The sequence below is a fragment of the Papio anubis genome, chromosome 5, assembly GCF_008728515.1.
Source record: "Papio anubis isolate 15944 chromosome 5, Panubis1.0, whole genome shotgun sequence".
NCBI classification, from domain to species: domain Eukaryota; kingdom Metazoa; phylum Chordata; class Mammalia; order Primates; family Cercopithecidae; genus Papio; species Papio anubis.
In genome coordinates, this window is record NC_044980.1 from 26121797 (window position 1) to 26410154 (window position 288358).

Here is a 288358-nt window from a genome sequence, read left to right on the forward strand (position 1 = left end):
AAAAGTAAAGTTAAAAAGAGATCGCACTACACAATGGAGTGTCTGTTTTTCATTGATGTTAGTAATACAAGAAGTGAGGTGGAAGTAGAAGAAAAGAGAGACCAACATGGCAGAAATAGAATCTTCAAAGAGCAAAATAAAAAAAAAAATTAAAAAAAAATGTGGGGGAAAAGAGAGCAAAGGATATAGAGAACTTATATACATTTTCTCAGTGAGTACAGCAAAGTTTTAATAGAATTAATAGTTTTTACACATTGGTTTGTTTCAGAGGGAGGCATTGCAGAGAGAGCCCTTTCAAAGCACACAGGAAGTGGCTGAAGTCAATAAAGAAACAGAAGAACAATTTGAATGAAGATGGATCAAAAAGAAGACAGACATTTCTTAAAAGCCATCTTTAAATAAAATTTTACAAGCTCCCTAGTAAATATCTCAAGACAAAATTGGATGACTACACATTTAGCATGTTATCATGATGATTTGAAAATATGTATGTGTACACATATATGTAATATGTATACACAAAATGTATAACATATTTCATATGATAATAAATATAAATGTAAATATAAATTTGACTTAAGAAGGGAATATATGTTGATAAAACTGAAGTAAGCTTAGCTCATCAGCTTAAATGTTGTTACTGTCTTTGTTGCCATAGAATAAACACTTAAAGATAAATAACAACTTAGCTTTAAGTTTGGAGCATTTTTTTTTTTTTGACCCTGGGATTATTGACTGGAGAGATTAATATGTATTTACCTTATTTCTTTTGTAAAATTTAAGTTATTTTTAAACAGTTATTTTATTTACACATAATGTCAAGCTGACACCTGGAACAATAAATGTGGAGTTTTATTGTAAACTTGATCCAAGTATTTGAAACTCAATTTTTACAGTGCTAATTGATATATTACATCATTCTGAGAATTTAGAAGAAGGAAATAATAATTTAAGATGATATCAAAATAAATATTACAAATTCCCACTATTCCCTTTTTGGGGTAATTGAATAGTTGCTGAATTTATACCAAAAAAGTTAAATTTAGATGAGATTGGAAATTATGCTATTAAGCTGACCTTATGTAGAAGTAATGCACACTTTGGGGGAAAATTTTCTTTCAGCTGGACTTGAAGAAATCCTTTAACTTCTTAAATTATACATTTGGAACATTTACTTAAATAAATAGTCATAAAATTCTGTGAACCTTAAATGCTCCTACCTTTGGTCCCCATTATCTTCCACTCTGAAATGTAATTGGCAATCATTTCACCATGAGCCTCTGATAAACTCACCACATGGGAAAAGAGTAAATGTTTTCCAATCATATCTACAAAAAATATGACTATGACTTTTGGTGATCAGAAGTAAGCATACATCTCTTAGTTGTTGGAAAATAAGCTTGTCCTTGCCATAACCTCTCTCCATATATTTTTTCCTGCTAACATGGTTTCACAGCAGAACCGAAAGTGAGTCAGTTCACAATCATACACATGCCGTTCAGCCTGATAGTTTTAAGACTTGAGATAATTGTGTTTGATGGTTATATGTCTAGAGAGAGAACAAACTGAATGGACATAATCAATCTTTTTATTTTGAGAATGTCATAACAATCGCTAACACTTGAGAAATATATAATAAAGCCTGTGCTGTCTTATGTGGCTTCTATGAAATGCTAAATCCAATGGCATTTAAACATGGACAAAGAAAGTTAAGTTTTAAATGTTTTAGATGAATCACTGGGTTAAACAATTGGTTATGTGACAATTTACAACACCAAAATCAGATGGTATAAGATGCTATTCTGAGAATCCTCATTGAATATGCAGGTAATGCTTTCTAAATTTAACCACAGAATATTTTATTCATAATGCATCTTGCAAGATGGATATTCCTTGAAATATAATTTGAGAAATTCTAGTCAGCTGTTTCAAACTTAATTATTTTCTTCAGATTTTCCATTTCTAGCCCTCCTCAGTTAACAGTAAACAACCCAAATCATTAAATAGAAACTCACTAAAATTTTTGTCAGAATTTCAGCAAAATTGTTTGTACTTGCATCAATTTGTTTCGCTCATCTCCTACTTGAAAAAATGCCTCCAACTATGCAGTGAGTTCCATTGACTCTTGTTTCTCAGAATTCTCTTTCATCTCAGTTCTTTCCTATGTCTTCAGTTTCTCCAATCTTACTTATTGTCCCCATTATCACTTAAACATAATTTTCTCTTTTGAAGTTCTACAGAAAGGCATTATGATATGACTCACGCTGCATCTCAAAGCAGGATCATCCCCAAAGACAAATTGTCAGAATTGTTGCCCTAGAAACTCTGATGTGACTGAGTCAGAGATCTCTGACCCAAACTAAAATATTAACATTTCAAAAGTGACTTAATAGCGTGGATTTTTAGCAGAAATATTTGGAGTGCTGTATTTTGAAATTATCAGACATTTTTCTTACAAAAAGAAATAAATGGAGAGAGACTGAAGTCACTGAAGTTTGGGAGAAACACTTGCCTGGGTTTGTCAGAGAATAGCTATTATTCTGTCTACTAATTCACAAAAATCATTTCTCTTTCTTCCTGAAACTATATCTAGATTATAGTTTCCAACTTTCCTTGCATGTGGTTATGTATTTGCATTTTGGCCACCTTAATGTGGAAGGAAATTAGGTATAACATATAACACTTCCAACCTATTCAAAAAAGCCCCATACAAAACTCTCTATTTTTCTCTCTCTCCCTCTCACTCTTTAATTATCTCTCTCTCTCTTGTTCTCTCGTTATCTCTATTTCAGTCTCCATCTCTATCTCTCTCTCTTTTGCCTACAAGCCAAATGCAAAGGATGTTGTAATTACAAGATTGAAGGGATCAGTTGAGTTCTTGAGTTGCTGTGTGGAAAATCGCTTTCAGTAAAAATACACAGAACTGTTAAATGAGCACAAAATAAACCTCACTTATCTTGAATTACCTCAATGAGACTTGAAGGTTGTTTCTCTCTTATTTATTCATGAAGAATAACTTTTGCTTATGGTATTTGGATGGCATATGAGTTATACTGATGAGATTCTTTGAAAGCGCTGTGATGTAGGAAGAATCTGCTACATTTGGGAAGGAAATTCTTAGTCAAAAAGTTTCAAGATAATGTATGTGTTTGTTTACATGTACAACATGCAGACTACAGAGAACAAAGAGCTGAGTTATTTTACAGCACTACATTTAAGGTGCCAACTTTCTTATCTCCTCTTTCTTTATTTTATTTTATTTTATTTTATTATTATTTTTGTGTGTGTGTGATCCACACCTGGGAAGGTCAAGAATATCAGTTAGCAGGTGAGGAAGAAAATGATCAAAATATTTGATGGACTAACCTCCATAACAAATTATTAATCCACAGGAGACTCTGGCTGGAGTAGCTGAGGGTATTAGACCATAAAACAAGTTCTGAGTTTTTGTGTGTACTATCTATTGTTTCTGCTCTTACTGTGTTTTTGGCCTCAAAATTTAAGAGCAAAGTCAAGTGAGTACCAATAGTGTTTACTCTTCAGATCCTTGAGTCTCTTTTTATGTAATGCTGAAAATTTACATAAATAGTTCACTTAATACTTATGATTAAAAATACCCCTGGTTTTTAAAAAACACACAACCAAGATCTGACTGTGGAAAGCAATAATTAAACTCTGCCCTTTTTCTAGCTTGTCGGGTTTGCTAAATGATCTCAGTCTGGATCAAAATCAGAATTGAATGAATATTATGTTGTTTTCACAGATGCAGCACATATTACAAGAGAAAATAAGAATTTCCTATGAAGAATTCAATAGAGAAACTGGTCTATATTCTGATATTGGAATAAATAAACAGCCTGGGAGATGGCAGATAAAGTAGGAGAGTAGGTGTCTTGACTAGATTTCTGTATAGAATTTGTTAAGTATGAGGCATTTCGCTTAATGGCATGAGTATCCTAAGGTCTGAATTTGGTAGATGTTCCCAAATCTAAAATCACTTCTATTCCATGTTTGGAGGATGGCTAATGGATAAGCTAGATTCAATATTTTTCTTCCAAAAGAGTATCTTGAGAATTTGGAGGATTGTTAATGGATAAACTAGATTTCATTTTTTTTCTTCCAAAACAGTATTTTTGATACTGTTAGTTATAACTTTTTCTAATTAGAAGACTTGATCTGAATTATTTCATAATAATTTTGGGAGGATTTATGATAAAATTAGCCTCTAACAGAAAGATCCAAAAATAACTTAGTTACTTAAAAATGATATACATTTCTTTTTCTTCTGCATATTAACTCAATGTCCATCTCAGTTTTTCCAGTGACTGACAGTTGAAAGCTCTGTTCTGTATGGCCTTCAGCTTCACGATTCTCCTTGATATTTGAGGCCTGTTTGTTTTCCCATTATATACTAATATATTTAACTTCCTCAGTCACTATTTTCTTCTTCAGACTCCACGATTTCATCAACCCTTAAGCAAGCAAATTTTGGGATTGAATAAAGTCTGCTTTTGGGGAGCTAGATTGGTCTTCCGATAAAATATCCCTGAATTATAATATAGTGATTATATCTGCAGAACTTGGAGGCAGATTGTCTAGGGAAAATAACCAGCTTTGTTATTTATTAACTGTGAGAAGTTATTTAACCTCTCTGTGCCTGTTTACTAATCTCAAAAATTGTCTCTAATAATAACACCAACCTCATTGGAGAATTAAATCAATTAATAAATGTAAGGAACATATAATAGTGGCAAAGCCATAGTAAATGCTCAGTAAGTAGTATTGAATATTATCCACTATAATAACAAGTATCTTTAGGGAAGGTAAAGAATGAGGTAGGTTGTTATTCTCTTTCTGTCTCTTTTCATTGCTTTGTTTGCACTCCCCAAAGTGCCTGGCATATATTAGACACTGAAATATTTGTTGAGTTAATCAATTTCAAGTATTCCAAACTATTATTTCATTATATAACTATTCATTAATACAAAGAATCCAGAGCTCAAAGCTCATTTAATATAATTGATATAGCTTAACATTTGTGAGCTAAAATATCCGTATCATGATGAGATTTTCTGAATTTGAATCCTTGACCTGCCACTCTCGAAGTTTTATTTAACCTCCCTGAGCCTCATTTATCTGATCAATAATGTAGGATTAAAAATAGTACACCCTTCAAATGTATGATCAAGTAAGATTATATACCTAAAGTATTTAACTTCATGCTTGGGAAAACAATAAATGCAGTATAGGTACTTTTATTAGTATATTACTGTTATTTACCACTTAAATACTCATTAAAAGTGTATGTACTCTATGCTGTAATTACATTAACATTCACTAGGCCTACTTTATTCCCTTGTTGCTTTGTCTTTCATTAGCTTTTAAAATGCTTGTTTCCTCAGTAGATATGTTTCATACCATTTTATATTCCATCTGCTCTCACTGGTATATGACTGCAATGAATGCCAACTGGTGATTCATTCTAGTGATTTAGAGAAACAGTATTCTTTAGATATAAAATCAAGTAAACCATTTTCTCCATGATCAATTACTCATGTCTTTTTTCCTAAAAAGAGATATTATTTAACAGGGCTGCCATTCAGGAACCTCTCAGAGACATGATCTTCTCCCAATATCTTCTTCATTTAAATGAAGTATTTTTGCCATTGTGTCCCAGAATAGCAATCCTCTCAGGCATTGGTTCACTGATGCTGTAACCACAGTTGCTAAGAGAGGTCTTCACAGATTTTTTTTCCATGTATTGCCTTTTGTTAATTCCCTCACTGATAAAGGACAAACAGGTGAGCTTTTACTTTATCATTATTATTATTATTCATGATTCTTGGTAGTAGAGACAATTCCTTTGGAAATATTGCTATCCCTCCTTTAGTTTTCTCTCTTCAGCATCACTTGGAACACGCTCTAACTTTTATGAGGTAAGCTATTTCTAATATCCTCCAGTCTCTTAAAACAAGGGTTATTCACCCCAAATGTCTATTATTCATATTTTGTGTGTGTGTGTGTGTATATATATATATATATCTCAGTTTACATATATATCTCAGTTTGCATATACATCTCAGTTTATGTATATGCATCATACACACACACACACACACACACACACATGATATTAACTGATTCTGGAGCATAGGCATATGCTATGACCTAAATATAAATGAACAAGTAGGATTTGATTTCTACTCTCCTGGACCTAACACACCAATGAGAGAGATGCTGAATTTAAATAAAATGAAGTTATGCAGCTGGTGCATTTAAAGCAAATATCAGAGGGATCTAATGCATTAAATTTTGAAAAATGAAGGGAAATGTATACATCTTACTATATTAATTGAGCTGACTTTTGAAATTCTTGAATTTTCCTTACGTTATTGCTGGTCATTATATTTTAAAAGACCATCTATTACCAAGAAGTAGGAATCATTTATTTTAGACACACAAGCTTTTGCTTTCTCATATTTTCTACAGAAAGAGTGCCAAGATGAATAAAGGACAAAACTCAATTAAATAATTTAAAAATCACATTTCATGAGGATTTATTAACTCTCAAATTTTAGGAAGCCAATTATTTTTACATTTTTGTACACTTATTAATAGGAAAATGTTATTGCCATCTGTGCTAAAATCTAATACTTCCAAAATAACCCTTTTTGTCTTAAGTACGGTACTTTTTGAAGTATGGAATACTTGCATAATTATAAAAGTTTGACCTACAAAAGGTTTAATAACAATAGATGTCTGTACACATAGAAAAATTGTTTTTCTACATATTGTGATTAATTAGAATGGTGTTACTATTAACAGAGAAGTTTGTGATTCTATCTTAGAGATTTAGAATTGAGAACAAATTAAATTTCCAAATTCCTTATGAAAATTGAAATCATACAGATTTATACAAATTGAGTATTTTGGTAATATTATCCTGAAAAAATAATTTGAAGTTGTTTTCACTTTAGATTATCCTTTGATTTATAACTTACATGGCAACTTTATTTAAAATTTTTAGAGCAAATCACGGTCCTATAATATCATATTCAGGTTGTTTTATTGTCTGCCTTTCATTAGAAGAATGTTTTCCTGAATTAGGTCCTTTGGAAAGAGTTGACACAAAATTTTTCAGCTTGCTCAGAATCCACTTAGGAGACAGAACTCACATATTTAGGTCAATTGAATGATCAGCTGGCTGAACAGCTATTAGGTATGCATTAAACCAGTTTTAGTACAAAGCACTATGTTAGAGTTGGCTTCTGGGTTTTAGGGAAGAGATGTTACAGAATCTCCAGGGTACAAAGAGCATGGGGTTCTTCTCCTCTCTGAACAAGCATGTGGCCCATGGGGCTCTGCTGGTTGAGCCAGCTCAGTGTTTGTGGAGAATAATATGGAAGTAGTGCACGTATCTATCTGGGTTCTTTTTGACAATCTACTTTAATATAAGCCCATGAACTTCAGTGGTGCTTCTTAGTGCTATGTATGTTAGGTTGGTTAGGCTTATTTCAACAGCAATGATTCCACACAATTCTTTGAACACAATGCAAAGGATCAATCAAATCATACATTCTGGAACCACAATGTCTTTCTTTTAAATCCTCAGTCTTCTGGCTTTTACTTTGTGGCCAAATACATCTCTGTGCTTCTGTTTCCTCACCTGTGTAATAGAGATAAAAATGACAGCAACCTCAAAGTATTTTCAAGCGAATAAATGTATATGTAAACAAAAGTACCCAACACAATGTCCAGTACCTAAGATCACACAGTAAACATTTTTATATGTATAGAGTGTGGGGAAGTTGGATAGGACTTTCACCATGGTCTCCTAAGAGACAGTCCTACTGGCTCTTTTTTTTTCTTTTTTGTCCTTTCTAGATCCATTTTCCATGTTTCTGTAATCTGCTCTGTGTTGATGAGTTCCATTCTGCTGGCTCCTAAAATCTATAGACTGCATCACTGGACTCTCTTGTCTTCAAGTTTCTCATAGGGTTTCACCAATGGGAAGCACCAGTAGATAAGAGAGCAAATGGGGAGAAAGGGCAATATATTGTTGTCTCTCCTTCCACTGGTAAGGGATTAGACTGATTCCCCTGCCACAGATACTGACTAAGGGCCATACTCCAGTGTTGTTCTTGAAACACTGCTTTTCTCCTTATTTTTCGGGACTCTGGGGGAAAGTCTTTTGTCACTGGTCCCTGGGTGTTTCACTGCTCTTTGTTGGTTCTCTTAATTCTATAAACTCTTTCATATAAAATCTCTTTCTTCAATTAAATACACTGAACATGTTGAATATGACATCTTTCTGTTTTGATGAATTAAATACAAGGGCAAAAATGTGTTATTAAAAACTTTTTTGAGAGTCACTAAAATATCCCTAAAATGTCTCTGCTTTCCAATTGTGAAGCATCTTCCTTCATCTATTTGTATGTGCTTAATATTATAAAGAAGCAAGGGGTTAACCATGAAATGTCAGAGGTTACAAAAATATCTTCTTCATGGAAAATTGGTATTTTGATCCTCTTCCTCAATGTGCAGGAGAGGAAATTATTCTTCTTCTATCTGTTGCTATATAAAAAGTCCCTCTAATACATAGTGGCACAAAACCAACCATTTCATTTGGATCACCATTCCATGTATTGGCAATTTGTCCTAGGTTTTCATGGGTGGCCCTTCTCATATTGACTTAGATATCATTTTCTAGGCTTAATAATAGTTCTAGAGCATTAACTAGAATAGCTAAGAGTCTCCCTTTACATAAGTTTGAACTCTTATCCTCCAGGAGGCTAGTCAGTCTTGTTCCCATGGTGGAGGAATGTTTCTTGGGGCAAGGGCAGAAGCTAAAGGTCCTCTTGAGGTTCAGAAGTGGCACAGAATACTTCTTTCCTAGTCTATAGGATTAATGCAAATTAGCTCAGATTCCCTTAAGGGATGAGGGAATAGATAACAATTTTGGGTAAGAGAGGTTGTAGAGAATCTGTGTCCATTTTTTCAATCTACCCCATTCCTAAATCCCAAAATCAGGTGAAGGATTGCTCTGAAAAAAGCAATCATTATTCACAAAACCGATGAGGGATATCTTTTAGAAAATGCAATTCAGCTTCTTTTCTCCCCTTAACTAGACGTTATTAAGGTCTTGAATAAGTGATTTTCACTACTGTTATAATCATGGCATAACAGAGCATAGTGAGAATATTTTGGGGGGAAATCTGACATGTTTCCTATGGACGTGATTCTGGAGGCAGTTTTCACTAATGTTTAGGTATTGAAAGTTTTGATACTTATTGAAACAGACCATGAGGGTACGGACAATGTGGAATAACACTGCATTTTCAAAGAGGGAGGCCCTCTCCCGACTCCTCAGTGTTACCCCTCTCCACATTCTTCATGACTCTTAGGGGCCAAAGAAGAGTATCTTAGAACTCTGTAGTTTCAGTAGTCCCCTGGGAAGGTGCTCAGAAGCCTAAAGAGTTTCCCAGAGTAAAGGGACAAATGATCTCTAGAAAATGGGAGAACATTGATTTGTGTTCTCAATGTTCACAACTGAATATGAAGACAGTTGGTCAATTTCGTAAGTCGTACTATACAAAATTGATTCAGTGCTTACTGAAGGAGATGTTGTTTTCATAGACATTATTAGAATTTGATAGTTTTTTTTTTAAATGTTATCTTTGTAAGTGTTACCTTGAGTCTTTAAGTTTCTTCAGCAGTCCTATCAAAAATTTAATATTTAAAATAATGCTATTAGCCCAAACATTTGACCATCCTATGGTAATGGGTACATACATTTTGTCAGACATTGAACTCTAAAGGAGTTTGATTGCCACTTTTCTTTACCTAATCTCCAACATACTGCCTTGCTCACACTGGAGTCTCAAACACCTTTAGAAGACAAACGCATTAAAACATTGTGTTCACATGAAAGGCCCCAGTTTATTATAGAACAGATTTTAGCACAATGGTTTTCACAATAATTTTTGTAATGCTTACAATGGTAAATAAGTGTTTATTTTTCCCTGAAACTACCTGTTAGAAGCTAATCAGAATACAATTAAGTTACATGATCTTGACATATTAATCTTAATTTAAAAACATAATTATATAGACACGCCTTGAATTATAAAGAGGTTAACCTATGTGAGCTGAAGATATTACAAGAAACTTAACACATTGAACATCAAAGCTTAGCTTAGCCTACCTTACATATGCTCAGAACACTTTGCCTAGAGTTGGGCAGTTACCTGGCAACAGTAGTACACTGTAGTATATCCGTTGTTTACCCTCATGATCATGTGGCTGACTGACAGCTAAGGCTCACTGCTGCTGCCCAGAACAGTGAGAGAGGATCCCACTGCTCACTACTAAATGTGTATGGCTTCTGCAACCATGGGAAAATCACAAAATTGTAAGTTGAACCACTGTAAGAGGACTCTTTGTATACATACATGGAAATTATAGATATATAATATATATACATATATTATATATAATATATACATATAATATATACACATATTATATATAACATATACACATATGTATATATACATATATATTATATATACACATATGTATATATACATATATATTTCATTCTCAATGGAAATGCTATACCTGTTCCAGGGAAGTAAGTGTCGATGAAGCTTCATCAGGATTTTGATTACAGAATTATTTTGGTCCTATGCAGTTGACAATTACATTACACATATTTATATGTGCTTATTCATCTTATTATAAAAAACAGTTTCAGAAGGAAAGATTTCTCTATTGGATAAGTATAGTACTAAGGAAACTAATCACTTAGAAGATTAGCACTTCAACAGCTCCAAAAGTGGAAATAGAAAAAATAGCAGTTTAAGTAAGATAAGCAAGACAAACAAGGGAAGATCAAGCATTTTTTTCTTACTGCTCAATGTCTCCCACTTACCATTATTTTCCTCCTGTCAATACGAATTGTTAGCTTTTGTACTTGTAAAGTTCATTTGGCTAGAAAGATGATAAATGCTGAAAGAGCACATGAGAACTTTGGTAAGCGCATATTCTTTTTTAAATCATTGTCATCTTGGTTCTCAGCGGGTTAGAATTCCACTCATTTCTATGGTTGGTTTTTCTATATCTGGGATTTAATTTTAAATTAAATTTTAATGAAGTAGTTTCCTTCTCCTCATAAATTGAAGAAAAATGAGAATCAACTTTCTTCTGGCTTCCTCAGAATAGACTTCTGCTTCTACAGTACTTGAAAATACAACTACCCTAGAGATTTGTCACACAATTTTTAGCTTGGGGCTTTCCTTTCTGATCACTTGCGTTTACCACTTTTCCTCTTGGACTCTTCAGAGAAATCTGTAAAATGAGCTTTTCCATCAAAGATGAGCAGAATTTCCACTTAATCTTAAATTAATATTTTAATCCCAATTCACAAATGTTGTTTTTGCTGCATATGCAGAAATTTATCAAAAATAGGTGCCTGAAATTGTTAAGTACACATTTGTTTTTCTTCTGAAATATTATTTTATTTGTAGGCTTCTGTTGCCTGGTGGCATGCATATTTATCCTTAAATGGAAGAAGAATATAGTATTTTGAGAATAATAGAACACGTTTTTAAACTACTGAAAAAATAGCAAATCATGCTAATTAATTAATTTGTCATACGTAAGCCAATAGCAAGCAGTTTAGTTCTATTAGTTTCAATTGAATTAGAGCAGATTTTAGCATAAAAATTTTTAGAAATTCCAATCACTCTTACAATTACCATAGATCTATATTTAAATATCTTTTAGCATTTGTCCTAAATTACTTGTTATTCAGTGAGCAAAGCTAATGGTTATTGCATTGGAGATTTAATAAATAAAAGTTGAGAACATTTAATAAAATTTCATGATAATAAGTATGAGAGTACATTAATAATGAAAAAATGCAGAATGAGATTTTTCATCATAGCTGGAAGGTTAAGGAATTAATTTTACAGAGCATGAAATGGAAATAACTTCCCCACCATATTATTAACCAATGCTTAGATCAGTGTAATCAACTTCTTTATTCAGAGCATATCTATTCTCATATTTAGTGGCACTAAATAGGCATTTCCATCAGTTCAATAGGTTAATATAATTCAATAAATAATATCCAAGTAAGAAGTAGATCACATCATGTGATGATTCCTTGATAAGATGCCTTATTTTATTAAGCAAATACATCAACAATTCTGAAGCTAATGTAAGTGTAATTTTGTTAGCTACATTTTTACAAGTTACAAAGTATATTAGCATGCTGCCACTAGTACAGAATGTGACCATTGTCGTGAATGGAAAATAAATGAGATATTTAGAAAATGATGATTCCCAGATAGATTTTTCCTGGTGAATGATGAATTGTGATTCAAAGTGTGGATTATGTTTTTATAAAAATTAAAATCTCAGTTTTTAAACATATTCAGATAACATATAAGAACAACCCTCCACACTGTCAAAATATATTGTTATATAGATATCAGCATATGACAGGGAACCAATACATTAACTTCTGTTTAACAAAATGTTATACTAGCTTTTGCCCCTGGCAGTGTATGGAGCTTTCTGTCATTACACAAAGTTGCCTCAGCACTGTAGAAAGTATTTGCACATTGACACATTTAAAGTCATGCTGGAGAAATGGGTGGATATGTGTGGAGCAGAGCAAAGGACTGCTAAAATACCTCCTTGGTTCACCTCTGAGATTTTATTTAATTGAATATCATTGACAAAAAACAAAACAAATAAACAAAACAAAACCAAAACACAGCATCTTATTCAGAGGCCAGAGAAAAATATATATTGAAATCAGCGTCACCACTGTTCATTTATCTAGTTTCTCATTTCCCCGGAAAGATGTTCTTAAATTCCAGGCTGTTCTCTTTGTGATGGATGTAGCTAATAATAAGTGTGATGTTCAATATTATTTCTTAGAATTAGACTTAACTGCTGCTAGTCCCCATCTTCATTTAATTGCTCTGCAGATTAATTCAAAAACGCTCTTTCACATTTTTAAAGCATCATACGGAAATGTCAGATATATGATCTTACTCCTGATCTCAAATCTCTGTTTGTCATAGTGCTTCCTATCTGTCTTCAAAGTGTGAACACAAATTTATCTATTAATGTTTGTTTTAGCAGAAGTCTCAGACACTTCAGCTTTGAATGAAAAGTGGACTTATATCTAACCCTACAAACACACTACATGATTTATCCAAGGTGAAATAATATTGTACAAAATTCTGTGGGAATTTCTCCAATCAGAGTTTAAATTTTGCCTTTGAGAGGGACAGTTGACAGAAATTTTCCAACGTGCTGCATTTTAGCTTTACTGTTATAACTTTTTGGACATTGATTTTATAGTTACTAAAATTATTTGTTAACAATTTGGATGTTTTCTGTAAGGCAGGTATTATCATATTGTTCTTTAATACTATGCATTCCAATGACATTTCTCATTTTTCCGCCTAGCCTATCCTTACTTTCAGCCATTCAAGAATGGTAATGAAGTACTCAATTCCTAGCCTAATATAAGTACACAGTAAATCTTCTTTGCAGGTGCTATACTAAACTGCTTGCTTTATACTACAACAGTGGACATTGCTTTAATATACTGCAGTTTTAAGTTAGCTTTGGCTATTTATTATTAGACTTTTAATGGCATCAGATTCAGATATTATTCTGATCAATAACTTGTTTGTGTAATTTCAGATCCTTTCTTTACAAGAAAAATGTCGTATTTTTTGTTTTTTCAAAACTCTGAACTCTTATTAGACCATTGATTATTTTTTCTTTTCTCTCAGCAAATTGAATATAAAATTATATTATCTGAGAAAAACAATCTGATCAGACAGTTCCCAGCTCAATGCCACCATCCTCTGAGTTTTATACAATGATGATAATCTGGAATAGTATACTGATTAAAAGGAAAGTCTACTGAGTCAGATTGTCTGAATTTAAAACTTTCCTCCACATTTTACCAACTTGTGATATTATATAGGTTTCAGTTTCCTATTATGTAGGATGGAGATAAGAATTATAACTAAAGGAAAGAGTTTTAAGAATTCAGAGCATAATCCCTGTAAAATGTAAAATGATTAGTACAGTGCCTGGCACTTATTAAGTATTCAATGTATTTCCATTGGGCTTCACATATGTTAATGCATGTGGATATTTTATGCCTCTATTTATGAAACTCTTTAGTCTTTTAATAATCAAACGTAAATCACCCTATAGTTAAAATCACAAATACATTCTATACGAATATATTGTAGTTAACAAATAAATACAATAAAATTTTGAGCCGTTTCTTTATAAGAAAATCATTAGAAGATATTATCATTAAAGTATTGTGAAGATGGGGATAAAAGACAATGCAAAATATTTATCTTTAAATGTTTATCAAAGTTCTGTGTGTATTAAGTGGCAGTTAGCCTAATCAAATGACCATTTTAAGACATCAGTAACTTCGCAAAGGCTGATGGACCTTCACTTACAGTTTGGTATGGACATTGACGCTGATGATGCTCCCCACACACCAAGAGGTTATGGAAAGGTTGATCATTTATGTAATTGAGGTCTCTGGGGAGAGCACGAAGGCCTCTCAGGAGGATCCTAAATGACTAAAGAGAGGAAGGAAAGAGACCTGCCTAGGTTTTTATTGCACAGACTGGTGAGAGTTTGCTCATGTAGGGAGGACTTATGAGATTTGAATTTCTTGCCTGCATCAAAGGAGGGAACACCAGGGCTTTCTTACCAGCTTGTCCAGAAGCGGGGATCAAGGAGAAAAGGGAAGGATGAGGCTTAAAAGTTATCAGCAGTGAAACATCAACAAATGGAGTCAGACTCCTTGTTAACAAACTGTGACATTAAATTTTAGTGGAAAAAGTGGCTGAGTTTAATCAGCCAGAGAGTGTGTTACATATGTTATTCAAAAGTACCTTTGACTAATTTTTACTGGATATAGTAATCTTCATTCAACAGTTTTTAAACAATATAATGTGACATGAAAACTCCTAAAAATGTGAAGCCAAAAACACCTTTTGTTAATTTCCTTGTTTTTAAGCCCTTATCACATACCACTTTGTATTTTAAATTGTGTTTATTGAATTGAATTACAAAATCTTAAGAAAATAAAAGGTGCGCATTGTACTGTTTTAAATTTCTTACATGGCTTTGTTTAATGCCAGTATTTAAAAAGAATTTATAAAATTAATAAATCAATTAATTATTCACTTACATAAGACTCTATCCATGGACTTTTTTTGACATAGCATCCTGAAGAAAATGGATTAACATTTGAAGCATCAAGAATACTTTTGATTAAAATCATTACTTTTATGAGTATAATAATCCTACATTTAATAAAAAAGGCTCTAATGTATTTTCTATGAAAAAAAAGTTTGAAACTACCATGTCATACAACTGAAGCATTCTTAAGTAGTTAAATTATAAAGTGGTTATAAATGTGACATGCTCTGATAATTAGAACTCCTAATTCAAGTAAATATATAGGAAGTGTATACTTGACCTGGTTTCATTTGCTGCCATATAAATGCTGTTCTGGATCATGTTATAATCGACTATTAAATGAATGTGTGCATAATAAATTTCTAATATATGAAAAGCATTAAATGAATCTAGAATACAATGCACTGAAAAGTAGTATTGAATGAATGTGAAGACAAATAAAAAAATCTGAATACTTATATTCATCTCAAGAACATAATCACCTAAAATATATTTTTCTTATAATTTTCTAGATATGAATCTCTTATTTGCTAATATTAAAAAAGATTATGTATTAGACTTAAAATCATCAAAAATAAAAAATGAGGTATTTATTAACAGCATTTATAACATTTAAAAAAGTTGTTGCTAATGTTACGTAATAGGAGTTACCAACTTAAATGCTCAATACCTACAAGGAGCAGGCAGATAATATAAATTTAATGAAACAGTGTGTAAATATCCATAAGAGAGATTTCTGATGACCAAGGAACTAAGATACATCCTTCCTTCTAGCAAAATTCCAAAGTGCCCAATACAGCCAGAGCAAAAAGCACAATTGATTGCCAAGGAATATTTTTAGTTTAAAGTACAACAAAGCTATAATATTAGAAAAAATAAACAATAGCATCATTTGGGAGATGTGTAGTCCGAATTATCTTATACTCGGGAGGAGGTGGAGCAAGGAAAAGGAACAGAATGTGCTTGATATGGGATACGGGGCTCGGGACTCTAGCTCTTCAGGGGAGATCAAGGCCATCCCCAGTTGCTGGTAAAACAAAACACCAGAATGAGGGTTCAGCGCAGGTAGAGTGAGGAACTGGTCTGTCCAGACTAGAGCAGTTCAGCAAACTGTAGGAGAGATTTCCTCAAGAATCTAAAATCCATTCCCTACTTGTTTGTGTCTGAAACTGAAATTTAGACAATTGCCATAGAGTTTGGGGCAGAATTAGTAATAAGGAAACATAGAAGACCAAGTCAAAAATGTCATAGAATAGCATACATCATAACATATATATTTTTGGTTACACTAAAATTAAATATAATAAAAATATAAGCCTCTTATTTGTGAAATATAGTTATAATATATGTCATTGAAAAATTATTACTCTCAAGAGTTTTGTACTTATCTGTTCAGAAATAATAAAAATATTAAAACATCTAAAAGAAAACTGTCACAGACATGAAGTGGCAAGTTACAAAATCACCTTAGTGGAACATAAATATAATGAATAAATGCTTAAATTAACTTCACTGGTATATTATTTTAAAAAAACTAGAGAGATTAATTTATAGGTAAAATATCTTGATTTTTAAGTGTGGTCAGTAGTATGGTAACTTGTTACAGTTTTTAACACAATGTGAGCTAACAATATACTTTCCAAAACAAACAAATCAAAAAGCTGACTACAGTCAGATGGGGTTCAATTTTTTTTTTTTTTTTTTTTTTTTTGAGATGGAGTTTTGCTCTTACTACCCAAGCTGGAGTGTAATGGTGTGATCTTGGCTCACTGCAACCTCTGCCTCCGGGGTTCAAGTGATTCTCCTGCCTCATCCTCCCGAGTAGCTGGGATTACAGGTGTGTGACACCAAGCCCGGCTATTTTTTTTTTTTTTTTTAATTTTTAGTGGAAATAAGGTTTTACCATCTTAGCCAGGCTGGTCTGAAACTCCTGGCCTCAGGTGATCTGCCTGCTTCTGCCTCCCAAAGTTCTGGAATTACAGACATGAGCCAATGCGTCTGGCTGCTATTTTCACCATACAGATTGAAGTAGCTGATATTTCTCCTGCATTATAAACAATTATTTAAATGTATTTATTCTTAAAAAAAAAAGTCCCAATATTTTTATTGAAATTTGGGAAGAAATTAAGCGTATTTAAGTAAGACAACATTTTCTTAGAACTTAACTGTTCAGCTTGCCAGAAACCGTATTACACGACCCAAGTACAAGACAATAGTGAGCTAAGAGCTGCCCAGTGACTAGGCTGTCGTAAAGTTAATTACAACTGCAGAAGAGAAGGATATACATATTTTATTCCTTCTCTGTGTGCGCTTGTGTTTTGATTCTATCATTTAGAATTGATGGTCTGAAATGCAGTAAAATTCCATTACCATTATCTTTTAGAAACCAAGATTATTAAATACAACTTTAGTTGTGTCAGATTTTTATTTTTTAACTTGAAAAATTATTCGAGTTTTTCAGAACTTTTTAAAAGATTCTTTCAAATAATGATTTAATTGTGATCAACCAGAATTTAGCAAACTATATTTCAATTTAACAATCTAGAGTATATTCAATATTGTGTTGAAGGCAGGTACATTGCTGTAAATTTGAGTATAATTTTCCCTTTTTTCACATATGTTTATGTGTGTATGTATGTATGTTTGAGACAGGGTCTTGCTCTGTTGCTTAGGCTGGAGTGCAGTGGTGTGATTATAGCTCGCTGCAGCCTTGAACTCCTGGGCTCAAGCGGTCCTCCTGACTCAGCCTTCAAATTAACTAGGACTACAGGCACGCACAACTCCACCTAGCTATTTTTTTTTAAATATGTAAAATAGGCTTTCCCCTGTGTTGCCCAAGCTGGTCTCAAACTCCTGACCTCAGCAATCCTGCCACCTCAGTCTCCCAAAGTTCTGTGATTACAGGCATGAGCCACGATGACCAGACACATTTGATTTTTTCATCTCCCATGTATTTATAATATTCCACAAAATTTTTAAAATGCTCATATATAAATACTGAGCATTTTGTTCAACATTGAGCAAGTATTTGCTGCATGCCAACAAGGTATGAAACAACAATCTGGGCACATAAGATACTTTAATGAATAAAATCTATAAAAATTATTGTCCAGAGAGATCAAGCATTTTAGTAGCAGTAGACACACAAAAAATTAAAGGATAAACAAATTCTGTATCAAGTTGATTGGTAATATGTGCTGTGGCAAACATTATTTTTAAAAATAGAGAAAGGAGAAATGGGTGTGGAGGATTGTGATTTTAATTAGACTGACCAATGTAGTTCTCACTAAGGAAGTCACATTAAAAAGTGGTCATGAACGTAGTTATGAAGTTAACTTTGTGGATATCCAAGGAAAGATTATTCCAGAGAAAGTCAATCGAATGGAAAAAAAAAAATGCTAGCCAGTTTTGAGGAAAAACAAGGAGACCAGGATAATCGAATTAAAATGAATGAAAGAAATGAGAATAATTTATCAGAGAAATAATGGGAATCTGATCAGACCGGTCCTTAGAGGCCACTGTGAGGACTGTCTCTCACTGCACGTGAACAATTGGTAAGTTCTGAAAAGAGAAGTGAGATGTCCAAACTTACCTAGTTAAAAAAAAACATATCTGCTCTGTATTGGGTTGAAAATAGATGGCAGGAGCAGAAGCTAGTGAGAAGAAACACTTAGAAGAACACTGCAATAATCCAAGTATGGTTATTAGACCCGCATTGTAGCAGGAGATATGATGAAAGATCATTGTATAGCAGTTAAATTTTGAAGGTATCATTCATAGGATTTTCTACAGTATTAGATATGGAAGATAACAGATTGAAATGAATGAAGATTGACTGCTTGGTTTATGGCATGGACAATTAGAAGGATAGAGCTGACATTAACTGAGATGGGGCAAGCTGAGAAAAGATAGGAGTGAAAATTAGTAATTAAAATTTGGACATGTTACTCTTGATATGTTTATTCAAGTAGAAATTTAGAATAGTTTGGATTATTACATAGAGGTGAAAGTGGGAGGTATAAAATCAGAAAATTTCAATCTATATCTTAGATACAGATATAGATATAGACAGGTATAGTAACATGGAAAATTGGTAAGAATACCAGAGACTTGAATTTAACCAGAAAAGAAAAAAGCCTGGACAACTCTAAAATAGAGAGCTAGAAAATAAGAGAAAGAACCAGTAAAGAAGATTGGGTAAAGTTAAAGTACAACCAACAGAATAAAGAATTCCGGAGGCTAATTATGATACTTGTGCCAAAGTGACAGGAATGATCAATATCCACCACTACTAAGGTAAGATATTATTACTTTTTTGTTCCTGTTTGTTTGCTTGCTTTTATTGTTAATACTATTTTATTTTCTTTGCTAAGTTTGATATTTAAGTCATTGAAATCGATTCAATGTGCTTGAGAGCAAAATTGAATGGAATAATATCCAGACTGTGTATTAACATGCAAATAGTGTAGATAGGTTATTCATACTGAAAGAAATTCAGATATAAATATAGACATATTCTGAAAATTATTGAACTTTCTAAATAAAACAATGAAATTAAGTTTATATTTGGGATAATGGTTACTCAATTGATTTTAATTTAATACTATTTTAGTTTGAAATAATCAGAGCTAATTAATTTAGTTTGGCAAGTACACATTAAGAATAAATTATCTTCAACATTTAACAACCCCATAGTTCATGAGAATAAAGTAATAGAATCAAATCTTACTGAGGATATTATGTGCATCTAGTAAAATAAATTCCAAATCCAATAGGGTGAATGTTGTGATGTGTGTTTTCCTGAAGAATTTCAATGATTCATTTAGTTTGCTAGTAAGGAAATAATAAAATCTGGTCCATCTGGCTTCTGAATGCATTTTACCTACTATGGACATTTCATAGATTATTGGAAAAGGATAGGAAGTATTAGTGTTACACAGATCTGTTAATTTCCTTGATTCAATCAGATCCTCTGATTCATAGCATTTAAGTCAGGTATATAAAAACAATCACATACCAGTTAATATTAATTCTTCTAGCTCTGTGCTTCTTACAAAGACTACCATAGGTCAGTCATTTCACAGATCAAGGAAAGGGAGAACTTTGAAACTAACTTCATTAGTTCTCAAAAAGAGACAGCCAAATAATATTTTGCAAGTTAAAATATTTAATGTTTTATTCTATCTAATGACAATATTACTCTCTCATATCAATCACAGATCTATACCTTGTAGGTAAGTTCATTTGTTGCAGTGCTCTTAGTATTTCAAGCATGGTAAGCCCAGGCAAGCTATGTAACTACCAATTTATTCAACTCTCCCGCCACATAATGTCTTCGTTTTTTAAACAACCACTACATGTACAGTCAGTATAGGTCTTCTTAGAATTGATTTACTTATTGTTATTTAACCTTGTAGTGATTATAGAACAAAGTGACTATAAGACGCCTTGCTCAATGTCTAACTTATTTTTTAATTACCTCAAGTCACTGTATATATCCTATTAGGTATTTGTCTATCTATGATGGATGAGCTTTGGCAATGAGGAAACTAATTCCTTTCTAAGGTAAAACTAAAATTATCTAATCAAAACTAAAACTAAAAATCTTTCTGTTTTCTGGGTGATTGTGTCCTGAGAAATATGTCAAGTAATTCTCAATGGTCCAGTATGTCTTTTTCTTAGCGTTAAATTAAATCTTAATAAATATTTAATGTGTGCTACATATCGAAGATAAAGTTCTTGAGTTAGTCTTGGTCTACAAAAACTTTACAACATAGTGATATAGCAACAAATAAGTACATGTTTATAATTTGGTATTTGCACCTTAAAACCTCTTGGTAACAGACTAGACAAAGTTAAATTTCTCCTATATGAATTCCACCTAGGAATCACCATAAGCATGACATTTGCTGCCTAAACTATGAATAATTGAAGAGGAATAAAAGGTTAATTCTTGGCACAGAAAATAGATAACATGCAATCTCTCTGTGAAGTTCCCATATCTTGGTTGAAATTTTATACTGTGAGCTATATCAGGGCCAGATTATACACGGCAGTCTTTCAAATATTTGCAGATGATGATTGCTTATGATTCCCATCTCTTCTTCTTTCCCATGGTTTGAGGTGCCTATATTCTATTTTCCGAACAATCGCAATAATTAGGAAACCATCACATTCTTTTAAGTCTCTTTTCTCTACTTTTCCTTAGCTTTTTCAAAACTTTCTCAACTATAATGACTTGGAATTTCCTCAATAAAATAATAAATTTAAAAACAAACTCTCTACTCTTCAATACACATTTTAAACATGTTACGCACACCTGAGCACATATCCCATGAATTGCCTCATCATGTAGAAAAAAAAAAAAATCAGAGCTATGATTTCTCATTTTGAAAACTATACTACTGAGAGAAGATTGATGTAGATTTTTTCTATGTCTACATAACATTACTGACACATACTTCATTTACTCTCAAATATAATCCACTGGTTGATCCCATAGTAAAGTAAAGACTTGCAAAAAAAAAAAAAAACACTTAAAGTTTATTATCCACAACTATATATATATATAATATTTTATATTCCAAATGTGTCTCATACTCCATTGATGGTTAGACATCAGTGGTTCTATAAACATTAGTCGATATTTAAGTGATGAAACGGAAAAATAACAATTGGTACCAAAGGTATTTTATAGTTTCACTACATTGTAGGTCCAAATCCAGGCAGTAGTTTCCGCACTGCTTATTCCCTGAGTGAACCATGTTTTACGTTGAAAGGTGTAAAACGTTTTTGTTATAAATGAGATCAGATCTGCCTCTAGGAATTAAATAAAATGAAATGTATTTTATAAATACTAGTTTATTTCATAAAAATACAAAAATATAAATATACATTTATAAAAATATGAATGAATTAACACAAAGACATTCTTCAACTAAATAAATATGGCAGTAATAGTCATTCCTAGGTCATTAGGGATATATCTTTTCCATATTAATTTACAAAGCGGTTGCACAATGTTTAGTTTAATTAGTTTAATAGTAAAGGTGACTGAAAGTCAGTTAAGAAAACATTTATAAATTATTATACTTAAGAAAAGGCACAAAAAGCCTTTTAAGTATTTTTATTGATTATTGATGTGATATATTTTCCTTCCGAGATTGTTAGGCAAAGAGGGTGAACTGGTTATTACTTTTTAAAAAATCTATATCATTCGTATTCATTCACGAAAACTTACTGATTAAGCAAATCCCTACTAAGACAACACCTACGTATTGTTTGTAATTTCAATTTTTGACAAATTTCCTCCCAGGAAGAGAATGCAGGCCACTCAATCTAATAACATAGACAGTACTTCCACTAATATTGATCAAGTCAAACAATCCTCTCAGTCTCGGTCACTATCATCACCCCCGTACATATCGGCAAGTTTTTTAAAACGAGGCCCCCAGTCACTGAGGTAATCATAATCTTGGTTACAATCAGCTGTGAGGGATTCTAAAGAGCTGAGCGAATCTGCTATGGAATCATTCCCTTCATAGGCATACGTTGCCAGTGAATCATATGGAGGTGCACTTGGGTCTGCGTCGTTTTCTTTTAATCTTCGATGGATAAAATCTTGTACATCAATATTTTCCCACAGAGGCACAGTCCTCCTTATCTGAAAAATAGTTTCGGGCATTACATCTCGTCTAAGTTTAGTGTCTTCTCTTGCCTCTGGATTCCTTAATGTGCCAATGTCAAAAGCTTGGGTATCTTCTTCCCCACCTCCTTCATCGTTATAGGTGACAATGTTGTCCCGGACATCGTCTTTTGAAATTATCAGAGGTTCCTTTTTCCTTTGCCTCTTCAATGCAGCAAACAGCACGACTAAAACTATTAATAAGAAATGGGAAAATAGTGAGATTTCATGAGTCAGGATAAAACAGAGTGCACTTCCGAGTGTGAAATTTGTTTGGTACAGGAGATATTAAAATTAATCGAATAAAAATAATTAATTACCCTGTAGAAATACAGAGTTTCTCAAGGCAATGACTGGATGTACTGTATTGATAAAGGAGCAGATATTACGATGCCATTAATTTACTCTCAAGACATACTCTCCTATGAACTTCTGGCATTGAAAAAGCTTTATTCAAGTACAATTATTATATTTATCGAACTGCAATTGCCTGACACATCAGCAGTCTTTCCAAATGTGCACTTGTTTCAAACACAAAAACGCTAAAACTCTACTCATGATATTGATCATTCCTTTCACTTAGGCACAAGTATCATTTCACAATGATTCAAGGGAATATATGCAAAACATTACTCATATATAGATATATATATATTTGTATATGCATTATATTCCTATATTATGCGTGTACATATGCACACACATGACTATGTCATGAATATGTATGTGTCACTGATTTTATCACTTCCCATATCTCATAGGTTTAACTAAATTCCTTTACTGGTCTAATTTTGTAGTGGGCTTAGAAAGCTGAACTATAACTCTAAAAGTTACAACATAAAACTCAAACTCATCTTTAACTTATCTTACAAAACACCTCAGACTGTATCTTGTTAATGAGAACTTCCTTGACATACAAGGCCTGATTTAAACTTTTGGAATGAAATGTTAATTGTATTCCCTCTACTTGTTTTATTATTTTTATTGTTTACATTCCTATGTTACAAAGTTAACTGTAAATTTCTCCTCATATAATATATTTTCTTATTTCTCATTATAATACTGGAATTCAAATTATGTGTACTGGAAGATGAACCTTTTTCTAATAAATGCATGTTGCAATTAATCACATTCATTTAAAAAGAAGCAAACATGATTTTCAAAATACAAATTTTCCATTAAAAATTGGACAAGCCCATAACGTTACATATAAGAAATGTGAGAATAAAATCAAGAAAATATCATCAAAACACACTTCAGCATTACCAGGGAAAAATACAAACTAGGTTTCCTTTACTTTAAGGAACTTAACTGTGTGTCAGTATTATTTATGCTTCACAGAAAGTAAGAAAATGTTGGCTATTATTCCTTTTCTCAATTTTTACATTGAGATTAAATAAAGCATACTGACTGTCGTTGAGACTACACTTCAACATGGCCCATGAGGCCCCTATAACTATACTAAAGCCCTGTCCAATGTTATTTTCATATTGACCAGCAAACTTGTCTCAGCTCTTCCTAACTGAAAGTAAGATTTTATAAAAGATAATTAAAGATTATCGTTAATGTCATAAAAGTAAGATTTTACGAAAGCTAATTAAATATAATTACGAAAGATAAAGAAGTATCAGTAGTTAGACTTCACAGAATGGGCTTTGGGAGCTGAGCTGTATTCAGGATCATCTTAGAGATATTAAAAAAAGAAAACTGTAGTAAAGATAAGACCTCTGTACTCTACTTTTAAAAGATGGACATACGCTTAATTAAGTCCAACATGGATCTGACATCTATCAAATTTCAGCCACACACTAGAAAAAGAGATTTCTTTCTAAATTTAAGGTTAAATAAATTTATAAGTTATCTACTTTTTAATCAATAAAATAACAATTGTGTAGTCATTTATTAAGTATTAAGGGTTTCTTAGCTAATAAAAACTTACTAATTCCCACAAATGGTCCGTAGAATCTGTTCTGAGCTTTCCTTTTCTACCATATTAATATTATCAGATCATTTCTTAGATTGAGGTTATTAATCTGGAACATGTGAACAGAATTCAGAAAGAATAGGGTAAGAAATGAAAAAAAAAGTGCCTCATTATTTCCATCCATCTGTAACTCAAATTTAGCATTTCTTTTCAACAGGATTATTGGCATAAACTATGGTGATAGTGGCAATATGTGTGACAGATATTTTATATTGCATCACAGTTTGACAGATAAATCAAACCATAGTTAGACTTGCTCCAGAACATGGCATGCATGATTTGATAAGCAAGCACAGTTTTCTTCGTGTTTTTTATTTCATTTGTGTAAGTGTATTTCCTTTTTGTCTTACATGTTTTACTCTAATAAATTTAAATCGTCATTCTGGCTAGGTCCATTCGCTTCATCAGGCTGCCAAAAGTGTCCCTACAACCAAAAAGTTTAAAATCCCAGCCCTAGATTTTAATCTTCCATCTTGCCTTATAAAACAGATATAAGCTAAGAGTTAGATTTCTTCAAAATGTATGAAAGTACATTTAAAATATTATTGTCAGTGCTATGTCACTATCTTATAAAAAGCAAACTCTCTTAACTATAGAAATGCAGTAACTATGTCCAGCCATTACCATAAAGACTCACAATAACAATAAAGTGCTTTAGTAACTTTGAAAATATAAATTTCTGAATTAGAAGCAATTTTAACTACAATAATAGAAAATTACTCCACATTTAGGCAATGAACTGGGAAAGTGAAAAATAAGAAATTAGTGCTTTCCATATTGCTCAAGGAACAAAGGTGGCTGACTTTGCAGAATATAAGAAGAAACTTTCTAGGATTTCTGCATAGAAAAAAATAGTATCAAATTTAGTTTGAGAATGTTCAAATATCTAAACTTACCTGGGGGGATGCTTTCGGTTCCCTATGTGTGCATGACTATCTTTGTGTGTGTATGTACATTACATTAATACAGAAATTTTTCAAATGATCTAACAATAACGTATTTTCTTGTGGTTCTAAATTAGGAAAGTGGAACTTCCTGAGTGAATAAAACAACGTGAAATCAGTAGCACTTAGCTAAAAGGCTAAGCCAAATTTTTATCTCCATAGGGATACCAAAATATTTTACAAAGGAGTTGAACCCTCTAGCAGTAGGTGGGGATTGAAATTGCTGATGGCGGTGGTAGCAGTGTATTTGTTCTAAACTACACTGAGAAAATGTTTTTCTAAATAGTTGGATCATCTTAACTGAGACAAATGTTTTTTCCCCACTTTCATCAATCCCCTACTGAAGTCCTGCAAGGATATCTGGCCAAAGGGATTTCATCCAGATAGCTTGAAAGGATTTGCAGAGAAAAGGAGCCAGCACATATGAGCATTAGAACATAAATTTGGCTAGCTCCCCTGCCCTAAGCATAAGCATTTGGGCTGAATATTTGATAGAAACAATTTTTTTTTGGAATGTTTTCCAGTGGAACAACTGTTTAATTGAATTAAATCGTTGTCCTGTTAGTGCATGTTCAAATAAAACATTCGCTGTTGGAACATGACTTTATTTAGAAAATATTGCAGGGCTAGGTATGACCACAGTGATATAGTGATATTTTTAAAACAGAACTTTAACTTCTTAATTTAATATGTCACACCAATGTATAACAAGCTATATAGGGGAAAATGTCTAACTGTGACAACTTTAATGCATTTGCATGTCAGACATCTGAGATAGATAACTCAGAATATGTTAGTAACTGTTATTTGTAAGGGCAACGTAGTCTTTGATTTGGGAATAATAGAAAGGAGAAGTCTATAGTAATCTGTGTTTGAATGCTAGCTAAAGCCTTTTCTAAATGAGTGACTTTGAGTAAATTATGTAGCCTTTCTCTAGAAGAAAAGTATTTACCTTATACAGTTGATGGAAAGATGAAATCAATGAAATCAAATGCCCTTAGAACAGTGAACATAGTCAAAGATAAAATACCAAATGATATAAAATATATTTTTTAAATACACATGTGTATAGCATTTGTTAGATCTTTATTTTTGGTCTCTGGAAAGCTGGGACTATCCCCACACACAAAAACTCTTACTTTTTCCTAATTGAAAGAACCATTTTAATAAAAAGTGAAAATGTTCTATCTTTATCTGTAGAGAAACGTGTTATTCAGTGCACCATCCTCGGACCATGAGGGAGAGATTTTTGTGAATTAAAGGATCATTCAGAGGGACAGAGCTTACTAAGCAGTATGAGGACACAGAGGAGAATCGCAACGAGAGCTCCCGTGCTCAGGCCGGCTGAAAGGATCAAGGCTTCTGCCGTGCAGGATTGCATGTTTCCTTGATTATCGCAGGCACACACCCGAATAGTGAGTGTGCCAGTGCTGCTTTGAATCGGATAATCGTTGTCAAAGATTAAAATTGGCAATAAGTAGGTGCTCATTTTGTTGCGACTGTAGCCATCTTTTCGAGTCATGATTCCTGCTGTGTTATCTGGTGGAGAAAAACATGTAAAAAACCAAAAACTTTCATATGTGTTTTTAACTATGTATCTTAAAGTTTCATGATTTTTAGTTTTAGAAATTTTCTTATACCTTTATTATCTACAATGGTGAAATTCGGATTGAGAGTAAATTCTGGCACTGGTTCAAAATAGAATTTGTGACCTCGGGGAGGGTCATCCTTATCCATGACACTGACAGTCTGAATCAACTGAAAGCAACATAAATAAATAAATTAAGCCTAAGGCAATTTTCTTGTTATTAGACGATATCTTAAATCCATGTATTTGTGCTTTAAATACATCACAAAAACAAAGCAACAAAACAAAATAAATGCCATTTAAAGAAAATTAGGCCAATGCCTTATTTTTTATCGTTTTGTCTTAGGTAACTTATTTAGTTAAGAGTGAAAGACACCCAGTAAGCCCAATGGTTTTCAAGGCATCTTAATGCATTATTGTCTTATACCTGGCCAGCTTAAAGAAAAATTCAATCCCTGCAATCCCTCTTTTGATATTGTTGAAAGGCACAGCCCATTTTATTATTAATTGATGAGCAATCCGTTACATCCACTAGAAAATAATTCTTCAAAGGATGAGTACATAGAAGATGCATTTTTTAAAACACCAATGCTTAGCGCAATCACTGCTATATATTAACATTATTAATATATTTTTAAAATAATAAATCAATTTGTCATGTACTATCAGAAAGAAAATGATTTTGAAGCTATGGATACCATTACTACAACTTAACTATTTTATTTAAATTGCTTGCTTTTCCTTTAATAGTATTTGCAAAGACAGATATACAAAGAAATACTTTTAAGATTTTGTACAATCAATGTTGAAGTTTCAAAATTAGAACACCTCTTGGCTGAGCTAGTGTAAATAAATAAGAAGTGTGCCCTAATGGAATATGGAACAGCCAACTATGGGTTGGGCCAAAAAAATTTCACTGAGCATTTTATAGTGGAAAAAACACTGAGCTACACATTTGGGTGCCTCCCATCTGTGTGATTTGAAATCACAGTCATTTAATTACTCTGATTTTAACGTTCTGTTGTACAAAAACAAACAGGTTTCATAGTCTAACATTATGTGGTGAACAGTCATTGAAATTCACAATAGTTTAAGCTTTCCATTATTTCACTGTATACCTTTTATAACCATACTAACCTACATACTCACTAGTCAGTGCTACTTTCACTTTAATTTTATATTAATGATAATTATATCATTTTGACAGGGTGATATGTAACTGTATTTTTAATAAAGTCCTTTTGAAAGTGTACAATTATTAACAAAAAATTAATAAACTTTTCTCTTTAGAAAATTGGAACATAAGAAAATAATTATATAAGATCTAATATTTTGCTCAACCTTCTGTTCCTAAATAGCAATAACAAATCTGACTTTTATTTTATTTTATTTTATTTTTTTTTTTGTGAGACGGAGTCTCGCTCTGCCGCCCAGGCTGGAGTGCAGTGGCCGGATCTCAGCTCACTACAAGCTCCGCCTCCCGGGTTCACGCCATTCTCCTGCCTCAGCCTCCCGAGTAGCTGGGACTACAGGCGCCCGCCACCGCGCCCGGCTATTTTTTTGTATTTTTTAGTAGAGACGGGGTTTCACCGTGTTAGCCAGGATGGTCTCGATCTCCTGACCTCGTGATCCGCCCGTCTCGGCCTCCCAAAGTGCTGGGATTACAGGCTTGAGCCACCGCGCCCGGCCACAAATCTGACTTTTAGTAATAATTTAAATCATAAAAAGTTGGTCTTTTAATTATATGACATTTGAGGTCTTGAAATTATTGGATGGGCTTTGTACAAGTATATTTTATGAGGATATACATATACTTAATATCCATTTTATTTTTAACTTGGTTAAATTCAATAAGTAATATGTATTAAATAATTATAATTGGTTAATATCAATTATACTTAATTTTTATAAAATATTAGCATATAATATATCAATAACACACATGAATCAGTAAAAGATAAGCATACTAATAGCTATGTGAGTAAAGAATATTTATAGGTGATTGTAGTTTGACTTGTGCTCCCCCAAAAGATCTGTTCAAGTCCTAAATCCCAGTACCTGTGAATGTGACTTATTTGGAAATAGGCTCTTTGCAGATAAAATCAAGTTAAAATAAGATCATTCTAAATTAGAGAGGACTCTAATTCAATGACTGGAGTCTTCATAAGAAGAAGCAAATTTGGACACAGAAACACATACAGGAAGAATGCCATGAAATGATGGAGAGAGATATTGGAGTAATTGGCGTCCACAAGCCAAAAGATGTCAAGGATGGCTGGCAAGCTCATGAAGCTAGAAAGTGCCAAGGGAGGATAGTCTCCTAGAGCTTTTAGAGAGAGTACAGCCCTGTTGCATGTTGATTTTATACTTCCAGCCTCCAAAACTATGAGAAATAAAATTCTGTGTTTTAAGTCATTCTGTTTGTGGTAATTTGTCATGGCAACCTTTGGAACTAATACAGCTGTAAATTATTTTTAAGTCCATGTTTGTATGAAAAAATATGTTTGGCCTTAATGAGTTTACAAGAATTCACACTAAAAGTGTTATGAGAAATTTACATATTGGCAGATATTTAAAATCTAGGGTTGCCAAATACGTAGGCAATCATAGGTATTTGGTGGGAATATCACCTAGTTTATGACAGATTTGGAGAAGTATTCGGGAACATTTATTAATATTTATAGATATAATTTAATTATTCCTACTTTGAGAATTATATCAAAGGAAAGTAGTACCAGGTGGTAAACAAGTAAAATATTCTACAGTGCTCATTATAGTATGACTGGGGTACTGCTAGGGTAACATTTTGTGAAACCAAATTTCCATTAAGAAGGAAGTAATTGAATAAGTAATATGTAACTATGCTATGAAAATTAAGCATCAAATTCAAAAAATCATTTACTAAACTGACATGCCCATTGTATGTTGCAAAATAAAGAGGAAAAGTAAAGTTTTATCCAAATAGCTATGTAACAATTTCATGTTATTACAAACAAAAATCTCATTTGTATTTTTGTATATGTAGGTGGAATGTGTTATGTATCTCTGTCTTAGTCAGCTGGGATGCCATAACAATTCCACACACACTTAATGGCTTAAACAACAGAAATGCATTTTCTCACAGTTCTGGAGAATGTAAGGTTGAGATCTAGAGGCTAGTGTGGTTGACTTCTGGTGAGGGCTTGCTAATATTAATAGCTGCCTTCTCCCTGAGTGCTCTCATGTGGTTTTTCCTTGGTCCATGAATTCAGGGACAGGGAGAGAGGGAGAGCATGAGCTCTCTGTTATCTCTTCTTTGTATGCTAATCCTATCAGATCAGGATCTATCCCCTTGTAACCTCACTTCATCTTAATGACTTCATTGAAACACCATCTCCAAATACAATGACACTAGGGTTGCATTTTCAAGATTTGAATTTGGAGGAGGGCCACAAACATTCAGTTCATAATATTCCCTATTAGAATAGAAGAAAAACTGTATTTTAGATTATTTTCTACCTTAAGGAGACATGATGGAATTATAGATGATTCTTAACATCTATCTATTTTATCTTCAAAGTAGTTAACTAAATGGTTAAGTTAATTTTGGTAAAATGTATGCAGTTACTGTTATAGAAAAATACTATATTTTTGTCAAAAATGAGCATATTCTGCATTTACTTAGAATTACTTTATATGCATTTGAGAGAATTACTTTGTAAGAAGACTTCATAATTCTTTTACATACAAATCTACTTCATTTCAATGATATGAAACTTTAAAGTTTAAAACTTACAAAATATCACTCATATCAAAATCTCCTAAAACTATTAAAAGTGTCAAAATATAATCAAGAAAACAATGATTATGATTACCTTTATAGTAACATGAAACAATTTCATTTTCATACTTCATGTGTTATTTAATGATATATTTTCATTCTATTAGTGAAGATAACTCAGCATAAGCATAATTATGAATGTACATAACAGCTTCTACATATGTGATACTCACTATAAACCTAGTATATAAATTAAAACATATGTTATAATATTTCCTACTATATTATTGATTACATTATAAAAACATTTTTAAATGGCTTTTTTAAAAATCACTGTGAGTTCTTTGTTAAGGATAAATAAATGGTGGACAAGAAGTATTGACAATAGTTTGCACAGAAGAAATCCTGCAAATAAAGTGATGTAATGTCATTTGACTTTGTAAAGAGAAAATATATTCTTTTAAGTTTTTAATGATTTTATTTACCTGCCCAGGTTTTGCATTTTCACAAACAAATGTTTCATAATACATGGCAAATTCCGGAGCATGGTCATTTATATCTAGAATTCTGATGAAGACAGGGATGTGGCTACTTTGTTTTGGGTTATCTGCAACGAGAACATGTGTAAGATTTCAGTCTCATTTACACAGAAGCAGTGAAACCACTCACCCATTTGTAGCTTAGCAACAGATCCTTTTTGTGGTGTTCACTTTCTCAATTGGGCTGCTGATGAATATCTCAGCTCTCTTACATGGTCCAAATGAAAAGCACAATGAAATTGAGGAAAACATAATTGAGAATGAGGTATTATTTGTAACAGATAATTTTCTTAGATTATTTTTATGAGGTTAAATTATATTTCTCTCTTATATAAGGTATAAAAGAAAAGCAAATTTGAAATGAATGAATTATTTGATAATCCTTAAAAATAATTTAAAAATGTGTTGACATTCTAAGCCATTTCTCTAAGATCTTGCTAAGGATACAATCATACCACTCAAGAAAATGAGTCTAGCTAGTGCTATTATTTTACCACTTTGATGAAAGACGGTGTGTTCAGGTAGATGTAGCTCTGACTTACTTATTTCTGTGGCTGTAACAGTGATGTTATGCCAAGGAGATGATTCTCGGTCAAGGGCTTTCAAAGTGAAAATAGAGCCATTTTCTGAGTGGATGCCGAAAATACGGTCCATATCAGTATGCCGATCAACAGAGTACCTGGCAGAAAAGACTCATAAATCCAGCATTCTTCTAAGGTTACTAGTTCTACTCTTTCTTAAAGTTACAGGTAATTTCCACCATGATCTGACAAATACATGAAATGTAAAATGCTAACAACTTTCTTGAATTTTTATTTTATGGAATTGTTATTTGAACAATTTCCTATATTTGACTCTTTCCACTTACTATTCCACAGCCATGTGTACTTTAGAACTGTTATTTATGCACATGTATCCCGGTGGCAGCTGTTAAAGTGAGTTCTTAAGTATCACTTGGTTCACTTATCCTATCATAGGCCTACTGCAGTGCTTGAGACACATTAAACAGTAATGTTAAACTTGACTGAGCCAATAGTAATGAATACATCGAAAGTATGTTAAAAAATACATAACTGTGTCCCGAGTCCTCTATAAGCAAATATCGAGAAGGCTATTATAAAATACATTGCTCTTGAATGGCTTTTTATTCAAGGAACATCCAGCTGAATCAAGGGCTTCCTCTAATCTATCCTTCCAACTTATTTCAAATCAAAATGAAATGTTATATCACCACAGAGTTCTGTGACTTTCTCATCAGGGCTGTATGCAGAAGACGTCATTGTAAGCTTTGTAGCACTCTGCAGTTGGCAAAATAATATCTCTTCTCCCTAAGATGTCTATACCTTAATCCCCAGAACCTGTGAAAATGTTGTTTTACACAGCAAAAGTAATTTTGCAGATGTCATTCAGGTTCAAAACACTGAAACAGAGAATTACCCTGATTATCAAGGCGTGCCTAGTTTAATCCTATGAGCCCTTAAAAGTGGAATAGGAAGACCAGGCGCAGTGGCTCACGCCTGTAATCCCAAAACTTTGGGAGGTAGAGGTGAGTGGATCATCTGAAGTCAGGAGTTCGAGACCAGTTTGACCAACATGGTGAAACCCCGTCTCTACTAAAAATACAAAAATTACCCGGGCATGGTGGCTGACGCCTGTAGTCCCAGCTACTCGGGGGGCTGAGGCAAGAGAATCTCTTGAACCCCAGAGGCAGAGGTTGCAGTGACCTGAGATGGCTCCACTGCACTTCATCCTGCGTGACAGAGTGAGACTCCCTCTCAAAAATAAACAAACAAACAAACAAAGTGAAATGGGAAGGCAGAAAATTGGTTTAGAGAGATGAAACAGAAGAAAAAAAGAGAACAGATTTGAAGAATGAGAAATACTTGACCCATTGTCGCTAGCTTTAAAGCTGAAGGAATGGAGCCGCAAACCAATAAACACTGAACATAGGCAGCCTCTAGAAACTGTGAGTAGTCCTTAAGCTGACATCCAGCAAGGAAACAGGGGCCTCGCCCATACAACTGCAAGGACTTGAAATCTGCTCACAACCTAAATGATCCAGAAAGCAATTCCCTGCCTAGAATATACAGAAAGAAATATGGCCCTGTTCACACCACCACCTTGACTTCGCCCAGTGAGACACATACTGAACTTCTGATGTACAGAAATTCAGACCTATCTGTAAGATAATAATACATTGGTAGTATTTTTTTGTGGCAGCAATAGAAATCTAATATATCCTTAAAAGATAAATTTTTGAAAAGATTAATTTATATGAAAGTCCTTCAGTTACATCAGACCATGTTATGCCATACTAGCTATTTTTTTTTTTTTTTTTTTTTTTTTACATCTTTTTGAGATTTCTGTTGCAGTCTTTGATTGAGCCATGTCAGAAAGTGAGTGCTTCTCAAACATTAACATTTAAATGAATCACATACGAATCCTGTTAAAAACAGAGTTTGATTCAGTAGGTCTGGGGTGGGAGCTGGGCTTGTGCATTTTAAACAAACTCTTAGATGAATCCTATGCTGTAGCTCCACAGGCTAGGTTTTATATAGCAGTTTTAGACTACGGGATAAAGTGATTAGAATAAGAACAGAAACAGGAAAAGCAATGAAGGACGATTAACAGGCTAATCAGCCTCTGGTGTAGTCCTCTTTTTTCTAGGTATCTTATTAAATGCATCTTATCTTATTACGAGTTCCTTTTTGATCAAGTGTATTGGAAAATTACAGTTCCCACTATAAATCTTAAATATATTCACACTTTGGCACTGGCTTTGGCAAACATAAGTAATAGATATTTAGGTTTTATTTTATTTTTATTTTTATTTTTATTTTTTGTTTGAGACGGAGTGTCGCTCTGTCGCCCAGGCTGGAGTGCAGTGTGGAACGATCTCGGCTCACTGCAAGCTCCGCCTCCTGGGTTCTCGCCATTCTCCTGCCTCAGCCTCCCGAGTAGCTGGGACTACAGGCGCCCGCCACCACACCCGGCTAGTTTTTTGTATTTTTAGTGGAGACGGGGTTTCATCGTGTTAGCCAGGATGGTCTCAGTCTCCTGACCTTGTGATCCTCCTGCCTCGGCCTCCGAAAGTGCTGGGATTACATGGCGTGAGCCACTGCGCCCAGCCGATATTTAGGTTTTAAAACGTTATGAAGTATTGGCAATTTTTAAATTATTGGGTGAACATACATTAACATAAATTGTATGACTTTTTTGTTTGAACTGTTTATTAAAAGACATACTGTTTAATCTATTGTTTAAGCATTATGCTGAACTTCAGGGATCTATTAAGTGAACGGGTCTGATCATAATTTTAACAATTTAATATAGTACATGAAGATACTTGCTTAATTTATTTTCTGCCAAATTTTATAAAACGATTATTGCAGAGTCATAAACACTGCTTCAAAAAGAGTATTTGGTCCTTTGGAAAAAAAGTTATCGGGTGTCATCTCAATCATGGAATGGCTATAAAACTTATATAGCTGGCCTCAGGTTTTACCTCACTCCCTGTACATGGAACCACTTCAGTCATCTCTGTTTTGTCATTTAGCAGGATTCTACAACGCACAACAGAAGTACATGCAAATAACTGTATTCCCTCAGTTTTTCAATAATCATTATTGTAATCTTTTCACATGGTGTTATGAAAAGAATTTAGGCACTTAAAATACACTCATTTGACATAGGATCACTGCCCAAGATTAGCCTATATTTCTTGGGTGGGAAGTCCTAAGGGGATAAAGGAGAAATAGAAACCTAGATATAAAAATGTATAATAATGCACAACAGCATACATACGTATATACATATATACATATATATAGATATATTTTTTTTTTCTAGAAGCAAATGTCATTCTGGCTTTTAGCCAACAATTCTTTGTCAGATTATTTTCAGAGATAGATCTGATTTGCAAAATCACAATGTAGTAAAATTGAGCATGCAAGTCACATTGAAATTTTTCTTTTAAACCTCTATTTCCAGTTGTGCTAACATGAAACAAAATATTATGTTTCTTACCTATAGGTTTCAACCCTCTTACAATTCCTGATGTGGGCTTTACTGACATTGGGACCAAATTACTATTAAAAGGTTTTTTAGAGAAAAGCAAATAAAATCACTGGAACAACAAAAATATTTTATTTTCCTTAGCTACACAAATTCTGCTTATGAATAAAAATAAACCTAAAATGTACACAAAGAAAGTGGAAGCAAAAGAACATAACTACAGCTGTGCATTGAATGAAGCTCGATTCATAATATTCACCTGTTAATATTTCTCTCTATTGTTGGAAAGGTCAATAGTTAACCATTACCTGCTTATATCTGAATAGATCTGGGATTTCTTCCTACTGTTTGCATTGAAGATCAAAGAGGAAAATAAAATTTCCTTTTGTGCTCATTGCTAGTTGCCCTAGTGTTTAGCCTAGAGATTTCGATGATATTTCTATGACTGAGAAATAGCTAACGATTGCAACATGATAAAAATCAAGCTTTGATACACTTGTACATTTTTTTCAGGATCAAAATAGATTTAGGCTTCTGGCCACCTTACTCTTAGGTACAACCTTGAAAGACACTGTTTTTCACGTTAAGAATTCATGAAGGAAACTCACAGACGATACAGAAATAGCTCACTTTTAACTTTGACAGTGCCAACTTCCAGGTCTACGTTCAAATTTTTGTTTCCAGTGCAAATGATGTCTCACAACTTGTCAAAGTTCAGGGATAAATTTCTTTTATTTAGCAGCCAAACTTCTATTTTTACCCAAAATGGGACATTCTGATTTACTTATTAATAATAAATATACTGGATTACCACAAATGACCAGAAAGAGCCTGATAAACCCTTAATACAGAACAAAGCTATCTCTATGTTCCAGCAGATGGCCTACTCTAACAACAATATTTTATTGATTCCCCCTGCATTGAATTTTGAACAATCAGTTTTAAAAGGCCATTGTCATAATTTTTTGTATGAATACTTTCTGCAGAGACAGGATCCAATCATATAGGGATCAAATAACATGTGAAAGAGAGCTCAGGGGCTCTCTTCCTGTGGAAGCTGAACTCTGCTTTTCATTTTTCTTATTTGCTTTACATTTTTGTATTCTATCATTAAAAGTCAAGCATGTATCAGATATCTATATTTTTACCTAGCATAAATAATCTAAACTCAATTACAGACACCAGAACGAATGAGTAATATGCAGAAATATGTCAAGAATTCATTCTTTTTTCTCTGCTAGATTCCATGTATTTCTTCCACTGACTGAGTCAATTGAGCTAGAATATCATTTGGTTTTTACTTTTCAGCTACTGCTTTCCAGAAACATGTTCCTCATAGCTGTGGTCTAGCCAACCTTCATTACACCTCAAAAATGAATGTTGAGTATTAGCTGTACAATGATATTATTTATAATTTCATTTGAAAAATTAGTTCAAATCTTTTTTGTAGAGATTCATGATATTCTTGTTAGATTATTATTATTTTACTTTTTGCAATAAAATCAAACAAATACGAGAGAAGCACTACTATATGAATGCACTTACACATTTATTCCAGTTTATTTTGAAGTCATGGACATTTTATTGAGGCATAATTAAATCCCTCACCAGAAAGTTTGTTTTGTTGCTTTTCAATTCCACAGCAGTAGAAAGGAACTTTTAAAAATCATTGAACTTTAAATACGTTAAGCATAAAATAGGTGTAAAATGAGGCAACATGTTCTTTCAGATCTTATAAAGCTATAATCAACCCTATAACTTTGGAGATCCATGATTACTAATGAGGTGAAGCAGAGCTGACAACAGCTGCTAATTGTAACCATAATCTCATGTTGCAAGTGGCAGATGTATTTCAGAAAATATATTTGATGAACAGATTTAATCGTGGATGAGAATTAGTTCCCAATCTTTCCCTGGAAAAATGTTTCTCTGTGATGCTTATCATAGCCTATTTCTGCTCTGAGATCAGTCATCCTTCTAAATTTGATCTTCGCAAACAAAACAGTCCCATGTTACAATGTTGCATTCTTGTTGAATTATTGCTGATTTTTCTTCACACTATAATTGGCTATCTAAAGCTTTTTCTCACACATTTTAAATGCTAACAGGAACCATCCTCTATGCTATGCTTTCCGGTATGGCCTTATAAATTGGCAGAATTGGTAGTACTATCTGAAGAATACAATTTGAGATTAATTTCTCTCAATATTTTCCCTCTCCCTACAATAATTCTTGAGATGTTACAGGTTAAATTATAATTGATTATCTCTAGGACTTGAGTACCCTATACAAAACAAAGATTTCTGGAGGACCTTTAAACTGAACTTTTTTAAAGCCAATTTTTAAACACTGGGAAGCAAGGTTGCAAATTTTACTATCGGTCTTTGAATGAGAAATTTTACTTTTGAAATTATGTCTGTGGGAAATTGTCAGATATAGGAGAGGTTTTATATACACACATGAAAATTATCATATATAGGGGAGATTTTATATACATACACACCAAGTATATGTGTGTATGTAAAGATCGAATATATCTCTAATCTAAACATTTATTTATGATGTATAATATATATGATAGTATATTATTTATACAATAGAAGTTTAAGAGTTTTAATGTCATTAGAAAATAAAATTTTAAAAATCTATGGACATATATGTATAACCAATTCAATCATATATAAGTGAGATAGCAGATTGACAAAGTGTATGAAAAAAATGGAATATTTGGTGGAAAGCAGTTAAATAACACTAGAATATCTATGGAGGAGAGAATCATGGTTGTCTTATGGGCTACAGAATTTCGTGTGTCATTCATGTCCTTTAAAATGAATTACTACAATTATGTAAGCAGGGATATGTTTAAAAATATTTTTCCCTAAATTCCTCTTTTGGCAAACATGTATACAGGTGCTGGATTTACCATACTACTAAAACACAAAAAATCAGAGAAAATACATTAAAAAATAATTCTTAAAGTACCGGACATAAGAAAATAAGACAATCACCCCTGAGAGAAGGGAAATAAATGAGATAATCCCTAAAACTTTCCCATTGTGCTGTCTGAATAGGGTTTTCATAATACAGGACATGGGGACAGAGATGGAGTTTGCCAATCTCCCTGAGTTGAGCAGGGAAATCAATGTGGCTGAAGTTTGCAGGAAGAAGTAACAGAGGGAGCTACAGAAATCTAAAGAGAATCTCATTCAGCTCTTCAGCTGACTACCTATGAGAATACGAGTGGACACAGGAAACAAGAAATGCCAGAGGTAACTAATCACAAGGATTAGAGGGAGAAAAATTATGAACTGTGAATGGAGCTAGTCTTCACCAGGCAAAGTAGAAAACCTCATAATTTGCAAGACTTTTCGTAGACTACTCAGAAAGATACTACTTGATTAATGGGGCAAAATTAGTCCTAGATTAAGGTTTGCTACAAAACCAAGATTCAAAAGAATTAAGCTGTTTTAAGAAATCTAATCTTCTATCAGAGCAAAACTCAGTAATATTTATTAAAATATGAAGCTGTTTAGCTTCACATGGTAAAACTCACAATGTCTGTAATCCAATCAGAAATTACAGCCAGGGAAAGAAGAAGAAAGATGTGAATGCAAAGAAAAATATATTAATTAAAAACAGCCCCCAAAGACACCATTGATATAATTAAATATGATATTTTAAATGTTAATCGGCATGCTAGAGAGACACATTTTTAAAAGCATATATGTGGCCGGGTGCGGTGGCTCACGCCTGTAATCCCAGCACTTTGGGAGCCCGAGGCGGCGGATCATGATGTCAGGAGATCAAGACCATTCAGGCTAACACGGTGAAACCCCGTCTCTACTAAAAGTGCAAAAAATTAGCCGGGCATGGTGGCAGGTGCCTGTAGTCCCAGCTACTTGGGAGGCTGAGGCAGAAGAATGGCATGAACCCGGGAGGCGGAGCTGGCAGTGAGCTGAAATCATGCCACTGCACTCCAGCCTGGGAGACAGCCAGACTCCGTCTCAAAACAAAACAAAACAAAACACAAAACAAAACAAACAAACAAAATATATGTATGTCTTAATACATATAATATGTATATAATATGTGTACTATATTAAAGAACACTTGAAGAAAAGACTACAGATCTAAGATTCAAAAAAACTCTGGATGAAATTAAAGCAGATAAGATGTTGAAGAAAAAAAATTAGTGAACTTGAAGGCATATATATATGTATATATGCCTTAATATATAAAATATGTATACCACATTAAGGAACTCTTTTTTTCTCCTTCTATAGTTATTATTTTTCTGCTTCCTTTTATTGCCTAACCTCATTTTTAAAAACTTCATTTTTTTTTTAATTACAAAAGTAATATACACCTCAGAAAACTTGGAAAACCAAGAGCTCAAAGGAAGAACATCCACAGTTGAAAGATTATTAACATTGTAGGGTATATTCTTACATTATTTTTCTAATACTGTACTTTTTTCTGTGACAAATACGGTATTATTCAGTTTACATATATAAATATACCAAAATTTACGTAGCAACTTCATACATTTTCTTACTGCTACTAGAAATTTTATATTTATTGTTTAGTGTTTTTTTTTTTTTTTTTTTTTTTAAGAAAAGACTACATATCTAAGATTCAAAAATACTCTGGATAAAATTAAAGCAGATAAGATGTTGCAGAAAAAAAATAGTGAACTTCTTCTCATAATGGAGATGAATAAATTATTTTCTTATTTTCCTTTTTGCCATTTTGAATAGATTCAAAATGTCATTGAATAGACTCAAAATGACAAAAAGGAAAATAATGAAAAAAAAAAAAAAACAATAAAAACAGAGACCCAGTGAACAGTGATTAAAGGAGAAGAGAGTTGGGCAAAACATATTGAAGAAAAAATGACCACAAATTTTCTACATTTAAGAAAAGGTGTACACTCATATACACTCAGAAATTGAAGAAGCTCAATTAACTCCAAGAGAAAAAAAAGTAAAGCCTACTAGAGTAAGACATGTAATAATTAAACTGCTCAAAACTAGTGACAAATTAAAAGCATAGTGAGAAACAAGTAATGTAACAAACATAGAAACAAATATAAGGACACAGCAAAATCTTACTGTACTGATAAGAAATGTCCAATCAAAAAGTCTACGTTCAGCAAAAATATTTAAAAAGAGTGATAACAAGCCAAAAAAGAAATGAGATAGAATAAAACATACTGTATTAACCCAAATAAGGCAAACAGTAAGAAAGAAGAAACAAATAAGAGATGGAAAAATCAGAAAACAAACAGCAAAATGATAATTAAATGTAACAGTATCAATAATCATATTAAATATAAGTGGTTTAAACACTTCAATGTAAAGTCACAGAATGTTAAATGAGATGACAATACATGGCCCACCTATGTGCCTGTTAGAGAGATAATGTTTTACCAAAAAATACTGAGTAATTTAAAAAATGGAGTATATTTACTAATATCAGAATATTGTGAAAAGTGCCCATGGCTATACTTAGAAGGAAATTTACATTACTATAATGTACATATTGGAAAAATACCAAGTCTTTAATAAATGACCTCAGCTTGCAAGTCGAAAAACAGAAGAGAACAAACGAAATCCCTAAAAAATAAAGAACAAAAAATAATAAAAGAGAAAAGTATTGTTTAAGAATGTATAAAACCCTCTCTAGACTCCTCCTGTCTAGGCAAGACATCTCTGGAAAAAAGCAGCAGCCCCAGTCAGGGGCTTATAGGTAAAATTCCCATATCCCCGGGACAGAGCACCTGGGGGAAGGGGTGGCTATGGGCACAGCTTCATTAGACATAAAAGCTCCTGCCTTTCAGCTCAGGAGAGAGCAGCAGATTTCCCAGAATGGCGTTCTTATAAGGGACAGACTGCCTCTTCAAGTGGGTCCCTGACCCCCATGCCTCCTGACTGGGAGACAACTCCCAGCAGGGGTCGACAGACACTCATACAGGAGAGCTCCAGCTGGCATCTGGTAGTTCCTTTCTGGTACAAAGCTTCCAGATGAAGGAACAGGAAGCAATCTTTGCTGTTCTGCAGCCTCCACTGGTGATAATCAGGCAAGATAAACAGCATCTGTGGTGGACCTCCAGCAAACTCCAGCAGACCCATAGCAGAGGCTCCTGACCGTAGAAGAAAGACTAACAGAAAGGAATAGAATCAACATCAACAAAAAGTACATCCACACAACAACACCATCTGTTGATGACCATCATCAAAGACCAAGGGTAGATACGTCCACGAAGATGAGGAATAAACAGTGCAAAAAGGCTGAAATTTCCAGAAACCAGAATGCCTCTTCTCTTCCAAAGGACCACACCTCCTCTCCAGCAAGGGAACAAAACTGGACAGAGAATGAGTTTGACTAATTGACAGAAGTATCGTTCAGGAGGTGGGTAAAACTCCACTGAGTTAAAGAAGCATGTTCTAACCCAATGCACGTTAGCTAAGAACCTTGAAAAAAGGCTAGAGGAATTGTTAAGTAGAATGACCAGTTTAGAGAAGAACATAAATGACCTGATGGAACTGACAAACACAGCATGAGAACTGCATGAAGCATACACAGGCATCAATAGCCGAATCGATCAGATGGAAGAAAGGATATTAGAGGTTGAAGATCAACTTAGTGAAATAAAGCATGAAGACAAGATTAGAGAAAAAAGAATGAAAATGAATGAGCAAAGCCTCTAAAAAACATGGGATTATGTGAAAAGACCAAACCTATATTTGATTGGTGTACCTGAAAGTGACGGGGAGAATAGAACCAAGTTGGAAAACACTCTTCAGGATATTATCCAGGAGAACTTCACCAAATTAGCAAGACAGGCCAACATTCAAATTCAGGAAATACACAGAACACCACAAAGATACCCCTCGAGAAGAGCAACCCCAAGACACATAATCACCAGCTTCACCAAGGTTGAAATGAAGGAAAAAATGTTAAGGACATCCAGAGAAAAGGTAGGGTTACCCACAAAGGGAAGCCTATCAGACTAACAGCAGAGCTCTCTGTAGAAATTCTACAAGCCAGAAAAGAGTAGGGGCCAATATTCAGCATTCTTAAAGAAAAGAATTTTCAACCCAGAATTTCATATCCAGCCAAACTAAACTTCATAAACAAAGGAGAAATAAAATCCTTTACAAACAAGCAAATGTGAACAGATTTTGTCACCACCAGGCCTGCCTTACAAGAGCTCCGGGAGGAAGAACTAAATATCAAAAGGAAAAATCAGTACCAGCCACTGCAAAAACATACCAAATTATAAAGGCCATCGACATTATGAAGAAATTGTACCAACTAATGGGCAAAATAACCAGCTAGCTTCATAATGACAGGATCAAATTCACACATAAGAATGCTAACCTTAAATGTAAATGGGCTAAATGCCCCAATTAAAAGACACAGACTGGCAAATTGGATAAAGAGTCAAGACCCATAGGAGTGATGTACTCTGGCGACCCATCTCACATGCGAAGACACACATAAGCTCAAAATAAAGGATGGAGGAATATTTACCAAAAAAAAAAGAAAAAAAAAAAAAAAAAAAAAATAGCAGGGGTGGCAATCCTAGTCTCTGAAAAAACAGACTTTAAACCAACAAAGATCAAAAAAGACAAAGAAGGGCATTACATAATGGTAAAGGGATAAATGCAAAAAGAAGAGCTAACTATTCTAAATATATATGCACCCAAAACAGGAGCACCCGGATTTATAAAGCAAGTACTTAGAGACCTACAAAGGGACTTAGATTCCCATACAATAATAGCGGGAGACATTAACACACCACTGTTAATATTAGACAGATCAATGAGACAGAAATTTAACAAGGATATTCAGGAATTGAACTCAGCTCTGCACCAAGCAGATCTAAGAGGCATCTACAGAATTCTCCACTCCAAATCTACAGAGTATAGATTCTTCTCAGTACCACATTGCACTTATTCAAAAATTGACCGCATAATTGGAAGCAAAACACTCCTCAGCAAATGCAAGAGAATGTAAATCATAACAGTCTCTCACCACACAATGAAATCAAATTAGAACTCAGGATTAAGAAACACACTCAAAACCACACAACTACATAGAAACTGAACATCCTGCTCCTGAAAGACTACTGGGTAAATAATGAAATGAAGGCAGAAATAAATAAGTTATTTGAAACCAATAAGAAAAAAGACACATGTAACAGAATCTCTGGGACACAGCTAAAGCAGTATTTAGAGGGAAAATTATAGCACTAAATGCCCACAGGAGAAAGTGGGAAAGAGCTAAACTTGACACACTACCATCACAATTAAAAGAACTAGAGAAGCAAGAGAAAGCAAATTCAAAAGCTAGCAGAAAACAAGAAATACCTAAGATCAGAGCAGAGCTGAAGGAGATAGAGACATAAAAATTCCCTCAAAAAATCAATTAATTGAAGAGCTGTGTTTTTGAAAAGATTAAAAAATAGATGGACCACTTGCCAGACTAATAAAGAAGAGAGAAGAATCAAATAGACACAATAAAAAATGATGAAGGGGATATATCCAGTGATCCCACAAAAATACAAACTACCATTAGAGAATACTATAAAAACCTCTATGCAAATAAACTAAGAAATCTAGAAGAGATTGATAAATTCCTGGACATATACACCCTCCAAAGACTAAACCAGGAGGAAGGCGAATCCCTGAATAGACCAATAACAAATTCTGAAATGCATGCAGTAATTAATAACCTACCAACCATAAAAAGCCCAGGACCAGGCAGATTCACAGCCAAATTCTACCAGAGGTACATAGAGGAGCTGGTATCATTCCTTCTGAAATTATTGCAAACAATAGAAAAAGAGGGAATCCTCCCAACTCATTTTATGAGGCCAGCATCTTTCTGATAACAAAACATGGCAGAGACACAACAAGAAAAAGAAAAATTCAGGCCAATAACTCTGATAAACATTGATGTGAAAATCCTCAATAATATACTGGCAAACTCAATGCAGCAGCACATCAAAAAGCTTATCGATCACGATCAAGTTGGCTTCATCCCTGGGATGCAAGGTTGGCTCAATAAGTACCAATCAATAAAGTAAGCCATCACATAAACAGAACCAAAGACAAAAGCCACACAATTATCTCAACAGATGCAGAAAAGGTCTTCAATAAAATTCAACACCCCTTCATGCTATAAGCTTTCAATAAACTAGGTATGGATGGAACGTATCTCAAAATAAAAAGAGCTATTTATGACAGATCCACAGCCAATATCATACTGAATGGGCAAAAGCTAGAAATATTCCCTTTGAAAACCAGCGCAAGACAAGGATGTCCTCTCTCACTACTCCTATCCATTCAACATAGTATTGGAAGTTCTAGCCAGGGCAATTAGCCAAGAGAAAGGAATAAAGCGTATTCAAATAGGAAGAGAGGAAGTCAAATTGTGTCTGTTTGCAGATGATATGATTGTATATTTAGAAAACCCCATCATCTCAGCCTCAAAACTCCTTAACCTGATAAGCAATTTCAGCAAAGTCTGAGGATACAAAATCAATGTGCAAAAATCACAAGCATTCCTATACACCAATAACAGACAAACAGAGAGCCAAATCATGAGTGAACTCCCATTCACAATTACTACAAAGAGAATAAAATACCTAGGAATACAGCTTACAAGGGATGTGAAGGACCTCTTCAAGGAAAACTACAAATCACTGCTCAAGGAAATAAGGGAGGACACAAACAAATGGAAAAACGTTCCATGCTCATGGATAGGAAGAATCAGTATCGTGAATATGGCCATACTGCTCAAAGTAATTGATAGATTCAATGCTATCCCCATCAAGCTACCATTGACCTTCCTCACAGAATTAGAAAAAACAAGTTTAAATTTCATATGGAACCAAAAAAGAGCCCTTATAGCAAAAACAATCCTAAACAAAAATAACAAAGCGGGAGGCATCACGCTACCTGACTTCAAACTATACTACAAGGCTTCAGTAACCAAAACAGCATGGTACTGACACCAAAACAGATATATAGACCAACGGAACAGAACAGAGCCATCAGCAATAACGCCACACATCTACAGACATCAGATCTTTGACAAACCTGATAAAAACAAGAAAGGGGGAAAGGAGTCCCTATTTAATAAATGGTGTTGGGAAAACTGGCTAGCCGTATGCGGAAAACTGAATCCAGATCCTTTCCTTACACATTATACAAAAATTCACTCAAGATGGATTAAAGACCTAAACGTAAGAACTAAAACCATAAAAACCCTAGAAGAAAACCTAGGCAATACCATTCAGGACATAGGCATATGCAAAGACTTCATGACTAAAACACCAAAAGCAATAACAACAAAAGACAAAATTGATAAATGGGATCTAATTAAACTAAAGAGATTCTGCACAGGAAAAGAAACTACCATCAGAGTGATCAGGCAAACCACAGAATGGGAGAAAATTTTTGCAATCTATCTATCTGACAAAGGGCTAATATCCAGAATCTATCAAAACTTAAACACATGTACAAGAAAAAAATGAACAATCTTATGAAAAGGTGAGTGAAGGATATGAACAGACACTTCTCAAAAGAAGACATTTATGTGGTCAACAAACGTTTGAAAAAAAGCTCATTATCACTGGTGATTAAAGAAATGCAAATCAAAACCACAATGAGACACCATCTCACACCAGTTAGAATGGCAATCATTAAAAAGTGAGGAAGCAACAGATGCTGGATAGTATGTGGAGAAATAGGAATACTTTTACACTTTTGGTGGGAACGTAAATTAGTTCAACCATTGTGGAAGACAGTGTGGCAATTCCTCAAGGATCTAGAACCAGAAATACCATTTGACCCAGCAATCCCACTACTGGGTATACACCCAAAAGATTATAAATCATTCTACTATAAAGACACATACATATGTATGTTTATTGTACCACTATTCACAATAGCAAAGACTTGGAACCAACCCAAATGTCCATCAATGATAGACTGGATATACACCATGAAATACTATACAGCCATAAAAATAATGAGTTAATGTCCTTTGTAGGGACATGGATGAAGCTGGAAACCATCATTCTCAACAAATTAACACAGGAACAGAAAACCAAACACCACATGTTCTCACTCATAAATGGTAATTGAACAATGAGAACACATGGACACAAGGAGGGGAACATCACATACCAGGGCCTGTCGGGGGTTGGGGGACCTAGGGGAGGGATTGATGGGTGCAGCAACCCACCCTAGCACATGTATATCTATGTAACAAACCTGCCGGTTAAACACATGTATCACATAACTTAATGTATAATTTTTTAAAAAAAGAAAAAAATAAGTAAAACAATATAAAACCAGAAGTTACATGTTTTTGAGAAAATAAATACGTTTCAAAAAAGTTTTGTCACACTGATCAGGATAAAGCAGAGAAAAGTTAACGATATTAAAGATAGCTTTCATCACTACAGATATCAAAAGGATAATGTGAAAATATTTTGAACAACTTTATGTTAATACATTTCACAACTTAGATGAGATTTACAAATTCCCTGAGAGATAAAAAATTAAAAACAAAACTCATTGAATAATTAGATAACCAGAATAATTCTGAAACTACTAGAGAAATAAAATACATAGATACAACTCATATAAAAAACAAAATTACAGCCCCAAATATTGTCACTTTTAAATCCTACCAAACATTAAGAAAACATTCTAATTCCATGCAAACTCTTTCAGAAAATTAAAGAGCATATTATATATCCTACTGTATTCTATGAAGCAGTACTTTCATTATCCCAAATTTAGACCAAAACATTATAGAAAAACAAAACTATAGAAGAGTATCTTTTATAAGCATAACGCAAAAGTGACTAAGTGGCTAATCTATTTTATAAAATAAACAGCCTTGGTGACCTAGAAGGGGCATCATGCCTCTTGCAAGGTGCCCAGCATTTACTGAACTCCTAATAAGCAAATATGCTAGATGAATGAAGAAAAGATAATGTGGATTATTATGAAGATTTGGTCTCATTCAGACTCAAAAATGTTCAATTGTCCAGCAATAACATGGCTCATCATCTAAGTTGATATAATGTCATTGTTTACAGTTTTCTGACAATGTGTGATTGCACTGAAAAAAGTTACAATCGATTACTTCTAAAATGAATGTAGGATTTCTAGCATAGACATATGGTGCAACAGACACTAGGGAGAAATAAAGACACAACCAACGTTGATGATTTTTTTGAAACATGACAAAAACTATAAAACACAGACACTTATTGAGCATTTGTAGCTACTGATATGACTAACCCCTTGTCCTTTAAAAAAATAGATACTTATTTCCATTTCATTACTGCAGAAAATGTAAAAATAATTTACACTCTTTTCTAATAAACCCTCAAACAAAAGACACCAACAAGCACTCATATACCATTTCAATAAAACACAAATATACATTGCTTTGGATATGAACATGCTAGTGCATATACATTGATCATTGGACAGCTAGATTAATTTTTCATTTTATTTCAAGAGTTTTACTTTAAGCAATATGAACATTTTAAACTAAGCATTTTATGTATTATGGTAAAAATCCTGCCAGACTAAAATGATCCCCAATAATAACAAGAAGGTGTGTTTCAAAATGATGTTAAACAATATAACAAATACATAATTTGATACTGATAATTTATTTTTTAAAAACAGATGCTCAGTGAATTATACGGTAATAAACCTAAAACTAACCCTAATTTTCAAGCTAATGTAAGCTCTAGGCATTAACTACACATTGAATTTTATGGAGTGTTTCTTAATTACAAAGGTTAACATGTTCTTAATCTCACCAACAAATTAAATCATCATTAAAATATATTTAGTGCAGCAATTTGCTTTGTAAATTAACATATTTGGATAGTCCTAAAATGAAAATTAAATGGTTATATATTTAGTATTGTGACTATTAATTTGCTATGTGTAAAGGACAACATGAAATGAATTTAACCATTTATTTTCCCTAAGTAAATTTTAAGCAAAGTAGAATTTTAGATAATTTATTAGCTGCATATTTAACAGATTAATGTATTGTCTATCTCTTCAGCTATCTATATGTTCCTCCACACATCCACCTATCATTATCCATCCCATGCATTAATCTATATATGCCCCAACTACATTTAAATTCCCCTTTGAACAATATATGAGATTCATTTATGTTTCTGACATATTTAAAGCCCTTAAAATGGTGAAAACTACTCAAAATTTGGAAAGATATACTATACAAATTAATACCTTTACCTTTCTTATTGACTTAAATGTCATTATCTCTTCAGCAATACTCTGTTATGAGAATATAATTGACATGATATTCTTCAAAAGATTTGATATGTGTTAGGCCTTAGTAACAGTTTTCAAAAGAAAATCATAATTTATAGGAAAACTTTTTTTCTAATTTATTTATTTAGTTCATTATTGACGTCAACTTTTATTTAACCAAGAGGGATAATGAGACAAGGACTACAGCAAGGATAAAGGTATTAAAATCATTGACTCTGGTATTAAACTGCTTGGTTCTTACACTCAGCTTTGCTAATAAACAATGGGCAAGTTACTTAAGTATTCGGAGCCTCAGTTTTATCATCTCCAAAAAACGTTTACAATACTATCTACCTTGTACCCAGAGCATTTAAAAGAGAACCAAGCTAAGAATCTGTGGTCTGGAAGTGTTCAGTGTTATTACTGTGCTTGATTATACATTGTGCAACCATTTTTTCGCACAGTTTGTAAATAGTGAGATTATTATATTTCTAAAAACATAATAAATGTTTTCAAAGTACTTACTTTATTAAATTGTTCCTGGCATCTGGGTCGTACGCTGTAACCTGTCCAATGATACTGCCCTCCTTTACATCTTCATCTACTTCTATCAAGTAAGAGACTTTACTGAACACGGGAGGTTCATCTATATCTTCCACAGATATTTTGACCACAGCTGTGTCTTTGAAAGGTCCCAGGTGCAAGAATCGTGGATCAGGGTGAGTGTTACTTGCATCCACTCTTAAAGTGTAGAGCATTTGATTTTCAAAATCTAAATTCTGAAGTTAAATAAAATAAGAGAAATTAGCGTAATTCAGAAGATATGACAACGGAAGACGATTTCAAAGTTTAATAGCCAGCGATTATACGAACAATTCTGTTTAAATGACTTTCTCAATGGTTGCTTCATAGGTATACGCAATAAATTTATAAATATGTGTTGTGCCATACACTTCACAGAGGGTTAACTTGATATAATGGCATATACATTGATTTTGATTCTCAGTAATATGCTTCATTTTTTTTGGTGACATGTAAATGAAGTATTATCTAATGGATTTATACAATATGTGTAATCATTATTAAAATTATATAGTAACAATCAGAAGAAAAATATAAAATAGAAGTATAGAATAAAACTTATTTCTATTTCAATTATTTGAGAGCTTGTTGAAAGTAAGATATGCATAAAAAGTGAAATAAGGACAATATGAAATGATACTATTGAGCTGTATTATTAGATGTAAAGATTCAGAATGTTCTCCCACACTGCATTGAAAATCATGGCAACCAATGGAAAACATAGCATCTTCAGGTTGTATTTATTCAAATAAACCATCACACTTAACAATGAAAATATTTTGAAAAGTACATGAGATAATGATGGCTGCATGTTTAATTTTTCCTCTATGGAGAAATACAAACAAGTACCTTGAAGTTTATCTAATTTTAATTTGACTGTTTTCTAGTGTAAGCATAAGCAACTGAGGTTTTAAGTGTCAATTATGAAGACATTTAACTTGTTTGAAGTGATATCACAACTATTCCCATTTATCTGAAGGATAGACAGCATGTAAAAGATGGGAGAAAATAAATCCCAGGCTTTTCCCCCCCTTTACTGAAAAGCAAAAATGAATTATAAAGCACTCAATGAAAAAATGAAGACAGTGAAAGGAAACCTGTTTGACAGTTATAATCCCTTCCTGTGTATCCTTGTCAGTGATGACATCGAACATGTCTGCACCATCTCCTTCAGCAATTCTATACTCCATCTCTGCATTTTCCCCCACGTCAGGGTCATTGGCTTTTATCCTTCCAAGATGAGTTCCAAGAGGTACAGACTCAGGGGAATTAAATTGATACGTACCTATAAATTAAGTAAGAGCTGTTTTGACATTTCATCTTTAGATAACAACCTTCTTTCATTTCCTCTGCATTTTTAACTTAAATACATTAATTTTAAATAGGGAGAGTTTTTATCATATTGAATTGTAAGCTGTCAAAATTATATATCTATTAATTTGGAAAAATAATTTATAAAACAGAACACTCTCATTTGGTAAATGAGAAGTGTAAGTCCCAGAAAAAAAAATTAGAGAATGTCCCAAGGTTATTTAAACTATAGATGGTAGGCCTGATATAAGAATCCAGTAGTTTTGACCTAAAAGAACATGGAAAACAATTATTTACTGCTCATCTGGGGCTTTCAAAACAGTCATCACACTTTTTTACATGTATTCAGTTACACTTTTAAAATCCATTTATTATTTTATTCAGGAATAAAAAATGATGCCATACAGACCAATGTTTCCTTTTTTTTTTTTTTTTTTTTTTTTGCCTGTTTGTTTTAGTTTTAATATATTTTAGTGGGGCATGGATTTTTCTATTTTTTGTAGGTTCACGCAAATATTATATTATATTCTGGTGTCCCTAAAAGCATTTTAGTTTCTGGCTACCTATTCAAGACACAATAGGAAAAACAAAAACAAAAACAAAAAAAAAAACAACAAAAAACACTTTAATGTTAATGAAGGTCAGAAATATTTTTAAACATTTACAATGTGCTGCAGTCTATACAAGGTCAAAGGGCTTATATGCTAATTTATTTAATCCTCACACTAGTTCTCAAAGGACCAATTTAGCTGTATCATCTTCAGGGGCAGGCCTTAAGGAAATTATCCTGCAGACTTGGGAAAGGGAGAATGCAAAAACTAATTCTTTCTGACTTCAAAGTCTGTATTCTTTAAAATTGATTTGGTGATTAAGAATATGAGTATATAAATCCATTTGCCTGGGTCTGAATTCTGACCACCTGGCCAGTTAGTTAAATTCTCTAAACTTTGAGGTCTGCATCTAAGAAACAAGGATGATAATGATAGTAATTCACTCATAGGTTTGTTTTAGGGATGACATAAATTTAGCTCTGGGTGTAGTCCTTAACTATTGTAGTTCCAGAGTTTTGTTAATATTATTATAGATAGCAGAATTACAGAATGTCAAATTAAAAATGCATCGAGTATCACTCTTTATAAAGGAATATGAATGCAAAGTTTAGGTTTATGTTATTTAGGCTTATTATTTATGTTCTCAGCAAACTTTATCGTTTTACATATATCATATAAATATGTCCACCAATCAAAGCTCGATAAAACATTTTAAATATAATTGGCCTGGAAAACTGTTTTACTGTTTTGAGATTAGTGATATGAATTTAAGTTTCAGCTTTTAATTGAATATTTCAAAATAGGACTCCTTATATATTTATTCTCTGCAAAATAACAAATTTCACCGGAGAATGGAAATCTTTTTCTACAGGACGTCATGAAATGAAAAGCATCCATGGTTTAATGTCCATCCTAAAATGGTGACAACTGAAAGAGTGTTAACTGATGTAATCTTCATAACTTGGTAGCAGAGATACTACCAAACTTGAATATGTCTAAAATGCCCTCACAAATGTGGTAAACCATAACTCTATGGGCCACTAGGAAAATATAAAAATAATGCTAAATAAGCCAATCTGCGTTGATATTTTTAAAATATCAAGAAGTCTGTGTTTCACAATCAATTAGATAAGAGATTTTAAGTTTTACATGCAAACAGGGTAGCTGAGGTAACACAAGTGAGAGACACAGGATTTGAATACAGATAGCCAGACATGAGAGTCCATACTCCTAATCAGGAAGAGGATCCAAAGGAAAATGTTAAAACAATCTTAGTGAATGTTGAGAAAGGAAGTCTGGAAAACTTTATAATGCTTCAAAATTAGAAAAGTTAATTAAAAAGTTGCCAGAGAGGCAGGGCACGGTGGCTCAAGCCTGTAATCACAGCACTTTGGGAGGCCGAGGCGGGCGGATCACAAGGTCAGGCATTCGAGTCCAGCCTGGCCAACATGGTGAAACCCCGTCTCTACTAAAAATACACAAATTAGCCAGGTGTGGTGGCGCTCACTGGTAATCCCAGCTACTCAAGAGGCTGAGGCAGGAGAATTGCTTGAACCCAGGAGTCAGAGGTTGCAGTGAGCCGAGATCATACCACTGCACTCCAGCCTGGGCGACAGAGTGAGATTCTGTCTCAAAAAAAAAAAACAAAAAACAAAACAACAACAACAACAACAAAAACTTGCCAGAGAAGCTTAATCTTTTGTTCTCTCACACTACATACCCCCAAAAATGATGAAAATAATCACCATCACTCTCTATTTGTGGGAAATTGTGATTTTTTTTTCTTTTTGTAGAGGAATGGATTGTGGTTTTTCCTTTATGCATCAACCAATAGCAAAACTACTAGCATGAAGCATGAATATTAAACTCGGCTACTAGTGTGTTTGAGAAGTTTTCGGACATGAGATCACTGAAGCATTCCTTACTCTGGGGAAATCGAGGAGGGTTGTTGTTGACATCTGTCAGCGTGATGTTCACTGTGGTGGTTCCAGAAAGGCCTCCCATCTGGCCACCCATGTCTTTGGCCTGTATAACAACTTGGTACTGCTCTCTATTTTCTCTGCTCATGTCTGGTAATGCAGTTTTTATTATGCCTTTTGGAAAAAGCAGACAAAAGTTTTGCAATTAAATCGTTGAGTTTTAAAATTAAGCTAGACAAGACTCATTTTACAGAAGTTGATCATATCAAACATAAAATGTCAATGTATTTAAATATGTCTTTCAATCCATAACTACTTTAACATAATTCACAGAACAGGAAGGATTTTGCCATGGGCTATTGTTCATGAAATGGGTTTTGCTAAATCAATGTATTTATTTTTTTGATTACAAAAATTAACTTCAGTCAAAAATCTTTAGACAAATACAATTGTTTAATTTTGATAATTGTCACATCCAAGGTGTAAGTATTCTCTATGCCACATAATGTGCTGAATCTCTGTGAAATTTTGTATTTAGTGTTTCAGATTTAAACCCAATGAATAATAGTTTAAAGAGCTAAGGGTTCAAATAAGTTATTAAAATAATAGAAAGTTTGCATTTTTTCACATTCAATAATGAGAGAAAACAAATAGAAACATGAAACTGAATGAATAATGATTTAAAAATATTTTTAAAATCTCTAAATTAATTATGCATCTTAAAGTATTGTACAATAAGAAGTCGACCAAGTTTAAATGTTGTACCTGATTCTGGGTCCACTGAAAAATATGGCTGTCCTTGCAATATGCTATAGACCACTTTGGCACTATTTCCATAGTTGGCGTCATCTGCATCTGTTGCAGTTACTTGTATAACAGATGTACCTACATGAAACCCCATCCCCAAACAGAGACATTTACATACTTCCAAATTTGAAACAATCTTTCTTAAAAATATGTTGCTGTCAGTGTTTTGTATTAGACAATGTTGTATGTTTGAAGAAATTTATTTAGATTATCCCCAAAAAAGTTACTTTTCTTTCTCATTTTCTATAAACTTGAGTATTTCTTAATATTTTATCTAAGAAAAGTATCAAAATATATTTATCAGTAAGGTGAATATAATGAGATTAGTTAATACATTAAATTTTTAATTGATTGGAAATGTTTTAGGGCAAACATTCTTAAAATGAATAAAACACACATGAAATTTGTAATTTAATACATTTGCTGCTAACTGGAAACATGTATTTAAAAGACAAATCTAACATTTTTTAACCTGCTACTGCTTTTTACTCTGATATATTCGACTGTGAATGGTAAATAAAATAAAAAATAAAGGGACAATTTCTATGAAGAAACAAACCAAAATGCTGTAAAATTGACTTGCAAGATATTTTTTGTTCCCAAGATATATCTAATTATGAAGGGCCTATGACTCTCTTTTAAATATATATACTATGGTTGCTTATGATTACCCTTATTGATATGCTGCATAATACTGGTTATTTGATGCACATTTGTAAATCATTATTCTCCAAAAGAAGCTGTATGGTGTGTAATTTTGTGTCACAATCGATACTGCAATTTCAGCTTACTATCTAATTTCATATCATTAAATTTAAATTATCTTAAATTTTGTTTCAAATCTTTCAAAACATAGAAGTGCTTTAAAAGCAGGGATCAACATAATAAAATATATTGATGAATTTTTCAAATTATTTTTTCCTGAATTTCTATAAAGATTCAAAGCATGGTTCTAACATCACCCTTAACTGAAGCCTACTAGGTGTGCCCTTGGACAAAGCTACATTGTAGGACATTTTTCAGTATATTTTACATAATTTCTAAAAGTTTGAGTCTGACTCTTACACACATTTTAAAGTTTTTGAAAACAGGAAGATTCCATATTGGCTCTACTACCTAATTTAATTGCCCACATACATGACACACTCAGTAACTTGTCTAATTGAATTACGGTGGATGTTTCTCAAATGTTGTGTGTATATGTGTATGCCAATTCCAAAAATTAATATATAGTAATTAAGATCAATATTGACAGCTCATTTCCTGTCCATATATTTGAATGTTAACACATGAATTGAGCAAGACTTTTTAATGTTTTCTCAGAATTAATTAGCATAACGATGACAACTTGAGCTCATTCTCTTGAGGTCCCTGTTTTCTCAACTGTAATGGAATTGATGTGTCCTGTGAGTGAATGGAAACATTACATATTTACTTAATCCATCCCAGTTGTAAGCTTTTATCATTAAAAAATTATCCACCCATGTGTTTATTAGATGAAAGCAAAAATGATAAAGTGATTTTATTCCCCCCACACAAATCACTTTATGATGTGCAGAAATTCAACAGTGTTTTTTTAAAAAAATTTATATGTAATGCCCTTTTTATATAACCCTATATGATATATATTCGAATAAATGTGGTTTTCACAATTGGAGGTTATTGAAATATGAATTATTAAGCATTACCAATATGCTGAAAGTACAAGTAGTTCGTTCATCAATTTTAGGACGTTTCTTGAATTACCCCTTTTATTTTTCTTTTAACATGAGCATTACTGTAAGCTTTCATAATGGGTACAGGTAAAAACAATCTTCTATATTTATTTGACTCTTTCAAATAATATTTTTGTGGAATTTTAGTTTTGATTATTAGCTCTGTTAATGGATAGATGATCTTTGAAGTTACGCCAAGATGCATGACAAAGATAAATAAGCTAATATAAACAACAGAAATAAACTCTATGATGTGGCCAAAAAGCTGAAAGCACACATGTAAAATACTTGTTCCACCTGTCAGAGCTCTGGTAATACTTAAGAATGCTTTTAAACACTGGTAGTCACTGATAAAATATCATTGATATGTTGTTTTTTAGCAAACTGAGAGACAATGTGTTGGATTATAGGGAATAAACAGTTATAGTTTTTTTCAGAAGTGTAATGACTCTTTACACAGTTAAAAGTATTTAGTAATAAAATTAAATAGAAAATGGTTTATATGTTTTATGTTAATTTTATAAATGTTTGTTTATAAAGAAAAAATAAAAGAGAATACACACGGAAATTTACATCCCTCTAAATTTTCCAAAATATGTATAAATTTTATTTGTTCTTTAGTTATTTAAAATAAATATTTTATTTTCATATTAAAGATAAAAATATACTAAGTAAAATATAGTGAAACTTGAATGACAAATTTATATATTGCATCTCATATAAAAGAGATGAACACGATTTTGAGATCATTATTTTTGCAATTCACATTTTTATAAGAGTTTTGCATATATCTTAAATAGAAACTATCTTAAGGAATCAAAGAAGTTTACTGTAATTCTTAATTCATTATTTATTTAACTACATAATTAATAATCTTTAGGAAAAATTCCAAAGACATTTTGTAAATCGTGAAGAAATGTTAAAAGCCGATAAATAAATAACTTGGTGGCTAAAGATTTTGGGGAACCAAAAGCATTCCTCTGGATATGGAAGAAAAATTCATCAATATTAGTATTATTATTATTTAAAGATAAGAAAAGTTTAGATTACACAATGTGACCAAGCTATGCCAGTTGGTCTTACGTATATATTTATACATATTAGAGGAAGTTAAATCAATTCAGTTTATTACACTATACAAAATAAACTTCATATACAAAAGAAAAAATCCCTCTCTATATTTGTGCCTTATATGCAAATATGAAAATGTTTTGAATCTAGTGTTTGAAATATTTGAAATAGCAAATGTAATTGACCCCGTGACCCCAAAACATAGGTAGCCTAAGGCCTACCTTTTGAGCACTGTAGAAAACAGACTGGAATATTTTGACTTGGCTCAATGTGAGAATAAGGTAATGAAAGTTACAGAAAGTGAAAAAGGAGTTTATTCTTCACACTTCTCTATGAATCTGGTTTGGATAGAGTCAACTGTTTGCTTCTGCCATAGGGCAATGACAGCCATTAACTTGAGGACCAGAGGTAAACAGTGCCCCTGACATAAATGTTTGTGCTGTGGGGGCCACTAATAAGAGAAGTGGGGGTGATGTTTTCAGACAGTGTCATGGAATTATAAGGGGTCCATTAATTAGATGTCCATGAATTCAAATCATGCTTTGTTACATACAAGTTTATTTTCCTGTGAAATGCAAACTCTTTAAGGGCAGAGTCCATATCTAATTTGTTCAACGTTTTATATTTAAAACCCAGCAGAGAATCTAGTGCAAAATCATAAGAACTAACTTTCACAGAATGCTTAATGTAGACTAGGCATAGTTCTCAGCACCTGATTGATTTTTATTACTTTATCTTCATGATACATTTGGGATGTGGGCCTTGGGCACATAGAAGTTGCTAATGACCACAAACCCGGTGTGTGATAGTGTTGGACTAGGTCTAAGTCCGTTCTAGATATATTTGGTCAAGAAATTTCCTTATAAATACTTTACCAAATGGCCTCTCTCTGGTGTTACAAATATAATTGGATACATTATTGAATCCACACGCAGTGAACCTCTGGGACATGAAGAATTCATTGCCTGAGTTATTTTTGTTGTCTGTAAAAAAATTACAAAACGATTCCTGGTTGGGGGTCAAGGTGTTAGGAGAAGGACTAGATAGGTTTTTGAGAGTGAAAGTAAGGGAAATTTCCAGTCATTGAGAAAGGATGCATCCCAAATCACCAAATTTACACAACAAGAATTTGCCTAGGTGAAGACGAAAGCATGCACATGAAGCAAGTTGATAGAAAATATTTAATCAATAGTATAATGATCACAAGAAATAAAAAAATACAGAAAGTAGAAATAGAAAAGGAAAATACAAAACGTTGTAATCGAAATGTATCCCATTATCTTTAAATATATATCTTTATATATCTTCCAAATTATGTGTTCTGATTAGAATATGCTAATATATTTCAGATTTCATGAGTTTATTGGAGTCATTTTAATTTAACTGAAAATGGGTTGAGCATTTGGCACTAAAAATCCAATGTGAAATATGGCATATGATTGTGACAGACAGAAATTGAAGCAGAAGGAAACAACAAGGGAAATAGTTGTTGAGAGAGAAGAGGAAGAAACAAATAATTTAAGAAATAAAAATGAATGAAAATAAGCGACAGATAAATGGAGATCACCAGAAAATAGCATCGTAATTTTTTTTTTTTTTTTTTTTTTTTTTTGAGACGGAGTCTCGCTCTGCCGCCCAGGCTGGAGTGCAGTGGCCGGATCTCAGCTCACTGCAAGCTCCGCCTCCTGGGTTTAGCCATTCTCCTGCCTCAGCCTCCCAAGTATCTGGGTCTATAGGCGCCCACCACGTCGCCCGGCTATTTTTTTTTTTTTTTTTTTGTATTTTTAGTAGAGACGGGGTTTCACCGTGTTAGCCAGGATGGTCTCGATCTCCTGACCTCGTGATCCGCCCGTCTCGGCCTCCCAAAGTGCTGGAATTACAGGCTTGAGCCACCGCGCCCGGCCAGAAAATAGCATTGTAAAGAAGGGTAGGTCAATAATAAATAAAACTTATCTTATTCCATAAGACTCTATTTCTTAACAAAGCTAATACTTGTAGTCTTTAACTCTTTGATTTAAATGAAAATATCTTGTACTATCTGAAAATAATTTGAGAATTAAATCATTGTGTATTATTTTATTTATAGATGTATTCTTAATTCTTTGATTATGCATCAGATTTAACTGTTAATATATGGGATACACAAGGCATGACAGAGTTCCTAAATATACTTGTTAGCTTTCCTATGTAAATTGGTTTATTTGGATACATAGCAGTAAAAGAAATCACACCCGTAATAATTATAATTAGTCTTTTATTCTCCTTTAAATAAGATAGGAGAGTTACAATAAAAGATCAACACAAGTTTAGGAGGTAAAATACATCTACTTTTTATTTAGACATATTTATATGGTTATATATAGTGATATATGTGGTTATATATAGTTTTATATATATATACACAGTTATATATAGATATGTATGTATTAAAATGCAAGGGGTTTATCCCCTTATATTCTTATTTAGATTTAATTTGAATGAGAAGGGCATTTGATTTAAAGTAATAAATAACAAAGATACTAATTTAGAGGAGTTACTCACAATGTAATAAATTAAAAGATTTCCAGACTAGATTTTGAATAATAAACATCACTATTTAACAGAGAAAAATAGTAAGGCATTAAAATTGTCCAGCTATCTCTGTGATATGGTTTGACTATGTTCTCACCCAAATCTCATCTTGAATTGTAACTCCCACAATTCCCATGTGTCATGGGAGGAACCCGATTGGAGGAGACTGAATTATGGGAGCGGGTCTTTTCTGCATCTTTCTCTGGATAGTGAATGAGTCTCAAGACATCTGATGGTTTTAAAAACAGGAGTTTCCACGCACAAGCTCTCTTTCTTTGCCTGCTGCTGTCCATGTAAGACATGATTTGCTCCTCCTTGCCTTCTGCCACAATTGTGAGGCCTCCCCAGCCATGTGGAACTGTAATTCCATTAAATCTCTTTTTCTTCCCAGTCTCGGACATGACTTTATCAGCAGCATGAAAATGGGCTAATACACTCTGCATCTATTAACTTTTCTTTTTCTTTTTAAAATTAGGCTAGTAGTAAGTTGACCAAGTCAGTTTAATTATTTTGGGCTCATGTTTATTTATTTATTAAAATAGGCAATTAAACCAAGTCTAGTATTTTCTGCAAATGCATATTATATATAATATATTATACATTTATATTTAAGTAATGGAAGTACATACAAAGTCATAGGTGAACCAAAGTGGAAGCAAGTAATATAATGTTAGTATTAGTAATGAAGAATAACAATTGTCCTCTACAAATAAGATTAAAATTTATCTGTATTCTTAAATCTTTATTTTTTAGTTCCAAAAGCTGCAGCCTTAGCCATACATCTGCCTGCTACTATATTATTTGTCTCATTTCGTGGGAATTCTAGCCATGTAGCGAATGCAACTGACAATGGCTCAAATCCTTGTATTTGCAACCTACATTAATCCGAAGTTGTACTGCTTACACTTTAAAGCTTACGTAAATGAAATATAGATTGTCTTACAGAAAGAGATTTTATACAATATAAACTACAAAGCATCTTTCATGCATAAACTTATATATTGTATATTTTATTATGAGTGATGGAACCAGTGAAGGATTTAAAAAAATACATATATGTATGTGTGTGTATATATATGTGTGTGTGTGTGTGTTTATTTCAGTTCTGATATTGGTACTCAACAAATATTAATAGAACCTAGATGTATTACTATTTCAAATGAGACAAAATACATTTGAATTATGTACACAGGTGACAAACAGCAATACACAGAGTAAAATATAATAGTTCATTAAGTATCAGAAAATAATGTAGGAGAAAATACAGGTTATGGGCGATTAAATATCAATAGTCTCTGATAGGGAAATATTTGCTTTTTTCCCACAAAAATGGGGTATTTCTTTGAAATATTTTGAGTATTCACATTTAAAACAATTATTCTTAAAGTTTATCATATTCAAATATTTCCATTATCTTAATTATACCTTTTACTTTTCTAATTATGTGAAATCTTTCTGAGGAAGGACAAGTGAAAGTTTTGTATTGTAAAGTTTCAACATATCTGGTAAAATGATATGTACACAAGAGAAACAATAATATTTTTCAAAATATACTAAAAAACAGAAATACTTTAAAATAATAATCAATAGGAAGTTGATGAGTATAATTTTACGTGCACCTTAATCTCACATATAAACCCATTAAAAAACAAAACAAAACAAAACAAAAAGCATGATATGTGTCTAAATTAACCCACTGGTTGTCCTATACAAACCAATCTAGTACTTCCCATGCAACTAAGGTACTGAAAAATATAACAAGAAACATATTCACTCATGTTTTGTATTAGAGCTTTATGATTTCACAGGACTCTTGTCTAATTTGATAAATTCTTTTGTTTTATTAGAGTGAATACCTGAAAGGGCTATTTCAGTTCTATTTAACTGTATTTTCCTCGTTAGATGAGATTTCATTGGAGGTGAGAATAAATAAGTTTTTAAAAAACTCTTGGTTCTTCCTGCTAAATGACATAGTTAGCATTTTGTATTAAACATTCAGTAAAAGTGAATAAGTTTGTTTCTCCTTGTATATAAATTATTTTAGACTGAAACATATATTAGTTAAAAGAATGTCAAAATCATACACTGAAAACTGGTTTTGAAATAGTGTTCAATTAAATTGCATCAAATTTGGGAAATTCGTTGCAGATCTTATAAATTAAGTTTGTATCAGTTATTTTAGAAATATTTTTATGATGTGAATCAGTTCTCATTGTCTCACTAACGAATCTAAACATTTTATATTAATAGAGTTAAATGTAGTCACACACAGATAAAACTTCGCACAAGTGGCATCTAAAATGGTGGGCAGCCTTAAGAAGTGAAACTATTATTTTCAGTTTGCATAAGCCAATGTTCAGCAGTGGAATGTGCACAAAAATAACGTAAAAAGACTTGTAATCTTGTCATGATGCCGCCAAGTTATTTGATCTTAATTCAGTTGCTTAATCTTTCTGAATCTTGAGTTTCTAATTAACAGAATAGGGATTTAAAGTTCTATTTCTCATGCCTACCACATAAATTGGCTTTAAAGATCAAATGAGAAAACATTTCAACAGAAATATGCCAATTGCGAGCATTGTTATTCAAATAATGCAAGCAAAATTGTCCAAACTACTGATACAATTATTCTTTTGATTTCTGATAGATATACATTCCACTTGACTGCCATTTGAATGCCAATTGAGTAGAGTTGAGGGTATTGATTGAAATAAAATGAATTGACTGCTATCGATAATAATATTTTATATGAATTACAACATAGTAGAATTAAGATATACAGAAATAAAAATAGAAGAGTTAGTTTAAGCTAAATAGTAGTTTCCAGTTATAACTCTTATTTTGAAAGAGGCCACATATCATAACCACATGTCATTAATGATTACCTGAGCAAACAAACAAATAAAAAGTAGTTTACGTGGATTAGAGTATACCTACCGACTCCAGACATTTCAGGAACACTGGCAGTGTATAAGTCTTTTGTAAATTTTGGCTCATTGTCATTGATATCATGAATTTTAATGATAAATTCTGATTCCGGTTCCACCTGCCGCCCAGTTTTTCTGTCTATAGCCTTGGCACGAAGAATGTACAGAGATTTTTCTTCTCTGTCTAGTTTCTTTGCAGCATGAATGTCTCCTGTATTTTCATCTATAACAAATAGACTGCCAGCCCCATCTCCTGTTAGTATGTACTTTAAATTTCCATCTCCTTTATCTTGGTCAGTGTGAAGCTTTAGAGAGGTAGAAAAGAAGAGTTCTGTAAATATATACATTATCATTACATAAAACATAATTTTGGCACTATCAATTTGTGTCCATATAACAGCTCTGCAATGATTATCTTAATGGTTACCTTGACTTTCACTGTAGGAGGGAGAGGGAGTTATATATTTCAGTTCTTATTATACTCAAAATTTTTAACAGTCATATTTAGACATCATAAGGGACTAGATTTCAAATAAAGTGAAAATTAATACATATCTGTTAAAACAAAGATATTTATGAATAAAATGTTACCAAGATTTAAAACTGTAGGGCATTAAAAAAATCCATTAACCTACCTCTTGAGTGTAAAATATTAATTAATGTTGATTACATTTAAAATGACTAAGTTCTAAGATATGATATGAGAAATCTCTGAAATTATTTTAATGACAAGTTTAGAATAGCTACCTTAAGTTTTAACTGATTTTATTCCCCTTGAGTACAGAGTATCTTTGTAAGTGGATCCCTGAAACTGTGGATAGTACTGAACCCCGTATATATTATATTTTTTCCTGTATGTACCTTCCTATGGTAAAGTTTAATAAGTTAGGCACAATAAGAGATGAACAATAACTAATGATAAAATGGAACAATTATAACCATATACTGTAACAAAAGTTATGTGAATGGTCTATCTTTCTCTCTCAAAATAGCTTGTTGTTATTTACTGCAGGTAATTGAAATCTCAGAAAGTGAAACCATGATTAAGGGGGAACTACCATATAACATTGTAGAAGCACAGACTCTGTATTCAGAGAGACTAATCAGAGAGAGAAAGAGATTTGTAATTACTTATTTTCTATGTGACTCTGGTAGAATACTTTTTCAACCACCATGTTCTCATGTTTAGGAAATGTTATATTTTTTGTACCTTTTAAATTTCAAGTAATATAAAACTCACAGCTTGTCCTCTGGCCATATGTACTATGTATTAGGAAAAAATAGTATTTTTTTCATAAATTGTGTTCTTTTCATTGATAAATGCCCATCTGTAAAAATGACGTCTTAATGTAGTAGACTGATGATTGAATATTTAAAACAAACAGACCATGTACTCCTAGAAATTATGAATTGTAAAACAAACTTAAAGATTTTACAATCCTAACACGATTCTGAAATTATAAATTTTTAAAAATTAATTGAAAATAGTAATTGTTTATATCATAAAATCATGGGTACATTATAATATTTTGATATATGCTTATGTTATAAATTAAATCAAACTAATTAACAAATCCGTCACCTCACATACTTATCTTTTGGTTTTTATGGTAAGAACGTTTACAAGGATGCGGATGGAGGTGGGAGATATTGATCAAAGAATGCAAAATTTTATTTATTCAGGAGTAATAAGCTTCAGTGGTCTTTTGCCCTCCATGGTGATTATAATAAATGATAATAAACTGTATAATCAAAATTACCAAGAGAGTAAATTTTAAACTGGAGTTTTAACTAGCTTATCCCTGCTGTGTTGACTTACATCATATACTTTACAATTCCCATTTACATCCTGCCCTCACCTATTTCTTGAGCACTCCATTTTATCTTTGAATTATTTGACTATTTAAATTCTGTTTTTTAAACATAGCCAAAATTAGAGATGTTTCATGTTTTACACCTCCTTTGCAAGCTCAGCATCAAAATAATTATCACGTGTAGCCTTCCTATCTCTGAAATATCTTCTCAAGACATCTGTCTTCATATCTTTTCCTTCATCTTATCTTCTCTGGACCACCAGAGCAATCTTCTAATCATGCTGCCTCCACTCTTGCTCTACTCCAAGCAATTTTTCATACCAAAGGGGTGATTTTTCCACATCACAAATGTAGTCATATTAGAATCTAGGTTAAAAATCTTCAAGTCACAGCATTTACAAACTATAAAGCTGAAGTCATAAAAACCAGGGTTAGCGTCATGTGTATTTCAGTGTTATATTGGCCATGTGGCTTGCTTGTTTTTAAATCTATTTTATTAAAAAAGTATAATTTTTTTAAATCTTTACTTTTATTGTTATTGTAATTCCTTGAATTCTATGACCTTATTTATACATCCTGGATAATCTGGCCCTGAATCCCAGAGGCATCTCTGCCTCTTTTCCCTCTTGCCATACACTCTATACATAGCAATTGTTTTGTTTTGTCTTTATGTCTCAGAAGGCCTGTCCTAGCTTTCAAGCCTGATGTTTGCATCTGTTTCCCTCCTTTCCCTTCATTTTGTGTTTTCCTCTAAATGTTTGTCATATCTCATTTTCAATTTCCTCCTTAGGGAGGCCTTTCCAGACTCACTAGATTAGGATGGATGAGCCTGCTCTTGACTTAGATAACATACTTCATTCCCCATCATGATACTCATCACATTTGATGTAATTGTTTACCATGCCCACTAAGCTATAAAATACATAAGGGAAAGACTGATATTCTTCTATTAAATCATCCAACATATATTTCTTGAAGACCATAAATACTTCCTCTTTTTTCACACTAACTTTTCACATAAATACAATTAGAAAAGTCAGATCATAAATAAAACTTGCCTTTTTAACATGAGTTACATCTTATAAATCTCTATGTGTTAACGATACTGTTAACAACTATCTTTTTGAAATGCTTTTTTCAAACCATTTATAATTAATATTTTTGTACCTTTATCTTTGCATTACTAGTCATCTTATTTTAAGAGGATAGAAAGAAAAAATACATAATTTGATGAAAGGAAACAAATAGCAAAAGATGAAAAAGGTGGATAAGTAGAGAATGTTATATATTAGAAGCCCAATTATATTACTTTTTAAACATGCTATTATTTTTCAACAGTATTATTTTAGTTTTGCCTTAATGCAGGATTTTTTTGTTTGTTTTTAGAAATTTGAGAAATTAAACATGTACATACGGGACAAACTAAAAAATTTAAATAAATCTGTGATGGTTAATTTTATGTGTCAGCTTGATTGGGCCGTGGGATGCAGAGATATTCAGTTAAACAATATTCTGGGTGTATTTGTGAGGATGTTTTTGGATGAAATTAATATTTGAATCAGTAGTCTAAATACAACAGATTGACCTTCTCTATATGTGTGTGTCTCATCCAATCCTTTGAAGATAGGACCCTCTCATAGATAGAGTTCTGGGGGAAAACAAACAAACAAACAAACAAACAAAAAAACAAAACCAAAAAACCTTGCTATTGTCAGCAGGTAACTGCGTTCTCTTTGAGAGGCAGTCTTGGTCTGCTACTGAGCCTTAAACTCTGAACATTTAACTATTGTCTACCAATTTACCATGTGATCTGAGTGAGTGTACTATTACCTGACTTACCAAGTCATAAATTTGGACATGCACTACAGAGTTCCATCATCAAATGGATGTTGTATATAGGTGGCATGGCCTCAGTAGGCCTTGAAGGCACAAATAAGTTACATGAAGAAGTAGCACAAATTTCCACGGTCCCCACTCCTTCTCTCTCTCAGACTTCTCTCTCTCAGACTTCCTCTGTGGCCTCATAGATCATTCCCTGTGATCATTTTTACTAAATAAAAGAAGGTTCAGGCCTGTTTTGCAGATGGTGCTGCAAAATATGCTGGTACCAACTGAATGTGGACAGCTATAGCATATAGCCCCTTTCTATAACATTTATGAATAGAAATGATGAAGGGAAACCTTGCTAGTGGCAGAATTTGAGCAATGCTCCTGGTTTTTCACTTTGCTTGGAAGGAGTAATGGCCACCTGTGCAACTGTGTACCAATTCACAGGCTGTGACTAATGGTATGGTTCTATGACTAGGACCTTGGGAAGAGCATGGTTGAAAAATTGGTGATGAGGAAATTTGGGGAAGTGGTATGTGGACAGATCAATCTGAATGGGCAAAAATGTGAACATCCTTGTTCATTTTTACCAAATGATAAACTCAACATACCAGCAGTTTAATAATGAAGTGGATAGGATAGCCTGTTCTATGAATACCAGCCAGTCTCTTTGCCCAGTCACTTCTGTCATCAACTGGTGAGCTTATGAATAAAGTGGCTATGATGGCTGGGATGGAAGTTATGCTTGGGATTAGCAATATGAACTTCCATTCACCAAGGCCAATCTCACTACAGCCACTGCTGAATGCTGAAGCTCTCAGCCGTAGAAACCAATACTGATCCTTCAATATGACACCATCCCACAAATGATCAGCCAGCTACATCACGGCAAGATAATTACATTGGTTGACTTCCATTTTGGAAGAGATAATGTTTTGTCCTTAGTAAATACTAAATAGGCACTTACACTGGATATAGATTTGCCTTCCCTGAAGGCAATACCTCTGCCAAAACTACCATACTTGCGCTTGCAGAATTTGCAGAATGCCTCCTGATATTCCAAACAGCATTGCTTCTGACAAAGGAGCTCATTTCACAGCCAAAAAAAAAAAAAAAAAAAAAAAAGCATAAATGGGCTCATGCTCATGGAGTTTCTAACCCCACCATGATCTTCATCACTCTGTGGCAGCCGATTTAATAGAATGATGGAAAGGCCTATTAAAATTTAGTTTATTTGCCAACTGGTTGGCAATACCTTGCGGAGTTGGGCCAAGGTTCCCTAGAAGGTTGTATATGCTTTGAATTAATGCCTAATATATTGTACTGTTTTTCCTGTAGCTGGGATTCACAGGTTTAGGAATCAAGACCTAGAAATAAGAGTGACATCATGTGTTATTATCTGTAATGACCCACTAGAAAATTTTGCTTACTCTTTGCACATTCTTGTGCTCTGCCGAGTTAGAGGTCTTACCTCCAAAGATAGGAAAGCTGATACTGAAAGATACATCAACAATTTTTTTGAACTGGAAGTAAATAATGCTGCCTAGACACTTCGGGCTCCTCATGCATCTAAGTCAACAGGGAAAGAAGAGAGTTACTGTGCTGGCTGCAGAGATTAAACTTGATAACTGAGGGGAAATGCAGCAGCTAATCCACAATGGAGATAAGGAAGAGTGTGTCTGGCATACAGGGGTTCCTTCAGATCATATCTTAGTGTTCCCATACTCTGTATTTAAAGTCAATGAAAATTACAACAACCCAATCCCTTCAGGACTGCTAATGATACAAATCCTTCAGGAATGAAGGGTTCAGTAACTCCACCAGATGAAAAACCATGTCCTGCTGAGGTGTTTGCTGAATGTAAACAAAATATAAAATGGATCATGTAAAAAGTACCAACTATAACCATATGACCAGTTAGAAAAATAAAGACTTAATTGTGATGACTATTTCCTCCTTATTTTGTCATGAATATGTGTGTATATTTCAAATCTTTGTTCTCTTCATTCTCTTATCCCCTTATCATGTAACATGACATATTAACTTTACCTTAAAATATTTCATTATTAATTTATCATTATAGCATGCAACCTATGAGATACCAAGGAAGAAAGTATGCATTACTAAAGGTCTTTACCTTCTCTTCTTGGAAAGGGGTCAGTGTGTTTTTGGTTTTATGCAAAATAGTTATGTCATATTAGGTGGATTTATGACCTTCTTGCTGTCCTTCCTTCCTTCCTTCCTTCCTTCCTTCCTTCCTTCCTTTATTTATTTATTTTTTTTTGTGGGGGGACTATGACTATGTATGGTTGAAGAAGATGCATATGCATACCAAGTTGACAAGGGGTATATTTGTGATAGTTAACTTTGTGTGTCCAGATAGGGCCATAGAGTGTCCAGATATCTGGTTAAACATTATTCTGGATTGGTCTGTGAGGAATGGAAGAAAGAAAAATTTGAATGGATAGACTTAGTAAAGTAGATTGCACACCTCAGTATGGGTGACTAGTCTTTAAACAATCCTTTAAAGTCCTGAGTACAAAATAAAAAGCTGAGTAAGAGAAAATTTACTCTCTTTGCCTATCTGCAAGCCAATGTATCAATCCTCTCCTGCCTTTGGACTCAGACTCAATCTGGAACTCAATACGACATACTCTCTAGCATTTCAGTATTTTGGACTCACACTGAAACTATACCATAGTTCTCCTGTACCTTCAGCTTGCCAACTGCAGTGCTTGGAACTTTCTGGCCTCCATAATCTTGATAACCAATTCCTTTTAATAAAATTACATATGTATTATGTGTCTCTGGAGAATCCAGGCTAATAAAATATCTGAGTTTAACATTTAAAAAGATTTGATTTGTGGCAGGGGAGTTGGAGTAAGGTGTCCAAGTACAAGCCTACAGTGATCATTCCTCACACAGGAACATCAGATTGAATAACTATCCACAATAAAAGCATCTTCATAAGAATGAAAAATCAGGTGAGTGACCACAGTACTTGATTTTACCATCACATTAATAAAAGAGGCACTGAAAAGGGTAGAAAGGACAGTCTTGAATTGACTGGACCACTCTTCTCTCATCCTCTTGCAGGAACCACATGGTGAGAAGAGAGAATCTATGTGTTGGAGAAGGTGAATGTAGTGATTATGAAACTTTGCATTGGAACTCAATGCTGCCCTGTCACAGTGGAAAACAACATGGGATAGAACTCAGCTGGCACCCATGGAGAAAGCATTTAGACTAACCCGAGCCAGAGGGGAATTGCCCATCCCAGTGGTCAGAAGTCAAATGCCAACAAGTTCTGCCACCATGGGCTACAGTGTTCTGGGGTCTAAAATAAACTTGAAAGCCAGTGTAGGCCACAAGAACTGTAATTCTTGGACAAGTCCTGGTGCTTTGCTGGGCTCAGAGCCAGTGGACTTGGGGGTGGGGGGGTGTGACCTAAAGAGACACCAACTGGGGTAGCCAAATGTGTACTTCTGCCACCTCTCTCCAAACCACCAACAGCACAACCAGCACCTCTGAGAGAGACTCTTTCCTCTGCTTGAAAATAGGAGATGAGAGGTTAAGAGGATTTTGTCTTGCAACTTGGATTCCAGCTCAGCCACGGTAGGATAAGGCAAAGACCTGAGGCCCCCAACTTCAGGCCCTAGCTACTGCATGACATTTCCAGACACACCCTGGGCCAGAAGGGAACCCACTATCCTTAAGGGAAGAATCCAATTCCAGCAGGACTCATCACCTGCTGACTAAAGGAGCCCCTGGACCCTGAATTATCAGCAGTGGTAGGCAAGCAGTACTTGCTGTGGGCCTTGGATAAGACTCAGAGCTATATTGCTTTCAGATGTGACCAAGCACATTCCCAGCTGTGGTGGTCATGAGGAGAGAATCCTGCTTGAAGAAAGCAGAGGGACTTTATCTTGCAGCTGGTGGACCAGATTGACCACAGTGGGGTAGAGCACCAAAAGTAATCCTGGGGTACCAATTATGGGCCTTGGCTCTTGAACAGCATTTCTAAACCTGCCTGGGAACAGAGGGAAGCCCATTTCCCTGAAGGGAGAGATCCAGGCCTGGCAGCTGACAAAAGAGCCCTTGGACATTGAGTGAACATTGGCGGTAGCTAGGCAGTACTTGTCATGGACCTGAAGTGGTATGACTACAGGGAAAGACTCCTCTGCTTGAGGAAAGTGGGAGGAGAGAATGAGAGGGATTTTTTCATGTGGTTTGGATGACAGCTTAGCTTCAGTATAGTAGAGAACCCACATAGATTTCTAAGGTTCCTGACTTCAGGTCTTGAATCCTGGGTGACATCTCTGGGCCCACCCAGGACCAGGGGAAACTCACTGCCCTGAAAAGAAGAATATAAGCCTGGCTAGAATCACCACATGTTGACTTTAGAGCCCTCCAAACTTGAGTGAACACAGATGATAGCAAAGCAGTGGTTATTGTGGGCCTTGGGAGACAACCAGTGCAGTCCCTGTGGTGGGGGCCACAGGGGTGCTTGTGTCACCCCTACTCCAACTGCAGGCAGCTCAGAATAGAGAGACAGACTCCGTTTGCTTGAAGAAAAGTGGGAAAAGAAAGAAAGCAAAAGCCTTTGCCTGGTAATGCAGGTAAGCCTCCCAGATCTCACTCAAGACCACCAAAGCAGTACCTCTATGAGTCTGCAAGAGCCACAGCATTAATTACTGAGCCTGGGATTCTCTTATGCAGATATGGCTTCAGTGACCAAAGACACCAAAGATTACAACACACATGTTCCTTCAAATACTTAGGAAGCCTTCCCAAGAAGGATGAGTCAAACAAGCACAGACTGAAAAGACTACAATAAATACCAAACTCTTTAATGCCCAGACACTGATGAACATCTTCAAGTATTAAGACTAATCAGGAAAACATGACTTCATCAAATGAACTAAATAGGGCACCAGGTACTAATTATGGAAAGACAGAGCTATGTGACCTTTCAAACAGAGGATTCATAATAGCTGTTTTTGTTAGAGTAGGCAGATAACTAGACATGAGCATGAGAGAGAGCCCCTGAGAAAAGGGAGGTCTGGAAAATCTCACATCCCAGAGACCACCTAAAACATGCATGCCGGATATAAGAGAAGATGGGAAGTACCTATGCTGAAAAGAACACCGTTAAGATGCCCAGTAATTATTCTGTAGTTAACCTGTCAGAATATAAGGAAGAGAAGAGGGCAAAGGAGAAATTCTTAAGAGATACGAAGGCACAATATGTATAGATTTGACCACTATTCAACCTTCCTGGGTTGACAGGAATGAGCAATGCAGCCATTGGGTAGAATTGGTATCCAACACCGGGCCCACACATGCACACCAAGTAATAGTCACTGAGAATCCCACCACCCGGGGATGGGAACTAGTTAGGGACTAAAGCAGAAGTGGGAAAAGTAGACAAATAAAAACATGGAGACTTAAGACAGAGGCAGAAACTTCAAGAAAATATCTGGCATCAGTGAAACCCAATGCAGAACTCTCAGGGCTGCTGCTGGCTCATTCACTTTCAACAGCCTTCTCGGCTTCATCTTCGAGTGTACTGTCTCTCTAAATAAACTCTCTGCTCTCTACTTTTCTTCAGTAAATTCTCTAATTTTGCCTAAGTGGTCTGTTTGCTGAATTCCTTCTCCCAAGTAAGTCTAAGAACCGAGGACTCCACACTCCCTGGTAACATATTGAGGAAACTCAAGAAAACACAGAGAAGGAATTCAGAATTCTATCAGATAAATTTAACAAAGAGATTAAAACAACTAAAAGGAATCAAGCAGAAATTCTGGAGCTGAAAAAATGCACACTGAAGAATGCATTAGAGTATCTTAAGAGCAGGATTGATTAAACAGAAGAAAGAATTAGGCTGAAGACAGGCTATTTGAGAAAACACAGAATAGACCACCGCCCCCCTCAAAAAAGAGAGAGAATAAAAATGAATGAAGGATGTCTACAAGATTTAGAAAACTGCCTCAAAAGGGAAAATTAAGAGTTATTGGCCTTAAAGAGGAGAGAGAGATATGAGAGTAGAAAGTTTATTCAAAGAGATAATAACAGAGAACTTCTAAAACTTAGAGAAAAATATTAATATTCAAGGACAAAAAGTTTATAGAACACAAAGCAGATTTAACCCAAATAAGACTAACAAGGCATTTACTAATCAAACTTCCAAAGGTCAAGGACACATAAAGAAAGCATCTTGAAATTGGCAAGAGAAAATAAACGAAAAACGTACAAAGGAGCTGAAATGCACCTGGCAACAGATTTCTCACTGGAAATCTAAGAAATCTGAGGACGAGAGTGGCATGACATATTTATAGTGCTAAACAAACAAACAAACAAAAAATCACTTTTCTTCTAAAATAGTATATCCAGTAGAAATATCCTTCAGAATTGAAGGTAAAATAAAGACTTACATAGACAAACAAAAGTCAAAAGACTTCATCAACACCAGACCTAACCTACAAGAAATGCTAAAGGGAGTTACTTAATGTAAAGGAAACATGTTAATTAGCAATAAGAAATCATCTGAAGGTACAAAACACACTAGCAATAGTAAGTACCCAGAAAGACACAGAATATTATAACATATTATAACACTGTAATTATTGTGTATAAACTACTCGTATCTTGACTAGAAAGATTAAAAAAAACAATTAAAAATAACTATAACAATGTTTTAAGACATAGAATAATAAGATATAAACAGAAAAACAGAAAGTTGAAAAACAAGCAGAAGAAGTTAAAATGTAGAGTTTTTGCTAGTTTTCTCTTTGCTTGCTTGTTTGTATTTTTATGCAATTAGTTTTGAGTGGATAATGAGGTTAAACAAATAAGAAAGAAAGGAATAAAAGAAGACAAACAACCAGAAAAAAAAAATGGAGGAGTAAATCCCTACTTCTCAATAATAACAATAGATGTAAATGGTTTGAACCTTCCTAAGACATAGTATAGTTACATGAATTAAAAAAAAACCAAAAACAAAAACAAAAAAACAAAAAACAAAACAAAACAAAAAACCAAAAAAACAAGACCCAACAATCTGGTTGAATGGATAAAAAAAAGAAAGATAAAACAACCTATTGTGTACAGGAAACACTACATCTATAAAATAAAGAGATGGAAAATAAGGCATGGAAAAACGTATTCTATGCTAGTGAAAACAACAACAAAAAAGCAAGAGTAACTATATTTAGACAAAATAGATGTCAAGACAGAAATATAAGAAGACACAAAGAAAATTATTTCTTTATTATGATAAAGGGATCAATTCAGCAAGAAGATAGAACACTTGTAAATTGAGCAACCTATATATACAATCATAGAGTACTTATATATACGAAGCATTTTTTTCTTTTTTTTGTCTTTGTAGCTAAAGAGGAAAACAGTTCTTAATACAATAATAGCTAGAGACTTCAACATATCACTTTCAGCAATGGAAAGATCATCTAGATGAAAAAAATCAACAAATAAACATTGGAACTTTAATCTGTACTGTAAACCAAATGGACACAATCAATATTTACAGAAGATTTTATCTAATGACTGCAGAACACATATTCTTATTTCTCATTTTCAAGGGTAGATCATGTGTTAGGCCACAAAACATGTTTTGAAAATCTAAACAATTGAAATAATATCAAGTATGTTCTTTGACCATAATGGAATAAAACTAGCAAACACATGAGGAATTTTAGAAACTATACAAACACTTCAAAATTAATCAATATGCTCCAGAATGATAAGTGGGTCAATGAATAAATTAAGAAGAAAAATAGAACAGTTCTTGAAACTAACAAAACCTACTAAAACCTACAGAATACAGAAAAGCAATAGGAAAAGGAAAGCTTGTAGCAATAAGCGCTTACATCAAAAAAGTAGAAACACTTCAAAGAAGCAACCTAATAGTACATCTTAAGACACTGAAAAAGCAAGAGAAAACTAAGCCCAAAGTTAGTAAAAGAAAAAAAAATAATAAAGATCAGAACAGAAATAAATGAAATTGAAATAAGAAAAAACAATACAGAAGATCATTGAAACAGAAACATGGTTTGTTGAAAAGATTAACAAAATCAACAATCATGTATCCAGGTTAAATAAAAAAGGAAGAGAAGTAAATAATTAAAATCAAAGATAAATGACATATTACAACTGAGACCAGAGAAATTCAAAGAATCATTACCAGCTCTAAGAGCAAATATATTCCAATAAATTGGAAAACCTAGAAGAAATGAATAAATTCCCAGACACATTCAACCCACCAAGATGGGATCATGAAGAAATCCAAAACCTGAATGGATGAATAATAATGAATAATACTACAGTTGTAATAAAAAGGTGTTCCAAAAAAGAAAAGCCCAAGACCAATGACTTCACTGCTGAATTTTACCAATCTAAAAATAATTCAAACCAACTATAGTCAAACTATTTCAAAAAAATAGAGGATGAAATATATATATATATAAAATATATATTATATATATATACACACACATATACACATATATATTTTGTTATACTTTAAGTTCTAGGGTACATGTGCACAAAGTGCAGGTTTGTTACATAGGTATACACGTGCCTTGTTGTTTTACTGCACTCATTAACTCATCATTTACATTAAGTGTTTCTCCTAATGTTATCTATTCCTTCCTCAGGCCCCCACCTCAGGTTAGTCCCCAGTGTGTGATGTTCCCTACCCTGTGTCCAAGTGTTCTCACTGTTCAATTCCCACCTATAAGTGGGAACATGCAGTGTTTGGTTTTCTGTCCTTGTGATAGTTTGCCGAGAATGATGGTTTTCAGCTTCATCCATGTCCCTGCAAAGGACATGACCTCATCTTTTTTATGGCTGCATAGTATTCCATTGTGTATATGTGCCACATTTTCTTAATCCAGTCTATCATTGATGGACATTTGGGTTGGTTCCAAGTCTTTGCTATTGTGAATAGTGCCGCAATAAACATCGTGTGTACATATGTCTTTGTAGTAGCATGATTTATAATCCTTTGGGTATATACCCAATATTGGGATGGCTAGGTCAAATGGTATTTCTAGTTCTAGATTCTTGAGAAATTGCCATACTGTCTTCCACAATGGTTGAACTAGTTTACGGTCCCACCAACAGTGTAAAAGTGTTCCTATTTCTCCACATCCTCTCCAGCATTTGTTGTGTCCTGACTTTTTAATGATCGCCATTCTAACTAGTGTAAGATGGGATCTCATTGTGGTTTTGATTTGCATTTCTCTGATGACCAGTGATGATGAGCATGTGTTCATGTGTCTGTTGGCTGCATGAATGTCTTCTTTTAAGAAGTGTCTGTTCATATCCTTTGCCCACTTTTTGACGCGGTGGTTTGTTTTTTTCTTGTAAATTTGTTTAAGTTCTTGTAGATTATGGATATTAGTCCTTTGTCAGGTGTGTAAATTGCAAACATTTTCTCCCATTCTGTAGGTTGCGTGTTCACTCTCATGGTAGTTTTTTTGCTGTGCAGAAGCTCTTTAGTTGAACTATATCCCATCTGTCTATTTTGGCTTTTGTTGTCATTGCTTTTGGTATTTTAGTTATGAAGTCCTTGCCCATGCCTATGTCCTGAATTATATTACCTAGGTGTTCTTCTAGGGTTTTTATGATTTTAGTCTAACATTTAAGTCTTTAATCCATCGTGAATTAATTTTTGTACAAAATGTAAGGAAGGGATCCAGTTTCAGCTTTCTACATACGGCTAGCCAGTTTTCCCAGCAGCATTTATTAAATAGGGAATCCTTTCCCCATTTCTTGTTTTTGTCAGATTTGCCACACGATTGTCTCAATAGATGCAGCAAACACCTTGGACAAAACTCAACAGTCCTTCATGCTAAAAATTCTCAATAAACTAGGTATTGATGGAACGTATCTCAAAATAATAAGAGCTATTTATGACAAACTCAGGCCGATATCATACTAAATGGGCAAAAACTAGAAGCATTCCCTTTTAAAACTGGCACAAGGCAGGGATGCCCTCTCTCACCATTCCTATTCAACATAGTGTTGGAAGTTCTGGCCAGGGCAATCAGGCAAGAGAAAGAAATAAAGTGTATACAATTAGGAAAAGAGGAAGTCAAATTGTCCCTGTTTGCAGATGACATGATTGTATAGTTAGAAAACCCCATCATCTCAGCCCCAAATCTCCTTAACCTGAAAGCAACTTCAGCAAAGTCTCAGGATACAAAATCAATGTGCAAAAATCACAGGCATTCCTATACACCAATAACCGAAAAACAGAGCCAAATCATGAATGAATTCCCATTCAAAATTGCTACAAAGAGAATAAAATACATAGGAATCAAACTTACAAGAGACATGAAGGACTTCTTCAAAGAAAACTACAAATCACTGCTCAACGAAATAAAAGAGGACACAAACATATAGAAGAACATTTCATGCTCATGGATAGGAAGAATTAATATCCTGAAAATGGCCATACTGTCCAAGGTAATGTATAGATTCAATGCCATCCCCATCAAGCTACCAATGACTTTCTTCACAGAATTGGAAAAAACTACTTTAAAGTTCATATGGAACCAAAAAAGAGCCCGCATAGCCAAGACAATCCTAAGCAAAAAGAACAAAGTTGGAGGCATCATGCTACCTGACTTCAAACTATACTACAAGGTTACAGTAACCAAAACAGCATGTTACTGGTACCAAAGCAGACATATAGACCAATGGAACCGAACAGAGGCCTCAAAAAGAACACCACACATCTACAGCCATCTGATCATTGACAAACTTGACAAAAAAAAAAAAAAAAAAAAAAAAAAAACAAGAAACGGAAAAAGAAGGAAATACGTCTAAACTCATTATGTGAGGCCAGTATTACCCTGATACCATAGTCAGGCAAAAATACAGTGGAAAAAAAAAAAAAAAAAAACCTGCAGGCCAACATCCTTGATAAATATTGATATGAAAATCCTCAATAAATTCTAGCAAACTGAATTCAACAACACATTAAAAAGAATATTCATCCTGTCCAAATGGGAATTATGCCTGGGATGCAAGGATGGTTCAACACATGCAACCCAAGCAATGTGATATAGTATATCAAAAGAATAAAGGAAAAACCTTGTGGTTATTCAAAATGATGTTGAAAAAAAGCATTTAATATAATTCAACATCCCTTCATGATAAAAACCCTAAAAACCTAGGGATAGAAAAAAAATGTAATTAACAAAACACAAGCTGTATATGACTGATCCCCAGCTAGTATACTGGGGACAAAGTGAAATTATTTCCTCTAAGATTTGGAAGAAGACAAGGATGCCAAAATTCACCACTGGTATTTGACATAGCAGTGTAAGTCACAGTTAGAGCAGTTAAACAAGAGAAAGACATAAACGGCATCCACTGTGGAAATGAAGTTAAATTATATATGTTTTTAGATAATAAAATCTTACATTTTGAAAAACCTAAAGACCCCAACGAAAAACTGGTAGAACTAATAAAACCAATTCGGTAAACTTGTAGGTTATAAAATGAACATACAAAAGTCAGTAACATTTTTATACTCCAACAGTAAGCAATCTGAAAAAGAAATGAAGAAATTAATCCCATTTTCAATAGCTACAAATGAAATAAAATACATAAAAGTTTACTTCACAAAAGAAGTGAGAGATCTCTACAATAAAACCTATAAAACATTAATGCAAGAAATTGCAGAGGATGCAATAAAATAGAAAAATTTTTATGTTCAGGGTTTGGAAGGATCAATATTGTTAAAATATCCACACTACTCAAACAAATACACAGAGTCAATATAATCCGAGTGTAAATACCAACGACATTCTTCTTAAGAAAAGAAAAAGAATCTTAAATTTTTTATGAAATCACAGAAGACCTAGAGTAGCCAAAGCTATCGTGAGGACAAAGAACCAAACTATAGGTATAACATTACCTGAATTCAAATGGTACTGGAGTTATAGTAACCAGAAAAGCATTGTACTGGTGTAAAAACAGACATAAACCAATCTAACAGAATAGAGAACCCAGAAATAAATCCATACATCTGCAGCAAACTCATTTTCAACAAAGGTGCCAAGAATATGTACTGAGGAAAGGACAGCCTTTTCAATAAATAATTTTAGGAAAACTGGATAGTCATATAAAGAAGAATAAAACTAGACTCCTATCTCTCACTATATACAAAAATTATATCAAAATGAACTAAAAACTTAAATCTAAGATTTCAAGTTAATAAACTACTAAAAGAAAACATTTGACAACCTCTCCAGGACATTGGTTTGGGCAAAAATTAGTTAAGCAATACCCCATAAGCACAGGCAACAAAAGCAAAAATGGACAAATGGGACTACATCAAGTTAAAAAGCATCTGTGCAGCAAAAGAAAAAATCAACAAAGCAAAGAGATAACCCAAAGAATGAGAAAACAAAATGCAAACTATTCATCTGACAAGGGATTAATAACTAGAATATGTAATGAGCTCAAATAACTCTGTGAGAAAGAAAATCTAAGTATCAGATTTACAAATGGACGAAAGATCGGAATCAACATTTTCAAAAGAAGAAATGCAAATGGCAAACACGTATGTGAAAATATATTCAACATCATTGATCATCAGAGAAATGTAAATCAAACCTACAATGAGATATCATCTAATTCCAGTTTAAATGGCTTTTATCCAAAAGACAAACAATAACAGATGCTGGTGAGGATATCAGGAAAAGACAAGACTTGTATATTGTTGGCAGGAATGTAAATTAGTACCAACACTATGGAAAGCAGTTTAGAGGTTCTTCAAAAAACTAGAAATAGAACTAGCATATGATTCGACAATCTCACAGATACATACGTAGCCAAGATAAAGGAAAACAGCATGTTGAAGAGACATCTGCACTCTCATGTTTAATTGAGGCACTATTTACCATAGCCAAGATTTAGAAGCAACCTAGTGTCCATCAACAGGAAAATGGATAAAGAAAGTGAGGTACATGTACACAATGGAGTACTACTCAGCCATAAAAAAACAGTGAGATTCTGTCATTTCAAAAACACAAATGGAACTGGAGGTCATTATGTCAAGTGGAATGAGCCAGGCACAGAAAAACCAACTTTACATATTCTCATTTATTTGTGGGATCTATAAATTAAAACCATTGAGTTCATGGAGATAAAGAGTAGACTGATGGTTACCAGAGGCTGGCAAGTTTAGTAGTGAATGGGGAGGAAGGGGAGTGATTAATGGGTACAAAAATATAGTTAGGAGGAATGAATAAGATCTAGTATTTGATAGCACAACAAGGATTGTCAAAAATAATTTATTGCACATTTAAAAATAACTAAAAGAGTATAATTGTGTTGTTTATAACACAGATAAAACATAAAAGCTTGAGGTAGTGGACATGCCATTTACTCTGCTGTGATTATTATGCATTGTATGCCTGTATCAAAATATCTCATGTGTCCCACAAATATATACACCTGCTATGTACCTACAGACATATAAAAAAATTCAAATACTTATATAAAAATATTTTATAAATTAGGCCAAATTACTTCCCAATCAAGTTTTCTTAAAAATTAGGAGTAAAGTTTGCTTTGGTTGTTGGTTTTATCTTTTTGTTTGTTATAAGTTTATGGAGATAAAATTGACAGCCAACAAAAACTGCACATGTTTAAAGTATATAAAATTGTCACTTGCTATACATGGAGGATTGGTTCCAGGGCTCTATATATGCCAAAATTTGAGCATACTCTAGTCACGCAGTTGGCCCTGTGGAAATCACATATGTGAAAAGTTGGCCCTTCATATATTTGGGTTTCACATCCTGCAAACATTCTATTTTTCATCCATGTGTGGTTGAAAAAAATCTGCATGTAAGTGGACCTGAACAATTGAAACCCATGTTGTTCAAGGGGGAAATGTAATTTGATCAGCTGGACATATGCATAGAGTTGTCATGGATATGTTTACTAACATCATGGTGGTAGTGATACAACAGTCATTTTACTTCTTGTTTAAACTGTTATTAATTGCAAATGTGTGACAAACTGCCCAACTCTTATCATCAGCTATTCTTAACTTTTCTTAAATTTTCTAACTTCTTATCCAATTTTAATTAGGAAAACCATAGAGTAATTGTAGCCATTATAATACAATAATGATAAAATTTATTTCCAAGACATGTTTTAGAATAGTATGCTTCACTTCAACCGTAAATGTATTTATTTGTTTATTTTAGATAAATTTGCTTGTATCTTTAAGCCAACTCATGTTAGATATTCGCTTCATAATTTTGTAGTTTTAAAATGAAAGAAAACCAATTATTATACTACTTCTATGCAATGTATTTCTACTATAAAGATTTTCAGTTTAGGCTAAGATGGGTTACTTGTACTTGAGCTCTCATAGTAAACTACTATAAGCCTGGACAGAATACATAAATTCGCTGTTTTTAGAAATTGGACAGCAGAAGAGAAGCAACATGACAAGGTATACATTCTCTCTAGCATTCTGTCTGGACGAGAATTTTACTGTAGGGAAGTCGAGTATGTGCAGAGATTGGAAATCCTGCTGCGAGGAGAAAACAGATCAGAATTCAGGGCTGCTATTGTGGAACTAGTTGGCAGGGCAGAGTACAAAGGGAAAACAACCACAGAGAAGACCCCAATCAAGACATCTTTGTAAGAGTTTTCTTAACATTTGTATTGGAATCATAAACTGTGCATGAACAGTATACCTGAAATTTTAACAAATAATTTCACAGTGTATAAAATACAGAAAGAGGTGAAAGTTTGGACACACCAGAATGGTCTAGTCTTAAATAAACATTGAGAACACTAACATAAGATTTGACAAAAATCACGCCTTAGAAGTAAAACCTGCAATGCGTGAGTAAAGAGTACCTCATAAGAAAAAAAATTCAAGCTAAAGTAGACCCACTTAAAGCTTAAAATCAAGACTTGGAAGGGCATTGTATCATTAAAATGTCCAGAATATAATAATATAAAAATTACTACACTTAGGAAGTACCAAAAGAACGTGTGATATGAAATATATGTATATGAAGTGTGTGTGTGTTTGTGTCTGTATGTGTGTGTGGTACATCAGTGGAAGCAGATGTGCAGTCAGCCCAGACATGGGAATTAACAGACATGCATGTAATTAGACTTCAAATAATATACGAAAATTTGCCATCAGAAAGTGGAGAAAAGAGTATGACACAGAAGAATTTTTTAAAAAGAGATAATGGTGACCTGTTTCAAGTTAGAAAATCAGTCCTTACATCCTTGTTCAGTGAATTTCAACCAAGATAATTACAAATAAATGTAAACATAGGCACAATATAGTCAAATTGATAAAAGCTGAAGTTTCAGATAGAATATTTGTGTTTCCTAAATTCTTCATGATTACATCAGTAATTATTTAGAAGTGTTATCACTTTTCAAATATTTGAATATTATTATATTTTTATTATTGGTTTCTAGTTTCATTCTGTTGTCAAAAAAACTTAAAAGCATCCAAGGAATAAACATATGCTCAGAAAACAGAATAAGAGAGATACCTGACTTCACATCAGAAATACTAGAAGGCAGATTTGTTCAGTAAAAATATATTTCAAAAATATTTATTTTTTTACAAATTTAATAGACAAAATGAGTAATTTGAAAAAAAAGACGTGAATGTAATGATAAGAAAAGCAGCAAATATTTTTCATACAAGCCCCAGTATGCATTAACAATAAAAGAAAAAAAAAATATTTGTAATGTCATCAAAATTAAGATGATGATATCAAAAGAAAATCCATTTTGATGGTGTTCTGATAAGTGCAAGGATGTTAAGAATTGCAATGTTTTCCCAAAGAACCAATCTCCTTATCATTATGTGATGTTCCAATTTATCTATGATAATTTTCCTTGTTCTGCCTTCTTTGATTAGAGTTAGATTAGGAATGTCTTTCTCCATCTCTTTCATCTATATTTGACTTTATATTTAAAGTGTGTTTATTGAAGACCGCATATTGTTGAGCCTTGAATTTTAAATATGCTCTATTTCTGTCATTTGTATATTTAGACTATTCACATTTAAATAAATTATTGTCTTATTGGATTCATATCCATCATATTTGTAAGTATTTTCTATTAATGTCCCTGATTATTTGTCTTGTTCAGTCTTTATTTTAGTTTTCAAATTTTTCCTGCCTTGTCTAGGTATAATTAAGCCTTGTCTATGATTCCATTTCCTTTCCATTCTAAGCAAATTAATCATAATAACTTAAAATATTTGGTAGTTGCTTTAGAGTATTTTATGTATTATCTATATCATTATATAGATAAAAACTTAGAAATGCTATTTACAATTATATGGTATAAACATGTTTTATTTGTATTTAAGTTAAATATAAATATAATCATATATTATGTACATTACATATAATTATATATAAATAAATATATAACTTAAATATAAATATATAACAAAAAATATGATTTTATATAACTATATACATGTATTACAAAAGGAAATAATATAAAATTCATGGTGTAAAATTTCACCTTGGGAAACTAAAAAAGATGAGTAAATTAAACCTGAGGTAAATTCAGCATTCCTGACACTTTGATCTTAAACTTCCACCCTCTAGAACCATGCATAATATTTTTTTTTTGTTAAGCCTCAAAAAATAAATAGGAAGGGAGAAAGTAGTCAATGAAATCGACAAAAGGAGATCATAAAGGAATCAATGAAACTAAAAGCTGGAAATACAAATAAAGTGGAAAAAACTCTAGCCAGGCTAACTAAAGAAAAAAGAGTCTGGGGAGCGGTGGTTCACGCCTGTAATCCCAGCACTTTGAGAGGCTGAGGTGGGCAGATCACAAGGTCAAGAGGTGGAGACTATCCAGGCCAACGTGGTGAAACCCCGTCTCTACTAAAAATACAAAAATCAGCTGGGTGTGGGGGTGCGCGTCTGTAGTCCCAGCTACCTTGGAGGCTGAGGCAGGAGAATCACTTGAACCTGGGAGGAGGATGTTGCAGTGAGCCAAGATCAAGCCACTGCACTCCAGCCTGGAGACAGAGCAAGACTCTGTCTAAAAAAATAAATAAATAAAAAAGAGAGAGAAGACACACATTATTACTATTACATACTATTAGATATCATGACTAACCCCATGAACAGTCAAAGGATAGTAAATAAATATTATAAACAATTCTGCCTTAATTCATTTGTGTTGCTATGAAGGAATTCCGGATCCCCAGTAATTTATAAAGAAAAGTGGTTTATTTGGCTCAGAGTTCTTCAGTTTGTATAAGAAGCATGGTGCCAGCATTTGCATCGGATGAGGGCCTCAGATAGCTACCACCAACAGCAGAAGACAAAGGAGAGCAGGCATTGTATGACAAGAAAGAAAGAAAGAGAGAGGGGAGAAAGTTGCCAGGTTCTTTTCAATAACCAGTTCTTGATGGAACTAAGAGTAAGAACTCAAGGCTACCAGTAATCCCAACACTTTAGGAGACTGAGGCAGGCAGATATATTGATCCCATGAGTTTGTGACCAGCCTGAACAAAATCATGATACTCCGTCTCTAAAATAATTACAAAAATTAACCAGGCATTGTGGTGTGCGCCTGTAGTCCCAGATACTAGGGAGGATGAGGTGGGAGGATTGCTTGAGCCTGGGAAATTGAGGCTATAGTGAACTGTGATTGAGCCACTGCACTCTAGACTGGGCTACAGAAAAATACCTGTCTCAAATAAATAAATAAATAAATAAAATAAAATAAAAGAGTAAGAATTCATTCACTCCTGGGAGAATAGCACCAAGTCATTAGTGAAGGTCCCGCCCCCTTGATTCAAGGGACCCCTCCTCCAAATATGGGGATCAAATTTCAACATGAGACTTGGTGTAGCCAAACAAACTATCTCCAGCCATTCTATGCCCACAAATTTGATAACTTAGATGAAATGAACCAATTCATTAAACGCCATCATCTACCACTCTTACATCGAGAGAACTAGTCTAAATAGGCTTATAGAGAAAATAAACTAACAGTTAGTATCCTTAAAAAAGAGAAAGCACCCAGCCCAGATGGCTGCACTGGTGAATTCTATCCAACATTGAAAAAAGAATTGCTACCCATTCTCTAAAATCTGTTTCAGAAAGTAGAAGCAGAGGAACATATTTTAACTATAAGAGGCCAGAATTACCCTAATACAAAAATAAACCAAAGATACTGAATAAAAAAAACACAGATTGGTGTCTCTCATGAACATGGATGTAAAAATTCTCAAAATAAATTATCAAATATAATCCAATGGTGTATACAAATAATTATAACATGACCAGGTGGAGGTTATCCAGGTATACAAGACTAACTGAACACTCAGAAGTGAATTAGGTAATATGTCATACCAAGAAGCTAAAAAAAAGTCATATGATCACACAAATAGATTTAGAAAAAAATATTTAACAGTTTCTAAAACATATTCATGATAAAATGCTAGTAAGAGCAAGCCAAGAATAAAGGAGAATATTTTCTAAATGATGACAAAGGACATGTACAATTTTTTTTTCAGCCGATATACTTAATGGTGAAAATCTAGATGCTTTACCCCTAATATGAGAAACAAGGCAACAATGTACCCTCTTAATCACTCCTATTCAACATATTACTAGACATCCTACCTAATGCCATAACACCAGAAAGGAAAATAGTAAGTACACAGATTGTGAAGGAAGAAATAAAAATCTCTTTGTATGCATATAATATGATTGTTCCTTTACAAAATCTCAAATTATCCAAAACAATAAATTTCTGGATCTAATCAGCAAAATGTAAATTAAAACCACAATGAGATACTACTTTACTTCTGCAAGAATGGCCACAACTAAAAAGTAAAAAAATAATACATGTTGGTGGAGATGTGGTGAAAAGGGAATACTTTTAAACTGCTGGAGGGAATGTAAGCCAGTACAACTGCTATGGAAAACAGTATGAAGACCCCTTAAAGAACTAAAAGTAGAACTACCATTGGATCCAGCAATCCCACTACTGGGTATCTAACCAATGAAAAAAAAGTCATTATATGAAATAGACACATGCACATGCAGGTTTGTAGCAGTACCATTTGCAATTGCAAAACTATGGAATAAACCTTAATGCTTGTCAATCAACAAGTGAATAAAGAAAATGTGGCATATATATGCCATGGAATACTACTCAGTCATGAAAAAGAATGAAATAATGTCTTTCACAGCAACTTGGATACAACTGGAGACCATTATGGAAAGGTCAAATAATGGGATGGAAAACCAAATATCATATATTCTTATTCATAAGTGGGGGCTAAGCTATAAGGATGCCAAAGCGTGAGAATGATATAATGGACTTTGAGGATTTGGTGGGGAAGGGTGGGGGAGTGAGAGGAAAAAAGTGTACACACTGGGTACAGTGTACACTGCTAGAGTGAGGGGTGCACCAAAATCTCAGAAATCACCACTAAAGAACTTAGGTATGTAGCCAAAATCATCTGTATTCACAAGTTATTGACATAAAAAATTTAAAAATATACAAAATTCAGTATATTTCTATAGCAATTACCGCTTGAAATTGTAATGAAAAAGACAAGATTATCTACATTAATGCCACAAAAGTAAAATATTTAGGTATAAACTTAATATATGTTACAAGTATAAAACTCCTGATGAAAGAAATCAAGAAACTTAATAAATGGAAACGGAATAAATATTCCATGTTGCTGAATAAGATTACTCAATATTTTAAAGAGTCTTTCCAACTTGATCTACAGATTCAATGCAATTCCAGTCAAAGTTAAAGCAAAGATAACTACCTCTAATGTTTACATGAAAAGGCAAAAAATTCAGAATAGCCAATATAATATGGAGAAAATGAAAGTTGTATAACTGACATTACTCGAAGTAAAGACTTACTATAAAAATACAGTAATGAAGACAGTGTAGTATTGGTGAATAAGTAAACAAATAGGGCTGGGCGCGGTGGCTCAAGCCTGTAATCCCGGCACTTTGGGAAGCCAAGGCGGGTGGATCACGAGGTCAGGAGATTGAGACTATCCTGGCTAACATGGTGAAACCCCGTCTCTACTAAAAATACAAAAAACTAGCCGGGCGTGGTGGCGGGCACCTGTAGTCTCAGCTACTCAGGAGGCTGAGGCGGGAGAATGGCGCAAACCCGGGAGGCGGAGCTTGCAGTGAGCTGAGATCACGCCACTGCACTCCAGCCTGGGAGCACAGTGAGACTCCGTCTCAAAAAAAAAAAAAAAAAAAAAGTAAACAAATAGATCAATGGAACAGAATACAGATCCCAGAAATATACTCAAACAAATATAGTCAACTAATCTTTCACAAACAAGAAAAGACAGTCTTTTCAAAAAATTATTCTGGACAACTGGGCATCTGCATTGAAAAATTAATGTAGATCTTAAAGTCTTCACACACACACACAAACGCACACACACACACACCCCCCACTCAAAATGTGTTTTTAGATCATAGACCTAAAAGTAAAATGTAATGTATAAACTTTTAGGCAATAACATAAGAGAGAGTATGTCACTCACGTTTGAAATATGTTTTAGATACAACACCGAAAGAATGATACATGAAAGAAAAATTGATAAATTGAACTTCATTAAAGTTCAAACTATCTACTTAATGAAAGATAGTGGTAGGGTAATATAAAGAAAAGCCACACACTGAAAAATAAAATGTTAGCCAAACATATATGTGGCAAAACCTTGTATCCAAAATACACAAAGAACTCTTAAGAAAATAAATAGCCCAATTAGAAAATCGCTAAAAATCTGAACGGGCACTTCACCAAAGAAGACACACATGGCAAATAAACATATGAAAAATGTGCAACATCATATTTTATTAGTGAATGGCGAAGTAAAACAATGAGAAAGCACTACACTCCTATGTATTGTACAGAATGCAGAAAGTCCAAAGCACTGACAACACTAAATGCTGGTAAGGATATGGAGCAATGGGAACTCAGTCATTACTGGTAAAAACGCTACTAAAGTTACTTTGGTGGACAGTTTTTGAGTTTCCCACAAAGCTGAACAGTCACAGCATATGATCTAGCAACTACATTACCTTGTTGAAAAATCTGTTGAGTGAATGTGTATAGCAACTTTATTCATAATTGGAATCAATCAAGATGTCCCTCAATAGTTGAAGTAATAAACAAATCATGGTACATCCCTATAATGGAATATTATTCAGCAATAAAAAATGAACTGTCAATCTACAAAAAGACTTAGAAGGAAATTAAATTCATGTTGCTAAGAGAAAGAAGCTAGTCTGAAAAAGACTATATACCGTAGGATTCTAATTATATGACATCTGGGAAAGGCAAGACTATGAAGCAAATACATGTTCAGTGATTGTGAGGACCTCAGGAGGAGTTAGGGAGAGAAGAATAGATGGGGCACAGGGGAATTTTTAGGCAGTGAAATTAGTCTATATAATACCAAAATGGTGGATGCAAGACATTATCCATTTGGGAAAACCCACTGAACTGCACAACACACACAAAAATGAACCCTGATGTAAACTATGGACTTTAGTTAATAATAACATAGTAATATTGGTATATCATTGTAAAAAATGGACCATGATAATGCAAGATATTTATAATATAAAAAATTCTACTGGGGGCAAAGTGTATAGGGAGGATATAGAAACTCTTTGTATTTCCTGCTTAATTTTTCTGTAAACCTAAAACTTCTCTAAAAAAAAAATCTATTAATTCAAAACAAACAAATATACATAGTTACAAAAAAAATCAATGTAAAAAAGTAAAAAATAAAGCCAGAGGCTGGAATAAAACATTTAGAGAGTATATATTTAAAAAGAACTCATTATCTATTATATATATTTACATATACATTATAAATCAATGAGCAGAAGACAAATAATTGAACCAATACAAAATAGGTAAAAGAAAAACAGGCATTTTACTAAATTAGATGCTTGTATATTCAAAAAACTTAAAATCTTGCTCAACACATTATGCTTTAGTCAAATGTAGGTGGAAATCTCAGGGTAGGATACTACGTATATTATAGAAAAGCTATAGTTAACTAAATTTTTAAAAATCGGGTGTGCAAAATACTGTAATTTGAAGTATAAATTATTTTACTTTTCTAATAAACTCTTTGGCAATTTTGAATAAAATTAATTATACACCTAACCTAAGAGAGTAAGTGCATTCTTTGACATTTGCACATATATGTCAATATCAATGCTCTCTTCAAATACATGTGTAAAAATATTCATTTAAGTTTTATTTATGATAGCCCAATAACCAACAGGGGAACTGATCAGCAAATTAGGGTATGTTCTTGTAACAAAATACTACTCACCAATTAAAAAATAAAACACTGATGCATTCAGAAACTTGTATGTTCTGAAATATATCGACCACAAAAATCAAATGTATAAATGTGCATCTTGTATGATTCCAATTGTATGAAGTTGAAAAACAGAAAAAAATTATAAGAATAACTCAGTTGATACTAGTTTTCCTTGACTACAGCAGTGACTGCAGAAAATAAAATGAAGAGAAATAGTAACAACAACAATTTAAAATATTGTGTGAAATTTCAATAAATTTGTAGGATTTATATCAAGAAAATATATCTTCAGGATTTGACATAAATAATAGAGGAATAATTTCACCAAGTTATTGGAAAGAAATGCTTAATATTATAAATATGTAGATTCTCCCAATATCACTTTCTTAAAGTGTAATGATTATTTTTAAATTTAATCTATTACAAACTTCAGCTGGAATCTGAAAAATGTCAAAAATTAATGCAAAAAATAGAAACTGGTAAATTTTTTAAATATATGTATCAATTAGTATTATTAATATGAAATGAGCTCTTATACTTAAATACAAAAACAAACACTAATTGAAAACTCGATTCAGAAGGTAATCGCATTTCACAAAAGAAATTATAAATAACAAATAAGAAAAAAATGTATTTAAACTGGTTACCAAAAGTTTAGAAAAGTATATATACATATATATACTGTCCCTACTATTAATAAATATATATATTTTCTCAAATTTACAGTGATAAAATGATGATTAAAGATGATATTAGGAAGCAATAATAGAAATATTAACTCCTAATCGATATGTGAATCTGTTCAAAAAATGCAGCAAGCAAATGATTTCTTTTAAATTAAATATGCATACTTTTTGGCACAATTATCCCAATGCAGTTTTTTTCTACTTAGAAAATATAAAAAACACATACCTCTAAGTATATTTATGAAGATGTTTGTCTTAATTATGTTTTATTAAAATAAGAACAATAATATACTATAGAGAATTGTTTAGGCATGCATGCACGGCTTTTTCCCTATCATTCAGTAGAAGAAATAAAAGTAAAACTAATTTGTAAAAAACATATGCAGCCAGGCATAGTGTCTCACCCTGTAATCCCAGCTCTTTGGGAGGCTGAGGCGACTGGATCACTTGAGACCAGGAGTTTGAGACCAGCCTGGCCAACAGTAGAAGCCCTGTCTCTACTGTTAATAAAAATGCAAAAACTTACCCAGGCATGGTGCCACGTGCCTGTAATCCCAGCTAGTCAGGAGACTGAGGCAGAAGAATAGTTTGAACCCAGGAAGCAGAGGTTGCAGTGAGCCGAAATCGCACCACTGCATGCTAGCCTGGGCAATAGAGCGAGACTCAGTCGCAAAAAAAAAAAAAAAAAAAAAAAAAAAAAAAAAAAAAAAAAAAGCAGAAGGCTTATTTTGACAAATTATCTAGTAAAAATTGAGAGTATATATAGGATGGATGGCATAATTCCTAGAACATGATATAATGTATTTTTTTTCTAAAAGGTGAAGAAAGACACTGGCAAAAGACTTGAACATTTTCAGAGACTTTTAACTTGCTTCACTTTACCTGAAAAGATTCCCAGGATGGTCGGGTGTGGTGGCTCATGCCTGTAATCCCAGGACTATGGGAGGCTGATGTCAAGAGTTTAAGACCAGCCTGGCCAATATGGTGAAACCCTGTCTCTACTAAAAATACAAAAATTAGCTGGGCGTGGTGGCAGGCGCCTGTAATCCCAGCTACTTGGGAGGCTGAGGCAGGAGAATCGTTTGAACCCATGAGGTGGAGAGTGCAGTGAGTCGAGATTACGCCATTGCACTCCAGCCTGGGGGACAAGAGTGAGACTTCATCTAAAAAAAAAAAAAAAAAATCCCAGGATCCTGTAGTAGTAGTTAAAAAGGAGCTATCTATTTAAAATAATGCAAAATTGATAAAAGGTACACATTATAAAAAAACTAGATATTTGAAGAAAATTCAGGGCCAGGAGATTCACAATTGTTAAAGCTGTCATTAGAATATCCTACCAAAAGTTTATAAAAGTGATGACATCTGATATGTGGGTTTCAGGACCTGGCCCAAGCTCAAAGGTCTCTTTTATTAAGGAAATATCCAATACCACTCTAGTAGATATCCAAGAATTATTGCTATTTCAGTGACAAAAACATATCTTCTGTTCAGACACTAACAGGGAGCAAAGCCATTGTCTACATATATATTAAGTCACAAGAGATCTGAAATAAGACAAGCAACATAGAACAACAGAATTGGAACTGATTTTGAAAAATGAGGTACAATTAAACTGGTAAGAACAATTAACCTGAAAATATTACTGTAGGAAATTAATTTGTATTAAAAAACCAAGGGCACCTTGCTTGCTTAGTAAAACTAATTCGGAAACATTTGAGAGAGGCAGTATTTTCTACCTCCCATAGCGTGTTACTGAAAATAAACTTATTCAGGCTGAAACTGATGTAATAGATAGCGTTTTCATAGAACTCAAATTGTGCTTAGCACAGAGTATGGGTTTAATAAATAATCTTTGAATGAGAAAATGAATGAATGTCTTCCACCAACTCACATAAACATACCTTCTTATACTAGTCACTTTCAGATGGCTTCAAACAACTTAGGATTGCGCAGTTTTAAATCAGAATTAATGTCACATCCTTGGATTGTCAGAGAGTGACTCTTGCTAGATACAAACAATGATGAATAATCAATCCACCTGATTCTGCGAACACATTACTGTCCCGTGAGATGAATGCAGATTGGTTTTGATGCTTTCTATATAGGTATACATTTGTTATGTCATCAAGGGTCGTTTACTCAGCTGCAGGTAATTTTTCCATAGGAGAGAGCTTCCAGGTTCTTTGAAACCATGAGGAAACATCCGCTTGTTTTCTATGCCCCTTCGAGGTGACAGCGTTGTGCTGGTCACACCTCAGGGATTTGGTATCCCTGTCATCTCATACAGATTTTTCCACTCAACTGCTCCCTGTCACTGTGACACAGAAAATATGAACCAGACTACTGCCTATCGCAGTTAGGGATGGAAAGTAGGATATGCTCCTCTTGTCCTTTCTAAACTCTAAAGTTTTCTGTGAGTTCAGTATTCTGAGGGCAAGTCCCAAAACAAAAGTTGATGGAAAAACCTTGCAACAGAAACTGATAGAATATCTCCACATCTTTCACAGAGCAGGTAATGTTGTGCGTTTGGGTAGTGATGAGCAGATATGGGGAAAGGAAAAATAGCCCTGAATGACTAGATATTCTATGAAAAATTTTACTGTCCCACACTTGCTGCTTTATCTTGCTTATAACAGTCAAGGAAACGGGGTAATTTACAAAGAATAGGACTTTATTTATTACAGTTACGGAGGCTGGGAAGTCCAAGGTGCAGAGGACACATCTGATGAGAGCCTACTTGCCAGTGGGAACTCTCCGAAGAGTACCTAAGTGGCACGGGGCGTCCCATGGCAAGGGGGCTATGCATGCTATAGTGCTAGCTACGATCTCTCTTCTTATAAAGCCACCAGTTCCCCTCCTGTGATAACCTCTTCACATTGCTTATGAAGACATACTTATGATTGGGCAATTTATTAAGGAAAGAGGTTTAATTGACTCACAGTTCAGCATGGCTGGGGAGGCCTCAGGAAACTTACAATCGTGGTGGAAGGGGAAGCAAACACATCCGTATTTACATGATGGCAGCAAGAAGTGTTGAGCAAAAGGGAAAACGTCCCTTATAAAACCATCAGACTTCCTGAGAATGCACTCAGTATCACAAGAACAGCAGCATGGCAGTAACTGCCCCCATGATTCAATTACCTCCCACTGGGTCCCTCCCACAACACGTGGGGATTGTGGGAACTACAATTCAAGATGAGATTTGGGTGGGGACGCAGCCAAACCATATCAACGTCTTAATCTATAAATAGGTTAATCCATTTATGAGGTCACAGCCCTCATGATTTAATCCCCTCTTAAAGGCCCCACATTTCAGTGATGACACACTGAGGTTAAGTTTCAACATCAGTTCTGAAGAGGACATTTAAACCATAGTACTTGCTTACAACAGTTGCCTTAAACTGGACAATGATAATTCTATGCTTATTCCCAGGATGCACAAAAGTTTGGTACTGACTTTTGGCCAAGACAGGATGAGATAAGCAAGCAACTGATTCATAATATGCTGTTTAAAGTTCTAAACTCCCTGGGTGGCATCCTGAGTCATTTTGTTTATAGTGTTTAGGATCCTGTAGATACATGCCTTATGTCTGGTTTAACCAGTTACGTAGACTAACTTGCCTACATAATCTCAGAGATATAAATGATCTCTTTGGGAACTTTTGCCAAAGCTACTCTAAAACCAAATATTTTGCACATATCTTGATGTTTCACTGACTAAGATTTTGACTTTTTGTTTCTGTTTTGTTTTCAATAATTGTAATGCAAAGGATGTGTTCCTTATATCTAGAAGTCCCTGATGCTGGTGAAAATTATGGATAGTAATGAAGAAATACAATTTTAAAGATCACATTAATTAATTATCCTGTTATATGGGACAAGACCAAATAGCAGAGTGATATGGGATGGAATGAAGTTACGTTCCTGAAATACTAGCATAAAATTTTGCCCAGATGCTTTAAGGAAACAAAGCAAAACAAACAAAAACCAAAAATGCAAACACAAAATCTTGATCTTTCAACGCTCCTCATAGACACCTCATACCCCAACCACACATCACTGGAGAAAATAGCTAACTCAGGGGCCGGGTGTAGTAGCTCATGTCTGTAATCCCAGCACTTTGGGAGGCCAAGGCAGGGGATCACCTAAGGTCGGCAGTTAGAGACCAGCCTGACCAACATGGAGAAACCCCACCTCTACTAAAAAAATACAAAATTAGCCGGGCGTGGTGGCACATGCCTGTAATTTCAGCTACTCAGGAGACTGAGGCAGGAGAATCACTTGAAACTTGGAGGCGGAGGTTGTGTTGAGCCGAGATTGAGCCACTGTACTCCAGTCTTGGTGACAGAGTGAGACTCTGTCTCAAACAAACAAACAAACAAACAAGCAAACAAAAGGTAACTTAGGAATTTCTATTTCATGAGTCTCCAAGAGGGCAAGGTGGCCTGGTGAAAAGAGAATATATCAAGATTATACTAGACAAATATTTCAAAGGGCTAAGACTGTTTAAAGACAGATACTTCAATTGAGGCTGTGAACCTGAATAAATGGATGCAAAATCTATAGCACCTGTTGTTGGAAATTGATTGAGATACGGAAGTGGGAAGGTGATGGCAGGAAGATAACAGAGGACGCATGGTACACAAGCATACTTTCTAAAACATATGCCGCCAAGAGACAATTAAATCCCATTCAAGTGACAACTAAGTAATGCTAATCACATCAGTGTTATTTAAAGTTTACATGAGATAATGTTTGCAAAGTCTTAGCTCAGTTTCTATTATATAACACACATTCAATATATTAGAGTGTGATTAAAACTGGTCTTTGGTTATGTTTACATTAAAGTCTGCATATGAAATTTGATTATTATATTTCTAATTATTCTAATTCACAACAATTGCATTCTCTCATTTTTATTGATCGTATCTACCATGCTTCCTGTTATTTTTACTTTGCTCGTGATTATTTTTAGTCCATATTATGGTACAGTTTTTCTTCTCATTCACTAATTCATGTGTTTGGATTTGATTTTTCCTCTGTGAATGCTGCTCTTTACTTCCTCCAATGTAATCACATTTTAAATGTCTTTGGATTCCTGCTATATCTCACTGATTTTCCATTTCCTATCTTTATTTTCTTTTTTTACTTTATATCTATCTTTTATTTTATTTTTATCCTTGACTCTTTTCTGTAGAGACAGTTCTATTTTGAGGAAAATCAAATGGCTTTCCAAAATATCTTGTCTCTAAACAGGATAACTTGGCTGGGCACAATCTAATTCCTGTAATCCCAGCACTTTGGGAGGCTGGGGCAAGAGGATCGCTTGAGCCCAAGAGTTTGAGACCAGCCTGGAAAACATAGAAGACCCTCTCTCCCCCTAAACTTTTTAAAACATTAGCTGGGCATAGTGGCACATGCCTGTAGTTTCAGCTACTCAGGAGCCTGAGACAGGAGGATTGCTTGAGCCCAGGAAGTCAAGACTGCAGTCAGCCATGATCCTACCACTGCACTCCAGCCTGACAGAGTAAGACACTGTCTCACAAAACAAATAGATAAACAAATAAAACAAAATAAAAAGATAATTTATTATTAGCTGTTCCTTTGAAATTATTGCATACTTGCACATTCAAATATATCAGTATTTTAAATCCTGATTTATCTGTTTTTTTCCTTTACTTATATTTCCAAAAATATGTATTTCAGCTCCATTTCCTGCACTGACAGGAAGCTAGTCTCATGTAATCTTACTTTCTCTTCTTAACTTATACTATTTAATAGTAAAATAAAATTATATGACAATAAAGCTAAAATTATAATAATAATAAAACTTAAAACTTTGATATACAATATTAGTAGAACTCTGAGTGAAACTCTATCCCCCAGGAGGGTTGGTGTTGGATGTCCCCTTAAAGCACTTCTCCTGATTGTACTCTAGCGTGTTATAGAGTTGCCATCTAATGTTTTATACGGAAAAGTTGAGAAATAAAAGTCTGTCGGTTTTAAATTTTTATTTTTTTTTAGCTAATATGGGGAGGAATTTTATGATTTGACACCAATTGTCCTCTTGAACCTCTTAAACCAGAATTACCATTCTGTTATTTGTCAAATATGGTTTTCAATATGTTCTTACAAGGTTTAACTCAAGAATCGTCTTTTTTTTTCATTAAAATAATGCATATCAGTTATTGCACGCATATCAAAAAGGAAATATTTTTTCAAAAAGGTTAATATTCATTTAAATAAATAATTCATTAGCAAATAGAAAAGTTTCTTTATTGATATACATCCGACTATTACTTTTTAATTCTTAATTGTTTTATGGTTATAACTTTGTTGTAATGTTACTGATGAATTGCAATAATTACTGTATTTAGTTCCAATTTCTTATGTCACTATTTTAAAATTAGCATTTAGACTTGCCCCTCAAATAGCTTAAGAATCAGTTACCTAATCAAACAAATTTTCAAGTCCACAATAAAAAAATGCATGCGGTCATATCGCATTTTCTGATATTATTGATTATTTTATTTTTTTAAACAAAATACTCTGCTGGGGAAGAGTTTAGATCAAAAACTCTAAATTAAAAATTGTCAATGATAATAGTGGAAACCTGGAAAGAGAAAGGGCTAGGTCAAATAAAGAATATGAAAGATTTATGGCTTATGGTAATGAGAAAGCAGACAATTAGCAGGCTTGCTATCCATTCTTTTCCGTCACTGGAGGAACATGCTTTAGAAAGCAAGAAGGTAGGTGACCTTGGTGTAATCTCCTTGCAAGTGGATTATTTAACAAATAAACTAAGAGAAAACTAAGAAGAAAATCTTGAGCCATGTAATTCTTTAACAGGAGATCCATGGCTTAGGATTGCTATTTTAAAATTCCTAGGCACTATGAGTAATGGGATATGGCTTTCTGTATAATGTTACATAAGCTACATAATTATCTGAGTAAAAAATTGAGATGTTTGATAACTTGAAAGTTTCTAGCTGTGTGAAAGAGACAATCACACCTCTCTCTTAGAAGCCTTGTATTTTGAGCTGGGCTAGAGGGAATTCTCCACGCAGGAAGGAAGATCTGGTGACTTGCTTGAACATCCCAGACTCCTTCCTGATTCCTCTGCATTCTTGATTGTTTGTATGCTTGAGTTTAATAGCAAAGTTTGATATCGAGCAATATATCTGAATAATTTGTCTTGTTTATAAACACTTTTTTTTGCTCAGACTGATGCTATTGGGCAGGACTGTATTGAAACCCACTAATTATCATAGCTAACGTGCCCTTTTAGAAGGAACAAAAAAAGGGGGGGGGGGGAGAAGATATGTATGATAAAGATTTAATGCCAAGAAGTGAGGCTACCTATAATTTGCTGGTAAGTGGCAAGTTTTGAAGCAGATGATGACATGTCTCACCAACTGAATTTAAAGATAATAGCTTTAAAGCTTTATAAACAGATTAAGGGAATTAAACAATGAAGAAAGTAATTTTAAAAAGGCAGCAAAAATCTTATTCTCTGGCAGTTATTATCATCACTGGTACAAACCTCACTTTTCAAAGAGAAGGAATTGGTAGCAGGCCTTCTCATGATTCTGTGGCTACTTGGGAAGATGTCCTATTTACTCACAAAGTAACAAAAGAACACTAATTTCCTGAGAAACTGAATAGGTAGCTGTAGGTAAAAAATAAATGACTATGGAATCCTGAGCTTATTCTATTAAGCAGTGAGAAAACTGTAGATAAATACCATCAGGAGTCAGGCAAACCCTCACTGGGATACATTCTTAAAATTAACAGTGGTGAGACGGTGTCAGGGAGGGACTCTTGAATGCAAAATGTGCTAAAGAGATTTTTCAGTGATTGTATAACTTTTATTTGCTACATAATTGTGATGGATATTATTATGTATGAAGATGACCTGCTGACTTTACTTTTTTTCACAGAAGTGTTTGACTACATATGCCATTCAACCAGATTTAATGGCAATCTTTCAATTGTCCTAGTCCTCTTTGGTGGAAAACATTAAGCAATATAGAATTTAGGGAATTAAGCTATATATCACTCCTAAGGTTAAGGAAATGATCACGCTGAGAAATTTGTTTTGGATCTCCAAGATGTAGGGTTGCCTGGCTCTTTGGCAATTAGAATAAATACTATTTACAGATGATAAAACTGTAATTGAAAAAAGTAAAGGAAATTTTGAATACCAAGAGTCGAAAGCTCTCCATTTATTGGTGGAAGAGAAATTGGTCCCCACTATCAGGGAAGTACTAGGATATTCACAGACTTTTGAGCTATAGCCTTGCTCTGTGGTCAGGTAAATCAAAGGGAGACTTAATTTATTCTTAAAGTCCAAGCAGTCTACGTGTATCCTTAATGTAGATCGTTTATGAATGCCAAACAATGAAACAGCAAGAACAACAACACACTGTTGAAGGTTCATAAAGGAAATGAAATGCTAAGGCAGTGCCTTAGGCAGACTAGAGTTGTTTGGGTTCCTAAAGGAAAACAATATTTGGGGCTTAGCCAATTACTGATAGGCCAAGAGAGGAAATATTTTTCTAGAATTCAACAAAATATTCAGTGTGCCCAGAAACTCACCCAATGTCAACAGAATAAACATTTCTTGGAAATGTCTGTGGTTCTAAGTCCCCAAAGACTGGGATGGCAAATTTCTCATCAGCTTGGAGTGGAGGTGAGAAGGGGTGCTGATAGGTGTTAGTAACCTGGCCCTTATTACCAGATTTGTGGGTGAATGATATAGCTGCTGCATTTAAAAGTCAACTTGAGGTGGAAGAAAATGTCATAAGTTGAAATGGGAGATATAACAAATGGAAAATATAATCATAAAAGGATTAATATTCCAAGGACGACAGCATCTACAAATTAAACAATGAACATCTCAGCACAAGACAATAAAACTCTTAGTTATTTCTCTCAGATCTGACAATGACCAATGGCAAGCTGTGGGAGAAAACTCAGGACTTGTTATTCTCACAGAAGAAACATTGAACTCATGTTCATCATGCCACAGCAGCAACATATATGATGACCTCATCACCACTGGCCCCATTTTTCTAAATATTCTTTGGGCATATTTTAGGAACTCATCTTGGATACTGAGTAGGATTGAAATAACATTCCGAGAAGGTTGTCAACATGATGAAAAAGTCTTGCTCATTAACACAAATAAGGACATAAGGAAGTATCTCTTTTGTAGGAGACTTTCCACGGCTGGAAATTAGTCATGAGAGAAAACTCTAATTGTATAAATTAATTTATAAGAACTTCAGCAGAGGTCTCAAAATGGTGGAAAACAGCTTATTCATTAAAAACAAAGGTTATGAGATATCATAATCACTGATGTCTTTATGGTTAGTGACTGTGTGGCTTAGAGAGCCAAAGGAATTTCAGTTGTTTGAATAATTATGTTAAACTTAAGTGTAGTAGGACATCATAGGGAATTGTGGCTTTAGTCATTTTTTTTTTTTTCTAATGGTTTGGATATCCCACAGAAAAAGGAGTTTTCTTGCCCGTCATGCAACTGGGTTTGAATGATAGAGAGGCAAAACTGTTATTGCTACTGGGTATAGACGGATCAGGTAAGACATTCACACTGGAAGCTTATGTTCTACAATGTTTCCCGTGATAAGTGGAATATTGTTATGTCCACAAACAAAATGAACTCCAGAATTCACAGAATGATGTCCTTTGGTCACTATCTCAGTCCCTGGAAATGTATGGGACATGGAAAAATATTACATTTATCCCTCTGACAAAGGTATATGATGAACAAAGCATTTGATAATTCATTTATGTAATTTAAATTAAAGCCAGATTATGTAAATGATAATTCCTCAAGATGAAAAAATATTTTATGTTCTGAATAGAAGTCATCACTTGCTAAAATGCCTCTAGAAACTTTCCAGAGGAGGAAGTAAAGTTGGTCTCATAAAAATTCATGCTAACATTCTTCTGACTTTTTGATAGTTTTACAATCACATCAGTTCCTGCTGCATCAGTGATGATTTTAATAAAAATAAAAAATGAAACATTTTGTATAAAAATTACACATTCCATAAATACTGACATCAATATACATGGAAAAAAAGATCAAATAACTATGGTAGGTAGGGGAATAAATATAATTACACTGATAAAATAATATTAAAACAAATCTGGAGTATCATTATGTTTAACAAATTTTGTGAAGAAAACTCTTGTTAAAATTACGTGAGTAAAATCCAATTTATTATTAGGATTTCAGATTACTCTTTACAGAAAATATAGCACAGAGCATAAGGCATAATATAGAGGTGTAATTTCAAAATATATAGTAGAGATACTGACTAAGCAAGAGAGTAGACTAAGAAGTTAAACAGCTGTTATGTTCTGCATTTTTTTGCATTGCTGGGGAGATACTCCTTGGAATAATAAAAGGCATGTGCTGGCTCACACCTATAATCTCAACACTTTGAGAAGCCAAGGCGGGCAGATCATGAAGTCAGGAGTTCGAGGCCAGTTTGACCAACATGGTGAAACCCCGTCCCTACTAAAAATACAAAAAATTAGCCAGGTGTGGTGGCACATGCCTGTAATCCCAGCTACTCAGGAGGCTGAGGCAGGAGAATCACTTGAACCTGGGAGGTAGAGGTTGCAGTGAGCAGAGATCACGCCATTGCACTATATCCTGGGTGACAGAGCGAGACTCTGTCTCAAAAAAAAAAAAAAAAAAAAAAAGCATGTGCATATGATCTAATCTCCTCATAACCATGCTCAGAACAGATGTCCTAAAAACAAATTAATGGTATTTGGTAGGAGGAGAATATTTACCTTTAGATGCTTTAGTGGAATGTCCCCACTTTAGGGTTGCTTTTGGTAATTAAATCAAGAATCTGTGATTAATTTGGCATATTCCCTGAAAAATGTCACATAAGCTATATAAGTATAAAATGGAGATGTTTCATAACGTAAATATATTTTCTAAAGCAAGTGACTTCCCATCTTACTTGAGGACCTGTTCTTTACATGTGGGTGGACAGTACATTCTACAGAGATCTGGGGAGCCACACAGAATATTCTGAATTTTTTCTTACATATCTTTCTCTGGATCGTATATCCTTGAAATCATTAAATAAGTTTTATGTTGTGTAGTATCTCTGATCCATATGAATCTGATTTAACAATAGTTACTTGTCTTAGCATAGAAGGAAAGGACATTTATTTATAATTTAATCAGAGATATTCTCAGGTTGTTTTCACAGATTTCTCTTTTCTTGGCATAAATGTGCCCATAAAACTTTCTTCTTCAACACATATGCTATGGCTCATATATTTGTCCCCTTTCAATACTCATGTTGAATTTAATTTAATTTAATTTAATTTAATTTTGAGATAGAGTATTGCTCTGTTGCCCAGACTGGAGTGCGTGGCACGATGTCGGCTCACTGCAACCTCCACCTCCCAGATTCAAGCCTCCCTAGTGGCTGAGACCACAGGAGTCTGTCACCACACCTGGCTAATGTTTGTATTTTTCATAGAGACAGGATTTAACCTTGTTGGCCAAGCTGGTCTCAAATTCCTAACCTCAAGTGATCTGCCTGCCTTGGCTTCCTAAAGTGCTGGGATCACAGGCGTGAGCCACCGCACCCAGCCTCACGTTGAAATTGAATTAACTCAGTGTGGCAGCATTGAGAGGGAGGTCCTTTAAGAGGTGATTGGGTCGTGAGGGCTTGGACCTCATGAAAAGTGGTCCTCACGAATAGACGAATCCACTCATAGATTAATGGATTAATGGGTTAATGGACAAATGATATATCATGGGAGTGATACTGGAGGCTTCATAAGAAAAAGAAGAGAGACCTGAGCTCAGTCTGAGAATCTTGCTGGTTATAAGAATAATTTTCACTGAGTTCAACCAAAAATGCTTCTATTCCAAAACAAACAAACAAAGAAAAACAGTTTAAGGAGAATACAGTCAAAGTTGAATGGTGAGGCAATTTTAAAACAGTAAAGAAAATTATTTCATAATTAGGGAGCATGTTATATAATTGATATTCTATGCAGTGTCAGCATAAAGCATGCTGCCTGCTATAGTTTCTTCACATTAACTTCAGTGTATCTTAGTGGATTTTTGTTGTAAAACATTAAAGTTCCCCCTTAGCAATATATCAAACACTATTCTTTAGAAAACCTAAAGAGCCAACCATTTGACATATACAGATTATGCTCTAATTTTGATTTAATTATTATTTAGTGGATTTGAAAATATAACTATTATTCTGATAAATATTTCAATATTGTGCTTCAAAAATATTTTCTAAAGACAAACTAAAACTTAGGCACTTGTACACTACAATTGTAATCATAATGCATTTTCTCCTAGACATTACCATGGATATTGCTTTAATGAATTTGTTATTATACCAAAATACAAATCCTTATTCCTCTTTTCTATTTGTACTTTTTCCCTAAGTCATTTAACCAGTCGAATGACAAGACAACCATGTGTAATGACTCTCGCAACCACATCTCCATGCTGACTGTTCGATTGATTTGTTTGAATCTGATATTTAAATGCCTGCCTTGCATTCCCACCAATGTCAAATGAACCATTTAAAACTTTACATGGAAAATTCTCTATTTCTCTCCAAGTTATCCACTACGCATGCCTATACTTCTTGTTTCCTCCCTCTCATCCCTTCATTCCGTCCATCAGAAAGTTCTATATCTTAATCTCTTCTGCTAACATTTAAGTGCAAGTCACCACTGTTGACCACCTGAATTATTTCAATGGCTTCCTAAAAACCCTAAAAACCGGGCTCCCTGAACCCCTCTCTCCTCTAGAATCCATGTTCCACACAACAACCAGAATGTTCCTTTTCAAAATGTGAATCAGTTTTTAGAATTACTTGCTTAAAATGCACCCATAGCTTTTCTGTATACTAAAGGAAGCACACAACACACACACACACACACACACACCCCTCCAATAAATAAATAAATAAATAAATAAATAAATAACAAAAGATTATCATGGATTCCAAAAACTTACATTAGCTTGGCTATTACTACCTTTCCAAACTTACCTGGTCATTATTTCTCTCCACAATCATTAAACTATATACATAATGGCTTTTGTTCTTTACCATGTATCTCAATATAATTTGGTACAAGCTCTTTAATTCAGTGACAGCTGGATTACCAGGTCTCTGTTGGAATTTTATCATGAAAGGTATTTAAATGAAGATTTTTCTGACTATTCATTGTTCTTCATTTCTTTCTGTAAGTGTATAAATTTCAACTAGCAACAATGATTCCCATGCTTCCTTCATTGGTGATTAACTGTCAATTTTAATATTAATCCTAAAGTCAGTTTTGCACATTTTTAAAGCTTTTCACTATTATAACAGCTTTCTTTTTCATTCTTGAAAAAAAAAAAAAAATCACCACTCTTTGATTTTAAGAACTCCCTTATTGTGGTGAGGATAATGGTAAAAATTAAAGTGTAAAAATAAAAATAACAATAAAAATAAAAATAAAATAAATCTAATACAATCTCAAAATATCAAATGCAGACTTATGATGCATGGCATCATAAGATTCAACATAAATAATTTATAATGAGCCAGGTGTGGTGACTTATACCTGTAATTCCAACACTTTAGGAGGCCGAGGCGGGAGGGTTCCCTGAGCCCAGGACTTCCGGACCAGCTTGGGCAACATAGTGACACCTCATCTCCACAAAAAAACTTAAAAATTAGCCAAGCATGATTGTGGATGCCTGTATAGTCCCAGCTACTTGAGAGTCTGAGATGGGAGGACTGCTTCAGCCTGGGACATTGACGCTGTGATTATTAACCTGTGATTGACCTGTGATTGCACCACTCACTATACGCCAGCCTGGCAGCAGAGTGAGAATATTACTCAAAAAAATTTTTTTTTAATTTTCATAAATTGTTTGGATGTCATCCTAATAAGCTGTTACTCACTGTAACTTAAAACCAAGAATCTCTGTATACAATTTCTCAACTCTTCTTTTCTAACTTTCTTTTCAAATATCAGACCCAACTATCTGAAATGTTTTATCTCCTCTTCTTTCATAAATTTCTGGTATTTCTTCAAGGGGAGGTTAAATGTAGTAACCATGAGAATCCCTTATTTATGTCCTGGATAAATTTCCTACCACTGCTGTAACAGGCAACCACAACCTTAGTGTCCTAAGGCAACGTAAATGTGTTATCTTGCAATTCTTCTGGTCTGACAAGTGTAACTAAGCTAAAATCAAGTTATCAGCAGGGCCACATTCCTTTCCTCAGGGCTCAAGGGGAGAATTCATTTCCATGCCTTTTTAAGTTTTTTGGGGGCTGCCTGAATTCCTTGGCTCATAGTCCCATTCTAAAAACAGCAAGAGCAGGTCCAGTAATTTTCACATGATATCTCTCAGATGTTTCTTTTGTGACGTTATCTGTGTGTGTGTGTGTGTGTGTGTGTGTGTGTGTTTCTCACTATTTCAGCTTCAGTTGACTACCAATATCAATTCCCTTTTGTCATAAATGGCATTAGAGTCACAGATTCTGAGATTTAGGCGTACTTATGAGCCGTCATTCATCTTATCACATATCTTCACAGTTTCTCACTCTAGTCTTTCTACACTTAATGATGTACTACTCATATACTGTGCACTGGGCTAAACTGAACATCAGTATATAATAGTGGTTAAATGCATCTTATCAGAGGCAGACAGAATGGAGTCAAATCCTAGATCTGCAAATTCACACCTATGTGATTTGAGAGAATAATTTAACTTTTTTTTTTTTTTTTATCTCCATGCTAGTGTTTGAATGTGGGTTTTTTCCAAAACTTATGCTAAAATTTAATTGCCATTTTAGCAGTATTAAGACATGAGACCTATAAGAGATACGTAGGCCGTGAAGGTTCTATTGTTGTTGATGGGATTGGTACTTGATATGATTTGGCTGTGTCCCCACCGAAATCTCATTTGGAATTGTAGCTCCCATAATTCCCATGAATTGTGGGAGGGACCTGGTAGAAAATAATTAAATTATGGGGACAGGTCTTTCTCATGCTGTTCTCGGGATAGTGAATAAGTCTCATGAGAACTGATGGTTTTATAAACGGGAGTTTCCTTGTACAAATTCTCTTCTCTTGTCTGCTGCCATGTGAGATGTGCTTTTTACCTTCTGCCATGATTGTGAGGCTTCCTAAGCCACGTGGAATTTTGAGTCCATTAAACTTTCTTTTTCTTTTTTTTTTTTTTGTAAATTGCTCAGTCTCCGGTGTGTCTTTATCAGCAGTGTGAAAATGGACTAACACGGTACTGTTATAAAACAGCAAGTTTGTATTAGCCAAGAAGGAAAAGAAAGTACTTATCATTCTTTAATCAGAAACATCCTAAGGCTGTTTTCACATATATCACTTTCCTTGGGTCAAATATGCTCACAAAACTTTCATCTTCAGCATATAGGCTATGGTTTAAATATTTGTTCCCTCAAAAGTCATGTTGAAATTTAATCTCCATTGTGTCTGTATTAGCCCCCTGCCACCCTCCACAGATCCCAAAGGCTTTCTGCTTTCCACCATGGCATGACACAGCGAGAAGACCCTTACAAGATGGTAGCACCTTGATACTGGATTTCCTGGCCTCTGATATCCAATTTATTAAGCTAATAAATTTCTATTGATTAGAAATTACCCAGTTTCAGCCATTCTGTTATCGGATCACAAATTAGGCTGACACTTCCTTTTTCCCATAAAATCATCATCATAATAGCAATCACTATTGGTACTGGGGATTATATTTGTTGAAATATATAAACATTTAGAATAGTGTCTGGGTCATGGTTCTACGCAATAGTATTAGAGATAGTCATTAGCATATTGCAATGCAGTTGTCTTTCCATGTTCTTTTTTTTTTTTTTTTCATTTCGTTTTGGCCATTTAATTACTTTCTTATCCTTAGTATTTATTTTTTAAATTTTTTCTACAATATTATAATAGAATTAGTGGAATATCATGATAGAATATACCCCAGATTTTTATATATTTTCCTGCACCATCAATAACTTATTTGGGGGGTTAAAATTTAATACCTGATTGTTTTATTTTTGTCTAAAATACTAAAGGAAATAAATGATTCTATGAAATTTTTAATCACATTTGTTGTAGGAATGTTGTGAAGGCATTTTATATGTTATTATTGAAAAGGATTTATATATGATCCAGATGAGAAATGTTTTTTAAAAAATCATAGACTATAAATAATAAAATCTAGTTATTGAAAATTATCTTTGGCAGGGCACGGTGGCTCACATCTGTAATCCCAGCACTTTGGGAGGCCAAGGCAGGAAGATCACCTGAGGTCAGGAGTTCCAGAAAAGCCTAGCCAACATGGTGAAACCCTGTCTCTACCAAAAATACAAAAATTAGCCGGGCATGGAGGTGTGTGCCTGTAATCCCAGTTACTCAGGAGGCTGAGGAAGAATTGCTTGAACTTGGGAGGCGGAGGTTGCAGTGAGCCGAGATCACGCCACTGCACTCCAGCCTGGGTGACAGAGCAAGACTGTCATGAAGAAGAAAAAAAGAAAATTATCTGTGTTTCTTGTTGAATTAATATTTCTTTGAATATTCTGAATTACATGTTTTTTCCTTTGATGACAAATTTGATGCACAATAATAGGTATAATGCAGATTCCATGATATAAAAATGTATGCTTTCCAAAAATTAATTAATGTGTTCTGGTATTGCTTATATTTCAAACAAATTGCCATTATTTTACATATGGATTGTATTTAAATATTATCTCAATGTTATTGTGAGACTTCTGATTTAAAATGATAGATGAAGCAAACAAAGTTAGTCTCCCATTCAGTTTCACATTTATTGGAATATAAAAAAATCACAGTAAATTCCTTCATAATAGTTTTGAGAAGAAATTCTAGCAAGTTCCTGGAGAGGAGCAAATGATTGAGACTTACTAATACATGATTCAGAGAAAAGAGACAAAAGATTCAGAAAACAACAACAGCAACAAAGAATACTTGAGTGAGGAATGGAAGAGTCTTTATTTTGCTGTTAAGTACATGTGAATCTCTGAGGTCAGCAGCAGAGGAGAGTGAAAATGAGAAGAAAATGAACATTAGTGGACATTAATCAAAGAACAGTCTGTACATGACACCTTTATTTGGTTGGTTTCTATTACTCATCTTCTCCAAACCAACATTGTGAAAGAGATGGTTTGTATCCAAATTGAAATAAGGCATATGCTTTCTGAGAAAATCAGAACTTTCTTACACAAGTCTTTCTTGTTTATGTAACTAAACGATGACCTCCCCGTTTGCCTGCCTGATCTCCCTGCATGCCTCCTGAGATAAAGTCTGTCATTCCATAGGCATCTTTAAGACATACAAAGCTGAAGTTCAGCTGTAAGTCAGAAAACGTGGCAGCAATATCAGTTATAGACATAAACAGACAAAAAATTCTCATGATATATTTGAGGAAAACTGGCGACCTGCCAATAATTTTATATTGAAAAATAAACCAAGAAGACACAGCCTCAGTACAGGAAAAAGTTGTTTTAAACAAATTCTAGATTGTGTGCTTAGTATAGGCAGAAATAACTTACATTCATTTATGCGAAAGAGTTCACTGTAAAAGAAGGATAAAAAGAAATGAGATGTAGAAATAATTTAGCTAATAAAAAGCATGCAGAAATATTAACATGAATTACTGGACAAAAATAAGGATATAAATAAAATAATGCCAAAATATAACTCAAAATAGATCAATGGCCTATGTTTAAGAACTACAAATTCAAAGCTCTTAGGGAAAACATAAAGGCAAATCTTCATGACCTGGATTTGGCAATATATTCTTGATATGACGTCAAAAACACAAACAATAAAAGACAATATATATACATTGAACTTCATAAAAGCAAACTATTGTACATCAAAAAACACTACCAAAAAGATAAATAGATAACTTTCATAATGAGGAGAATTATTTGCAAAACATGTATCTTATAAGTGTCTAGGATTTGTAATATATAAAGAACCCTTGGAACTCAACAACAAAAAGACAACACCATTTTTAAACAAAGGAATAAATGGCTTGAAAAGAAATTTCCTCAAAGAAAATATACAAATGACCAACAAAAATATATAAAATATATAAAATGCTCTATGAGATTAGTCATTAGGTAAATGCTAAACAAAACCAAACTGAGATACCACTGCACACTGAATAGAATATGCATATTTTAAAAATGGGAACGAGTAAGTCTAGGCAAGGTTGTAGAGAAATTGGAATACAAATATATTGCTGGTGAGCATATAAGTGGGTGAAACCACTGGTGAAAAACAGGTTGATGGTACCTCAAAAAGTGAAACAGAATTATTATATGACCCAGCAACTCTATTTCTTCTTATTTACCCCAAATAATTGAAAATACGTTTTCACATAAATACTTGTATGTAAATGTTCAAAGCTGCCTTATTTGTAATAGCCAAAAGAAGAAACCAAAGATCTATCAATGGATGAATGGCTGAACAAAATGTGATGTATCAATTTACACAATGGAATATTACTCAACCTTAAAAATGAAGCACTGATACAAGACACAGTGTTGATAAACCTCAAAAATGTTTTGCTAAGTGAACGAAGCCAGTAGCAAAAGGTCACCTAATGTATGATTATTTTTTTATATTACATATAAAAGAAATACAAAATATCCAGAATAGGTAAATACATTGTGGCAGAAAACATGTTAGTGATTGTCAGCGTTTGGGAACTGAGGGTACTAGGGAGTGATTATTTAATGTGTATAGGGTTTCTTTTTGGGGTGATAAAAATGTTTTGGAATTAAATAGGGGTGTAAGTTGATCACCATTGAAAATGTACTAAATTCCACTGAATAGTGCACTTCAAAATGGTTACTTTTATGTTAATAACACCTCAAAAAGTAAATTTATGAAACATAGGAATTTGGATCATCTTTAATTTAATTGTTTTTCTCTTCTATTATTAAATTGCAAAATATTATGTAAACAGAAGACATCCTAAATGTTTTCACAGAGAAAAAGACAAGAAAATCACCTGTCCAGGAATGTGTATTATCTGAACAGTAGACATTCTAACAATGACCCCGGACATTGAAATATAAAGAAATGATCAATGCTGGTCATGTTCTAAGGATACACTATTTTGAAACTTCAATTGCATAATTTTAAAAATTATGAATTAAATGTGAAGATAAAATCAAGAGTTTACCTCCCATATACTGCTTCTAAAATAACTGAAAGGTTGAGACAACATAAAACTTTCCAATCACTAGTATACTTATGATACTAAAGGTTTTCTGTTGAGGATAGCATTTTCACATTTCTACATATAAAGACCATCAGTTACTTTGAAAATAAAAATCTCTGGAAAGTATTCACAGTTCAATTAGAAAACAAATGAAAAAGTAACATGATTTTAGATTAGAGAAGAAAATTCCTATGATCTTGAAACTTTGCTTTCATTTCAGTCATTTATGCAACACCATTTTATTGAAAATATAAGCTAATAAATGAAATAACATTTTCTATATCGGCACTAGTATATAAAAATAAATTTTAAATAACTATAATTGTAAATCTTATTTAATATGAAGTTCTTTTTCAGAATATTTCACTAGCGTGTGAAATAATTATAAAAATAAATTACGTAAAATTTTCATTGTAAAAGTAATTCTATACACACTGAAAATCTGGGTATCCTTGGGATTTTATTTCCACATGCGTGTGTATTTTACTACTAACACTAATAATTTAAAACACATAAATTACTTTGTAAAACTACTAAATCTTTTGTAAAGCAAAAAGTTAACACCAAATGAAAAGTGCATGCACATTTGACTCCTAATTTATGCTTTCGTAAGATAACTTGACTTCAATGGCTGGAAAGTAGAGTCCTTCCTCTCTTCTTGCTCCTTGTCCTCCTTCTCTTAAAGCTGATTGCCCACTTCTCAGGCCATCACTGATTAACATTGATTGATAGTCATTAATTTTATTTCCTATATATTTTAAGTTGACAAATACAATTTGTATGTATTTATGGTAAGCAACAAGGTGTTTTGATATATGCATACACTGTGGAATGACTAAATCAAGCTAATGAACATACGCACATCCTTACCATTTTTTTGTGGAGAAAACACTCAAAATCTACTCTCAGCAACTTTTAAGTATGCAACACATTATTATCAGCTACAGTTACCACATTGTGCGCTAGATCTTTTGAACTTATTCGTCCGAAATAAAATTTTGTATTCTTGGGCCAACATCTCTCCAATCAGCCCTCAATGGTTATAATTTTGAAGATATGTACTATAGCTTCAATTGTAAACTGAGTGAGTATGAGTTGGTATAATCTGACCTCTTAAAATTCTAGACAGAATTTCATAAACTCTTTCTATGTCTCATTGAATTACAAAGCCCTCTTCGTTAGCTGAACAAGTAACTAGGATACCTATATTCTATCACTTTTCATCATCTTGGTTGTTTTCCATGTAACTCCAAATATTTTAATTAAAAAAAAAAAAAGAAACAAAAGTAATCCATTCAATTTTCACTCAAACCAACCAATTAACCAACCAACTTGTATGCACTTTTTATTGTGTTGTAGGAGATCATATTTATTATATGAAAGACTTAGTATGCAGTTTTGTCACTACCCATAAACCTAGCACCATGAGTACATTACCTAGAAGCCCTTTTTTTTTTTTTCTTATTGTTATACTTTAAGTTCTGGGATAGATGTGCACAACATGCAGGTTTGTTACATAGGTATACACGTGCCATGTTGGTTTGCTACACCACATTTTCTTTATCCAATCTATCCTTGATGAGCATTTGTGTTGGTTCCAAGTCTTTGCTATTGTGAACAGTGCCACAATAAACATACGTGTGCATGTGTCTTTATAGTAGAATGGTTTATAATACTTTGGATATATACCCAGTAATGGGATTGCTGGGTCAAATGGTATTTCCAGTTCTAGATCCTTGAGGAATCGCCACACTGTCTTCCACAGTGGTTGAACTAATTTACCTTCTCACCGACAGTGTAAAAGTGTTCCTATTTCTCCCCATCATCTCCAGTATCTGATGTTTCCTGACTTCGTAATGATCGCCATTCTAATTGGCGCAAGATGGTATCTCATTGTGGTTTTGATTTGCATTTCTCTAATGACCAGTGATGATGAGCACTTTTTATAAGTTTGCTGGCTGCATAAATGTCTTCTTTTGAGAAGTGTCTGTTGAAGTCCTATTTATTAACAACCCGAAGTGTTCTTACTGACTCTCACTCTCACGCCTCTCTACAGAAAGAGGTGACAGTCTTCTGTCACTGTAGTCTTCTTAATCTCTGTCCTCTTCTGTTGCGCTGCCTTCCCATCAGATAAAAGTAACGTTTCTCATTTTAACTATTTTTTTGTTGGTTTAGATACTGCTCACTTTCTCAAGATATTATTCTCTAATCAGTTTATCAATTTTTTAAACCAAAATTTTCTTAATAAAAGGAACTCTCCTGACAACTAACTCAATATATTTTCTTACAGAAAAATTTATTCTCTTGAACATGTTTACCTACACAGTGATTTTATAAAACTCTAAAATAATGTTTTAAAATAACCCATGTTAGTATTAAACGATTTCAAAACAATTATTATGATGTAGATAAATACTGAGTTATTATTAGTCAGAACTTATTAAATCACATTAGAATTAATCACACAGAAATACCGGTAATAAAACATGCATTTAGACTTTTGCCTTTTTAGAGAAACAGTGCTAGTTTTGCCTGGAGGAAAATGTAAAAGAAGTGCGGTAAAAACAGTAAAATAATGTACCTCCTAGAAGGATAGCAGTGGATCTAGCTTCTGGCTCTAGTCCCCTTTGAGGTGCTAAATTGGACTAATTTTTAGTTGATTTTGTGTTAGTCAATTACATCTTAGACTCTCAAAATGTATATAGAAAATAGAGTTAAGTATAAAGGTATTGAATGCCAATTCTACCTGTTTTGGTTTATGATGATAGCAATTGTTCATTGTGGATATTTGAGACCACGGAGAACATTTTTTATAACTTATTGAAAAGCTGTAAAATTAGCACCAAATGAATAGATAAGTGAGTAAATAAAATAATAGCCACCATTGCCCTTCTTTCAAATGGTTCTGAGATAGCGAAACTTGGGAGATTTTATTTCATTATTTTGTATATTTTTCCTAGAAAAATGAGCACAAATTCAAATGGACCCTTACCATACATCCTGCGAACATTAGTGCACATCGGTGATTATGTCTTTGACCATCGTTTAAAAAAGATACATCATTTCAACGGATATTATGATGTAATTCCCAGAGATTAGGAAATTGGATGAATGTTAACTGAATTACAAAATAAGGGGGAAAATGTATCTTTAATTGCAATGTAAAGGTTAATAGAAAGAAATAACACCGATAGGGAGTTTGAAAAGCTTTCACAAGGCTAGTATGATCTTAGAAAAAACAATTAATCTATGTTGCTAACTTGAAGAGCTTTTATCAAATTATACGCGAGGTCCAAGGCAGATTTAACATTAAAATTTTCCATAAAATAAAAAAGAAAATAGGAGTGTTCATGTTAAATATAATAAAAAATTGTGAAGAGTATTTTCACAAGCTCTATAATAAGGCTCTCATACTGTTTTATACTTTATTGTTTTGTTCAAGAAAAGACTCTCTTATCTTCACAAAACTTACATTCAGTAGGAAGTGTGACTCTATGATGATTAATACACACAAACCCACACACACACACAAACACACACACAAACACATGCATTCATGCTAGAACATGGGGAAATACTTTTCAATTCTATATTTCACTAAAGCCAGGTTTCTAAGAGCACCAAAAAGAAACAGTTGTTTCTACTCTCTGAGAATTTGCTCCACTGAGTTATGGTGTTTCCTTTCTCAATGAATGCACAGAATGTAAAATCATAAAATATGTACGACTATAAATTATGTGTTGTTATATCTCTTTTCCAAAAAAATTAAGTGCGTCGATTGAATGGTAATAGTAGAACTACTAAATTTCTACTCAACCAACCAATGAACCAACCAACCTATTTGCAATTTTTATTGTGTTGTAGGAGATCATATTTATTATATGAAAGACTTAGCATACAGTTTCATCACCACCCATAAACCTAGCACCATGAGTGCATTATCTTGAAGACTTTTTGAAATTTATTTTTATACTTTAAATTCCTGGATACATGTGCACAACATGCAGGTTTGTTACACAGGTATACACTTGCCATGTTGGTTTGCTGCACCCATCAACTCATCATTTACCTTAGGTATTTCTCCTAATGCTATCCCTCCCTCCCGCCCAACCCCCCAACAGGCCCGGTGTGTGATGTTCCCCTCCCTGTGTCCATGTGTTTTCATTGTTCAACTCCCACTTATGAGTGAGAACATGCAGTGTTTGATTTTGCTTTCATGAATCTAACACCTTTTCTAAACACCTTTTCTATATACTGTTATATTTAAGCATCTGGAATTATTTTCCCTTAAAAATAATTAAAACAGCTCCTAATCTAGCAAAATTTCAAATGCTTATGTCTGTGGTAAAAACTTCCAACTACTAACTTTTATTCTTATTGGTCTTTTAGTGATTTTACAAGGGACAGACGCTGAGCAGATTCATCAATTACTACAAGACTTTCAGAATATCCTTTACCTGTAATATCCCCTCTTAATAGAATAATTAAATTCTTCTATCAAAAAATGAAATATTTTAAAATTAAAACATTCACATAGTATTAATAGTGATATTTACACAGGCCAAATCTATTAAATAACTTATTGCATTTCATCCTTATAAAATATTTCCAGCTGGGCACAGTGGTTCACACCTGTAATCCCAGCACCTTGGGAGACTGAGGTGGGCAGATTACCTGAGTTCAGGAGTTCACAACCAGCCTGGCCAACATAGTGAAACCCCATCCCTAGTAAAAATACAAAAATTAGTCAGGCCTGGCGGCAGGTGCCTGTAATCCCAGCTACTCAGGAGGCTGAGGCAGGAGAATTGCTTGAATCTGGGAGTCAGAGGTTCCAGTGAGCCAAGATTGTGCCATTGGAATCCAGGCTGGATGACAGAGTGAGACTCTGTCTTAATAATAATAATAATAATAACAACAACAACAACAATAAAATATTTCTCTTCAACAGTTGGTGATACACTTATGAGCTTTATGAACAGGAAACAAAAATTGGACAACTAGAAACTATATTAATTATTTTAGCCTAATTATTTGATCATTTCTGGTCTTTACCTGAGAAATGAAGAACACACAGTGACAGTAAGAGCCAGAGTACTAGATTACTTTGGTTCGTTTTTGCGCCAAGATGTGTATAGGACAGATTCACAAGCATTGCTACAGTGAAAGCAAAAATATCAAACTCATAGATATTAAATTAGTCTATGACAATATAGCATAGAAAGGAAAACACTTTCTACTTTCACAAGCATTTAAAATGTTGAATAATCACATACAACTTTTTTTTTTTTTTTTTTTTTTTTTTGAGACGGAGTCTCGCTCTGTCGCCCAGGCTGGAGTGCAGTGGCTGGATCTCAGCTCACTGCAAGCTCCGCCTCCCGGGTTCACGCCATTCTCCTGCCTCAGCCTCCGGAGTAGCTGGGACTACAGGCGGCCGCCACCGCACCTGGCTAGTTTTTTGTATTTTTTAGTAGAGACGGGGTTTCACTGTGTTTGCCAGGATGGTCTCGATCTCCTGACCTCGTGATCCGCCCACCTCGGCCTCTCAAAGTGCTGGGATTACAGGCTTGAGCCACCGCGCCTGGCCAACATACAACTTTTTGATGAGCTTATGTTTTATCATATCACATAGTATTTTTCACAATGCAAATTTGAGGCTATAAACCTGTGTGTTCTAATCAACCTGATCTCCCTTTCTGAACTAGGCGCTTATTTTCCCAGCTCCATTGATGTGCTTCTCTATAGTCATTGCTGCTTAGGGAAAGGGAGCCATTTCACCTAAGTCCTACCCTGGGGTTCCTCACATCCAGTGGCTGATTGATTCGGGATACAAAGGGCCGGTCTCCGTGTCTCAATCTGGGGCAGCTCTGCAAAGCAAGTCCAGCCCTGAATTTCCTCATGAGATTGACTCTGGCAAGTGTATCACATTTCAACTTCTCTTCTGTCCAGTCCTGACCCCTGCAATGCCTCACAGGTCTTGTTCCAAGAAGGCTCTAATGAAATTCCCTCATGCAAATCTTAGCCTCAACATCTGCCTCCCAAGGAGCAATCTAAGTTGCAACCATTATTCAAAGTATTCTTCTGAACATAGGTCACCCAATCTCTTGTAATTGTATTTGCAAATCATAAAAATACTTTATTTGCATGGTTGTAACCTAAAACGTCATTTCTTTTTTTCCTTTTTACTTTTCCTGCAATAAAAGAGGGGTCTCTATTAGCTTTCTTCAAATTTTCTTCAATATTCCTTAGAGATTTCTTCACAATTTGCCTTCTACTCACAACAGTAAAATGTTCTTTCAGAGTAAACAAACCCAATATTTATCTTCATCTAGTTAAATGAATAACACACATTTATAGCAAATTATCCTTGCTTAAGCTTTATGATATTACATTCTTCTGATTCCCCGGTAGCCTCTTCTCATATTCACTTCTTACACTCTTTCAGAAATTACTAGTTCTTTTTCTGCTCCCCAAACATACATCATAAGTGGTTAGTCTATCTTCTATTGACTTGTCGTTTCTTCCCTTGTCTATTTTGTCTTATCTTCTCTCTCTTTTTTTTATTTTTTTAAAGTTAATTAATTTATTTAAAATTTGTTTATTTGTTTGTTTTGTGACAAGCTCTCACTCTGTTGCCCAGGCTGGAGTGCAGTTGTGAGATCACACCTCATTGCAGCCTGGACCTCCCAGGCTTAAGTGGTACTCTCACCTCAGCCTTCCAAGTAGCTGGGACCACATACATGCCACACCACGCCTGGCTAATTTTTTTTTTTTCTTTTTTTCTGTAGATACAGGTTCTCACTACCTTTCCCAGGCTGGTCTTGAACTGCGAGGCTCAAGTGATCCTCCTGCCTATACCTCCCGAAATGCTGGGATTGCAGGCATGAGCCACTGCACCTGGCTTGTCTTTTCTTCTATCCTTTTCTCTTTTCCTCCCAAACTTGTTGCTCTGGTAATTTAATTCCCACCAGTGTCATCAAACACTAGATTTATCTAAGTTTTTCTAAAACAGTAGCCTTGCTCATGAGTTTCAGGACCAGGCGTCTGTTGAACTTGTGCCTGGATTACTCCTCTGGAAAATGAAATTATATCAATCCAAATTTTATTTTATTTTATTTTATTTTTTTATTTTATTTTTTTTTTTTTGAGACGGAGTCTCGCTCTGTCGCCCAGGCTGGAGTGCAGTGGCCGGATCTCAGCTCACTGCAAGCTCCGCCTCCCGGGTTCACGCCATTCTCCCGCCTCAGCCTCCCGAGTAGCTGGGACCACAGGCGCCCGCCACCTCGCCCGGCTAATTTTTTGTATTTTTTAGTAGAGACGGGGTTTCACCGTGTTAGCCAGCATGGTCTCCATCTCCTGACCTCGTGATCCGCCCATCTCGGCCTCCCAAAGTGCTGGGATTACAGGCTTGAGCCACCGCGCCCGGCCTATATCAATCCAAATTTAAAGTAATTTTAAGTTAATATTGTTAGAAAAGTTATTTAATTATTCTAATTACCAGTCTCCTCAGAAAAAGTATTTATGAACGTATTCACTTACTAACTATCAAAATACATTCGAGGTACCTTTATGGGTACTAGAAAAATCGCAATAAGTCACACAAATAAAATTGCCTGATGAATGGAGCTTACATTCTAGATGTACTCACAACATCCTATTTTAAGTTACAAGCATTGCTTTAAACATCAATTTTTACACCTTTTTTTTTTTTTTTTTTCCAGTGCTAGGTCTTCCTCTGTCACTCAGACTGTAGTATAGTGGCACAACCATAACTCACTGTAACAGCAAATTCCTGGGTTCAAGTGAGCCTCCACCTCAGCCTCCCAAATGGCTGGGACTATAGATGTCAGGTGCCACCATGTCTGGCTAACTTTTTCTTTTTTAAAATTTTTTGCAGAGGTGGAGTCTTCCTACGTTGCCCAAGGCTGGTCTTGAACTCTTGGCCTCAAGCACTTCTCTCATCTCTGCTTCCTAAAATGCTGTGATTACAGACATGAGCCACTGCATATACCTATTTTTCATATATCATAATCTTTTTTTGCATCATGATTTATTAAAAGTTTAAGTATCTATTGTATTTCAGTAATTATGCTCTACATTATATTTGCAGAGATAACACAACAATTAATGTAATGGAATTCACATTTTAGTTGGATGTCAAACATCCAAACAAAAGAACTACAGAATGCTATTACTGAAATATATACAGAAATAAATTCAGGAAAGAGAAGAAATCCAGAGACTATTACGGGGAAATGTTTCTGGAATTGATGGTGTATGAGGTTTTTTTGTTTTGTTTTGTTTTGTTTTGTTTTTTCTTCTTTTTGTGTTGCCCAGGCTGGAGTGCAGTGGCACGATCTCAGCTTACTGCAACCTCCACTTCTCAGGTTCAAGCGATTCTCCAGCCTCAGCCTCCTGAGTAGCTGGGACTACAGGTGTGCACCACTGCACCCGGCTGATTTTTGTATTTTTACTAGAGATGGTGTTTCATCATGTTGGCCAGGCTGGTCTTGAACTCCTGACCTCAAGAGATCCACCCACTTTGGCCTCTCAAAGTGATGGTGGTAAATTTTTAAAAATGAATAGTTATTATCTCAAGTAAATGGCAAGCCAAATGGGTAAAGACGGTCCAAGGCATTTAAAAATCAGCAAACTGTAAAATCCCTGGAAATATGAGAAGCATGGTATGATATTAAGATAATAAACATTTCAGTATGGTTGGGGACAAATCTTTGGCAGGGCAAGTTTCTAGAATTCAGAGAGGGAAATGGGGCCACATTTAGACACATTTTCACGCCTTCAAAATGGATAGAAGTGTTAGTACTTTTTCTTAATATAAAAACAATATGTGAATATGGTAAATAATTAAGATACTAAACATGTATATAAAGCAAAGTTAATGCAATTGATCCCATCTGTCACCTCACTGAACTGAAACACACAGTCTGATATAACAGAAGTTATAAATATGTAGCTATTAACTGACGTTTGCCCTCCTAAAACCTAAAATCCCTTGCACTCTTCTTTTTACTAAACAGTTTATCTCAGAAAGATCCTCATATCATTTATGTAGTTCTACATACACATTTCCACAGTGAAGAAATTTTTCATTCTTTTTAAACAACCTTCAATGAATTGATAGTTAGGTGGTTCCTTTGTTATTATCATTAGCTATTTTATTTAGTACAATAATGGATATTCTTGTACATGTATTTTCACATATATTTAAGAATATATCTGCTGAATAAATCTGTAGTTGGAGAATTGCCCCAAGTATAAACTATTATTTTATGTTTTGTTATTTTTGGATACTCTAGCGAAAATGTACTTCATAATCCCCTGCCAAGTATTAAATTTCTTTATTTTACAACACTGATTGGAGAAGAACTACCTTTTACTATTGTTTTAATATTATTATTGTCATTGTGAGTGAAGCCAAAAATCTGTTCATATGTTAATTGATTAGAAAAGGATGATGATCATTTCAAATGTTTGAAAAATCAGTGTGATAAATTAAAACATGGAAATAAGGCAAAATGAAGGTGTATATTTTAGTAGGTTTTGAAACAAAATAATGTTTTCGTTTGTTAATATGTTCCTGCTTCCAGTGCCACTGGACTCTATGATTCTTGTAAACATTCATTGTAAAACTGAAATGTCACAGAGAAGGGCTTAAAACTAACATATTTAATCCATAGCTGTATAGTTTGATTGCACTGGTATTGATACTTCAATAACTCACAAGCTTTTTTGCTTGATATCTATGTTCATTAATTCTGTTGATTCTCCTTTCCTTGTTTTATTGGTAATTGTCATCAAAGACCTTAGATTTTCATTGTCCTTGTCCTTTGCTGATTTTACTGGCTGGTTAAAAAAGATGTGTGTAACGTGTGTGTGTGTCTGTGAGTGCGTATGTACATATACACACACACACACACACACACACACACACACATACACCAATGCAACTGACACGGAGTCATCTTATTCTCAACACGTCTTTATACCCAAACCAATTTTAAGTCTAGAAGGTTTATTTTTATATTTTTAAGTTATAGCAAAGTTAATAATATAGTTATGAGATTGATTAATTAATCTAATTAAGTTAAATATAATGGCGTAATTAAGTTAAATATAGTTATTAAATTGATAAAGTTAAAGAATATAATTAAAATACTTAAAAATACTGAATTATAATATTTAACATGAATATATTTTTTGTTGTTTTTATGAAAATGTCACCAAACTAAATGTTTATTCATTTTTCCCTTTATATATACAGGGTAAATTATTGTTATTGATCTTATTATTCTTTCTGATCAATTCTTTTTTCAAGTAACTACGTAAAGAAATGACCATGAGTCACGTTATTTTATGGTAAAGAATAATCCTATTAGGTTTATCTATAGTTTTCTAACAATTTTCCTAACCTGAGAAGTGTGAAGAAAAACAACCTCACTGCATCTATATATACACATAGACATGATTGACATGATTTCATGTATTGTATAAACGTTTCTCCCAATGTATTTTTGCCTCATGATCAAGCTTTATTGTTCAAGTTACATCCTATTTAGTTGACTTGTTAACCTAAAATAAGCATAGAAAATAGGTAAATGATTGCAACAACTCCAAAGAAGTATGATAGAATAATTGACTACCCCTTGAAATTTATGCAGTTGTAATCAGAACCTTCATTGCTCTGCCTTCACTGAATGTTTTTCCATATATTTACATAGGCTAGACCTCATTTATTTTCTTAAAAAATCTCATTTTGCAAAATTGACCTTGACCTGTATGCCTGTATAAATATAAATAAGATGATTTTTCTTATAAAACTTGCAGGTCCTACAGTGATTCAAATGTCTAGTGTAAATATAGTAGGAATGGTCCTGGAATGTTCACATATAATTCAAATTGAATACCAACATAAACTCTCATTTCCTCTAAATTTTCTGATCCATAGAGGGGAAAAGAATGTTAGCAGTAAAAACATTAGAAATGCTTATTACATAGAAGGGGCCATTCTTATCACAATTCCCACATTTCAGCTACCTTTTGTCCTATGAAGTTCCTTTTGACATAAGTGCAAGCTCTGCTTCTTTTCAGCTTTATGCAAAGCTAAAATGGGAGCCTGTGCTTCTAGCCTTGACCAAAAAGTCAGAAAAGAGAATGTGTACTTTACGATTCCAGCATTATTCACCATGAAAATGGTCAAGATGAAGCACGCATTACCAGGAATGAAATGGCATGAGAGAAAATTAGGATTCACTCATCGGTCATATTATATCTCATAGAATACAAACGAAGGTTATAGCCTTGAACACATCATTTTCAAGAAGCAATTTTTACACTCTGGGGAGTGCTAACTACAGAAATGTATTTTCACTCTCACTATTTCCTTCCAACTTTAGAGAAATACCTGCTTAGTAGGATCAGCATTAAGTAATCCATTGTGCTCTCAATGTATAAAATTCATTAAATATAAGAACTACAGTAGAAAAAGAAAGAGTTTAGAGTGAATGATTATCTTGCAACGTATTATTTGTATATGTTGCTAAAATCAACTACATGGCTGAAATGTAGGATTTGCTTTAGGATGTTTGCTTCTGAAGTTTAATCTCTTTACAATGAAATCTGTTTGTACTGATCTGACAAATGTGTTTCTGTGCATGTGTGTGTATATATGCCTGCACTGTGCTAAGGGGATGGGAAATATAAGGGGGTTAGGTAATTTTTCTTTTCTCAGTCTGCACACAAGTGTTTTCAAATATGCACACACACAAACACACATACAGACACACGATTATGTGATAAGAAAATATAAAAACACTACAAAATACATAATAACAGAACACAGAGACAGCAACCACTAACTGGCAGGTGAGAAAATGGCTCATAAAAAGTGACATCAGATGAACACCTTTTAAATCTCAACAGGATTTACTATTCATAGAATAAAATGGAAGGTATGAATAAACTGGGAAGGTGAAGTGATTAAATGGTAAATTAAATATTGGTGTGATTAGGGGTTAACAATAATGAGTGTCCTATTTTAAAGGTTTTAGAAGAATGGCATTCTAGATGTATTTGAGCATTTTCTCTCTGAAAAGACATTAAAATCTTTGAGGAGGATAACATTGGGATATGTAATTTAGGGAAAACGTACTGTAGTGACAGGACAAAAAACTTATTTCAAAGGGGAAAAGGAAACCAGTTGTAATAAGACCAGTTAGGGGTCTAATATAAGAAAGTCAACTGGAAACATTGAAAGATTGACTACTGTCAGCAGCAACTGATGATATGCAACCACATTGAATAGTTTGGAAGAGAAATCAAAAGAACCAGATTAATCACAGGAGTCATAAAAAGGCAGAGACATCAATAATAAACGCAATGCATTTTGCTTTTTGGGAATCTAGTTTTCTTATACAGTAGTCCCTCAGTATATGTGGGGAATGGGTTCCAGGAAATCCACATATATCAAAATCTGAGAATACTCAAGTTCTACCTGTGGCCCTGTGGAATCCCCCTAAAAGAAAACTTAGCCGAAAAAGTCAGCTATCCCTATATAAGGATTTCTATTCCTACTTTTCAATCTGAGTTTGGGTGGAAAGTCTGCCTACAAGTGGACATATACAGTTAAACCAGTGTTGTTAAAGGATCAGCTGTACTTTCTCTACTGGATGCTTTTCAGTGGTCCTGTGACATGAAATATTAAAACAGTTTCTACCAGGCTTTAACAACATATGGTCAAACACTGAAAAAATTCCTCTGCTCCTGCACTTTAGTTGCAGATTGTGTGTGGGAGGAAGAAACTAAGATGTGAGAATGATGACACTTAATCTTGATGCTAACGGTAGCAAAGTAATAGTAAACTCAGATTTTTTTTTTTTTTTTTTAGATGAAGTCTTGCTCTGTCACCCAGACTAGAGTGCAGTGGCACCATCTCAGCTCACTGTAACCTCCGCCTCCCAGGTTCAAGCAATTCTCCTGCCTCAGTCTCCCGAGTAGCTGCAACTACAAACGTGCGCTGCCACGCTTGGCTAATTTTTGTATTTTTAATAGAGATGGGGTTTCACCATGTTGGCCAGGCTGGTCTCGAACTCCTGCCCTCATGATCTGCCTGCTTCAGCCTCCCAAAGTGCTGGGATTACAGGGGTGAGCCACCACACCCAGTCTTATAGATTTTTATCCAACTTGGAAGCAATACCTGATCACTGAGTATCAATGGGACTTTAAATTGATTATTGGAGTTCTAAAATTAACTACTGAATGTACTCTCTATACCAGATCTATATTATGACTTCATTTAATGACCTAACAAATTGGAAAACCTGAGCCACAATTGTCTGTTTAGCCTCTGGAATGTCCCACTAGGTATCTGATTGCATCAATCTATCATTTTCTTTATACATTAGTTTGCAATCCCCCTTTTAGTATCTATTTTGTTTTTTGTGTGTGTGTGTTTTACAAAAGATTTTCCTTGAAGATTAGCAGCACAAGACATATCAACAACTGATGTTACTTGAAATTCAAGACTGAATTTAAATTTATTGCAAACATGTGATTATATAATACTATTCATCAATTTCAACCTCTTCCATGACCAAAGCTTTTCGAGTAATTACAACTAGAAGAAATTTCACTAATTTGAGTGTCTCTCTCTCTGCCCTAATACCTCTTAGGGAGCACGCATTAATAAATATTTCTTTGAATGGATTTTCTTTCTTTTTGTGTTATTATCTCATTTTCTGTTTTAATATGATTAACACATTTAAGGTTCAAAACAGTGTTTACAATGCATTTTTATATTTTAAAATGCAGTGAAATACCAACAAAACAATATGTAACGTCTAGGTTATTTAATATGCCTCCATTATAATTATTTTTCATAGTATATTTTAAAACTTATTTTTTTCCTGCTTTGCTCTATTTGTTAAGATCATTTATTCATGTTAAGAAAAGGCTGTCTATGGCCAGGTGTCGTGGCTCATGCCTGTAATCCTAACACTTTGGGAGGTCAAGGCAGGCAGATCACCTGAGGTCAGGAGTTCAAGACCAGCCTGGCTAACATGGTGAAACCTCATCTCTACTAAAATACAAAAATTAGCTGGGCATGATAGTGGGTGGCTGTATTCCCAGCTACTCGGGAGGCTGCGACTGGAGAATGGCTTAAACCCGGGAGACAGTGGTTGCAGTGAGGGGCAGCTGAGTGAGACTCCATCTTAAAAAACAAAAAACAAAAAACAAAAAAAAAACCATACACACACAAACAAACAAACAACAACAACAAAACAGAAGAAAAGAAAAGGTCATCTATAGCAAGCAAAATAATGAGCTTGTACTTATGAAGAAAAATAAGTAAAAGAAACATGATAGGTGCTTTTTTTTTTCTCTTTGTAGAATTCCAACAAAGCAGTTCTATAGGTTTGAAAGATATTTGCCTGTTCATTTTAGATTTCCTATTTTGTGTTTAATCAGTGCATTGATTACAATAGTGATAAAGAATATTACAGTTCTGTGCTCAAAAAACCTAGATTAAAATCAACAATGAATTGAGTGTGAATATGTTCCAGGCACTGAAGTGGCTGGTGAGGCTTCTATATTTTCAGGGATAAACTTGTCTGAATGGACTTCGATGGGAGTATGCTTATAAAATACAAAAGACAAAACAGTGATGTGAGTGTTAATTTATTTTGATTTTTCCAAGATTTATTGAGGTATGCAAATGACAAATACAAAATGTATATACTTAAGGTGTACAATACATGTACATGTAAATTATGAAGTGAGCACACTTAAGCTAATTAACATATCCATCACCACATATAGTTACCCTTTTGTGTGTGTGTGTATGTGCGTGTATGTGTGTGTGTGTTGAGGAAACAGTATCTACTCTCTGAGAAAATTTCAAGTATACAACAGAGTATTATAACTGTAGTCACCATGCTGTACATTTGATCTCTAGAATGTATCCATCCTACCACTTTTGACCCTTGGACCAACAGCTCTCCATTTTCCCCACCCTCAGCCCCATATCTGTTATACACATATAATAAAATAAAAGAACAGAAAGTTTACAAGATAAAGGCTATGGTCTTTGACATCTGCTCTCACTTTCTGATTGACATGTGAGTGGAGGTGCTCACAGAATTGCCCTGGAAAGAAGGGAAGCTACTTCCTGATCTCACAGCCACTTGAGACATTGTTACCAGAAGAGCAGGGATGTGACTCTCTAACAGACTTGGGAGATCTAGACAAGAAGAGATTAGAAAATATTTACACAAGGCCAAAGCAGATTCCCATTTGAAGGTCTGAATTATTTCCTAATAAGGAAACAGTGAACTCTCATGTTTCTTAACATGCTAGAGCACCTCAAAATATACAAAGTATTGTTCTTAAGAGTAACATATCAAAATAAGAGAATGAGTCATATTATCACCTACAATATAAAACTCTCTACCTAATGTATTGAAACATGAACCCAAAATAATAAGTATAGCTTTGGGATAAACAACAAGAGTGTTTACTTTGACTTAGCACATTTGAAAAATTTTTAAATATTACAATACTGTAAGCCTTAGTGTGATACCTGCATATTCACAATGTGCTGCGTTTCTCAAAAGCAATCCTGGTGTTCAGGTTTTTGTCTTCACAAAGCAGTTGTGTTGGATAAATATACCCATTGAGGATAATTAAGATAGTCTGACCCAAACAAACAAATATACAGATAGACAAAAATTTACTGACACTGGACACCAACCAAAGAGGAAGAACTGCAAAATTTATGGCCTTAATTTAAGCTTCTTATGGCCTATATCATAACCAGACTCTGGTTATGATATACCAGAGGGTCATACCCTCTGAGGGTAATTCCCAGTTGTGGGTAGTAGAGACTGTTATAGATGGAGCTCAAACAGAGAGAAGCAATATTATTGTGCTGAAGAGACCGAGGTTAGCGTTTGAGCCTGAGACAGTGGTAAGAAATTGGAAGGCACGATCTTAGAGAGGAGTCACAGAGTGGAACTTCCAGGTCTCTTCTTAAAATGCCCAACTGTTTTGTTGTTGTCTAAACTTCACATGTACAAGACAGAAATCCAAGTAACTTAGTGAAAAAGGTTGTCAAGAACTCTAAGGAAATGAACAGAAATGTAATTAGGAGGAAACAGAAATTAGAGTTCAATCTTCCACCAAGTTGGTGTGAATTTGAGAGTGCTTCAAACGTTCTGTAGATCTCAAGCAGGGACAAGTTCTAGACGTAATGAAAAACCTGAACTATTTCTACCTTAACATAAACTCTTTATGAACATAAATAGTGATGAAACAAATTGGATGAAATATTGATAATCAGTGAATCTGGCTAAAGAGTGTACAGAAGTTGACAGAATTTGAGTGACCCTCCTATAAGATTGAAACAGGTAAGTTACCAGAAATACACAGGCATATTGATTGTGATGATATTTAATCTTTAGGTTATTTTACAGTCCTCTATTTTTTTATTTGTTTGTTTTGTTATTTGAGACAGGGTCTGACCCCTGTTGGAGTACAGTGGTGTGATCTTGGCTCAAGCAATCCTCCCACCTCAGCCTCCCTAATAGCGGAGACCAGAGGCTCAGGACACCACATCAGTCTGATTTTGTGTATTTTTGGGTAAAGATGAGGTTTCGCCATGTTGCACAGACTGGTCTTGAACTCCTGAGCTCAAGTAGTCTTCTAATTTTATGCATCCTTTATTTCTCCATTTATTTCCTCCTTTTATGTTTCTAGCATTTTTAATTGTTGAACATCTTATTATGCATACTGGCCACTTGGATATCATCTTTTGTAAAGTATCTATGAAGTCTTTTTGCTCTAATTTATATCTTCTCTTATCTTTTTCTCATCAAGTTATAAATATTTGTATATATAAGATATTTTATCATCTGTATTATTGTATGTATTATATTTATTAAAATTATTTTCACTTATTTGCAGATATATTATTTGTTTTTACCACTAAATGAAGATTTCAGAATCTATAATCTAAGAGCAAGGAGAGTGTAATATAATTACAGTATTATTATAAATTTAAATTAAAGAATTTTAGCCATAGAATTATATTCCACATTAGAAGAAACAGTCCATCTTCAAATATGCCCATTGTTCTAGTAACGCCATTATGGCAATTCCTCACTTAAATTCAAGATTCAATGCAAGATTATACATTTTCTTAGATAAGTATTTCATGTTAGTTTCTTTACTCTCAAACAGTTTCTCAGATTAATGGAAACTGACAAGATAATTTTATGAAAATCTGAAGGACTTTGAAAGTCATAGTGATCTTCTAAAGGAGGACTACAATTGGGAAACTTACATGACCAGACTGTCAAATAAAACCATAATGCTTCAATAATTAAGGCAATTTGGTATTGACATCAAATATAACTGACCCTTTTTTTAAGTAACAATAAGTAACATTCTACAAATTACATTAAAATTTTATATAGAGATATATATATGTATGTGCGTGTATATATACATGGCACTTAATAATAACCAGGAGTGAACAAAGACTGGAAAGATTACAAGCAAACAGGGGATAAAGTGAATTCTACATTAATTTCTTTGAGGGAATACTTCATTTCATGTGTCATGTAAAACATGAAGTTTAAGAACTAAGGGTCAGGATTCAAGGCTGTCATATTGGTTAACAATTGAGAGGAGAAAGATCCAGGAATGGAGGAAACCATAGAGGAGGTCGCTCTAAAACTGGCATACACATGCATGACTTCTAAACTGAACGTGTATACAGTAAGACACGAGTAAGAGCTGACAGAGATTTGAAGCACTTCAGATACTGAGAAGAAGAGTTTAAAATTCAAGTTCCTTTTAGGTAGACACGCTTGGTAAACACTTTGGGATTTCCAGTGAAACATTAGTAGTGTAATAACTTAAGAGTAAGGAAGCCGTACTAAGAAGGGTTATACTACAGGACTCAGGGAATAAACAAAATAATAGTCTGCCTAGAAATTTCTAAAACCAAACCTACACAGGATCAAAGTAACATCCAGTGCAATTTTACTGCCTGCTGGGATGAAACTCAACACTGTTTAAAGCAAGATAATAGAATTTCTGCAATGTGTTATTCACAGTGTCTAGTATATAATCTAAGCTTTCTAGAGATTAAAAAAAGCAGAAACATTCTAACACATAATAAAAAAATGTAGTGAATAGAAATAGACTTAAAGAAGACTCTGATATTGAATTTAATGGGACAAAGACTTATAAATAATTGCCATCAATATATTGAAGAATTCATAGAGCATACTAAAAGAATAGGGAAGTACATGAGAAATGTCATAAAGTTTGTAAAAAATATAATAGATAATAAAGGCAACCCAGAACTGAAAATATAATAACTGAATTAAAAATGTATAATGGTAGATTAGGCACAGAAACATAAGAAACAATAAATCTGAAAATAAATTTTCCAAATTTAAGCACAGAGACAATTTTTGGTTATATTAACCAAAAATAGTTTCCAACGATGAGACAATATGAAATGCCCTGAAATACTTGTATTTGAAGTTTCCAAAAGGAAGATATAATGAACACAAAAATAACTTTTTTAAAAATGGCTATTTAATTTTAAATTTCTGATGAAAAACAACTCGCTGATCTAAGGAGGCCAGTGAATTCCAAACAGGATAAACAAAAATCACACCTAGGTGTCAAATTAAGAATACCGAAAGCAAAGCTATAAATAGAACTTTAAAAGAAGCCAGAAAAACATACATATTACGTATAGGGCAGCAACAATAAGAATAATGGCTAATTTTTTATTAAAAGTAATAGAATTCATAATACAACGTAACAACAATTTTAAGTGCTAAAAGGAAAATAAACTGTCAGATTAACCTACGGTTTTATATCCAGTTAAAATATTTTTCAAAAATGAAGATGAAATAAAGATATTTCAAATAATGAAAAGCTAAGAAAACTTGTTTCCAGCAAACCCACACTACAGGTAATGCTAAAAGAATCCTTCAAGTTGAAGGCAAATGTTGTCACACAGAAATTCTGAACTATAGATAAGAATAAAAAACACTGAGTAGACATATTTATATAAATTAATATAAAAGATTACCCTTATTTCTAAAAGTTTTAAATAAATAATTGTTTAATAAGCATTAACAATGCATTGTGAAGTTTACAATATATACAAGAAAAATATATTACAAAAATAGAACAAAGTCTTGCAAGATAAATTATACTATTATAAGATGAGTGTATTAAATGCTAAAACATACATTATTAATTCAATTTATACTGTAACAAATTAAGAATGAATCTTGAGATGCCTTAAATACATACTAAAAACATAAAAACACAAAGAAGTATAGCTAAGAATAGCCAATAAAGAGCATAAACATAAGTGTTTAAACAAATACTTAACTGTTCCAAAAGATGATAGACAAAAACAAAAAACAAAACAAAACAAAACAAAAAACAGAAACAAAGTTGTAAAGAACAATTGGAGGGAACAGAAAACAAGAAAATGACAGACTTAAATCCAAATATATCAATAATGGCATTATATATGAATGAGTTTAAGCCAATTAAATGTCAAATATTGTCAGACTGCACAAAAAGAGTAAACCAACTCTGACCTCTTTATATGACAATAAATCTTTACAGCTGGATTTTTAATAGAATTATACAGAGAGGCTGAGAGCAAAAGAATGATAAAAGTTAAACCACACAAGCACATTCATGAGAGAAGTTGTGTGGGTAAATTCTTAGCAGGCAAAGTTAACCCCAAGTAAGTAGTATTATCACAGATAAAGGGTGGTATTCATAAAGATGAAATATTTAATCAGAAATATAAAAAGATCAATAGATATGTATCTGATAACTGCATTAAAATAAATGAGAAAAAAAATGACAGAGTTAAAGAGAAAATTTTTTAAATGGAGCATTTAAAACGCTTACTCCCAGGAAGAATTTGAATATGGAGACACAACATACGGAATGCTAGAGAATTCAACAACACCATTGTCACTTTTTTTCTAAAATTCTTTTCCTAAGAATACTATACCCAGCAAGTACGTAATAAACATTCAAGTATATAAGAAACATTTACCAAAGTAGTTTTAAAATGTAGTTTTTTTCTAAAAAATCTGTGGGAGAATATTATTAAAATTTTTCAAGAGAAACATTTGTTGTTGGAAAACATTGAGGGAGTTGGAAATTTCACAAAATAACCATGTATGAATATTTTCTCTCTTTTGTAGAAAAGAAAGGCCTCTTCTTAGATTTGCCTAGTCACTCACTTATTCACTATTATTGAACAGCTTTTTTGTGCATCTGTTTTTAACATAAATTTCTGATATGATGAGTTAGTAATCACCTTCCTTGGAAATTCTGGCTATGAATTAGAATATTTACTGAGTAAATTTTACTAAGCATATAGTCAATTGTCTATCTAAAGTGACCCCAATTACTTCAAAAAACTTGTTTAAAGAAAGTTAGATATTTTCACAATATTTTCCAGGCATTTTTTTCCATGAATACCACTACTGTTCCTATAAGACTCTTAGTATGAATTATTAGGATTTATAATGCAGAAATTATAAAAGATTTGCTTGAGTACAGTTTGAATCTTTGTGAATATCTGATACAAATATCTAGTCATCAGCAAAAGGAAACATGGCAGTTTCTAAACAAACAAACATGCATACATTGTTAATTTGGAGATGATTTTAGTGCAGAATTAAGCTAAATAGAGTTTATGTGTTAGGAATTCAGTCTATTGAGTCACAAAAAAATTGTCTACTATTTTTGAATTGAGGCTATTAGCAGGTCTTTCTCACAGCAATGAGCAATAATAGCACTGCATTTATAATAGACAGATTCTTTAAGATAAGGACAAATTAATCTTATTTACTACTGTTTCTAGGACTTAACATAGTGCTCCACACTGTAGGTGCTCAGTTTTTTTCAAAATTAATTGAACAATAATATTACACAGGACTAAATTTCAGATTAAAATACAGTCATAACCAGACAAATATGTTGCATAACTAATGCCCCACGTCGGTACATCAGTTTTTTGTTGGTGGAAGAGAAGTGGTATAAATTTTTGAAATGTCATTGGCTAATATGTACCCAGAACTTTAAAATTATTCATATATTTCAATTTTGAGAATTCTCCCTCCAGTAATCTAGCCTTAACAAGGATAATTTATAATACATAATCATCCCTTGGTATCCGTGGGTGATTGGTTCCAGGAATCCCTGCAGATACCAAGATGTGCAAATGCTCAAGTCCCTATATAAAATGATGTAGAATTTACATTTAACCGATGCATATCATTCTATTTACTTTAAATCATTTCTAGATTATTTATAATACCTAATACCCTCTAAATACAATGTAAACAATTGTTATACTATATTTTTTAGGGAATAATGACAAGAAAAAATGTCTGTACATTTTCACTAAAGGTGCAACAATCTTTTATTTTTCTCTGAATATTTTCAGTCTACTGTTGGTTGAATAAACATATGTGGAATCCACATATATGGAGAGCCAACTGTACTAAAAATATTAGGTACAAAATTTGGGACGTGGAGGCAGGTGGATCATGATTTTATACATGTTTGCATGTATAAAACCAGAGACAGTCTAAACAAAATATGTGGAAAAATTTTAATTTTTTATGATTTTATATATGACATATATATGACATATATATGACATAAATGACATGGCTAATACTAACATTTTAACAATAGGCCAAAACGTAGAATTGACAGAGAAAAGCAAGATAAAACAGGTATGAAAACAATAGAAAATCAACAGTGTTAAAAATAAAACCAATAAATAGGTAGAAAAATATTTAGACAACTTACCCTTGTCTTAGTGATATCATCATAAATATCGTAGATTTTTAAAAATTATTTTTAAATTTTATGTTCCTGGTTTTTAACAGGGAATACATACTGCTTTTATAGTGACATCATAATCATCATAATTTATGGCCTTGTATGTAAAGAGTTTTCCCCATCCCTCTCTCCATACCCTGCTAAAGATAATGTCACTTCTGACATTTGTTGTTTCCCTCCCTCCGTCCCATCCTTCCTCATGAGTATATAAGGGTGGATTCGATCATCTGCAAGTTTTTCACTCCCTCCCACCCTTCCTGTTTTCCTTCCTCCCTTCCTTCCTCCTTTCTCCCTTGTTGATGAGTATATAAAGGTGCATTTGATCATGTGCAAGTTTAGAAGATGAGGAAGAGTATGTTGGAATATTAGAAGTAGTTCAAAAACACTGAAATTAGTGGTGGAAGTATAAAAAAAAATTAAACATACAACTTGGTAGCCATATTAAGAACCATTTTCCACCACAATTAATATTTTTAAATAGTTTCACTGTTATGAGAACCCTCTGATATAATGGAAATATAGGAAAGGAATTGGAAGAACAACAAAGGAAGTTTGGCTTTGATGTACCATTTGTCAGAAAAAGGGAACATATTTCTGTAAAATTTTCTCTGCTTTTTCTGTTTTTCATAAGGCCAATTTCTCAGGATTCAGATTAATAAAGAATAAAGATTTTTAAAATAGCAGCTGACTATTAATTTTGAGTAAACCTATTATGTCAAAAATTTGGGGAAAGAACATAAATCCAACACAGACTCAAAGCCCAAATGTCACAGAATCTAGGAGACAATATAGAAGATATATCCAAATAATTGAACTTGTGCTATGAATAAGATTGGTTTTTTTTCTGAGATAGAATTTTGCTCTGTCACCCAGGCTAGAGTCCAGTGGTGCGACCTTGGCTCCCTGCAACCTCTGCCTCCTGGGTTCAAGCGATTCTCCTGCCTCAGCCTCTCGAGTAGCTAGGATTACAGGCATCCCCACCACGCCTGGCTAATACTTGTATTTTTTTTAGTAGAGATGGGGTTTCACCATCTTGCCAAGGCTGGTCTCAAACTCCTGACCTCGTGATTTACCCGCCTCCACCTCCCAAAGTGTTAGGATTGCAGATGTGAACCACGTGCCTGGCCTACGAATAAGATTTTAAGAGAGGATCTCATAGTTTTGAGGGATAATTCCAGCCAGGGAAAATGAAATGGGTTTTATGTAAGATTGTGCCCAGAAGTTGTGGTAGGACATAGAGTGAATAACAACAACAACAAAAAACAGATATGAGATTATGAAAAAGTGGGTAAGATACACCCTGGGAAGGGGTCTGTGGACATGATGAAAAAAAGTCAGGTGTATGGAAGAAGAAATATCATGTTGTCTAGAACTCAGGTTACAAAGTTATGGGGAGATAGAACATAGGCTGGAATTTGCAAGAATACTAATGGACACTTTGAATTCAACCTAAGTGAATTTCAGTTAATTTTTTAGAGGTATTTTTGTGCTAGAGATTGGGATTATTCAAGAGATATTGTGTAAACTGCTTCTGATCATTAAAAAAAAAAAAGTATAAATAAAGTCAAGAAAAAGATAAGTTTAGTGTGCTAAAGCAGTTGTCCAGCAAAGTGATTATAAAGTATTGGCAGTGAAAATTAGAAGATGGAACTGTATGTTAACAGTGAATTTTTATAGAACTCAGGGCTAAACATGCCTCAGTATGCTGTCCTTAAAGTCTTGTCATAATTTTTAATTTTTTGTGTGTTCTGAGTTATAAACAACTAATGCATAAAGATAATTTTGGAATATAATGTATTTACAAATCAAAAGCAACTGCTCCATGTACTGCACCATAAGTAATGATACTTACAAACTTTCATCAACATATTTTACTTAGATTCTGGAAAACACTGTGATATACTATAACAACTCATCAAAACTCTTTAAATAAATTTGAGAGTTTATTTCTGTTTCTAGTTTCTATTCCATCAGTTACTTGTACACCTCAAACTGCCATACCTGAAAAGCATAAGAAAAAATAACCTATTCAAGTCCATTATTTTATATATACTTCAGCTATATATTAATATTTAGTGTACAAACCAGTAAATGTGAAAGAGTGTCACTCCACCTTTTGATACACCATCAAATATAAAACAGACTCCTACCAATTTTTCTTTTGTTAATTGTGTTTCCCGTTGCTTTAGGTAACATATAAACCAATTGTAACCATGAAGACAGAGTTCAATCTATGTTAAAATCCCTTTCCACTCTAGATTCTATGATTACACTCATGATTTCAGAATGAGATAACAAAAGTTTCTAAATTAAAATTATAAAGACTTCAGAGGTAACTCTGCGACAAAGGTACCTTATTTAATAGTGGCTACCTACAGGTGGCTCCGTAGCTCCATGTTCCTTGCTCTGCACAAAGCAAGTGCTAAATACATATTTTTAAATTAAAATATAATGGTCAATTAAGTTGATATTCCAATTTATTAAATGAATCTTCACAATTGTGAAAAATAAACACTGTTTTATTCCTTTTAAAAAATAAATACTATGTCTGCTGTGTCTGAGTATTGGGTTTCTCTTCATAAAATAAATGTGATTTAACAACTAGATATTAAAATCAAATAGGTAAATTCTATTCAATTCTCAATACTAATTGGGATATAGTTAATGATTATTGATCCATGATAAGCAGGGATTATTCTGGACTTTGGACTTATGTATAACAAACTAAAGTGTTATAAATATTCTCTAAAAGAATAGTAGGGACATTTGCTATGCTTCTTGTTATTTTAATTTCTCTCTTGAGAAGTATTACGATTCTACCTAAATAATTCAGTCACACGTGCCTATTCAAGTTATAGAGAAGCTAGATGACAATTATTATGACTTTGTTTTCTTCTTGGGTAACGATACAAAGTTTTCCTTATTATATAAAACAATATTAGTAAATTTCTGATAGTTTCAGTCAAGAATAATCAACCAAACATCAAATTGCATTATTGCAAAAAACAAAAACTTGCTATATATTCTAACATTTCTGACTTTTCTGTCCTATATTTCAAATGTCTAAAATGCTATAACAATTCTGCAGTATTGCCTTATTAAAATTATCTTACTTCATTTTCTTACTCTTCTAATCCATCCTGAACAATGAAAGAAAACTGATTATTTCAGCTCTCTGCTCCCCCCGTAACTGATTTGTACAAAGGCTTTTAACAGATTATTTACATTTCATGCTATATGTAAAAAAAAAAACCCATCCTAGAATTCTGGACCTTTCACAGTGAAGGTCTAACTTTATACTATTAGACTAGCCTCTTTTTTTCTTTATTGTGCTATATACATGCAATTCCACCCTCTTAGATTTGTCCAGATGCACATATTGACAAAAATCTTTCTGGCTCTTTTTGTCCCTAATGACAGCCCTCTCCAAAATCTTAGAAAAGACCAGAAATTTGGAATTAAAGAAATCTTAATGACAATGTAAATTAACCCAACAAGAATCTGAGGGTTGGCAACTTTAAACAACTTTTAAATTACAATAGTTACTGCGTGTCACAATTAAGACTAAATCTTGTAAGTTGCATGTTTGTGTGTATACATGTATATAATTTATTAAATTTTGCTGCACTACTTTATTTTTCTAAAACTACTTTCAATTCAGGATCAAACCCAGTTTTTAACCTCTAAAAATATGTCTTCCCAATGTTATGCAATTTTACAGCACTTGTAAATTAATATTTTCTATGATACCTAGTTTCCATAAAACTATAAAGAAACCTTGGAGATTTCTTCCCATCAGAAGCTACTTAGCCCTTCCCAATCCTGGCGCAGGGTGAATACGACAGGCCTTTTCTTTACGGGATGTGCTACCAATGCAGTGGAACCTGGAAGACTAGATTGAGGTCTACCCGGGGAGACCAGAAACATTGTGGTCAAAAAGACAATCTGCGAGGTGCTCAAGAAGTTAAGTCCTTATCAGAATTCATATGTTTGACTAAGTTTAGAGTTAAGGGTCCAGTCAACCACTATATATGCAAATAAATAGTGATGTCAAAAGCCAGAAAAGCAGGATAATGAGAGTAAATGCCCTTAATAACTTAGTAAAAGCTAAGATGTGGTTGAAATCCAGCCCACTTTTATAATGAACTAGCTACGTGGTAATGACATATCCTAGATAAGTCCCTATTAAAAAAACAGAAAGAGTTTTATTTTTTCTTTAAAAAGTAATAAAAGTATTTTATTTTGCTGAGGTGTCTATTTCATATACATATTACCCATTGGAAACACAGAAATAGTTGACAGGTGGTTTTGGTTTCATTGTGTTTATTTTCTCCAAACATCTCATATTATAATGAGTGTTCCATTTGTGGTTCATAACCCCGTTGTCAAGAATAAATTGGCAAAAAAATCACACACCCTAACTTGTCCATTCATAAATCCAAAATGCCATTTTTCCAACACAGAAGAAAAAAACATTATGAAAAGTAATTAAACAAAACTATGCATGGATATTTCATAATTTTTTATGACAGATTATGGAATTAATTAAAAAGGAAGCATTATTGTGCACAAAATTTTAAACCATAATGTATATTTAAAATGTGAGAGCAGGAATGGTGGTCAATTTAGAAATTAATTAATGTACACTCAATTTTTAGGGGAAGCATTTTTGTTTTCAGCTTAAAATAAATGCTGGCTATAGAGCCTTAACTGCCTTAAGATTATGAGCATCTCTTTTATCTGTGGCTATTCTTCTGTATTTGTGAATCTCCAAGGATAAAACTGTTTCTGTAAGGCCCTGTGACCTCAATGTGTCCTTTATACACTTCCTTGGAGAATCATAAGGCAATTTCACGTCCTTAGACAAAAAACATTTGCTTGCTGAACTTGAATTTCCTGATGTTAGTTATTAACTGTAGTGTGAAAAGTGTTGTTAAATGAGGGATGCCTGAGGATGCCATATGACCAACCTGAGAAGAAATAACAGGCAAAAAGGAACCAGCAAGCAAACTGAATGGGGTGGAATGAGCATGACCTATGGAATCAGAAAAGATAAATTTCAAAAGAAGAGGAAAGAATAGGCTTCTGATAAAGGAGGCTGCATTTGATTGGCCCACACACGCAAGGAAGAATTAGATCAAAATTTTGGCAATTTCACAGAGCAAATGTATTTCTGTTTTAAAAGGTACAAGCATGACATTTGTGATATTAGGTACTTGGGTGTTTTTCTTTCTTTCTTTTTTTTTTTTTTTTTTCATTTTTAGCCTGCTCTAATTTATGTGCCTGGTGTTGTCAGTGAGTCAAACAATATGCAAATCATTACAGTCCCTCCAAGTACATATATGACATGACTCAAAAAAAAAAAAAATTATGATCTGTAGACTGCTAGCATTTAAAACTGTTTTGTTGTAAAAATTTTAACACACCTCAGCAACAGGTGTAAATTGGGAATAATTATACTTAACGAAAGAATTGTCCTGAGTTTATAATAGTATGAATGTGATTGGTAAGGAAAAGGATGATAGATATATAGAAAATTATGGATGTCAGAAAGGTCATGCCACTAAAGAAAGAAAATTAGAGAGATAATGAGCTAAAGAAAAAGAAGTCTCTAAACACCAATGAAAGAGAGGCAATGAATCTGCTTCCTCCAAATTGAACACAAGAAGGGAGTTAGATATTCTCTATTATTGTGTGCTTCTTATTGCTAATGAGCAACTTTGCTTCTGCTAACACAGAAGCATATCTTCGTAAAGATAGTGTCTTCTTTCTCCTTTTTTTAATCTTGTCTTTATCCTTCTGCCTTAAACACTTACGTCTAGATTACAAGCAGGAAGCTCACCCTAGCTGATATTAAGAAATAGAAACATCTGGAAGTACTTTATTTCTCATGCACAGTATACTATTCCTAATTATGATAAACTATTTATCAACAGATTTCAAGGAGAGTTTTATTTAGATAATACACATATGATTAAATAATATCTAGCTGATTAATAATGAATCACATCCATCCACATATGACTTAGTAGTTTATGCTTATTATTGATAATTGATTTACATTTAGAATCCAAATATGGTTCCTTGTTCTTCCCCACTAAAATAATTTGCAATATCACACCTTCTGAACATAATTAAATATTTTTAATAATCACTAGTGATGTGAAAACTTACTGTAAAAAATAAATAGCTGTCACTTTCAGCTTTTAGATTTCTCATACAAAAATTCTTACCTTGCCTACATATTGTGTGTCAGTACCTGTGTACTCTTCCAATAAGAAGAACTGATTCCACATCCAGCCACGCTTGGTGCGACGTAGCATTTTGCCATCATCTTTTGTCAGACCCACTATCTTTTTGCTTGATAAATAACTGTTAGGTTTTTCTTGTAATAGGATGGTATCAACTGAATGGAACATATAGGTCCAGATGAGTAATGGTATACAATGGTAAGTCCTCATTATCTGCAACTTCAGCTGGTTGTCAAATTCAACGTATTGTTTGTTTTTCCTAGAGAGTAAGGAGAAAAAAAATGGCTGTATTAGCTTGAGTTTCACTTTCCCAGAACGTGTATACTGAAAAACTTATTCCAGACATTATTTAAATTTTCTTATGTACTATATGTACATTATATTTCTACATCAGTGAACGGTCATGAAAAACTCATTTATCACATAGATAAGTGGAAAGACATACATAGCTCAAGTAGACTAAGCAGGAATTTAGCAGCTAATTTAAGATTACTATAAAACAATCAGATACGTATTAATATTTTTGTAATTTAAAACACTAAATATTTTGAAAAATAAGCTCTACAGTATACAAATTATCACAGCAAATGTTCCATAGTCCTTAAGACTAATAAAAGTAGAATGTTTATTAGCATATACATACATATATGAAATTACATACTTTAAAGAGAACTTCCAATAATCCATCATTTTTAGTAAACGGTTTTTCTACTCTGCCCCCTATCTTCCTCTTTATAATCCTTCTCCTCCATCAGGTTGAAATGTTGCCTCAAGGCAAATTATATGGTACCTAATATACTTAGGATTGTGTCTTGCAATATTTAGCACCATGTCGATCTTTTCCAATCAATAACTATTTTTCCAACAATTAATCTAGTAGGACACTCAAATTTATTTGAGACTGAGGAGTACATGCTCTAAATAAAAACATTTTACATGGTAATTAAGAACAAATTTATTTTCCAAAATAATAAGAAAAAAATTAGCATACAAAGTTGGTATTGCAAAAGTAGATAACGCATGTTATCTATAGAATAATCTGATCCAGAATTTTGAAATAATATCTCCCTGTTAATATAATAAGTTGATTATTCTTGTATGAGGGTCATAGTTCATTTGATATTTCAGAATTAGTTTTATTTATCATCAAATTGGTTTTAATTTGTATGATATTTAATTTAGAAGATGTAAGATGATAATGGCTATGATCTATTAAGCAATACAAACTAATCTCAAACTAGTAGGCAAAAATGTCATTGGGTTATAAAATCAAATTAAGTGTGGAAAAGAAAATAATAAAAGGAGCAAAGAAGCACTTGGGCATTTCCTTATTATGAAAATTAGAATTAGGGACTTGAGTATTATATTCTTTTGCTCTTCTCTCTCTCTCTCTCTCTCTCTCTCTCTCTCTCTCTCATATTTTATCTCTCACCCTGACGAAACCTCCTCAACCTGAATAAATTGTGTGAGTGATAATATCTCCTGAACTCAGATTTGAAATCTTCAATTTCAGAAAGCAACTGATAGTCTTTTCTAATTGGAGTTTTAAAAATCCTGGGAATGGGCTCCCATTTACCTGATTTAAATCAGAAACCCAGTGTTGGACCAAGCATCTATGAATTCAGTAACGGGAATAACAAGGTATAAAGGGTCAAATATAAGGATCTAGCTTGGATTTTTGCCTTACTTTCTGTGATATTTTCGAATATCGACCTATATCACTTGGTCTTAATTGGTACCGATCCACAAGGTGGTGTTGTTAATTGTACTTTTTTTTTTTTTTTTTTTTTTTTTTGAGGCCGGAGTCTGCAGCTCTGTAAGCCCAGGCTGGAGTGCAGTGTGGCCGGATCTCAGCTCACTGCAAGCTCATGCCTCGGGTTCCCGCCATTCTCCTGCCTCAGCCTCCATTTCTGGGACTACAGGCATCCATGCACCTGTGACTAGTTTTTGTATTTTTAGTAGAGGCGGGGTTTCACGGGTTAGCCAGGATGGTCTCGATCTCCTGACCTTGTGATCCATGCGTCTGGCCTTAAAGAATGCTGGGATTACAGGCTTGAGCCACAGCTGGCAGTTGAGTGTACTTTAAACTTTTATCAATACAAAGTAATAGTCTTGTACATTACAATGACTTATTTTATTTTGAAGATAGCAAATCTGAGGCATGATGAATTTAAGTAGCATGACAAAAATCATACAGGTAATAAGTATTAGAACCAGGTTTCAGATACACAGTCTTAAACACCATTTTTAATATAAGACAATACCTGTAGAAGAGTTAGCACAGTGCTAGCACACAACTCAGCATATTAGCATTATCATCATGATCATCACAAGCATCATCATTATCATTGTCATCATCAAGCATGGTTGCCCCTACTATAGGCATAGAGATATGGGTCCAACTCAGCAGAAAGGAGAATGGTAAGTGAGAGGTGGTATTATAGATTCTTGCTATGGTCCAGAGCTACAGATTCTGTCCAACACATCTATGTACCTTAATTTCCATATCTATTATTTTAAAAATTGGTCACTCTTAGCTCTTAATACAAACATATGGTTACAAATATATGCTGCTCTTAATACATACATATGATTAAGCTCCAGAATTATAATAATCCAAAATTACACCATTTTTCAATGCCAAAATCTCAGGTTATGGTTATTATCATCAGCCTTTATGTGGCTATTTATAATCCTGTAAACTATGGAATAATTGGTAAATTTGACCACAGCCAATATAAAACCCTGAATTAGATATCAGAAATTTACAATGTTAAATAATGCTTAGAAAAATGTGTAATGGAAGAGTAACACCTAGTGGTCACTGACCCAGAATACACCCCCTGTTTTGTAGCTCTCTGTAGTGGAAAATGAACAGTCAGAGAATCTCAAGGATAACTGTCATCTTATTTTGATACAACAAATTCCTTCATTGACCACACTGTTTACCCTGGTTTCTTCCCACTGGTAGAATTTGTTTTGATCATTGACCTTGCTTATAAGCCTTGCCAGAGAAATCAAAGGGTATTCTTTATTTCCTGGGGTCAGTTCTAACTATGATGCCCATTTTGTGTAGAACGTAGGCCTTTGAGTGGAACAATCTAGTTTTATTAGATGGGGCAATAGACTTAGGCAGGTGCTAGGATCCCATAGGCATTTATAAACTACAGTAAGAAATTCTCATTCATTTTCGGTGCGATTGAAAGCAGTTGGAAAATTTTAACATGATATGTTTAGAAAAGATCAATCTGGCACAGACTAGAAAATAGGTTAGAGGGCAGGAAAGGGATTTGGTTAAGAGAGAGATCAGTTAGGGTCTATTACTCTAGTCCAGTATGAGATGATGAAGGCATATAGAGAAGTGGTTTGAAGTAGACACTGAAACGCTGCTCAGATTCCCTTTCATCCTTTAATGTGGCCACACACCCACACTACATACACTACAATTTTTCTATGTCTTTGCTTATAATGGTCTGCACCTGCAACTGTCTTTGAACAAGTTCCCTTGGCTACTGGAACCACTTTGCCCACATGGACAGGATGCCTAATGTGCCTCCAAGTTTACAAACATCTATAATATCCCATTGCCAGTATGTAACAGGTGCCGAAGTATGAAACCCAACATACTATTTACATTCTAGAGCTTTCCTACAGAATCGTAATGAAGCTGAGACTTTTGATGCCTTTGTTTGGCTTCTTTTCCATCCGTGTCCTATTACTCCAATTAATCCTGCAATTTCTTACCTGGAACAAAATTTTCAACCAATCAATTACACACAAACCCTTGTCTCAGGGTTTGTTTCTGGGAAATCAGACCTAATATGTGGATCTAATTCACATATGTAGATATTCAAAAACGTAGATATTATCATCTTATATATTGGTTATGGAGGGTGAAGAAAAAATAAATATAAGGTATAACTTCTAGATTATTTATGAACTAGGTGGATGACTGAGTGATTTCTTGAGTGTCATTTACATCAGGAGAAAAGCAGATCTATTGGAAAAATAAAGAATCCATTCTTTTCTTATTCTTGGTCAAAATAAAGAAGTAATTTTTATACTTCTATCACTAATACCATTTGGGCATAATTAAAAATAGGGAGCAAAGTGGTTCTAATGATTTTATACTATAACTTGAATACGTACACACACATATATATATTGCATATACATATGGATACATATACAGATAAATATATAAACGCATATGTACAAATGTATGTATGTATCATCAGGCATTGGATTCACATAAGCAGCGCGCAACCTAGATCCCTCGCATGCGCAGCTCACAATAGGGTTTGCACTTCAATGGGAATCGAATGCTGCTGCTGATCTCACAAGAGGCAGAGCTCAAATGGTAATGCTCTCCTGCCTGCTGCTCACCTCCTGCTGTGCAACCTGGTCCCTAACAGACCATGGACCAGTACTGGTTTGCAGACTGGGGGTTGAGGGACCCTGCTCAAGGTGATAATAATAGGAATGGAGCCATGGGAGGTGATTATTTCACAGAGGTAGAGCTCTTATGAATGAGATGGTGCCCTTGTAAGAGACATGAGAGGGTTCTCTTGCCTTTTGATCATGTGAAGACACAGCAGAACAATGGCCATCTATGAACCAGGAAACTGACCCTCACCAGACACTAAATCTGCCATGCCTTGCTTGATGTTAGACTTCCCAGGCTTCAGCACTGTGAGAAATAAATTTCTGCTGTTTATAAGCCACCTAGTAAACCATAATTTGTTATAGCAGCACAAACTAAGATTAATACCAGAAGTGGTTTGCTACTATAACAAATATCTAAAAATGTGGAAGTGGCTTTGGAACTGGGTAATAATAGGTAAAGGCTGAGGGAGTTTTAAGGTGCGTGCTAGAAAAAGTCTGCATTGCTGTGAATAGATCATTGAGGATGATTCTGGTGAGGTCACAGAAAGAAAAGAGAACAATCGAGAAATGCTTAATCTTCTTGAAGAATATCTAAATAATAGCCAGGAGTGGTGGCTCAAGCCTGTAACCCTAGCACATTAGAAGGCCAAGGCAGGTGGATCATCTGAGGTCAAGAGTTTGAGACCAGCCTGATCAACATGGAGAAACCCTGTCTCTACTAAAAATACAAAATTAGCCTGGCATAGTGGCGCATGCCTGTAATCCCAGCTACTCGGGAGGCTAAGGCAGGAGAATCACTTGAACCCAGGAGGAGGAAGTTGCAGTGAGCCGAGATCATGCCATTGCACTGCAGCCTGGGCAGCAAGGGTGAAATTCCGACTCAAAAAAAAAAAAAAAAAAAAAAGAATATCTAAATAACGTGGTAACATGGAATAGAATGTTGATAGAAATATGGACAGTAAATGCCATTCTAGTGAACTTCCAGATGGAAACGGGGAACATGTTATTGGAAACTTGAGAAAAGGGTATCCTTGTTATAAAGTAGAAAAGTACTTGGCTAAATTGTATTTATGTTCTAGTGTTTTACAGAATGTAAAATTTGGGAGCAGTGAAATAGAATACATAGCTAAAGAGATTTCTAAGAAAATTGTAGAAGGAGCATCTTAGTTTCCCTTGAATGCTTACAGTAAAATGTGAGACACAAAAATTACTTAAAATGGAATTGTTTAGCAAGAATGAAGGAAAGTTTAAAGATTTGAAAAATTTTCAGGTTCTTCATATTACAAAAATGAGAAAATGTTTGAGAGAGAATACTAAAGGTGTGGCTAAGTGTCTTTTGATAAAGGTGTTAGTAGGGATGTGAACCATAGATTTAGTATGACACCCCAGGAAGAAAGCTGCCAGTTTGAACTGAAGAAGAAGGATATGGGAAGGAATGAAAGAAGGTTGATGGATTTCTTGGATTGTATAGGCCAGCTCCATATTATTCAGCTGCAAAAAAAAAAAAAAAAAAAAAAAAAAAAAAAAAGGAACTATTATTCAAGACAAGAGAAGAATGACTCCAAAGATAATTCAGGTATGTGTTGTTGGTTTCAAAGGCGGGACCATTGCCTCACTTTCAACATGCCAGATGGCTTTTTCATAGAGTTTCAGGGTGGAGGTGGTCACCCAGAACCATGGGGATGGGACTGCTATGCCAGGAGGTTCAGAAAGTGAGACTACTGCCCCAGTGGACTTGGACTGCAGAGCACTAAGCCAAAGAGAATTATTCTCAAGGCTTAGGATCTCATGGAGTTTGCCTTGTTGGGTTTTAAACTTTCTTTGCACTTGTCATCCTTTCCTTCTTTCCTATTCCTCCCTTTTAGAATAAATATATTTATCTTATCATTGCTTATCACATTACTGTATTTTGAGAGTACATTGCTTGCTTGTAATCACTGGTTCATATGCAGAGAAAAATTTTATTCTGGATAAATAATACCTGTGTCTCATCCGTATCTTATTTACATGATATTAGATGAGATTTTGGACTTTAGACTATAGAGTTGATACTGGAATAAGTATAGACTTTGGGGGCTATTGGGATGAAATGAATGTGTTTTATATGTGAAAAGGACATGAATTAGGGGGGAACTAGGGTGGAATATTATAAACTAAATATTTGTGGCCCACGAAAATTCATATGCTAAAATCTTAACCCCCGAACTGATAGTATTAGGAGGTGGGGCCTTTTAGGAGATACTAGGGTTAGATTAGATCATGAGAGTGGAGCCTCTAATGATTAATTTATTCCCCTTAGAAGGACATGAAGATACCTGAGCTTTTCTTTTTTTCTCTCTCTCTCGGCTATGTGAAGATACAATGAGAAAATGGTTGTCTGTAAACCAGAAAGAGTGCTCTCATCAGACAGCAGACCTGCTGGTGCTTTGATCTTGGATTTTCCAGTTTCCAGAATTTTCAGAAATAAAAATTTGTGGTTTAAGCCACTTAGTCTGTGGTATCTTGATATAGCAGCACGGACTGACTAGAACAAAGTGATACTGCTCCCTGTGCGCCCACCTGAAGACCTCCCATGTGTTTTAAGCACTTGTTCAATTCATGGACTTCTTGCCTTTGCTCATGCTCTGACCTGGGTCTATCTTATCTTGCTCATCCATAGCCATCTCCTCATTCCTTCAGTTTTCATATTATATTCTGTTTTGGAGGAAGTCTCTGAATAACCTTTTGAAAAATAGCTTACCCCATTTTAGTCTCTATTGCTTTCTGTTATACCATCCATTCATTTCCTTCACATGATTTACCACAACTTTTATTATCTCTTTCATTTAATAGATTATATGCTTATTGACTTTTTCCACTAGTCTAAATGTAACACATATAGTGGTAAATAATTTGCTAATTATTGTGTCCTGCATAAAAGTTATTGACATGCAGACTGCACTTAATATGTATTTGCAAAATTAATTGGTTAATTTATTAATGCCTGATATAAATAATTACTAATTTGAGCCTGGGATCATGTATGACATTGACTTAACATTCCAGTGCGTAAACAAACTGATAGAGAAATAGAAAGAGTTGAACTGGGAGAAAAAAGGCCTTTAGAAAACATTCGGGTTTTTTTTTTCTCCCCTAACAAATGGGAAAAAATCTGCAGCGAGGTAGGGTAATTCTCATAAAAATTTGCATAGCATGAGATTCTGTATAAACTTCACAACATGATTGGTATAAATTACAAAATGTTTGCTTCAACTTTATAGTCCTTTGATGGTATATCTTCTTTATTTTTCTCATAATTCTTTCTAAATTTATTTCTTATTTAGGGAACGTCAGTGCAACTCTCTTGGGGCCAATTTAACACCTGTACATTCCTCTGCTTTTGGACAAAAGTGCACACCCAGAAGGATTTTCTGTTGTATTTTTATTTTAACGATAGCAAGCTTTTTATCCTGTAGGATTTATTAAAAATTCTTCATATTATTATTCAACAGGAAAAAGCTGATTACTCAGTTTTCTCTGCCTAATTATTTGTCAGCATTAAATGCTTTGCATTTTAATCACATTTTTGTTGATAAATACATACTATCAGATGTACTATAAAGTACAATGTTTTAAATGTGGTTCAACTTTGATTTTGTAATCAGGGAACTCACTCGAATCTTGTTAACTTTAAAAACTGAAAATAGTTTCCTTATTATTCCTTTACTCTCTTAATTATATTCCAATTATATTTGAGAAAAATGTCTATTAAATATTTGTATGTCAAAAAAGGTGCATTACTGTAATTAAATAGGATTTTCAGCATATAAAATACACATCTAAAATTAAATTATGTGCTTTCTCCTCTCTATAGCTATGCATATACAGTTGTAGAAGTTTTAACTCAGATAAGGTATTTTAATTATTCTAATCTTGTTCTTCAAAGTTTCTCAGATGAAATGTACAAATAACACAAGTGTTTGTGATTAATTTTAATATTATAATACTATTTTGATCAATAATGAACTTCAACATACATTAATCTATTGATCTTGAAAATGCAAAACAAAACAAAACTGTATGATACGGTCATATAATTTAAATATTTTTTCAAATGATATTTCTGATGTTTGGATAGATGAAACAAATTATTTCTCATCACCCAATAATTTTGTAGTTTTGGAAAATGTCATACATATGTTGTTTGATTCCTAGATTCCTGTGATTTTTCCAATATTCTGTTTTGTCTCTCATACGATTTGGGGAGACAAGTCTTGACAGCTTAGGTAAGCAAATAACACATATATAAAGAACACAGTCTATAAATATAAGTAACACAGAAATGAGGTATCATCTAAAATCAAATAACTTTGAGGGATATATGCTTAAATTTATTTTTTCTTATTAATTAACAGTGGTTGCATTTATTATATAACCATATATGTGCACATGTATAAATGCATACATATTTAATCATTAGTTTGTTAAGCTTAATATCTATATCTGTCGTCTATATATCTATACAGATTTATATATAGATAAAGATATATCCATATGGATATCTATATTTATATCTATAAATATATATATAGATCTATATAGCTATCGATATCTATATGTATAAATAACAAAATTGATATAGATATCTCTATAGATATAGATATAGATATGCTTTTTAAAACCATTTACTGAATTTTGAGAACTCTGTGCCCAAGTACTGGCATGTAATTTGGTATACTACCTTTATCCAAATTAATGGTGTAAAATTAGTTTAAAGAAAACAGAATTAGACAAATGAAATATGACCTGCCCCTTCATATAAGCAATCCTTGATGACTATCACCATCAAATGTCCAGCTTTAAAAATTCAGCTTCATGCCTTCCCAAAGGCAAAAAAATCTAGTATCAGAAAAGAAGCTCTTGAATGAGCTTTTGCTAATAGTCAATCAAAATAAAAATAATAACATCATATATTATTAAATATAATGATATGTATAGAATATATGAAATGATAGAATATAAAGATTCAAAAACAACCCATTGCCAGAATATGAGAAAATTAACTGTTGTCTACAGTGATGTTGGAGCTAGTTTAATAAACAAGGATCAATTACTTTCTGAGATACATGTGTGTGTGTAAACATGTGTGTGTGTGTCAACACATATATATACACATATATATTTATATATATATAAACAAGTCCACTTTCAATTTAAAGGACAGAGGTAAGCAATTTTTCTGACAATATTGGATTGACCCCTTGAATGAGAAACCAGGGAATCAAAAAATTGTATATGGTCTTCCATTGCAAAGATGTCTGTCTTGGAGATGGCCAAGATACTATTATATCTATTGAATTAATACAACCTTAGAATAAAACAGCACAAAGAAAAAATAGAAAATGGAGAGTGATATAATATTGGATATCTTTTAACTTGGACATATACCTTATGAGCAAATCATTCTAATCAGTGTCAGAGATGGAAAAACAATAGTTAGGAGAAAACTGTCTACGGTCCTGACATGTTTAAGATTTTTGGCTAAAAGGTATTAGTGGTGGAGCAAGTAGAATTTGTTATTATCACAGACAAATTTTTTTTGTGTGTTTTGTTTTGTTTTGTTTTGTTTTTTTTTTGAGATGGAATCCGCTATGTCACCAGGCTGGAGTCCTGTGATGTGGTCTCAGCTCACCACAACCTCTGCCTCCTGGGTTCAAGTGATCCTCCTGCCTCAGACTCCCGAATAGCTGGGGCTACAGGCGCCCGCCACCATACCCAGCTAATTTTTGTATTTTTAGTAGAGACGGGGTTTCACCGTGTTAGCCAGGAAGGTCTCAATCTCTTGACTTCGTGATCTGCCCTCCTCAACTTACCAAAGTGCTGGGATTACAGGATTGAGCCACTGCACCTGGTCAGTTAATGTTTTTAAATAGTAGAAACTGTAGAAAAGGTTTTAAAGTTGGTATGCCAAAAAATGTAATATAGAGCATGAAATTGGACTATAATAAAGCCAAGGGCATTCCACACCCAGCATATAAGCACAAGTCCATGTGTTAACACTTGCCTTTGAGCAATAAGAAAAAACCAATGACCAACAGGGCTTCTACACACAACAGATTGGGGTCTGTGAACCCATAGAAAATCGGAGGAAAATAAAGCTTTACAAGGGAAGGAGCAAATAAGCTGATGTAAAAGACAGAAGTATTCAGTTTCACCACATCCTACCATCTGAGTGGCCTTCCCTTAAGATTTCAGAAGATTTTATGATAAATGAGTCAATATCATTAATATATTTAAAAGTTATTAAAAATGGGAACAAAATAAGATATATATCTATGTCTTTTAAAAATATACATGAGGCCAGGCGCGGTGGTTCACGCCTGTAATCCCAGCACTTTGGGAGGCCAGGAGATCGAGACCATCCTGGCAAACATGGTGAAACCCTGTCTCTACTAAAAATACAAATATTAGCTGGGCGTGGTGGTGTGCACCTGTGGTTCCAGCTACTCGGGAGGCTGAGGCAAGGGAATCACCTGAACCCAGGAAGCAGAGGTTGCAGTGAGCCATGATTGTGCCACTGCCCTCTAGCCTGGTGACAGGGCAAGACTCTGTCAAAAAAAAAAAAAAAAAAAAAGGAAAAATAAATACACATGAGCTATAATATTCATTCTCCAAAGTTGATATAAATCATGCCATATGCAATGACTTCTTCTCTTCATACGAGGATAGCAGTGAGTTAAACAGAGACTCTTGTTCAAAAGAGATGGTGACAGAAGAAAAACAAGCAATAAATTTAATGGCAAATGTTACCAAGTGTTATGAATAAAAACAGAGAAAAATAATTTCCAAACTTACTATATAGTTACAAGTAATCATTATAACATGGTATTGCTGAAAGAACAGATGATAGGGTCATTGAATAGAATAGAGACCAGAATTAGACCCACACAAATATTGTCAACTCTCATTTGACAAAGGGACAAAGGCAATTCAATGCAGAAAGAATAATCTTCTCAACAAATGGTGCTGAAAACACTGGGCATCAATATGCAAAAAAAAAAAAAAGAAAGAAAGAAAGAAATAAAATAAATAGATACAGAGAGTTTTTACTTTTTCACTTGAAGTAACACAAAATGGATCCTAGTTATAAATCTAAAATTACAAATTTTATTTATTTTCCAATCGTGTAGAAGGCTTTTCCAGAGGACAAAAGGACTTTGTCTTCACAGGAAACAAATCCTATCCTTTGCTTTATGATGCAGATACAAATATTACAAAATTTCTTGGAGAAAATGCTGAAGAATATCTTAGTGACCTTGGGTTTGGCAGTGAGTTTTAGAAAAAACTCCAAATGCCAAAAGTATCTTGGGTCTGACGATGAATTTTAGATATAACACCAAAAGTATGATTCATTAAAAAAAAATTGATAACACAGATTCTATTAAAATTGAAAACCTATTTTTTGCGTAAAACAGTGTTAAAAGAATGGAAAGATAAGGCAGACTGGAAGAAAATATTTGTAACATATATCTGATAAGGACTTTTATCTAAAATATACAAAGAACACTGAAAACTCTACAATAAGAATACAAAAATATCAACGAAAGTTCTGCAAAGATACCTTATCAAAGAAGATATACATATGACAAATAAGCACAAAAATGTTCCAAATGATTTGCAGTTAGTGAATTGCAAATTAAAACAGGATGCTATGACATACCCATTATATTTGAACGGTGAAAATCCAAAAATTGAGAATCTCAAATGCTGTCATGGATATGGAGTGACAGTAACTCTTTCACTGCTGATGAGAATGCAAAATGGTACTGCTACTTTGGAAAACTCTTTGGAAGATTCTACACACCCATACACTCAATAAAACAAAGATACTATATTGATGTGTTTTAAAGGGATATAGGATGAATCAATCACAGTGACCAAAGTTGGAACAACTTAAGCCCCAGTTAAGCTTTCTAGTAAACCATAAAACATAGGAATCACACTTACATATACACTTGATTGAAAAATCATGTCCACAGGAAAACCTACATATTAATGTTTATAGAACCTTTATTCTTAATCTCCAAAAATTGATGGAAAAAAACCTAGATTTTTAAATAGATGAATAGATAAACAGATTGTGATAGATTCCTATAATTGAACATTACTCAGTAATTAAACGAAATGACCTACCAAGTCACACAAAGACAAAAGGAAATTTCAATTTAAAATGCTGAGTGAGAGCATCTTGTCTGAAAAGGCTACAAACTGAATGATTTGAATTATATGACATTCTGCAATAGGCAAAACTTTGGATATAGTAAAAAATGAGTGGTTTCCAGTGGTTGAAAAGACAAGAAGGATGAACAGGTGAAGCAAAGGAGACATTTTGGTCAGTGACACTATTGTGTATAATACTGCAATAGTAGATGCATGACAACATGCATTTACCAAAACCCACAGAACTTTATATAAAGGCTTATTATGAGTGAACTTTAATGTATACAAACTAAAAGAAAAAATCATTTAGTAGGTAGGAGCTGAAAAGATGGCTTCAGGAAAGAATTCAGGCTGAAACAAGATAATCTAACCATATTATAAATGTTTGAAACAACCTCAGTGAAGAGAGTGGGAGGAAAACATGCTGGCCTAAGTAACTTTCCAAAGTTGAGTGGAGCTTCTAAGACTAAATGGAAAAGAAATTGCACAGAGGCACTGGACTTTAGTTAATAAAGTTGTTTTCCGCAAAGGTATGCGTTGACAATTCTCATGCTGCTCTATTTGTATACTGGAACTGAACAATTAAGTAAGTAGTTGGCAGATGTTGGGATTCAGGTTTCTCATTTTTGGTGTGGGAATTTACAGATAACCAAGAGGAGGTTACCAGGATCCACGTGGTAATAAATGAGTTGAAGACATCAATGTAAAATCATTTATTTTAATATAGATATAGATGGCTACATTTTGAAATATTTATAGATATGTATATTTACACAAGTTAGTAAATACACATATATTTTATTTACTCTGTGAGCTCAGATGGTCTAAAAGCACTGTCACCCGGTACTAATGAACTCATCTATAATCTAGCTGTTAGTGTCTAATACCATTTTCCATCAAAATGAATCAGGATCCTTCAAAAACTGGCTAAGATTAGAGAAGGAAATCCATGATGAACTTGGAGCATCTCATAGTGTCAGAAATTAAAGCAGTGCTTAACACACACACACTCAACAAAACAAAGCTGCTACATTGATGGAGGTTTTCTAAAGGGAAAGGTTGGACCCATTCGCAGTGACCAAAGTTGGAAAAACTTGAGCAACAGAATAAATAAGGAAGCATTGTGTTACAACACAATAGGTTGAAATAAATTCAGGTTAAGTATTCTTTAAATAAAATGTTTGACACCAGAAGTGTTTCGGTTTTGGATCTTTTCAGATTTTGAAATATTTACATTATATTTATAGGTTGAACATTTCAAATCTGAAAAACCCAAATTCAAAATGTGCCAATGGGCACTTTGTTTGAGCATCAGGTTGGCACTCAAACAGTATTGAATTTTGGAGCATTTCAGATTTCAGATTTTGAATTTTGGATGTTCAACCTGTATCTGTAAGTTTATACTGATACAAATAAACAACTGAACCAATAGATAATTAGGCAAGGAGATAATTTCTCTTAAAAATGAATTCTAAATAATGCATGTAAATAATCTGCCCTCAAAGAGGAAGAGTGTAAATTCTCACTTCCTAAGTGTAGGATGCACAGAGTAATTTCCTTCCAAAAAGGACAGTGTAGAAATTGCAAGAAACAACTTTCCAGTGGATAAATCTGGCAAGCTACTTCAACCAGGTAATCAAGTCCAATATCACAATATTAAAACAAGGATAGTAAGTACCCTCCTTTCGATAGGCTGAAAATGGCACATGATCTCCGTGGTCCTTCACCCCAGACCCATGAGCTCAGTGAAAACAAAACAAAACAAACAAACAGACAAAATTTGAGGAAATTCCAACAAAGTGGCATTCTACAAAATACCTGACGGGTACTTCTTAACAATGCCAGAGTCATCAACAATAATACATTTTCTCAGAAATTCAAGAAAATGTCTTTGTCAAGAGAAGCATAAGAAGACATAACTACTAAATGAAATGTGGCATCCTGGATGGAATCTTAGAAGAAAAAACATAGGAGGTATAAATTAAGGAAATCTGAATAAATGATAAAGTTTAAATATAAAATATATCAATATTTCTTCATGAATTGTAAAATATGTACTATTCCAATGTAACACGTTAATAATAGGCAAAACTGGTTGAAAGGTATATTGAAATATTATATACTAGCTTCTCAGTTTTTATGTAAATCTAAAACTGTTCTAAAAGTTAAGTATAAGAAGAATGAAGCATGTTGAGCGGGGGAGGATAAATTGGGGAGGTAGTTACTTTTGATACCATGGACAAAGAAGACCTCTCTGAAAAAAAAAAAAAAAGAGGGCCTCTATCTTATGGTGACATTTGAGCAGAAAGCTGAAGAGAGAAAGGGCATGAGCCATGATGACATCAATGGGAACAGCATTCCAGAGAAAAGGTCCAGCAAAATGTATGTGTGAGACAAGGTGAGCGGAGAAAAGATGTTTAGAGCAGAATCTTACAAGTCACAGAAGGAACAAAAGCGTCCCTACAACTGAGTGAATAAGGAGAGCTTTATAGACAATAAGATTGAAGCGACAGCAGGATTTCAGAGTCTTGCAACTCATAAATTGTTTTAATCTTCATGATATCTAAATCACATGAGGATTTGTGGCAGAAGAGGATCACAACATAACTTAACTTAAATATTAAATGGTAGCTCTGGCTCCTACATAAAACATATACATTACAAGCTATGAAAAGAGGAAGAGAAAATAATGAGGAGATTGAAATATCCTATTCAAAAAAATGGCAAGGAGAGACAGCTGGGAATAAATTAATAGAAGTGCAGGAGTGAGGGATGAATTTAAGGCTTTGCCTTGAACAACAGATTAGTGCTGTCATTTACTAATGAGAGACACATGAGATGTTCAGGTTGTATGTGGGTGTAGGAAGTCAAGGTTTTGATTTGGAATGTTAAGATCTATCAGTATGATCTATTTAACATCCAAGTGGTAATAATAACTCAAATATGCATTTAACATCCAAGTGGAAATATCAAACATGCATTTGGATAATGGAGTGTGGAATTTACAGCAGACTTTAATACTGAGATTTATCAGTATATTACATAGTTATTAAAAATATGGAAGTGGTTGAAATTTTACATTAAATAAAAAACAATAATGCAATTTCAGTATCGATGGAGAGCAGCAAAATGAAAATGTTAAAATCGAAGTTTGAGCTTATAAGATTTGATATTTGGCAGAATATTTCAGCTAATATGCTGGGAAAAAAGGCACAAACATGGACAGTATTCAGTGCTATTAAGTGGGTAATGGGATGGACAATTCTTAGTATAAAAGAGAAACTAAAATAATTATTTAAATATTATTAATGGTGAGAGCAAAATACATTCAATTCTTTTTCAAATTAATTTAGACAATACATCAAAGTTTTAAAATTATGTTCAGTATTTGATTAACTCAAATTCTAGAAAGTTTCCTAAGAAATTAGTCATGTGCAACCTAGGCAATACCATCCTGGACATGGGAAGGGCAAAGATTTCATGACAAAAACACCAAAAGCAACTGCAGCGAAAGCTAAGAACATGAACTGACACTTCTTAAAAGAAATCATACATGCAGCCAACAGCATATGAAGAAAAGCTCAGTATCACTGATCTTTAGAAAAACACAAATGAAAACCACAATAAGATCCCATCTCACACCAGTCAGAATGGCCATTATTAAAAAGTCAAAAAATAACACATGCTGACGAGGTTGTGGAGAAAAGCAAACACATGAACTGATAGTGGGGATGTAAACTAGTTCAACTACTGTGGAAAGCAGGATGGCAATATCTCAAAGAGCTAAAAGCAGAATTACCATTCGATCCAGCAATCCCATTACTAGTTATATATCCAGAGGAATATAAATTATTCTACCACAAAGACACATGTATGTGTATGTTCTTTGCAACACTGTTCAGAAAAGCAAAGACATAGAACCAATTGAAATGCCCATCAATGACAGACTGGATAAAAAAAAAAATGTGGTACATATATACCATGGAATACCATGTAACCATAAGAAGGAATACAGTCATATCTTTTGCTTGAACATGGATGGAGCTGGAAGCTATTATCCTAAGCAAGCTGATACAGGAATAGAAAACCAAATATCACATATTGACACTTATAAGTAGGAGCTAAATGATAAGAACTCATGAAGACCAGGAAGGAAATGACAGACAATAGGAGCTACTTGGAGGTGGAGGCTGGAAGCAGGGAGTAGAGTAGAAAAGATAACTGTTGGGTACTTGGCTTAATACCTGGGTAACTACATAATCTGTACAGCAAACCTCTGTGACACAAATGTACCTTTGTAACAAACCTTCACAAAAACCCTCAAACCTATAATAAAACTTTTTTTAAAAATAAAATAAAACAAAATAAAATTAGTCATATGAAAGAGGTTTAGATAAACATGTTTATCAAATCATCACTTATTATTAGATTTATGAGAAATTATGTTTACTCTTCGATTCATTCTCAGGTCTTCTTCATTTTGCTCAGTGCTGCAAAAGGTAAACTCTGAGAACTGTATACCTGGGCTCACTAGTTCATTAGTACTGGGTTGGGTTTAGCCAGTGTGAAGCACAGGCAGGGGATTAAGGGTAGCAGGAGGGGAGGTCTATTCACCTCTCTGCAGCACTGCTAAGAGTTGGCTGCTTTTCTCTACAATGAGCCACAACTTCTTTCAGATGATGCTCTGCTAGTAGAACTGGATGCTCTCTCTGGAGTAATATCTGCTCCCAACCGGTGTTACTTCAGGGCCAGGATGGGTAAGAGGCTCATTCTGTTCAGAATTCCTGCTTTGACGGCATCCCTAGTCAGATCCCTTAACCATACCCACATCCTCTGTTAAGCTCTTCCCAGTGATTGCATTTGAGTATGTCATCTGCTTCCTGAAAATACCTTGGCAGATGCATTAGGGAAGGGTGAATAGATCATGCTGCTGCCATGGAATAGAGTATCATATCATGAAGTCATCAAAAAATCTATATATTATTTTCACCCTTTCATCACATAAATAGGAAATATCTGCTGATTCTCTAGGCATTTTTCTTGGTGGACAGAACAACAGACTCCTTCAGGAGTTTTCACTTTAGAAGCATAGTCTACATACATAACAAGAGAGTTTATGACACATCCCTGAATGGAATACTGCCCCTAGAAGTCATTTATTGAATAATATTTAATCTACTGAGAAAATGAAAGAAAAACTTGGATTTGTATAGCAAGTTTTTAATCAGCAGAGAAAGTTATAAATGAATTTTCAGCCTATGGTTTCATGTCAGCTTCCAGCTTCAGAAATGAACATCAGAGTTTGTCAGATGCAAGCTAATGAGTGTCTTACATGAGCCAGCCTACACAAAGTACTTTTCATTTGAGAAAAAGCACACAGTGTTAAAAATTGTCTATATTTAAAACTGTATTTGATTTGACAGAGTTTCTGTCTTAAGTTAGCTGGAGAAAGCAATAGTTCAGCCCAAACTGTTAGCCAGCTTATGTCTGTGGATAGGGAGGGGAGGATGGCAATGGGTAGGTGGATGGGGAGGGTGTGCATGACAATACTGAGAAGAGAAAAGGAAATTAAACAGCTATATAAGGGCAAATTATAAAATGTATGCAAATTTATAATAACATTATAAAAGTAGAGATACACATGATACATAATATAGTAATCAAATATTCAAGAGTTTATTATGAATTTTTAAGATAAATCTTAACTTTTCTCCTTCAATGAAACTTTTTGTCAGCCTGGTGACAGAATTATATTTTTAAAGCACACATAAATATATAAAATATGTACTATTACATAGGAAACCAATTATATTAAAATAGAACTATGAACTACTTTTTAAAACAATTATGGTAAAATAATACCTGTGTATCTTAATTAATACAATAAATAACAAAACCAAGCAGCAGGTCTAATCCTTGCCAAAATTTCAAAGAAGTAATGCACATACAAGGTATTTAGTACAATATTTGTTTTCTACTGATGATAAAGTCATGGATATTTCTCATACTGTTGTGAATTGATACCCATAGTCATAATTGGGGAGGACACTAAATTTCAATTAGATATTAGGATGAATATTAATTTTTTTCAGTTTAAATTTATAGGCTCCATATTAACCAGACTTAGAAAAAAACTTTCCAAAAAAAAAAAAAAAAAAAGACTTACATTTGGATAACTATATAATTTTACATAGATGTTATACATGTGGAATAGAAAAACTGAATGAACAGTAAACCTGGAATGAGGAGATATGGATTAATATTCTGAGTTTGTCAAAATTTTGATGAGTTTACTTGAATGTATTAACTAGTTTTTATTTTTATTATATCTAGCATGGGGGTCATGAGCTGACCTTACAAGGAGATAAGTTGACTAAATAAAGCTGTGTGTATAAACCGGGCACAATGGCTCACGCCTGTAATCCCAGCACTTTGGGAGGTTGAGGCGGGTGGATCACTTGAGACCTGAAGTTTGAGACCAGCCTGGCCAACATGGTGAAACCCCGTCTCCACTAAAAATACAAACATTAGTCGAGCGTGGTGGCGGGTGCCTGTAATACCAGCTACTTGAGAGGCTAAGTCATGATAATCACTTGAACCGGGGAGACATTGATTACAGTGAGCTGACATTGCACCACTGCACTCCAGCCTGGCCAACAGAGTGAGACCCTCTCTCAAAAAAAAAAAAAAAAAAAAAAAAATAGTATATGTGTAGAAAGAACCTAAGAAATAAGCGCATCCATAATATACAACTACAGTCGTTTTCTTTCAAAAATAAATTATTGATTAGGTCACAATATAATTATATTCTATTAAAGGGCAATAAAAATAATGTGTATTTACCCAGAACACTATAAATGATATTTGAGAGCGTCCTTGTAAACTATCACATTTGCTATTTTAAAGGCATAAGCACATTCAGTTTATACTAAGTGTTAATGTGATTGCATGGTAGATGCTGCAGTGCTCCCTGCAGCTCTCATTTACCAAGCCAGTCCACAAATATTATGAACTGTACTATGACAGCTTCTTGTTTGTAATGCCACTATAATTATTTGTTCTACCTCTGCCAAGGCAAGGAAAATAACTTTGCAATTGAAGTTCAATCTTACAACATCTCCACCCAGAATTGACACTCATGGATTCCAGTAAATTTTCATTAATCAAATAAGGTTACCTTGTCTAACCTCAATGGCATTAGTGAAGAACCATCTTATCATGCACTTAGAAGTTAGAAATATTTGGTAAATAACATGATGATCATGGTGACTCACCCCGAGGTTACCAAATATGAGAATTATTCTTTCTCTTGCAGAAAAAAATATTCAAGAAAGGCAACTCACAAGCCATATCCAGGCTTGTTATCAAGTTCAAATTGATGGGTTTGATAGTTTATACATTGATCTAGTTTGGGTTTGGGGTGGAGGGTTGGGGATAGTGAGGGAGTGAGGAGGAAAAAATAACAAGCTGTAGTTTCTATATCAGACTTAGAGGGAGCATCACAAGACAAAGAAACCTTTGCATTAAAAGATACTGTGTCTGCTCTCCCACATGCAATAAACAGTGGTGACACAGAGGTAGCATAAACACAATAATGCTTTACTTCTGAAAGGAGAAGAAAGAGAAACACATGGTAGCCAATGGAATGTTGTCCTATTGCAAGCCCCCCTAATCTGGGAGTTGAGAATCAGACAGAAAAATTCTTCAATTTTTCTGCTAAGAGGGGCTCCCCTATCTACTATTCTGTGGGTCCATTCACCTTCCAGAATATTTTCATTTTCATTAACCTCATTGGCCAGCACTGAAGAAGGCAGTAGATATTATATATACACTCCTTGAGAGTTGTACAGATTTCCCAGCCAGCTTACTGGCTGTGGAAATTGATGACCCTGGGATTATTTCAGACTCAACAAGACTCAGCCTTCCTTTGTCTGGCCTAGAGGTTTCTTTGGCAGGATAACTCTCAAAAGTGAAAAGCCTTATCTATTTGACTCCAGTCAGTTTCATGTGTCAAGAGACATGCCACAGAAATAGTACCTTTTAAACATACTTCTTAGATTTTCTGTATTTATTTTCTTACTCTGACTCCGTAGACTTTGCTGTGTCTACTTAAATTATGGGTCCCTTGGGCTTATTGAGATTTGTTACGTGAGAGACAGATTTAACGTGAGGCATTTTGTCCAATTAAAAGGATTTACTGGGAACTGAACCCATAGCGGAGTCCTTAATCTTCCTTATATATTTATTCAGAAGTTTAAAAATAGATGTAACAGCCATTCGCTTGGTATGAGATCTATCCTGTTAACAAATTGTTAAATGTACAGTATATTATTGTTAACCATAAGGACAATATTATACTATAGCTCTCTAGAATTTTTTCGTTTGAAATAACTGAAACATTATACTCTTTGAACAACACTTATACCAATATTTCCCTCCCCTCAGAAACTGGTAACCTCCATTCTACTTTCTGCTGTTATTAGTTTAATCACTTTAGATCCTCATGTACGTGGAATCATGATGTATTTGTCTTTATAACAAATGATATTAACTCGTTACACACAAAGGTGTGTCCTTATTTCTACCTTTCATCAAGGAGTGTCAGAGATATTTGTATCTTTCCTGTACCCCAGCAGTCCCTCATGTGTGCCTCATCTTCATTATCTTACATTCTTGCCAATAATTCGTCAAAAGACTTTCTGAATTTATCCCTTTCTTAGAGTACCTTGAAAATATAGCCTTAGTGACAAGCACACCCTAGGAATATTCTGTCTTCCCACATTTGCCCTAAGATCCTACACTGAGTGCAGGATCTGCCTTCCAAGTTATCACAAGTGACAGTTTTACCAAATATTACACCTTCAAGCAAAATTCATCTTCATCTTTTTAGACTTGAATGAGGCTTTCTTCACTGCTGGATGACCAGGCCTTAAGCCAATGCTGTAAATTTCATACATATTTTTAAGACAGCATTTCATTTCTGGTAGATATATGTACACCAGTTGCAGTGGGATGAGTTATTCTGCGGAAACAGATAAATCTCAAAATCACGATGTCTTTAAAAGCAAATATTTATTCTTGTTTATGCTATATGACCACTGTGGTTTTCCAGGGAGGCTGATAACACTTTATCAACAGAAATCTAAGGGATGGGAAGTTCCATCACCATGCTCCCATAATTGTCGGGAAAAGAGAGGGAACCTGGAAAATGTTATGGCCCTTAAGCCCTCCACAGGGGAGACACATTCACTTGCATTCACATTTAATGGGCATAAAGAATTCCATGATTATTCCAATATTTGGAGGTGGGGGAGAAGTGCAATCAAGTCTATGATCTCCATAAGTGAGAGAAAGCCAGAAATATTTGGTCAGCAGTTCTGATGATTATTTTGCTGGCATATGAACATGTTTTTTATAGGTTGAACTGTGTCTCACTAAAAGATGTATTTAAGTCCCAATCCCTGGAACCTAGGAATCTGACCTTACGTGGAAACTGAACTATTGACAATGTAATCAGGTTAAGATGAAGCCTTCCTGAATTGGAATGGACCATAACTCAATATTACTGGGGTTCTTAAAAGAAGAGCAGAAGAGACACAGACAGCAGGCACAGAGGGAAGATGACCATGTGAAGAAAGAGACAGAGATTGCACAAGAAACCAAAATACCAAAACCAGAAAAGACAAAGAAAGATGCTACAATCTTTGGAGGGACTATGGACCCATCAACACCTTGATTTCAGGTTGAGGCCTCCAGAACTGGAGAGAACACATTTCTGCTGTTTTAAGCCACCTAGTTTGTCCTGCATTGTTATGGTAGCCTTAGGAAACATATAGTGCTAAAGTTAATATTTATTATTCATGTATAATATCTCCTTAACTATCACAGGTAAAGGTAAGAGATTTTTCAGCTATGCTTTAGCAGCACTGAGTCCATAGTACAAAGAGCAGAGAGTTAATATGAATAATTTTTAAGTTCTACTTGTAAATACTTGTAAACGTCCCAGAAAGCTGTGCTACTCACTAGTTGTGTAACTTTTGCAAAGGCACCAATCTCTCTTTCTGCCTCTGTTTCTTAATTTTTTTCCTAATTTGCAAAATAAGATTTGTTATAATAATAGTAAAACTCATGACATTGATGCAAATTCTCTTAAAAGCTTTACAAAAAATGCTCTTTTAAATGACTTATCACTGTCTCTTTTCTACACTATGATTCCCAAACAGAATAGGGACTTTTCAAATCTATATAGAATCCTGCCTCAATATCCACAGGGACTAGGTTCCAGTATGGCCTTAGATAACCAAACTTGGAGATGTTCAGTTTCCTTATATAAAATGGTATATTACCAGCATACAACCTATGCACTTCTGTCATATACTTAAAAGCATCTCCAGATTACTTAAAATATGTAATTCTATTTAAATGCTGTATAAAAAGCTGTTATACTTTGTTGTTTTTGTGTTTTTTATTGTATTATTATTTTTTTAATATTTTCAATCTACCATTGGCTGAATCTGTAGATGGCAATTATGAATATTTCATTAGGATTTTATCTAAATAATCTATTATTATGCTTGAAACACATTTTAAAAATCTCTTTTCTTTAGTCTATATGTACGAAAACACCAGCAGAATTCCCTTTATATTCTGGAGCTGTACTGTAAAATACATGTTATCAGTTCAATAATAAAAATTTCTTGGCACCAATGCCAATTTAAATGTTACTATAGCAATCACCATGGTAATGCTTTCAATTAGTCTCCAGCATAACATGAGTCTAATGCACCATTTGGCAACATCATAATGGATCTACAGATTATTTATTTGTGCCACCCAAATAAAATCTACAAGACCCAAAACATCAAACAAGAAACAACTAAGAAATTATCCCTTGGTTTCAAAGTGTAAAAAAACACTCTAACTTAATTTCAAGAATATTTTAGTGTAAAAACACATTAGCATGTTTTCCTTTGCCAATCACCTATTAGAACTCAGTAAAATTACAAGGAATGTTCCCTTAATATCTTGATTCCAAACACTGATATTAAAATTCTAGTGTTCATTTCAGCTGGAAAGCCCATCTGAAAATGAGCAAACTCACATGTTGTTTGAACCGCTATTACTAAAATCTGTGGGAGGGTGAGTGCAAAAAGGAGATGATAATAATAGTCATTTATTAGTGTTATAGCCAACGTTTATTAAGCATGGGCCAGGCATTGTCCTAAGTGCCTCACAGTTTGCGGTGGCCATTTGTTTGTTAAAGTAATCAATTTGGAGGTCATTAGATTAAGGCAACTCCAGCACCCTGGGTCTCTACATGAACAAACCTAAACCCAACTCATTGTAAATGGTCATATCCTAGGAATACAAAACTTGAGCACACCCAGTCAAAAACTGGTACCTAAAGTTTAGGAACTTTAAGGTACTTTTCCAGTTTAGGCAGTCAAATATTTTCTTTTTCTGACTTCTGCAAACATTTGTAGAAGTTTTCTCATTGTTCAGTTCCCACCTATGAGTGAGAACATGCTGATGGGTGCTGACGAGTTGATGGGTGCAGCACAGCAACATGGCACAAGTATACATATGTAACAAACCTGCACGTTATGGACATGTACCCTAGAACTTAAAGTATAATAATAAAAAATAATTAAAAAAAAAAAAAAGAAGTTTTCTCCTTGCACTCCATCAGTGAAGCTCAACTGCTTGAGGTCTGGTGCTGCCTGATCCATGAATTGGTGTCTGTTAAAATAAACTCTTTAGAATTTTAATATGCCTACATTTATCTTTTAACATACTCTATTCACAAACAACCCTATGTCTCCCTCTTTCAGAACGTAGGATGAGGCTTCACCAGCATCTCTCTATGTGAGATATTTGGTCATTGTGATTATGTGACTATTTGGTCATTGAAGTTTGACTGAATGTGCTGAGTTATTTCTGGAAAAAGGGTTTATGAGCTTCTCCATGATTGTGCCACGGGCTTTTTCCTTTACCATGCCAATTAGCACCACTTTCCAGCCTAGATTCCAAAACGAAGACAAGAATCCACCTCTACAGCCCTACTAACAGACTGTGATGAGTATATATTGCAAGAAACAAATACTGTTTTAATTTGTTTTAAGCTCACTGAGATTTCAAGGCTCTTTCTTACCATTTTAACTGTAGTTTTTAATTTATTAATGACATATATTTTAAATTATATAACAGTGTCTAAATTCACTTGAGGAAGGTCCTATTATTCCCATTCTATATCCCATACAAAATGAAAATTCAGAGCAATTAAATACATTTCCTGAGATAACACATCTATTATGTGGTAAAGAAGAAAGCAAAAATAAGCTTTGAGAACTGATATCTCACACACGCCCTGGCAACTAGGAACTAGGTTCTGGTTTTCTCTGCTGAACATTAACAACTGAACAGAATATCATCAACAACTGAGCTCATTCAACAGCTGTGATTGAACAGACAAAAGCAAGGCCACTGTACTTCTCAAATGTGACCAAATATCTTCCTTTCCTGGTTACTGCTTCATTATCAATCACATCAAACTGTGTTTTTCCAGCTTCCCAAATAGAAATTAATATACAAGTACAGAATTACCACCACTTTCCTGACAATACCCAATCAAGGATAGATCAACCTTTTTAGAGCTCCTCAGGTGTCCCCATCATTTTTGAAGCTCTACTACTTCTATGTTAACTTCCACTGACCAAACATCTGAAATGTTCCCATGATGGCAGTAAGTCTTGCTACAGGAAGTTAATGCACCTAACTGTGATTGACTATAGCTGTGTTCCTGGGAATCTTGTGAGAGCTGGGCTTTGTCAGTGGTAGTTGAGACTTATACTCAGGAAGTCTGTCTTTGGCACCCACGATGTAACCACTATGTTCTAATTCAAATAAAGCAGTATGAGTTTGGAAAATTAATAAGATAATTATCACGGTGATTTCCTTTCTAAAACTATCTATGATAGACAGTTTTTATTGAATATATAATATATACATATATATACACACACACACACCAAATATGTACATCATACTTATATATTAGGTAAATATACAGACATATATAAATATAGATATAGATTTATAAAGAAGCATTGTTAAGGAATACATTTTGCAGAAGGTTGAACTATCTATACTACCAGTTCATGGATTATATTTATCATTGGTTCATACAAGAACCGTCTCTTGTTTCACTGTTTTGTTTTTATCCTGATCTGCCCACTCTGAACCCCTCAATTCATCTAAGAGTTTTTCAATAAATAAGAATCTGTGAATCCAAAGTGTTTTAAATAAAAATTAATTATCCTTATCATATCCACAGAATTTAATGTAGAAATATGAGCTGCTTTGTAGGATAAATAATGGACCAAAAGTTAAAGTGACTTAATGTGCTCAGTCTATGCTTTGGAAGAGTGGGATGCGTGGATCACATAACCGTAAAAACTTTCAACAATTTGAATATTATCTTTCACTTTACAAATATTTCACATAATTGGATTCCATTTCGAAAACACTGTAAAGTTAAAAATGATTAAATTTTAATTAGAATTACTGCACAATTGAAGAAATTAATAGAGGTCTGACTGTAATATTTCTGCTACAAAATCACAGAATTCTACCCAAGGAGGTAGAATTATAATATAAATAATACCCAAGGAGAGTATTATTTTATCTCTAAATAATCATGTTCTCATTGTTGATCTTTATTAAGGCATTTTTTTCTATAAGAGGAAATCTAAAATGTGAAAATGTGTCAATGCTAATTTCTTAAAATCGGGCCTTGATGAAATTACTTATATCTCTTGTGCATACTTCTCTGTAGAAACCTCATTTAACTCTGCCACAAAATATGGGCAGTTTACTTTTTAATTTTTTCCCTTGTATTTAGCAAAGCAACATTTGTTTGTTGTTTAAACAGAGTCATTAGATCTTAGATATATGAGATACCAAAATAAAATACATTTATCAAAGCCAATAACAAGTATCTTCAAATGTTTTCCTCTTAGGAAGTTGCCTATTACTAAATATAAATATTAATTATAAAATATATGGTATGCTTTCTTAAATATTAATAATGATTCCCAGAATTATTTGAAGCATGTTTCTACTGCATAATATTATAACCATGTGCTCTGCCAAACACTTGACACAAAAGCTTTTGCAAATGAGAGTCACCACTTTTCAGAGCTGTCTTTTATAATAGAATTCTGCTTATTAAGTATATGAGGGTCACCTGTGTCAACAGCACTACTCAGAACATTTACTATGTCATTATCTCCTGATAATGACAATGAAAAATTATTAGTAGTAGATGATTTTGTCATCCTAATCTAATGAGACATCATCAGTCATCATCAGAACTGACTTAGGTAAATAGAAAGAGGATTGTACAGACAAAGATGGATTCAAACATGTACTGACATCTTACATAATTTTTATTAGTGAGATAATCTATCCTTTAACATTTCCACATAATTTAATATGAATAATCACTACTTTTAAACAGCTGTTTTCTCCTTAACTGTAACCATCCTCAGAAATGAATACTGTAATATCTCAATAAGTCTCCAACATGACAATACCAGCATGTGAGTATCTACTATTAACCAATTCTATCTTGGATTTTTGAGAATATTGATATAATGTCAAGTATAAGTTTTAACCATACATTTAAAAGTCATTTTTATCATTCAGTGATAGAATAAATAGATGTACTGGGTTGAGGAGAGATCATTATTTGATGAAAAAGTACATTACTCATCAGAAAATGCCACCATGTGAGCACAAACAATTACAGGACTTATAAAATGTTTAATTATTATACATATTAGAGTATGCCATAAATTCAAAAAGAGAACCCATTTTTCCAATATACTTAAAATGCATATGCTATACATTTCATAAGAATGTATTTTTAAGGTTTAGGTATTTGTGAGCTTTGAGTTTTCCAAGTATAGCATTTCAGAATCCGATAATTTAGTTCTGTCCATTTTGAAAGGAATTTTAGTATAATTGGCAGCATAATTTTCTCCAAAAGTAGTAGCTTTAAATCTAAAAGTGATTTAAAACCAATGTATAAATTATCCATAAAATAAATTTCTGTTATTTTTAGCCATTAAAAATGCATTTAAGAGTCAAAACACAGGTTATAAGCTTTTTATTTGTGAGATTTTGGTGAGATTGAGAGAAAAAATAAAGAAGCACATAGAAAGTTTCAAAGAGCACATTGTTTCTTGATCCACAGAAATAAAGGGAGCACTTTTATTCACTCAATATTAAATCTTTATAGTTTTCTAAACATTTGTGTCCACATCACTTGGAGCTCTGAAATCCAGAGTGTTAACAAGTTTTGTCATTTTTAAATTATTTCTTTGTTTGTATCACAAGCTTCAAGTTTAATAACTGGAGAAACTCTTCAGGCCAAAACTGTTCTTCCTATTCTTCTTTCTGTCCTTTCTATGTTTCTTTCTATTCTTCTTCACTGTTTGTTTTGTTTGTTGTTGCTGTTTGTCATATATATGTCAAAGCACTTTTCAAAAAATACTATTTCATTCTTGTATTACCTTAATCATAAGAGACACACATACTCTTCAGGTACATTGAGAATGAAGGAACAAAATAGTAGAGAAAGTAAGTTGAGGTGACAGAAAGACTCACTGTTATTTTTGGTATTGTCCTTTATTTTCCTAACACCAAAAATATTATTGTTTTTCCTTAATTATTTCAATTAGTGGTCCTCAACTGAAGAAATTATTTCCACTCAAGGGAATTTAAAAAAAAATGCTCAGAGGGATTGCTTTTCTGTTTTACAATGCTTGGGTCTACTGAAAATATTTGGGGGGCAAGCTAAATGCTCTGCAAAGATCAAAGGAGTCCCGAATGTCAAAGCATTTTCTCCTGCTGCACACTTCAATAGGTGAAAAGCCTGTTCACAACATATCTGCGCCAAAGATCTAACTTAGTCCTTCAGTGTTTTTTGTTAATTTGTTTGTTTTAGTTTTAGTTTTTATTTATTCAGTGTTTTAACACTCAGTTATATCTATTTTGTCATCAAGTTTCGCATAAAGTATGCTGAATTTTCCAACTACCTCATAAATCAAGGGAAGACCAAAGTATATTTTGTTTAGAAACTTGTCATTAAAAAACATTTAGAAAGCCGCATTGCTGAAGGCAAAGGCACTCAGGAGGTAGAAGCTGGCAGGAATCCAGCATTCCTTGATCTATCTCCATTTCTACCTGTCTAATTCACATATAGATTCTTTTATTTATTTTTTTTAGTCTTTTTTTAAATTTTATTATTTTTTTAAATTATACTTTAATTTCTAGGGTACATGTGCACAACGTGCAGGTTTGTTACATATGTATACTTGTGACATGTTGGGGTGCTGTATCCATCAACTCGTCAGCACCCGTCAACTCATCATTTACATCAGGTTCTTTAATGTACATTATATTGTACTAGTGATGTAGTATGTATTTTAGTATGCATTGTTTCTTTACTTTCTCATTTATATTATGCTTTGAAAATTGCGTTGACAACTTTTGTGAAATGCTTTATATATGATGGTAATATTAACTTTGATTTTGTTTCTGTTCAGAATAGTAAAAACAAGCATCGGTTCTAATAAGGTTGAGAGACACAAATCATAATTTTCCTTTACTTTTACCAAAAAAAAAAAATAGGTTAAGATCTATTTGCTTTTTCAGAAGATCATTTGGATTGACTTCTATATTACAAATGGGCTATTTCATAAATTTTGGTAACCCCAAAATTGAAAAGCCATTTAAACTGATTTAAGCTTCTATTTACAGACGGGAAGAGAATTTTTAAAATTTGTTTTCACATATTGTATATAGAATTTTCCTGAGGTATACATCATCTTTATTTAAATACATATACACATACATGTAACATTATATATATATATATATATAAAATTCAGAGAGAAATAATATCAAATATTTCTGACCTTTATGTAGTTGTAAAGACAAAATATTATTAACAAAATGTACAACATTTATTTCTAAGATTCCACTATTAGTAAGTTCAACTTGTCTTTATGGAAATCTCTTTCTGTTCCCAGGGAGCCCTCTAAATCATGTAATCAAGTAGATATATTTTAAGTGATGGTCCTACGCTTTTTAATAGAGACATCCAAACGCTTATATGTCATACTGAGATATTAAGCATTCTCTTTAATAGTGTATTTTTTAATGTTGGTACCTCCAGGATAATATTATCGGAGTAAATTATATTATTTTTGAAAATCTTGTCTTACCATCTGAGAAGGATTGCGGATTTTGGAGTCCAAATTAAAATTTGTGTCAGGGTAGTACCTCTTGGTTAGGAAGATGTAAACCAGCTACACAATAGCTAGCAGAGAGCAAAGGACTCCTAGATGTCCAGAGTCCAGTCTGGACTGGGGCACTACCAGGACAACAGAATTTTGAGTTAGCAGTGATTTATTGGATTTTAGTTTTTATTTCCTCAGGCTTTGTGTTCCTACATCATCTTCATTCCTTTGTCCCATGGTAAAGTTTGTTTTTATGATTATTACTATATTATTATGTCCTATTATTAGTACTGCTGGGATAAACAAGAGAAACCTAATTTAGGCTAAGCACTGAAATCTGCCCAGAAATTGTGAGAGGAATCCCAAAAAAGTAGTAACAGGTGAAATTCAGAATTGAAATAATTGGTGAAGTAGACTCAATTTCATGGAAGGATGAACTAGAATGAAATGTTTGGGTATGACGAGAAAGGAAAGCTATGGAAGAATGGAAAACCTAGATGTACATCTGCTATTACAGATGAGAGTACAGCAAAGAAGATGCAGATATTAATAAACTTGATGTCATAGTTTAGCTAGACTATCTCCAAATAATGACATTTTTTAATGTTTTCTAAAATTTGCTTTTTTGTTTTTTTCTAAAATGCTAACTTCATCTTAGTAATTTGTATGTAATATTTGAAAAATAACATTATTTAACACATTTTATAACCTATAATTAATCCCAGTCTACTTTGTAATTATTTCACTCTATTCTGTTACTATCATTAGAAAATATTAGTAAATTATGGCCGGGCGCGGTGGCTCACGCCTGTAATCCCAGCACTTTGGGAGGCCGGTGAGGCGGATCACAGGTCAGGAGATCGAGAGACCACAGTGAAACCCCTGTCTCTACTAAAATACAAAAATTAGCGGTGGCGGGCGCCTGTAGTCCCAGCCCAGCTACTCAGGAGGGCTGAGGCAGGAGAATGCTTGTTAACCCAGGAGGCGGGCACAGTGAGCGAGATCGCGCCACTGCACTCCAGCCTGGGCGACAGCGTGAGACTCCGTCTCAAAAAAATATTAGTAAATTATCTAGCGTTATTTTTTATGATCTTGGTGTCATTTTGTGAGCAGGTTGAGGTAATGTAATTGTTATATGTAGCATTTACATATGCTGAAACCAAGCTCATGGTAAAACTTTTGCATATTTCTTAACCGACACAGAGCAGAAAATGTAGTACAAAGATAGTACTCAACTCCCATTTAGCTGGGAAAGCATTGGCCATTCACTTATGAAATACGTAAATAATAAATAAACCAACACAAATGAGGGAGAGTTTTAAATTCACTCACTGGAAACAATAATTTTATATATCCTTTGAAATAAAATAAGTTTTAAATATAGTAGAAAATTTAAGACAGGGTCATTTCTCCACATGTGAAATTCTTAATATTCATCTACCACATATGGACTTTGAAGTATTTTCATATTATTGAATTCTCCAAACAATGATTGCAATTTAAAGTATCTGTGAAATGAAATACATTACAAGAAGTCAGCGTGTTGGAAGGTTGGGTTTAGAAAGCAGACATCCCTGGAATAGATGATATTAACTTATATTCTTTCTTCTGACTTCTCTGTGATAACATATTCATCACAATTTATTTTCTATAATTTGTGATGGCATTAGTATTTCTATAATATAGATTTATAGCATTTAAATATGTAAACTTAATTATCTGAATTGTCTACTATGTTATTTTGAGTACAAATAATGCCATGTCAATTAATATTTAATTTTTAAAAATAATTATTTAAAAAAGTTATTTGTTTCCAAAGGGTTAAACAAATACATTTAAATAGCTTAAAAATAAAAATGAAAATATACCTCTGCATTTATACTTTTAGATACTTAAAATAATAACTTAACTTCTTTTTTTCTGGAAACCAACAATTCCATGAATTTTATATTTACATAGTTGGCATTTACTGCTATTAAATATTAAACACTTTAATATTATACTTAATTACTGCAGAATAATAAACAAAAAAATGTGATGATAATTTGCTTTTTAGTAGCTTGAATTATTTTAGTGTTAGTTTGAATTATTTTAAGTGATGCTATTATAAGATAAGATATATGTCTATCTTAAGTGTTTATGTGCATATTATTATTAATTATATATATATTTTTAAGAAAGTTGTACACACTTTTGTTTTATACATCTCAATCTTGGTGTATTATTTTCTATGCCATTATGAAAATAACTGAGAAAAAACTTTAAGAACATTTAAGATAAGAATTCACCCAAAAAGAATATATATATGTGTGTGTATATATATATGTGTGTGTGTGTGTGTATATATATATGCCTAGTGTTCAATACATTTTAAAGTTCTTCTTGGTTATTAAATGCTTGAAGAATAGCTAGTACATAGTTGGTGGGATAATAAAGCTCAGATATTTTATTTAGATAAATTGTATTTTAAAACTCTCATAGAATTGACTGTTAATTCATTTAGAATAATGCGTATTAAAACACTCTTATCAAAATATATCCTTAATTTTGGGAAGTGTTCTATGACTGAGAAATCAACTAGTAAAACTATTTGTAAGTGTAGATTTGGCTTACTTTCTTTTGAAAAAAGATTTAAATTATTATTTTATAGAGTTTAATCATGGAATAAAAATCATTGACTCAAATATTATAAAATGCCAGTAGAAATGAGGGCATATTAGGGCAGCTTCTCCTATTTTCATATTATAATCTGGGCCTTCCAAAAGAGGGAGCTAAAGCATTGTGTTAAGCAGTTTGGTTTTATGAATGTGAGGTTTAGAGCAGTTTTACACATGAATTGCACACTGTGTCTATATGTACATTTAACTGAGTTTGATGTTGACTTATTAATGTTGACATATTAATAGTCAGTACTTAACTTATGATCTGCAATTGTATATTCCCCCAGAAGAAAATTATTTTTCAACAATCAGAAAATAATAAAAATAAATTATAAAAGTGGGAAGAAATATTAACTAAAATTTCTTCTTAAATTTTGAGTCTTAAAATGGAAGGAGAAAAATCATATAAGCCTCATATAACTTCCATCATATGATTTATTTCTCTACACTTATACAAGTAAGACTAATAACACTGAAGTTGTTTCCATACACATGAATAATCTTTTAAAATAGTATAAAATATGATGCAGTTATAAAGTACAGAGCAGGAGTGTGGAAGATTTTATATAACATCAACAGTATCATTGACAAAGAGATCCCATATGCTAATTATGTGTGGTTTATCCAACACAGCTGCCCCTCAAGTTCCCCATAGACTCGGGCAAGATACCATTATAAATAAAAGTTCATTGCTAGAGTAAAAGAGAATATGTAGAACTTTATTGTAAAATGGTATTTTACAACAGGATTAATTTAATTAGTGAATAGATTAATTTCCTTCTTCACAACATCAGAAAGAAATCTTTAACTCCAGAAGGAAATCATAAGGAGAGGAAATAATTTACCTATAAATAATTAATTTTCATGTAAACAGACTGTGAAAACAAAATGTTTAATTCACTATTGGATACTCTCATGTTGTTATGTTTCCTCGAGACATTACATTGAAAGAGAGGGTGTTGCTCTTTTGTGAATTGGGGGTGCTTATCTTACACCTTCATGCTTTTCTTATTACTCCCATATCACTATAGATAAAATATGGTTAAGAATAGTAATTTCTGATGTGTCTAGTATCTGAAGTGCCTTACAGATAATTTTTTAAAATACATAAACCAATGAAATAACAGCAAGCACAGAATTTCAGAAACATGCCAATATGTAATCTCTCAATGAAATAACTAATTGTACATTTTTTTAAAATCTAGTTTTTCAAAAATTGAGTTTTTTAAAGGATTCATTGAACATTAGAATTATTTATTCTTTGAATGATTCCAACATTTACCTTTAAAATTGTTAGACTGACATCTATACCTTGTCTTCTTCAAAGAATTGAACAGTTGTATTGACAAATTTCTCCACATCATACAATTCCTTGATATAAAAATAATTTGTATATGCAAATAGTAGCAAACATAGCACAATGTTATAGTCACAGAAACATATATAGTGGGTTCAATCAAATGAGTTGATTACTAATTGAATTAGCTGTACCACACAAATAATTTAAAATAGATAACTGATGACTGAAACATATGTTTCTTTTAGGTGGCTGATAACTGCATTTGTTACCAGGTAATTATAGATGTGACTGTCTTGACTGCACAGTTTAAGCAGAGTGTTCTATAGACAGGGTAAACGAATACATTTCTGAATATGTGGGACAATAATGAAATTCTAAATCACATTCTTTTTACACACAGAAACACTGATATCAATGTAGGGAAATTTAGGCAATATGGAAGTCAATGGAACAGACTCAGTTCTGGTGCTAAACCGGTCACCAACACAGAGGACTCCACATGTTAGAAAAGATCTTCAAGGAGGCCAGGTCTGAGGCCATGATATTTAGGCTTTTGGATAATTCCAAGTAGTTCAGTTATTTGCATTGTTCTTTTTTTTTTTTTTTTTTTTTTAACTTATAAGATGGAAGCTTATTACAAAAGTGGTTGCAAGTTTAATATGACTATTTTCAAGCAAAGTTGTAAATGACTTTGAAACTGAAAGAGCCCTTAGATGTCTTCTAGCCTCCTTCCATCATTTTAAAAATGAAGACATTAAGCCCCAGTGTGGAAAATGAATACAAGATCCCTCTCTCTGACCTTTTGACTCCCATCTATTGCCCTCTTTACAAAACTAAGGGTGTAATGTGCATGGTGGAGTGTAATTCCACCACATATAATTTGGGAAAAGTTTAGTTAACTCTACTTTAGTACTGAAAGATAGAATAGACACTTTGCATAAATCAATTCTTTCCTCTTCACTCGGGAGGCTCAGTTGATTCATCATACTTTTGTTTTAGAGTTTCGTAGAAAGCCAGGCCCAACCACAGCAGTGAATTCAATGGTACTCATTTTTCTCTGTTACTCATGCTTAATACAATGCCATATTTTACATGTAAAGGATTATGAAACAAAAATAATTTTGTAAAAATATGCAGATTCTCATTTATAATGCATTCTTATCTATATAATTACTCCAGTAGGCCTGGATTCTACTCTTTTTTGTTTGTTTGTTTGTTTGCTGCAGGATCACTTTTTAAACAATTTATCTGGGTCTTGGTATTCTTACTTGTAAAATCAGTCAATTAATTGAAATGTAAATTTGCTTTCTTCTTGCTGTAATAATCTGTGACAATATTGAGTCATTCTTTTCTTAAAGATCTTTTATCCAACAGAGATAAAATCTTGTAGGATTAACATTTTTATTTAAAAATAGCATGTAAAGGTCAGGCATGGTGATTTACGCCTGTAATCCCAGCACTTTGGGAGGCTGAGGTCAGCGGATCACCTGAGGTCAGGAGTTCGAGACCAGTCTGGCCAATATGGTGAAACCCCATCTCTACTAAAAATACAAAACTTAGCTGGGCATGGTGGTGGGCACCTGCAGTCGCATCTACTCGGGAGGCTGAGGCAGGAGAACTGCTTGAACCCAGGAGGCTGAGATTGTGGTGAGCCGCAATCATGCCATGACACTTCAGCCTGGGTGACAAAGGCAGACTCTGTCTCAAAAATAAATAAATAAATAAATAAAATAAACATAGCATTTAATTTCATTAGAAACCATTTTAACTTGACTCTCTTTTTATTAATGATGAAAACTGGACAAATATTTTCTAAGAACCATATTTTTCATACATTTTCAAATCTTTTTTCATACTCTTATAAATGGGAGAGTTTTTTATTCTCCATGTCCTTGGAAAGTATGACTGCTTATATAATTTTTAACAATTTTTCAATTTTTTCAATATGTTCTTATTGTTACTCCCACTCTGCATTCATGATTAATTATATGGTGTTTTTAAAAGCCAGTGTAAATTTCTTTTGAAAAAATGTAGTATCACATCAAGTAAAATCCTATTCAGGACAAAACACCTTTTCAATCGTTTATTTTGAGGTATAATTACATTTTGTTTTCCACCTTCTTAAGAGTCTAGGCAAGAAAAACTGAAACATGTAAGGAAAAGTGTTACTACTCTTCTCAAACACAGTAGTGAAATTATCTTGAGTCACTATTAGAAACTGACAGTTTGAGTGTATATTTGAGTGAATATAATAATAATAAACAGGAATAACAATAAGCTCTTTGATATTTGCATTACCACAGTCATTAACAACGATTCCAAGAATTCTAATTATCTACATTTTTGCATGAGAAAACTGATATTTGGAGAAATGAAATAAATTAATTGCTATGACACTGGAAGCAAGAGATGAAACTTATGTTCTGACTAACAGCCTGAATTCTTAACCATTGTGTTTAATATTTAGGTATGCTAGAGTTGATTTCTACTCTAGCTGAAAACATAGGGCTAGTAGTTTGAGCTGGAAATGGAGGTGCAGGAAAGTAGGAGGCATAAAGTTGGTATTGGATCAAAAGTCATAAATACCATACCATTTACAATGCAGCATATGATTTAGGATGATAGTTAAGCAATGAAGAAAAAATAATAATTTAGCAAAACATGATTTACCCAAAATACAGTGTTGCATTTCCTTATAGAAAATATCTATTAATTTTTTTGTGATATAATCTTAAAAATCCAAATTGAGCTTTATTGATTTCTTACAATATTTTAGCCAAAATGTGCAATCTATTGTGTAGAATGAGAAGCATATTATCTGTGTGTTATTTGGGGAAAGAATATTGTCATTACAACTGTTTAATTCATATAAACGGTATAGACCTATCAATATATTTTGAGTAACTTGCTTACCGGTATTTTTAAGGAAAGTTATCCAAGCATTCTGCTAAGAGCTTAAAGTTCAATGTTTAGTAAATACATTGCATATCAGGAGATTCAAGAAAAGATGACTGGGTTCATAACCTAATACAGATATGGTAGGGAAAATAACTGGAGACCAATCAGGGGACTGACCAGAGTCCTGATACTAAGAAACACAGGTTACTTTAGTACAATTAGCTCAGAAAGCTAAACTGGAGATCATCAAAAGAATAAGTCAATAAAGAGGGAAGAGAAGCCATAAAGGTACCAAAGAAATAAAGGTGGGCATGACACAATAGACAAAGTGCTAACAGTGGAACCTACAAGACAACAGTTTCTGGGAAGTAGAGAAGAACTGCCATCTTGTAATTAGGGTCCTTCTTTTGGAAACTGTACTAAAAGGATGGAAAATATTCAAGATAAAAAGTCACACAGATGGAGAAGGACTTGACCTTTGGCAACATTTGAAAGAAGTCTAGAGCAACAGGTTTTTATTCCCTCGTTCCTCCATGAAGAATAGAACCTCCCTCAACATTCAGACTAAAGGAGCATCAATCCTGTTACAGAATTATATTTTTTGGAGAGTTGTAAGATTGTGTCCTGTATTATTATAAATAAAGATACAGAAATCGACAGTGACATATACTGATATATATCCTTACACTAAGATACCACTTCCTGCCTTAGCTTCAGTGAGTCTTTCACTTATCACCAGGAGGCACTGGAGAACTAAGTTTTTGGACATTCACAGTTAAAATTTTAATTCTCTATAATAGTTGTTTGAAATTTCTGCTTGAAATTTATTAAATAGCAATTTTTAATGAAATTCTAACTTTGTATACATAAAAAGATGAGCATTACATCATATTGGAATATCTTATTTAATCAAGAAATAAAAAATAGAAAAATGTAGGTTTTAATTAATAAAACACTGAAACAAGAAATGGAAAGTGTCCAGTTCACATTCTTATTATACATTTATAATTACTGAGATAAGCATAATATAACAATGTGGGATTTATGAATTAAATTAACTAGAATTAGAATTCTATTCTAACATGGGTAAATTTCATTAACATACCAGGGTTGTGTCACCTGTCATTTTTTCCTACCCAAAATGGTGTGTGTCATAATATTTCCTTCTCCTCATTTGAATTCAATTCAAATGTCACCTTCTCCGAGAAACCTCCCTTGCCACATTCATAAATCTCTGCTTACCTCTCCAGTCACTCTCCATCATATCACCTGTTTCCACAGAATTTAAATATATTTTTAATTACTCTTTTTGTTATTTGTATCACTCCTCTAGAAAACACCTTCTTATGATTAAAAACTTTGCCTCATACTCACTGCTATAATACTGGCATCCAGAAAAATGCTTGATGCATAGTAATGTTTGAATAAACATTTGGTGCTAACGCTTCACTATAGAAAAAAATTAGTAAGTAATATAAATTTAAATATTTTGTATATTTTATAAGCATTGAGGCCAGTTGACAATGCATTGGAGAAACCAGTAAATCATTAACATTCACCAAAAAATACTCTTCAAATTAATTTTGGTGAATGTTACTTACAAGTATGCAATCATTATTACCATTTTTGTTAGAATCATATTTTTCAAACCACAATAAAATCCTTACATAAGTGAATCATCTTTTATAAGTTGTATTAATTTTAAGGTCACAAATGGCATTTACTTTATGGTTGTTAATGTAATTCAAAGACTAAAAGGGGGAAGTCATAAAAAGATTAAAAAAAACAAAGTCAAATACTTGGCATTAAAATAGATTATGATATGAGAGCTTATGAAATTTTATTATTATTGATTTAAAAGATTTTCATCATTCACTCATATCTCCAAGATCCATGAGTAATATACTCATTTTAACTTCAAGCGATAAAATATCTATGATATTAAATATTCTATATTAATTTCAAGTAATACAACTTGCAACACAAAATTGTTCAAAATATAAAGCATTTCTATTGTGTGCTATGTCAACTTAAGGAACCTTATGATGTGAATATTTACATTCAGACTTAGCTTATCTAATTTCAAGAACAATGAAATTAATCATTAAATTAATCTAGGCTTCTCTCTTACTTTTGCATATGGAGGGAACCAATACCCTTTACCCGGATATAAGAACCTGAACCATAACCTTCTTAAGAATAATGGTAGTCATTAAAGAAGCCATCAATTGTGCCTCCTCATAAAACCCTATAATGCAGTTACTGCTAATATCTTACTTTCGCATAGAAAGCTCCTGGAGCGCCAAGGCATTAAAAGACTTTCTCAAACTCACACATGAGGTATAGAGTAAAACTGGTTTTTGTAGGTGGGATGTCTGGCTCCAGGACTCTACCTGCCCTTACCCTGACTATCATAAAATACTGCCTGCTAAACTTCTTGTTTACTACATTTTACACATGACACAATTTGCACCCAGAAGTAAAGATAACCTACTAGCAAAACGGAGTAAGTAAATGTGGGAGCTGGGAGGAGATCACAGGTCTCCACGTGCCTGGGGCTAGCATCATCAGCCTAGTGCACTTTTGTTTTTATTCTGATAAAATGGTGGTGTTGATCATAAATGTTTTAGTTCATGAACTGTTAAGCAGTCCATACATTTTTGGGGGGATATGGAAACTCTCCATGTATAACATGAAAGCTGTAGTCTTTCTTCCAGTAAACTCAAATTAAAACATAAATACAGTATTTTTGGACAGATTTCAGAATAGTTTTGACTATTTAAATGTTCATTTTGACATTATAGGGCAATAGCCCTCAGATTTTTGTGGTCAAGAATTTCTAGACCGGGCGCAGTGGCTCGCGCCTGTAATCCCAGAACTTTGGGAAGCTGAAGTGGGCAGATCACTTGTGTGCAGGAGTTCGAGACCAGCCTGGCAAACATCGTGAAATCCATCTCTACCAAAAAATACAAAAATTAGCTGGGCAAGGAGGCGCACACCTGTAGTCCCAGCTACTCGGGAGGTTGAAGTACAATAATCACTTGAACCCGGAAGGCAGAAATTGCAGTGACCTGAGATCCTGCCACTGTACTCCAGTCTGGTTGACAGAGTGAGACCTTGTCTCAAAATAAATAAATAAATAAATTCTTTGTAAAAGTAAATATCCTAGACCCCGCTTTCTGAATTTACTATATACTACATAGGGCTTGATAGATAGGTACTGTTGTAATGGACAGGTAGTTGAGAATGGCATTTGAATAACTGGGAATCATATGAAAAAGGGCATGGAGTCAGGCAAGGACAAGTCTTTTCCATAAAGTGTGGTATCTGTTTTGACGAGAGTGATTTTCACTAGAGTGATTTTTGAAAGTACACTTGGAGATAATTCAATTCCTAAAGTGTTTCCTGACAAAATTCTGCTTCAAGTATATTTTTAGGTACTGGTTTATAGATATAAATGAAAAACCATATTTTAAGACTCAGAATATAGCAGAAAAAATTAAAATACAGGAAAAAACCCAATTGCCAAAAACCAAAAACTTAGATTCAAGTCTGTACTGACTTACATTTCTGGATGTGATAGAGTGTTGGTAGGGATTAGGAAAGAGAAGATTACTTGAAGACATTCCTACTTTACAAAATTATATTTTGTAGAATGTATCAGTAGTTAAAGGAATTGTTGGCCAGGGGAACAACTAAAAGATTGTTTAAATAATATGGCACAAAAGGTATTAATTTTCCAAAGAATGGTCGAAGGACTAAATAGGAAAGGCCAATTTAAGATATAGTAAAGATTATATCTCACTCCATTTGACAACGTCTTATTTTAAAAGAGATAATTACAAATTATGGAATTTATTTTTATGTGAAACTTTTGGAAGCATTGAGGAGTAATGAAAACATGACCTTAAACTAATGTGAAACGTTATAGTGTAATTATTGGGTTATTTCATATTAAGATTATTGGTTTCAATTTTAGAGGCAATATCAAAGAGAATTCACTTCACACAGGGTTAGTTACCAGTAGGGTATAATCTATAAAATATGTCTCATAGAATTGGAGCAATATTGGATGTTTGTACCAAAGAGAAAATATAGTATGCTAAGCAAAATTTTCTTGGAATGAATTTAATGTTATTAAATAGAGGTGGAATAAAGATCAGTTCCAAGCTATCTAGGCAAAACAAAGTCAGAGAGAGATAGAGAGAAAGTTACAAGTAGATATCACAATGACAAGAAAGGAATCTCTATCTGAAGTTGTTTGAAACAGTGGTCTCCAAGCGAAGGTGGTTTTCCCAGTGCGGCAGGTGCAGCCTCACCACAGCACAGTGCCTAAGATGTGGTAATGTTCAATAAGGAGAAAATTTAAATGTAAGAAGATGAAATAATTAGCTAACGGATGGATGAATACAATATTACAAAAAAATCTAAGGATATTTTTCCTGATTGCGAGTCTAAATGATAGGAAAGTGAACGGCTCATACGGGATCCCAAATAGACTTATCCATGAACCTACACACATTTGGGAGATCACACTACAGTGGTGGTGTTAGGAGAAGCATTGCTTCCTACACCTGCAAATTATAAGATGGACTGACATTGCTATGAAATGGAAATGAGACACAAGATCAACTTCTTAATGTGAAAGTTAGATACATCCATTATGGGGCTCCCGAGGCCAAGCAGGCAGTATAAAAACATTTTGTCAATTTGTCTCTCCACTCCACCTACCTCCGTTAAAGGTAGTAATAAGTATGCAAGGATATCCTTTGCTTTTCAAGCCTCAGTTTTTCTTAACAGTTCTCCAAAATCCTCATATACCTGTATACCTGCAGGGCTGTGTTGTTGGACGTATGGACAGGTCCTCTTGTTAGTAAAAGTACTTCTCATTCTACTTATCTCTTCTCTGTGAATTGTGACCTTGGTAATACTCAACTGTCTCTAAGGTTCATTTCCCGTAGTAGGGAGAGACGGAGGAGAGGAGAAGAGCTTCTAAAGCTAACCATAAAATACGCTGACCCATTTTTATTAGTTTCCACACCTAAGGAGTTTCTTGTGTTGGAAAAGCCACTTTTTGTAGCAATTAACTGAGTAATCTCCCAAAATGAATGCCCAGTTAAAAAGGAGAAGCACTTTTAGTTAAATTTATTCTGTCTTTGAAGTAGAGGAGGAGTCGGGGTAGGGAATAATGAACCAGGGAAAGTAGAAAAGCAGGAGGGATGGAAACAGAAGTAGCAGAGAAGCAGGGATTAAAAAAAGCTGTACTGAATTAAGAAGCACAGGTGGTCAAAAGCAAAAATATAAATAAGTCATCGCAGTTTATTGTAAGGAGAAAACCTATCTGCTTACTAAGTATCAGTATAGATTTATGCTGAATCTGTTAGAAAGCAGTAGACGACATACAACCTAAGTCAACTTTACTTTAGCCATCAAATGATTTAGAATTAAAGCATAACAAAAAAAATACAGAAGGAGATGAGTGTGGATATCTTTCCTCAAAGATTATAATTATATTTAAAGGAGCAAATACATATAACACTCAGCACATGAATCTAGCATATTAAATATGGTAACAGTAATTTTTCACATCTATATATAATTATATACTTGGTATATTATTTGATTTTTTTAGTTTATATGTTATCTAGAACATTTTAAATCACATGCTAACTACTAAAAATATCTTCTGTAGTCTTAACTTATATACTTTCTTTTCTGTATGCTAACATTGGTTACAAATCTACTTTTTTCAAGTTGATTATTTAATATGTTTAAATTTTTCTCACAATGAAGGTAATTAAAGATCACTTTCATACAAAGCGCTTAACATAAGCCAAAACCTGAGAAAGAAATGTAAGTAAAACATTACATAAATAGAATTGGATATAAGATTACAACTGCTATTTTAATAAAAAATTCATATCACTGAAGGTTTATAAAACATCTCTTCTTCATAGAAAACCACTATGTTGTATGAATATACATAGAATTCTAAAATGATAAAATAGTTACTTATTTTTCAGAATATTCTTTCAAATTCATATTTTATAGAACAAAATAATACTTTTAAGTGGTCAGGATACATTCCTTCAAACAGATAACCTAAGTAGAATTTGCAATCTGGTTAGAATGTACTCACATTCTTTCTATATAGGCCTTTTACTCACATTTTCTTGTAATTTAGGAAGACTACAATTTATGATCTTTGCAATATAAATATAAGACATACATAAGTCGTATATTTATCCTACAATGACATTTTATTATTTCCTGAATGTGTGTTAAAAAATGTATTTGGTGTAAGACTTCAACAGACCTAGTTTAGTTTTAGGTATATAGAAGAATTTTCTTGCCCATGTTTAATAAAGGGTTGCAGTGATTTCAAAGCCAATGCTTTATTTGTCAACTAGCAAACTTGCATGCCTAATAGGTCTGGGAGGAGCAAAAGGTCTACAGTGGCAACATGTTTCAATGTAAACTGTTATGTGACTGTGCTACTGAATCTGCTGTGGACTCCCACCCCTCTCTTGTCTTCATTCTGTCATCTGGTCTCTGGAGGTTTCAACATTAATCTTTGGGTATAAATGCTTATGAACTCCCAGTAGCTTGCTGACACATACTTATTTCAAGAAATTTTATCAGAACAATTCTCTTCTTAATTTTCTAAAATCACATATGATTTCCAAAGTTGAAACTTACTTTCCTATTTAAGTAAAATAATCTGACATATTTAGCTATTGAAAAACCAAGTTTAACAAAGGTCATAGGTCCAAAGTTGTGAGGGTGAGACACATCACACATATTTATATATCTAACTGTCTATATATAGAAAGATATATATAAATATGAACAGACTATTGATAAAAACTCTCCTTCTTACTATGCTGAAATAACCCTATAATATTTTTAAAAAGCACTTTATTATTGATATTCACAATTTGTATTTTAATAGAACTTCATATTTTAAACTAAAATTAACTACAATTATAAAGATAAATATTTTTATTGCAAGTATAATAATATTCTTTATTGTCAGTGATTGTATTAGAAATCTGAATTCTAAACTAAACAAAAAAGGTAAATATTATTTGAATAAACAAGTGTACATATTATTATAATACATTAATGATTTAATTTTTGGAAAATTATGTATTGTCAGAAATACAAATATGAATTTTATTTAATGCTAGTATGTGAACAAAGCTGAATTCAAATCATATTTAATATATCACATCATCTAGATAAACTGGCAAAACTTAGGGGAGGCAGAAAACTATTTTCTTTCTTCCAACTGTTAGACCTATTCCACTCCCTGCTTAATACATGTGTAAATACTTTATTAAGTTGTAACATTAATAAGTTGTGATATTAATCTAGAAGAAGTAGTAGTAATAAAATATTTCTCTTTGATTGTTTATGAATTACTGTATATCACATATAAGAAAAAACAACACTATTTAAACTTAGTATCATTTTTAATATAAAGTAAATATACAATCAAGCACATTGTTGATTTACCAAGTAATACAACAAATATTTAAGAGCTATTGACTCTCAGGGAAAATAGCCAAATAAGTATTTAAAAATTTCACCATATAATGTGTTTGCTTTGTATTATACATGACCAATGTAAAATTACAAAAATTTTATTTCCTGATAATTATCTACTTTTTATATAAACATAGTTTGATATAGCATTAACTTCTATGTTATATATTTCTCATCCACTGTAAATGTGGGTAAAATGATAATAAATTTTGTGAGGTGTTCAAGAATTGTGAACATTCAATAAAGAATAATTATTTCTAGGTACAGTCTAAAAAATAAAATTCTAATTTTTCCTATTCAAAAAATTATCCAAGTCAACCATTTTAGATGGACTATAATTGAGTTTAAGATTTTCCAAAAATAAAAAATGTTCAAATGGTATTTTATCACTCGTTTATAATATAATATCTAATACTGACTAATTAAGGAGTTACTTTAGTTCCTCCTGTTACACCATTGTAATAATTAAATATGATAATTAATTTATGTGAACATTGAATGTTCACAATTTTTGAATTAATTGATTGTACTTTCTTTCTGTTTTCCATATGTATTCTGGATGCATACACACACAAACACACAGACATGGCTATAGATACAGACATACAGAAATATGAATGAAGAAACACATATATGCAGATATAGAGATAAAGTTTTAAAGATATAAATAGAAGATACATAGATGATAGATAGATACATAGATACATAGATGATAGATACATAGATGATAGATACATAGATTGATACATAGATGATAGATAGATAATAGATACATAGATGATAGATAGATAGATAATAGATACATACATAGATGATAGATACATAGATGATAGATAGATAGATACATAGATGATAGGTAGATAGAAACATAGATGATAGATACATAGATGATAGATACATACATAGATGATAGATACATACATATATAGATGATAGATAGATACATAGATGATAGATAGATAGATACATAGATAGATAGATACATAGATAGATACATAGATGTTAGTCTGTAATTTCAACTAAGTTTTCTGTTAACTTTCTGTTAAGTTTTCTTGAACTGTTAAGTTTTCTTTAACAGGAAACTGTTACATTTCTTCTGCAGCTTAATTACCATTAAAATTAAAAAGAAAACATTTTTCTTATATGTTCTTTATATTGTGAAGCATTTATAACATATAGATGTGAATATTTTAAAACATTTCTAGAAATTATGTAATAATACTACAGTAACCTGCTTTGGTAGAAAAAACAAGTACATTTTAGAGTTGGCTGATTGTCCGGGGAAAACTCCCTTAGACAACTTTTAAGACTCGTTTCCCAGTTTTATAAAACTAGTGTATTTCATATCATGTCTTTTGACCCAGGAAGTGAATTACTGTTGCTCTTTTGCCTGGATTACACTTTGTTATATGCATTATTTGTTGTCTCCCCCGTTATACAGCTTGCTGTGTATATCGTTTCTTTTTTTATATGACTTTCCAAAGATATTCTTTTACAAAATATGAGGAAAAAGTCTATTATGCTTTGGAAACTGTGTTAATAATATATAAAGTATGTCAAGTGCAGCATATTCTAATATAAATTCTGTTAGATATATGTTTCTACCAACATCCAATACATTAATGAACATATTAAATCTTTCATATTCAAATTTAAATAATAACTATTAGTTACTATATTTCCACTGTAAATTGAATTAGTGTTTGGAGGAGAAATTAAAATGAAGTCATCCACACTCTTCGGAATCGTAGAGCCAATTTCAAAATCTGATATGAGGGGTTGGCTTTTTAATCCATATTTATGAAACCATCATATGCTCTGGTGTTTCATCGATCAATTAGAGAGGTCAAAAATTATCTTGCTCATCAAGAGCAATGGAAGATATACAAAAATGCTTGTTTCTCCTGCAACTGGTTTATAATTTGCTAAATTAATAAGATAGAAAAAAATACTCAGAAAAACCTTGAATGTCATTTTAAGAAAATATTCAGCTCTTTTCTTTTTGTCTTTACTTTTCTTCCTAAAATATAAATAAATAATACATCTCTCTCACACACACACAAACACACACACTCACAAACACACAGAGCATCTGTGACCACAGCACCCCACGATGTTTCCACTTTCCTCTCACAGCCAATGAGATCCATTATAATGACTTTTATGTTTGGAGAGGTGTTCTTGGAAGTGCTAATATGAAGTCTCTTGGTCAGGCTCCAGAGACCCTGCTTTTGTTCAGGCACTTTGCATTTGTAATGTGACTAGAAGACCATGTCTTTCTAGTGCTAAATTTAGGGATAAGTGCATTAACATGGTAGGGCTGTTATGGAAATGTATAAGAATGCTATAAAGACATTTTTCTCACTGTATACTCCTTACCATATTTTAATAATGAGGATAATGGTGCTTCCAGGCAGAGAAATTGAAATGACTCACAAGAGAAAAAAAAAAAAAAAAACCTTTTCAGATTGTTTATAACAATCCAGAATTCATTGTTTTCAATAGTCTATACATCTCTATCTATCTATCTATCTATCTATCTATCTATCTATCTATCTAATCTATCATCTATGTATTTATCTATTATCTATCTATCTGCCTATCATCTCTTTATGTATTTTTCTATATTTCTAATTTGAGTTTCATGACTTAATACCTTAAGGTTCCACGTAATATTGCATATATATACATATATACACATGTGTGTGTGTGTGTGTATATATATGTAAAACTTGACAGTCTTGGATATGTAACCTGATCTCTTTCTAAGCCTCTGCTTTCACATGTGTAAAATTAGAGATAGAGAGAGTTAAAACCCCTTTTCTAAAGTTCCAAAATTTTATATAAACACCTAAATAAGATAATGTTATGGGTATTGAGAGTTATTTGGGATATCTTTGAAAAGACAACTTGTTTCTGAAAACAAGTATGCAAGATACAGAGAAAGAAATTGCTTTATCTTAGGAAACATGTTTTATGTTCTATAAGAGAAATGACCACATTTATAAATTTAGTATCAGGTAAAAACAAACAAGACTCATTTTAAATCAATGTCCTTTTGATTCTATTTAGCATGCTTTCTTCTTCTTTAAGAAAATTTAACTTTAAGCAGATGATTTATAAGGTAAAATACCCAAGAAACTAAATAGAATTTTTATTACAAAAAAATCTCACCATGAATCAAAATTACTCTATGTTAATATTGCTATTGACTTGTGTGTGTGTGTGTGTGTGTGTGTGTGTGTGTATGTGTGTGTCCTTGAAGTCAAAAGTATTACACTGGACATTTTTTAAGACATCATTTTTTTCTAATGTGAGATTATTTGTACATCATATTTAAATGTGTCTTTGAGTGAGCAAAATTAGTCTTAAAGAATATAGTAAATTAATAAGTTATATTGAAGTATCTGCATTAATATTAAATAATTATTTATCTAGACTGTTTACTTTCATAGAGAACAAGTTACAGCCAATGTTTATTCATGACACATTCACACATTTTAAAAAATTAACTTTCACCTTAATCTATACTTCCTTGCATATTATATGCTGCCACATTAATTGCATATTTTATATTATATAATTTGTAAGCACTCTCTACAGCATTCTTATTAACTACATCCATATACTGTAGAAATATCGTGGGGAAGGAGCATCTGCCTCATATCACTATTGATGCCTAAATAGAGCTAAGCCAGTAGAATAAAAAAAAAATTAATTAACTTTGCTTTAAAAATCTTACTTGGTGAATGTACCATGGAAGGCACGCAGCATTGGCTAAGCTTGGCATGTATAGGGGTTATAGGAAAACACCAGAACAAATCCCTCCATGCAGGATGACGTTCAGATGAGCTTCTGATTCAACACACGATTTATCAAGCTGAGCAACACAACATTTAAAAGAATAATTTCAAGATCAACTTTGATATAGTACTTTTCTGACACACAGGCAATGGTATGAGACATTTTTATTTCCTTTATGCAATGAATGCAATAACAGTAGCATAATTATGCAAACCATTTCAAAGATTTTTAAACTTTCAAATACTGTAATAAAAGAAAAATAGTATTTTTTATCCTAGAAAAATTATTATCCGACAGGACTATTGTTTTTATTAGTACTACCAAATCTGTCTAACTTCAGTGAATTACTCTTAAATTCATACTACTCTCTGCTTTCTCTAAAGCATTTTTTCTATTTATCTCCAGAATTGGATTTGCTCCTAGTATGTACTTATCTTACTTTCTTTTTCATGTTTCAAAACACGTATAGAGATGAAGGTATTTCAACATGTAAACATATATCTATTAAGTGCATATAATTATTTGTCTACTCCTCATTTGGAAAAACTTCAGTCAAACCCATAACATATTTGGTGACAAGACTACAAACACATGCTATTTATGTTATGTTCAAGTTCTTTGGTGCTATGTGCTGTAATAGCATGTTATTTCATTTTCCTTATCTTTCAAAAGATCTATGTTTCAAACCTGGACTAGCCAGTTTTATAGTTGCAAAAATGTATTTCACAATTGACATAGCATTGCCTAGACAATGATGTAGTGTTTGAATGTGAAAAATAAGATTCATCTTCTGCAGAATGTAGGAGAAGGTTTTTTACAAAATTGAGAATCTTGAATAAAGTCATTCTTAACGACTGTGCCTGAAGATGGGCAATTCTTCTAAATTCATAGATAAAGCAAAGAGAGATGAAGAAATATTCCCTTCTGTCTTGCAAAAGTTACCACTTTTTTTGATGTCACAAAATCATTCATTCTTCATGCTACAAAGATTTAGAAACCTTGTGAAAAAATCACTATTAGGAATCTCATATATCTATAATACAAAATATAAAATGACAACACATCTCCGGAGAAGACCACCAATTTATCCTCAGATCTGTAGTCCATTGTATCTTCATCAAAAGTTGATGATACAAATAAATGTAAACTTATCTACTACAGTTAATAACTTTCTTTTTATGACACCTTTGTTATTTAAAACAGATTATGAGAATTTCACCCTGGTAACAATCTCTAACTGTCAATACTAAAGAATTTTGATGACTTTATAGCTAAAATCCAAGCCTTTATTGAGACAAGCATACCTGCACAAATTTATTTGGTGTGAATGGTCATCTTGAGCATGCGATGGAAAACACAATAAAACAATTATCCACCAAATCAATGTATTTCCCACATCACTTCAATTTTTTTCAATGCCAATTTTGCCTTAGAAACACTCTCCCTTTCTTGTGGCTTTCATCTAGTCGTCATGACATGAAGATATATTTGCCTACAATAATGGAAAACAATTATAGCTAACAGATATATACATTCAAAGTGTTGGCCTCAGTGAGAGTCACAAATATGTGAAGAAACCTCTTTTACCAGGTAAAGTGATCACCTTAATCCTGACATCCAATATGCATCTGTGGCATTTTTACTATTCATACATTGTTTCATTGATAATATTGAAAATAAAGAAAGCATTTCTTATTCAATTATGAATAAAGATGCCCTTATTTTTGACAGTTTTGACTCAAATGATTTAAACAAAAGTTATGAGAAGACCAGGAGTCCATTTCAAATTAATATAATAATCATATACATGAACACATAAATATGTGAGTAATTGAAAGCCACCACGATCAACTGATACAATTTTAAGTTTAGTTTTATTTTTACAACAATATTCCATATGCAAATACGAGGACTATAAAAAGAGCTTGAGTAGGTATCAGCTTTGTAAAAGTAAAATAAGAAGCAAATGTTGCAAGTTTTGTCACTGAGCATGTAAACATTTTATTCAAATACTACTAAAATGTATTCTTATGTGCTTCCAAGTGTTGAGAGAGAGAGAGAGAGAGAGCAAAATATAGCAACCAGGAGAAAAGCAATATTTGTACTACTTCGTTATAAGAAAGCAAAAACTGAATAGCTTACATTGTCAAGCAAAGTAAATAACACTTACCTTGCTTAACAATGGAACTGAGTTTAGCCCTACTCCGCACTAACAATTCCGTTGTTGCTTCTGTCTCGGTCCTTCTCTTCTCTTTTTATAGTATCTTCACAGCTGAATCTTCATGCATCTCAGTGTGGCTTTCTCTTCGAGCATCACTTTTAACTCAGACAGGCAGGAAGCTGAAGCCAAAGGAACTCTCTATCTGATTGGTTTCCATTCAGCGTTTCTGATTAATAAGAAACGTCCCTCAAATAGGAAGATACTGCCGCTGATGGCGCTGCAGGGCGCCAGGTTTGGGCTTGGGGGACTGAAGACCTCTTTGGACACAATGATTTGCAAGCGAATGAAGTGAGAGGACTCAGAAAGGAGGGCTTTGTCAAAGACCCCCCATAAGAAAAAACGACACAGTGTTTTTAGTCTCGGTTAATCAGCTCTCCTTAATCTGTTTGCAATTGGGAGAGAAAGGTCACAGCATGTCTGTAACCTGTAAATCATCTGTAGAAAATATATATCACAGGGAGAGTGCTGTTGCTCAAAAGAAATTCTGTGTATGGTTCCTGCAGAATTTACAACTACCTATTTCAATTCAGTGTCAAAATGTCAAGTTTAAGAAAAAGAGGAGAAAAAGAATTCAGATAATATTTATCATTAATAACGATGAATTTTTAACTTTGCCTCTATGAGTATATAATCTAAAATAATCTTTTGCAAACAATGTTAAACATCTAAAAATTAATGATTGACATATTTGCTTGCAGTAAAGATAATGGTTTTAATTATAATTTTAAATTTCTGGAACGACTTTGCTTTTTACCTGATCATGCAATTGAATGAGTTTCATCTTCCCTGGAAATAACCAAAAATAATGGTGACCATAACCACATCACAAAACTACATGATCCACCTGTTAGAGTCCCTGTTGTACATTGTACAACTCTTAGAGAGCGTGAACCAAAGCTAAAGTCAAGCCCTGCTTTAGAGAAGAGTCTGTTTAGTACTTCTGGAAATGGCACAATAAGAAAGGTATTGATTAGTAGATAAATCCTTCTGAAAAGAAGTTCTAGTAATAGTTGTATGAAATGCATGGTGGGGATATGGCTCACTTTATAACGGCTCGTTAAGTCACAGTAAGTAAATAGCTTAAGTGCGAAAAAATATCAATATCCTATTTGATGCCTCAAAGGAAAACTGACAATAGAAAAAACAATTCAACTTCTATTTTTTCCCCCAATGGTAAAGCTTATCCATGAAGGATAGATAATAGAGGTGCCCATCAGAGGCTTGTGCATTATGTAAATTCGTTTCTTTAAAAGGAAAACAAATGTTTTTTTAAAAAAATACAATTTTACGTATCTCCAAATAAAATGTGACACTACTAAAACGTGGTGATTGAACATGGAGTGAATGGCTTTTAAATACTTGTGTGTTTGAAGTGTAGGAGGTGGACAAAAAAGGGAACTTTATTTTGTTCATCTATAAATAAAGAAAAAGAAGGAAGAAATAAAGCCTTATGCATATTCCCAGGGCTAGATAGATTCAAGTGGTTAAGACAGCTTGGTGAATTCTTCATGGAGGCTAAGACTGTTTTCTTGAGGCGAAGACACTTAATTTAAAATTCACAGGCTCCTTTAGATTTATGTCCGCTGGGTCTACTTGCTCCTTTAAATAAAACTACATATTATAGAAGCCTCTTTATTAATACTGAGATAAAGTAATGTATGTAAAGTGAGAAAAAGGAACCAAACAAAATATTTTATCATAGTTTAAGGTAAATATTCACAAATAAAAGCTTTAAATCCCTTATGTTGCATACATTTTATTTCCCACTGAAATCCAACTGTGGGAAAAGGCTGTTCTGTGTGAAATCCACAATTCAACAGAGCAGTCTAAATCCTGATTTGAAGTTATTTTTACTACTCTGCGAAAAAAAGGAAAAAGAAAAGGGTTGCCAAATGAAAGGTCTTCTACCTTTCTCTTGTTTGGTATGGAATTAGCATTTGAAAACAAATGACTTAAACCTTGGAATTGTCAAAGATTCTTTTATATCATGTGTATAGCTACTTGTAAGTTTTCAAATGTGAGTAGCATTCTATGTCACATGAAAACAACTTTTCATACTTGCAGCAATGTGCACGAATATTTAGCAAACAAGTTTGTACAAAAGTATTAGTCATTATTTACATTAGTAGAGTATATGCCCTCCTTTTATGTATTTAGACATAAAAAGTTATTAACAGTAAGTGTAAAATATTATTTGAAGTATTCTTTTCAAGATTAGTTTGAATTTACTTTTTCTTAATTATTTGGTATATTGAATGTATTACCTTATTGTGGAAAAAAATTATATGAATATTTATCTTTTCTTCTTCTTTGAACATCATGCATTGTCATACTTAAGGACTTCATCTATTTAATGCTGTTCAACAACATGGATACATCTCTGCCATATACAAAAGTTCATTTTTTTGCATTTTATCATTACAAATATATTCCATTGTATAATGGTAATTTTGCAAACTGTTGAGAAAGAAAAACTGAAAAAAATAGAAACAATACTAGTTTATCATGCAGTGAAATAGAAAATAAACTTTATAGTCAAGCGAATTTTTAAGCTTACAACTTAAGTCCTTCAGTCTTCAAACAGGTCCGTAAAGACATATTTATGGTATAGTACCAAGAAAATCTTGAGACAGAAGCTACCTGTGCTATGAGACCACTCATAGGAACACCCTGAAAAATAAGACCACCCTCTGCTCTTGGTAACACACATTCGCACCTTCCAAACTAAATCTGAAATACTTTGCACAACAGCTCTTGCGTGTCACTACTATAAATATTCCTTTCCAGACCTCAGCACCAAGGGCTTGCTCCTATGACCTGAAGATTAAGCTATACTTAAGAATCAAGCAAAAATTATAAATTACCTTCTTTTCTCTAGCAAGTCATTGATATCAATCTCATCATTGTTCACATCTGATCATTTATCAGGCCTTCTCAAAAGTTTGAGCTTCTCCTGTCATCTACCATCACCATGATTCTAATTACTCTCTGGCTTGGAATACCCTCAGGTCTTACTGGAATCTCTTCAGTCCAATTATGACCATTGATGGATCTCAGTGTGACACCACAAAATCCTTTGAGTCCTTCAACTTTTCTTTGAACATTCTCTGCAGCTACCTGCTGTAACTGAAAGCTGGCTGTTTTCTGAAGATTCTTTTCTATTTTTGATTTCTCACAGGAAAAATGATATTACTCTCACAGCCATGTAAAACAACGCCTGGAGTTGAGATAGATGATCTTCTGCCTTGTCATTGCTGGGCCACTTTTCTTCACCCTTTTCTCCATGCTTGCTGTCAGCTTATTCGTTGTTTAACTCTACTTGTCAAAATCATTTGAAGACCAAATCATTACTCCTTTTCATTCATTGAAAGAGAATATCTGTGTTAGTATCTTATTATTATTTTTATCATGTTTTGTTATTTTGGTTTATGACTGTTCTCATTCTTAAGAAACTTAGTAGCCACTTACATGATCCTCAATAATAAACCCACCCCTTCCTTGTCTTGACTTTCACATTCCCAATAATCATTTCCTCCTCTCCATTCCAGTTTGCAACCCTATGGCCACACTTTATTGAGAAGAGAAAATTATTCTTTGTCTTCTGAACAACCATATTGGCTTTTCTCTATTCCGTGCCTCAAGGTGGACTAGCAATGAATTGACTCAGAACTAAACTGGATTAGCCTTAAAGGCTATTCGATTTCTACTTGCCTTTTGTGACTGGCAAATGGATTCCTCCAGAGGACAAAATCAGAGGGAAAAATGTTCATTTTATCCTTTTGGCCTTATCTCAACAAGACAGATCAAAGGATGTGGTACCCACTGCTCCCTCCTAGGGTGGAGATTCTCTTCAAGAGCATTCCCTGTGCACCTAGTCCAAGCACTCCTTTCTGTGAGATGGAAAAAAACTAAGAAACTAAAAGCATTATATCGATTTTCTCTGTTACATTTTTTTTTTTTCTGGATAAACTTTGCTTTGCACTTATGTTGTATGTCATGGTCATGCTTGTTCCTGACCTTAATACCCAGATTTTAATTAACAAAACCAGTATGACTTCGAAAATATGTTTTCTCAAAAATCCTAATTTTGGTCTTATGACCTCTATAATTAAGTCATTTTTTCTGTGATCTGATGCCAGCTATTCTTTCTTCCTTTAGGCTCTGCCATTGACTCCACACTTGTTTTTTTGTTTGTTTGTTTGTTTGTTTTTTTTTTTTTTTTTTTAATGTTTGTCATCTCTGTGAGATCTCCTTTCTCTGCTTATCTAGGTTTTTCCTGAAACCCATTATCAAAATCACACTCATACATACTCTCTGGTTTTGCTATCACTCTGTGATTGTATGAGTATGTAATAATTTTCTTACTGAAAAGATAAAGAAAGGGGGCTATATATTGTATTTGTAGCAATAAAATACAGAGCAGGCACAGAATCTGGGATGCTTGGAATCATGGTTGATAGGGTGATCTGTATCCCAATAATGCAGCAACAGCAGCACTTTGGCATCAGAGTTTCTGTTCTCAGCTGCTCTTTTTTCTTCATTGTTCAGGGAGCTTCAACAGATTCCAGGTCTTATCTTGAAGATGAGAGTTCAGGAAGCTGAAAACATCCTTGAAGTCTATACTTGGATGTGCATAAACTATGCAGAACATGGAAGGTTTCTAATAGTGACCCCCTAGTTTTTAAAATTCTGCTTATAGTTATGCTTATCTCCTGTATACGACTCTCATCATTACTAACATTATCCTACCATGACGACTAATGCCGTCACCACTAATAATAATAATAGCACTAATAATAATAGTAGCAATGGTTTTAATTTATTGTATACTTACATTAATAACTGTTAGCCTTCTATAAATGTCATTTCTTAAAACAGCTCTGCGAGGTAGATTTTGTTTTTTCTTGGTGGGGTATAAGGAAACCGATGCTCAGTAAGGTTATTTGTCAAAATCCACTTAGCTAGGCAGTTGATACAATCAGGAGTAGAAACCAGTCCTATTTAAGTTCACTGCCAATCCTGTTAACCACTACCCTATAAAGCTGACTTCAGTTGTCCCATCGGCAGCAAAGTGTATCACAACTAAGGTACTGATGGCCAAAGGTAAATGGAATACTTTATATCCCCTAGAAAAAATGTCTCATCCTCAAAGATTCTGTATGATATAAATATATCTCTAAAATGTTTGTCCTTGCTAATAATATTTTTTAATATAAAGCACTGGAAATCTTAGTAAGAAATTAGATTACAAAACAAGTACATTTATAAATAATTTGCCAAAAATTGTTTATAAAAGATGACAAATTATAAAAGATCTATGTGTATAAAGCATATTTTAAAAAATGTTTAGGTTCATAGGTGTGACTTTTGGAAATAATTTAAAATGCTTTTCCAGAACATGTTAGATAAGTATTCTAAAAAAAAAAAAAAAAAAAAATGTAATAACAAACATTTCTACATTAAGGAAAAATATATTTAAAATCTAAATCAGTTTTATTCAACTTTGTATCCTCTAAGCACATGGCAAAGCACAAAGTGGTCAACCATTAAATGGTACATTACGTGATTAATAGGTTTCAGGCATGTGTAAAAACACAGTCACCTGTTTTTTTTTTTAAATTAAAATAACTTCATTATGTTCTTATGCAGGAATGCTGTGTGCTTATCTGAAAAGTCAAAAAACACAGAATACAATCAGAAAAACAAGGTGAAATCATTTGAAAACATACAATGTCTATTACCATAGTTTTAGCATGCAATTAAACCATTCACATAATTAATTTTCTATAAATGGGATCATACTGCATATTGCTTTTATCATGCATGCTTCTTTTTGCCACTGCATTTTTTTTTTTACTTTCTCCATTTTTATTCCTCTTTTATTTACCATTCCATTCTTCCAATGCAGGGACAGAAATTAGCAGCCTTTCTTATAATTTTCTGTACCCTAGATTGTCATATTAAAAATATATCTATCTATTGATCTATCTGCTGCTTATGTTTATTATTATTTTAATTTAAAAAGCAGCATATTTCAATATTTTCTGTGCATATTGCTTTCTACTTGACAATATAATGTATAAACCTCAAATTAACTGATACGTTGTTTTAAGGGCTGCTAAATATCCGATTCTGCTTTGTATTCATGGACATTTTATTTCTTCAAGGTTTATATGTATCCATTATGGACATATATAAAGTACACAATTATTATTCTCTAATATTTTTAATGTTTCTGTTTTAAATTTTTATGAAGAATATATTCAGAATATGATATCTCCATTGCATTGGGAATATTTTTAATAGATATTTAATGCTATATTACCTATACGCTATAGTTTCTATTTTCCTGAGGATTTTACTCTTTAATTTAATTTAATTTTATTTTATTTTGGTTGTTACTTGTGTTAAATTTCACTACCTAGTAACTTACTATTAACCTTTTCAGTTACCTTTTCAATGAAGTGTCTATTCTTAATTTTTAATTAAAATATCACCTTTTGATATGTCAAATTCTCATACTTACTGGATTACATTTTATTATCCTTGAGAAAAATGAAAAACTGAATTTTAAAATTAGGCTGACACTACTCAGTGATCTTACGTACTCTCAAGCATTATGGATTATTTCAATAAGACAGGTAGACTCAGGCACGGTTGAATCTAGGAGAAATCTAGGGCCAGGTCACTTGTTACACATCAGGGTTGCCTGGACTAGCTTTAAACATATAAAGCCTCCACCTAATATGCCGGAGTATATTACTCACAAGAATAGATCATTCAGTTCACAAAACATTTCTGTTTTACATTGTTAGATGACCCAGTTTTCAGTTATATTTACCACAGACAATTTTTAACAACTGGGTATATCTTGGTAAATGTGTTCTGTAAATAAGCAAATTATATTGATATATTAACCAGGATACATATTATCAGTGTATTTATAAGGAACTAGACTGGAGCACCTTCTCTCTTTCTTGAGACATATGCTTCAATAATGAGAAAAAAATGTTCCACCAATCTTTTTTTGTACCGATACTTTGATGCTTTAATATTAGTGGCTTTGTACTACATTTACTAGTTGATATGTCAAATCCACCTCCTGATTCTTTAAATATTTCTTTTTTAATTTTTTTACAGCTTTACCTTCCTTGCATAAGAAATGATCAAGACAGGAAGTACACAAACAACTATGAGTTCTACTCTTTCTATTATATGGGGAGTAGACTTATACCACTTCATATTAGAGTGGCCTGGGACATAATGTCTTAGCACCTACCACCGTGTTACATGAAGTCTAGGGTCATCTTTGCTATTCATACAGATGCAGGTGTTCTTACCCATATAACAGTCTAACATTCAAGAAGACTCATTGTTACCAGAAGACATAATTCTTTATCACCGTGACTTATTTCCTTTAATATAATCTAGTTAATAGGAACTGGTTTCTTAACCTTGTGTTTACATTGTTATATAGCTTGAGCTTTTGTGATGAAACTTAGCAGAGCCCTCTTGCTCCCCTGCTCGGGCCTTCCAAGTCAATTGCCTCATTCTTGTGCATTCTCATCCCAATGGATGACCTCACCATCTGTAAACACTCTGCTCTCACAAAATTTCCCAAACGTTTACTAACTCCTTCCTTGAATTCACCTGTGTTCATCACATACAGTCTTAACATCATCTGTTAGGAAAAATGACTGAAAGAATAATGATTGAATAAAGGATAATTAGAAAAATGAATAGTTCTTTTAAAATTGAGGAAATACATAGAATGAAGAACACAAGTTGTACTTCATACTTCATGTCTATTTCTATTTATTGTTTGTTTTAAAATGTTTCAGATATAGAGTATAAAATACATACAGTTTAAATAAGAATAACACACTGAACATGCATGTATTCAAATTAAGATTAACAAACTACTATAATCTTATTAACACACTACTAGTATCCTATCAAATACTCCATTTATATCACACACCATCTTCTATTTTTCAAAAGTCATAGAACATTGGGATAGTGGCCAGGTTATCTAGATTTTTTAACTAAAAATTTAAGATTTGATATTCTTGTAAAACACTTTTTTTTTTTTTTAATCTGCTTTCAAGCTTCCAAAATTTAGTTATATTTTCCTTCCCTGGTAGTTCCTTCTTTTTTGGATTGTTTAATTAAAAATAATCCAAAAAAGAAAGCTTCTGAGCTTTCTTTCTCAAAAAAGAAAGCAAATAAAATTTATCAGAAAGGAGTGAAATTATGTGTCTGTGTTCAATTTTCAGATTGATCCAGGTTTTATGTTTAGATTATTAGTTCATTAATAGATGGGAAGAGTAACAACAATTTTAAAAATTACATTTCCTCCACCAAATTTAAAAGGAAAAATATAAGTTCAGAGACTTTGATATTGAAAAGTTTGTTACTTAAATTCAAATTCTAAAACATTGTTTATCAAAGGTCTGTATGAGTTAACAGTATCTCAAAGCTTCCAAAGAGGAACCTGCTCATGCGAATAGCAGAAATTATAAAGAAGTGAAAGAAAAAAATGAATTTCACAATAAATAAGTTCATACTTATCTCTGTGTGTATGATGTTTTGATTTAGTTAATAACAATTGCTAATAAGTCCTTCATAAAGAGCCATCCATACCTTTCAGATAAATTCCTTACAAAACTTTCTGTTAATGTTGCTTCTTTTTTTTTTTTTTTGCCAAACTCTTTTAATAATAAAATCCAATTTATATTTTCAGTCCTTCATTTTTTTCTTTTTGAATTCAAAAATAAATTATCATGGAATTCAAAAACAAAAATATCGTTGAATTTGTATTTATTTAATCATTGCCAACTTTTCATTCTGTTTTCACAGTAGATGTACTATATCAAGACATTACATCATTTAAGTAAATATTTTATAAATTGTACACATTGTACTAAATATATTTAACTGTTTATACATATATAAATTTCAAATATATTTATATATAAATATATAAGATTTATTATATATCATATACATACATTCTTCGGTATACAGCCAGAAAAAGATTGAAAAATGGAAAGCTCTGAGTTTAACACTGACTGTAGCATCATCTCCATAAATAAGTAAAGCTCTAAAGAATTACTCCATGAACACAGTGTTTTGCTGGAAGCACTGAAACACCAGACAAGAAAGACTGAGTTTCTTCTCTAAAGACACTAAAGGTACATTTTATATCCCGCAGAGTGAAAGTGACCTTGAGAAGTTTTCTTTTTAAACCAACTAAAAGGACAGGCTTTTGACTCTTACCTATTGTCTGTCTACTTAGCATATTAGCATACATCCCAGGCTGGAGTAAGGAGGTCAGAGGTTATCAGCCCTGGTCACACAATATCATCTGAGTCTAGGCTGCTATCTAGAGATTCTGACTGAATTGTTCTGGGGTAAAGCCCAGACTTTGGAATTTCAATAGCTCCCTTAATGATTTCAACATACATATAGATCAGAAAACAACCACAGGTTAGTGAGCTAACCTAATAGATTTATAGTACCAGCCCCTGGTTATGCTCAGGAGACTGTAAGCATATGATATCTGGAGGCCCCAGAAGGTTTCAGATTCCAGTGATTTCAATCTCAATATGTGGTGTTCGTGGGAAATGGAATTGCTCACACTTCCCTAAATATCCTGGTTTTCTTTTTTTTTTCTCCAACACCTTCATGCACTCACATAAAATTTCTACCAAAAGAGTCCTGTTATCTGTATTTTTTTTTAATCCTTGAAGGCAATGTAAATGCCACCTTCTTCCTGGAGGCATGGAGGCGTCTCTTATTTTTCCACTACTCTTTAGATATTTCTACTGGGCTTACATTTCATTCTGCCTCTTTTGTGTTTGTTGTTGATGACAAGTACGTCTTCCTCCATCAGACTGTAAGTTCCTTGGAGACTAACATTTTCTCCTTTATACATTGTGACATTACCAGCACTTGTATTACCTGCTTGGCATATAGTGGGACTCATAAAGGGGGCTTTCTAATTTGTAAATTAGTCAATTGGTTAATATATGTATCTAATTTTTTTTCTAAAAGATGAACTATCTGCAATTACCTCATTATTTGTAAAATATAACTTAACTTATCTATACGGGAGAATAATTTAACAGGTAAAACTGAAGTAACAACTATTACAAACACATCTTAAAAAGAAATATAATATTAGTCAACACTTGGTTTTATAGTTTCAGCTATTTTGTATGAAGTTGAATACGTTGGTACCTTCGTATTAATTTCAGGTCTTAAAATACCAAAACACAGAGAGAAAAATTAGACTATACTAGTGTTTTTGTTTTGTTTAAAGTATAATAGGTGTTATTTTTTAACAGTAAAAGCTATCCTTTTATGAAACCTAACTACAATGGTTGCTACAGTAGGTACCCTCTAAATTTAACCAATTGGATCCCCACAATAACATACAAAGCATGCATGAATTTTCTTACCCAACAGATAAGGAAAGTTAGTCTCAGAAATGGTCAGTTGCAACATCCAAATCTCACAGCTTGCAGGACACAGGTGTGACTGAACACTGGTCTGCTTTACTCTGACACCTTTTGTATTTCTAGCATGCTGTATATAAGAACATCAGATTGCATCTTCTGGACACAAATGTCTGATTTTCCTTTTGTAATTTACCCTTCAGGAGAATGATACCACATGCTGTCTATATGAATCTGGTCAAATTACTCGCTGTCTCACAGATCTCAGTTTTCACTCAACAAAGGAAGACATCATGTTCTTATCATGGAGTCTCTGTGAGGACCAAATGAGGCAATGACGTGGTTACAAAGAACTGGGTTTCAAATGATGGACATCAAATCTGGAATTTTTGCTTTTAAAACAGAAGTGCACTTACATGGACAAGGCTCCAGTCTACCTCAAGAGTTCTTCCAGTCTCATTGGCCTAACTTCATTATTCTGTATTTCATATCATCCTATATTTTACTGACTATACCTCCAGTTTGGCTACCGGACCAGATTAGTGTTTGGTTTTGCTTCATTCATTCATAGTTGAAGGCTTCAACTGGATGTTTTACATTTTGGGATTCCAGACTAACCCTGATAGATAATACTGACTTCAAGGCAATGTAAATGACACCTTCTGTCGGTAGCATTATAGCCTGTGTATAGAGTATGAACTCCATTATGCAAAATAATGTAAAGGTACGATTAGAAAATCACTATTTTGCTTGCAGAGAACAGAGTCTGCCAAAGAGGAAAGTTTAAATTGTATCTAATAAACTTCTGTAATGTGCACCATTAGAGCACATCCTCTATCTTACAGAGGAGAAAAGCACTGTAATCAAAAATTATGGTGATAATGTTATCAATTTTAGATTTGAGCATTATATAGTACCTACTCCTACACTATAGTCCTGAGTCTGCCCATATTTCTACATGTTTTAGATGCGGCATTACTCTGGGTGTGTTACGTTTGATATATAATTTATTATATTTAATGTGCCTGTGTTCTTAAAAGGTACCTTTTTATCCTATGAAGCTTTATGCTTTAATTGGAATACTTAGATCATTTATGTTTAATGTAATTGCTGATACAGTCGGTTTCAAATCTGCCATATTGTTCTTTGTGTTCTACGTCTCATATACTCCTTTATTCTTCCTTTCTTGGCATCTTGCACATTATATATTTTTATTATTTTATTTTTCCTCTTAGACTAGAGTTTTTTGTTTTACCTTTTATTACTATACATCTACTGGTTATCTTAGAAATTTAAATTGTAACCTTAACATGATAGAAACAACAACACATATTTTTTATTATTAGAGACAAGTCAGTATTTTTACAGCATCAGAAACAATGTAGAAATCATTGTAATTAATTTAATTTTCTCTACCTGCAATTTCGTGATCATAGTTACCTATTTTGTTTACATATGTCCAAAAACACAACACAGTATATTTAATATTGCTTTAAATAATAAAAATCATTTTATATTTAATAGTATTATAAAATATAAAAGCCATCCTAGTAATGTTTATTTCTTCTTAGCCTTTTTTGGCTTTAATTTGATATATGCATTTTCCATTATGAAGGTCTACTTGGAAACAAGCTCTCTTAGCTTTCATTTTTTTCTGACAATATTATTATTTTGTCTTTACTTTGAAGGACATTGTCAGTGGATATAGAAGTTTTGTTAATAATTCTATTGTCTTTCAGTACTTTAAAATCTTCTGTTGAGACAAACTTTCTGTAGAAAAGTCAGGTTTTGTTTCTTATTGATAAAAATAGGCTTTTTAAAATTTTCATTGGCTGATTTTAGGATTTACAATTTATATTTCATTCTCTGTAGTTGGTGATGATATTCCTAGGTAAGTTTCTTCTCCATTTCGTCTTGTGGTTTATTCACTCATGTTCTTGAATAGGAAGTTTGGTGGCTTTTTTAAATTTTGAAATTATTTTCCATTATTTATTTTACAAAATTGCTCTGCTCATTTTTTCTCTCACCTCTTTTACTTCATGTTTGTTAGTCTGTCATGCACTACATCTCTATTATAATCTTTCTTTCTTTTCATTTTTTTTCTTCCTCTGTTCCATGTTGGATGTCTCCTCTTGGATTGTACTCAACTTTTTGAATCCCATTTTCTGTTCACTAATATTACAATAGTCGGCTGCTAACTCATGCTTTTTTATACCTTTTGTCAACTCTTTTCTCTATTTAATCAATCCCAGTGTTGATTCTTGTGCTTACTGTAGTACCTGGATCATTTTCGGGTTCTGCTTCCCTTGACAACTTTACCTCCTGCATATCACCTGACAGATTTCTCTCTTAACATCTCTCATGCTTTTTATCATCTACTGAACATTGTGGATAATTCTTACTGAGATTTTGGTTATGTTGTCTTCTTCGATAATTGTTCTGGTATGCAGACTAATTCTCATGAATCCCCTTAACGCTGTTGAAACTTGGTTTTTAACCCTGTTGAGACTTGGTTTGGGGTCAATTAGGGCAGATTTATTTCTGTTAGTTCTTTTCCTTAGTGCTCTTCAGGTTCTTAATTAAATTCAGAGTCTTCTCTAAGTTATATTTGTCCAAAATGAGCTCATACATCAAACAACTGTCAGAATTGTGTAACCTCTGACATGTTATTTGGTTCCCAGTCTCTCAGTATCTGTTCTCTCCTAACTATGTAAACTTTTGTCTTCAATAAGTATAGTTGAGGACAACTAAGAGATTTTCATACAGATATTGGAAACTGGTATATGCAGTTTCTACTTTTCTTGTATCCTGTCTCCAAAACTTAGCTGTTATAGCTGCCTTGGTTTCCAATCTGTCTTTCATCCATGCAACACTATAGCCATTTTTTAAAAATTTACGTTATATTTTCCTGTGCACCTTTGAAAAACATACTCAGGGAAAAAGCTGAAATAAATGTGAAAACTCACCTTTTATTCTTCTCTTATCCTATCTGTTATCAATCTATGTTGTTTAGATTTAATAGCTGTTTAAGATAGAAGGCAAACTTACTAATGGCTACTCTATCATAAGTAGAATAGAAACACTCTTATTTATTTATTTTTTCTTCTGTACAACCGTAATGGCTTTCTCTATTCCATGCCTCAAGGTAGACTAGCAATGAATTGACTCAGAACTAAACTGGATTAGACTGAAAGGATATTTGATTTCTACTTGCCTTTTATGATTGGCAAATGGATTCCTCCAGAGGACAAAATCAGAGGGAAGAATGTTCATTTTATCCTTATGGCCTTATCTCAATCAGACAGATCAAAGGATCTGGTACCCACTGCTCCCTCCTAGGGTGGAGATTCCGTTCAAGAGTATTCCCTGTGTACCTAGTCCAAGCACTCCTTTCTGTGAGATGGAGAAAACTAAGGAACTGAACTCATTATATTGATTTTCTCCTATATTTTTTTTTCCAGATATACTCTGCTTTGCACTTGTGCTGTGTGTCATGGTTATGCTTGCTTCTGACCCTAATACCCAAATATAAACACTTTAAAAAAAAGTCTTACTGACTAGTTTAGTCATCATTTGTATTTTTGTGTCTGTTTAGGCAAGAAGTTCTGACACAATTAACACCATTTAGTTTGAAAAGGTGAAGTATTTCTACTCCATATAACCGTTAGAGGAGGTTACAGGATTCAATAAATTTTCCCATAATAATAATAGGTGCATGGAAATTTATTTAAATGAGACTTTTTTGAGGTCTCAATAGAATGATCTATGTAAATTTATGGATTTCAATTCTTGTTGCAAATGAGAACACCCTGGAGAGAAGTTTTTTTTTTTTTAAATGGCAGTGCACAGCCTACTTAAGATCATATGGAATCTGGGAGTATTAAATACCAATAAACAATAAAACTTTTCGGATGGGTCTTGCATGTAAACAGATGTAAACATATATTTTATTCTGTTGCTTTCTTATATATAATTTTCAATCCTCCAGGTGGTTTATAGGCAAAAGTTAAGTCCACATTGTAAGATGATAAATAACCACACATATTGAATAATCAAAGCATATTCACACAAATCAACAACCTTACCTAAAACGAAACTCCAAAAATGAGTCAAGGTACACACCAATTCTGCATTTTTTTTTTTTTTTCCCCCAAGACGGTGTCTTGCTGTGTTGCCCAGGCTGGAGTGCAGTGGCGAGATCTCAGCTCACTGCAAGCTCCGCCTCCCGGGTTCACGCCATTCTCCTGCCTCAGCCTCCCGAGTAGCTGGGATTACCGGCATCGCCACCACGCCCGGCTAATTTTTTTTGTATTTTTAGTAGAAACGGGGTTTCACCGTGTTAGCCAGGATGGTCTGGATCTCCTGATCTCGTGATCTGACCACCTCAGCCTCCCAAAATGCTGGATTACAGGGATGAGTCGCCAAGCCTGTCCTCTGCATTTATTATTATTATTATTTTGAAACAGAGTCTGGCTCTGTCACACAGGCTTCAGTGCATTGGCGCAGCCTCAGCTCACTGCAACCTCCGCCTCCCAGGTTCAAGTGAGTCTCCTGCCCCAGTCTCCCAAGTAGCCTGGATTACAGGTACGTGCCACCATACCCGGCTAATTTTTTGTGTTTTTGGTAGAGACAGGGTTTCACCATGTTGGTCAGGCTGGTCTCCAACTCCTGACCTCAGGTTATCCACCCACCTCAGCCTCCCAAAGTGCTGTGTGCCCTACCAACTCTGCATTTCTTTATGGAGTGGCCTGAATCAGTCAGATGTGGCGGCTGCTTGTACTTGTTTTTTTCCCTTTCAAACTAAGAATGTGTTTCCGTAGTAGCATAAGAAATTTTATAACGTGTGGAGCATTGTTCTCACCGCAAGTCCTTTTGGTTTGGGTTTTTTAGAGTATATACTTCACGAGACACACAAATAGGAAAAGTCTGAAGGAGCATTTTCCATATTTCAGTCTGCTAACATTCATATAGCTATAAATTACATATTTATTTATAGTAAGTTAACTAAAAATTTGGGTGTACACTGCCAAAGAGCGTTTTAATAGAACTTCTCAGGAATGTTAATATGTACTACGTCTATAAGGTGCTGTGGTAGAGAAACATTATTGCCTCAATTAGATTAACTCCAAGTAGGGAGAGGGTGACCCATGGGTCCACTACTGTTTTTTCTTGCCAGAGAGCTTCTACTATGGTTTGGATATTTATCCCTTCCACATCTCATGTTGAAATTTGAGCCCAGTGTTGGAAGTGGGGCCTAATGGTAGGTTGGTTATGTCAAAGCCATCCCTCATGAAGAGATTAGTGACCTCCCTCAGGGGTGAATGAGTTCTTACTTCACTAGTCCCTGCAAGAGCTTGTAGCTAAAAAGAGCCTGGCACCCGCTACTCTCTTGCTTCCTCTCTTGTCAGGTGATTTCTGCACACACCAGCTCCCCTTCACCTTCCTTCTTGAGTGGAAGCAACTTAAGGCCCTCACTAGATGCAGGTGCTGGTGCCATCCATGCTACTTGTACAGCTTGCAGAACGGTGAGCCAAATACACTTATCTTCTCTATAAATTACCAGCCTCAGGTATTCCTTTATAGTAACACAAAACAGACTAAGACAGCTTATGTGACTCCTTATGGCATGACATCTTTTTGTTGCACACATTCCGGAATCAGGTAGCTAAATATGTCAGTCTTATTTTGGCTCCATATGCTGTTTCCTCTGCTAGAAAATGTTCTATTCATTTCAAAATTCTCCTCCCTGCCCATTCTACCTTCTATCTCAATGTACCTGAAGAACACAAATTCCACCCTCAAGACTTGGCTCGAATATTAACTTATCTTTAACTCTTTCTCCTAGTAGCTCAAGCAGAATTAAGAATGTCTTCCTTTATGTTTCAAGCAGAACATCATTTTTCTCTTATTATTTGTGTTCCTATCACTCACTAGTACATGGATGAGGGAAGTAAGTAATACTTACTAGGTAAAAAAAAAAAAAAAATACTATATGAATAAAATGCAATAATACATTTGATTTATTGAGTAATATTGGTATGATATATTCAGTGCCTTAGATTAAATATCCATGATTATCCTAACCATTCTTCTATGTAACATTAAACAAACCAACAATAGCAATAATTGGGGCTGAGAAAGTTTTCATAATAACTAGTCCGGTTTTCTACTCTTCTACTCTGAAATCCATATTATAAGACACTAGAATCCACAGGAAACCTGGTTTTCTATGACTCTTGAGTACATGTTCTTTCAATTAATCAAAACTGACAATGTGATTATCCATTTTACTGCAAATTTTAACAAATTTAGTATTATATTTTAAATTGTGGAAATGACATTTTAAGGCAATAGGAAATAAAATATAATAATTTAATTAAAATGAATGGAATAGAATGATCAAAATGAGTTAACTTGAATGTAATCTCTTATAAACATACATACACATTTAATATTTTAGAAAATATACTCTTTTGATGTCACTAAGTAGATCTCATGACATCAAAGAACAGCATGACGCTCTTAAAAGTAAATAAAATATTCAGAGTATCTTAGCTTTAGTACATACACATATAAAATATGTTTGTATAACTCTTTTAGTAAGTCTGTGACTAATTTAAATGTTGCCACTAAAAACGTATAAACTTGTAAATTTCATAATCAAACAAATATCTTATAAATCTTTATAAACATGTACACATGATTTATTTCAAGTTGTTATGAAAAGTCAAGTGTGGATTATTTTTATATACAGGTTGAAAGGAATTATTCAATTTGAATAGCAATTTATGCCATCTAGTTGAAATCCTTATTTTGTTATTTTCTAATTTCAAAGAAGAAAAGGAACTTGTGACAGTGTATTTCATTATAAAGTGTACAGTGAGATAAATTTAAGCAGAATTGCATATCTCCCATTGTTCTAGCATGAAAGTGCTATAAGGCTTCTCAGTGATATTGCCTTTGACCATAGAATTAAGTTTTCTGTCTCAAACAGGTTTTATCAATCATATAATTATTAAGTTAAAACTGTTTCTGATTTCAGCACCCTAAGGCTTTTCTCCAGCTATTACATAATACTACTGATTAAATGCAAGAAATATAACTGCATAGTATAAATGGTTATTTAAACTTAAATTGCCAAACACACCAAGACCAGGCTTACTATTAAATTGATTTTTCAAATAATTGACACAGTTTCAAATTTCTTTGTGCAGATGTGTCATTCTCTCTATCTCTCTCTCTCTTTTTCTTTTTATTTATTTTCCTCTTCTCCACTTGAAATGATTTCTAGTTTGGGACACATTATTGGCAAGTAGTAACTAACCATGAAACTATTGCACAGATATTGGCAGTTTAATTTCAGTGTGCAAATAAAAGAGTATTTTACAGTTCCTTAGATATTCCAGTGTTTATACTAAGTTACAAAATATTACAAGATTAGATTATGCAATCAAGTTCTGGTAAAACTAGAAAATATATTTTATTTTTTTAAATTTTCTGTACCTTACTGAAAGACCTGGACCTAAATAGAATTTTGCACAATCACTTAATAGAACGATATATAGAAATAAATAATGAAGACCCAATGAAAATTAGTAGACATAAAAACATGAGTTTGTATTAACTCTGCTTAGTCTCTGAAATATCAAAAGTGCCAAAGGGACATATCCGTGTATCTGCCCATTTATGGACTAGCCAGCCCACAAGCAAACAGGCAAGACTATTTTATATTACATTAAATTAATCGTTTCTAACATTATGTGTGATCATGAAGCCAGATCAATTTATATATGAGATTAATTGTTGTTGACATTGATTAATTTATTAAGGTATTCCTGGGAAAACGTAGTGTCTTGGTTTGTCTTTCGCAGAACCAGGTCTTTAGACCACATCTTGATTCTATGTAGTTCATTTTGCAGGTCAGCTCAGGTAGAAAAATCAGGTTATGGTACAAAAAAAAGGAAGGTAGCCTGTAAAGGGTTGTTATCAGTCAAGTTATCACTAAGCATTTGGAGCCTAATCCCACTGAGAAAGTCCAGAAGCCAAAATAAAGCATGCATTTACTAATTATCCTGCTCAAAGGGCAAGTGAGCTGAAATATGTGTATTCTGTTTTTCTTTAGGCTTTGGTTGAGGTCTGCTTCTGAGGGAAGGATGCCAATTCCACATTATTTTCTGTGTGCAGAATGTGTAGCAAAGTGTCTTCAGAGAAAGCACACAGGGTATCAGTAGAAAGTTGGATAGGTGTGAAATAAAAATGTGACAACGTTGATTACAACTGGTCCCCAAGTAATACTGAGTACCTTACATGCCTGGTTTAGAAGTAAGTATGAAAGATAGTGTGAATTGTTACGCAGGAGGTCAGAAGCCATTAGCTCAGTAATGTTTCTAGGCTTCCAGTGGATTGAAGTATGTTGATATATTCCGTACAATGTTAAGGTCATGCTATAAATGGCATTTCCTACCACCAAGAAAGGCTTATCGTGCTTAGGACAGTCTATGTATGTTACAGGCGACTTATACATCATTCAGCATGCTATTGGCCTCCATTAACCAAATAATCCATAAAGCTACTAGATTTACTGGAGACAAAGAAGACTCTGTCACAATTCCAAGCTTCACAAAGACAGATCCTGCTGTGGCCAATGCTTAGTTTTAACCTGTTAACAGCAGAGAACAAAACTGAGCTATCATATTCCAATGTTACCCAGTATGTTGGCATGTTGAGTATACTGGACCTCTCCATCAAATAGAGGGCATTGATGTGCCCTCACTAGAAGAGGTAATTTTTCTGGAAATAGATTTGATTTTCTGGATATAGATTTGACTTTCTAGCTGAAAATACCATTCTCAAAAGCACCAGCATATGGATTTACATAATATTTTTTTAATCTCCATTTTATTCCTCAAAACATCAATTTTGTCCAGGGAACTCACAGCAGAAAAAATAAAGAGAGGTAGTAAGACTAAGGTCAGATAATTTAAAAATATTCTCCATAACTCTCTCCCCAAAGCAGCTTGCCTGATAGACTGGTCTACTGTAAACTCAGTTATGGCACTGGCTGAGTGGTGACCACTATTACTGTTGAAAGGCTGTCCTATGATGTAGTTCATGATTTTTACCAGCATGTAGTTTATGATGTAGTTCATGCTTTTTACCAGCAACCAACACAATGTGCCCTTTTCCTCTATAGCCAGGTTATGGAAATATATGAAAACAAAGATGTGGAAATGGGAGTGACCTCTCCCTCTATTACTTCTAATTATAGGCATACACTAGCAAATAAAAAAGAAAAAAATAAGTCTTTTTATCTCCAATCGATAAGATCTACCGAATGAGAGGACCTTATAAGGTTTCCATTGAACTGGAAGCTGAGATCATCACCTGACCATTTTGAACAACCCTTGCCACTGAAACTACAGACAATTAAAAGAATTACTGTACTAACTAGGTTGATTGTTATTTTTGGGAAGAAACAGAACAGTTACTACACAAGAAAAGCGAGAAGAGATATATTTGCAACCCAGAAGATTATCTGGGCCTTCGCTTTTTATCCCATGCTCACAGATAAAAATTAATAAAAATGTAATTATTGAAAACAGGCAGGATTGTTAATAGTCAAATCCTTTCAGGTAGAAAGTTTTGTATTACCTCTTCAAGTAAGAACCAATTGAGCTTTCCAACTAGGATAAAAGAAACAAGTAGTCCACAACGAAGAAAGAAAATTATACATACAAATTATGACCACATGGCCAGTTGCAGAATTGAAGATGGTGGTAGCTAGGCTACCTGTTCTCATTTTTTTATGTTATTCATAGATTTTGTACAAACAATGATCCCTTTACACATTTGTCTTGAATTAACAAGGTGATTATTCTGAAACATATAATTCAATATTTAAGTAACAGTATTTCTAAGAATGATTGTGATTGAGCTACCAAAAATATAATTATCATTAATAGATTGATAAAATTAAATTTTGTGCTTTATGTCTCCATTTTTAGGGAAAATTGGAATACATCTTCAGTTACATGAGAAATAATTGTGTCCGGTTTGGAAGAATAATAAAATGTTTGTATGTTTTGCTTTATTCTGAAATTATGTGTGGTTAAAAGGGCTGGATATAAATGCTGAGTTGTCAAAGAGTTGGTTTGTGCCATGTCTGATTTTGATATAGCATCATTCTGACCTTCTTTGATCTATAATCTCTGCACCTCAAAAGAGAAGCCAGGAATGTCATTTTCGCAAATCCCTTTCCATATGTGATTCCTGTTCAGAGTTTTCAATGCGAGGTACTCTAATGAGATTCGGAGGGCAAAAGGGAAGAAAAAGATTATACTCTAAAAAATATTTATAGCCAGAAGCAAAGGTAAATACAATTTATAGGGACTTCTTAGTGAGCTCCTGAGAAGCATCCATTTTAGAACTTCAGGTTAAGATATTTTGTGGTGACTTCTTTGCTCTATAATAACAGCTTTAATAACAGCTTTTCAGAACCTTATGGTGGTTTCTCTGACCTTTGTTTCCCTAGTGTTTCCAACAGTGGTGTAAGCCCTAGTCTTTATATTACATCTTTCAAACTTGTGAGGCATTTAGTGGCCTCTATTTTCTTGGTCACATGTTGACTATTACACTTGGACTCTAAAAATACCCATCATTTTCCTCTGTCCATTTTCTGAGACATTTCTTTAGGTTATCTTGAAGTGCCATTTCCGGGTCATGTCCTGATATCAATGAACAACGGCTTTGTTAACTTTTCCTTGCTCCTCCTTCTCAACTGATACCTATATCTGCATCCTCACCTGATTTATTTTCTCATAATCGATCAAGAATCAGTGAGCAAACAACTAATAGAGTTCCATATTAGATCTCACCATACATATATGAATCTAATTTTCCAATATTTAATGATAACCGTTATTTAAATAACATACATCACTAGCCAAACACATATGCACAGCAAGTATTACCAGATTGTTTTCAAAGCTATTAAATCAGTATTTCATTTTTTACTTAAAAAGCACTTAATGAAGATGTATTTTATGTTGGGAAATGAGCTATAACATAAAGATATAACTGTAAATAAGACCTCTTTTCTCTTAAAGAGGATCACATTCTACTGGTAAAGAAACACCGAGAAAATCAGTGGGGAAAAAAGTAACACTGTGAGTTTTAGACACCAGTGATAAGCACAGAGATAATTATGATTTGATACAAAGGAGTTAGCTGTATAAATCTGACATTCATGCATAATAGGCCAGTAGGCATATGCTACTTTAATAGGCTAGTCTAGATATTCACCAAGCTGTCATTTTTCCAATACCATTTCAATTAACATGAAGGGTAAAGTGTTGTCAGCGATGTTTTCTTTAGGCCAATGTAGATGCCCTCATGATTTTCTGTATACATATTGACTTGGAGATTAGAAAACAACGATTCAGTGCATATTCAGATTAGCAACTCGAACAGATTTGCATACATTAGCTGAACACCTACATCCGTGAATAGTTTTATCCATCTCTCTTCAGCAGTATTATAGTATCTTCAGGATGGATATTTGTATTTTAGCTTCCATTGTCGCCTCCGAATTTATCAACGAAACAACAAATTATTTAATAAAGAGAGTCAATCTGATAATGTACCAGGCCAAAATAATTTGTAGATAGTTCATGGCATATAAAGTAAAGTTAAGTTCTCCAGCTGAGCTTATAGAGACTGCATAATATGCCTGCTTCCTCTGTTCTCATTTTTATGTAGTATTTTCTATTCATACTAGTTTTTTTTTTTTTTTTTTCCTCAGTTCCTGGAGCACACCATGCTCTTTTTCTATTTCATGCTTCACATTTTTTTTTTCACTTAGCTAAAATGCCTTTTCCCTTGATCTAGCAATGGCCAGTTTATACACATTCTTTAGTTTTCAAATTAAATGCCACCATAGAAATACTTTTCTAACCAATCAGCCAAACAGCCTCACTCGTCCTTCCTTGGTGCATTTACTCTTTACACAGTATTCATGTATTTTCTTTCTAGTCCTTCTCATAATCTATAACTACTTTATCATAGAAAGAACATTCTTGCTCACCACTCAACCCCTATTGTCTGGCACAGAGTATGTACTCAGACACATGTTGGATGAATGAATGAATAAATTAATAATTACAAGGTAAAAATGTGTGACAATATAAACAACATAGACCTTTCTACATATACACAACATGTGATAGACATGGAAGTACCCCCACAGGATTTTCTTTCAAAAGGAGCTTCATAAGAGAATGCAGTTAAATCATAATCTCTGTTTTCCCTTCTCTTGGCATCAACTCTAGCATTTGAACCAAGGATATGCTGTCTCCAAACAGCTCTAAAAAATAACTGAAAATGGTAGGCTACTGACAGCACACAATTTCAGCCCAATGCCATCCTCCTCTAATGGGCAACATTTGCACTCGGACTCCACCTTAGAATGGCTAGGACTTTCTCAGAGCTGTTCTAGATTCTGGGCTTCTCTTACATATTCTTTTCTTCTCTCCTTTTGTAGGTAGCAGACCTGCACCACAGCCTGAAGCTTTTCCTGTCTGTACATTCTCTTTCAACTTTGTCTGGCACAGACTTGACTCACAATACATCACTTGCAATTCTAACTTTATCTTGAACTGTGGTTTTTTAAAAAAAACTGATACAGTAGTCATGTCAGAAGTGGTCTCAGAAATCGACAATATGATGAGGCTTAGAGATTGGATCACTTGCCAACTGGCTGATGGAGTATGTGGGATCTGAATAGTTCCTAGCACAAAGTAGTAATCCAAAGATTCAAAATTCTTTAGGCTGTGATTTGGAAAAAAAATATCCCAATGAAGTAAACTGACTCTGCCACTGAATCCAGAATCAGGCATTTTTTGAGCTATAGGGGGAAATAACTGTAAATATATTAAAGATGTCTCACTTTAACGAAAGTGTGTTGATTCTTTTCAGAGGGACAATAAGAAATTGAGGGTGATTATCAAAAGTAAAAGTGATTTTTGAGTGACAAAGAAACACTTCGTAGCACATAAAGAGGCCTTTATCTTTTCCAGCAGGAGCGTGGACACCAGTGATGGGCATACTAAGGATTTGATAGTTATGGCTGAAAACCATCAAAGATGATTGAATTATCAGTCAAGTCAAGTCTGTTACGCCAAGGTCAGAACCCTGGTAGAGAAAGTCTGGGATTCTTACACATGGGAAGAATACATTTGGATAGATTCCAATAAGAGTATGGCTCTGCCGATTTCTTGAATTCTCAGAGCCCAAAAAGCAAGTGAACCGCTTGCTAATAAGAATTAGCATTTCCCCTGTGTGAAAATACACTTCAGGGCAGACGTCTCTTGCTCAAGGCGTGGTTTCTCTCACCTCTACTCCTAGATTGCAAGCTTCTGACTTCCAGGTCCACTAATATTAAATCAAAGCATATGCAAGCTGGAGATGTGCTGGGCATAATGAGGAAAGAAAGGAGTTATATCCCAATGTTTCCAGCAAGTACAAGTAGGAACCTGTGTGGTACCAGTGGGATTGGATTTGGGGATATCAGTCAGCTTGAACACTGGGGTAAGAACACGAAACCAAATGAGCAAGAGTTCATTAGTCCGAGAATACTAATTTGGCCACATGGTTGCAAGTTAACTACATTAGGTTCCTTCCTTCTATTCTAAATAGGCCAGAGGTTCATTTGGAGAAGAATAGATGTACATTCCAGATGTGGATTTGCCTTTCATGTTTATCAGATCTTCAGCCAGCAGCACTATTCAGGTTCTTATTGAATGTTTTATCTATAGACATAGAGTACCACAGCGTAATATAGCATTTAAATAGCAGACATATTTCATAGCAAAGGAGTTATCACACCATCCACAAGTAGGAGTGATCTACTGAAGGAGCTGATAAAGCACCAGCCTTGCAGCAATACTGTACTCTGTGAGTGTCATTCTCTAGGACGCAGTCTACCCACAGAATCAGAGTTGCCTGTATGGTACAGCACTGCCAATTTTAAGACTAAATGGGGCTAACAACAGAGGGATGTAAATGCACACACACACAAAGCAGAGTCATAAGTGGAATAAAATAATGTTTAAATTGTTAAGGTAGCAGATACCAAGTGAAAAGCTACTAGTGTCATTTATCAGAATATAATTCAGACAGTTTATACTTAAATTGATTAAAAATTAAGTTACTCAGTCTAACTAGCCAGATTTCAACTGTTCAATAATGACAGGTGGCTACCGACTTCCATATTAGACAAAGAAGAAAGTTCTACTGGATAATGCTGATAGAGAAGTGTGGAAATAAACAATAAAGATAAACCAACACAGAGGAAATATTTTTGCAAACATTCTCAAAATCATAAAGATTACAAAGATTATTAATAGTGGATAAAAATTATATTAGCTAAATCAAAGAAAATCATAGTGATTTCAAAGTGACAATTTTAAAAACTTAAAAATGAAAATAAAATGTTCCATATTCTGTAGTTTTTAATATTTATCTTTTACAGTGTCATTATTTGGTAGTGTTACTCAGTTGGCATATGCAATGCCTCATCATTTTACTTTTCTTCTACTCTCGGTTGTGTAGTCTGTCTCTCCCCAAGACGTTCCTTATTCCTTTTTCTCCCTAATTGTCTATGTTTTGTTTTTCTCTTTGTAGCCTCTCTCTCAGTCTCATCAGCAGTGCAGTTTTGAGCAAAGTGTCAAAGCTGTCTAAGCCTCAGTTCCTATATCAATAAAATGGAGTTGACAGTAACTTTGGTGATATTTTGAGGATTAAACTTGAAGTATTTTTTGCTGGGTATCTTATTAATAAAGAGTTAGGATCTTGACCTGCACAAAAGACATCAATGAAGATCATAGACAAATTAACATTTTTGAGGCATTAATGATCGTTGATGGGACTTTTCCTAAAAGAAAATTTAACTTTTCTGGCCTTATTTATTCAGAGATAAAAATACTCAGGGAGAAAAAAAATGATATCAATTTTTAAATCATACACTTTCAAGCAAGTACAGCACATCCAGGTGAAAATGCCTGATGCATTTCTTAGGAGATGTAAAGCTAGGATGCATATGTAAGATCTGGGCCAGAGTATTGGAATGTATGGCCACAATAGAGAATAGCGTGGCAGTCATAACTTGTGGTTGTGCATTGTGGGGAACATTTTGTTAAAACACAAGGAGATTGTGGTTCAATAGACTATACTAAATCTTTAATGTTTTCCTTTTTAGTGTCTTTATGTCTTGTTTCTTACTAATACATAGTTGCAAATTGAGCTTTTATTTTTTCATCTAAATTTGCTGGCATAAAAAATTTAGAAAATGAAACAGATGATGTTGGATATGACAATTATTTCACTGTAGTTGAGGAATTTACTTAAAATAGTCAATGTCGGTTGACATTCATGAAAACCACTAAGGTATTTGCTTAGGTATTGAATGACTATTGAAGTGAACATGGCCTGGGATTTTGATCATCATTCATTTGTATTGCTTTCTCATGGTCAAAGAAAGTACCAATAAATATGGTAATTTTTGCAATCTACAAAGAAGTTATTGTATTAATTTGCAGATAAAACTTGAGGCTCCTTCAAGCTCGATGATTATGCAATAATATAAACATTACAGATTTTATGATATGCATTTTAATCATAAAGTGAAACTTGGTGTGCTAAGAAAAATTTCCAGTTTCTAAATGAGATAATTCAGGAAAATTAATTTTATTAAAAGGTAAGCTCTTACACAGTTTTCTTATAGACTAGTATTTCTCATATATATATATATATATATGTTAATAAACAATATTGTATTACATAAATATAAATTTTCCTGAGGGAAAAATGCTATTATAGATAACTTTCTGTTTATGACTATTACTAGTATGCTTATTGGAGCTCACAAAAACAACACCTTATTTCAGATTGCACTCTCAATGTGCTAAAGAATGTTTTATTTCCATTTGATTTGTTAAAAGAATGTTAACAGTGAATAATAACAAAGATATACATATTCTGATTACTGTAAAGGATATTAGTAGGCTTGAATCAAATAGTAATATTAATAGTACAATTAACTACTAAAATAGATTGTAATTGCTGAAATAAATTTGCTCTTAAATAACTTTTATGTAGAAAATTTGAAATGCTGAAAAAAACATAAAATAAACTGAGTTTTCAAAAGAAACCTCTCTCATACATTTAAATTTAGTACAAAATAGCATTGTATTTTGTTGTGTTTAAGTGAGAATATTTGCTTCAAAATTCTGAGAAACTTGCATATACAATATATATATTAGCTAATGATATATTCCCATGACAAATATTTACAAACAACCATCAGTATTAAATGTAGAAACTAAGGATAGCTAATGGCAGAATTTTTTGTTTCTTCTTATTTTACAGACTTCTTATTAAATTGTACAAGCTATTAGTAGTATATGTGGATGACTGAATACATTATTCATAGAGTGATATGAAATCATACTTTTCTCACTGAGAAAATATGTTATCCTCTTATAATCAGAAACCTTTTAATAGAGTTTAAGCTTTGTTGAAAGTAGGATATATACCATTGCATTGTAGTTTAAATATAATTTCCATAAACTAAAACATTTAATAATGTTTCCAGTGAGGAGATATTTTTTTTTATTCCCTTCCCAATTATTAAATTCATACTATATCCAGGAATTTTGTTGTTTACCAGTTATAAGGTAGTAAACAAAATAGATACAATGGTTCATTTTATGTTTCAACTTGACTGTGATGTCCTGTAATGGTTAATTTTAGGTGTCAACTTGACTGGATTAAGGGTTACCCATATAGCATCCCTTAAAACATTATTTCTGGTTATGTCTGCAAGGGTGTTTCCAGAGGAAATTAGCATTTGAATAAATAGAATAAATAAAGATCTCTTCCCACCAACACAGGCAGACATTATTCAATTGACTAAAGACCTGGATACAACAAATAGACAGAAGAAGGGCACATTTTCTGTCTCTTTTGGAACTGGACATCCTTCTTCTCTGGGGAGAAGTTCTCACACATGGGAACTTTAGGTGCTTAAGTATTTGAATTCTGAGACTTAACGCCATGTTTCCTCTCGTTCTCAGGGCTTCGGATTTGGACTGAATTACAGCACTGACTTTCTTGGTTCTCCAACCTCCAGATGGCAGATTGTGGGACTCCTTGAACTCTGTAATTGCATGAGCCAATTCCCATAATACATCTTCTCATATCTATATGTATACATACTGTTGGTTCTATTTCTCTGGAGAATCCTGACTCATCCAGATTACTTTTCCATAGACATCTCTGTGGGTGAGGAAACAATACTCCAGAACAGGGATTCAGCAAACTATGGCCCATGAGCCAAATCTAACCCAGCAACTTGTTTTTGTAAATTTAGTTTTATTTTAACTCAGTTACTCAAATCCATTCAAGTTTTATCTAAGGCAGTATCACCTTCAACAGCAGAGTTGAATCTTTGAGACAGAGCCAAATGCCGTATGTTTCCCAAACCTATACGATATATTATCTAGATTAAATTAAATTAAATTAAATTTATTTATTTATTTAGTGAGACAGAGTCTCACTCTGTCACCAGGCTAGAGGTCAGTGGTGCATGCTTGGCTCACTGCAACCTCTGCCTCCCGGGTTCAAAAGATTCTCCTGCCTCAGCCTCCCAAGTAGCTGGGACTATAGGTACAAGCCACCACACCCAGCTAATTTTTGTATTTTTAATAGAGACAGGGATTCACCATGTGGCCCAGGGTGGTCTCGATCTCTTGACTTTGTGATCTGCCCGCCTTGGCCTCCTAAAGTGCTGGGATTACAGGCATGAGCCACTGAGCCCAGCCTATCTAGCTTTTTAATGAAAAACTCTGCCAATCTTTATTCCAGAATATAAAGTATAATTTCAAAATAATTTTCTATCAATATCTTATTAAACTTAAAAATTATAAAATGTAGAAAAGATAGTAAAATGTGTAAGAAACCCCATATAACAATTATTGTAATAGAGAAAAAATTTAATTTAGTCAAATTATTAATAATATACAACTAATATATTTATAAATAATAAGAATAAACGATTTGTATTTGATGCAGTCAATTAATAAATGGCAGCTATAATCTTAAGCAAGATACACCTATCACAATGCATATTAGACTAGTTTAAAAATTCTGTTAAATATATATGATATGTATTTTATAAATACTACACATTTTAATATAGAATGTTATTTATATATATTAAATATATAAAAATATATTTCTACACAAGAACAAGGCAAAATAATAAAAATAAACATAAATTATGGTGTGAAAATATACATTTTCAAGGGAAATCATTAAGATGTTCATAATCTATGCACATTTTTTTTTGTAAATGACATTTATTTTCTATATATATTTATCTTTTTATGGGGTTGATAATTAGCTGTTTTGTAATAGTTCTTACTTACTGGTAGCTCACACTTGTCATCTGTTTTAGTTTGACCTTATGTATATCCTACCAGCCATAAAATTTTTAATACCATCCCTGGTTTTATGGTGAGTCAATAAATATTACATAGTTATTATTTTAAAAACTCAATATTGGAAATAGGAATGTCTGTCCTATTTCAGGAAAAATATATTTGTGGGTGAAAAACAAATATCTCTATGATAAACTTTTGTGATTTCATATTAAAAAGTGATGTATCTAAACTCATCTACTATAATCTCATAGAATCCAGATAACTGCCTCCTGTAATTTTCATAACAATCTCATGACATCATTATAATGTCATTATTCTAATTTTAATGATCAAAAAACGAAATAGAGTCATTAAATTACTTGGAAAAACTGGTTGCAAGATACATCTAACACAGTTTTCCAGGTATACTTAGCTTATAGATCTATGATTGTACCCACAGTATTAATATTACACCATTTGAAAGCTACTCTAACTCTTCAATCATCTCTTTTTTTTTCTGTTTTAAGAATATATTTTGTAATTTACATGATACATTTACAAGAACATATTACCTTGTCCTCTTTTGGTTATTATCTGAGAATGATAATATCCATTAAAGATCTCAAATAATTACAATTTTCAAATGGAGACAATAGTGCACTGTGATGTGAATATTCCAGAAGGACCAGGATTAATTGCACATTTCCTCAAACTTGTTTGAATTTTTGTATTCTATCTTGGGATAAGAGAAATAAGAAGTAATGTTATAAGACTATATCTAAAAGATTAAGAATCCCAGAAAGTATTCATATGAAATGCATTAATTTAAAAAGCTTTATTAGTTTAAATGTCATTGATTTATTTTCTTGGAGTTTTTTGAAGAATCATGTAAAGTTCCTAAATCTTTACCAACTTCTGCCTAAGAACAGCAGAATTAGAATGATATAAATGCAAACTCAAGAAGGTTATTACCATTATATTCAACTCTTTGCACTCCTAACTGAACTATAGAATGAATTCAATCTCTCATTATTCAGAATGACCAACCAGCTATACTTTATTTGAAAAAGATGATCAGGATATACAATGAAAAGCCATTTTACTATTTTTGTAAAGAAACTCTTTGGAGACCCTTGAATCATATTTCTCTATGGAAGGTGACTACTGGTACTGTTTGTATATCACCGATTTCAGCTTCACATTCCCAGGCTGATGACATTAACAGTTACCTTTCCACTTCAGAAACTTGGGGATTGGGTTTACCATGTTCATTCAACTGAGAAAATCTGGAAAACAATGTGTAATTTTTCACTAAAAAGATGAATCCAAACAAATAAAATGAATAAAAATGACTAGCAGCAAGATTCCCACCCTGGAAAATTACTTTGACACAAGCCCAAATAGACTCTATAGTCATCATTTCTAAAGAAATTGGAGTTTGAAAGTATACTACTTTATTGAAAGTCATCTCTTCATAGTCCGTATTTACATTGTACTTTATTGAAAGTCATCTTTTCATAGTCCGTATTTACATTGTACAGCATTAGTAACATCTACATTCTGGCCTTCATCTTTGGACAACTTAATATTACTGTTTTCTGAAACATTAAAATTGTATTTTTCTATCTGCCTATCATCTATCAATCAATCTTCCTATTTATATTTTATTTCTATTACTTGTTTTGAAATATGATAAGAAGTAATCTCATCTGACTGACACAGGAAAGCTATATAGGAGACAACTTTTAATAAAAGAAAAGCACAGAGAGTAAGTGACTAATTTAAAAATAATTTAGAAATGTAAACCTTAAGCCATTTACTTTTAAAAAAATTTTTTGAGAGATAAACTGCTGATTAATTTATTAAACACTAACAACCTTTGTGTCATATATATTTGGAGTTACTTGTCTAGTGTTAATAATATTAGACTATTGAGGTAAGTGAGCACACAATTTAACTATACATTTCATTAACTGAGCTAAGCACTGTCCATTCAGTTCTTATATTGCCTCAGGCACTGTTAGAAACACATTAGATTATCACATCAACCTTACTAAATATGCACTATTATAAGCCCTTATTTTTCAGTTGATAAATTACTACACAGAGGTTCACATTTTGCCCAATGTCACAAAATTTGTAAATAGCAGAGCAGGTATTTGAACCCAGGCAGTCTAATTCCATAATAAACTTATTTTGTCACTATAGAACAACTGCCTCTTTCTATAAATAGCAATGACATAAGATAAGGTGTGCCATTTATTTCTCAACCAAAAGCTTAAAATATATACATCTCAAAGCTCTCAGGATAAATCATATTATTATTATTTCATTTATCAAAAATTTATTGAATATCTACAATGGGAATTATAAGTGTCAAGGTCATGGTAGTGTATAAGACAATGCTTCACTCCTCATAGATCCTGAGTTTGTGGCTCATGTTCTCTAACTTTATGTTTAGCCAAACCACCATCCCAATTGGACTATTTCAATTCCAATTTTATCTGCTGCCATCAAGGCACTATAGAAAATCCTAATACAATGGTGTTTGTAAAAATCTCCATCTACAAAGATTACAGGAACAGGGTCATGGGCATGAGAAAATTTACAACATCATCAATGGGCATACCTTGAATATAAAAGAGAAAAAACAATTTAAGATTTTTTAAAAATTCAAATGTATTTTGGCAACCTTTCCATAGAAGGACGTAATTTTTCATTTTGTTCAATTGCATCTGATTTTATCAGAATCCTATGCTGCAGTGGAAAGAATGTCAAAGAGAAACAACATCAGAAATAAAATAAGTCTGCTTAAACTTAAGAGTTTCCCCCCACTTCTGGGATTAGGGGCAGTTACAACTAATGTTTTTTATTTACGATTTTTTAGTTTAATTTTTAAGTTCTAAGACTTGCTTCTTTCTTTAGAAACTTAAAGGAAGCAATATAATAGGTTTCAAAATACTCTGGATAGAATAAATATGAATAAAGTAAATCGAAGTAATTAGTTAAATTTTACTTTGCCGAAGTTGTGTTATAAGTATGATTGGTACAAAGTAATTATTCTCAATTATTTTATTTTTTAATATGTTGATTGGATAAATTAACAACACTATGTGATTTAAATAAGATTATTTATTTTTCAGTTAGCTTAACTTACTTTTCAAATGTTTTAAGTTTTAGTCAATTATTTCAGTTTTGTTCTTTCCGCTCACATTTGGAAAGCCACAGAAGCACAACACTGATGCAGATAGATCACGTTTCTCATCTCCCTTGCCCCTAGACACAGTCATGTGACTAAATCTGGCCACTGGAATGTGACAGATTAGAGCATAGTACTCCCACTCCTAGTCATTCAATCATCTCTCTGTAGCCACAAACAAAACTTAACAGTTTCAAATAAACGGATCTATTAAATAGACTATGGTAAATTCAAGGGCAGCATGTACAATATGATTCTATTTAATAATAATATTGATCACAGTATGCAAATATAGTTATGTAAGTGGACAGGCCCCAAATCAGAAGGGACAAGCAAATACACCTTCAAATGAAACATCCAGATACTCACATTGGAATGAATCAAGAAAACAACCTGACCCACAGACAATGAAGAAAAGCAAGATAGGACAACAATTCACATGGGAGCAACACCCTTGCCCAGGGACGTGGTGAGTGAATACGTGACCCTGGGAAACCATGCTTCTCCCAAAGATCTTTGTAACCCTCAAGTCGGGAGATCTCCTATTGAACCCACTCCACCAGGGACTTCAGTCTTCAGTCTGACAGAGCTATATGGAGTCTCCGCGGAGCAGCTACTCAGCATGTGTGGAGACCCTGGAGTTTTAGATACTCTGGCTTTCTGACAGAACTAGCTGCAACTCCATCAAACTGGAAGGTTAGCCTCCTATACATACCCCTAGGAAAGAGGCTGAATCCAGGGGGATGAGCAGCAACAGCCCACAGGCCCCGCTTCCACAGTACCTCACAAAGTGAGAGCCATTGGCCTGGAATTCCAGCTAACTACCAGTAGAGACACTGAACTACTCTAAGAAGGAGCTCCTTCAGGGAGGAGCGAGCTGCCATCTTTGCTGTTTGGATGTCTTAACTGTTCCAGCCTTCAGGCTTTGCAGAGTCTAAGCCAACCCAGGACAAAAGGCATCCCCTAGTACAGCACAGCTGCTCTACCAAAATGTAGGCAGACTGCTGCTTTAACTGTGTATTCAATCCCATTCCTCCTAATTGGGCAAGAACTCCCAACCAGGACCTCCAGCTACCCCCACCCAAGGTCTCCAGCTAACAGAGATCTGAATTCCCCATAGCACAGCACTTCCAGAGGGAGAGGCAGGCTGCCATCTTTGCTGTTTGGTTGACTTAGTATTTCCAGCCTTCGGGCTTCAGAATGTCTGAAACAATGGGTGGGGGGAGCTGAAGGGGACCCCCAGCACAGCACAACTGCTCTACCAAGACATGGCTAGACTACTTTTTTAAAGTGAGTTTCAATCCCATTCTTTCTCCCTGGACAGGACCTCCCAACTGGGGTCTCCAGCCACTTCCTACAGGTGCCTTTGGGTTGACAACAGGTTTGTGCCTCCCTGGGACAAAACTCCAGAGGGAGGGATAGCCTGCCATTTTGTTGTTTCACAGCGTTCACTGGTGACATCTCCAGGTTCTGAAAAATCCGAGGTGACTAGGGACTGGAGCAAACCCAAGCATACTGCAGCAGTTATATGGAAAAGTGGCCAGACTGTTACATGGGTGCCCATTCCCATGTCTTCTCACGGGGCAGGTTTTCCAGGCCTGAGCCTCCAGAGCTATCAAACCCGGACAGAACTATCAAACCTGGACAGAGCCTTCAGGGGCAACTGAAAACCTCTCTGCAACAGTCTCTACAAAGGTACTGGCCATGCCACCCTTCGACTAACCAAGGATCAAAGACCCTTAGTGCCTTATCCACACCTCCAACAAGCTGCAGTCAACCCAAGGAGAGGAGACCAATCTGTCTCCCATAAGTCCCACACTGCTCATAACCAGACAAGGAGCCCTGGCTTGTGCAGACAGCACAAACCCATCATCTGGGGCTGAATGCACTGAGCGAGTGCTGACCTGCATCTCTCTGGGATGTAGCTCCCAAGAGTTAAGCAAATAAGCCTTGGCCACAACCACTGCTAAGATATCTTCTTCTGCTGCCTCTTAGTTAGGGAAGGAACATAAATACTGAGATTTCCCCAGAAGTGCAGTGAGCAGCCCAAGAATGCCGAATCACAAACTACAGTCAGCACTTAAGGGGTAGAGAAATCAACACTTTCAGAACACTGAGAGGGAGCGTGGCTGGAAATGTGAAGAAACACAAGGGAGCCCACGCAACCGATCAATAGTCTACCTAAGTGTCACCTGCTGAATCAAACCCCAAAGCTTCAACAGCAAAAGTACCTCACCAAGATATCAACCTCTGAAACCAGAGTCAAAAAGTCAGCTTCAAATAAAGACCCTATGCAATGCCTTGGCCCGGTGAAAATATCCAGAAAATAAGTCTATTTATTGTACTCAATCTACACTGCAGTTAAAGGAACCCCCTCATGGAGCAATGAGAAAGAACCAAAGCAAGAACTCTAGTAACTCAAATGGTCAGAGTGCCATAGATTCTCCAAATGACTGCGCCTTAACCAGGCTAAACTGGCTGTAATGACAGAAGTAGAATTCTAAATATGGATAGGACCAAAGATCATTGAGATTCAGGAGGATGGCAAAACCCAATCCAGGGAAAATAAGAATCATAATATAGTGATACAGGAGCTGAAGGACAATATACCAGTATAAAAAAGAACCTAAGAGGTCTGACAGAGCTGAATAACATAATACAAGAATTTCACAATGCAATCACAAGTATTAACAGCAGGATGAAACAAGCTGAAGAAAGAATCTCAGAACTTGAAGACTGATTACCTGAAGTAAGACACCAGACAAAAATACAGAGAAAAGAATACAAATGAATGAACAAAACCTCCAAGAAGTATGGGATTATGCAAAGAGGCCAATTCTATAAATCATTGACATCCCTGAAAGTGAGAAGGAGAAAGTAAGCAACTTGAAAAATATGTTTCAGGATATTGTCCATAAAAACTTCCCTAACCTTGCTAGAGAGACCAACAGTCAAATTCGGGAAATAGAGGCCTCCCAAATATTCTATATGAAAAGATCATCCCCTAAACATGTAATCATCAGATTTTCCAAGGTTGAAATGAATGAAAGAATGTTAAAGACAGCTAGAGAGAAAGAACAAGTCACTGCCAAGGGACCCCATCAAGCTAACAGCAGTCCTCTTAGTTGGAATCCTACAAGCCTACAAGCTAGAAGAGATTGGGGACCTATATTCAATATTCTTAAAGAAAAAAATCTTCAACCTAGAATTTCATAGCCAGCTAAACTAAGCTTCCCAAGTGAAGGAGAAATAAAATCCTTTTCACATAAGCAAATGTTGAGAGACTTTATTCCCACCACCCTGCCTTACAAGAGATCTTGATTGAAGCACTAAATATAGAAAGGTAAACCCACTACCAGCTAATACAAAAACACACTTAAACATACGGACAAGTGTCACTGTAAAAAAATCACACAAGCCAACATAATAACCAACTAACAGCACAATGACAGGATCAAATCCACACATGTCAATACTAACCTAGAGGGTAAACTGGCTAAATTCCCCCACTTAAAAGGCACAGAATAGCAAACTGGATTAAAAAAGCAAGTCCCCTTGGTTAGCTATCTTCAAGAGACCCATCTCATCCATAATGACACACAGTATCAAAATAAGCAAGTGGAAAAAAAAATCTATCTTGCAAATGAAAAACAGAAAAAAGCAGGGGTTGCAATCCTAATTTCGGACAAAACACATTTCAAACCAACCAAAAAAAGACAAGGAAGGACATTACATAATGGTAAAGGATTCAATTTGATAAGAAGGCCTAACTATTCTAAATATATATGCACCCTACACAGGAGCACCCAGATTCATAAAGCAAGTTCTTGGAAACCTACAAAGAGACATAGACTCCCACAAAATAATAGTGAGAGACTTCAGTACTTTACTGATAATATTAGAGAGATTTTTGAGGCCAAAAATTAACAAAGATATTCAAGACCTAAACTCAGCATTACACCAAATAGAGTTGATAGACGTTCACCTAAAACCAACAAAATATACATTTTTCTCATGTCTACATGACATATACTCTAAAAGAAACCACATGATTGGAAGTAGAACAATCCTTGACAAAAGTAAAAGTATCAGCATCATAGCAAACACACTCTTGGACCACAGCACAATAAAAATCAAAGTCAACACAAAGAAAATTGTTCAAAACCATACAATTATGTGGAAATTAAACAACATGGTCTTGCATAAGTTTTGGATAAATAATAAAATTAAGGCAGAAATCAGGATGTCCTTTGAAAATAATGAGAGCAAAGATACAACATACCAGAATTTCTGGGACACAGCTAATGCAGTGTGAAAGGGAAATTCATAGCACTAAACGCCCATATCAAAAAGTAAGAAAGATTTCATGTTAACAACCTAACTTTGCAACTGAATTAGAGAAACAAGAAAAAATCAACCCCAAGCTAGCAAAAGATGAGAAATAACAAAAATTAAAGCTGAACTGAAGGAAATCGAGACAGGAAAAACTATTCAAAAACATCAAGGAATTCAGGAGTTGGTTTTCTGAATAAAATAATAAAATAGGTTACTAGGTAGACTAATTAAGAAGAAAAAAAAAGGAAGATCCAATAAACAGAATTATAAATGACAGAGGAAATGTTACTACTGACCCCACAAAAATAAAAACAACCATTAGAAACTATTATGAACACCTCTATGCACACAAATTAGAAAACCTAGAAAAGATAGATAAATTCCGGGACAAATACACCCTCATAAGACTGAGTCAGGAATAAATTGATTCCCTGGACAGACAAATAATAAGCTCCGAAATTGTATCAGTAATAAATAGACTACCAACCAGAAAAAACACAAGACCTGATGAATTCACAGCTGAATTCTACCAGGTGTGCAAAGAAAAGCTGGTTCAACACCTACAGAACCTATTTCACAAAAATGAGGAGTTGGGACTTCTTTCCAACTCACTTCATAAGGCCAGCATCATCTTGATAACAAAACTTGCCAGAGACACAACAAAAAATGAAAACTCTAGGCCAATATTCTTGATGAACATTGATACAGAAATCCTTGACAATATACTTGCAAACTGAATCCAGCAACACATCAAAAAGTTAATCCATCATGAGCAAGTCAGCTTCATCCCCAGGAGGTAAGGTTTGGTTCAACATATGAAAATCAATAAATGTGATTCATCAAATAAATAGAACTAAAGAAAATAACCACTTGAATACCTCAATAGATGCAAAAAAGGCTTTTGAAAAATTCAACATTCCTTCATGTTAATAACTCTCAATAAACTAGGTATTGAAGGAACATACCTAAAAATGATAAGGGCCATCTGTGACAAAACCACAGCCAACATTACACTGAATGAGCAAAAGCTAGAAGCATTCCCCTTGAAAACTGGCAGAAGACAAGGATGCCCTCTCTCATGATTTCTATTCAGCATATTATTGGAAATCCTAGCCAGAGAAATCAGGCAAGAGAAAAAAAGTAAAGGGCATCCAAACAGGGAGAGAGGAACTCAAACTGTCTTTTGTTTGCAGATAACAAATTCTTTATCTAGAAAATTCCCTACTTTTGGTCCAAAAGGTCCTTAAGCTGATAAACAACTTCAGCAAAGTTTTACGTTACAAAATCAATGTACAAAACTCACTAGTATTCCTATACACTAGCAGCAACAAAGGAAACTGAGAGCCAAATTAGAATGACAAATCCAAATGACAATTGCCACACAAACAAAATGAAATACAGCTAACCAGGAAAGTGAAAGATCTCTACAATGAGAATTATAAAACAACACTCAAATAAATTGAGAATAAAAAACAAATTAAAAAACATCCCATGCTCATGGATAGGAAGAATTAGCATCATTAAAATGGCTATACTACTGAAAGCAATTTAGAGATTCAGTGATATTAGTATCAAACTACCAACAATATTGTTTACAGAACTAGGAAAAAATATGTTAAAATATACATGGAACCAAAAAGACAGCCCAAATAGCCAAGTCAACCCTAAACAAAAAGAACAAAGCTGGAGGAATCGTGTCACCTGACTTAGAACTATACTAAAAGGATACAGACCCAAACAACATGGTACTTGTACAAAAACAGTCTCATAGACCAATGAAACAGAATAGAGAGCCTAGAAATAAGGCATCATACCTATGACCATCCTATCTTTGACAAAGCTGACAAGAAAAAAAAAATAGGGAAATTACACCCTATTCAATAAATAGTACTGGGATAACTGGCTAGCCATATACAGAAGATTAAAGCTGGATCCTTTCCTTACACTATATACAAATGTCAACTCCAGATGGATTAAAGACTTAAATGTAAAAAAATATATAAAAACCCCGGAAGACAATCTATGCAATACCATCCTGAACATAGGAACAGGCAAAGATTTCATAACAAAGATGCCAAAAGCAATCTCAACAAAAGCAAAAATTGACAAATGAAATCTATATAACTTAAGAGCTTCGGCACAGCAAAAGAAACTATTAACAGAGTAAACATATAACCTACAGAATAGGAGAAAATGTTTTTAAACTATGCCTCTGACAAAGGTCTAATATCAGCATCTATAAGGAACTTAAGCAAATTTACCAGAGAAGAACAATTCATTCAAAAATGGGCAAAGTGCATTAACTGATACTTCTCAAAAGAAGACATGCATACAGCCAATAAACATATTAAAAAAAAAAACTCAGTATAATTGATTATTAGAGACATGCAAATCAAAACCACAATGAGATACTGTATTAGTCTGTATTCACACTGCTGATAAAGACATACTTGAGGTGGGTCAGACATGGTGGCTCACGCCTATAATCCCAGCATTTGGGGAGGCTGAGGTGGATGGATCACGAGGTCAGGAGATAGAGACCATCCTGGCTAACATAGTGAAACCCCATCTCTACCAAAAATACAAAACAATTAGGCAGGCACGGTGGTGGGCACCTGTAGTCCCTGCTACTCGGGAGGCTGAGGCAGGAGAAAGGCGTGAACCCAGGAGGTGGAGCTTGCAGTGAGCCAAGATCCCATCACTGCACTCCAGCCTGGGAGACAGAGAGAGACTCTGTCTCAAAAAAACAAAAACAAAAACAAAAACAAAACAAAATAAAACAAACAAACAAAAAATACCTGAGCTGGAAAAGAAAAAGAGGTTTAACTGGGCTTACAGTTCCAGATGGCTAGGGAGGCCTCAGAATTATGACAGGAGGTGAAAGGCACTTCTTAGATGGCAGCAGCAGGAGAAAATGAGAAAGAAGCAAAAGCAGAAACCCCATATAAACCCATTAGATCTCATGAGATTTATTCTGTATCACAAGAATAGCACAGGAAAGATTGACCCCCTTTATTAAATTACCTCCCCTTGGGTCCCTCCCACAATGCATGGGGATTCTGGGAGATACAATTCAAGTTGAGATTTCAGTGGGGACACAGCCAAACCATATCGTTCTGCCCATGACCCCTCTAAATCCCATGTCCTCACGTTTCAAAACTGATCGCCTTCCCAACAATTCCCCAAAGTCTTAACTAATTTCAGCACTAACCCAAAAGTCCACAGTCCAAAGTCTTATCTGAGACAAGGCAAGTCCCTTCCACCTATGAGTCTGTAAAATGAAAAGCAACCTAGTTACTTCCTAGATAAAATAGGAGTACAGGTATTGGGTAAATACAGCTGTTCCAAATGGGAAAAATTGGCCAAAACAAGGGGACACAGAGCCATGCAAATCTGAATTCCAAAGGGCAGTCAAATTTTAGAGCTCCAGAATGATCTCCTTTGACTCTGGGTCTCACATCCAGGTCGTGCCGATGCAAAAGATGAGTTCTGATGGTCTTGGACAACACCCCCAGTGTAGCTTTGTAGGATACAGCCTCCCTCCTGGCTGCTTTCATGGGCTGGCATTGAGTGTCTGCAGTTTTTCCAGGCACATGGCACAAGCTGTTGGTGGATCTACCATTCTGGGGTCTGGAGGATGGTGGCCCTCTTCTCACAGCTCATCTAAGCAGTGCCTCAGTAGGGACTCTGTGTAGGGGCTCCAACCCCTCATTTTCCTTCCACAATTCCCTATCAGAAGTTCTTCATGAGGGCCCCACCCCTACAGCAAAGTTTTGCCTGGGCATCCAGGCATTTCCATCCATCTTCTGAAATCTAAGTGGAGGTTCCCAAACCTCAGTTCTTGACTTCCATGCACCTGCAGATTAAACACCATGTGGAAGTTTCCAAGGCTTGGGACTTCCACCCTCAGAAACTCTATGTTGTCCCTTTTCAGCCATGGCTGGAGCAAGTGGGATACAGGGCACCAAGTCCTCATGCTGCACACAGCGAGGGGAAATCCTGGGCCCTACCCACAAAACCACTTTTTCTTCCAGGGTCTGGGGGCCTGTGATGGGAGGGACTACCATGAAGACCTCTGACATGCCCTGGAGACATTTTCCACATGGTATTCAGGATTAACAATATGCTCCTTGATGTTTATGCAAATTTATGCAGCCAGCTTGAATTTGTCCTCAGAAAACAGATTTTTCTTTTTCTATCGCATAGTCAGGCTGCAAATTTTCTGAACTTTTATGCTCTGTTTCCCTTTTAAAACTGAATGCCTTTAACAGCACCCAAGTCACTTCTTGAATGCTTTGCTGCTTAGAAATTTTTTTCACCAGATGCCCTAAATCATCTTTCTCAAGTTTAAAGTTCTACAAATCTCTAGGGCAGGGGCAAAATGCCACCAGACCAGTGTCTTTGCTAAAACATAGCAAGAGTCATATTTTTTCCAGTTCCCAAGAAGTTCCTCCTCTCCAACTGAGACCACCGCAGCCTGAATCTTATTATCTATATCGCTATCAGCATTTTGGGAAAAGCCATTTACAAGTCTCTAGGAAGTTTTTCCCACATTTGCCTATCTTCTGAGCCCTCCAGACTCTTCCAACCTCTGCCTGTTACCCAGTTCCAAAGTCGCTTTCACATTTTGGGGTATCTTTTCAGCAATGCCTCACCCTACTGGTACCAATTTACTGTATTAGCCTGTATTTATGCTGCTGATAATAACATGCCTAAGACTAAGAAGAAAAAGAGGTTTAATTGGACTTACATTTTCACATGGGTGGGAAGGCCTCAGAATCATGGAAGGAGGCAAAAGGCACTTCTTAAGTTGCAGTAGCAAGAGAAAATGAGAAAGAAGTGAAAGCAGAAACCCCTGATAAACCCACCAGATCTAGTGAAATTTATTCACTATCATGAGAATAGCATGAGAAAGACTTGCCCCCATAATTCAATTACCTCCCCCTGGGTCCTTCCTGGGAAGTCTGGGAGATACAATTCAAGTTGAGATTTTGCTGGGGACACAGGCAAACCACATCACATACCATCTCACAGCAATCAGAATGGCTATTATTAAAGGGTCAGAAAACTACAGATGCTGGTAAGGTTGTGGAGAAAAAGGTACTCTTATACATTGTTGGTGGGAGTGTAAATTAGTACAACCATTGTGGAAAGCAGCATGGTGATTCCTCAAAGAGCTAAAAGCAGTACTACCATTTGACCCAGCAATGCCATTAGTAGGTGTATACCTAGAGGAATATAAAGCATTCTACCATAAAGATGCATGCACATGAATGTTCACTGCAGCACTGTTCACAATAGCAAAGACATGGAATCAATCTAAATGCTCATTGAGGACAGACTAGATAAAGAAAATATGGCACACATACACCATGGAATATTATGTAGCCATAGAAAAGAAAGAGATCATGTCCTTTGCAGGAACATGGATGGAGCTGGAGGCTATTATCCTTAGCGTACTAATGCAGAAACAGAAAACCAAATACCACATGTTCTCGCTTATAAGTGGGGGCTAAATGATAAGAACTTATGAACCCAAAGAAGTAAACAACAGACACTGGGGTCTACTTGAGGAGGGAGTGTGAGAGGAGGGAGAAGAACAGAAAAGAAAATTATTGAGTACTGAGTTAAATACCTGGGTGATGTAATAATATGTACAACAAATCCCTGTGACACATGTTTATATATGTAACAAACCTTCACATGTACCCCCAAATCTAAAATAAAATATTTAAATTAAATAAACAAGTTATTATAGAAAAAAAGAACTATCTAGAAAAAGAACTATCTAGAGTATTATCCGGTATTGACGAATATCTTTCTCTTTTAGATCTATCCTGGCATCTAAGTAACTATACCTAAAAATCCATTACATTAGTTTTGCTCCCAAATTTCTTAAATAACTCATTGATGTAAGCATTAAGAGAAAAAATTAGTGATGATTAAATGCAGACTGAATTTGTGGTTTAAGCGTTGATAAGTTCTACCACTTGGGTGTACTGAGAAGACAAATCTATAATTTACCAAGAGCATTGCAGAATTAATGTGGGTTATTCCTAAGGCCGCCTCTGAGTAGAAGTCAAGGAAAAATACACAATTTAATGGTTACACTCTTACAGTTTGCAGGAACTGCTAGCCTCATGGCAGGTAACAGATTGGACTATGGTCTCTGGGCTGTAGAGCTATCACAAGATTTTTTTGAATTTGCAGGAAATTAATTCTAATGAATGATATGAGCCAACTTCAGGATGAGGAGTATTTTTTAAATTGCATTGCCATCTTATTAAAAAAAATGTTCTTTCTTATGCATCTCTGTGACAAGTGCAAAAACATGATTCTCCATTAAGCAGGGCTAAATTAACAATAAAGTTTCAGGAAATTTGAAACCAACTACCAAGTTCCTTCATTGTTAAAACTGTATTAGTATTACAGGCCTAAGTTTCTTACATTTCTTATATCCATAACCAATGTCAAGTATAAATTATAATATAGAACAAAAAGAAGGAAATGTTAAATAAAATACCATTCTTTTCCTCAATCTGCAGTATTTTATAGACAGAATTATCAATGCCTATTTTCAATGAGAAGCCTATTCATAAATACCTAGAAGTCCTATGAAAGGTTTAGAGAGGATTGAAGGAAAAAATGTAAGCATTTGTTACCTAAAGTTAGAATTTTTTATATCCTAAAAAATATTTTACTAAGCATCAAGAAACCTAATCCTAGCTTCATGACTAACAGAATACATGCATTTTCATCTAACCTAAAAATGTTTCTTTGTTGTGTAGAAAGTTTCAATAATAAAACCTTATTTTGCTTTAAAATATGTAAATTAATGCAAACTTACAGATCCAGAGCCTGAAAAATATTTCTGAATCTGACTCCAAAAACATTAGACAGTCAGCAAGTAATTATTTAAATTAAAAATGGAAACGCCAACTCATCTTCCTTGAATTGCATTCTTCTGAATACTGCTTTGTGAGTGCGCAAAAGGCTTCTATTAATACATCTTTGATTTCAACTTTAGCTTGTGTATGTAAAACTTAATCATAAGGTTGATATGTACTAGGGGATATTAGAGAGAATAATTAAAATAAAGACTTTAAACTGGATTTCTTATCAAAAATTACACAGCTTTCTACACGAAGGGATGCAACAAGTTACCCACAAAGCAATCAAATAGAGGAAGGATTGATTGTGAGGAGCAAAAACTATCAAGGTTCAACATTGATGGACAGAAACACCCAGCTGTATTGTGGCTTTCCTTAATACTCATGGATCTTCATCAAATTACATAATGCTTGTAAATTTCAACTTGCTTTTTTCATAAAATGGTTATTAGGATTTTTTTCAGATGAGTCAAGGTGGTTATTTTCATATATTGCTTAACCCAATATCTTGTGCATAATAGCTGTACAACAATTGCAATTCTTTTTCATATTTTTTCTATTTTGTATATAGTCAATTCAAAAAAGAGTGCTTTTACTTTAAGCGCCATTATGCAAATGCATACTTCTTTTATCAAATATTGGGGAAATATACTTAAAGAGTAATATCAGGCTTGTGTGGTAGAGCCACAGCAGACTCCGCACAATTAATTAACTCAAAAGTTCATTCTTCAGACTCTGGCCTGATCCCAGGTCATCCTTGTTTTTATCTTTCTGAACTGACTTGGTTTCCTCAACATCTTGTTCCCTTTCTATGAATGAGTCTAAAATATTCTGCTACCAAAAAAAAAAAAAAAAAAAAAAAAACCCAGAGAAGAAACAAAAAAACCCTTTTCGGCAGCTAACATCCACTAGATTTCATTTTAAGGAATCACTCCAGGTTCAGTTTTCTGCTTTCTCTACTGTTACTCTGATTTAGCCACAATCATGCCTGGATTCTTCCTCTCTGACGTGGCCTCTTCACATGCATATTACTACCTCCTGTATCAACCTCAGTTCCAAGATTTGCAGTTAAAGAGTCATTTTTCCCTCCGCCTTTTAGGCCAACTCCAGCTAGATGGAAAAAATATGCATCTGATTTCCAAAGAAGATTGTTCAAAAATCCTTCATAATTTTCCAAAATGTAGTCTTTTCTCTTTTCCTTCAGCCTTATTATTGGCTATTCATTCTATTCTAGCTCTCCCGCCTTCCTATCTAAAAAGACTGCATAGAATTCACAATGACAGCTAAAGCAAAGGAGTGATCACTTTAATTCCTCATGTTAAACACAATTATCAGTGGAGATACCACAAGATTAGATTCTTAAAATGTCAAGAAAAGATAGCCAGTTGACAAAAGCACTAGGGAATTCTAATCAAAAACACCATCAATTAAAAAAAAACAAAACAAAACAAAACAAAACAAAACAAAAAACCACATGGACAAATGAAACAAAAGCATATTTGGGAAATTCCTAGTATGTATAGCTCAGTTTGCTGACCACATGGTTGAGGAAATAAACAATAATAAAATAAAGGACTGGAAATACAGGTACGGCCTAGATCATGGAGAATCTTTTATCCTTTGCAATAATGATTAGAAGTCTATTTTATTGACAAGAATACTGAGCAGCGAAACAATATTTTCAAATTCGTGTTTTAGGAAAGAATTTCTGGTTGGAATAGACTTGTATCTCAGAAAAAAAAACATTCAACCTTGAACCTAAGAGGCGGAGTTTGCAGTCAGCCAAGATAGCACCACTGCATTCCAGCCTGGGTGACAAGAGTGAGACTCCGTCCCCCACCCAAAAAAAAGAAAAAAATTCAATCTTATTTCCTTTTTCACTCCTGAAGTAAAATTATATTACTTTCCTTTCCTTTTCCATCACTTCTACCATCATACTTCTAAATCTAACAAGTTTCATTTAGATGCGAAGATATAGAAATAAAATGGCTTGGCCTGAAATAGTAGTTGTGAAAGCAATGCTTTATTTTCCAAAACAGGCTATAAATTCATAATTATCACTGAAACTCAAAAAAATCCTTTTGGAGTTGGCAAGCTAAGTGGTATTATTTACATTTGTAGATGAAAATGAGAGGCCTGGAAAGGTCAATTTTTTATTGAAAGTTATACTATAAAATGTAGATCCTGGGCAGTCTCTTACACGTAACTAAAAATGGCAGAGCAGGAACTTCTGTCTTGCATACTATGGGCTTTCTCTTTTTAAACATGGTGAAAATGCCAGAGAAGATAAAATGATAAAAACTAAAAGCTAGCAAATATAAATGTTTATGTGTAGGGGCTTGGGTGGTGTAGGGTTGATTGATACGTGAAGGCCACTGTGAGGGCTCATCTTCGTGGAAGTTTAATTATTGCAAGTACTTTTTTAAGAAAGTATGACAGGAACAATGAACCTTAAACTCAACAATGATTGTTACCTAGAAAAACGTGCTTGAAATATGTCTTTTTGCTGTATTAGAAAAGTTGATTCAGTACAAAATAAGCTGCTAATGTAGAAGTGATCGTTAAAAAGTTAAAAACATGAAGTTGAGGGCCTTCTTTATGATAATAAATACAAGGGAAGAAAAAACAAAAGCAAAACACAGCATCAAGGACTGTGATAGCTGAACTATTTACGTTTTTTTCTTCTGACAATTTCTTAAAAACCAACTTGGTTTCACTATCATTTCCCTAATTTAAGCACCTTTTCTAGAATCTAACAATTATTATAAACACAAAGAATCACAAGTAGCCATTCCATTTTCCAGGACAGCCATCTGGTACCAGAGTTTGCTGCTTGTAATCAAGAATAGGACTGTAACCCAGGCAACTGGTTGATTCTGTTACAAATATTTCCCACTTCCTTTACAGAAACACTAACAAATCTTACTCTGCCTAATTACCTGTCTACTGATAACATCATCAGTTGCATGATACCCTGTTCCTGAACTGAGGTTAGAACCAAACTTCACAGATGACACAGGGACAAAGTATCACCAATACCCTTTAAGAAAGCCTGTCTCCTGAGTAGTGCAAGCTCACTGGTCTGCAAGAGATAGGAAGTTAATACAAAGTAGGAAACAAGGACAATATGAAAGTCAAATGGAATCATGACAAGCTGGAAAACACACTCCGAAAGTTTATTTCTGCAAAACAAACTTTTTGACGATAAAGCAGAAGATAAAACAGAAATTCTGATTGCTATACAAGTTCTTCCAAATTTACATTTTAATGCCTTTTCAATACTGGCCTAACAAAACATTTCTTAAAAGTGTAGAATTTCTCTTCTTCCTTTTGAACCTCAGTTATTTTTTAGGTAGTCTGAGCCTGAAATGAGCTAGCTAAACCATCTAGAACAATGTGTCAAGTTGACTCAATTAAGGACAAAGTAAAAATAAATTTCCATGGAAATAGAGACTTGTATTCACATGAATGCCAAAATAATGCCTGATGAATAAGATTATTACAGTGAATACAAATGAAATCATAATTTGCCATCTACTTAATTTGTGCTATTAAATGCTTCATAAGAATGTCAGAAAGGTTTTTTAAAATGCTCATTAAAATGGTTTATTATAATGATGAGGTAGAATTACTATTAAAGGATTAATATGAATCAAGCATGTATTGGGAAAGGATTGAAAGCGGAAATGCAGAGAAAAAAGAGCAAATATAACCCCAAATATAGATCATGAATACATATGTTCTGAGAATGTCATAGGAGAATTATGCAGCATTTAAAAGCACATGGTTTTTGAAAAAAATAAAATGCATACCTTAAGCACTCTTTAATATAAATGCATACCTAAATGTAAGAAATAAATGCTAATAAATACTTCCATATTTTCAAGATTTCAAGGTTAAGTTATATAAATTACACACTATATTTCAATGACATATGAGTTGATATAATTATAATTTATAATTCTTAAAATATACTTTACCATGTAAGAATTTCATATGCATTTCTGAAACTTTATTATTGGCTTTTTTGGACATTTTATGCTTAACAATGTAAAGACATTTATCCTTGCAATATTTTTAAAACATCTTTTATAATACAGACATAGCAAACATCCTTTATTTACATAAATACTGTTTATATATAATGCCCAATTTCCATTGCACTTGAATTTTATAAGGAAAGTTTTTAGTGTAAAATAATATAGTCTCTAGAATTGAACAGTTTTAGTTTCAGGAGGAATATTCACAAGCAACGTCAAAAGGAGAAATGAAAAATTATCTGCTGAATTTGGCTCATGTATTTTGAAAAGCAGCTTATATAAGCCAACCCAAAATTCTATCATCTGATAGAATAACAAGCATGTTTTCACACATTGAATGTTTTAATCCTATTTGTCAGTTTGTTAGCTTGCTTTTCCAAATCTCTCATTTAAATTGGCCCACGGAATCTCTGGTTAACTTAAGTCTAGCAAAAAGAAATGAGTCTGTGACACTAGGCTGTTAAAAGGTCAACAAGAGTGACAGCTTCAGCATCTCAATTGCAGATTTTCAGCTAAAAGCCAACTGATGTCAAGATTAAGTCAAAGCTGAGACCTCATCATAATAAACAGATTGTCAAAACAGGAAAGCAGTGCACGGTTTATAATAGGAAGCATAAGAAGCTGGCTTTGTATAAATTTGAGGGCATGACAGAAATCTGAGCGGCCCTCAAAAACCTAACCTACCACTTTGCCATTGAAAAATAAATCTTGGAGGTTTGTTGATCTTCCATATATAATGAAAGAGAGAGAAGTGCTTTTGTGTCTGTGGTAGTGGCTTGAGAAGGGGAAATGTTCAACATACATCAGCGTTCAGTTACTTTATTAATTTTCACATTTGTAGTAAATATAGAAGTAGTAAAATCCATTAGAAGAAGTAGTAGAAACAAATGATAGTAATTTAGCAATAGATTAGTGCTGAATCAACAAATACGAAATGACGCTGATGGTGGGAATGCAAAACAAAGATTAAATTGGCACATGTACAGGTTTTTTCTTACTTAAAAGTATATGTTGGCAGTTATTCAGGACAGAGAGAACTTTAGAAAGAAACGGAAATAAAAGTTGTAAAATTGATAGCAGATATTACTGGAAAGGAGCTTTGGATCAATTTACAGAGCAGTACAGGTATCTTAAAATGATATGATTGCATTTTTAAATTTGAAGATACATCCCAAAAACTTGACGTAATTTACAATGAGTATCATTTGCCATGACATATGCACACAGTAAAATACAACTAATATATATTGACAGTATGTTATGCACCATTCTCTCTTCTAGATTTTTGAAATAAATTAGAGAATAGAAAACAAATTCCTGCCTTTATGGTGTGTACATTTTCATAAGCTGGAAGGTGGTAAGGGCTATGTAAAAATATACATGTTGCAATGGGAATTTGGATGCTCTGCGTGCGTGTGTGCACACGTGCACATATTAGCATGGATGCATGACCATGTATATGTGTGTTTTTGTGTGTGCTTAGAGACCTGAAATTTTATTTCATTTTATTTTGTTTGTTTTATTTATTTATTTTTACATTTCGAGATGGAGTCTTGCTCTGTCTCCCAGGCTGGAGTGCAGTGGCCTGATCTCCGCTCACTGCAACCTCTGCCTCCCAGTTTCAAGCAATTCTTCTGCATCAGCCTCCTGTGTCGCTGGGATTACAGGCACACACCACTATGCCCACCTAATTTATATATGTATATGTTTTTAGTAGGGACAGGGTTTCACCATGTTGGCTAGGCTAGTCTCAAACTGCTGACCCTAAGTGATCTGCCCACCTTGGCCACTCAAAGTGCTGAGAGTATAGGCGTGAGCTACCTTGCCTGCCAAGAGTTGCAATTTTAAATATAATACTGTGTTCAAGGCAGGATGAACTGGTAAAACATTTTTGCAAAGATCTGAAGAAGACTATCATGAGAATCTTGAATAATAATTTAAAATCATAACATGATTAAATTTAAAATATATAAATAAGAAATATTGATGAAAAAGGGATGGATAAATGGGCAGATATATGTTAAAGCAAATATAATAAAATATTAAATGAGAGGTAGTGAGTATTCACCATAAATTTATTTCACCTTTGCAGAATGCTTAAACATTTTAAATAAAATTTTGGAACAAAAAGTGTAGAAGGATTTTCTCTGTACACACATATTCTAATTTTTGCATATCTTCTTTTCTTTCTTTTTTCTTTCCCATTCCTTATGCCTCTACTTCTAAAAATTACATATGAAAATTTATTTTAAATTATATTCTGTGTTCTACTATCTTGGCAACCATTAATTTCCATAAATAATGTTTACTTTTCTCACATGACTTTACATTCAGAACTTCACTTCTAAACATTAAGATTCTCTTTAACTTTCCTTGCTAAATTTCAGAGCATGGGGAAACCAGAGGGTAAGCCTCAGATAAAGTCATACAATGAAGTTTAAATATCAAAATAAAACCAAAAAAAAAAAAATCTCTAGAAAGGCATCTTTTTTTCAAAAGATGGACAGCAATATTTGCCTAACCACTCCCAAACTTTTACCTGATTCCAAGAAATAGAATGACTTAAATATGACAAAGACTAATTGTCAACTATGTACTCAATTACAAGTAGATTTTAAAATTGTAAACTCATAATTGAATTTTATAGCATATTGAACAAAGTCCCTAAAATTAGAGTGCATATAGCTTATGCTATCAATTATTATGTGAGTTAAAACCTTTTTTAAAAACCTTATTTCTATATGAATGCACTTCTTAAAGATAAAGAGATTCTAATTAAAGAAAAGAGAGTAATCCTTAATTTCCAAATACTGGCTCCTGTGAGGTCAAAATACCTTATATCCTGTACCAAAAACATAATAGATACTCACTTGTGTTGAAATGCTTAACTAAAGAGAAGACAGCTCAAAATACAGGTCATAGAGCTGCATCAAATTAACACATATTCATCTGTTTTTCTTTTGTTACCATGTATGTTACACTATTCTAGTGTGGGAAGGCAGTGTCTCCTTCCCAGTTTTCTTATTCTTGTGATTTATTTTTTCTCGCCACCCTCTCTTCCTTCATGTTAGCACAATGAATTTCAGTGATTTTTAAGTAGAAGTTTTTAAAGAGAATATAGGTACATGATCACATCTTTCATGTTTTAGCTAAACGGCCTTATTCTTTCATTTCCATTGAACTTCAATTTTCTTATCTGTAAAAGTGGATAATAGCAGTGACCCTATGAAATGTTGGGAAGAAGGATACAATAACAGATCTCAGGGATTCTGCAGAGTGGATGACTTTTTAAAATTCTATTTATTGTCACCTTGCTAGGCACCAATGTGTCATTTTGACAGTTTATTGGGAGAGTTACATTTTTAGCTTTTTTTCTTTTTAAAATTTATCTAGCATAATTTTTATAATATAGTACATTCAGTTATTTAAAGTTATTTAAATGTCTGAAAGACATTTGTTTTTCCATTATAATTTCTATGTTGCTGTTTACCTCTGGCTAATCATGAGTTCAAACTTTAACAAAATATTTTATGTACCTTATAACTCAAAATTGATTTTTATAATGTTTTATAAAAATATCCCCAAATTTAACAACACACAAATTTATAACCCATCACTATCATCAGCAGCATAAAAATTAATAAATGGCATTAATAATGCCATTTTTATTAAAATGGTTGAACATTTTTTAATCACTTCCAATATTTAAGGTAATATTATACATTGTTAATTACAAAAACAAAGATAAACTGTAAATAATAGACTGACATTTTGAACATGGTTAACTTCATGTAAAATGGTGTTCATAGATGTAAATTTATAGGATAACCAAATCCCTTCTTTGAAATTGCTCTTAGATGAAAAAGCAACTTGGGCAAGGCTCTGTCTCCTCCCCAGGGTGGCCCATATTTAGTTACTAATCTTGATGGAGGTTAAATGCCTGGTCATCGTGCTTCAAAATCCATTCATCCTAACTCCAAAACTGATCTTTGGACAATCTAAGTCCTTTATTTCCAAGGACATTCAAGTCTTACTCCCCACTCTGCCTAATCTTGCTTCCTTTCCTGAAACAGGCTTTCTTTCTGAGAATGAAGCTGCCTTGGCAAAAATCATAACAGTGGGAAAATTCTGACAGTGAAAAGGATCTGATGTAACCAACTCCATTTTGCCTTCATCTTGCAAACTGCCCTTGGTCATTCCAGGGCTTGGGCCACATTTTTTGGGGGAAAAATTTAATTTATAGTTTAAATGATGATAACTCTTCCCCTCCATTAAACCACCTTTATAAAACTAATGAAAGACCAGTAGGTTAGGAGAATGAGAGAAGCCAGAAGTATGCTAAGATACTGGCATTTAATGATTACCAGCCATTATTCCTAAGGTCACATAATTTCCACCTTCCCCAATCACTTCTGCAGATAAAAATCACCATTGTAGAACCAAAGACTGGCCTTTTCAGATATCTTTTCAGGCTTTTGCATCTCTGATGACTAGATGGTCCCACCCAGAGTGTCGTGGGTCCCACTCAGAAGTGGACTAAATGCATGAGAACTATTTTCCACATCCTTATGATTGCATCTCCAACCAATCAGTAGCACCCATTCCCTAGCCAGCCCTCTCCCTGAGGAACTATCTTTGTAAAGTCCTAACATCCAAATTCTGGGGAAGGGTGTTTTGAGTAATAATAAATTCCAGTCACCCTTTTAGCCAGCTGTCTGTGTATTAAAATATTTCTCTATTGCAATCCTCTGGTCTTGATACATCAGCTCTATGTGGGAAGCAGGCAAAATAACTCATTGGGCAGTTACAAGAAAACATCTCAACCAGTTACTTTTCCATTGATCTTGGATCATCAAATTCTATTTTCTGGGGGAACCAAATATGAATGATTCTTAAAAAAAATTGTGATATTTCTAGATACTTGAAAAATTATCATTATGCTTTATATGAAAATAGGTAACTACTGTGAATTTCTATTTTATCTATAATATCAAGGCAAGTGTATTGGCTGTAATTCTAACTTAGCTATTGCCAGCAGTGTGGTCTTCCATGTTACTATAATTTTTCCAATTTTCTTATATGCATAATGTATTATTCATAGAGCAAACTCAAGATACAATGAACTAAATAATGTAAGAAAGCACACTTAATGACTGTACTAACTTAGGTTAAACATTCTGAGTTAGGGCATGTTTTAGTAGATAAATATAGGATACTTGCTCATCTTTTAATGACAGCAGTATTCATAGATAAAATTCTATAAATTCTTTGCATTTGAAATACAATCTCAACTTCGATTCCAAAATAAGAACAGAGACATAAATGAGCTTCATATTTATGCGTGAATCAACTGAACAACCTCAGCAACCAGTAGGTGGCTTAAGAAAAAACAATGCTGCTCACTTTGACATGCAAGAACTTAAAAGTACACTTACAAAATGTATTTTTAATGCTTCTAAGAGTAATGTAGTAAGAAATTCTCATCGTTATGCTGTCAACACTCAATCATCAGCTGTAATGTCAAACACCACATAGTTTCTTACAGTTCTATGAAATACAACACAAACCTAATAAGTGATAGAACGTCAAAAACAGGTAATAAACTCCAAATTCTGGTTGTTTGCAAAACTCAATTTTTCTCAGAAGAAGCAGCAAAAATTACAGGTGAGCGCTTACAGTATTAACTCCTTAACAAAAACATTACTAAATAATAGCTTCTGGAAAACTTTTGATTTTACATTTTTCCTTTCACACTGTGTGATTCTGTATTCTATTTCACAGAACAATGCTCCACTGAATGCTGTCACTCCCACAAATGGTATGGTAGCTGTCAGTGATTTTCAAAGAAAGCTGAATAATATGTACATATCATATTTTAATGTGTTCAAAACACATGGACCTCTTTCGTGTTAATAGCGAATACAGAATGTGACCATAAGGTGACACATGGCTCATGCTGTGGGGCCAAGCAGCATGAAACCGTAAGCTTCATTAGTGATTATTCTTATAGCAGCTGGCCAATGGATCATGAAAATGAATCAGAAATATTAGCCTTTTTTTTTCTTTTTGTGACTTTCTGCATTCACCAGCATTTATGAACAGTTGGATTCCACATGTTGATGGGTTGTATTTCAACTTTCTGCTTTTTACTTTACAGGTTTCTATTCTAAAATCGTACACCCTAACTCATGCATTTGTTACAGATAACAAACTCATCTGAAGCTCTTAGTTGACTATCTTCCAGTAAAAATGCATGTTAGGAAATAATGCCTTTCCTTTAAGTTGAAAAAGTCCCTCAAATGTTTTGAAGTAAGCCAAACTTTTCTTATTAAATACAAAATAAGGCCAAGCATGGTGGCTCACATCTGTAATCCCAGCACTTTGGGAGGCCGAGGTGGGTGGATCACAAGGTCAAGAGATGGAGACCATCCTGGCTAACATGGTGAAAACCCCTCTCTACTAAAAAATACAGAAAAAAAAAAAAAAAAAAAAAAATAGCCGGGCATGGTGGTGGGTGCCTGTAGTCCCAGCTACTCGGGAAGCTGAGGCAGGAACCAGGGAGGTGGAGTTTGCACTGAGCGGAGACGGCCCATTGCACTCCAGCTCAGGCGACAGAGCTAGACTCTGTCTCAAAAACAAATGGAAGGAAGGAAGGAAGGAATGAAGGAGAGGGGGAGGGGGGGAAGGAGGGAGGGAGGGGTCGGGCGCGGTGGCTCAAGCCTGTAATCCCAGCACTCTGGGAGGCCGAGACGGGCGGATCACGAGGTCTGGAGATCGAGACCATCCTGGCTAACACGGTGAAACCCCGTCTCTACTAAAAATACAAAAAACTAGCCGGGCGAGGTGGCGGGCACCTGTAGTCCCAGCTACTCGGGAGGCTGAGGCAGGAGAATGGCGGGAACCCGGGAGGCAGAGCTTGCAGTGAGCTGAGATCCTGCCACTACACTCCAGCCTGGGCGGCAGAGCGAGACTCCATCTCAAAAAAAAAAGAGAAAGAAAGAAAAGAAAAAGAAATACAAAATGAGTTTACGAATTGTATTCTCAAAACAGTAAAGTAAGACTACTAATCTGAATCTATACCTATCCTCATTTATTACAGCTGTACTGCAATTCTCTTCCTAGACTCCACAATAGCAAAGAAAGCAGGAATTCAAATTAAATAATTTTCTATCCATAGGAAACTGTTTGTATCACACTATTCAATGCTGCGGATACTGGAGTTTGGATGCATGGTGTTTCTGAATGAGCATCCCTTCAACATAATATTCTGATGTGAAAAGAAGAGTACCTATCAAAGAAAGGAAAAAAATAATAATAAAAAATAATTTAAAAACTTCTTCATCCTGAATATTAATTATTCTCACTAAAAGCATCGGCTAAAATTAGTTGGAGATCCGTTTTTAAGTAAGTTGAGTCATCACTGGTATCCATTTTATTTTTATATGGAGTGGTGGTCCAGTATTACCTAACCCAGTCAACAGTGTTAGCTAAATAAATTATTGCAAAATAAAGTCCTATTTATTCGTTGAGGGAACTTTTAGCTACCTAAATTTAACCAATTTGTATTCTCAAATCAGCATGATGATTTTAACAAATGATTATTAAACTACCTTAGAAAAAGAACTACCCAATCACTTATACAACTGACTAGTTTTGCGTCCACTGTAAGCCAGGGAAAGTAACTTATTTAAAGAGTATCTAGAATTGTTAAAAATTAGTAAGTAGCTTGTAGTCTATTTTATGTACACCATAACTTGAGCTTTGGAAATGCCTGTCTAAACATCTAGTAATATAATTCAGAAATAAAAATAAATTGAAAGGCATTATATTTAAAAGTATTTATCAAAAGATTGAAAAATAAAATAGAAATAATGCAGGATTGGTACCTATTTTTCTAAAGTACTCTGTAATTATACACATCGTGTAATCTACCATGTTATGTTCTATCTCTAACCAGGAGACTCACATCTTAAGATAATTCCTGAGATAATTATCTTATACAATGAAGTTTAATTATTTATTTTGCTTGAACAGTCGTGACTTAACTTCATTTCTGACAGAGTCAACCTTTTTGTCTAGAGGAATTTATCAGGCTAATTATATAGGGCCAGATTTTTCTCATTAAAAAAGCCATTGAAATTTCTTAAATTATGAAAGTACAAGCCAGATTAAATATATTAACAATCCTTCTCAAACTTCTTTTATTCAGATTATTTTAGTTCTTTCCCATTTTGTACTGGCATCATATACAATTTTATATAATATTCCTCCATCTTTTACTGTAAAATACCTCTTGTCAAGGTCCATGGTAACTTGCTGTATGCCAAATCTGAAGAAGGTAAAACTTCTTTTTTTTTTTTTTTTTTTGAGACTGAGCCTCGCTCTGTCGCCCAGGCTGGTGGCTGGTGGGCGAAGGTGTGATCTAGGCTCACTGAAACCTCTGCCTCCTGGGTTCAAGCGAATTTCCTGCCTCAGCTTCTCTACTTGCTGGGATTACAGGTATGGGCCACTGACAACTGGCTAATTTTTGTATTTTTAGTAGAGACGGGGTTTCGCCATGTTGGCCAGGCTGGTCTCAAATTTCTGACCTCAGGTGACCCACCCACCTTGGCCTCCCAAAGTACTGGGATTACAGGTATGAGCAGCCACGCCCACCCAAAATTTATTTCATCTCATGTGAGTATAACTGCCCAAGGGCTTCACCTTGCCCGCTGCCTAGACAGAGCTGATTCATCAAGACAGGGCAACTGCAATAGAGAAAGAGTAATTCACGCAGAGCAAGCTGTGCAGGACACGGGAGTTTTATTATTACTCAAATTAGTCTCCCCGAACACTCCGCGATCAGAGTTTTCAAGGATAATTTGGTGGATGGGAGCCAGTGAATCGTGATTGGTTGGCTGGGGTATGAAATCACAAGGAGTGCAAGCTGTGGGGGCTGCAGAACTGACTGGCAGGTCAAGGTGGGGCCATCTGGTTGTTGGAAGTGCAAAAAACTGAAAAGACACATCAAAAGGCCGATCTTAGGTTCGCAATAGTGATGTTAGCTTCAAGAGTGAATGAAGAAGTTGCAAATTTTACGACCTCCAGAATAATGGCTGGTAATATTTAGAGTTCCAGCCCCTCTTGTTTTGACTTGGTGGCTGGTGACCTTTCATTTGTTTTTTAAGAACAGCTTAGCCTTTTGGGAAGGGCTATTATATATAAACTATACACTAAATTCCTTCCCAAATGTAGTTCGACCTATGTCCAGGAATGAACAAGGACAGTTTAGAGGTTACAAGCAAGATGGGGTCAGTTAGGTCTAATATATTTCACTCTCATAATTTTCTCAGTTATGATTTTTGCAAAGGTGACTTCAAGAGCTCTTCATGGCGTTTAATAGAGATGACATTTTACTTCTTGAAACGCACTAACTTCTTGTCTTCCACTGTAATTGACCATTGGGTTCACCTTGTCTGCTACCTAGACAGAGACAATTTATAAAGAGAATTGCAATAGAGAAAGTGTAATTCACCCAGAACTGGCTGGGAGAGAGACCATAGTTTTATTATTACTCAAATCACTCTCCCCGAATGAGCATTCAGGGAGCAGAGTTTTTAAGGACAACTTGGTGGGGGTGGGGGGGAAGCCGGTGAGCCAGGAATGCTGATTGATCAGAGATGAAATCACAGTGAGTCAAAGCTGTCTTCTTGCACTGACTCAGTTACTGGGTGGGGACCACAAGATCAGATGAACCAGTTTATTGATCTGGGTGGTGCCAGCTGATCCATCGAGTGCAGAGTCTGCAAAATATCTCAAGTGCTGATCTTAGGAGCAGTTTAGGAAGGGTCAGAATCTTGCATCCTCCAGCGGCGTGACTCCTAAACCATAATTTCTAATCCTGTAGCTAATGTTAGTCCTACAAAGGCAATCTGGTCTCCAGGCAAGAAGGAGGTCTGCCCTGGGGAAAGGCCACTATCGTCTTTGCCTCAAACCACAAACTATAAACTAAGTTTCTCTCAAAGTTATTTCAGCCTATGCCCAAGAATGAACAAGGACAGTCTGGAGTTTAGAAGCAAGATGGAGTCAGTTAAGTTAGATCTTTCTCACTGTCTCAGTCACAATCTTGCAAAGGTGGTTTCACCATGACACCATAATTTTATAATTTTCTCCCACCTCATAGTACATTTCCTCTCAGTTACATATGCTGCCTCTAGTTCACTGAGCTAGAGATCCCTAGATTTGATGTTATACTGTCCCCATTTGTTTTACCCTCATAGAGGAATCTTCTCTAATAACATGACTCTAACATCTATATGTAGATGACTTTGCATTTATATCTTCACCCAGATGGGTGCCTTGAACTCCAGATTCATAAATCCCATGGTCTCCTTGATACCTCCAGGTTGTTGTCTCATACATTTCTTAAGGTAACAAATCCAAATTTGATTCCTGACTTTCCTCCACAAGAGCCCTGTTTTTTCTCATCTTAAGGATACCACAGCTCACACCGTTTCTCAAACTCAGGGGAATACATTTAATTCTTCTTTTCAACTAATTTCTCATATTGTGTATATTTTGAAGAATTATCAGATTTATCCTGAAAATATAAAGGATAGGTAATCAATGATTCCAGTTTTTTATTGCTGGCACTTTAATCAAAGTATTTTTTTATTATTGTCTGAACTAAATCAATAACCTTCTGATTGATTTCTCTGATTCTGCTATTGCCTCTACATCAATCAATTCGTTCATAGCATGTTAGTCTAAAAGATTCTGTGATTAAAACATGCCAATGGCTTTTTCTATCATTAAAATAAAATCCAGGCTTATTTATATGCTTTCAAGGTCTTACTTCATCTGACCCCTGAATAGTTCCATACCATTTTGATTAACACCTGCCAGAATGGTTGCTATTCTCCAAACACATCTTTCCTTCTGATGCTTAAGCGTCTCAAACTCATTCTGCCTTTTCAGATTTGGGAGTCTCAAGACCCTCTGCCAGATATTCTCCTAACATATTTCCTGCAGTGGCAGACCCTTGTCCTTCAGAACACAGCTAAAATATCACCTTCTCAGGTGCTATCACATTCACACATTTTATTCTATTATGCAACAATAATTATTATCATTTTGCATCTTTTTTTTTTCATTCTTTCACTTTTTGTTGCCTGTCTCCCCTATTAGAATCTAAACAGTATCCCAACAAAAAAATGTGTCTTGTTCTCAGCTCTATCCTGAGACCTAGGAGTATATCGGATTACTAAGATGTGTCTAATAAATATTTATTTTTCAACTATATAAATGAATTGTTTTATTATTTCTCTGTACAAAAAAAATCACCAAAGAAGGTTTAGCAGTCCTGCATATTAATCCCTGTTCCAATAATGGCTGGCTTTTCTCTCATAAATGTGTGTAAATCTCTTTACTTCTCTGTGCCCCAGTTTTCCTGACGGATTGGGCTAAATCACATCTAAGCTCCTTTCCTACGATTCTATTTCAATGAGCAAAGGAGTCTATAAACTATAGTATTAAATTTATTTTATATTTCATTTTACATCTTTCCCTTAGATTAAGATATAGCAAGGAATCTCATCACCTTGGAAAGTTTGAGGAAATTCACACCTAGATAAGACAGAAATGCAATGCTTGTATCTTTCATTCTCTGTTTTTATTTTAGAACAGCTCTTTCCATTTCTGCAGTTTCCTAGATATGTTGATGTTTAAAATCATCCCTGCCGTTATAATTCTGACGTTATTTTTATCTTTTTATTCTATAAAATCTTCTTTATAGTCTCATCCACCATGGGCCTCCAACTCAACAATTTCAAGGAGCATTTCAATAATTTAGCTTACAAATGTAAACAGGAACTTACTTTAATTGTCTCCACAAGAAGACTCTGAAATAGACAAGGTTGTGAAAACACCTACCAGAGTGAAACCTTTTCTATGCCGGGAACTTCTAGCCCTCCAGCAAGGACTCCACTCAGTTGCAAAGCTAAATGTTTCCTTCTCCTTATAGCATTTGTTTTTTAATCTACGTCTGTGTTAAAAGCCTTAGAAAAAAAAAAGGATGGTATTCTGTTTTTTCAAGTTTGCACAACAAAAATGTCCTTTGCCCTTTTTGCACCAGGTTCATTTTTAGTGAATGCACTGCTGGATGGGCTAAGCCTGAGGAAAAGCAATCAAGAATGTTTTGATGTCGCTTTAATACAAATTTCTGATTTGGCAGAGCCCTTTTACAACCATTTCTTATTAAAAGTTTGAGAATCAAGAAGCCTTTTCACAGCAAAATCTTTGGGCCAACTATGATTCACTAGCAATAAGCACTTCACATCATGTCTGCAATCATTATCAAGAGACTTGATTTGTACACATGAATGGAAGCTTCTTTTGGTTTTCCAGTTGCCAATTCAGTCATCTCCACTCCCAGATGTTAATCACCATCATATAGCATCAGATTAAGAAATGGAAGAAAAAATATCCTCATTTACTGTCTGAAGAGGAGTATATGTATATCCTACAGAGATAAAAATTGCATACTAATAAAGTAGAAGACATTTTATTTTATATTTATATCCTGCTTCTAAATTATATGAATTTCCTTCGGGATACTTGACTTATGTTTTCTTAAAAAGTGTATTACGATCACAATTCATTTTTTACTTCATAGGCTGTTTAACCTTTAAAAATATTCTCACACAAATATTAAATACTCTTTTAACAAAAGAAATGATGAGTTGTAGACACAATTACATATTGATTTATTCTTCCAGTGTGAAGTCCTGGGTTTTTGGTCATAGTTTTTTGTGAACCTTTTCACATTCTGCTCTAATTAGACATACGTACTCACATGCAGTTATTTTGTTTTATTTTCAGTGATATCCTGAGATATATGATGTATAAGCAAATATACATGGTATAAAAAACTTATATAGATACATTGTATTTCTTCTACTTAATATTTTTTACTTACATTCTTGCCAATCATTTACAATCCAAATAATTTTAAAATAGGCATATTTCTTATGATGAATGTGCCATAATCTTTTATCGTCAGCCCCCTATTTATAGACATTTAAATGTCTATATAAATTTTGCAATTGCAAACTTTCCCCTAGATAGTAATGCACCTGTATTTTTTTTATTTAGGCTTTTTAAAAGTTTTGTTTTCCATAGGTACAGGGCTGAACTTCTAGTTTTAAAAATAACATACTTATTTTAATATTAATAGATTACCCCACATTTTTTCTGAATGAATTTTAACAGTAATTGTCAGTAGCCTGAGCTTACTTATTGCACTTAAGATTACTATTCTTGGTTGAAGGCAAATAACTCATTTATATTTTAATTTACAATTAATAATGTCAATTAACTTATTTTTATCAAAAAGGTTGATAGCTATATAGTTCTGTATACTTCTAGCTGAAGAAGACACACTTTTATGTTTGATAATTTTTAATGATAAATGTTCTTAACATCATATTCATACTTACAGAATATGAACTAGTTGAATGTGTATTAAAAAACAAAACATGCAATTTTCTTACTAGCAATAACACGGTTACTAGTATTGTTTTATTAAAAATACTAATCAGTATATATGTAAATAAAATAATGTTAATATTTTAATGATCCCTTGAAACTTAAATTGTGTTTATGATATATAAGAAAACAATTTATCCTAAGAGAAGTTTTAGAAATTTATTATAAAATATTTAAGATCTATAGAGTCGTGTAAAACTATTTCCAGGAATATGTGCATATGCACCATTCAGTATACAAATAAATAAATAAATAAATAACACCTTACCAAGTCAGTTGAAGTCGTGTGTGTACTCTGTATCAATTGTGTAAACTCCTTTCAATAGAGATAACCAGTATCTTTAAATTGTTTTTTCTTATTCTCATGCAGTTCTGAATATTTTGTAACATATATTATTAAATATTTAATCAAATAATATATAGTGTTGCATTCTTTACATGTTTTTAACTTTACAGATAAAATATTAATACTCTATGTTAGGGGTCCCCAGCACCCAGGCTGCAGAGTTGTACTCGCCCATGGATTGTTAAGAACTAGGCCTCACAACAGGAGGTGAGTGGTAGGCGAGCGAGCATTACAGCCTGAGCACCACCTCCTGTCAGATCAGCTGTGGCATCGGATTCTTATAGGAACTGAAACCCTATTGTGAACTACATGTGGAGGGAATTAGATTGCTTACTCCTTATGAGAATCTAATGCCTGATGATCTGAGGTGGAATAGTTTCACCCCAAAACCATCCCCACAACATCTGTGGAAAAAATATCTTTCATGAAACTGGTCCCTGGTGCCAAAAAGATTGGGGACTGCTGTTTTATGTGTTCTTTTGGAATTAGTTTCTATTTCTCAACACCAGGTTTAAGATATTCACCAATGTAATCTAGTTTATATATACAGCATTTGTCTATATGTAGTATTTTATTCTATGGATATACCCATAATTTATTTACCCATTTTGTTTTTGATTGACATAGAATTTGTTTCCAATATATTGCTTTAGTAAACTATATTGTTACTCATGTCTTAAACATTCTTTATTTATTCTTGCAAATGCATGAGAATTCCTTTGCATTATAACTAGAGGTAGAGTGACTAGATTGTAGATTATAAATATCCACTCTACTATATATTGCAAAATATTTTCATAAGTGAAATTGTTATTTTCAAAATAATATGTTAACATCTTGGAAATGTATTCTATCATAAAAAATTAAAACTATTTTTATTTTAAAATTTTGAATTTCATTATGCATTGTATTTATAAATTACCTTTTTGCAGTTACTAACATTTGAATATTTAAATCTTTGTGAATAATAATTATTTTTCTCTGTTCTAAATTTCATTGTATTTTAATGCTACTTTCACAGTTTTATTTGTATACTTCATCCCTTTTATGAATAGTGTTTATAAGTAATTTTATGGATTTCTGTTATGATTATAAATAGGATTTTTAAACTAATTACATTTCTAGCTAACTATGGACTGTATATCTCGCTCTTTTTTCAGTAAGTTAATCAAATCCTCTAATCTTAGTAGTTTTTATGTGAGTCATGCTGGTTTTCATAGTACCTTATTTTATTATTTCCAATGATGTTGGTCTTGCTTAATATTTAAAATAATTTAGTTAGACATATAGGCAGTGATTTAAATTTTTCAGCACAATAAACATATGAATAAATACTTTAATGAAGAAACATTTCATTTGCTGTAATAAATATTTACTTTAGAAAGTATATTTTTTTCTCAATTCAATTATGGGAAACCTTTATTTTATAAAATAAGATTTGTTTTATCTTAAATATAGCAAATTCACATTTCAAAAAAGTAAAGAATAAATATTGCCACTCAATTAAAGTGACCTGTGCTACTGTTCTAGATGCCCTCAAAGAAAGATTAATTTAAGGTAAAATGTGTTTATGGGATCTAAATAGATGTGTTGAGAAATCACATCTGAGTAAGCTGGAGAGACACTTTTGGAACAAGTGAGCATTGAAGTTTAGGTGGAAAACGAAGTGTTGAATTCCAATCTGAATTCTGATTTTGAAATTTGGTGGCTATGTGAAACTGGAGAGTCAATTATTCTCTGTGATTCAAAGATCAGTTGTCTGTAAAATGAGGACTTTCAGTTACATAAAGCTGAACTAGCTTAATTATTGCTACTTCTGTATATGAGACAGAGCATAAGTGTAAAGCATGCAGAGTGAGATATATGAAATTGTTTCTTCTGGATGCAGTAACATTCAATGAGCAGAGAAGTGTGAGCGATTATTAGAGCAAATTCTGGGAGGAATCATTAAAATCTGAGTTCTGTGCTGTTGATTGTATCTAATGGTGAGGTGTTTAGTATAACAGTTTATTTTCAATCCATACTAATAAAAATTATGAAGTGAGCCATGAACTTCAACAACACATTCTTTTTCTGTTTTAGAGCATAACAAATGAACAAAAAAACCATTTCAAAACAATGAACTTTAAAAAAATTATTGTTAAAGTTCATGAACTTATATTTTTTGTCTTAATTTCTGACTTTCTTACACGTGGTTAAATATAACTCTAACACACTTAGCTTTCCCAGTTCTTGGTTGGCACATTATAAAAGAGCAATTGGCCCACAGCAGAAAGAATTTGTAGAATAAGGGACAATGAAGTACTCATGAAGTATTATGTGCTGACTATTTAACCCTGAAGAAACAGATGGAAAGACATACTTTATAATATATTACTACTTTATAGTACTATAGACATACTTTATAATATAGTATAAATGTGTACATTTATATATGTGAGTGCTTATGTATATGCAAAAGCAGTGTGTGTGTATATATAGAGAGTATATGCATATATAAAAACAGCATATACATATATACACTATATATGTATGTATATAAAAGTGTGCTTGCATGAGAGCACATGCACACACACACACACAGACACACACATATGTCTCTGTTTAGGACCAGCTGGTTTAACAGCCATATGTAACTTAATGTGTATAGAATATTGCTCTCTAAAACAGATATAACATATGACCTAGCCTGCAATATAAACTACTCTTTGGCAAGTAAACAAAAAATGAGCATTTCCTAGGGAAATAAAAACAACACATTTGATTTTTCTGTTTTCATTCTTGTCAAGCACTACATTTGCTTTCACATTTCATAGTCAGGCAAAGCAGAATAATTAACATCACATATTTATTCTTACTTCATTAGTGACATTTACACCTGCGCTATTATAAAAATGTGCTAATGTTTTATTTATGATTTCTTTACAGCTTCCTTATTGCCATTCACGTCATTCACATTTAACAAAGACAGAAACTAATAAAAGCCAGGTATTGGGTATTATTTATTTTGTCCCTGGCATGATAACACCTTTAATGAAAAAAGAAATAAAAACTTAGGTGGCAGTAATTACCTCAGTCACATTTACCTCGCTACGCAGATGGAGTATAATGCACTAAGTTTCTAGGCTGTGTCCTTCATGTATTCACATCACAGTGAAAAATACACAGAGCTGTCACTAAGCATAAGTCAAGCTGAACAAATGCTTTTTTAATTTGAACTAGAAAATACAGTCAACCTACTGTACTTGATCTTATATGGAAGGGCATTACAAAGATCTATAAGAGGTTAAAACACTTAAAATAGTGAAATTGAGATGTACAGGGTGGGGGGACGAGATACTTAAAGTGAAGCAATATAACAATACATCATACATCAATTAACAGAAATACTTTGCTATGAGCAAACATTATAGAAAAGGAATATTACAAAAGATGTAGAAGTTGAATGCAGATATGTGTAATATGTGTAATATGTGTAAAAAAGAGGCTATAGTAAGTCCTAAAGAGATTAATGATTTAGATTAAGAGACAAAGCTGAAATAGTGGAATGGTTATTAAAACCTTGTAGTTAAAAATCAGGATGGCAGATTACTACAATCATTAATCTGTTAAATCTGATTGAGGGCAGTCACAAAAAATGGCAAGTGCTTTTAACATATGGGCCTATCCTGTTTGTGACAACTGTCCATAAATCAATGATGCATGAACAAAAGTTTTATGGAGGGCTAAATAAAACTGGAGTGTTTAAATTGGAGTGGTTTAAATATTCTATCATAATTTTAGGACACGTTTAATATATTATGCTCAAATATGTTCTTCAAAAAAATGTGTTTCTTGCAAAGGCAAAAGGAACGCATTTAATTTAAATTTTTCATTTTCTATCAAATTCTTTTCTTAAACTTAGAATGTGAAAAAATATATACATTGACTGTGATATAATATGCCCATTCACTAAATGTATTACTAATACAGAGAAGGTAGTTTGGTGGATATTCTATATATATATCATCATGTAATAATTGCCTTAAGATAGATATTATTATTTCCATATAATAGGAACCAGGGGCCAGTTGAGTTGGTTAATACATGCAATGAAGCTGTTTTATTCAGACATTTTGACTTCAACCTCAATGCTTTTTGAATTACCCCAGAAATTCTTATATTTCAGGCTTATCTCCAGGTACCTCACAGTATGACTGCATTTAGTGAAAAGGCCTTTCATGGGGTGACTAAGTTAAAATGAGGCCATTTACGGATGCTCGTCCAATCTGACTAGTGTCCTTTAGAGGAGGAAATTTGGGCAAAGAGTCATCAAGGATGCACACACACAGAAGGAAGACCACGTGTGAACATGTCAAAAAGCTATCTGGAAGCCCAGAAGAGAGGCATCAGAATAAAACTGCCTTGATCTTGGACTTCTAGCCTCCAGTAACTAAGTGTATATTAAGTATATATCATATATATATATATAGCTTAAAACATTCATACTGTTGTATTTTGTCATGGCAGCCCTAGAGAACTAATACACCTTCTGATCTAGGAAGTAGAAAAGATATTGTTAAATAAAAAAGTAGATAATTATACTTAAATAATTTCCATTATATAAATATATACACACACATAATGGAATATATGTACATAATGAAATATATGTGAAATGTAACCATGTATGTGTATATGTGTGTGTATGTGTGTGTGTGTTTGTGTATACACAGTTTAAGCCTTCAGAATTTAAAAATGTTTTGTTATTTCCTATTTATTTGTCTCATTATATGGAGTGATATTGGTTCAGATGAGCTGGTTATGTGGTCCCTGGACCAACCACCTCAGGTTAGTGAATGAAACTGGCATATTTCTTTCTCCAGAAATTTTCCATACCCTACCCAGAGCCTCAACCTAGTGTTGAGGATGCCCTTGATCTGTGGCTTTGTTTAATACAAAGACTGATGAAACTGAGCTTTCTGTTAATAGCATAAAAATATGAAATAACATTATTGAGATACAGGTTAATACCAATTTTACTGTAGTGACAGATTTGCTGTTCTCTCATTATATTAGGTAAGACTTTCAAGACTTTCAAGATATAAAACAAATTGGGCTTGTAATCCCAGCACTTTGGGAGGCTGTAGCTGGTGGAAAACCTGAGGTCAGGAGTTCGAGACCAACGTGGCCAACGTGGTGAAACTCTGTCTCCACTAAAAATATAAAAATTAGTCAGGAGTGGTGGCAGGCACCTGTAATCACAGTTGTTCGGGAGACTGAGGTAGAAGAATTGCTTTAACCCGGGAGGCAGAGGTTGCAGTGAGCTGAGATCATGCCATTGCACTCCAGCCTGGGCGACAAGAGCAAAACTCTGTCTTGATAAATAAATAAATAAATAATTTATTGGTTATACTTTTTTCCAAAGAAAACTGTAGGGGTTGGAGTCAGAAGAGTATGAAAAGGGACCACCCCAACCACCACAAAACTTTGTTTAAAAACAAAAATCTCCCAGTAGGAAAGTAGGATGAGATCGATAAAAGAGAATATCCTTAATGATGAAGACAGAAAAGTTCCAAAACAAAAAATACACAAATGACTTATGAACTCTAAAACCAGTTTAAAAGGTATTGAAAAGTCAGAATACAATTTTAAACACAAGCTGTTTAAGACAAAGATATTAGCTTTCAAACTAATTTTGAGATTTTAAATTTTACCATATTCCTTTGGAAACTTTAAATTCACAATGTAGTTAACATCTTTAAAACTCAGAGAAGACATAGAAGCAGCTACCTGTTAGTTATCTAATTAATCAAATTTGTACAAATATTTTAGTGGAAATTCAGTCAGCATATCTAACTCTGAGTTATTCAGTCAATGCACATTATTTTAAAAAATGATCAACAGCTAAAATCAAACAATAAAAAATAGGAACTATTCTTACAGTACTCCTGGAAAAGTCTAGGCCTATAAGTCCCTATGCACATGTCACACAGAGAAAATATTATTTTATGTGGTATATCACTGAAGGTTCCTTGAATAAGGATAAAATGTATGGGAGTTTTTTGTTCTTTACATTCTAAGTATTCTAAATATGGAAAAATCATAAGCACTGGTTTGCACAGCATATTATTGAAATATATTTTTAAAATTATCTTATTTACTTATAAGAAGAAACAAATACTCAAGTTAAAAAAAAGTTAGACATATTAATTTAACAGGATTTACTTGAGCAAATAACAATTTATGGATCAGGCAGCACTCAGGACCAGAAGAGGTTAAGACAGCTCCACTTTAGCAGCATGAACAGTGACATTTTATAAGCTGAATGTAGACATGAAGTAAAGAAATTACTTGATTGGCTACAGCCAGACATTTGTTTATTTTAGGTATAATCCTGTGGAAAGTCCTTAGTTAGAGGGCAATTGGCAGTTTCTGACAGGTAAAGCTTATGTTTCATTTCAGTCTTCACATTGGGCTTCAGCTTGCTTGTGTAGGAATTCAAGACATGGGAGCTGTCTCAGCCTAATGGCCTCTCAATTGAAATTATTTTTAATGTTAAGAAAACTTAAATCTCTGAAATCTCTTATCAGGCAGTTAAAACCAGATAACTAACTAATCAAAGACAATGAAAAGATTTTTGAGTATCATTTGACAACATTTTGTTAGCAGCAGAATATATCTTAGTCACACAGCATCAAAGTACGTTACTGGTGGCGAATCCGTATGGGTCTGAAGGAGCCTCAGTTCTTCTCTCCTCAAAAGAAAGAATTTGACTGAGGGGCACAAGGCAGAGGAGAGACTGAGGCCAGTTTTAGAGCAAAAAGTGAAAGTTTATTAAAAAGCTTTAGAGTAGGAACAAAAGGAAGTAAAGTACACTTGGAAGAGTAATAATAATAAGCAGGTGAGTTGAAAGACAAGTGCACGATTTGCCCTTTGACTTAGGGTTTTATATGTTGGCATATACTTCAAGATCTTTCATCCATTGTCCACTGATTCTTCCCTTAAGGTGCGCTGCACCCATGCACAGTGGCCTATAAGGACGTGGGAAGGGAGCAAGCACAGAGTGTTTACTGGAGTTGTACATATGCTTACTTGAGGCATTCTTCCTCACCAGTCAAATATCCCTAGGAGGTCATACATGTAGAACTCTGTCATTTTGCATTTTAATGTGCATGCTTGAGCCCGCTTGTCCAAATCCTGAGATCTTATTGGGAAGCTGCTGATCACCGGTTTCAGGTGTTTTCCATCTGCTGGGAGACTGCCTTTCCCTGGTACTGACTGTGATCAATTATTATTTTAGAGAGAAAGTTAACAACTGCCTGGTGACCTGACAAGCCTGGTTCATGTGGAGTTGGGGAGCCCTCTCTTGTCCTGCTCATTCTGACCGGCTACCTACTGTAACAATTGATTTACTGAAATTAAAAAAAAAAAAAAAAAGCTATGCTTTTTATGTAAACTTTTTTACTCTTTTAGATTAAGATTTGATAAACTTTTCTAATTAAAATGTTATCTTAATAATAAAATTAAGACTAAGACTACGCTTTTATAAAACAAACAGTATCATCAGACTATTTCTAATGAGAAAAACTGGAAAAAAGCATTGTTTTAAACTTTAGTGATTCTGTAAATCAAAGCAAAGATACTAAACTAATACCAACTAAATGATAGTTGGCATTATGCTACTTTAAAACATAAGAGAGCTCAATGATGTAGTGAAACTAAAATAGAGTAAATGTTAAGTCTGAGGATCTAGTCCCGGTTCTGGCATCAGTTAAACAAAGTCACGGGTATGTTATTTAGACAAATAGCCCAAATATTATCATCACTAACAGTAGCAGTTTGCTAAGGGATATTGCAACCCATGTCTGTATAGAGGGAAAAAAAAAAATTCTCTATCCTTCATAGTTTTTTACTGGGCTTTCTGTAAAAAAACGCAAATTAACATGAGAAAAACAAATAGACATTTATTAACATTTGTAGTTTTATATATACATGGGAGACACCAGAAGGTTTGTAATTTTATAAAGTATATCTCAAAGAATAGGCTTAAACTTCAGACTTAAATATCATCATTACCTAAAAGAAAAAAAGTATGTGGGGAAAGACCTGGTTAAGATGAAATGATGAGGAAAATCACCTTTAACAAAGGCATGGTTTGTTATGCAGATTTAAGTCCTTGCCTTCTTCATTCAGCCATCCCTCAATTCCTGGTGCAGAGAGGAAGATCTCCCTACAAACAGAAATTATCATTTTTTGATGTAACTTTCTCTTACAGAAAGACAAATTTTCAGAGCTACTTCTGTGTCTGTTTCTCAGAGTAACCAGTTCAAAATAATTAATATGTCTAAGAAGCACTTTTTAGGGTGGCATATTCTGATCTCCAACAGTCATATTTTGAGTGATGTGTTTGGAGTCCCACTGTCTGTAGAGTCCATTCTCACTTATAAATAATATAATATATTATTTATAAAATTATCTCCACTTGTAATAGAGTTCTAATTTAATTCTTTTAACATTTGAATACACTCAGAATGTAAAATTATTGAAACTTCTATAATAAAAACTATAATTCTCATATTTTACAGTTGAAATATAAACAATATATCACCAACTAAAGTTAGACTAGAAGAGCGTATCCTTATAAGAAATACTAAGACTTTATATGTGTTTGAACTACAGTGATACTTCACCTTCTAAGAGTTTTAAAATATCTGATCATTGGACAATTTGTCTCTCAGATATATTCAATTGAGAATTTGGCCCTGGATATTTGTACTCAAATATACTACAACCAAAAGTTGAAACTCAGTTAACAGGAAATCCTTCTGATATCCGTGTTACAGGAAAGGGGTCCCGATCCAGACCCCAAGAGAGGGTTCTTGGATACCACACAAGAAAGAATCCAGGGCAAGTCCATACAGTAAAGTGAAAGCAAGTTTAATAGGAAAGTAAAAAAATAAAGAATGGCTACTCTATAGAGAAACACCAAGGGCTGCTGGTTGCTTATTTTTACGGTTAATTGTTGATTATATACTAAACAGCGGATGTATTATTCATGCCTCCCCTTTTTAGACCATATAGGGTAACTTCTTGATGCTGCCATGGCATTTGTAAACTGTCATGGTGATGGTGGGAGTGTAGCAGTGAGAAAGACCAGAGGTCACTCTTGTGGCCATCTTGGTTTTGGGGGGGTTTAGCCGGCTTCTTGACTGCATCCTGTTTTATCAGCAAGGTTTTCATGACCTGTATCTTGTGCCAATCTCCAATCTCATCCTGTGACTTAGAATGTCTAACCATCTGGGAAGGAAACCCAGTAGATTTCAGGCATATTTTACCCAGCTCCTATTCAAGATGGAGTTCCTGTGGTTCAAACGCCCCTGACATATGCGGTAAAAGGGAGTCGAAAGTATTATTTTCAGATTGATCATACCACATACATTCAGCAAAATATGAGTCCGACATACCAGAAATGATAATAGAAACAAAAATAAATTTCAGTGGAGTTAATGAGTACAATTAACTCATATTTTGAATTTGCACATTCAAAATATGAATCTAGACATTTTTTTTTTCCTTTTTTGGAATGTGTTATGTTAAAGAGAATCTTTGGACAGATTAAACTTAACAGAGTTTAACTGAGCTAAGAATAATTCATGAATTGTGCACCACCACCACACTCCCCTTATAGACAATAGAAGTGAAGAATAGAAACAGTTACATTGGTTACAGCCTGGCATTTGTCTTATGCTAACACTGTTGGAAAAGTTCATCACTTTTGGCTGAAACTTGCTGATTTGTATAAGAATAGATTACTGTCTGTTTAAACATCCATTTAAGGTAACAGTCCACTATGTATGAAGGAACTTTTAAGCTGAACTTACAAGGAGGTTGCTTTAGGCTAAATTTAATTTAACAGTTACTATTGTCTGAACATAAGTGAACTTGCACCTACAGTATAACAAATTATGCCACTTGAAGAAGGCAATGGCTAGTAAGGTTGAAGTGTTGACAATAATAGGCTGCAGTGTATCTTGAAATAAACACCTATTCATTGGGAGAAGTAAAATAAATTTTTTAACAAAAATAAAACCACTGAAAAAAAAAAAAATTTGAGTGTTCACTTCAGCAGTACATATATAAAATTGGAATGATACAGAGAAGATTACCATGGCCTCTGTGTAAGGATGACACGCAAATTCGTGAAGCGTTCCGTAATTTTGGCCAGGATCATCCTGATACAAAAACCTGGCAGAGACACAACAAAAAAAGGAAACTTCAGGCCAATATCCCTGACAAACATTGATGTGAAAATCCTCAATAAAATACTGGCAAACCGAATCCAGCAGTATATCAAAAAGCTTATCCACCACTATCAATTTGGCTTCATTTCCAAGATGCAAGGCTGGTTCAGCATATGCAAGTCAATAAATGTAATCCATCACATCAACAGAACCAATGACAAAAAACACATTATTTTATAAATATATGCTGAAAAGGCCTTTGATAAATTCAACATCCCTTCATGATAAAAACCCACAATAAACTAGTTATTGATGGAACATATCTGAAAATAATAAGATCTGTTTATGACAAACCCACAGCCCATATAATACTGAATGAGCAAAAGTTGGAAGCATTCCCTTTGAAAACTGGCACAAGACAAGGATCCCCCTCTCACCACTCCTATTCAACATAGTATTGGAAGTTCTGGCCAGGGCAATCAGGCAGGTATTGAAATAGGAACAGAGGAAATCAAATTATCTTTGTTTGCAGAAGACATGATTCTATATTTAGAAAACCCAATAGTTTCAGCCCAAAGACTCCTTAAGCAGATAAGCAACTTCAGCAAAGTCTCAGGATACAAAATTAATGTGATACAAAATTAATGTGCAAAAATCACAAACATTTCTATACACCAACAATAGATAAGCAGAGAGCCAAATCATGAATGAACACCCATTCACAACTGCTACAAAGAGAATAAGATATCTAGGCATACAGCTAACAAGGAACATGTAGGACCATTCAAGGAGAACTAAAAACCACTGCTCAAGGGTATAAGACAGGATACAAACAAATGGAAAAACATTCCACCCTCATGGATAGAAAGAATCAATATCATGAAAATGGCCATACTGCCCAAAGTAATTTATAGATTCAATGCTATTCCCATCAAACTACCATGGATATTCTTCACGAAATTGGAAAAAAAAAAATACTTAAAAATTCATATGGAACAAAAAAAGACCTTGTATAGCCAAGAGAACCCTAAGCAAAAGGAACAAATTGGATGCATCATGTTACCAGACTTCAAACTATATCACAAGGCTACAGTAACAAAAACAGCATGGTACTGGTACGAAAACAGACAAATAGACCAATGGAACAGAACAGAGAACTCAGAAATAAGACCATACATCTACAACCATCTCATCTTCAACAAACATGACAAAAATAAATAATGAGGAAAGAATTCCCTATTTAATAAATGGTGCTAAGAAAACTGGCTAGCCATATGTAGAAAACTGAAATTGGACTCCTTTCTTACACCTTATAAAAACACTAACTCAAAACAAATTAAAGACTTAAATGTAAGACCATGAATCATAAAAAAACCTAGAAGAAAACTTAGGCAATACCATTCAGGACACAAGCATGGGCAAAGACTTCATGACTAAACCACCAAAAGCAATTGCAATAAAAGCTAAAATTGACAAATGCGATTTAATTAAACTGAAGAGCTTCTGCACAGCAAAAGAAACTATCATCAAAGTGAAAATGCAACCTAGAGAATGACAGAAAATTTTTGGAATCTACCCATCTGACAAAGGCCTAATATCCAGAATTTACAAGGAACTTAAACAAATTTACAAGAAAAAAATAAACAACCCCATCAAAAAGTGGGTAATGGATATGAACAGGCACTTCTCAAAAGAAGACATATATGCAGCCAACAAACATAAAATAAAGCTCAACATCACTGATCATTAGAGAAATGCGAATAAAAACCACAATGAGATACCACCTCATACCAGTCAGAATGGTGATTATTAAAAAGTTACAAAACAAGAGATGCTGGCGAGGCTAAGGAGGAAATAGGAATGCTTTTACACTGTTGGTTGGGATGTAAATTAGTTCAACCATTGCCAAAGACCGTGCAGTGATTCTTCAAGGATCTAAAACCAGAAATACCATTTAACCCAGCAATCCCATTACTCGATATATAGCCAAAGGAATATATATCATTCCATTATAAAGATACATGCACACATATGTTTATTGCAGCACTATTCACAATATCGAAGACATGGAACCAACCCAAATGCCCGTTAATGATGCTCTGGATAAAGAAAATGTGGTACAAATACACCATGGAATACTACGCAGCCATACAAAGGAATGAGATCATGTCCTTTGCAGGGATATGGATGGAGCTGGAAGTCATCATCCTCAGCAAACTAACATAAGAACAGAAAACCAAACACCACATGTTCTCACTCATAACTGGGAGCTGACCAATGAGGATACATGGACACAGAAAGGCAAACAACACACACTGGGCCTGTCAGTGGCAGGGTTAGGGAGCAAGGGGTGGGAGAGCATCAGGATAAATAGCTAATGCATGAGGTGCTTAAAACTGGCTGGGCATGGTGGCTCATACCTGTAATCCCAGCACTTTGGAAGACTGAGGCAGGAGGATCACGAGGTTAGGAGTTTGAGACCAACCTGGCCAACACAGTGAAACCCCGTCTCTACTAAAAATAAAAAAATAAAAAAAATTAGCTGGGTGTGGGAGCACACACCTGTAATCCCAGCTACTCGGGAGGCTGAGGCATAAAAATCGCTTGAACACGGGAGGCAGAGGTTGCAGTGAGGCCAGATTGCACCACTACACTATAGCCTGGGTGACAGAGCGAGACTCCATCTCTAAATAAATAAATAAACCTCAGCTGATGGGTTGATAAGTGCAGCAAACCACCATGACACATGTATACCTTTGTAACAAACCTGCACATTCTGCACTTGTATCTCATAACTTAAAGTCAAAAAACAACAACAACAAACAAACAACAGATTCCAAATGCAGGTAAAGCCCAAAGCTGCAACAGCCATTTTGGTGTCATGAGGGTAACAAGCCTAAAAGGGAATGCCAGCATGCCAGATATAGTAAGCACAATGTTATATAGAAACTTTGTCTTTGATTTTGTTGCTGAGGTGCTGAAACAACAAAAGTAGGGGGAAAAATGTATTTTACTGTTAACTTTCATGCAATGTTGCTTCTGAAAAATCTGTTATGCCTTTGTATAACACAATTAAAAAATGGAACATTTTCTTTGTAATAAATAAAAAATGATTAAATTTCTTGTTAATAACTATTAAAAATAAATAAATAAATACAATTTGAATTTGACCTGCAGGGCTTGATCTAAATTGAGGAATTTGACCTGCAGGGATGAATTGTTCACTGGAAGACTCAATGGAAGAATTTGACCTACAAGGACAAATTGTTCAATTGTTATAAAATTTTCAGTATATCTAAGGTTATGATTTATAAATATTAGAAATTAAATTTTTTACTTCATTTGTTAGTAAATATAGTTTTTTTTAATGGAGAAAGTCTTTTTATTTTGTTTTTTTATTATAATTATACTTTAAGTTCTAGGGTCCATGTGCAAAACGTGCAGGTTTGTTACATATATATACATGTGCCATGCTGGTGTGCTGCACCCATTAACTCATCATTTACATTAGGTATATCTCCTAATGCTATCCCTCCCCACCCCACTCCCACCCCATGACAGGTCCTGCAGTGTGACATTCCCCATCCTGTGTCCAAGTGTTCTCATTGTTCAATTCCCACCTATGAGTAAGAACATATGGTGTGTGGTTTTCTGTCTTTGCGACAGTCTGCTCAGAATGATGGTTTCTAGCTTCATCCATGTCCCTACAAAGGACATGAACTCATCCTTTTTTATGGCTGTATAGCATTCTATGGTGTATATGTGCCACGTTTTCTTAATCCAGTCTATCATTGATGGACATTTGGGTTGGTTCCAAGTCTTTGCTATTGCGAACAGTGCCACAATAAACATATGTGTGCATGTGTCTTTATAGCAGCATGATTTATAATCCTTTGGGTATATGCCCAGTATTGGGAGGGCTGGGTCAAATGGTATTTCTAGTTCTAGATCCTTGAGGAATCGCCATACTGTCTTCCACAATGGTTGAACTAGTTTACAGTCCCACCAACAGCATAAAAGCTTTCTTATTTTTCCACATCCTCTCCAGCACCTGTTGTTTCCTGACTTTTTAATGATCGCCATTCTAACTGGTGTGAGATGGTATTTCATTGTGGTTTTCATTTGCATTTCTCTGATGGCCAGTGATGATGAGCACTTTTTTTGTGTGTCTGTTGGCTGCATAAATGTCTTCTTTTGAGAAGTGTCTGTTCATATCCTTTGCCCACTTTTTGATGGGGTGGTTTGTTTTATTCTTGTAAATTTGTTTGTGTTCTTTGTAGGTCCTGGATATTAGCCCTTTGTCAGATGGGTAGATTGTAAAAATTTTCTCCCATTCTGTAGGTTTTCTTTTCACTCTGATGGTAGTTTCTTTTGCTGTGCAGAAGCTCTTTAGTTTAATTAGATCTCATTTGTCAATTTTGGCTTTTGTTGCCATTGCTTTTGGTGTTTTAGTCATGAAGTCCTTGCCCATGCCTATGGCCTGAATGGTACTGCCTAACTTCTCTTTTTCTTTTTTTTTTTTTTTTTCTTTGAGATGGAGTCTTGCTCTGTCACCCAGACTGGAGTGTGCTGACACGGTCTTGGCTCACTGCAAACTCCGCCTCCTTGGTTCATGCCATTCTCCTGCCTCAGCCTGTCGAGTAGCTGTGACTACAGGCGCCCACCACTACAGCTGGCTATTTTTTTTTTTTTTGTATTTTTAGTAGAGATGGGGTTTCATTGTGTTAGCCAGATTGGTGTTGATCTCCTGACTTTGTGATCCATCCGCCTCAGTCTCCCAAAGTGCTGGGAATACAGGCATGAGCCACTGTGCCTGGCCGCCTATGTTCTCTTCTAGTGTTTTTATGGTTTCAGGTCAATATTTAAGTCTGTAATCCATCTTGAAATAATTTTTGTACAAGGTGTAAGGACGGGATCCAGTTTCAGCTTTCTACATATAGCTAGTCAGTTTTCCCAGGCACCGTTTATTAAATAGGGAATCATTTCCCTTTTTCTTGTTTTTGTCAGGTTTGTCAAAGATCAGATGCTTGTAGATGTGTGGTTTTATTTCTGAAGGCTCTATTCTGTTCCATTGGTCTGTATCTCTGTTTTGGTACCAGTACCATGCTATTTTGGTTACTGTAGCCTTGTAGTATAGTCTGATGTCAGGTAGTGTGATGCCTCCAGCTTTGTTCTTTTGACTTAGGATTGTCTTGGCAATGTGAGCTCTTTTTTGGTTCCATATGAACTTTAAAGTTGTTTTTGTCAATTCTGTGAAGAAAGTCATTGATAGCTTGATGGGGATGGCATTGAATCTATAAATTACCTGGGGCAGTATGGCCATTTTCACAATATTGATTCTTCCTATCCATGAGCATGGAATATTCTTTCATTTGTTTGTGTCCTCTTTTATTTCGTTGAGCAGTGGTTTGTAGTTCTCCTTGAAGAGGTCCTTCACATCCCTTGCAAGTTGGATTCCTAGGTATTTCATTCTCTTTGAAGCAATTGTGAATGGGAGTTCACTCATGATTTGGCTGTGTTTGTCTGTTATTGGTGTATAGGAATGCTTGTGATTTTTGCATATTGATTTTGTATCCTGAGACTTTGCTGAAGTTGCTTATCCATTTAGGGAGATTTAGGACTGAGACGATGAAATTTTCTAAATATACAATCATGTCATCTGCAAACAGGGACAATCTTACTTCCTCTTTTCCTAATTGAATACCTTTTATTTCTTTCTCTTGCCTTATTGCCCTGGGCAGAACGTCCAACACTATGTTGAATAGGAGTGGTGAGAGAGGGCATCCCTGTCTTGTGCCAGTTTTCAGAGGGAGTGCTTCTAGTTTTTGCTCATTCAGTATGATATTGGCTATGGGTTTGTCATAAATAGCTTGTATTATTTTGAGATACATTCTATCAATACCTAGTTTATTGAGAGTTTTTAGCATGAAGGGCTGTTGAATTTTATTGAAGGCCTTTTCTGCATCTATTGAGATAATCACGTGGTTTTTGTCTTTGGTTCTGTTTATATGCTGGATTATGTTTATTGATTTGCATATGTTGAACCAGTCTTGCATCCCAGGGATGGAGCCAACTTGATCATGGTGGATAAGATTTCTGATGTGCTGCTGGATTTGGTTTGCCAGTATTTTATTGAGGATTTTTGCATCGATGTTCATCAGGGATATTGGTCTAAAAGTCTCTTTATTTGTTGTGTCTCTGCCAGGCTTTGGTATCAGAATGATGCTGGCCTCATAAAATGAGTTAGGGAGGATTCCCTCTTTTTCTATTGATTGGAATAGTTTCAGAAGGAATGGCACCAGCTCCTCTTTGCACCTCTGGTAGAATTCGGCTGTGAATCTGTCTGGTCCTGGACTGTTTTTGGTTGGTAGGCTATTAATTATTGCCTCAATTTCAGAGCCTGCTATTGGTCTATCCAGGGATTCAACTTCTTCCCGGTTTAGTCTTGGGAGAGTGTAAGTGTCCAGGAAATTATCCATTTCTTCTAGGTTTTCTAGTTTATTTGCATAGAGGTGTTTATAGTATTCTCTGATGGTAGTTTGTATTTCTGTGGGATCAGTGGTGATATCCCCTTTATCATTTTTTATTATGTCTATTTGATTCTTCTCTCTGTTCTTCTTTATTAGTCTTGCTAGCGGTCTATCAATTTTGTTGATCTTTTCAAAAAACCAGCTGCTGGATTCATTGATATTTTGAAGGTTTTGTGTGTGTGTGTGTGTGTGTGTGTGTGTGTGTGTGTGTGTCTGTCTGTCTCCTTCAATTCTGCTCTGATCTTAGTTATTTCTTGCCTTCTGCTAGCTTTTGAATGTGTTTGCTCTTGCTTCTCTAGTTCTTTTATTTGAGATGTTAGGGTGTCAATTTTAGATCTTTCCTGCTTTCTTGTGGGCATTCAGTACCATAAATTTCCCTCTACACACTGCTTTAAATGTGTCCCAGAGATTCTGATGTGTTGTGTCTTTGTTCTTATTGGTTTCAAAGAACATCTTTATTTCTGCCTTCATTTCGTTATGTACCCAGTAGTCATTCAGGAGCAGGTTGTTCAGTTTCCATGTAGTTGAGCCACTTTGAGTGAGTTTCTTAATCCTGAGTTCCAGTTTGATTGCACTGTGGTCTGAGAGACAGTTTGTTATAATTTCCATTCTTTTACTTTTGCTGAGGAGTGCTTTACTTCCTACTATGTGGTCAATTTTGGAGTTAGTAAATATAGTTTTTAAACAGACATGTTTTACAAAAATTGTTTCTGAAGTTTTTTTCATTGACAAAATGAAGAATATCTAAACTTTTTAATAATGGCTGTATGTATAATATTAGATTTCTGTCCAGTACCTGAAAAAATATTGTGTTGTTACATTGATTTATGTAAAAAAATTACAGTATTTGATTTTAAATTGTATGACCAGAATTTACTTCTTAGAATCCAGTTCATATTTTTGTATGCATCCTTACCTTGTGTTTGTTGAGAGGCAGAGCTTTACACTTTTTTTATGTCTCATTCAAATTATTACAGAAATGTAAGTGACCACCTAGTCTTTCTCTCAATCTTCCATTTGTAAACTATCTTACATTTTTCTGTCATAGCTATTTCCCTAAAACAAATATCCAATATACGGTGTCATCCTTCTGTTCACAAATCTCCATTGACTTCTTGAAGCTTACATTGTTTAAAAAAAAAAAAAAAAGACTAGGTTTTATGTCTGATGCCTGCAAACTCAGCACATTGGGAGGATGAGGAAGAAGGACCACTTGAGCCCAGGAATTCTAGAACAGCTTGTGCAACACAGTGAGACCCCATTTCTACAAAAAATAAAAAAGCTGTCTGAGCATAGTTGTGTGCACCTGTGGTGCCAGTTATGTAAGAGCTTGAGGTAGGAGGATAGCTTGAGTCCAGGAAGTTGAGGCTGCAGTGAGCCATGTTTATGCCACTGTACTCCAGCCTGGGTGACAGAATGATACCCTATCTCAAAAAATAAATAAAAAAATTAAAAAATGGGAAAAAGAAAATCGATATTCACTGTGATAACAATGATCCTTGTGAAAGCCCAGTAAGAAAGACTATTCAGTTCACAGTGATGCATACAGAGACCATTGCAATGGGATTTTGCAGTGGGGAAGAGAGATTGGGTTTAACTAAGCATAGGCAATGTGGATACAGCATGACTAAGTGGTCATTTACAGCCAAGGACAGGATAAGGGTCAGTGGATGGAAAATTAGTAACAGGAAATATCAGAAGTCAGGGGGATTCTGGCTAAATTGACCTAGCAGGATTCCAGCCGAAGACAGGCTAGAGTGATCAGACATTACCTGGGGGATAGTGGAGAATGAAAAACCACATCCAATACCAAGGATGATCAGATATCAAAGGTAGAATTTCTTGCTCAACTGATCTAGCAAGATTTTTAATAAAACTGAATTTTACAAGGAAATGCATAGAGGATTTTCAAAGGCCTGATTAAAGTTTGGTCAAGCAAAAAACAAACAAACAACAATATCCATAAACATCAGAGTCCAAACTCCTTGCTATGCTTGTGATCTGGGCCTGGCATGTCACTAGTAGTCTTGTTTTGTTCTTCTTCTACCTCCATGAGTCCCTATTCCCTCCAAAATAACATTGAAATTCAATAGAAAGATACTTAAATTCTGGCTCCTCAAGCACACATACAAATTTACATACACACACAGACAAACACCCCACTGATTTGACCATAGTCAACTGTACCTTCTTTGCTTATCAGAACACTTCTCCTTTCATCCTTTATTTGGACCACAGTGGACTCCCTGTCAATTTCCGAACACATACATGTTTCCTCTTTCTCTATTTATTTGACACTCTTACCCTCAGTGCCATCTGTATGACTCAAAATCTTATACCTACTTCAGAACAAAGCCTACGTGAAATCCTTTCAGAAGCACTTTCTTCGATTATTTCTTCCAAAATTATACTCTCATGAGACTTGTTTTTAATAAACCCTTACAATATTCTCCACTCATTACTTTTGGTATTATAGTAACAAATTTGACTACCTTGCTGATAGATTGTAAACATTGCAAAAGCAGAAATTATTCCTCATTTTTCTCTCTTCTACAGTATAATAATAATGTAAATATTTAATGAATGATGAATACAAATTTTATTTACATAAAACAATTATTATGTAAATTCTCTAGAATGTATATAAATTTAATTCACTACATTTCAGGTATCTTTTGGAAGTAAATCAAATAGAATATAATTATGGAAGGTATATGCATTTCATAGAAACGTCTTATATTTTATCTGAAGATACTGCAATCACTTTGGCATGAATAAGAAATTAAATTCACAAGAAGACTAAAGAATATACCAAAAATCTACATTGGGTCCTCATTATTTTATAGTAAGAAGATCACAATAGGCTATTGACTGATTTATCTAGATATGTAGAAACCTATAAGGTAAATTCTCAAGTAACTCACAGCCCAACCGACTGTTGTAACACAATGCTGTGTACCTCCTTCCACCTCCTGAATCAAGTGTCATGACTCTGTTACCTAAATCATGGACCCCCGCTGAAGTACTGGCCTTCAAACCCCTCATAAGCCCGTCTGTATATCTCCAAATGTATCACTCACTACTTCTTTACCTGACTTACTCTTTACAGTAAGTGAATTATTTACTTTCAAAAGTTGATCTCGTATTTTCCCCATAAAATATGCCACAGCTTCCTGGCTCTGCTCCATGACTTACTTCATTCCTACCACCTGGAAAGCCCTTGACTTTTCTCTTTCATCAAAGTTTATCTCTCTATGGAAATTTCACTTAAATGGAGTAACCCACACTGATGCTTCTCTACCCTGAACTCTTAAGGAATTTATTATCTGAACTCTTAATTAGTCAAATACACAATGAGTACTATGTTGCAATTTAATTTTTCCATGGAAATGCCTTTTCTGCTGAAAGAAATTTTAAGAATGATTTTTTAAGTTTTTTATCTTCAATATTTTAAAAATGGCTTTTATAGACGGCTTTCTAAAATATGTTTAGAGAAATGTAAGTATATGAATTAAAATACCTGAGAGAATATTTTCTTTCTAAATTGTTTGTTATGTGCTATTTTTGGTGGGTAGCTAAATAAATGATGAGATATGGGCTCTGTACTCCAAGAGTTCATTATCTAATAATAAGAATAAATGAATTGAAATTAAGTAATGAATATCATAATAAATATATATATAAGCTGCACTAAAGCTAATCTGAATAACTTTTCTTAAACTTGGGAGGGAGAAAATGTATGCAACATTCCTCAATAAATCTTCAAATATAGGCTTTCAGACAGATAACATGGCAAAAACATTTGAATCAGATGTGACAAAAGTAGAAAGATAATCAAAGGAAATATAGAAATATGCAGACCTCCCATTATTAGTGAAATCTGACACATAGTAGGTACTCATGAATTCATAACTGAATGAGTAAAAGAGTGGCTTATAAGAGGTCGGGGAAGGGCCAGATAAAAATCAACTTAATGAACAGTGTGTACCAAACTCTTCGTTTATAACACATCATAACCTCATTAGATATGTATGCCCATTTTACAAATTAGGAAACTAAAGAAGAGAGAAATAATCTTGCCCCAATTAAGGCTAACACGGTGAAACCCCGTCTCTACTAAAAAATACAAAAAACTAGCCGGGCGAGGTGGTGGGCGCCTTTAGTCCTAGCTACTCGGGAGGTTGAGGCAGGAGAATGGTCTGAGTCTGGGAGGCGGAGCTTGCAGTGAGCCCAGATCCGCCACTGCATTCCAGCCTGGGTGACAGAGCCAGACTCCGTCTCAAAAAAAAAAAAAAAAAAAAAAAAAGATAATATGGAGAACCAGTATTCATTCTCAAATTATCTAATTCCAGTCATATAGCTTTATTATCCATCACCCTAATTCTCTACGTGCTACTGAATTGTAAAAAAGATGGCATGTGCAAGGAAATACAAACAGCTGAGTCACTATTTGTGAGAGAAGCTGCTGGGGAGTGAAAACGAGGAACGTATTAAAATGCAATTGTTTTAGTGAAAAAAATAGGGTCTAACTAAAACATTGAGAGTTTTAAAAAGAGGGTGATGTCATACTATTTAGGGGTAGAACGTATAGAACTGGGAGACAGGTTGGCTGCGATGAGCAAATGAAAATGCAAATTTTAGGACAATGCCCATGATTTAACGTATCCCACAGGTAGCAATGTCTTTAATTTCGAAAATAAGTTTAGGTGGAAAAGCAGATTTAACCTGAAGAATGTGTTAACTAACGAGGAATAGTGCGTAGTAGCTGAAACTTCTATACGCACTGCCAAAATTTAGGTCAGTACCTCAGCAAGGTGGAATACAGAGAATAAGGAGTACATAACTAGTCTTTGAAGCAGTGGGTTTGGATGAGTTCACATAGAGGTTTGGATACAGATTTTTAAAAGTTTCATGATCATCTAGGGTTTAGAGGTTCTTAAATTGCTAAGGAACAGCCAAAGTAACTGGTAAAAATAGAGAGAGAATGGTTTCACGGAACAAAAGAGGTAGAGAGTTTCAAAGCAGAAATCCTCAACATTTTAAGTTGTTGGGATTCATTCAAGATGGTGGCAGAAATATTAAAGGGAATTATTAAGAAAAGTTATAGGGAATACTCACAAACGTTTTTGGAAGGCCGAAAGGTTACATAGCTTGTAATAATTGAACAGGCTGAAGGCAACCGGTTCTTACCTTAGAGCATTAGGTCATAGGGTAAATACTAGGGACAATAGAGGCTTCCGCAGTTAAGTCTGTTTACCCTACCTCATTAACTAACCTTTAAGCCAGATGGCCTCCTCCGGGGGAGGTCGACCAGGAAAATTGCCCGCCTAATGGTATTTATTTTAGACCTCAGTAGCTGAACTTTATTCTTTCATAGAACTACTCTCTTAACCATGTTAATTATCCTCAAGTGTGTTTACTCAAAGCTTCTGTTGTTAATTCTATACTAAATAAATGACTGGAGTGCGAGCTGCTCAGGGCCGCGGCTGCCATTCTTCACAGGACTCTCCTTGGAGTCTGTGAGTGGTCTCGGACCCTCAGCTGGGCTGGCCAAGCAGAATATCTGTGTGTCAGTGTACTTTATTCATCCATCCCCTGGTCAGGGGTCTGAAAGGGACAGACTCCCCGCAGCCATTGTCCCCACGAAAGGAGCGCTGCCTCGGTAAATAGTTGCAGTTTTGTTAGAAGCTGAAATAAAATTTAAGATAGAAAAATTTGGGAGGTTGAGGCGGGCGGATCACGAGGTCAGGAGATCGAGACCATCCTGGCTAATAAGGTGAAACTCCATCTCTACTAAAAATACAAAAAAATTAGCTGGGCGTGGTGGCGGGCGCCTGTGGTCCCAGTTACTCCGGAGGCTGAGGCAGGATAATGGTGGGAACCTGGGAGGCGGATCTTGCAGGGAGTCAAGATGGTGCCAGTGCACTCTAGCCTGGGCGACAGAGGGAGACTAGGGGTGGGGGGAGGGAATATAAAAAAATGGAGAAGGCATTGGTGACATAAGAGCAATTGCAGTATACCTAAATAGGAGCTGCAGTTGGATGCAATCTAGCACTGATGGAATAATCTTTGAAGTAGCTTGCTTGTGAAAATAGAGGGTAAAACAGGAAATTGTCCAGATCAGTATTAGTAAAATAGTAATCTCCTAAGCATCAATCAGGCCTAAAGGTGTCATCTAAAAAAATAAATTTGTGTCAAATCCTGACTTGGATCTGAGTTTGTCAAAGCATGACAATTTTTTGCTTGGTCAATAATTACTATATTTTATATTGGATAAAGTGGTTTTTCCAATATCTTAATAATACTATCTCTTCTATTAATATATTATCTTATTGCAATTTATTTTGGTTTTTCAGAATCTGAACCCCATTATGCATGGACAATTCTCGTCTTAAACATCTTTGTTGGAGGCAAAATCCCCTTAAAGGCAAGGATACAGGCACCAAACTCTGTCACAATTGATTGTCTTAGCAGGCCATAAACTTTCAGTCAGTAGGTAATAACACACACACACAAAAGAAGTCCTAGAAGTAACACCTATTTTTAGGTAGTGACAGTAGCACCAACTTGAAGTTTGCAGAGATAGTACCAGGGTTGACATTTGTTATAGCATTCAATAGCAAAAGGCAGCTTTATTGGCTATACAAAGTACAGTTTTTGTAATTATGAATATTGGGACAATTCTGTATACAGTTTTGGGTGTCATCTCAGAGTTCCTCAAAGTTTGTTTCTTATGAATTCTTATTTCTGTAAATTACCTATTTTCTTTCTGCTAAACTGGGTAAACTTAATTTATTTGACATGAATTTAAGAAGCTTAACTAGTCAAATTTTAAATAACTAGTAGGCTATTTTTTTTTATAAGTTTTGGTTTTATGGAAAAATTGAACAGAAAGTAAGAACTTCTAACCAGTACCCTTAGTTACTGCTGTTATTAACATGTCTGATTACTGTGGTACAGTTATGATTGATGAACCAATGTTGATACATTATTTTTAAATAAAGCTCATAGTTTACATTAAGAGTCACTATTGGTATTGTACATTCTGTGGGTCTGACAGATGTATAATGACATGTGTCTGCCTTGACAGTGTCGTACAGAATAATTTTACTGTCTTAAAAGTCTTTCTGTTTCATCTGTTCACCCTTCTTTCCTCCATAATCCCAGGCAACTACTGATCTTTTTACCCTTTCCTTAGTTTTTTTTTCTTTTCCAGAATATCATGTAATTAGAATCACAGTATCTAACATTTTCAAATTGACATCTTTCACATAACGACATTTATTTAAGGTCCTCTATATCTTTTGATAGCTTGATAGCTTATTTCTTTCATTCTCCTTTCTTTTCTCTCTTTCTTTCTTTTTCTTTCTTTATTTCTCTCTCTCCTCTCTCTTTCTTTTCTTTGAAGTAGTGTTTCACTTTGTACCACAAACTGGAATGTAGTGGCATGATCATAGCTCACTGCAAACTCGACCTCCTGGGCTCAAGACGTTGTCCCACCATAGTCTTCCCAGCCACTGGGACTACTGGTCCCAGCCACCATACCCAGCTATGTTTATTTTTATTTATTTGTTTTTTTATATTTTGTAGAGACAGTGTCTCACTATGTTGCCCAGGTTGATCTCAAACTTCTGGGCTCAAGCAATTCTTCTGCCTTGGCCTCCCAAAGTGTAGAGATTACAAGCATGAGCCATTGCATCTGGAAAGCTTATTTCATTACATTGGTAAATAACTGTATGAATGTACCGTAGTTTGGTAATTCATTCACTATTGAGGGACATATTGGCATGTTCCAAGCTTTGGCAATTATAAAAACACTGATATAGCATTTATGTGCACGTTTTGTGTGTACATACATATATTTTCAACTCATTTGAGTAAACACTAATGAGAGGTGAAGCCGCCTTGGCTTCTCCTTTGGGTGGGGTCTTGGAGAACGTTCTGTCTAGCTAAAGGTTTGTAAACGCACCAATCAGCACTCTTTAAAATGGACCAATCAGCACTCTGTAAAATGAACCAATCAGCAGGATGTGGGTGGGGCCAAATAAGGTAATAAAAGCAGGCCACCCAAGACAGTAGTAGCAACAACCTGGTGAGGTCCCCTTCCATGCTTTGGAAGCTTTGTTGTTTGGCTCTTTGCAGTAAATCTTGCTGCTGCTCACTCTTTGGGTTCGCACTACCTTTATGAGCTGTACCACTCACCACTAAGGTCTGCGGCTTCACTCCTGAAGCCAGCCAGAAAACAAACCCAGTGGGAGGAACAAACAACTCCTGATGTGCCGCCTTTATGAACTGTAACACACATGGCGAAGGTCTGCAGCTTCACTCCTGAAGTCAGCAAGACCACCAACCCACCAGAAGGAAGAAACTCCGGACACATTCAAACATCAGAAGGAACAAACTCTGGACACAGCATCTTTAAGAACTCTAATACTCACCGTGAGGGTTGGTGGCTTCATTCTTGAAGTCAGCGAGACCAAGAACCCACCAATTCCGGGCACACTAAGAAGCACAATACATAGAATTAATGCATTTTTATGCCAGAAAATAATCTAGTATCATTCAGTGAATGAAAAATAATCCAGATAGAAAAATGCAATCAATTATTACTACAGTCAGTATTTATATTTTATACAGTCTTAAAGAGCATTAAATTAATGAATACTAAACTCTTGCTCCTAGGAAAAAATACAGGATTAGGTTTCTCTGGTCACATTTTTGTCAACTTATCAATACGTAACCTTGTTTATATGTGTTTCTCTATAAGGTCACCTTATTTGATATATATTGCTGATTAACATTAAACTCACAGCCAATAGTACTATAACTCATGTCTGAACAAAGCTTATCTAATGCATATTTGTTTCTACAAGGTAAATTAGTCTGCTTGTGCTTTGGCACTAGATAGTACTTCAGCAATATGTTTGGAGGCCATTTTAAACTATAAAATCACCAAAAAAAACACACAAAAATGCTAAAAATATGGCTACGAAAAGAACACTTAAGGAGTTTGCAGTATAAGAGCTCTTATGCTGTTTTCAGGATGGGAGAGGATACATGAAAGTGGAGCATCTCCTTGTTTGACCTCAGCTGGGAGTGTGTGTTGGAGAATTCAAAAGTTTTTCACCTTTCTGTGTGTATCTGAAAATGACCACAAAAGTGTCAGAGTGTTCATTTTGAGAACAAGTAAACTTTAGAAAGCTGTTCATTTCATAAAGAATCTCTGAATAATGAAGATCAACTATTTCATACATATAGAATCTGGAAACAATGAAGATCAACCATAGAAACTCCTGGAAAGGTTCCAGGATTTAACACACATATTGCTTATGATACACATTTAATGGAACTTTTCTCTAGCAAAATTTTGCCTATCCATTATGGTATCTGCAGGGAAAATGCTTCGACGTGTCTTACTAATATGAGCAGAATGCACATTGAGCAGTTTCATCAATATTTGGAGTATACATTTGTTTACAGATTTATAGAAAATAGATTTGTAATTAAATATTACCAATTACTTTGTAATGATAAAATTCATAAATATAATTTCACTTTCACAAAGTGGTGTGATTTTGATTACTGGAATTTTGAAAATAACCGCCGATTAGAAATTATACATGCAGTTAGTCAAAAAGTACTATAGGAAAGTTTGCCGTATATTGCAAACCTTATAAATTCTGTCATAACTTGCCATATGGGTTTTTGCTTCACAGATTACCAAATTATTTCTCAAAAGTATTTTTCAATGAAATCATATAATTGATTTCTTTTTTGTTCACAGAATCTTCTAATTTCCCATGAGGATATCAAACATTAAAATATTTAGTAAAGTCAGGATGACAAGCATCTATAGGGCTCCTAAATGTTATTATATATTACACAAATGTATTTATATTCCTAAATTAAATTCTATTATTTTAGTTTTTTTAAATAATAATTTTTTTATTATTATTATTATCATTTTTGAGACAAGATCTTGCTCTGTCACCCAGGCTTGAGTGCAGTGGTGCAATATAGGCTCACTGCAAACTCCGCCTCCAGGGTTCAAGTGATTGCCATGCTTCAGTCTCCCAAGTAGCTGGGATTAGAGGCATGTGCCACCCCACCCTGCTTATTTTTTAATTTTAATTTTTTTTTTTTTTTTTAATTTTTAGTAGAGACAGAGTTTTGCCGTGTTAACCAGACTAGTTAACCTGACCTCAGGTGATCTCCCCACTTCAACTTCCCAAAGTGCTGGAATTACAGGCATGAGTCACCTTGCCTGACTCTATATTATTTCTTTTTTTGAGACAGGATCTCACTCTGTTGCCCAGACTCTAGTGCAGTAGTGCGGTATCAGCTCACTACAACCTCCACCTCCCAGGATCAAGGGATTTGCTCACCTCAGCCTTCCAGGGGCTGGAACTACAGGCATGAGCCGCCACACCTGGCCACATCATTTAATTTCCATAACATATTAGATGATAAATTATGACTCAACTAACTTCCTAAAAGCTCACATCTATAGTCCTAGCACTTTGGAAGGCTGAGCAGGAGGATCACTTGAGGCTAGCAGTTTGAGATCAGCTTGGGCAACACAGTGAGACCCAATCTCTACAAAAAAATTTTAAAAATTAGCCAGATGTGGTGGCCTGTGCCTGTAGGCCTAGCTACTCAGGAGTATGAGGCAGAAGGACAGCTTGAACACGGGAGTTTGAGGCTGCAGTGAGCTATGATACCACCACTGCACTCCAGCCTGGGCAGCAGAGAACAATCATTTTTCTAAAAAGTAATAAAAATAAAAAAGAGCACCTTCCTGAAAGCCACATTGTTGTACTGCATCTCCAGTACAACACGATATTATAGTATTTGGGATCTTCAGACTATACCCAGTTGGGATTCTCGGTTGCCCCATCAAGGTTATGGTTGTCAAAGATATTTTTGGTAATCTAGTAGGACATTGAGAGATCAGACCTTCCCAACTAGTTCATTTTTGAGACAAGGACTAAAAAATTGACAAGGACTCATCCAGTGTTAAGTATATCTGAATAAGCATTCAGAACCTGAATTATGTGTTCTGAATTTCAAAAACTACAGAATCTAAGAATCAACAAAAGAGCATCATAGAGTTAAATAGATGTGGCCATCAAAAATTTGTAAGAAATTATACCACACTTGGCATTATTTATTTATGCCATTACAATATATAGAATGTATAAAATAAGATTATTTCTAAACAATATAGTCGTATTTTAACCTATTATATTTAAAATACATAAGTGCATTTTAGAAGAATTTGATGGAGGACTAAATTTAAAACTCTCACTTTTGTCATCGTCTAATATTTAAAGATGCTATGGTTATTAGAGAAATGACAATCTCTTTCGATGCATTAGCACTTAAAATATGATTGCTTCTTTCATGGTTTGCTTCAGATCTTGTGCTTCCAGAGAGATTAATCCTAAAAAGGGTAGAGAGATTCTAAACCTTCGACAGCACTGCTTAACTTGTTGTTTCTCCCCCTAGAATTTTATAATAATACACTCAATTAGCTTCTTTGTCCCAGATTTCATGGAATAATTGCTAGAATTTTATCTGGTGCTTATAAGTCACAAGTGTTTATTCTTTTAGAGAATGTTTTCTGGATATTTTAATACTTTCTATGCAAAGTAAAATATGAAATTTAAATGGGAACACAACTAATAAAAATTGTAGTTCCAATTTTAGAATTACTGCTTTACATTTAAATTAAGCATATAAAATGCACACGATTTTCTTATAATGTTCCTATTCACATCCTCTAGGCACAATTTTACTACCCATTTTCTCCATTATCTATGACCAACATATGTTACTAATATATTTGTGATTTTTCAGCTGATTTTATTATTTTTGGAGACACAGTTTTATTAATAAATATTTTTCACATTTATTTGCAATACCATGTACTTTATGATTTTAATTTCAATAAAAAAGAGGTTTAGATGAAATAACTCAATGGATATATACATGCATTAACATCAAATCGTATTTGCACTTGTCATTCTTGGAAAACATCAGGTAGTTGATGTTTAGTAACTCTATAAATAAAGATTGGTTTTCAAAGCTTCAGTAAACACCCCACTCTTTTTGTACACAGGATGCCAATTTTATAAGCCATAAAGTTTAATAGGAGGTATATTTATTAATAACTAAAACGGCTTTAGGGTCCAAAATATGGCTAAATGAGAATGAAAAATATGTCCCTGGATAAAGTACCATGTATTTATCATTTATAAACATAGTTATACTGAAACTTTTTTTTTTTTTTTTTTTTTTACCGTCAGAGAGCTGGACAGAAGAGCTACAGAAATAAAAAAATGTATCTGTTTCACTGGTAGAAAAGATTACATTAACTTGTAAAGAGAATATTTTAAACTTTTGTAATTAACATCTATTTTTAATTGGTATCATTGTTGCTGTTAGGAAAAATGAAAACCTAGAGAGAGTTCAAAAAAGAGATGAACTATCCCAGTGTAATTACCACAACTCCCAGCAGGGGCTTCTCTCCTCTGATTAACACCACAGCAGGGTAGCCGGTGGAGCGCACAGCTAACTGCCATAATCATGAAGAAAATAACAGGGGTGAGAAGACTCAAAAAAGAATTTTTCTGACATCTAAAATAAATTATCTAAACTTCTTTATATTTGTTATAAGGAAACTCATAATTCTGAACATTTCTGGGAAATACAAACTAATGACCTCAAACAACTTAAAATTAAGAGATCTGAAGGTGACTGTTTCAATAAAATCAGACAATGCAAATTTTTTTATTCCTCTCACATTGAGAAAATATTTTGACTACCAGTTGGCTATTCTGTTGTGGTTTACTTGCACTTTTAATCAAGATGTCAAATAATTCATAACTGTATATGTTATAAACTTCTTTGTAGCAAATTTTAGGTGTTTTTTTTTGTTTTTGTTTTTTTTTTTTTTTTTTTTTTTTGCTGATACACATTTATAACATTTCACAGATATTTAAGCATATACTAATATAAGTACAGGTGACATTTTCAGCATAGCCACATTAAAGTTAAAATCATGATCCAGGTTAGTCTGTTATTACTTGAAACTACATGCAAGAGGATTGTTTTTCAGGTTATTGTTTGGTGTGGGTTTTTGTAAAGTCCATGTTTTCTTGACTATTTCATGGTCAATTAACTATCTAACATTGTTCTTTAGTTTTAACTATGACAGACTTAATGATACTTTCCATGAATGTTATTCAAAATATGTAATGACAGGTGAAATGAGCATTGGCCAAGAAGAAAAAAGGTTCAAGAAAACATAATGGGCGTTGCCTCAACAACTACATTGACACCCATTGGCTGAGTTTTCAAAGCTGCAGTTTTATTTTTCAATATTGATGGTTATGGAGGTAAAGTCAGGTATTATATATTATCAACAAATTCTAATGATATTCCTGAAACAAAAGTAGAAAACAAAATAAAGCAAACTGTAATGTATAGGGGTTTATTGATATTTTAAGGATCTGCATCCCAATAAACTCCAAGGAGGATATGACTCAAATTAGCTGCAATATTATTGTTAGCTAGTGTATTAGTTTCTAGGGCTCCTGTAACAGAGTACCACACAATGTGTGGCTGAAACAACAGAAATTTATTTTCTCATAGTTCTGAAAGCAAGAAGTTCAAAAATCAAAGTGTCAGCATGACAGTGCCCTATCTGAAGGCTTTACAGGAGAATGTGTTTCTGATTTCTTCTTACTGTCTTGTGAAAACCCGTGGCATTTCTTGGTTTGCAGAGGCATAACTCTAATCTCAGCCTGCGTCATCACGTGGTATACTCCCTGTGTCTCGCCATCTTGGTATTTCTCCACCTGTCCTTATAAGGATACCAATCATATCAGATTAAAAGCCCACCCTAATTCAGAATAACTTTATTTTAACCTAACTGATTACATCTACCATGGCTCTAGTTCCAACTTAGATCACATTATGATGGACTGAGGGTTGAGAGTCTATTGTATCATGTGGGGACATAAGTAATCAATACAATTTTTCAAGGTTTTATTGACCTACCAATAAAACCTGGAAGAATGGCTAGTTTTTAACTGTCACAGGACATCTTCAGAACATTAACAACTTAACAGGTGAAATTTCTAATTTGATATATTGTTAAGAATACATTGAGAAAATTTTATTAATGACCTGGATTTGTATGTTGGATGACATCAGATGTGAATTACTCTTGGGAATAATGCCTTCTTTACTACACTTAAGTAGTCTGTCCAGGTCCTCAACATTCCCATACCCACTCAGTCATTTATAAATACTCCCTCTATAGAGCAAAATAGCTAACTTTTTAAATTGCTTGTCCAAATACAAAACTCATTGGAGATAACTGCTTTTCTGTTTATAAATGGATTAACAAGAGATCTTTTCTAAAGGAACAACTAGATCTTATGTGGAATGGGATGATGGCTAAAAAATAACATTATTCATAGTTATTTCACAGGGAGATTATATACAGAAAAATGATAATATCAGTGAGATAAATTATATCTATGTATCTGTACCTATATCTATTATCTTTCATATGGATGTGAGAGAGAAAGTGATGAGGAATGATATGCGCATATTTCTGATCATAAGCCATTAAAAGTATTGTTCTAGAGGGAAATGTTAAAAAAAAAAAAAAGAAAGAAAATACCAAAGTTATTGAGGGTGCTGAGTCAAAATAAATGAAAATGAAAAAAACAGAAAAAAGAATCATGATAAGGATAAAAAAAAGCTGAAATGTGATACAAAATAAAATTGAGGACAGGTGGAGCAAACTTTTTTATTTTTTTCAGAGAAAGTGATGCTGGTCATAAGATGTTAAATTTTACCTAATTACTTTCTAAGAAAGACTAGATGCCATACTTGTTCCAAGCTATGTGACTAAGCTTTATGATTATACAGTGCACATCAGCTGCAATCAGCCCTCAAAACTTTAATGAGAACTCTAGTTCAGAAAACAAGTAGTTTTTTAGAGGATGATGCAAATTAAAATAGAAGAAATGCAAACTACACAAAGCAATCATCTTAGAAATGAAGAATTTTGCAAAACATCAACAGGTGCAAATCATGCATGATGATATGGAATCACATTGAAATAATAAATTATCTTCTAGAGAGGAAAAATAATGATTTTTATAATGATAAATTTTCTGCATATTTTGTTTTTGAAACACATTTTCATGGAAACATTCTCATAATTATGTACAGAATCCGTTTCAATCAAGTAGAGGCCTTTAGCCATGGCTGTATACTTGGAGAACATTTTATAAATAGCAATTCCTGGGCTTTAGCCAAAGGCATTCTGATATAACAGAACAGAGTTCATCAGTGTTAGAGTTTTATATTATTTTATAATTTATTATTTACATACAATACTGCACAAAATAATATTTTGGTTTCATAATTTTACTGTGACTAATTGCATCAGGCATAATAGCTTAGTTTGGGCTACCATAACAAGAACCACAATATTTCAGTGTTATATCAAAATAGGGTTTATTTCTCTCTCTCAAAGTTCAAAGTAAGTCCAAACAAATCTTCTATTAACTGTCCTCCATGTAATGATTTGATATTCCAAACAACATTGATCTGTCTACATGTCTATCTAAATGGGTTTCCAGGCTCATTGGTGAAGAAGAAGTAAGGAAGTTTACAAATATTTTAAGTAATTGATTCACAAATTTTGATAAAGTGTCTCCATGCGTGATCCATTGGTTAGAAGTTGTGTAACTCCACTTAAATAATAAAGATAGTGTGGAAGTATCTGGTCTAACTTTATGTCTGGAAAGTTTTCTAGTTTATAATTTGAAATAGTAGTTTCAGCACAATAATTTAATTTTCTTCTTCAGGAAAAATAATAATGCAAAAGTTCCACTTCATTTGTCTTTCTTCCATCTCAATCACTTTTGTTCTAGTCCTTTAAAATATTTTAAACATCTCAGATTTATTCTCTTGATGGTTTTCCTGCCTTGATTCAATATGCTTTAATAAGGGCTCATTCAAATCTCTTGTCTGAAGGGCATTTTCTGATGGTGTCTTTATATATGATATTATTTTATCTTTTACATATATTTATTTCATGATTTTAGTGAATTTTTATTTTCTTTAATCATTTTTTATTTCTCTTGTGTTTTGTATTTGATTCAAGGTAATATTTCATATTTTTTATTTTATTTTGATATTAAGTTTCTGTTTGCAATGTTGATTTTTTTTTCAATTGTATAGTTTGTGTATTATTGAAACTATCTACTAGCAGAAAATTTGTGTTTTGCCATATCTAACTTTATACAGAAATTTTGTGATGTCTGCCCTGTTCTACTCTTTCTTAGTGGCCAGGTCTCCTACTTTGTGAATTCCTTCTTCTGTTATTTCTGCTGTCTTCTGCCTATTTTCTTTTATGATTGAGAGAAGAAAGAAAATAAATTGGTGGTGCTATTCTCTTTCATCAACTGTAGGATACTTACTTCAGTAGGATACATACATTTCCCCTCTATTTTCTTTATTTCTTTCATGACGTCATCTCCAAAGTACGCTGTCTCTTCTGCATCTGGTTCTTTTCAAGAAGCATCACTTTTCCAAACTGCCACTTAAAATTCCACCTACTTTTAAGCTTTCACTCCATAATGAAGTGTAAGAATTTCTAACGCCCGACCCGTGTTCATTAAGTTTATTCTTATTATTTCACTTTCTCTTTCTAAGGATGATGTAGTGTGCCTCCTCTTAGTCCTCTGCTGCTGGATGTTCTTGGTCATGGAGTCTCTTCACGTCTCCCCTTTTACGCTCTCTTTACCCACAGTCTTAGAGCAGACATGAGATTATGGTGGGTCTTCAGTTGATATTTCTTTTCCCATTTTTCTTGTTTAAATCTTATCTAGAGTTATAGTGTTCTCTGTCTCCTAGTGATATTGAAAGTGCGGGCCCTATGGGTTATTATTTATTGCCCTTGAATTTTTTTTTTTTTTATCATTTCAGGAGAATAAGGGAAATACTGCCATTGCTCTCCAAGCCCAGATGTCTACAAACAGGAAAATGTCATTTTAATGGATGATTAAAACTAGAGGAAAATTATAAAATTAATATATAAGCACTAAGGTTCTACATGGTTATTAATGTTTAGTACCAAATTTGGTCTTGAGTTCCTCGCAATATAAAATTTAGTCAGTTAAAAGATTTTTACTGTTTGTCAGGAAAAATAATACATTTTATACCTCAGAAGAAAAATGCAGCCTTACAAGCACCTAAATCTGAAAGAAATGTCTTACATAAATCTTATACAGGTTATGTTGAGTAGCACAGTGACAATAATCTCTAGAGAAATTCTTTTTACTCATATCATCTATGTCATAAAATTTATTTATAGGATGGAATTGAGGATATATTTTTAGTGTCCAGCACTAAGCTGATAGTGAAACACTTAGAAAGTTTTAGCTATAGTTAATTATTATTAACTCTAAGAGTAATAATAGTAACTTATAGAATTTGGTACTATTCAACCTCTCTGCCTCATGGGCTTGTGATTTTCCACTTTCAGAGCTTTAGCAATGAGTCGTCTTAGGATAGTCAATCAGCATATTCCTAGCTACATCACCCAGAGACAGATCCAATGTGATGTAAGTAAACAAGTCAGCAAGTGATGACCCCTATGTCACCTACTTTCTGATTGGGAATTTTTTTTTTCTTCTAAACTTAGATGATTTACCTTATAGTCCTGAACTTGTATATTATTGTCTTGCACCCACAAAGATGCAGTTCAAAGCTGAAGGCAAAGAAGAAAGATGCAAAGATGTCAAGGCTTTGCCATTAATACCACCTCAGAACACCTGAGAACTCCATCCTTAATTGCTGACATGAGTCTGTAAATTCCAATAACGATTGAATCATTTTTAACTAAGTTTTATGTCCACTTGTATGTAAAATAATCCCAAGGAAAACAATAAGAATTTAATGGTTTTATCCTCAGTATAATTGATGAGCTTAAAACCGAAGCATAGCTCATATAAAATAATTGCTTTAAAAAGGATGAATCAATAACTTTCAAATATTCAGGTTTTTGTTATGACAATCAAAACTCAAAATTATATACCCAAAGATATTAGCGAGAATAGTATTTTTCATAAGTATTATTTTAAAATGCATGGACGAATACATATGATTATTAAAATACATAAAGGTAACACAAAAGAAAGTAAATAATTTCCAAAACATTCACGAACCAAATTTTACAGGATATAATGTGGCGCACAACCTTTAAATATTTAGTTTCTTTAAAAAGAAAGTATATACGAATAGAGATTTGCATATACAATTTTATCTGTAATGCTAGGTCATAAATGAAATTTCAAACAACTTATTTCCTATTAAATAGATTAGTTTTTATCTATTCAATATAAGAGTACATCCAGCTGGAATAGGTTAAGAGTCATGGATAAATAGTTGTGTCAAGTGGAGAGCTGTTACTCAGAATGCTAAGATTAGATCTGACATCAGCCTGGATTTGACAACAATAGTTCAATTGCTAAGAAAGCAAGAGCTTCAATGATAAAATTACTGTGAAAAATAGAAATAGTGACCAAACACTTAAGTAAACTCATACTAAGAAGACAGAGGAATGAGAATGACACAAAACTATACCCAGCATTAAGCAGCTAGCAAGGGATAAAATGAAGCAAATATAGTTTTCCTTCTTTTTATTTTAGAGTAGAATATGACATATATAATACTTGAGTACACGTTAAACTCTTAAAAATTCATAGATTTACTGTTATATACGAATATTGGAGAAACTATTTCAATCAAAAATGAGTTTCAGAGTAGCTTTTATTTAATACACTGATGTCTGGGAAATTATAGTAGTTTTAAATTAAGATTTAGTTATTTCATATCATATTTACTATATAATTTCAATACTTGATTGAAAATATGCATTATATGTACATACTTTTTCTACATATACTATTTCACTCACTGCAATTTCATTTTAAAAATTAGCCATTGAATAATTTTGGTGGTTTGAATTTTAGAAGACTTTTCAATTAAAAATTAATAATCAGAAAATACAGTTGGAGGAGGCTAAAATTCATCACATCATGAGGCATTAACTATGCATATAAATATCTATGTCTTTGTCTAAATCATTGAAAGTATTTACAGAATATCAAGTTAACTAGATCTTATTTACAAAACACACTTTTGCATTTAAGTCACTATGTTTATATGAACAAAAAAACTTGAAAAAAAAACTTTCTAGTCCGTTGTCTAACAACTATAGAAAAGGACTCACTGGTATATTTATTTTAGAGTTTCAATCTCACTGGATTAATGAGAAATATATAGAAACATTAGGATTTTTTCTGTGGTTTGTTTATATATTTTTGATTTGTTGTCTAAATTTGTTTAAATAGAGACAATGAGAATCAAGTAATTTCACATCCCAAGTATGCACAAAAGAGTCTTCAGTGCTCAGAACAATTAATAAGAACTGCTATCTTCCTCTGTACTGTCATTCCACATGTTGACAAGGCTTTGGAATAAAAGAATAAAACTCTTCACACATAATTAGTCAGTACAAATTGAGGAAAAAATTAAATAAAATGGGTTCTGCTTAAACACATGATCATCAATCTATAATTCACTCCCTCATCACTGATTTATAAATGTACTGAATTAATCAAATCAACTCATCCTCCCACACAAAAAAGGGATAAAGGTGGCCTCGAACTTGTATGAACCTTTTTCATGTGATTGCTTAGTTCAGTCATACTAAAGCGTGTAGAGAATGAAAGGGTTTTTAAAGCTTTAATAGAATGATCCTGAAAATATTGTTAAAACATTTAAACCAAATTTTCTGTGTAATGAATTTCTAGATCAAAGGTTTAATACATTATTTTTATTAAATTGTTGATAGGGTTGAATATAAAGGAGATACTTTTTAATAATGGAGTTATTATGACTATTGATAAATTGGATATAATGTCTATCGCAAAGATTTGCAATGCAACCTAGGAAAAAATGTTTAATTAGAAAAGTTTACAAAGAAAATAAAAAAAAAGCTCTTTAATTAGAAAGCCAACCAAAGTTGTAAACTGTGGGGTACATTCCTCTTTTGATGTTCCTTTATGTAGTAGAATAAGAAACTAATTAGCCATGGTGATATATAATATATATAATAGTGTACATATATAGTATAGTATAGTAATATATATTGCTATATTATGTAAATATAAAATAATATATACCATACAAACATTAATGCATATTGTTATATAAAATATATTATATATATATCAGTATGGCTAGTTTCATCTATTATGTATATATAAAATCTGTTTCTCTTTATGTGTAAACATAAACATCCCTATATTTCACATATTACTACATATTTATTTTAGAAATATGTGTGTATTAATTTAATCATACAATAATTATGTGTGTGTATATATATATGTGTGTGTATATATATACACACACACACACATACATAGAAATATCTTAAAAAGGTAAAGCTTTAGCCCGTGCTATTTATCTTAAAAACTGACTCACAACAAGCCATCCCAAAACTAGTTGCTTAAAGTAAGTATAATTTATTGTCATATATCTGTGGATAAGATGAATATTAACTGCAGGAGATGGAGATTAGCTGGAAGGTGTATTGATCTTAACCATGCTTGTTTACTCTGCAGAAATTGGATGTTATTTGTTGAATGTGTTTTTCCTCCCCTTTCTGGGTCACCTGAACTTGATCTGACATGTTTTTCTCATAGAAGCAGCAGAGGCATAAAAGAGAAAAGGTAAGGTGAAAATTCAGAAATGGCCTGCCATTATTTCCATCTTATTTTAATGTCCAATGTAGGTCATATGGTTGAATCAAAGTCAAATGGAAAGAAAAGCCATGTTATCACTTACTCAAAGGGCAGGGGAAACAGATCCAAGTGGGTGAAGAATTGAGGTATTTAATGCAGTATGACTGACTTGAAATAACTGGTCTCCAATTCTCTGATAAGTAAATATAAAAATTCAAGTGTTTTATTCTTTCAGCTTCCTCAGCTTTCTTACTTTATCAACCTGTGTTAATTCAGTTGTAATTACCATAAAATTTGCCCATTCCTATAACTGAGATTAAAAATTAATTTTGATTTTTAAGAAAAACAAGTGAAATGTACCTGCTTTGAAGAAAGAGACTCTGACATCCTACTGTTCACAATAATAATAGTTAATAGTGAACACTATATGTGGCAAGAAAGCCTACAAGTTCATAACTTTATTTAATTCATTCAATGTAGATATTATTATTACTCCAATTTCAATTATTCACTAACCCAATTCTCCTGTTGAAAAATAAGGTACAAAGAACAGGTTTAAAGTTGACTAGGTTATCATGGTTAAGAATCATCAGACTCCTGTCAAATCCCAGGACTGTTTCACATCAAAGTCTATGCTTTAATGATCAGGAAACACTTGCTCCCATGAACAAGGAACAGGAATCAGAGGATGCACATCCTCAGTGAGGTTTAATGTATAACACATGAGTTTGGAATCGGCCAGTCTACCTTTGAACTCCAGAAGTACCTTTGAAACATTCCTTAAGCTGTCTGGATTTCTTCATGTGCTAATGAGAATAATAGTAGTATCTCTACTTTAGAAATTCTTTAAGATCACATGTGATGCTTGTAAAATACTTAACAGAGCTTAAGACATGGGTAAAATAAGCTATTATTATTATTATTACTCAGGAAGCACATTTGAAATCAATGTAAACAATGTATTGATGAAAAAGATAAAATTTAATATTGTTTACTGCATACAATTGTTATTAAACCTTTTCTCGACTGCTTTATTGTTTCTAACTTTCCAAAAATGAAACCCTTACTTTATGAAACTTTTCTTTACTCTTTTAGTCATGTTTTCCAAGTGACCCATTTTGTGCTGCAGTTCAAGATAGGACTCTGTGAGTCCTTGTAAGACTATCTGAGGCATTTGTACACAGATCTTAGGAGAAGAAATTATGGGTATCTTGCACAGAGGTCCGAAACAAAAAGTAATCTTAGAGTTTGGGATAAAATGTAGCGATAGAGTAAGCCAGCCCACAGAGATCAGAGACAGAGAGAAGGAAAGAGTGACGGCAACGGTGGATACCATAATCCAGTCCTTCATGAGACCCAGTTCTACCTCTATACTTTCCATATCTAAAAATGAGACAATAAATTTCTCTTTGCCAGAGACAGAGTTGTATTTCAATTTTTTGAAGACAAAGAGCTTTAACAGAAACATAGATAATTGCCTGAATCTAGAGTCACAGGAAATTCACAGATTAAACATGTGGGGAGCAAATGGGAATCCAGCAAAAGAGATGAGTAATATCAACCAGCAAGTTAGGAGAAAAAGCAAAGAGGTGATGAATCCAAGAAGTCAAAAACAAAAAAAAAAAAAACAAAAACAACAACAACAACAACAAAAAAAAAAAAAAACACAGGAGAAAGTAGTGATAAACACAAAGACATAAATACATGGGGGCAAGAATCACTAAGTTTCACCTATTTTCTGTCTACAAAAATGAGAGTAGTTTTGGTAGAGCCATAGGTAAGAAGGACTTATTTGAACAAATTGTAAGAAAGAGAGAAACTAGAAATGATGGTAATTATCAATAATTTCAAGCAGTTGTTCTGCAAATATGAGCAAATAAATAGTATTATATTTGATAAAGTAAGCAAAACATAGCTTCTTTACGAGAAACTATGTAGTAATGGAAATATAACAGAGAGAGAACATTTGATTACATGGAAGGAAGAGAGAAGAATTGCAAAAATGATACCCTTGAATAGATTAGGGGAAGGAAGTGGAGTGACTGATGTTTGATAGAAGCAAATGTATTCCATCTATTGTTTCAGGAATTAATGCAGAGGAATCTTTTCATCTTTGTGTGCTAATAAATCTGAAAGACTTAAAATACTGCAAGCCCATATTAATTACTTGATGGATATCTGTTCTGTTAATTAATGGCCATGGAATTAAAACAGAGGAATGAGAAATAAGAGACATCAAGTAGAAGAGGGACAAATAAAAGTTAGTAGGATCAATGGAATGGAAGTTTTAAGAGATTTGAAGTTTTGTTAGGTTTAGGGTGAAAGTGAATTAGAAGAGTTAGTGGTCAAAGTATAGGATTCAAGA

General features: G+C 33.8%; 1 protein-coding gene and 1 non-coding gene across 3 annotated transcripts; one reads left to right on the forward strand and one right to left on the reverse strand.

The window, feature by feature from the left end:
* Positions 1-18101: 18101 nt before the first annotated feature.
* Positions 18102-187720, reverse strand: CDH9 (cadherin 9). 2 transcript variants are annotated; one of them, XM_017959463.3, is made up of 13 exons: positions 187077-187720; positions 184845-186398; positions 136788-137064; positions 62576-62870; positions 54240-54359; positions 53481-53648; positions 50791-50978; positions 49637-49890; positions 32309-32445; positions 31713-31834; positions 27520-27637; positions 27167-27418; positions 18102-23145 (listed from the first exon to the last, which is right to left on the reverse strand). In XM_017959463.3, exons 2-13 carry the CDS (start codon positions 184874-184876, stop codon positions 22658-22660), a joined length of 2451 nt encoding a protein of 816 aa, XP_017814952.3. In that variant the 5' UTR covers positions 184877-186398; positions 187077-187720; the 3' UTR covers positions 18102-22657. The 2 variants fall into 2 exon arrangements, with proteins under 2 accessions (XP_017814952.3, XP_003899579.3); XM_003899530.5 differs by lacking the exon at positions 184845-186398.
* A 70772-nt stretch (positions 187721-258492) lies between these two features.
* On the forward strand, positions 258493-258598 carry LOC116275057. The gene has a single exon (XR_004184030.1). It is a non-coding gene; the product is annotated as a U6 spliceosomal RNA (small nuclear RNA).
* The last annotated feature ends 29760 nt before the right edge of the window (positions 258599-288358 follow it).

Excerpts from the sequence above, each read along its gene's own strand:
- CDH9 (XM_017959463.3), bottom strand. The coding sequence starts at position 184,876 with ATGCTGCGTGCCTTCCATGGTACATTCACCAA. Across the intron at positions 54,360-62,575 it reads TCCTGAAATGTCTGGAGTCG|GTACATCTGTTATACAAGTA; the intron begins GTAGGTATACTC and ends GGTTTCATGTAG. Across the intron at positions 31,835-32,308 it reads TGTTACAGCCACAGAAATAA|ATAACCCAAAACAAAGTAGC; the intron begins GTAAGTCAGAGC and ends TTCTCGTTGCAG.